This window comes from Hyla sarda, chromosome 2, assembly GCF_029499605.1.
Source record: "Hyla sarda isolate aHylSar1 chromosome 2, aHylSar1.hap1, whole genome shotgun sequence".
NCBI lineage: Eukaryota > Metazoa > Chordata > Amphibia > Anura > Hylidae > Hyla > Hyla sarda.
The window spans coordinates 203,567,582-203,855,939 of NC_079190.1; the positions used below are offsets into that span (position 1 = coordinate 203,567,582).

The 288,358-nt window shown below is 41.3% G+C and overlaps 1 protein-coding gene across 1 annotated transcript; it reads right to left on the reverse strand.

The window, feature by feature from the left end:
• Window positions 1-24,361: 24,361 nt before the first annotated feature.
• Window positions 24,362-186,704, reverse strand: TMEM47 (transmembrane protein 47). Its single transcript, XM_056556155.1, has 3 exons — window positions 186,139-186,704; window positions 77,067-77,207; window positions 24,362-31,562 (listed from the first exon to the last, which is right to left on the reverse strand). Exons 1-3 carry the CDS (start codon window positions 186,356-186,358, stop codon window positions 31,384-31,386), a joined length of 540 nt encoding a protein of 179 aa, XP_056412130.1. The 5' UTR covers window positions 186,359-186,704; the 3' UTR covers window positions 24,362-31,383.
• Window positions 186,705-288,358: the final 101,654 nt, after the last annotated feature.

Genomic DNA, 288,358 nt, shown 5'->3' on the forward strand with positions numbered 1-288,358 from the left:
GTTACTACTGGTATTCACCAGAGCCCGCCGCAAAGCGGGATGGTCTTGCAGCGGCGGTAGTAACCAGGTCGTATCCACTAGCAACGGCTCAACCTCTCTGACTGCTGAAGATAGGCGCGGTACAAGGGAGTAGACAAGAGCAAGGTCGGACGTAGCAGAAGGTCGGGGGCAGGCGGCAAGGTTCGTAGTCAGGATGGATAGCAGAAGTTCAGGTAACACAGGCTTTGGACACACTAAAAGCTTTCACTGGCACAAGGCAACAAGATCCGGCAAGGGAGTGCAGGGGCAGTGAGCAGATATAGTCTGGGAGCAGGTGGGAGCCAATTAAGCTAATTGGGCCAGGCACCAATCATTGGTGCACTGGCCCTTTAAGTCTCAGAGAGCTGGCGCGCGCGCGCCCTAGAGAACGGAGCCGCGCGCGCCAGCACATGACAGCAGGGGACCGGGACGGGTAAGTGACCTGGGATGCGATTCGCGAGCGGGCGCGTCCCGCTGTGCGAATCGCATCCCCGACGGCCATGACAGTGCAGCGCTCCCGGTCAGCGGGACTGACCGTGGCGCTGCAGGGAGAAAGACGCCGTGAGCGCTCCGGGGAGGAGCGGGGACCCGGAGCGCTAGGCGTAACACTTATGCAGGGCTGGTACTGCCTTCTTCACAAAGAAATGACGGCTTGGGACTCTCCACCTCGGCTCGGCACAAGCCATCAATTCTCTGAAAGGTGCAGAGTCCACCACTTGAAAAGGGAGCGACTGCAACACCAGCAACTTAGACAGGAGCACATTCAACTTCTGCGCCGTTGGATGAGTGGGCGCATACTGTTGTCTCTTGGACATGGCTTCGCCGATGGATTGTTGGCGGAATGGCTGACTAAAAGCGGGAGAAGCAGGAGCGACAGAAGGAGGTTTTGACACACAGCTCCATTCAGCTGAGGTGGTGGAGCCCTGGCTAAATGAAGGAGGGAGCGGATGGCCACTGGGTGATGCAGCAGGCTGGACCACTACATAGGAGCCACGGTTCTCCCCGGCCGCTTTATGGTGGCGAAGCATGTGTTGACGCAGGGCCATGGTGCTGACATTGGGACCCTGGCCATGCTTCCCCTTCTGCCGACAGATCTTGCATGTGGCTACACGAACCTCCTCCGGATGCCTTATGAAAAACTTCCACACCACCGAGTAGCTGATTTCCCACCCGCAGTCCGCACTAATTGACTGCTACTGACGCCGTCTCCAGGAACCCCTGTTCCACTACCTCCCAGAAAGGTAGGCTGCTACGAAGCAGGTGGTCTCCCCCGGGCCTGTTTGGCTCCTGAATTTCCACTACTGCCACCAAGCTGACTGCCAACCGTGCTACCGCCTTGCTGCCTCAAGGAAAACCTGCAACTCTCTTCTCCTGATGATGATGATGAAGCCCCTTCTGCACCAGGCTCCCAATTGCGATCGGCTTCATCATCATCAACAGGTGTGTGCACATCACTGATGTCCTCCTCAGGTTCCCCAACAGTGTCTGCTTCAGGACCCTGAACACTTGCAACACCGCCTCCCATGTCACTCTCCGCATCTCTACTTGGCCGCCTAGCGGAGCAAGCGGCGCATGTCTCCTCCCCTTCTTGGCTGTCCAGTAGCTCCTGACTGTCCTCTATTAGATCCTCCTCAGTAAATAGTGGAGCTGAACCCACAGCATAAGATACTTCTTTAGGAGAGGGAACAGCATAGGACAAATTCAATGGGAGGACAGGGACTGCTCCAAGGCCATGCCAACTGAGGGTTGTGTCTGAGGAACCCACCAACTGTTGACTGGGGGTGTCAGATGTCACTTGTGATGATGTGGATGAGCGTGTTAACCAATCGACGAGTGCAGATGGGTTGCTGGTGGAGACACGACCGCTGGCTGATAACGGGAGCTCAGGCCTCTCGCTGTGACTCCTGCTGCCACTCGCCCCCAAGTCTGCTGCCAACTCTGCCTGAAGTATTTAGGCCTCTGCCACTCCTCTGTGCACGTCCTGGCACTTCTCTGCCTGACATACTTAGTGCATTTATGAGGGTATTACAATACGCTACACTACTCTTTAAACAGTATTTGTCTAGAACAGCAGCAGGTGATTACTTACGGCTGTCCTTTCACAGTATGTAGGCCCTTGACAGATTAACAGGTACTAAATGGTACAATACTTGGATGTACCTATGCGGTATGCACTGATGAGGGCAGTAATATGCCTAACTATATGCAGAAAAAAAATCTGTATTTTTGTAAAACACCAGCCGGTGAATACTATTGTTTGGACTTTGATGGTATGGAGCACCTTGACAGCTTAACAGGTACTAAATGGTACAATACTTGGATGTACCTATGCGGTATGCACTGATGAGGGCAGTAATATGCCTAACTATACGCAGAAAAAACTCAGTATTTTTGTAAAACACCAGCCGGTGAATACTATTGTTTGGACTTTGACGGTATGGAGCACCTTGACAGCTTAACAGGTACTAATTGGTACAATACTTGGATGTACCTATGCAGTATGCACTGATGAGGGCAGTAATATGCCTAACTATACGCAGGAGAAAATCTGTATTTTTGTAAAACACCAGCAGGTGGATACTATTGTTTGGACTTTGACGGTATGGAGCACCTTGACAGCTTAACAGGTACTAAATGGTACAATACTTGGATGTACCTATGTGGTATGCACTGATGAGGGCAGTAATATGCGTAACTATACGCAGAAAAAACTCTATTTAAAATTAAAAAAAAACAGCCGGTGAATACTATTGTTTGGACTTGCACAGTATGTAGCCCCTTGACAGATTAACAGGTACAAAATGGTACAAATGCACTACAGTCCACTGAACAATCACATATTTCTGAACAGCAGCAGGACCCAACAGTGCAGCATCACAAAAAAAAATTCCAGGGATTAAACCCTAAATTGCAATTCTGAGCAGCAGAAGATTTGTGGAGCAAAAAAAAAAAAAAAAACTCAATTGGGCTGAAAAATGAGGAGATAAGATGCTTCAGACAGTTCAGGCAGCTTGGAGATCTTTATGAGGCAGCTGACAGCTATCTGCCCCTCTCTGCTGCAATGCTCAATAACGTGAATAGGAGGTTTAGCTATCAATGATCCTTCTCAGTGTTACAGCAAAGTACTCTGCACTCCTGTATTTCCCTAATGCTGATGTGAGTAGCAGTTGCAGTGTAACGCTGTGGTATGAGCTATTCACACACACGCAGCCGCGTCCTCTCCATCTGAGTGCATAGATGAAATGAAGAGAGGCAAGATGGCCGCCGATTATATAGGGCCTGTTACATCACAGGGGTCAGTGAACACTGATAAGCTGCATCTCACATGGGATTCAGGGTCAGCCCGCCTACCTTCATTCCTGCCGCTGTTTCCCGCCCTCCCATAATTCCCTGCCCCTTGTACTCACATGTGGTTCCGCCATCTTAGGTCTCCAATAGCCTGGAACGCTGTAAATGGAGTTTAATGAAGCGATTCGCGCAATCGAATCGGGGTGATATTCATATTCATTGCGAATCAAATTTTTCATGAAATTCATAAAGAATTCTGGTTCGTCAACTTTTATTCGCTCATCTCTACTTGTAACCTTGAGATTGTTGATATTTTTCTACACTTTTGATATTTTTCCACAATTTTGGTTCACAAGTCCTCAGACAGTTCTTTTCTCCTCTTTTTGTTGTCCATGCTTAGTGTGGCACACACAGACACACAATGCAAAGACTAAGTGAACTTCTCTCTTTTTATCTGCTTTCAGGTGGGATTTTTATATTGTCCACACCTGTTATTTGCCCCAGTTGAGTCTAAGGGAGCATCACATGCTTGAAACTATCTTATTTTTCCACAATTTTGAAAGGGTGCCAATAATTTTGTCCAGCCCTTTTTTGGAGTTTGGTGAGACATTATGTCCAATTTACTTTTATTCCTCCCTTTTTTGGTTTAGTTCCAATACACACAAAGGGAATAATCATGTGTATAGCAAAACATATATTACTGCAATACTTTTCTGTGAGAAATACTTCATTCTCTAGAAAAATTTCAGGAGTGCCAACATTTACGTCCATGACTGTAGCTATTGCTACATCTGTATGTATACATCACAGTGATTCATCCTCACGACATAGGTCAATAATATATTGCACCTGGTATTAGCACTATGCAGGGATAAATGACCCCAAATTCATCTTTGTCCCAAGTCTTATTTGCAGCTACAGGAAAAGTATGTCAAATGTGTGTATGCTCTATATAAATGCCGATGTCCTGTATCTGACTTGTGTGTTTGATTACAAATATTATTAATATTATTGTTAATAATAGTAATATTAAAATATGTTTTTTTTTAATTAATTTAATCAGTCAGTCATTTACAAAATTAAACACAGAAAGATGTTTTATTATTCATGAACATCTTTACCATTTTTTTTTTCACCTTTTTACCCATGACACAAGTAATTAACTGAAACAAAATTCTGGATGTTGTGAGACCCTTTGCTTGAATGATTATATAGAACTGGCAAAACTATACAATTTTACTCAACTAGCGATGTACCCCTTTAGTGCTTCCTGGCAGGAAGCTCTCTAGAACTACCGGTATATGAGATGTAATAAGGAAACAACTTAAGATTTAGAATACCCCATACACTCTTCTACTCGATACTAGTAGAAACTATGTGTGATGAAGGAGATGCCAATGGTTACCGATAGCTAGCTTTAAAGCGTACCTGTCAGATCCTTAAAAAAAAAAAATAATAATAATAATAATAATAATAATTTGTAACTTTGTAACCTAATTCTGACCATATACATCTAATTTTTATGCCTCCAACACTTATATTTATTATAAAAATACATCTTTTTGTTAGCTCACAGTGTAAGAAATTCTCTCAGGGGAAGGAGGCGTGTCCCTGCCTTGTGGTGGTGGGAGGTGATTGGTGTGTCTGTTCATGTAGCCTTCTTCACGAGTCATCTCTTGTCTATGACTCATGGACAATCCTGATGCTGCTGCAGGACTAGTTAGTGTTTCAATAGGTATGGGGACGCCTAGTGGTGGGATTTTGAGGAGCTGTTTTCTTTTAAACTACCATATTACAAAATGTTGTAATATAATTCAGTAACAGCATAGAAAAAGGTTTTGGATCTGACAGTGCCCATTTAAAGTAGGGAAAAATTACAACTGTCAAACCTTCCTCGAGAATGATCTGTTGTGTTACAGTGTCTTTAGCAAAAGTCCAGTGTAGCGAGAAAATTGCTGTTCAGACCGTGGATGCATGAAAGGCAGCCCAGTAGAGAGAGTTCCCTGTGAGTTGATCCTGGTATCTCTGAGATTAATGTCCTCGGCCATTGCCCGCACGTCCAGTCGGTCTGTCAACCCTCTTGCAGTGACTGAAGACATCAACCTCAATTAGACATATCAGAAAAAAAACAGAAAGAAAAGGATCATTCAGATCACAGGAAGCTCGCTTGTCCAGTCGGCATTTCCTAACCTCTAGCAGCAGCTGTGGAGAGAAAAAAAGAACTTACAAAAAAAATAGAAATAAGTCTCCAGGTGCCGTATGCACCTTTAAGCATGATTGCAACTATAGTTGAAAGGCGGTCACTTTGAAATAAAAGACATAGTCAGAAGTTGTAAATGAAAAAATGGAATTTAGATGGTCTGCTGGGAAATGGGGTTTCCACACAATCCTTGTCGAGGTTATAACCTACAGTCAGTATGGCAGTGGTGCCAACTAAAAGTTCATACATCACTGTTTCCTGGCCTTTCCTGTTTGAATCTAACTTTTTTGTCCTGTCAGCTTTCATCTAGCTTCTTGTGGCCTCTGCCAGCTGGACCTTAGCAGCCAATAACTTCAGTGGTAAACACGGCACTGACTATGTAAGGATTTTATTGTAATAAGAATAGTTTTTTACACATGTTATGAATATCATTGGATAGACAGACCTCTGAAAATTTGAATAAGTGTTAAGCTTTTGAACCCTATTAGGAAACATCACCAAAAACTGTAGAAAGAGAAGAAAAACTATGCAGTAAAAAGCTATGCCTGAATTTAATTGCTGGTTTGCTAAATGTCCTAATTGTATTCCCAATTAGATTCTTGACATAATCAACAGTAATTAGAGATTGGCATATTGATAACCGTTCTGGAACAGGCAGTTGTGTTCTATTGCCTTGTAGCAAAAACTAATGATTATTCTTGATTTGAAATGAATAACTATAGAACAATCTGTAGCCGATCAGCAGATGTTAATGTTAGACCATGTAATACATGGCTGCACCCAGTTTATCAGGTTCTAGTATTAACAACCTCCTAAACTTATCATACTTTTATTTAATGAGTACAAACTATAAGTGGTGCAGAACTCTTTTAATGTCTGCAATGTAGTACATTTGAGCAATCCGTCATAGAGTGAATGCCACTTAGCACCCCCTTCCTCTATTAGAAAGAAATTAAAGCCTTTGCAAGAAAACTGGCCAGACATGGCTTTTTCCAAACCTCCCCTGACATGTAATTGTCAGGGGAGGTTGAAGGAGTCTGACCTAAGCCTGTGCTGATATATGTGTCAGCATCCATTTGAAAAGGGTTTGTCTTCACAAAACAACTGTTTTATCCTCTTTAGGATACTGTAAAGGGTGTGTCTCTTTCTAGCTCTGACTGCAGCTCCAGTCCCTCCTGTTCAGATGCAATGTCACACGATACAGTGACAACGCCTAGGCCAATCAGGAAGCATAGATGACTGACCAATCATGTCCAGCCTTAGCTCCCACACCATCCTGAGCTTATTTATTTATGTGGCACTCTGTCTCTATGTTCTTTTCTGGGATAAAGGATCTTTCCTTTATCTCTGGCTCTTGTTTGCTATTCACCTGTTTATCCTGTGTATATTCTTGGCCTATTTTCCTGACTACTCTATTGACTTCTGATTCTGTATTGCACTATGCTCTCTCTCTCTCTCTCTCTCTCTCTCTCTCTCTCTCTCTCTCTCTCTCTCTCTCTCTCCTTATTTTACCTTCTTTTTCGTGCTCCTATTTTTTAGTTGTTTGTTCAGTTGTTTGTTAATCCTTTTGTCCTTTGACCTTTTCCTTTACTTCCATACTATGTTGTTTGTTATTTTTACTTCATTACACCTAGCACCTTTGTAGCCTACAGACTAACACCATGGATGGGTCCACCCATTTAAGGAGGTGAGCACCCCATATGGCAGGGACAAAGAGAGTGAGTCACTGCCTAGTGTGATAGATATACCTAATTTATGTTTTTTTTTTGTTTAGCTTTTTTCTCCCTTGCGTTCATCAGTTATAACTTTATTGTTTTATTCTTATAAGTGGCTTGTTTTTTTGTGATAAAAGTTTAACTTTTTAACGGAACCCTTTAGTTCACCAAGCAGCAGAAATGACACAGTAACTTTATATTGTAGGTCAATATGATTACAACGATCCATAATGTACCTATTTTTTTTTTATTTCATTCCAAGTTTTTAAAAATTACATTTTAGAAGAAAAAAAATTGCTTTGCATCTCCATATTCTGACCCCTATAACTTTTTTTTTCTGTCTACAGAGCTTTGTGTGTTAGGGTTTGTGTAAGGCCTTGTTTTCTCTGGGAAGAGCTGTAGTCTTTCTTGAAAAGCTACTAAGATCCATATTCCCTTAGCCCAACCTTGATGTACTACTATGTGTAACACTCACGCAGGTAGTAGATCTGCTGTACCTGTGTGTATGAGTCTAAGGTGCCACTGATTTTCACCGGAGCCTGCCGCAAAGCGGAATGGATATGCTGCGACACCCAGGTCACTATCCCTTACATGACTCTTCCACACAGGCTGCTGAGGAGGTACGTGGCACAGGAGGGATCTGGAAACTCGTGGTCAGGAAAGCAGATGGTAAAGGCAGGCGGCACAGGTCCGTGGTCAGGAACACATCAGGAGGTCAATAGGCAGGCGGCACAGGAGCAAGGTCAGGTCACGGAATAGTAGGTCAGAACAAATGTAGGCAAACAAAAGAACGCTTTCTCAATGGCACTAGGGCAAACAATGATCTGGCAACAGGTAGTGGGAGTTACAAAAACTTATAAGGAATGGACAAGTGCAATAACTAATTCAATCTGGCCCTTTAAATCTCAGAGTTCTGGCGAGCGCGCGACCTAGGAGGCGGGGGCATGCGCGCCGGAGAACAGAGACAGCGGGGAAGATAGCAGGAACAGAAAGTAAGTGATGGCCTGAGATTCGCATGCAAACGCGCACCCGCGATGCGAATCCCAGGCCCGCCGGAGGAAGCAGGAGGAGAGCGCTCACAGCCAAAGTGAGTGGCCGGAGCGCTCAGTGCAACAGTACCCCCCCCCTTTTGTCTCCCCCTCCTCTTGGGTCTTAAGAATTTTTGGAGCAAGTCATGGTCCAGAATATTCTCTTCCGGCTCCCACAACCTCTCCTCAGGACCAAACCCCTTCCAGTCTACTAAAAAAAAACCTTACAGTCTTAGTCGCCTAAATTTCTTTGTCTTCAACCCCTTAACAACCAAGGACGTATATTTACGTCCTTGGCCGGCTCCCGCAATATAACGCAATATAACGCCGGCTCCGCGTCATATTGGGTCGGTATCTGAAGTCGGGACCTGGGGCTAATAGCGCGCAGCAGCGATCGCAGTGTCGCGTGCTATTAACCCTTTAGACGTGGTGTTTAAAGTTGAACGCCGTGTCTAAAACGAAAGTGAAAGCTGCCCGGCTGCTCAGTGGGGCTGACCGGGGCCACCGCAGTGAAAATGCGGTGTCCCGATCAGCTGGGACACGAGCGGAGGTCCTTTTACCTTCCTCCGGCATGTCCCTTCGGCGATTGATTGCTCCAAGCCTGAGATGCAGGCTTGAGCAATCGACCGCCGATAACACTGATGAATGCAAAGCTATGGCTTTGCAGTGAACAGGGTATAAGATCTGTGTGTGCAATGTTATAGCCTCCTATGGGAGCTATAACACTGCAAAAGAAGTGTAAAAAAAAGTTAATAAATGTCATTTAACCCTTTCCCTAATAAAAGTTTGAATCACCCCCCTTTTCCCATAAAAAAAATATAAATTTAAACATATGTGGTATCGCCGCGTGCGTAAATGTCCAAACTATAAAAATATATCATTTATTAAACCGCACGGTCAATGTCGTACGCGCAAAAAAAATTCCAAAGTCCAAAATAACGTATTTTTGGTCACTTTTTATATCATGAAAAAATGAATAAAAAGCAATCAAAAAGTCCGATCAATACAAAAATTGTACCGCTAAAAACTTCAGATCATGGCACAAAAAATGAGCCCTCATACTGCCCCATAAGTGGTAAAATAAAAAAAGTTATAGGGGTCAGAAAATTACAATTTTAAACGTATAAGTTTTTCTGCATGTAGTTATGATTTTTTACAGAAGTACGACAAAATCAAACCTATAAAAAAAGGGTATCATTTTAATCGTATAGACCTACGGAATAAAGATACAGTGTCATTTTTACCGAAAAATGTACTGCATAGAAACGTAAGCCCCCAAAAGTCACAAAATGCCATTTTTTCTTCCATTTCGTTGCAAAATGATTTTTTTTTTCCGATTCGCCGTAGATTTTGGGGTAAAATGACCGATTTCACTGCAAAGTAGAATTGGTGGCGCAAAACATAAGCCATCATATGGATTTTTAGGTGCAACATTGAAAGGGTTATGATTTTAAAAAGGAGAGGAGAAAAAACTGAAAAACCCGTGGTCCTTAAGGGGTTAAAAATATCAGAGGAGCCAGAGACTGGAGAGGAAACAATGTGCTTTTGAGAAAACCGATTAAAGAGACATGAAAAGAATTCGGGATACGTAAGGAGGCAGGCAGACAGAGCTTGTAAGACACAGGATTGGTTCTGTGCAAAATCTCAATCGGTCCCAGGAGGACCCCATTTATAACTGGGTACGCTAAAACGAACATACTTAGAGGAGATCCAAACTTTGTCACCAGGAGAGAAAGTTGGAGGAGGTCTTCTCTTCTTATCCGCTTGAGACTTCATACGGGAAGAGTGAATCAAGAAGTGGCGGATCTGCTGCCAGATGGACATAAAATTTTGCACTTTAACATCAACGGCTTGCACTCCAGAAGCGTCCGTTCGAGGGAGAGGAGTACGAGGAGGATGTCTATAGACCACAAAAAATTGAGACGTCTTCGTGGAATCTTTGTGATTGTAAGAAAACTCCGCCCAGGGCAAAAGATCAACCTAATCGTCCTGATGAGCTGAGACAAAATCGCGAAGAATGTTCCCCCAGAAACTGGTTCAACCTCTACACCTGGCCTTTGGTTTGAGGATGGTTGGCAAAGGAAAGCTCGCCAGAACTTGGAAACAAATTGTACTCCATGATCAAGGACAATGTGAAAATGTTTTTGAAGAAAATGTTTCGCCGGCTGTGGAGCAGATCTTCCATCTGTTCCACAGCCGGCAAAACATTTTCTTCAAAAAAAAGGGAACAAAATTAGCCATTTTAGAGAATCGATCGACCACCACCCAGATGACTGTTTTATTGCAGGAAGATGGAAGATCAGTAAGTCCATATCAATGTGAGTCCAAGCAGTTTCCAGAATGGGCAAAGGTTGTAGGAGACCCGTAGGTCTCTGTCCTGGAGTCTTGTCATGGGCACAGGTAACACAGAAAATGACAAAATCTTTGACATCCCATTCAAAGTGAGGCCCCCAATAATGGCGAGACATAAGTTGAATGGCCTTTCGTACTCCAAGGTGACCAGCCAGCAAATAAGAATGTCCCCAAATCAAGATTCGATTTCTCAGTTTTGCAGGCACAAAATATTTCCAGGTGGGACTTGCAGAAACAGCAAGGAGCTGAAGAAATCAATCGCTCAGGAGGAATAATATGCCTTGGCGTGGAGTCCAGTCTTACCTCATTGAAGGACCTAGAAAGAGCTTCGGCTCTGACGTTTTTGTTTGCAGGGCGGAAATTAATAAAGAAATTAAATCTGGAAAAGAAAAAAAACATCTAGCCTGCCGAGGGTGCAGTCGCTGAGCAGATTAAAGATATAGGGGATTCTTACGGTCTGAATAGATGCTGACCGGGTGAGAACAACCTTCTAATAAATGTCGCCACTCTTCCAAGACAAGTTTAATTGCAAGGAGGTCCCGATCTCCAATAGAGTAGTTCCTCTGCAGATGAGAAAGTCTTAGAGAAGAAACCACAGGTTACAATCTTGCCCATGGGGTTTTTCTGAGTTGAAACAGCACCTGCTCCTATGGATGATGTGTCCACTTCCAAAGCAAAGGGGTTTTTCTGATCTGGTCTTGAAAGGATGGGTGCAGAGGCAAATGCAGACTTTAAGTGAGTGAAGGCCTCTTCGGCCTCAGGAGGCCAAGTCTTAGGGTTACTGTTTTTCTTAGTGAGAGCCACAATCAGAGCAACTAAGGAAGAAAAATGCGGAATGAACTGACGATAATAATTGGCAAATCCAAGAAAACGTTGAATAGCCCGTAGACCAATAGGAGGAGGCCAATTCAACCTAGCAGCCAGTTTTTCAGGATCCATCTGAAGAACTTGAATGGAAACAATGTAACCTAGAAACAGCAGACTTGATCTCTCGAATAGTTATTTCTCACGTTTGGCATAAAGATGTTTCCAACTTGTACCTTGGCTTCCTGAAGACTATCAAAAAGTTCAGAAATCAAAGGAAGAGGATAGCGATTTTTGATCATAATCTTGTTTAGTCCAGTGTAGTCAATATAAGGAGGGAGAGAACCATCATTCTTCCCTACAAAGAAGAATCCAGCTCCAGATAAAGCCCTTCTGGATGTTCTCTTGAATATATTTGTGGCTTGTGTCTCAGGAAATGATAAAGGATAGATTCTCCCATGGGGAGGCGTGGTCCCAGGCTGTAAGTCAATCGGACAGTCGTAGGGATGATGTGGTGGAAGAATCTCGGCCTGCTTTTCACAGAATACATCTGAATAATCTTGATATGGAAGAGGCAGGCCTGGCATAGAAGAAGATGGTGAGACAAACTTAAGCCAGCTAGACTCAAGACAATGATTTTGGCAATAAGGTCCCCAGCAGGTGACCTCACCAGATTTTCAATCGAGAAGTGGAGTGTGACATTGAAGCCAAGGAAGACCGAGAAGAAGCTCTGAAGTACAACGAAGGAGCACATGCAAGTCAATATTTTCCTTATGTAACACGCCCACTTGCATAATGAGAGGTTCAGTGAGAAAAAGTACCATACAGTTCAGTTTTTCTCCATTGACAGAAGAAATTTACAAAGGCTTAGGAAGGCGAGACACAGAGAGATTATATTTTTGGACCAGGGAGGCATCAGGGAAATAATCTCCAGCGGAACAAGAGTCCAAGAAGGCAGAAGCGGAGATGTCTTGGCAGGAGAGGTAGCATTCACACTTAGAGACACCTCTCCCATGTGTCTTAGTTGCGAGCGTTTCCCGGACGCTGAGGACTAGTGATATCGCGAACATAAATTTTCCCCAAACCGGGCGAACCGCCATTGACTTCAGTGGGCAAGTGAATTTTAAAACCCTCAGGGACTCTTTCTGGCCACAAGAGTGATTTAAAAGTTGTTTCAAGGGGACTAACACCTGCACTGTGGCGTGCCGGAGTGGGATCCATGGCAAAACTCCCATGGAAAATTACATAGTTAATGCAGAGTCTGGTTTTAATCCATAAAAGGCATAAATCACCTATTATTCCTAAATTATTTGGAATAACGTGCTTTAGCCCCCTTTAGCTAGCACATAGAGCCCCCCCTTTAGGCATCACATAGTTAGATTCCCCCTTTAGACAGCACATAGATTCCCCCATATTAGGCAGCACATAGTTAGAGCCTCCCTTTAGGCAGCACATAGATTCCCCCATGTTAGGCAGCACATAGTTAGAGCTCCCCTTTAGGTAGCACATAAGATTCCCCCATATTAGACAGCACATAGTTAGAGCCCCCCTTGAGGCAGAACATAGTGGGATTTGAGCACAAAGCCCCAGAGCTGCAAGGCAGCAGTGCTAACCTCTGAGCCACCATGCTACCCTTGTTATGGTGCTGCCATTTTTATGGCCGCTGCTACAGCTGCGACAATACCAAATTTTCCTGCCAGGTGTACATGCCTAATTTTTCTGGCCTTTGCTGCTGCACTTGCTATGGTGCTGCAATTTTTCTGGCTGCTGCTACAGCTGCGGCTGTGACAATACCCAATTTTTCATCCATGTGTACATGCCTAATGTTTCTGGCCTCTGCTGCTGCACTTGTTATGGTGCTGCAATTTTTCTGGCTGCTGCTACAGATGCGGCTGCAACAATACCCAATTTTTCATCCATGTGTACATGCCTAATTTTTCTGGCCTCTGCTGCTGCAATTGTTATGGTGCTGCAATTTTTATGGCCGCTGCTACAGAAGTGGTAGCATGGTGTAAACTGGACCCTGAATACACCACCTAGCAGCAACCTAGCTATCGCTTTCCCTACACAGCAGGAGCAGCTTCTCTAACCCTCCACTTCCTAAGCCTGCAGCATGCTGAATGAGGCTAAAATGGAATCCGTGCAAGAGGTAGGAGGGTCTGGAAGGGAGGGACTGATGCTGATTGGCTGTAATGTGTCTGCTGACTCTGACTCACAGGGTCAAAGTTTACTGCAATGTTAAAGTATAGGGGGCGGATCGAACTTCACATATGTTCACCCGGCGATGCGAACGCAAACATGCTAAGTTCGCCGGGAACTGTTCTCGGGCGAAAAATTTGCAACAACTCTACTGAGGACGTATGGTACAGTCTTTGAGAAAGTACTCCGGACTGGCACAATATAGGCACAAATTCTCATTGCGTCGACTGGATCTTTCCAGCTGCGTTAGGCGAAAGCGATCCACTTGCATAGCCTCTTCGGCAGGAGGCAAAGAAGACTATAGAGGTGGATGTTGGAACACGGGTGCCAGATGAGGAAATCGCCATGTTCGGGCAGGTTCTCTTTCCAGGTGAAGTTCTTTCTGCCTCTCGGCAAAACGCACATCAATTTGAGTGGCTAAATGGATAAGTTCACTCAGGGTAGACGGAGGATCTCATGCAGCGAGAGCATCCTTGAATTTACTGAACAATCCTTTTTTAAATGCAGCACACAAGACCTCGTTGTTCCAAGCCAGTTCAGAGGCAAGAAAGCGGCATTGAACCGCGTAGTCACCAACAGACGAGTTCCCTTTGCTGAGGTTCAAAAGAGCCACCTCGACTGAGAAGGTTCGTGCGGGTTTTTCAAATACACTGCGGAATTCAGCTATGAAGGCCGGCAGGTTAGAGGAGACCGAGTCATTACAACCCCAGAAAGGAGTAGCTCAGGCTAGAGCTTTACCGGACAATTGAGTCAGTTGTTGTGCCTGACGAGTAGAGATGAGCAAATCGAAGCTGACAAACCCGAATTTGTTATGAATTTCATGAAATATTCAATTTGCAATGAATGTGAATATCACTGTGATTCAATTGCGCAAATTGCTTAATTAAATTCCATTTACTGCGGTCCAGGCTCCAGGGCATCTAAAATGGCGGATCCACATGTCAGTACATGGGGCAAGGAATGCTGGGAAGGCAAGGCGGGAAGGGAAGTAGGGGGGATGACCCTGAATCACATGTAGTATTCAGCCTATCAGCCGCCAGTCACCCCTGTGATGTCACAGCTCAATATTTTCGGCAGCCATTTTGCAGCTCGTCATATGATTCATTACACTGCATACAATAGGATGAACATCGCTGTGTGTGTGTGTGTTACACAGAAAAACTCATTCAAGCAGCCTTTCACATCCTAGTCACATCAGCATTCTGGTGGACAGAGAGCAATGTTTTTTCACTGAAAAGGATATTTACTGTAGCCATAAACCTCCCAGTTACTATCTTCAGCGTTGTATTACAGAGAGGGGCAGATAGCTGTGTGTTGCTTCATACATTTCAACTTCATAAACCTTAGCAGAGGAGGCAGGAATAATTTTTCAGCGCAATTCTGTGTCTTTGTTCCACAACAAATCATCTGCTGGTTATACTTGTCTGTAGATGGTATAATATCCAGCAGTCCATTCCTAATAGTCTTTGACAGAGTGAAATTTTGTGTTTAGTACATAGCTTTTTTGGGCTGCAGCACTGTTGTGTTCTGCTGGTGTTGTGCAAAAATAGTATTTTTTTAAGCGTACTGTACCGCATTTTTCTGCCCTCATAAGTGCATACCACATACATACATCTAATTAGTGTACTGTTTTGTACCTGTTAATCTGTCAAGGGCCTAGATACTGTGAAAGTCCAGGCTAAGGCTGGGTTCACATCACGTTTTCTCCCATACGGGAGCGCATACGACAGGGAGGAGCTAAAACCTTGCACTCCCGTATGCCTTTCTATGCGCTCCCGTATGTAATTCATTTCAATGAGCCGGCCGGAGAGAAATGTACGGTCCAGTCGGCTCATTTTTGCGCTGTATGCGCTTTTTCCCCGGACGTAAAACCACGGTTTTAGGTCCGGTTGTAAAAGCGCATACGGCGCAAAAATGAGCCGACCGGACCGAACGTTTCACTCCGGCCGGCTCATTGAAATGAATTACATACAGCAGCGCATAGAAAGGCATACAGGAGCACAAGGTTTTAGCTCCCCCTGCCGTATGCGCTCCCGTATGGGAGAAAACGTGATGTGAACCCAGCCTAAGTAATCACCAGCTAGTGTTTTACTAAAAATGTTTTTTTAAGCATTCTGTATCGCATTTTTCTGCCCTCATAAGTGCGTACCACATACCAATGGAGTGGCAGCAGGAGTCACAGCGAGAGGCCTGAGCTCCTGGTATCAGCTTGCTGTCGTGTCTCGACCAGCAACCCATCTACTGTCATTGATTGGTTAAAACGGTCTTCCACTTCATCGCAAGTGACATCTGATACCCCCAGAAAGCAGTCGGTGGGTTCCTCAGACACAACCCTCAGTTGGCATGGCCCGGGAGCAGTACCTGTCCTTCCATTGCCTCTGTCCTATGCTGTTCCCTCCCCTACAGAAGTATCTTATGCTGTGGGTTAAGCTCCACTATTCACTGAGGATGACCTAATAGAGAACAGTCAGAAGCTACTGCCATGCCAAAAAGTGGAGAAGACATCCGCCACTTCTTCCCCTAGACAGGCAAGTAGTGATGAGGAGAGTGACGTGGGAGGCGTTGTTGCCAAGGTTCAGGTTCCTGAAGCAGACACTGTTGAGGAAGATGAGGAGGACATCAGTGATGTGCAGACACTTGTTGATGATGATGAAGCGGATCACAATTGGGAGCCGGGTGCAGAGGGGGCTTCATCATCAGGAGAAGAGAGTTGCAGGTTGCCCGTGAGGCAGCAGCTGAACCAGAAAGGTGGTAGCATGGTTGCCGGTCAGCATGGTGGCAGAAGTGGAAATTCTGGAGCCAAACGTGCCCGGAGGAGACCCCCTGCTTCGGGGCAGCCTACCTTCCCTGAGGTAGTGGAAAAGGGGTTCCTGGAGACGGAGGCAGTAGCAGTCAAGTAGTGCGGACTGTTGGTGGGAAAATCAGCTACTTGGCAGTGTGGCAGTTTTTTATCAAGCATCTGGAGGGGGGTTCACATAGCCACATGCAAGATATGCCGGCAGAAGGTGAAGCGTGGCCAGGGTCCCAACGGCCCTGCATCAACATATGCTTGGCCACCATAAAGCGGCCTGGGAGAACCGTGGCTCCGATGTAATGGTCCAGCCTGCTGCATCACCCAGTGGCACGCCGATCCCTCTTTAAGCCAGCCAAGGCTCCACCACCTCAGCCGAAGGGAGCTGTGTGTCATACCCTCCTTCTGTCGCTCCAGATGCTCCTGCTCCTCCTACTTTTAGTCAGCCATTCCGCCAAAAATCCATCAGCGAAGCCATGTCCAAGAGACAACAGTATGCGTACACTCATCCAATGGCACAGAAGCTGAATGTGCTCCTGTCCAAGTTGCTGGTGCTGCAGTCCCTCCCTTTTCAAGTGGTGGACTCTGCACCTTTCAGAGAACTGATGGCTTGTGCTGAGCCGAGGTGGAGAGTGCCAAGCCGTCATTTCTTTTCGAAGAAGGCAGAACTAGCCCTGCACAATTTTGTGGAAGAGAAGGTAGTTCAGTCCTTGAGCCGGTCAGTGTGTACCAAAGTGCACGGCAGCGCCGGAGTCTGGAGCTGTAACTATGGTCAGGGACAATACATGTCTTTTACGGCCCACTGGGTGAATGTGGTTCCTGCACAGCCACAACACCAACTTGGACAGGTCACGCTGCATCCTCCTCCACGCTCTCAGGCCATTGGTCCTGTGACAGTGTGCGACTCCGCCTCCTCATCCTACACCGTGTCCTCAGCCTCCACTGCCCAGACAAGTCTCAGTGGCCCTTCAGCATACCATATGTGCAGGGCAAATTGTGTTAAAAATTTTGGGGGTCTTTTTTTCCTTTTCCTTCTTGTGAAAATGAAAACATGGGCCAACACCAGAATGTAAGTGTAAAATTTTTAATTTTTTTTATACTAACATGCTGGTGTAGCCCCCAACTTTTCCTTTTCATAAGGGGTAAAAGGAGAAAAATCCCCCCAAAATTTGTTGGGTAATTTTTCCAGAGTACGGAAATATCCCATATGTGGCCCTACACTGTTGCCTTGAAATACGACAGGGCTCCGGAATTAGAGAGCGCCATGCGCATTTGAGGCCTGAATTAGGTATTTGCATAGAGACGGACCCGGATGCAAGAATTAGACTTGCCTCGAATACCAAAATTACCCTACGGCAGTGTTTTCCAAACAGGGTGCCTACAGCTGTTGCAAAACTCCCAGCATGCCTGGACAGTTAATGGCTGTCCAGCAATACTAGTAGTTGTTGTTTTGCAACAGCTGGAGGCTCCGTTTTAGAAACTGTGCCGTACTAGAGGTTTCTCATTTTTATTTGGGGCGGGGGGGGGGGGGGGGGGGTGACTGTGCAGGGGTATGTGTATATGTAGTGTTTTACCCTTTATTTTGTGTAAGTGTAGTGTAGCGTTTTTAGGGTACATTCAGACTGCCGGGGGATTACTGCAAGCTTCCCGCTGGGAGTTTGAGCTGCAGCGGAAAATTTTCTGCATCTCTAACTTGCAGCGAGAGACTAACTGTAAACCCCTGCCTGTGTGGATGGGGGGGGGGGGGGGGGGCAAACCTCCAGTTGTTGAAAAACTACAGCTCCCAGCATGCCCTTTGGCTGTCCGTGCATGCTGAGGGTTGTGGTTATGTAACAGCTGGAGGCACACTGGTTGCAAAACACTGAGTTAGGTTGGGAAACATTGTCTGTTCCCTAACTCAGTGTTTCCCAACCAGTGTGCCTCCAGCTATTGCAAAACTACAACTCCCAGCATGCATGGTCTGTCAGTGCATGCTGGGAGTTATAGCTTTGCAATAGCTGGAGGCACACTGGTAAGGAAACAGACAGTGTTTCCCAACCAGTGTGCCTCCAGTTGTTCAAATCTACAGCTCCCAGTATGCCCGGACTGCCAACGGGCATGCTGGTAGTTGTAGTTTTGCAACATCTGGAAGAGCACAGTTTGGAGACCACTATACAGTGGTGCCCAAACGGTAGCACTCCAGATGTTGCAAAACTACAACTCTCAGCATGCCCAGACTGCCCAGGCATGCTGGGAGTTGTAATTCTGTAACATCTGTCCCTTCAGATGTTGCAGAACTGGACAGTCTCAGCATGCTGGGAGTTGTAATTTTGCAACATCTGGAGGTCTATAGCTTAGAGACCACTGTATAGTGGTCTCCAAACTGTGCTCTTCCAGATGTTGCAAAACTACAACTCCCAGCATGCTGAAACTGTCTGAGCATGCTGAGAGTTGTAGTTTTGCAACATCTTGAGGTCTATAGCTTAGAGACCACTGTATAGTGGTCTCCAAACAGTGCTCTTCCAGATGTTGCAAAACTACAACTCCCAGCATGCTGAGACTGTCTGAGCATGCTGAGAGTTGTAGTTTTGCAACATCTTGAGGTCTATAGCTTAGAGACCACTGTATAGTGGTCTCCAAACAGTGCTCTTCCAGATGTTGCAAAACTACAACTCCCAGCATGCTGAGACTGTCTGGGCATGCTGAGAGTTGTAGTTTTGCAACATCAGGAAGGACACAGTTTGGAGACCACTGCACAGTGGTCTCCAGACTGTGGCCCTCCAGATGTTGCAAAAGGCTGTCTGGGCATGCTGGGAGTTGTAGTTTTGAAACTCCTAGAAGCCGCAGTGAAGATCAAGGCAATCTTCACTGCAGCATCTGACACCGCAGCTGCACCACTTGCTTGCTGCGGTCCTGGTCCCCGCGTGACTGCCGCCGGTCCACGCCGCATCAACGGCCCCTGCATATATTCCCCTGCTCTGCCCCGACATCCAAAATGTACAAATGTAGAAATGAGTAAGGGGGCGTACGCCGAAACGTTGCGTCAGACCTCTGGATCCGATCAGTGGTGTGTAAGATCTCTGCCAGCCGGTCAGCTTGTAACATCGAAGCCGTGCGAAGTGAGAGGAAAAAACTTGCTAATAATAAAGAAACATGCCTTGAAGCTATGAAGTAGTAGGTGAATTTTTGCATTGAATGGAGTAAAGCTGTGCATACACCATACCCATATTGCCTAATCTCACTGGAACACACAATGCTCATATTGTCATCTAATGAAGGATCCTTTTCTTCAGAGAACGTATGTATCATTTTCTTATTTTGAATGTCAGGTGGTATTCTGACATTTTCTGATTGTAAAGGAATTTTGGAATCTGGGACACAGGTAAAAATAAGTATTTTTAAGCGTACTGTAGCACATTTTTCTGCCCTCATGAGTGCATAGCACACACATCTAAGTAGTGCACTATTTTGTATCTGTTAATCTGTCATGGGTCTATATACTGTGAAAGGACAGCCAATAGTTCACACCTGCTGCTGTTCTAAACAAATACTGTTTTTAAGCATAGTGAAGCATATTGTACTCCCCTCTTATATGCATTAAGTATGTCAGCCCGAGTAGTGCAATTTCTAAATCTTAAATTTCAATGGTCTCCTCATGCTTCTGCCAACACCAGGCTGTACCATTCAGACACTATATGGTCTCCTGATGCTTCAGCAAACTCCAGGCTGTGCCATTCAGCCAATATATGGTTTACTGATGCTGCTGGGCCTGTGTCTGGGCCTAAAAAAGTTATATGGTAGCACTAGCTACCCTAAATCTTCAATTTCAATTTCAAAATTCATCTTTTAATCTTAGGTATTATGAAGCCCTAGCGTCTCCTCATGCTGCTGCCAACTCCAGGCTGTGTCATTCAGACACTATATGGTCTCCTGATGCTTCAGCCTACTCTAGACTGTGTCATTCAGCCAATATATGGTTTACTGATGCTGCTGGGCCTTGGTCTGGGCCTAAAAAAAATTATGGTAGCACTAGCTACCCTAAAACTTCAATTTAAATTTCAAAAGTCGTCTTTTAATCTTAGGTATTGTGAAGCCCTAGTGTCTCTTCATGCTGCTGCCAACTCCAGGCTGTGCCATTCAGACATTATTTGGTCTCGTCATGCTTCAGCCAACTCCAGGCTGTGTCATTCAGCCAATATATGGTTTACTGATGATGCTGGGTCTGGGCCTAAACATTTTTTATGGTAGCACTAGCTACCCTAAATCTTAATTTAAATTTGAAAATTAATCTTTTAATCTTAGGTATTGTGAAGCCCTACTATCTACTTATGCTGCTGCCAACTCCAGGCTGTGCCATACAGACACTATATGGTCTCCTCATGCTTCAGCCACATCCAACCTGTGTCATTCAGCCACTATATGGTCTTCTCATGCTGCCAACACCTCCACGCTGTGTCATTCAGCCACTATTTGGTCTCCACATGCTGCCAACACCTCCACGCTGTGTCATTCAGCCACTATATGGTCTCCTCATGCTGCCAACACCTCCATGCTGTGTTATTTAGCCACTGTATGGTCTCCTCATGCTGCCAACACCTCCACGCTGTGTCATTCAGCCACTATATGGTCTCCTCATCCTGATGCCACCTCAAGGCTCTGTCATTGTGCCGCTCTGCAGCAGTGATTCTAAAAGCGATGACTGTAATCGGCATGTCATTCTGAATAACAGTATTATTTCACTATTTCACTACCCCGACACACTCCATATGCGTGTTAAAACAAAGAAAAGTGTTCTACACTCCTATTGAGCTCTCTGTAGTCCAGAAATAGCCATTTTTAATATAGATTTGCCGCGAATACATTTGGATCAAACTTACTTTTTTCGAAAAATTCGGCAAATCGGCCGAATCAAATTTTTCAAAATTTCGATTATCTCTACTGACAAGCTAACTGCTGCGACTGTTGAGCCACGATGGAAGAAAAATGCGAGACATCAGGCAGAGGCACCCCAGGGGGATCCATGGCCGGATCTTACGCTGTACCTGTGTGGGTGATGGCTTGGGCCATGTCAGGGAGCGAAGTCTAAGGTGCCGCTGGTTTTCACCAGAATCCGCGGCAAAGCGGGATGGACTTGCTGCGGCAGGTGGTGCCCAGGCCACTACCCGTCCACACAGGCTGCTGAGGAGGTACATGGCACAGGTGGAATCTGGCAACTTGTGGTCAGGAAAGCAAATGGTCAGTGCAGGCAGCACAGGTTCATGATCAGGAACACAGCAGGAGGTCAATAGGCAGACGGCACAGGAGCAAGGTCAGGTCATGGAACAGTAGGTCAGAACACAGGTAGGCAAACAGGAAAACGCTTTCTCAATGGCACTAGGGCAAATAAAGATCCGGCAACAGGTAGTGGGAGGTGCAAAAACTTCTAAGGAATGGACAGGTACATTAACTAAGTAGGGCACACTGGCCGGAGATCAGAGGCAGCGGGTAAGTCAGCAGGAGCAGAAGGTAAGTGACGCCCGAGATTTGCATGTGTGTGCTCCTGCGATGCGAATCCCAGTCTCGCCGGAGGATGCAAGAGGAGAGCTCTCACGGCCAGAGTGAGTAGCCGGAGCGCTTAGCGCAACATTTTGTTATGGTGTTAAGGGGTTTAGTCATTATCTAAAGCATTTGCTGTACACTGTAACTTTCATTTATTATCCCTATGAAGATTTAGAAATCTGTATACTTACTATAGATGTATACTTTATATTATCTATAATAGCATGTCCCAATAGATTTTATACTACATACACTTGCTGGGGGAGATTCATCAAAACCTGTTCAGAGGAAAAGTTGCTGAGTGGCCCATAGCAACCAATCAGATCGCTTCTTTCATTTTTCACAGGCCTCTTTAAAAATGAAAGAAGGAATCTGATTGGTTGCTATGGGCAACTCAGCAACTTTTCCTCTGGACGGGTTTTGATAAATCTCCCCCACTGTACATGCACATACTGTGAGTATAAACACAATTGTTATTAAGGTCGTTTATTTTAAGTAACACATGCCAGTTTTTTCATGTACAACAGTTGCAAATCTTTGTGCAACCTTCCTAACAAAAAAAAATAGTGAAAATCTTCTCCAACCGTGGATTTCAAAGCACATTGCACCCATACAGGCACAATGCTGCAAAATGATTAAGAGATCATCATGACCCATCTTGATCCCTGTCTTAAAGCTTACCTGTCATATCACTGAAAAAAATGTTGTTTAAAGATGTTACTCACTAGGTCATGCAGAGGCTTGACATGTATTTTATGTGAATCTATCTTCTTCATTTGGTTCACACATCTTTCCATTATGCTGCTCACTCATACTGACATCCACTGCGGAGGAAGGGGCCTGTTTGAGGCAGGCATTAAGCCGACCCTCACTTACTATGCATTCACTTCCTCCCTGAGTCTAATGTGCTGTGCTGGGTCTTTTAATCCAATCACTATAGGTTGCTCTATAATCCCCTCCTCTCTGTATTTAGAAAGGAGTCTGATAGACAAGATGGGAGAGAGTGATAGTCTCCCTCTCACTCCCTGGGCTTTGTCTCTGCCTATGCTTTAGCTTAGACAAAGATGATGCTGCAGCCGGAGAGGATTATGTTCTGGATGATATGAGGACCCCTAGTGGTGTCTTTTTTTTTATTATTATTATTAGCCATGATTACTATAAAAACGAGTTTAATTATTTTTAAAATATATTGGAAAGATTAATGTTTCATCAAGATGTACAACATGTAAAAAGTTTTGGATTCTGAACTGTCATGGAAATTATACCCCCCAGACTAATAACATGATAGTATAGATGATGATATGTGTAATGCAGCTGTACTTTTGGCTGCTGTTTATCACTCTTTATCAGCAGAAAAATAGTTTTATCGTGGGGTCAGCAACAGCCGGATAGACGTGGCGGGGGATCGTAATGCCCCACCTCCACCACGCCTATCCCCTGTAAGTGAGCGCTGGACCACTGTGTGATTGACACACAGGTCCCCACCCCCCGATGTCCATGATGTGCGGGCCGGCGTGACTCCACTGAGCCTATACATATAATGTGCACCTTTATGTAATATGAAATACAGTGCCCGTACTCCTCTTCTTTCTTCTCATGGAGACGTGCAGCTTCTGCTTTCACTATAGGTAGAGAGCTCGCTCCCGTTGTCTGCCGCCAGCTCAGTGCGCCTGCGCAGTGCTAGAGGCAGGGAGCGAGCTCACTGCCTATAGTGAAAGCAGAAGCAGCGTGTCCACGGCACCATGAGAAGAAAGAAGAGGAGTACGGGCACTGTATTTCATATTACATAAAGGTGCACATTATATGTATAGGCTCAGTGGAGTCACGCCGGCCCGCACATCATGGACATCGGGGGGTGGGGACCTGTGTGTCAATCACACAGTGGTCCAGCGCTCATTTACAGGAGATAGGTGTGGCGGAGGTGGGGCATTACAATCCCCAGCCACGCCTATCAGTCTGTTGCTGACCCCACGATAAAACTATTTTCTGGCTGATAAAGAGCAGCCAAAAGTACAGCTGCATTACACGTATCATCATCTTTATTTATTTATTTATATAGCGCCTACAGATTCCGCAGTATCATCTATACTATCATGTCATTAGTCTGGGGGGTATAATTTCCATGACAGTTGCGCTTTAAGATTGGCATGTGACACACCAATCTTAATAAATTCCCACCATAAAGAAGAAGAGAAACAATAGCATTGCAATTAAATAAATAGATTTTATTGTTCTTGCTGCTCAGACACTGCACTCATTATCCAAGAAACACCTTTCCTACGATAAATATATATTAATAATTGCATTTTTAGATTCGAACCAAGAAATGTTCCTTGCTTATCTATGAATATTCACATTTCAGAAATATCCAGTGCTGTAATTAAAATAAGAAAAAAAGACAAACTATCTGCAAATAATATGCAATATAAAAAAAAATCCACAAAGAATAAACAGCTTGAAATATATTTTATTTTATAGACAGAAATGAAATCTCTAGGCACAGTATTAGGCATTAAAAGAACACAGAGGCAATAGGTTAGTGTGTACTGTTCTGTACAAAAATACAGTCTGAATAAATTACATTGCTAGCTATAAGATCGGACTTCACTTACCAGTCAGTTCATTGCATGTTTAATATTATACAGTCACATGCTATTCCGTATATATATATATCAGTTTTTAACACATAATTCTCTCTATATTTTTTTATTTGTACTTACAAAAAAGGTTAACATAGTTGTGCAAGAGTTTGAAGCAGGGTATGCAATGCTGGCACATAAACATGTGTTATGCCATAGAATTTGGAATTATTAATGGAGCCCTGATGGCATTCTCATGACAATTTGCATTTACTGTATAAAACTAATGAAGAATCTGATTGGTTTTAACTGCTAAAAAATATAATTTATTAATTCCAAAACAAGACTGATAAACATACCAACTGGAAAAGTTACAACAAAGCATTTGGCTAATCTAATGTAGCATATACAGTGACAGAATGGTCAAGATACAACAGTAGTTACAAGGAGGCTTCAGCCTCACCCTTTTTTGCATCCTATCTAGATTTCTTCAATTTAAAGCAACAGTTACTACTTTTCAAAATAACTATCATCCCTCATTTTTGTCTCTCTATCACGTAGATTAAAATAAAGTTTAAAAAAACAAACTAGCTTTAGTTCATAATCTGTTTAAGTACCATATTACTTGAAAAACTAAGTAAATGTACAAGATATCATGAATAATTTATAAATATTTTTTATAAAAAAAATGGTACACAGTAGTGCTATAAGCATTTAAGTGAATGATGCTGTGAAATGTTAATAACAAAATGTTTTACGATTTTATCTCTGGTAAAATTTTGAGTTATTCATAATAGCTCTTTATTCTCTTGTGTAATGGAGTTGAAAATAGCTGTAGGACAGTAAGAAGCAAGGAGGAAAAGAAAACAAGCCTATGTAAATAAACAACGCGAAGAAGATGATTGCAATAAGAACATATAAAAATATAGTATGTTACCCAGATGTGAGGTAAATTGACCATGGTTCATTTAATTTAACATTGTTTAATATAATAATTGTGGAGCTATAATAGTAAAGTAAGGAAAGCAATGGAGAAACAAGCTGAAGTATGTAATATTTTTGCTACTTTCTAAGGATCTGACACGTTTTACACCTATTTATCATCTTTACAACCCTTTTACACTTACAACACTCAGAATTGCAATATATTTTTTCAGCATTCTTGGAAATGGGTCATAATTCCTCCATATATCTTGTAGTAAGAGTTATTTCCTTTGTTTTATCTCATATTATGTACTTGTCCCATATCTATAGATTTCTTAAAGCAGTTCATAACTAAAGATTTATTTCTATAACATTTTCCTTCTCTAAAGTGCTTTTTTACGGTAATACTAGCATGACAAATATAGGTTAAAACATATAATGGGTAATGTATATTAAAATTTTAGGAATTGATTATTGTGTATGAAACATTATTGCTAAATTTTTGGAAACATACATTTACTTTAAAGGGGTATTCCAGCATCCTAAAATGTTTCACATGTAGCTGGTGCATGGTAAAAAAAAATAAAAAATGTTACTCACCTATCTCAGTTCCCCAGTAACTCCCATTCCAGTGAATTATGACCCCCTGGTCATCACTGATTTTTGCTACCCTTGAAATGAGTCTTTTCACCGGGACCTGCCCGATCAGCCAATCGGCCGCCACAATGATGCACCACCTCAATTCCACCTCACCAGTCAGTTATTGATTGAGTGGGCAGATCTTACTGAGAAGACTCAACAACAAGTAGCAACAAGCAGAGTTAAGCGGGTTAACTGGGAGTCACTAAAACATCGACTGCAGAGAAAGGGGTAGATGAGTATAATTTAGTTTAGTTTTTTTTATTATCACCCCTCCCTCAGAAACAGGTGAACATTTTCAGGATTCTGGAGTACACTTTTAAAGTCTTTCTTAGCAAATTATTAACCCTTTTATAGAATGTGGATTTCTTTGTACATATTCCACATACATGGATCCATATTAGGGGTTCAGAGAAGCAAGACCTGCGGCAATTAGGCATTGGGCGACTTCTTTCGGAGAGGGGATTTTCATAATGTGCCAATTGTATTTACATAAAAGGGCTAATAATATATCTATATATATTTATAGTATGAAAATGTAAGTTGTGTGGTCCAATACACAAAGTAAATGGACAACATTTTTTTAGAATTTGATGACATTCTCCCTTATGTGAATGCCATGCTATAGTCTATATTTCTTTTCCTTTCACGTTGGAAAATAAGTTTGAGGTTATACAAAGTAGACAAAAATGTATATTGACTTTATAGTTTTTTTTTGTCTAAATTTATTATTTAGTATACTTTCCCTAAACATTCTTCACAAAAAATAAACACAACCAAATATTGCAGCATTTGGCTTTTTTTTTTTATAGTCCTATACACTTGATATAGTATTTTTTATATATGCATTTATTGGCATGAAAATAAAAGCTAATTGTAGGAAACTAGAGGCAGATTTATGTGCTTCATCTCTTACTTAATCTATAATTATTTCTGTAATCTTTGAATTTCATTACGAATGCACACTGTATAACAGCATGACCAAAGTATCAAAAATATTGTGTGCTTATTTATTGGGGGGCAAATATAATACTATATATGGGAGAAAAACAATGGGGGGGGATACTCAAAGAATTTAGGTCCATTTTTTTTTTTGCTTTAGCTGCACCGTATAAAATGTGGCACACATTGTTAGCTCTACATATTCATATTTTTTAGTCACACCTTGCTTAACAATGTTTTTTAAAAGGGACATGGCCTTGTGTTTGCATCTTACCCTAGATATTCAAAGGTTTATCTCTACTTTATGGTGCATAAAGGTGTCTCAGGTGTAACCAGAGTTTTATCTGTGTGTTAACTGTGCCATCCTTGAACAGTGTCTTGCTATATAAAATTTTTTGTTTTTTACTTTAATATTTTTTTAATCAAAAAGCCTATGCATTCTTTATTTTCCACACAAATAGTCAAAATAATATATATATATATATATATATATATATATATATATATATATACATATATATTTCCAAAAGAATAGGGCGGCACTCCAGCGATCCAATGAAAAAATGGTTTTATTCACCCAAAGTGAAAAGCTAAATTTCAACCTACTCAATTAGGTCTTTTTCATGCTTGAAAAAGACCTCATTGAGGAGGTTGAAACGTCGCTTTTCACTTTTGGGTGAATAAAACCATTTTACAGCTTGGGACTTTATGGTCAAGTCTTTGATAGGACTGAGCACCCGGCTGGATCCTGGGATTGAAATCCCACACAGTGCCACTCTTTTTTCTGCAATATATATATATATATATATATATATATATATATATATATATATATATATATTGGTTATTGACAATTCATATTCCTTAATAAGATAAAACTGTTACAATAATGTTTTCAGTCGGATAGAGGGACTGTTCTGGACTTCCATAGCACCATTTCAGGCTCCCAAGCAACTAACCTGAAATAGTAAGGTCACATACTCTCCTCCCTTGCATCTGATTACTGCTCTGACTATGCAGACTTTCTCTGTAGGCTGTGTACACATAGTGCCAAAAACAACAATCAATAATGTTATGCACTGGCATAGCATTGAAAGTGTTTATAATTAATTGATTTCTAATAGTCCCTGATGGGCACATAAATATAGGGATAACATTAGTAAAACACAGGGTTATTAAGAGGCATGTCCCCTTATAAGTTTGGGTAGAAATACGTGAATAGATTCCTCTTAAGAAGGCGCTGGTACCAAGGGATGGAGATAACTTCTTTATTGGCAACGCGTTTCGATCCCGAACCGGGATCTTCGTCAGGCATCGAAACGCGTTGCCAATAAAGAAGTTATCTCCATCCCTGGGTACCAGCGCCTTCTTAAGAGGAATCTATCCGGGTATTTCTTCCCATTGCTTATTACCGGACTGACGGCCGTCAAACCGGGTGGTTCCTCGTGGCAGCGGTTTCCCTTGATTTCCACGCTACTATAGGTGTTGTGCTCTAAGCGCAACATCTAGGGGTAAGAACCCATCTTTACATTACACCTTCATTTATCATCAAACGGTCCTCACTAGGGGCGCACCTCTTGTTGTTTTTTTTTTTTTCTCGTTTTTATATTACCCTTATAAGTTTGGGCTGTTGCTGAGAAAGTGGCTACCTAAATTTTTTTAAGCATCTCTGCCATATGTAAGGGCGCCAAGACATCAAGCTGGGTACTTTGTGACAATTCCACCATCTTCTTTCACTTATTAGTAGTGACCAATGGTAAACTAGAAAAATGGTGTGTTTACCACAGGTTTTTAATGCAGGACAAATGTGCTCCAGATTTTGAAATCTGCAGGCACCACTATAAAGAATCTGGAGCAAATAGCAATGCTTGTGGTGCTAATAAAACTGCACTAAAGTCTTTGAATATGTCCCCCAATATGTTTTACAAAATATGTAAGGTTTAACACTGTTAGTGAATTGTATTCTCCAACGCAGTGTTTCTACCTACTGTAAATAATCCTGAAAACATCATTTGTGTTTTCATGAGTTATTGGAATGATGTAGCCACAAATAATAGTAATTTTGAGTTTCATATGTGGCAATGTCCAATTATTATTAGAAATCAGTTGTTTCTCCAGAACGGGGCCCCATTTCTCTCTGCTGGAGCTCCTTGCATTCTCTTGGGCCCTGTCTCTCTGTACTGGAGCTCCATGCATTCTCTTGGGCCCTGTCTCTCACTGTACTGGAGCTCCATGCATTCTCTTGGGCCCTGTCTCTCTCTGTACTGGAGCTCCATGCATTCTCTTGGGCCCTGTCTCTCTCTGTACTGGAGCTCCATGCATTCTCTTGGGCCCTGTCTCTCTCTGTACTGGAGCTCCATGCATTCTATTTGCGAGAGCCTGAGATTCCCAAGATCCTCGCTTATGTAATATCTCAGCGCTCCCCTAACCCCCCTCCCCACAGACCACCCAACCAACCCCACCCCTTGCAATTAGATACTTATTCCCAATCCTGCAAATAGGAGAACGCACTTTCAATATAACATACTAGTTAATTAGAAATGAGCAAACTCTATCAAATAATTAATTTCTTCTGTTCGATGCCTCAGTGTACATATAAACACAGGCAGGCATCTGCCTCCAAAGAGGGATAATTTTTGGACATACATTTTAAAAAGTATGAAAAATGTTCTAGTGCAGTGTGTTTTTATTCAACCTGTTAGTTATTACCATGTACCATCCATTCACCCAAAGCCAAACATGTTGTGAAACTAAAACTTTGCCTTAAAAACAGCCCAGCAATACACAGATACACTCATAGGTGACCTTACAGTGTTATAGAGGGCTATTGGTGTAGTACAGGTTGGGACAAATCTAGTTTGGTCAGAACCAGAGCTTTTTGTATACTGGTTCTGACTGAATTTGGCGAACTGGCAAAGCTGAACTTTCTTATTACTCATCTCTATGAGTAATAAGTACATTACTGATAGGGATTCTGTGCTCAGTCTTCCACTACCACTTATAAAAGAACAACTTTACTTGGGTGGATTAGGACCGTCCACTTATAGCATAAATTCCCATTCATTTAAATGCTTAATATTAAATACATATGTTACATTATTTTGATCGGTATGGTTTTCTAAAATAGGACATACAGACAAACCTGCTTCTTTGTAAAAATGGGTCATCTTGATGAGACAATCTTTTAAGCCATATGGAGAAAAAAGCTATAAAATTCCAGCTGCATGATTTTTCAATGAAGGCATGGTAGAAGCAGGAGCCAATAGTGTCCTTCGGAATTCTCCAAAGTTTTTTTTAACTCATATCTAACACATGTTTGCAAATAACTGTTATCCCTAGTAAATACTGTGGAGCTATATATTTTTAACAGCATTTTCTATTTAAATTGTAGTTTGTCAATCAATCTATATTAAGCCGAATATCAACGTATCAACATAAAACTGATTAATTCCGAAGGTTTAATGATATGATAAGATATGGTTCGTCTTCTCATCCACATGTAAGCACAGATTGGAAATTCAGGTCATTATAAGCAGTACGCTCTAACGGAATTCATAATTTCACATAGATCTAGAATACAGCCAAATATTCCAAATATTCTCTTGGGAAATAGTACATTAAAATATTGTACAATCCTACAGCTACAGTACATACCTTTCTTGAAAGATAGTTGCTTAAAAAGTTAATGATTTTCTAGCTATCCTTGTAGGCTTAGCTTTAATCTCGCTATGATATTCACAGTTCAAAATAAACCCATAAATCTATTTTTATTTTATTTTCATGGAAAACAGATGTGCATTTTTTATTCTCCGTGCAAAGGTGAATTTCAGCCACTAATTACAAGCATGTTCCTTCAGATGGTGAAAAATGGGGCTAAGCTGCATACGGTTAACCAGTGAACTCTTCATTTTTCAGATAAGCCTTGCATCATGGGTTTTATTTTTAGTTTATTCCACCATATGTAATTTAACAGCACTTGTTTTCTTCAAAACCTGGTCCAATAAAATGATGACCTCAGCAGTATGACAGTGGCAAATTATTCTTGAATTCTCTTTCTGTTGCATTCCAGGAAAAAATGGACATCCGTCTCCGAATTCATTTCTTTCTACAATTTGTACATACATTGCTTATGTTTCTTTAACCAAACATTAATATTACAACAAATTGCAGTAAGTTATTGATTTCACTCATTCAATCCTTTTAGCTTCTTTCTGCAGTTTTTTTTTCTCTCTCTAGAATGAATGTAAAGCTGACTATATAATTGGCAGCCAAAAGGCAAAGAGGGATTAAATCAAATGAGCCGACTGGTTGATGCTCCACATGTCTTCTAGAAAAGGGAGATACAAAAACTCGAGTAAATTTATTGTTTCATTATTTCCTCCGTCACCTAGTAGTAGTCCTCGTAGTTCTTGGGGTTCAAACAGTAAAGTATGGCACCTCCAAATGAAAATATTGTTGCCCCCCATGCTAAGCCATAGCCCCAGTTGAATTCATGGTATATTTTTAGCGTGACAGTTTCAATGAACTTGATTGGATACAGCACAAGACCGCATACTTGGAGGACCACTGAAAAACAAAATAAAAAAGGTACATTAGTATTCATACAAATATTATACTATACAATGGAAAGTAAGGTAAGTTAACTTTCAAAATTCACTAGAAAATTGATGCTAAATGTCATATGGAATTTTAGGATGATCAACACAAATGCCCTTATATAGCCTGTCATTTGAATTAGGTATATTGAAGAAAAACAAAAGGGGTGCATTGATTGATATTATAAGCTTTTACAGGCTTCTGTAAATGTTGCCTCCATTGTACTATAGAAAATATGCACTACAGCCTTATATGAATCAGTAAACAGAGGTTCATTAAACCTAGACTAGTAATACATATCCGAGAAATATTTATCCACATTTTTTTTTATTTATCTCCATCCAGGCCCTATAACTGTGTATCTATAAAATGTACTAAAGAGCAGCTAGAAGCTTCATTTGAATGAGCATTGATAGTGGCCGATATACATAGAGAATGCACATCCAGATGAGGAATTGAGAATATTTGTTGACTTTACAAGCAGCTGATCACTTAAAGGGATATTTCAGGATTTTTTTTATTATTTGACTATGCTACAGGGGCTGTAAAGTTAGTGTAGTCCATAATATAGTGTCTGTACCTGTGTGTGACGGTTTTCTCACAATTCTTATATGATTTTCACCCCAATATTTATTTTTAACAGCATACAAAATGACTGTTGTCTCAGATTTTTCCCAGGTTGCAATGCGGCCGAGACCTGACTCACTAGTCAGCTGATGACAGGGAGCCTGTCTGCTTCAGTGGTTGGAGGGATCGCTGGGTGGGAGAGAGATCAATCTGCAACTAATGCAACAGCTGTAGGCACCCTGATTGAAAACCACAGGTCTTTTGAATGGATGCAGTTCATTTATGTTTCAATGAATGGGGTGGCTGATGTGTGGGAGGGAGGAAAATGGAATTATGGGATTTGTAGGCAAAAGAAAAAAACTCAACCAGGAAATACCAGTTCACAAAAAGCTAGCCGCAATGTTATTGTAATCTGACAACATAGCCACTTAGCCCAAGACAAGCACAGGTCCTTCCTAAGCATGTCCATTACTGCCTGCCAGGTACGTACTAAAATCACCTTATGGTGAACAACCCCTTTAACTAGTAATTGTTTCAGGAAAAAAGTGGATCTTAGTCAGGCGCAGCTACAGTGGAAGACAGATGACGATATCCATAGGTTTACTTCATAAGGTTTATTCAGTGGCATAACAGCAACGCGTTTCTTGCCCGCAATGGGCACTTCCTCAGCCACGTTGCAAGAAACGCGTTGCTGTTGTGCCACTGAATAAACCTTATGAAGTTAACCTATGGATATCGTCATTTGTCTTCCACTGTAGCTGTGCCTGACTAAGATCCACTTTTTTCCTGAAACAATTGCTGTTATACTAGCCGATGAGTGAGGACCTGACCGGAGGATCCAGGCTGCATACAGATTACCACTTTCTACATGCGATATGGTGTTGCGCCCTGAGCGCAACATCTTCTGGTGAGTGTAAATCTTTACATTTTGCCAAAAACTCTTTAAAGTACAGCACTAGGGGCACGTGTGTCTTTTTTCTCATTAACCCCTTTAACTAGATACTCTTTTATGGTGCTCTAACATGCTGAACTTGTAATGGTGGCTAGATCTTGCAATTGATCAATAATTTTGGGCTGCAACTCTTTCAACCTCAAGTCCAGGTGCTACCCAGAAATTATCAGGACTAGAAGCACTAACCGTGGCCGCTAAACCAGGGTGTATGAGTACCATTGCCCAAAAAGTAGCAACGGCTATTGCTGTAACATTAACTCTTCAAAATGCATTGCTCTGTCTTATACAGGGTCAAGTATATGATTATTTAAACATAAACCAAAATGCACATCATCTTCCAGCTACTATGCTTAGAATGCTGCCTATATAAAAAGAACTCACACAAGATACACTGTCACTTTGCTAGTGACAAGACAAATGGTATCCCTAAATCTAGGGATTGTTTTACACAACATTACTGATGTATTTACTATGCATATACAGATGTAGTCATGGTTAACTCAAATGTGTTTTCTTATGATATTGTAATGCACCAAAGAACAAGACAAGGCCAGTTATTGAGTAATATAAAAATTAGGTTTGTGTAATGGATTAGGGTAACATATCTCATCTTCAGGAGTGCAGTACAATATCTTAACCCCTTAAGGACCGGGCCATTTTTCATTTTTGCACTTTAGTTTTTTCCTCCTCATTTTTTAAAAATCATAACGCTTTCAATCTTCCACCTACAGACCTATATGAGGGTTTCTTTGATTGCACCACCAATTTTACTTTGTAATGACATCAATCATTTCACCACAAAATCTATGGTGAAACCAGAAAAAAAATATTTGCGGGGCAAAATTGAATAGAATTTTGTAACTTTTCGGGGCTTCTGATTCTACGCAGTGCACTTTTTGGTAAAAATTACAGCTTATCTTTATTCTTTAGGTCCATACGGTCGCAAGGATACCAAATTTTAACCTAATTTATATAGGTTTTATTTTATTTTACTACTTAAAAAAAAAAAATAACTACATGCACCAAAATTAGTATGTTCAAAATTGTCATCCTCTGACTCCTATAACTTTTTTATTTTTCTGCATATCGAAATGTATGAGGGCTAATTTTTTTATGTCATGATCTGAAGTTTTTATTGGTACCATTTTTGTTTTGATGGGACTTTTTATTAGTTTCTTTTAGGGTATAAAAATGAACAAAAATACACAATTTTGGACTTCAGAATTTTTTTACATATATGCCATTGACTGTGCAGTTTAATTAACATTATATTTTTATAGTTCAGACATTTACGCATGCGGCGATACCACATATGTTTATGTTTATTTTTGTTTACATAATTTTTTTTTTATGGGAAAAGGGGGGTGATTCAAACTTTTATTAGAGAAGGTTAGAGAAGATTTTTATTTTACTTATTTTTACACCATATTTTAGTTCCCATAGGGTCTATTATGTGCAATCTTCTGATTGTATACACTGATAGCATTGATCAGTGTTATCAGCACTCTGCTGCTCCAGCCTGCATCTCAGAGATGAAGCAGCAGAGCGGCAATCGGAAGGAGATGTAGGCAGGTAGGGACACTCCCCCATCCTCTCAGCTGTTCGGGACACCGCAATTTCACCGCGGCAATCCTGAACAGCCCAACTGAGCTGCCAGGAACTGTTTACTTTCGTTTGATCGCCGCATCCAAGGGTTAATGCCGGACATCACCGATTGGAGGCTGATAGTTCACCCCGTGACCCGTGTTATAGCATGGGAGCAAGACCCATGCTTCCTTAATGACTGCAGCTAATCTTCGGGGTTCTAGTAGTGTAATGGAACATTATGTGATTTTGTGTTCTATACAAAATGGATTACCAAAGCCAAAAGTATCTCTATATCCGGAATGAGGCCCCCGTTGAAAGCTCTGTTCTCCACCTTCCAAGATGTACTGAACAGTATTATGTCTGTATTTCTAGAGTACAAGTATTTTTTTTATAACTTCAATAAACACGGCACTCCTTGGTGATCGTAGGTGCAGTCGTAGGATGCCAGTCCTTCTTATATAATCTAGATAGACAACAAGGCACTCAACTTTGGTGAAATCAATGTATTTATTGTAATAAGCAATCACAAAAGGGTAACATTTCAGTCACAATAGACCTTCCTCAGGCTGGATTGCTGTGGAGGAGATGGATAAGTAAAAAAGTAGTAGTAGGGACAGTCCTCAGCCGTGTGATATGAATATAAGGTATAGGGTACACTAACTATCAAATATAGGTTGCAATACACTATATTCCTATTACACAGCTGAGGACTGTCCTTCTACTTCATTTTAACTTACCCATCTCCTCTGCAGCAATCCGGTCTGAGGAAGATTTATTGTGACCTACATGTTACCCTTTTGTGATTGCTTAATACAATAAATACATTGGGGGAGATTTATCAAAGGATTTAGACTGTTTTTTCCTCTCTAAAAATTTTTGTACAGAAAGTCGCAGTCTAAATACGTGCGACTTTGCACAACTTTTGCTTTAGGGGATTTTTAGAATATGATGCATTCTAGTCTATTTTAGATGGAAAAATGCATTGGTGCTCAATTTATCAATAGCGACTTTTCGGCGAAAAGTTGCATCGGCCAAAAGTACGCTGAAATGACAGACCATGCTGGAGCAGGTTCAAATACAGTCTAAGACTTAAGTTACAAAAAAGAGAAATAGTCTCAACTGGCAGGCAGGAGGTGCTCAACCCCTCATGCGGTTGTGCATATATACTGGGGGAGCAGATCCTACCCTTGTAGTCTGTTGCTAAGGGTGATCCCCAGCATAAAAAATGCATACGGTGGGGGATGCCTGCAACAGACTACAAGTGCCACATTAACATCCTACACCAGATTAACGGTGCGGATGTGTAACAATTAGAATAATAGCATACAGGGATTAGGTACACTACTGTGGTAGATGTAACAATGACATTGGCTAACCCTCAACATCAGTGTTGAGGGTTAGCCAATGTCATTGTTACATCTACCACAGTAGTGTACCTAATCCCTGTATGTTATTAAATGCAGTCTAAACAGAATATATCAAGAGCAGTGCGACTTTTGATAAATTAAGCGCACAATAGACCAGCCTTACCCTCTGTAGGTATATTGATGGGGGAAATAGACAGCTTTGATAAATCCCCCCATTGTTTTCACCAAAGTGGAGAGCCTAATTGTTTATCTAAATGAGTATTTGTTATAGGTAGCACTTCAAGCATAGTAACTGACAAATTTTCATGAATTTCTAATCATGTTTAGAGAATTACACAATATCAACAATAGCAACTGAGAGATTACCGTAGAAACATTTTAAAACTTTACAGAGACACCGATATCAAGACTGAACATACACTGTATTTTTCATCTTTTTATATTCCTCGTAGTATAATTTTATTAATCAAATATACCTTACATGTTATACACAAAATCTGCACTATCTCTGTAAAGGCATTCCTTAGACCCATAAAAGGTCAAGTTGGTTAAACCAGGTTTTGAAATATATTTACTGTAACCTTTATAACAGTAAACTCAGGACCAATTATAAATCTAAAATCTGTAGCAAAAGGTAACATTTAAAACAGCTACATTTTTTGGAGTTTCATAAGATCATGCTATTTCTAGATTTAATGAGTTAAATATCACATACATGAATGCAAATATATATGGGCTCTAGTGTTGTTTCACACTCCCACAGGGAAAAACTTTACATTTGCTGCAATGGAGCTACTGAATAACACATTAGCAGCTATGTAAAAATCCTTTGTTTCCATATATAAAATTCATCCATTGGTTTGAAATTGACTAGCTATTTTTTATGACATTCACTATGTTTCAAGTCTAAATGGGGCAATCAATTTTCCAGACATCCTGTATTTAATAAAGCTTTCATAATTTGGTCATTAAAGGAGTATTCCGGGAATTTTTTTTTATTTGACCATGCTACAGGGGCTGTAAAGTTAGTGTAGTTCATTGTATAGTGTCTGTACCTGTGTGTGATGGTTTTATCACAATTCTTCTGTGATTATGACCCCAATATTTATTTTTACCAGCATACAAAATGACTGTTGTCTTGGATTTTTCCCAGCTTGCAATGCGGCCAAGACCTGACTCACTAGTCAGCTGATGACAGAGAGCCTGTCTGCTTCAGTGGGTGGAGAGAGCAATCTGCAACTAATGCAACAGCTGGAGGCACCCTGATTGAAAACCACAGGTCTGCAGCTCATTTATGTTTCACTGGGTGGGGTTGCTGATGTGTGGGAAGGAGGAAAATATAATTGTGGGATTTGTAGTCAAAAAAAGAAAAGTGAAATAGGAAATACAAGTTCACAAAAAGCTAGCCACAGTGTTATGGTAATTTCACAAAATAGCCATTTAGCCCCAAGACAAGCGCAGATCCTTCCTAAGCATGTCCATTACTGTCTGCCAGTTGCGTACTAAAATCACCTTATGGTGGAGAACCCCTTTAATTCCTGGTAAAATGATTTGCAAAACATAGAAAGCACAGAAATTAATAATATAATTTAGGAAAAAAGCTATCAATTCAATACTACAATGGCAATGGGTAAAGCAAAAAATGGAAGACTGTCGTTAATTTAATATGTCACCCTGTCCTTACCTAAAGAGCCATTCATTGGCACAAGATATGTATTCTATAAGTAGGGATCTCATACAGATTAATAATGCCTGCTATTCTATTATAGTTACTAGATAAGTAGTCACTAGGGACATTTATATCTATAAATACACTGCTCAAAAAAATGGAACACTTGAACAACACAATGTAACTCCAAGTCAATCACACGTCTGTGAAATCACACTGTCCACTCAGGAATCAACACTGATTGTCAATCAATTTCACATGCTGTTGTGCAAATGGAACAGACAACTGGTGGAAATTATAGGCAATTAGCAAGACCCCCCCCCCCCCCAATAAAGAAGTAGTTCTGCAGGTGTTGACCACAGACGACGTCTCAGTTCCTATGCTTCCTTGCTGATGCTTTAGTCACTTTTGAATGCTGGCAGTGCTTTCACTCTAGGGGTAGCATGAGACGGAGTCTACAACCCACACAAGTGGCTCAGGTAGTGCAGTTCATCCAGGATGGCACATCAATGGGAGCTGTGGCAAGAAGGTTTGCTATGTCTGTCAGTGTAGTGTCCAGAGCTTGGAGGCGCTATCAGGAGACAGTCCAGTACATCAGGAGACGTAGAGGAGGCCGTAGGAGGGCAACAACCCAGAAGCAGGACCACTACCTCTGCCTTTGTGCAAGGAGGAGCAGGAGGAGCACTGCCAGAGCCCAGAAAAATGACCTACAGTAGGCCACAAATGTGCATGCTTCCACACAAACGGTCAGAAATAGACTCCATGAGGGTGGTATGAGATCCCGACGTCCACAGATGAGGGTTGTGCTTACAGCCCAACACTGTTCAGGACGTTCACACTGAGCACATGTGACAGATGTGACAGAGTCTGGAGGCGCCATGGAGAACATTCTGTTGCTGGCAACATCCTCCAGCATATCCGGTTTGGTGGTGGGTCAGTAATGGTGTGGGGTGGGATTTCTTTGGGGGGCTGCACAACCCTCCATTTGCTTGTCAGAGGTAGCCTGACGGCCATTAGGTACTGAGGTGAGATCCTCAGACCCCTTGTGAGACCATATGCTGGTGCAGTTAGCCTTGGGTTTCTTCTGGTGCAAGACAATGCTATACTTCATATGGCTGGAGTGTGTCAGCAGTTCCTGCAAGAGGAAGGCATTGATGCTATGGACTGGCCCGCCCATTCCCCAGACCTGAATCCGATTGAGCACATCTGGGACATCATGTCTCGCTATATCCACCACAGACTGCCCAGGAGTTGGCGGATGCTTTAGTCCAAGTCTGGGAGGACATCCCTCAGGAGACCACCCGCCACCTCATCAGGAGGAGGCCACACGCAAGTGGAGGCCACATGCACTACTGAGCCTCGTTTTGACTTGTTTTGAGGAAATTACATCAAAGTTGGATCAGCCTGTAGTGTGGTTTTCCACTTTGATTTTGAGTGTGACTCCATATCCAGACATCCATGGGTTGATGAATTTGATTTCCATTGAAAATTTTTGTGTGATTTTGTTGTCAGCACATTCAACTATGTAAACATGAAAGTATTTCATATGGTTAGTTCATTCATTCAGATCTAGGATATGTTATCTTAGGGTTCTCTTTATTTTTTTGAGCAGTGTATAATAAAAGTAATACCAGCGCTTGAACCACAGGGTAAAAAATAGAGAAAAGTATATATGTAGTGCTTACTTGTGTTATCTCCAGCAATGCTATTCAACTGGGATCCTCCAGATGTGTTTGCAGCAGAGCAACGTTCTGCATCTGCTGCTTAGATTTTATTAATAAAGTGACTCGTGCGATCTCAAAAGGTGTCTTATATCCACTGGGTATAGACTAGAGATGAGCGAACTTACAGTAAATTCGATTCATCACGAACTTCTCGGCTCGGCAGTTGATGACTTATCCTGCATAAATTGGTTCAGCTTTCAGGTGCTCCAGTGGGCTGGAAAAGGTGGATACAGTCCTAGGAAAGAGTCTCCTAGGACTGTATCCCCCTTTTCCAGCCCACGGGAGCACCTGAAAGCTGAACTAATTTAGGCAGGAAAAGTAATCAACTGCCAAGCCGAGAAGTTTGTGACAAATCGAATTTACTGTAAGTTCGCTGATCTCTAGTATAGACTGTTAGGTATCTGCTGTTATCTTCATACGTTAGAACTCCACTTCCAAGATTGCTTGTGTGGTTGTGTATATGTCATAGGATCGGGAGCCAGCCACGGCCGGCGGTGCCTTAACTGATCTCCTGCCCATTAGAGCTCCGAAATTGCTCTCTTTGCCTGTGAGTGATGTCACTACTGGTTGTGGAGGAGGACAAAAAAGATCCAACATGTTTTGGTGACCTGCCTGTCACCTTCATTTGAGATGCAATCTCCTCCCTTCCTAGGATCACAGATAAAGGTGACAGGCAGGACAACGAAACGCGTTGGGTCTTTTTTGTCCTCCTCTGCAACCTGTGGTGCACTCAAAGGCAAAAAGCGCGATTCCGGAGTTCTAACGGGCAGGAGGTTGAGATGCTTCCAGCCGGGGCTGTCTCCCGATTCTGCAACATATACGCAACCACACAAGCAATCTTGGAAGTGGAGTTCTAATGTATGAAGACAACAGCAGATGCCTAACAGTCTATACCCAGTGGATATTGGACACCTATTGAGATCGCATAAGTCACTTTATTAAGAAAATCCTAGCAGCAGAGGAAGAACGTCACTCCACTGCAAACAAATTGAATCCATCTATGGTAGTGTGGAATTTGCAGTACTAATTTTTCCTGTATTAGTACTCCATTGTTGCTATGGTTCCCTGTTATAGGATATTGTCTCCACTACTGTTGGTCTGCAAGCCTTGGATCGTAAAGAGTACCCCTTTCTAGGGGTAATTCGCCAGAACCCAAGTACTCTATCAGGTGAGATACCATTTTATAGAGGGCTCCAGTGTGCTCCCTACATCTCTCAGGATTACACAAGGCACTGGCCTCTTCTCTCTCTTTTAGATTTTCTGCCTTTCTATGACTGCTCTCTGACACCCAATCCCTGCGTACAACACCTATGCCGGCAGCTAAGAGAGTGCTGGTTCAGATAAAGAGTTCACTGGTGTCAATGTATTAGTGCCCTAAGACAACTTCAGGAAGAGGGTTGGCAGTGGAGGAGGGACACATGAAAAAATGAGGAAAACAGAAAGTGAATACTTATTACGCTGCACAGGCACTTCAAAAAAAGGTTAAAAAAATGCAAAAACCTAGGAGAATTACATAATTTATAGCATGCATATGCACAAACAATATCACTGATGTATTTAGTAGTGGTACGATAACCTATTTCATTTTCATACATAAATCAATTCTAAATAGAATAACAAAATGTGTGATCACTATAAATAAAAATATAACTTCTCAATTTGTACCAGAAGTTTTGACAATTTCTGGTACAATTACCCTATTCAATGATATGATGGGTTTGACTCACAAACACAAGCCTTTTGTAATAGAAAATCAAGTTGGCAAAGAGCCGAACACCTTGGGTCCAACTTTTTATTGGGGTAAGCCATGTCTTCCCATTTACTCAATAGGCTAACTATATAATAAACGGACAGCCTGGCCATGACAGACCATCACTCAAACACAACCGTTCAAACTACAAAGATGACCAACAAAACTATATTACTTTTTTGAAAGTATAATCCTGAAGTGGAAACTTATTGGAAAATGATGACTTGGCCTACAGAAGCTGAAGTCAATGCTTTACTTGGTGAAGCTGAATGGATTAAAATAGATAAGCACTGTCTTGCCTTGTATGTTGACATATGATTTTAATTTGATATGGCATTCTAATAACTTGCTTCCCAGCTCCTCAGCTTTATCTAAAGAAGCTTATTGAAGTTGTGGGTATTAAACTAATCTCCCAGTGTCCCACATCACTTTTCACTTCTTTAATGATCACCTCTACAGCTCTTCATATGTTTAGAGCAGTTTATAAAAGTTCTATGTTGGAAAATCATGTCCTCAAATATTTATAGAATACTAGTCATTTTAACAAACTTCTGACATAGAGAAGGGCCCAGATGCTACAACCTCTAAAGACTGCTAAAATAAAGGACCACATTCCTCAGCTATACTTATTACTTACCCTTCACTTTAGATATCAATGAAGTCTTAAAGGGATACTCCGCTAAAAACATCTTATCCCATATCCAAATGATAGAGGATAAGATGTCTATTTGTGGGGGCCCACCTCTGGGAACCCCCGCGATCTTCGGGCCGGCAGCGGCGGCGGCGGCTGGAACACGGAAGCTTGGAGCTTCCACGTTTGTGACATCATGCCACACCCCCTCCATCACACCTCCTCCCATAAATATGAATAGAGAGGGCCTGGCAGCTGTGTTCGCTAGTCATTGGGCATTGAGCAGAGTTCGCTCCATGCACCGAATGACAGGGGTGCATCAGCGGTGGGACACCCTGCAATTAGACATCTTATCCCCTATTCTTTGGATAGGGGATAAGATGTTTTCAGCAGAGTACACCTTTAACACCTGGACCACCACTGATCTAAACATCTGACAACTTACTACAACATGTAAGACAATCGTTAAAATAATAGGTATCCTTTAATAGAGGAATCACAAGTTGTTTTTGCTTTTTTTTAACACCACTAGATAGATAATACAGGATCTACCACAATTCAGAATAGATCAAGCTCAGAGGTTAGCCTCCTGCCCCCTAAGGAATGACTTTTGGACAGGTTAGAGAGCATACCCAGAAAATGTTTCCATTCTAATGAATAGGGTGTTTTTTTTTCCCCCAAGTCAACTGGTGCTAGAAAGTTACACAGATTTGTATACTACTTCTATTTAAAAATCTTAATCCTTCAGCTGTTGTATGCTCCAGAAGAAGTTCAGTCTGACAACACTGCTCTATGCTGACACTCTTTCCATGTCAGGAACTGTCCAGAGTAGGAACAAATCCCAGTAGCAAACCTCTCCTGTCAGCAGAGAGCACTGTTGTCAGACTGAAAAGAACTGTACAACTTCCTCTGGAGCATACAGCCTCTGATAAGTACAGGAAGGATTAAGATTTTTAAATAGTAAAAATTAATTTACAAATCTGTTTAAGTTTCTTGCACCAGTTGATTTAAAAAAAAACTGTTTTTCCATAGGAGTACCCCTTTAACCCATTGGGAACGGGGCCCATTATATCCCTAAGGACGGGAACATTTTTTTCAAATCTGACCTCTATCACTTTATGCATTAATAACTCTGGGATGCTTTTACTTATAAATTTGATTCCGAGAAATTTAGCATTTTTCTAACTTTGAAGCTCTCTGCTTGTAAGGAAAAGGGACATATCAAATAAATGACATATTGATTCACATATACAATATGTTAACCTTATGTTTGCATCATAAAATTGACATGTTTTTACTTTTTGAAGACATCAGAGGGCTTCAAAGTATAGCAGCATTTTTCAAATTTTTCACGAAAATTTCAAAATCCACATTTTTCAGGGACCAGTTAAGTTTAAAAGTGAATTTGAGGGTCTTCATGTTTCAAATCCCCTACGACGGACCCCATTATGTAAACTGCACCCTTCAAAGTATTCAAAATGACATTCAAAAAGTTTATTAACCCTTTAGGTGTTTCACAGGAATAGCAGCAAAATGGAGGAGAAAATTTAAAATCTCAATTTTTTTTACACTAACATGTTATTGTAGCCTCATTGTTTTAATTTTTACAAGGCGTAAAAGGTAAAAAGGCACCCCAAAACTTGTAATTAATTTTCTCTCGAGTAAGGAAATATCTCATATGTGGCTGTAAAGTGCTCTGTGGGTGCATTAGAGGGCTCAGAAGGGAAGGAGCGACATTTGGCTTTTGGAGAGCGAATTTTGCTGAAATGGTTTTTGGGGGGCATGTCGAATTTAGGAAGCCCCCATGATGTCAGAACAGTAAAAAAAAAAAAAACACATGGCATACTATTTTGGAAACTACACCCCTCCACGAAGGTAACAAGGAATAAAATGAGGCTAACATCCCACAGGTGATTGACAAACTTTTATTAAAATGGGGCGTAAAATGTTACCCCCGAATTTTTCATTTTGACAAGGGGTAATAGGAGAAAAAGCCACCAAAAATGTGTAACTCCAATTCTTCTGAGTATGAAAATACCCCATATGTGGATGTGAAGTGCTCTGCAGGTGAACTACAATGCTCAGAAGAGAAGGAGCGCCATTGGGCTTTTGAAGAGAGAATTTGGTTGGAATGGAAGTCGGGGGCCATGTGCGTTTACAAAGCCCCCATTGTGCAGGAACAGTGGACCCCCTTCCACATGTGACCCCATTTTGGAAACTACACCCCTCATGTAATGTAATAAGGGGTGCATTGAGCATTAACACCCCACAGGTGATTGACAAACTTTTGTTTAAATGGGACGTAAAATGTTACCCCCAATTTTTCATTTTCACAAGGGGTAATAGGAGAAAAAGCCCCCAAAAATGTGTAACCCCATTTCTTCTGAGAATGGAAATACCCCATATGTGGATGTGAAGTGCTCTGCAGGTGAACTAAAATGCTCAGAAGCGAAGGAGCGCCATTGGGCTTTTGAAGAGAGAATTCGGTTGGAATGGAAGTCGGGGGCCATGTGCGTTTACAAAGCCCCCATGGTGCAGGAACAGTGGACCCCCTTCCACATGTGACCCCATTTTGGAAACTACACCCCTCATGTAATGTAATAAGGGGTGCATTGAGCATTTACACCCCACTGGCGTTTGACAGATCTTTGGAACAGTGGGCTGTAGTTTCCAAAATTGGGTCACATGTGGGGGGGGGGACCACTGTTCTGACAGCATGGGGACTTTGTAAATGCACATGGCCTTCAATTCCAGATTAATTCTCTCTCCAAAAGCCCAATGGTGCTCATTCTCTTCTGAGCCTTGTAGTTCACCAGCAGAGCACTTTACATCCACATATGGGGTTACAAATTTTGGGAGGCTTTTTTCCTATTACCCCTTGTGAAAATGAAAAATTTGGGGTAACATCAACATCCAACTTTAACGAAAATTTGTCCAACACCTGTGGGGTGTTAAGGCTCACTATACCCCTTGTTACATTTGGTGAGAGTGTAGTTTCTAAAATGGGGTCACATGTGGGTATTTTTTCTTTTGTACTTAGGTCAGAACCGCTGTAACCAGCAGCCACCCCTGTGCAAATCACCAATTTAGAACTCAAATGTACATGGTGCTCTCTCTCTCCTGAGCCTTGTTGTGCGTCCGCAGAGCACTTTGCGTCCACATATGGGGTATTTCTGTACTTGGGAGAAATTGTGTTACAAATTTTGGGGTCTTTTTCTCCTTTCACCTCTTGTGAAAATGAAAAGTATGGGGCAATACCAGCATGTTAGTGTAAAAATTTGTATTTGTTGTAGTTTTGCAACTTTTAGAAGGCCACAGTGAAGATCACTTACCGGCGATCTTCACTGCACCCTCTCTACTGCCGCACTTTCCGGCCGCACTCCTCCTGCTGCCGCCTCTGCCGCCGCAGCTCCAGGATGCCGCAGCCTCTGCCGCCGGTCCTGGAAAGTCTAAGTACCATGCTCCCCCCCTTGTGCCAGCGTTCCCCCCACCCCCTCTCTGCCCGGATTTAATCGGTGGGCAGAGCGAGGGAAATGAACTCAAACCCCTCCCACTCCCAACTGCCATTGGTGGTCGTACTGACCGACCAATGGCAGGGGATAGGAGGAGGCGGCACTTCGCACCTATCCTTTAGGATGATCAGAGCTGTCTCTGACAGCTCCGATTATTCTTATTTTCCGGGTGATCGGGTCACTGGTGATTGTCGCAAATCGCTGGTCTGAAATGACTGGCGATTTGTGGTGATCGCCGACATGGGGGGGTCTCAGGACCCCCCTAGGCATTGCCACGGTATGCCTGCTGATAGATATCAGCAGTCATCGCGGTCGGAAATACGGAGAGCTTACCCTCCATCCTTAAGTACCGGGACGTGAGGGCGTATCCCCAACAGGTTAAAGAAGGGATCTCTGGTTAAAGGAAATCTGTCAGTAGTATCACCCGCACTAAACATGTCACACAGACTTGTAGTGCAGGTGATGCTGATTAAAACGGTACTCACATTGTCCAGATGTGACAGGTTTAGTACGGGTGATACTACTGACAGATTTCCTTTAATAAAACTGATTTCCAAATACCCTATTGGGGGACTCTGATAAAGTGAGTTTTCCAGCTTAGTATCCCGCTTAAAAAGTAAATGTCTCATTCTCTATTACCCTGGACATAGACAATCTATTATCTTCAATAAGAACTTTGCAATGCTAGGTGTCCACAATGAGGATGCTTCAGGAGAATTAAGCACTTGCCATCTTTCCTTAAAGACTGCAGCTAATCCCCAATTATTACCCGGCGCCACAGGGGTGCCGGGAAGAGCCAGTACCAACAGGCCCACAGCGTCAAAAATGGCGCTCCTGGGCTAGGTGGTAACAGGCTGGTGTTATTTAGGCTGGGGAGGGCCAGTGACAATGGTCCTCACCCACCCTGGTAATGTCAGGCTGTTGCTGCTTGGTTGGTATTTGGCTGAGAATAAAACTAAGGGGAACCTTATGCTTTTTTTTTTTGCATAAATAATAAAAAAAATTTAAACGCATAGGGTTCCCCCTTTTTTTTATTTTCAGCCAAACACCAACAAAGCAGCAACAGCCTGACATTACCAGGGTGGGCGAGGACCATTGTTACTGGCCCTCCCCAGCCTAAATAACGCCAGCCTGTTACCGCCTAGGCCCAGGAGCGCCATTTTTGATGCTCCGAGCTTGTTGGTACCGGCTCTTCCCGGCACCCCTGTGGCGGTGGGTACCAGGATAATAATTGGGGGTTAGCACTAGCTGTAATTGGTGCTAACGCTAAGCCCTGGCTTAGTAATGGATTCTGTCTATAAGACAGCTTCCACTACTAAGCCTGTCAAGTAAATAAAAAAAAACACAACCCGTTTAAAAAAAAATTAATTCCATAAAAACACTCCCCCACAAGCCCGCGTTAACCATTTTATTAACATTAAACAGAAATAAAAAAAAACGCTGATCATTGACGCAGTAATCCCAAGTAATCCACAGGATACACTGATCTGAAAAATAGGTTACTGCATTTATTGTCACCTGTCCGCGCATCTCCCGTGCCGTACGACTACAACTCCCAGCATGCCCTTACAGTAAGGACATGCTGGAAGTTGTAGTCATGTGGTGCGGGAGATGTGCGGGCAAGTGACAAGCTTTTCACCTACCCCACCTCCCCCTCCTGCATGACGACAACTCCCAGCATGCCCTTACAGTAAGGGCATGCTGGGAGTGGTAATAGTTTGGCAGGGGGCAGGTGACAAGCTTGTCACCTGCCCTCCACTGCACAACTACAACTTGTGCAGTGGAGGGCAGGTGACAAGCTTGTCACCTGCCCCCTGCCAAACTATTACCACTCCCAGCATGCCCTTACTGTAAGGGCATGCTGGGAGTTGTTGTCATGCAGGGGGGGGGGAGGTGGGGTAGGTGAAAAGCTTGTCACTCGCCCGTAGTTGTATTCGTGCAAGCCAGGGAAGCGGGCGGTAATGCTCTCCGCTCCTTGGCCGGCGGTGATCAGAAAATCCCTGTAATTTCATATTTCACTCCAGGTCCCATGACACGGGACCCAACGAGAAATTTGAAATGACAGTAAACTCTGTGGCGCCATAGCAAAGGGAGCCCGGGCTGACATAACACTGCAACCGCCCGGGACTCCCGCAGCCGGGCTGGGAGATTTGCAGGAACTGTCCCTGACATCCCTCAGTGTGTACCTCAGTGCTGAGGGATGGCAGGCACGGCTCCTGCACATCTCCCATCCCATCTGCTGGAGTCCCCGGCGGCTGCAAAGTGATGCCAGCCCGAGCTCCTGTTAACATATAACTGAGTTTTAGTTCCTACTGTAAGATCAAATTTCCCGCCGGGTCCCGAGGTTGGCTGCTCGGTCCCGGCCAATCACGGGACACGTGTGAAATGTGAAATTACATTAGGGACTCCGAAAACTGTTATGTTAAAGAAGCCCTGGCTGGCATCACTCTACAGCCGCCCGGGCTCCATCAGATTCTATCCCCGCTACCCTCACTGTAAGGGCATGCTGGGAGTTGTAGTCTTGCAACAGGTAGAAGACAGATGGGAGATGTGCGGCATGGGTGGATGGGAGACAAGGTGGGGATGTAAATCAGTGTGATCCGTAATCAGGTAGTCAGAAAAACAGAAACATAAGCAACATGCGCCAAAGATACAGGAAAATAAGCTTTACAAACTTTGATAAATCTGGCCCTAAGTGTTTTTTTTCCCTTCCCCTATAAATGCACTGTTACCAGGCTCACGCAAATCATACCAGGCAAAGTTCTAACATTCGGTGAACCTCATTTTAGTTCTGGGTGAGACAGGGCGCTATGGATTCTGTTTGCTTGTCTATAGTTATGATGAAGTATTTATTCATCTGCTATCACTTGAAGGGACAGAGGTCTTCCAAAGTCACAGACAAAGTCCAAAAAACTATATATAAAAAAGAGTTGTACTAGTACTACATTTTCTAATTCTGTAAATTGCATTTTAATGCCATAATGTACTGTAGTGACAGGAATACCTTGCTAGGATTAAAAGGAAGCTGTAATAAAAGGAACAAAATCATGCTATCTCTATCCAACTGTGAGAAACATTTTCAAATGTTACTAATACAAATCTATCTTGGCTTGTGGCTGTCAATGTGGGTTAAACTCACCATGAACAAGACAATTATTACTTTGAACTGATAAGAACTAAGCAACACAAAGCTTTATAAGCTGAATCTATTAGAGAAAGTTTTGTATTCACACCTTCAAATGCATTAAAGATGTGCATTCAGCATTAATACAGCATGATTATGGACCCATTAAAAGACAATTTTCTTGTTGGGGACATTTTTTTCATTACCTTTATTTTTTAATTTTTTCGTTTACCCTAATTTTATAAAAGGAAAAACCTGCCACTGTTGTAGTTGGCTTCTAATATGACATTTCAAAAAATGTTCTTACTGATAGTGAATGTCCACTTATCTTTCAGTAATGTTCAATTATCATCAAAGAGATAAATTATACAAATCTGTATGTCTGCCACTTGGGGATCTTAATGGCTTACTGCATACTGCGATATTATTGAGTTCAATGTATAAACAATATGCAGTAATATGTTCATATGTCCCCTCTAATGTTCTCAGACAGATTTTTTTTTTTTTTATCTTTATGTCTGTGCAGGGGATTTCTAGCTATTATTATCACAGAATATTTGGCTTACCTATATTTAAGGATAACAATTCATTTTAAAGCTTGTTACAGAACTGTACTGGCAATAAGCTTACTCTTTACAGGGGCTGGACACAGACCGTTGGGGGTCGTGTAACTAGTTAGCATGGAGGAGTCTCGTTCGTTGTTGGAATAAACCTGACAAATCGCTCCACCAACTAAGAATGGCCATGCACCACCACCCACAGAATCCAGAAGTAGTTATCAATCTGTTTATCCTCCTTACCATGGGTTGTCAGCTTTATTTTAAAAGAAAATACAGAATCTTGTGTAAAATAAGAAAATATCCTATACTCACCTTGTCTACTCCAGCACTCCTATCCGCCATGATGCCTAAGTTCATTTCACCTGATGATGCGCTCTTTGAGCTCTGCTAATATAGTTCCAAACACATTGACTGAAGCAGGTTTGGAACATTACTAACAGAGCAGAGAACATGTCATCAGGGTAAGAGAACTTAGACATCAGGGTGGACAGGAGTGCTGGCATGCACAAGGTAAGCTATTGATGAGGTTCCAAACATATTGACTACAGTGGATTGAAACATCCGAAAAAAGCAGGGAGAGCGTGTCATCAGGGAAATAAACAGGTGCCAGGGCTAACTAGAGCAGCAGCTATTATGGGATATCATTCCTCAATAAAGGTAAGACAGCACCGGAGTCTGCAGTACCCCTAGCGCTGGTGTGTAACTGGTAAAAGTGAGTTAAACCAATTTTTATTGCCCCTCCCTCTACATGTTTCAGTGCCTTAGCACAGTCATCAGGAGGAACATCAGGCAAACATGATGACGGTGCTAAGGCACCGAAACATGTAGTGGGAGGCAAAAAAAATTGGTTTTAAGTCACTGTTCTCAGTTACCAACCAGCGCTAGAGGTACTGCAGAGTCTGGTGCTGTCTTACATTTATTGGGGAATGACATCCCATAATAACTGACATACATGATAGTGTGTGGGAACAGTTATATATTTTAACTTTTTTCCTTGTCACTAATACATTTTTAAATAGCATAACAAAAAGCTATGTTTTAAGGGGAAGGGGTCTTAAAGGGATTTAGTGCCCCAGGCCTAGTGCCCTGGGTTATTATGAGTAGAGATGGGTGAATCGAAGCTGAGAAAGTCGAATTCATTCCAAATTTCATGAAAATTTTTATTTTGAACAAATTTGAATTTCCTCGCACTTCGTGGTAACAAATCGCTTCATTCATTACATTTTGTGCGGGCCCGGGGGCTAAAATGGCAGCTACACATTTGAGGATATGGGGCAAGTAGTCTGGGAAGGCGGGTAGGCGGAATTACCCTGAATCACATGGCAACATGCAGCCTATCAGCAGTCAGCCAGCCCTGTGATGTCACAGCCATATATATTCGGCAGCCATTGCCGAAGACAGGCATTTCCCATTTTGTTAAGAGAGCAGAGACTGTGTGTGTGTGTGTGTGCACACTAATCACCTTTACTGACAATACAGATCTGTTACGCCGAGCGCTCCGGGTCCCCGCTCCTCCCCGGAGCGCTCGCTACACTTCCCTCACTGCAGCGCCCCGGTCGGTTCCACGGACCCGGGGCGCTGCGTTACCACCTCCGGCCGGGATGCGATTCGCGATGCGGGTAGCGCCCGCTCGCGATGCGCACCCCGGCTCCCGTACCTTACTCGCTCCCCGTCAGTTCTGTCCCGGCGCGCGCGGCCCCGCTCCCTAGGGCGCGCGCGCGCCGGGTCTTTGCGATTTAAAGGGCCACTGCACCGCTGATTGGTGCAGTGGTTCCAATTAGTGTTTACACCTGTGCACTTCCCTATATCACCTCACTTCCCCTTCACTCCCTCGCCGGATCTTGTTGCCCTAGTGCCAGTGAAAGCGTTCCTTGTGTGTTCCTTGCCTGTGATTCCAGACCTTCTGCCGTTGCCCCTGACTACGATCCTTGCTGCCTGCCCCGACCTTCTGCTACGTCCGACCTTGCTTCTGTCTACTCCCTTGTACCGCGCCTATCTTCAGCAGCCAGAGAGGTTGAGCCGTTGCTAGGGGATACGACCTGGTCACTACCGCCGCAGCAAGACCATCCCGCTTTGCGGCGGGCTCTGGTGAAAACCAGTAGTGACTTAGAACCGATCCTCTAGCACGGTCCACGCCAATCCCTCTCTGGCACAGAGGATCCACTACCTGCCAGCCGGCATCGTGACAGTAGATCCGGCCATGGATCCCGCTGAAGTTCCTCTGCCAGTTGTCGCTGACCTCACCACGGTGGTCGCCCAGCAGTCACAACAGATTGCGCAACAAGGCCAACAGCTGTCTCAACTGACTGTTATGCTACAACAGTTACTACCACAGCTCCAGCAATCATCTCCTCCGCCAGCTCCTGTACCTCCTCCGCAGCGAGTGGCCGCTTCTGGAATACGACTATCCTTGCCGGATAAATTTGATGGGGACTCTAAGTTTTGCCGTGGCTTTCTTTCCCAATGTTCATTACACTTGGAGATGATGTCGGACCAGTTCCCCACTGAAAGGTCTAAGGTGGCTTTCGTAGTCAGCCTGCTGTCTGGAAAAGCCCTGGCTTGGGCCACACCGCTCTGGGACCGCAATGACCCCGTCACTGCCTCTGTACACTCCTTCTTCTCGGAAATTCGAAGTGTCTTTGAGGAACCTGCCCGAGCCTCTTCTGCTGAGACTGCCCTGTTGAACCTGGTCCAGGGTAATTCTTCCGTTGGCGAGTATGCCGTACAGTTCCGTACCCTTGCTTCAGAATTATCCTGGAATAATGAGGCACTCTGCGCGACCTTTAAAAAAGGCCTATCCAGCAACATTAAAGATGTTCTGGCCGCACGAGAAATCCCTGCTAACCTACTTGAACTCATCCATCTTGCCACTCGCATTGACATGCGTTTTTCCGAACGGCGTCAGGAGCTCCGCCAGGATATGGACTCTGTTCGCACGAGGCGTTTCTTCTCCCCGGCTCCTCTCTCCTCTGGTCCCCTGCAATCTGTTCCTGTGCCTCCCGCCGTGGAGGCTATGCAGGTCGACCGGTCTCGCCTGACACCCCAAGAGAGGACACGACGCCGCATGGAGAATCTCTGCCTGTACTGTGCTAGTACCGAACACTTCCTGAAGGATTGTCCTATCCGTCCTCCCCGCCTGGAAAGACGTCCGCTGACTCCGCACAAAGGTGAGACAGTCCTTGATGTCTACTCTGCTTCTCCACGTCTTACTGTGCCTGTGCGGATGTCTGCCTCTGCCTTCTCCTTCTCTGCTGTGGCCTTCTTGGACTCTGGATCTGCAGGAAATTTCATCTTAGCCTCTCTCGTCAGCAAGTTCAACATCCCGGTGACCAGTCTCGCCAGACCCCTCTACATCAATTGTGTAAACAATGAAAGATTGGACTGTACTATACGTTTCCGCACGGAGCCCCTTCTAATGTGCATCGGATCTCATCACGAGAGGATTGAACTGTTGGTCCTCCCCAATTGCACTTCTGAAATCCTTCTTGGACTTCCCTGGCTTCAACTCCATTCCCCAATCCTGGATTGGTCCACTGGGGAGATCAAGAGTTGGGGGCCCTCTTGTTCCAAGGACTGCTTAAAACCGGTTCCCAGTAAACCTTGCCGTGTCCCTGTGCTTCCTCATGTAACCGGTCTCCCTAAGGCCTATATGGACTTTGCGGACGTTTTTTGCAAAAAACAAGCTGAGACTCTACCTCCTCACAGGCCTTATGATTGTCCCATTGACCTCCTCCCGGGCACTACTCCACCCCGGGGCAGAATCTATCCTCTGTCCGTCCCAGAGACTCTTGCCATGTCTGAATACGTCCAAGAAAATTTAAAAAAGGGCTTTATCCGTAAATCCTCCTCTCCTGCCGGAGCCGGATTTTTCTTTGTGTCCAAAAAAGATGGCTCTCTACGTCCTTGCATTGACTACCGCGGTCTTAATAAAATCACGGTTAAGAACCGCTACCCCCTACCCCTCATCTCTGAACTCTTTGATCGTCTCCAAGGTGCCCATATTTTTACCAAACTGGACTTAAGAGGTGCTTATAATCTCATCCGCATCAGAGAGGGGGATGAATGGAAAACGGCATTTAACACCAGAGATGGACACTTTGAGTATCTGGTCATGCCCTTTGGTCTATGCAACGCCCCTGCCGTCTTCCAAGACTTTGTTAATGAAATTTTTCGTGATCTACTATACTCCTGTGTTGTTGTATATCTGGACGATATCCTGATTTTTTCTGCCAATCTAGAAGAACACCGCCAGCATGTCCGTATGGTTCTTCAGAGACTTCGTGATAATCAACTCTATGCCAAAATAGAGAAATGTCTGTTTGAATGCCAATCTCTTCCTTTTCTAGGATACTTGGTCTCTGGCCAGGGACTACAAATGGACCCAGATAAACTCTCTGCCGTCTTAGATTGGCCACGCCCCTCCGGACTCCGTGCCATCCAACGTTTTTTGGGGTTCGCCAATTATTACAGGCAATTTATTCCACATTTTTCTACCATTGTGGCTCCTATTGTGGCTTTAACAAAAAAAAATGCCGATCCCAAGTCCTGGCCTCCTCAAGCGGAAGACGCCTTTAAACGACTCAAGTCTGCCTTTTCTTCGGCTCCCGTGCTCTCCAGACCTGACCCATCTAAACCCTTCCTATTGGAGGTTGATGCCTCCTCAGTGGGAGCTGGAGCTGTCCTTCTACAAAAAAACTCTTCCGGGCATGCTGTTACTTGTGGTTTTTTTTCCAGGACCTTCTCTCCGGCGGAGAGGAACTACTCCATCGGGGATCGAGAGCTTCTAGCCATTAAATTAGCACTTGAGGAATGGAGGCATCTGCTGGAGGGATCAAGATTTCCAGTTATTATTTACACCGATCACAAGAACCTCTCCTACCTCCAGTCTGCCCAACGGCTGAATCCTCGTCAGGCCAGGTGGTCTCTGTTCTTTGCCCGATTTAATTTTGAAATTCACTTTCGGCCTGCTGATAAAAACATTAGGGCCGATGCTCTCTCTCGTTCCTCAGATGCCTCTGAAATTGAACTCTCTCCTCAACACATCATTCCTCCTGACTGCCTGATTTCCACTTCTCCAGCCTCCATCAGGCAAACTCCTCCAGGAAAGACCTTTGTTTCTCCACGCCAACGCCTTGGGATCCTCAAATGGGGTCACTCCTCCCATCTCGCAGGTCATGCGGGCATCAAGAAATCTGTGCAACTCATCTCTCGCTTCTATTGGTGGCCGACTCTAGAGACTGATGTGGTGGACTTTGTGCGAGCCTGCACTATCTGTGCCCGGGATAAGACTCCTCGCCAGAAGCCCGCTGGTTTTCTTCATCCTCTACCTGTCCCCGAACAACCTTGGTCTCTGATTGGTATGGATTTTATTACTGACTTACCCCCATCCCATGGCAACACTGTTATTTGGGTGGTCGTTGATCGATTCTCCAAAATGGCACATTTCATCCCTCTTCCTGGCCTTCCTTCAGCGCCTCAGTTGGCTAAACAATTTTTTGTACACATTTTTCGTCTTCACGGGTTGCCTACACAGATCGTCTCGGATAGAGGCGTCCAATTTGTGTCTAAATTCTGGAGGGCTCTCTGTAAACAACTCAAGATTAAATTAAATTTTTCTTCTGCATACCATCCTCAATCCAATGGACAAGTAGAGAGAATTAACCAGATCTTGGGTGACTATTTACGACATTTTGTTTCCTCCCGCCAGGATGACTGGGCAGATCTTCTACCTTGGGCCGAATTCTCGTATAATTTCAGAATCTCTGAATCTTCCTCCAAATCTCCGTTTTTCGTGGTGTACGGCCGTCACCCTCTTCCCCCCCTCCCTACCCCCTTGCCCTCTGGTCTGCCCGCTGTGGATGAAATTTCTCGTGATCTTTCCACCATATGGAAAGAGACCCAAAATTCTCTCTTACAGGCTTCTTCTCGCATGAAGAGATTCGCAGATAAGAAAAGAAGAGCTCCTCCCATTTTTTCCCCTGGAGACAAGGTATGGCTCTCCGCTAAATATGTCCGTTTCCGTGTCCCGAGCTATAAGTTGGGACCACGCTATCTTGGTCCTTTTAAAGTTTTGTGTCAAATTAATCCTGTCTCTTACAAACTTCTTCTTCCTCCTTCTCTTCGTATCCCTAATGCCTTTCACGTCTCTCTTCTTAAACCTCTCATCCTCAACCGTTTTTCTCCTAAATCTGTTCCTCCCACTCCTGTTTCCGGCTCCTCGGACATCTTCTCTGTCAAAGAGATTTTGGCCTCTAAAAAGGTCAGGGGAAGAACTTTTTTTTTAGTGGATTGGGAGGGTTGTGGTCCAGAAGAGAGGTCCTGGGAACCTGAGGACAATATCCTGGACAAAAGTCTGATCCTCAGGTTCTCAGGCCCCAAGAAGAGGGGGAGACCCAAGGGGGGGGGTACTGTTACGCCGAGCGCTCCGGGTCCCCGCTCCTCCCCGGAGCGCTCGCTACACTTCCCTCACTGCAGCGCCCCGGTCGGTTCCACGGACCCGGGGCGCTGCGTTACCACCTCCGGCCGGGATGCGATTCGCGATGCGGGTAGCGCCCGCTCGCGATGCGCACCCCGGCTCCCGTACCTTACTCGCTCCCCGTCAGTTCTGTCCCGGCGCGCGCGGCCCCGCTCCCTAGGGCGCGCGCGCGCCGGGTCTTTGCGATTTAAAGGGCCACTGCACCGCTGATTGGTGCAGTGGTTCCAATTAGTGTTTACACCTGTGCACTTCCCTATATCACCTCACTTCCCCTTCACTCCCTCGCCGGATCTTGTTGCCCTAGTGCCAGTGAAAGCGTTCCTTGTGTGTTCCTTGCCTGTGATTCCAGACCTTCTGCCGTTGCCCCTGACTACGATCCTTGCTGCCTGCCCCGACCTTCTGCTACGTCCGACCTTGCTTCTGTCTACTCCCTTGTACCGCGCCTATCTTCAGCAGCCAGAGAGGTTGAGCCGTTGCTAGGGGATACGACCTGGTCACTACCGCCGCAGCAAGACCATCCCGCTTTGCGGCGGGCTCTGGTGAAAACCAGTAGTGACTTAGAACCGATCCTCTAGCACGGTCCACGCCAATCCCTCTCTGGCACAGAGGATCCACTACCTGCCAGCCGGCATCGTGACAAGATCATTACAGAGGTGAATCCAATCACCTGAAGCCCGCATTTGTGCTGGCTAGAGAGAAAGCAGATACTGTGTGGTCAATAATCAGCGGCATTACTGATAATACAGATCAGGGGAAATCCATTGACCTCAAGCCCGCATCACTGCAGGCAGGCAGGAAGAGTTTTGAAGTCGGTTTATAGTCTGCCAATTGAGATCATCACAGGAAGCACTCCCCAAGACTGCAAGCAACCACTGTGACGCCATATGGTCTCCTGTCCCCGCTGCCACATCCAGACTTTTTCATTGTGCTGCTCTGCAGCAGTGATTCTAATAGTGATGCCTGTAATCTGCATGTCATACTGAATAACAGTATTATTTCACTACCCCAGCACACTCCCCATGCGTGTTAGGGCAAGGCAAAGTGTTCTACACCGCTATTGAGGCTCTCAAACCAAATTGTTTCGGAAAAATTCGGCGAATGGGCCAAATCCCCAAAAAATTTTAATTCGCCCATCTCTAATTGTGAGTCATTAGTATTGGAATCCCTGTCTTCCTTTTGGTGATTTGTTATGTAATTACCTTATCAAGAGCTCCCTGCTTTCCCTCACCAATATTCCATACATAAATGACAATTGTCTTGTAATATCCTATTATCTCATTTCAGTAACAGCACAGAACATAAATATACCAAGATGGTATGAATCCAAGACAATTCAGGCATGCTAAAGGCCAATGTTAGTAATCCCCAAAAAATATATCCAGCCTATTAGCACAATAGGCATTTTAGACACAATTTCACTAGGCAGATTCATCGACGGATACACATTTGTTCAAAATGCATAAAACTGAAGATTTGTTCACTCAGCTATACTAAATACCGTGAAACTCTTTCACATTTTCTTTTCTTTGTGGAAATAGAAAGATATGTCATGGAAAACCATGTAAGCTTATATAAATAGTAGTATATTTGCATTCTTTCCACATAACTTATAAATACATTTATTTTACACGGATGTATTGCCCCTTTATACTAGCGTTCAGTATATATATATATATATATATATATATATATATATATATATATATAACAAAGCTTTTTATGTACAGTATGAATTCCTTGCATCAAAAGTGTTAGCTTCCAAAAAAAAAGATTATTCTGTATGCATTTTTCATAGTGAGATCTGAAAGCCCCCAAGGTGATAGGCAGGATGGTTTTTACAGAGGAAAACAAGGTCAGGTTTTCTTATATGAGGAACATTTTGACCACTTCATAAATAATACAGAACACCGTGCTTTCAACAGTTCTTGATATATGTTAAGTTTCCATTTGCTCTCAGTTCAATAGTAACCCCTTAAGGACCAAGCCCATTTTCACCTTAAGGACCAGAATGTTTTTTGCACATCTGACCACTGTCACTTTAAGCATTAATAACTCTGGGATGCTTTTACTTATGAATTTGATTCCGAGATTGTTTTTTCGTCACATATTCCACTTTAACATAGTGGTAAATTTTCGCCCATAAATTTTGAATTTTTCTAACTTTGAAGCTCTCTGCTTGTAAGTAAAATAGACACACCAAATAAATTATATATTGATTCACATAAACAATATGTCTACTTTATGTTTGCATCATAAAGTTGACATATTTTTACCTTTAGAAGACATCAGGGGGCTTCAAAGTCCAGTAGCAATTTTCCAATTTTTCACAAAATTTTCAAAATCGAAATTTTTCAGGGACCAGGTCAGTTTTGAAGTGGGTTTGAAGGTCCTTAATATTAGAAATACCGCACAAATGACCCCATTATATAAACTGCACCCCTCAAAGTATTCAAAATGACATTCAGTAAGTGTATTAATCCTTTAGGTGTTTTACAGGAATAGCAGCAAAGTGAAGGAGAAAATTCAAAATCTTCATTTTTTTACACTCCCATGTTCTTGTAGACCCCGTTTTAGATTTTTTACAAGGGGTAAAAAGAGAGAAATAACCCTAAAATTTGTAACCCAATTTCTCTCGTGTAAGGAAATACCTCATATGTGTACGTAAAGTGTTCGGCGGGTGCAGTAGAGGGCTCAGAAGGGAAGGAGCGACAATGGGATTTTGGAGAGTGAGTTTTTCTGAAGTGGATTTTGGGGGCATGTCCCATTTAGGAAGCCCCTATGGTGCCAGAACAGACAAAAAACACATGGCATACTGTTTTGGAAGCTACACCCCTAAAGGAACGTAACAAGGGGTACAGTGAGCCTTAACACCCCACGGGTGTTTGACGACTTTTCGTTAAAGTTGGATGTGTAAATCATTTTTTTTTCACTAACATGCTGGTTTTCCCCCAAATTTTACTTTTTTATAAGGGGTAATAGGAGACAATGCCCCCCAAAATTTGTAACCCCGTCTCTTCTGAGTATAAATATACCCCATATGTGAACGTCAAGTGCACTGCAGGCGAACTACAATGCTCAGAAGAGTAGGAGTCACATTTGGCTTTTGGAAAGCAAATTTTGCTGAAATGGTTTTTGGGGGGCATGTCACATTTAGGAAGCCCCTATGGTGCCAGAACAGCAAAAAAAAAAAAACACATGGCATACTAATTTGGAAACTACACCCCCCAAGGAATGTAACAAGGGGTACAGCGAGCCTTAACACCCCACAGGTGTTTGATAAATGTTCGTTAAAGTGGGATGTGAAAAGGAAAAATTTGATTTTTTTACACTAAAATGCTGGTGTTACCCCAAAATTTTCATTTTCACAAGTGGTAATAGGAAAAAATGTCACCGTAAATTTGTAAATACATTTCTTTGCAGTAAGGACATGCCTCATATCTTCACGTAAACTGCTCTGCGGGTGCACACCAGGTCTCAGAAGAGTAGTCAGGGGCCTTGAGCATTTACTGAGCTTCTATGGAGCCAGAACAGTGGGAACCTCCCTCAAGGAACACGTTATATGGGGTACACTAAGTTACTAAAGTGGGGTACAGTGGGCCGTAAAAAGACAAAATAGGTTATGTTCCCAGAATAATGACCCAGAGCATAGCCAAAACTAAAAAATATGCCCACCCCAAACCCTATGCTCTGAATCATCATTATGGGAATGTGATAAGTGTGGCCGTCCCTAACCTGTTGTCTCAGATGCGCAGTTGGAGAGAGAGCGCTGCGCATTTGAGGCAACATAAAAAGTCCCTGATGATAGTGACTCAGTGACCCAAGAGCCATTTTTGGAAAAAAATATCCCCAGAGGTCTTCTCAGGGTTTTTTTTTTTATAAAAGAGTTTTTTGGGCAATTTAGTGTTTTTTGGGGTTTAAACTTGGAATGTACTCTGGACTTGGTACATTGGGGTCACATTTTGGAAATTAAAATGAAAGTGTGATACTCCCTGAAGCAGTTTTTAATGCAGATGCCCGGATGAATGGGGCAAGTGTCACACTGAGTGGTGGTGCCCTTCCTTATCCCCCTCCTGTGACACACTCATTTTTCCCACGCATTTTTTCTGGGATCATCACCTGGAAAGTACTGGCCTGGGACGATCCTGGCCCCTATATTTCCAGTTCCTTGGGAACTCTGCCCTACTCTTTCCCTGTGGCCAAAGATCAGAGCCCTTAGGAGTTCTCTGAAATGGAGGAATGTCCCTGTGTTGCCAGCGTTCTGGGACAGTACAAAAGAGTTGTACATGGCAACCTGTACCAAGTAGACCACAACTTTTTTGTATGATACCCAGGTTTTCTGCATGGCCATGTATGGCTTGAGGACTTGATCAGAGAGATCAACTCCCCCCATATACCGATTGTAGTCCAGAATGCAATCGGGCTTGAGGACCGTTGTTGTGGTACCACGTACAGGGACAGGTGAGCTGCCATTAGCATGAATTGTGGTCAGCATAAGGACATCCCTCTTATCCTTATACCTGACCAGCAACAGGTTTTCATGGGTAAGGGCACAGGACTCACCCTTGGGCATAGGTGTCTGAAAAAAATTTAGAGGGAGGCCTCTCTAGTTCTTCCGCACAGTCCCACAAGTGTACATGGATCTGGTGACAAGGGATGTGAACAGAGGGATGCTGGTATAAAAGCTGTCCATGTACACGTGGTAACCCTTATCCAGCAATGAGTGCGCAAGGTCCCAAACGAGTTTTTCGCTAACACACATAGTGGGGGGACATTCTGGGGGTTCAACACGGAATCATGCCCCTTATGTACTTTAAACTTATAAGTGTACCTGGAGGTACTCTCGCAAAGTTTGTAGAGTTTCACACTATACCGCGCCTGCTTCAAGGGACTATACTGGCGAAAGATGAGTCTACCAAGAGCTCCCTAAGGGGTACGTAGGCCTCCCAAAATTTGGCCCCAAAGTAATTTATGACCGTCTTCACTTTGTAAAGCCGGTCATAGGCAGGATAACCTGGGGGGGGGGGGGTACATGCTGCATTATCAGGGTAATGCAGGCATTTCCGAATGCCTCGAACCACCTCTGTGCCATGGCCATACTGTAAAGCGAGGTCTGGTATAGGACGTCCCTGCTCCATTACTGCCTGACACTGGGTTTTTTGACTAGGCTCATATGCAGCATGAGGCCCCAAAATATCCTCATTTCAGCTGCATTGATGGCGTACCATTCATTAAGCCTAGCCAAAAGCGAATCAGGATGGTGGGCAATGAACTGTTGGGCGTACAAGTTCGTACGCCAAACCATTAGATTGACAAAGACGTCACTGAAATAATAACTAAAATAGTCTATTTCAGTATATCCGGCCATGTCAATCCGGATTCCTGAGTTGCCAACAAACTCAGGATTCTGTGGCTGATATCCCTCTGGGGGTCTCCAGCTTCTCCCAGCTCTGCCCGCTGACTGAGCTCAGTGGGCGAGCAGAGCTGAGAGAAGGGGACATTAACCCCTCCTCTGCCAGCTGTTATTGGTCTGACCAATAGCAGCGCTCCTGGGGGGTGACGGGATCGGCACCTCCCCCCAGCAACAGGAAGTGATTCGTGGTGAATAGTACACCGCCGATCACTTTCTAATTCTGGGTCATCGAATCACACGTGAACAGTATGACCGGAATCACCGCAGATCGTCGGTGTAAATTCACCGGTGATCTGAGCGGCGACATTGGGCCCCCTCAGCGTTGTCACGGGATGCTTGCTGAATGATTTACGCAGGCATCCCGGTCCGGTCCCCGCCAGGTGGGGACCGAAGTTCCCACGGGTTTACAGGTATGCCCTTGGTCCTTAAGTACCAGGGCGTCAGGGCTTACCCGTAAGCCCGTGGTCCTTAAGGGGTTAACAACAAATAACTCTTAAATTCCCTTGTTACCTATGTGGAAGCTGCCACACTCTTAACTCAGTTATACTGAACTTTCATAGGTAGCCTCAGCACTGAGCCCCCAACCGATCTAAACTTTAGACATTTCTGTGCAACATGTCAAACATTTCTTTAACCTGTTAAGGACCCATGTTGCACCTGTACATCATGGGACCCTGGTAGTTAAGGACTCATGACGTACATGTACGTCCGTGGGAAAACCAGACCGGGGTGACTGCTGATATCGATCAGTGGGCAACCCGAGCAAATGCCCAGAGGGAATTCACACCGGCGATTTGCGCAATTCCGGGTCATAAGGGTCTATGGTGATCCAGTGACCCAGAAAAAAAGGGGGATCAGGTTGTCCAAGACACCCACGATCCCCCTGAAGGGATAGGAGTGAGGTGGCAGGGGTGCCACCCCTTCTCTCCCTGCTATTGGTCGTCTAGTAGCGATGACCAATAGCAGATCGGGGGCGGGTTAACTTTCGGTTTCCCAGTTCTGCCCACCCACTGTAAGCTGGGCAGAACGGGGAAACTGAGGAGGACCGTCGCCGAAGGTCCACTTACCCATCGGTGGCGGTGGAGGCGACGATCGGCGGTGGTGATCGGCAGCAGCAGAGGACAGCGATGCGGCTCCCTGGATCCTACGGAAGCCGTGAGCTGCCTAGCAACATCTGGAGGGCTACATTTTGACACCACTATACAGTGGTCTCTAAACTGTAGCTCTCCAGATGTTGCAAAACTACAACTCACAGCATGCCCAAGACAGCTGTTTGGGCATGCTGGGATTTGTAGTTTTACAACAGCTGGAGGGCTACAGTTTATAGACCACTGCACAGTGATCTTCAAACTGTTGCCCTCTAGATCTTGCAAAACTACAACTTCTAGTATGCCCACACAACAGTTTGCTGTCTGGGCATGCTGGGATGTGTAGTTTTGCAACATCTGGAGGGCCACAGTTTGGAGATCACTGTGCAGTGGTCTCTAAAATGTAGCCCTCCAGATGTCTCAAAACTGCAAATCCCAGTATGCCCAAACAGCAAACAGCTGTCTCGGCATGGTGGGAGTTGTAATTGCGTACCTCCAGCTGTTGCATAACTACATCTCCCAGCATGCCCTACGGCGATCCGTACATGCTGGGAGTTGTAGTTTTGCATCAGCTGGAGGCACACCAGTTGGAAAATACTGTACTTAGTTAGGTAACAGAACCTAACTGAAGGTTTTCCAACCAGTGCGCCTCCAGCTGTTGCAAAAGTACAACTCCCAGCATGCACGGTCTTTCAGTACATGCTGGGTGTTCTCATTTTGAAACAGCTGGAGGTTTACCCCCCCATGTGAATGTACAGGGTACATTCACCGGGCAAAATTATAGTGAGTTTCCTGCTTCAAGTTTGAGCTGCGGCAAATTTTTCAGAGCAAACTCCTAGAGGGAAACTCACCGTAACCCGCCAGTGCAAATGTACCCTACAAACACTACACTACACTAACGCAAAATAAAGGGTAAAACACTACATATACACCCCCTTACACTGCCACCCCCCCCCCCCAATAAAAATGAAAAACCTATCGTACGGCAATGTTTCCAAAACGGAGCCTCCAGCTGTTGCAAAACAACAACTCCCAGCATTTCCGGACAGCCACTGACTGTCCAGGCATGCTGGGAGTTTAGCAACAGCTTGAGGCACCCTATTTGGGAATCCCTGGCATAGAATACCCCTATCTCCACCCCTATGCAATCCCTCATTTAGCCCTCAAATATGCATGGCATCACTTTGGAGCCCTGTCGTATTTCAAGGAAACAGTTTAGGGCCACATATGGGGTATTTCCGTTCTCGTGAGAAATTGCACTACAAATTTTGGGGGTCTTTTTCTCCCTTTACCCCTTATGAAAAGGAAAAATAGGGGGCTACACCAGCTTGTTAGTGTAAAAAAATAAAAACATTTACACTAACATGCTGGTGTTGCCCCATACTTTTTATTTTCACAAGCGGTAAAAGGAAAAAAAACACCCCCAAAAGTACGGAAATATCCCATATGTGGGTGTAAAATGCTCTGCAGACGCACAACAAGGCTCAGGAGTGAGAGCGCACCATGTACATTTGAGGCCTAAATTGGTGATTTTACAGCGGTTCTGACAGAAACGCAAAAAAATAAATACCCACATGTGACCCCATTTTGGAAACTGCACCCCTCACTAAAATGCTGGTGTTACCCAAAATGTTTCATTTTCACAAAATGTGTTACCCCATTTCTTCTGAGTAAGAACATACCCCATATATGGATGTAAAGTGCTCTACGGATGCACCACAATTCTCAGAAGAGAAGGAGCGCCATTGGGCTTTTGAAGAGAAAATGTGTCCAGAATTGAAGGCCACGTGTGTTTACAAAGACCCCATGGTGCCAGAACAATGGACCCCGCCCCCCATTTTGGAAACTATACCCCTCATGTAATGTAATAAGGGTTACAGTGAGCATTTACGCCCCACAGGTGTCTGACAGATTTTTGGAACAGTGGTCTGTGGTTGCTCAGCCCACTGTTCCAAAGATCTGTCAAACGCCAGTGGTATGTAAATACTCACTGCACCCCTTATTAAATTCTGTGAGGGGTGTAGTTTCCAAAATGGAGTCACGTGTGGGGGGTCCACTGCTCTGGCACCATGGGGGGCTTTGTAAACGCACATGGCCCCTGACTTCCATTGCAAACAAATTCACTCTCCAAAAGCCCTTCTGAGCCCTCTACTGCGCCCGCCGAACACTTCAAATACACTTAGGAGGTATTTCCTTACTTGAGAAAAATTGGGCTACAAATTTTGGGGGACTTTTCTCCTATTACCCCTTGCAAAAATTCAAAAACTGGATCTACAAGAACATGCGAGTGTAAAAAATGAAGATTTTGAATTTTCTTCTAAAGGGATAACACACTTACTGAATGTCATTTTGAATACGTTGAGGGTTGCAGTTTTTATAATGGGGTCATTTGTGGGGTATTTCTAATATGAAGGACCTTCAAATCCACTTCAAAACTGAACTGGTCCCTGAAAAATTCAGATTTTGAAAATTTTGTGAAAAATTGGAACATCTGTTTAGACCTGGTATCTACCATTTTTAGACCTGGTATTTACCATTATATGGGCATCACCCCTAGAAGACGTTTAACCTACTAAACCATATATAGTGGCTGGCATTCCCGTGTCTCCTGGGCACTGTATTGCTATATGTCTATATGCTTTCTACTTTCTCATTATATTGAGCTTTGTTGCTCTGCAGACTTGTGCTGATTTTATTAATTATATTATACTGTCTGTGACTTCCATGTGATCACCCTTCAGTTCCTGCTTCTTTCTTTTTTATGTTGTATCATCTCTTATTCTTTTTTGGATTAAAAACATTTTGCTTGTTTAAAGCCTTTATAGTCTTTTGTAATATTTTTTGTAGGTTGGTGTGTTTACTTCAGTTACAATGGGTTTACTTCAGTTACAATGGGTAGTACGTAATCCTTAAGTTGGGCTTACTTTTACTGTGCAATACATTTGTTGTATTAATTATATAGGCATGCTTGGAGGAAATATTTAAAAGTTTATATTACTATATATGTTTCTATAGTGGTAGTGTATGTCTTAGACTTTTTAATTATGTGTTAGTAAATTCTACTTTTTATCCTTCTTGTGTTGATGGTGTGGCTTAGACTGGACAGTGATGAATGGTATTATCAAATAGTGTAAAATTTGCTGAAGTGCATTCTTCACCTCTATTTTTCCTTCAATAAGGAATAGAAGAGGATTTAGCATGTGGACTGAAACGGTTTGTATACCAGGGCTCCATTTTAGTCCTAGTCTGGCCATATAGTATCAGAAGTGTCCAGTTAAAGAAGTAGTATCGTACACAAAAACGTATCGCATATCCTGTCAACCCCCGAATGAAGCGGTGGCCAACACGCCCCTCCATGTATCTCTATGAGAGAGCCGGAGATACCTGAATGCTCTCCCATAGAGATGCATGTGATCGAAGCTCTCCTTTCCCAGGGAGAGCCGGGTCCCGGGCAGGAGATCGAAGGGGGGTCCCAGCGGCCGGACACCCTGCGATCTAAAACTTATCCCCTTTATTTTGGATAGGCGATAAGTTTGTGTGCACAATACTTGTCCTTTAAAAGAGCAAAAAACATTGTCATGCCCCTTTTTCCTATAGGGATTTCTATATTACTGAGATTTGTACACAGCACCTCAGTATTTTACCAGTGTACATGTATAGTGAGTAGGTAAGTACAGCAGAGTTATGAATTCCCTACAAATGTTCTGCTTATATATGTAAAAACTTTAGATGTGTTGTGCAAAAGAAACACTTCTGAAATTAAGCCAAGTGAATTTTTGAGGATTTGGTTGCCGAGTAAATAATAAAAGATTTATATAGATCAGTTTCCTTGCAGAGAGCACCTGCAGTGATTTCTATCAAATGAAATTAATCAGAGGTACAGGAGACAAACACGCACTTGTTCAAAGAATAATTGAAGACATTTTACCACCAGCTGCCTTGTAAAAAAGTGTTTATTAAAAGACATCTTTGCTACTTACAGCTTTTAAAGCATTTGATAAACTGCGTTTCACAAATAAGTGGGTAGGTAAGTGTTGCTTCTTTTTTATTCTTAAAGCACCCCAAGCTATATATAAATTCATAGTTCTCTACGGTTCTGCAAGGCTATGTTCACACCTTAGAATTCCCGAGATTCTCTGTACAGAATGCATAATCATCTATGAGCTGGCAAATTTCTGTGTGGTCTTAGCGCTGGTGTCCGTAGTTTCCAGAATGTCCACACAGAGATTCTCTATACGGACATTCTGGTAGTGTGAACATAGCCTTAAAGGGGTACTCTGGCGCTAAGACATCTTATCCCCTATCCAAAGGATAGAGGATAAGATGCCTGATCGCAGGGGTCCCGCGTGATCTTGCACGCAGCACCCGTTATAATCAGTCCCCAGAGCATGTTTGCTCCGGGTTTAATTACTGGCTATCACGGGGACCGGAGCATTGTGACGTCACGGCCCTGCCCCCCGTGTGACATCACGCTCCGCCCCCTCAATGCAAGCCTATGGGAGGGGGCGTGGCAGCTGTCACGCCCCCTCCCATAGGCTTGTATTGATGGGTGGAGGGACCAGCGGCGGAACCCCCGCGATCAGGCATCTTATCCCCTATCCTTTGGATTGGGGATAAGATGTCTTAACGCCGGAGTACCCCTAAGACAAAAAGTGTGGTCAGCTCCCTGCTCCAGTGTCATATTCCTACAGTCTGGTAAAGACCGGACACATCTGACTGGACACATCTGATCCTGGTTGAATACTTAAGAGTGCATAGTGCTTCAGACTGTTGCCTCAAAGAGTGCAAAGCACTAGTGTTGAGCAGATATATGGACGAATATTCGTCATATATTTGCTAAATTCGCATATTGTGATATTCGTGTGTTTTTTTCGCATATGCGAAAATTCGCATGTGCGAAAACTTATGAACTTTATAGCAAGTATACCAGTGTAACTTGATAGAAGCAGCAGAAGGGAGGGATCAATATTTGCATATGCAAATTTTTGCGTATTCGAATATTCGCCCTGGCGGTCTCACACAGTAGTATTAGAGCCTTCTTTAGACCACACAAGCTGGAAGCAGAGTGGGATGATCACTGTGATATGTACTGTGAAAAAAAATAAAGAATATTCGTAATTTTGAATGTATAGTGCTATATTTACGAATATTTGCGAATTCGCGAATATGCAATATTCGTGAATAAAATTCGAATTGCGAATATTCACGAGCAACACTACAAATCACAGCTTAGATCCTGTTTTTTTTTTTATTTTTTTTTTAACCTTTTGTTTATCCAGTATTTTCCTGGTTCTAGACTCTGTTGCTAGCAGCTCCAGCCTGTTCATGTATTATATAGTGAGCCATTTAATTTGAATAGCTGGCATGCTATTATACTAAATGTTCTAAGCTGAATGTATGGCTTGCTACAGTTTCAATGGATGTTCCTTAAAATGTATTTGTGGTTATCAGGGTGCATTGACTTTATATAAACAACGCATGCTATTGTATGCTGTGGAAATCAATGCTTTTCTACAGGAAATTGTGAGTCCAAAGTAAGAATATTTCATAGAACTATACTGTGGGTTAGGTAGAGTTCCTGTATATAACACTACTCAGTGTTTTGTTTACTTGATCGTTTTTTAAATTTAAACTAAAGAAAGGTAAATTGTTGACTATGCTCCTACTATACAACTAGGCACAATCTACTTAATATATAATTCATTACCTAACAATTTATGTCAGCAAGTCATTCAAGGACAAACTAGAATTTATTTGTGCCATGTGAAATAAGAACATGTTACACAACGGGATATTGAAACATTTTGTCTTATCACTGAATTTCCAAAGAAACAGTTTACAAAAATCACTGCAAAATGTCATTGTGCTACAAAGAAACAAGTTTAATAGCAGATTGGAACGAAGCATTGCAATGCTGAATAATTCCTCAGGCAAAAATACACAAAATCACTAAACTCTAATACAATAAAGTAGGCAAATATAATTTGCTGATATAGAAGAAGCTGGGTTCTTTTATGTGTTTTCTGCTATTTTCCATGTTAATGTAAGCTTACCATCAACAATATCAAACACCAAATAATCTGTTAAATTATGTGATTACATGGCAGGGCTGGGACGAGGAATTTTGGCGCCCAAGGTAGATAAGGGGGGGGGGGGGGCAAACAACTCCCCCTTTCATATATATATATATATATATATATATATATATATATATATACACACACACACACACAGCATGCTAGTCTATACTGGTATACAAGCCACAAATATCAATATACCATTCAGAAAGAAATCATGTGTAATTGAATTTGAATGAATAATACCACTACAACATTATTAAACAAAGGCCAATACACCAAGGCGAACATTTACAATGCTGCTAGTATACATAGGGCAAAAAAAATATCACAAAACCATGACCATAAAGTGACTGGATAATACCTCCATTATATTACTAAACTGAACACAGTATACAATAACCAAAAATACCCCATACAGTGACTATATGGTAGTAGTTCTACACAGGCTCTCTAGGATATATAACTAATTACAGTGTAGTTTTATTAATCTTCCTTTTCTTCTCTTTCTTCCATACCACCATGATGACTTCTCCCAATCATACTTCATCTCTGTTAGACCTGCTGAACATGGGTTCTGTACTTTTCCAGCAACATCCTCACCTTTTCCCCAGCCCAAAGTTCCCTAAATGGTAAATTATCCCCATGGTAGGTGGGTCCCCACAGTAGTTAGGTAGGTCCCACAATAAGCAAATAGGTGAACCCAGGAGGTAGGCAGGTCCCTCTACATGCAGATAGGTGTGCCCATTATGTAGATTGGTTCCCCTAGTAGGTAGATAGGTCTCCTAGTATGAATATAGCTCCATATGTAGGTAGACAGGGGTCCCCTTGTAGGTAGACAGGTACTCCCTGTAAATTGGAAGTGATACCCCTGAATTAAGACATGTGCCGTCAAAACTAAATAAATGCTTCCCCCTGTAGGTAGACAGGTGTTCTCCCATGGATAAATAGGTGTACGTATATGGATTGATAAGTGTCCTCCTGTAGGTAAACAGGTGAGTGCCCTTCTTTGGGTAAATAAGTTATTATCGAAATGTAGACTGGTAAGTGCCCCAGTGGGAGTAGATAAGTGGACAGGTAAATAGAATAAAAAAACTTATCAGTTCCCTTTTGCACACTGACAGGATCTTCTACCTTTTCTGTCACAGCACGTGCATCATGCAGGCCAGGGGAAGGGCGAAGAGGCCCTGCATCTCTCCTGGGCCTTTCATTGGCTCCAGGCCTAAAGCTGCTTGCAGCCTAAAGTATGTGATGGGATTAGGAGCCAATGCTTCCTTTGATCCATTACTTGCCACAACCTAAGTTGGATTTCCACTGGGCTAGATGTTGTACTGGCCTCCACGATTGCCGGAGTGGAGGCAAATCCCCATAGCAAACCTCCTCTTCTTCAGACAGTTCATGACATGGACAGAGGTGGCAGCAGACAGCACTGTGATCAGACTGGAAAGAGCTACACAACTTCATCATGAGCATAGAGAAGCTAATAAGTACTCTAAGTACTCTTATAGGTATTCTTAAATAAAAGTAATTGACACATCTGTATAACTTTCTGGCACTAGTTTATTTGAACCCCCCCTCCGGAGTACCCCTTTAAATAAGAGCCTATGTCTTTCTGAGGATAAAATTTGTTTAATTTGTACATTAGGGCATACTCAGAGCTGGGCCTGCCATATGCAATTGGTAAAGGTGGGTTAATATGTTCCCCTAATGTGGTACTATAGGACAACATCGAAAGATCTTACATATAAGTATGACAGTACTCTGGTCAAAAGTGCTGGCACTTGGTCCTTGTTGGTTACTGCTGTATGCTGATGTGATGGCGGAAACATTGCTGCCGTACAGCCTGATATCATGTCACCATTTACAGCTATAAAAAACACAAGGTCCAGAGGCCAGCAGAATCAATATGGTAATAACATTACATTTGGTTTCTTCAAATTTTCTTTCTTACACTCTAGAAGAGCCATTTGACTGAATTATTTTATACAACTGTGTTTTATATAAAATGCAGGAAGATATTGAGGTAAATAAATGTCAGCTGATTGACTACTTTCTTGTGGATCAGAGTACAGCTCAGGGTAAATCTATTGTCCAGGCAGCAAAACACCTCCCGGATGAGTGTGATTTATACTTGAATGTCTAGGAAGCCGCTAGAAAAGAAGGAATTGATATTCTTTGTGTAGAGTTAGGAAAAGGACTATTGCTATTTTTAGACCCAATATGCTAGGCATTGTTGCTTCAAGGGCTTGCTCTTACAAATGCATCCCTCTGTCTCAAGTGGTTAAGGGAGTCACAACAAAAGCAGAAAATATGTGAATATAAAATGAGAAATGCTGTCAGCTACATCAATGTCGCTTTCATTATAGATGTATATACAGTACATCTCCAGCATGCAGATATCTACAGGAATTCTTTTTGATAGACCTGCATTAAATAATGTTGCTACTTAAATTGGAGCAAGCCTTGTTATTAGGATAAATTATCCTGCCTGGAGCTGTAACAATACGGAAAACAAACTATAATCTAACTATTGACAAAAAACATTATTTTTTTTTCCAACCTAATTATCTAGCTTGTTTAAGGAATCAGCTCTGTTTTTCTAATGCCGAATAGCCCCTTTAACCCCTTAAGGACCAGTGGTTTTCCGTTTTAGCATTTTAGTTTTTTCCTCCTTACCAATTCTAGTTTTTAATGACGTCAATCAACGGAAAAAAAACACCATTTTGTAATTTTGGGGGCTCCCATTTCTGCACAGTACATTTTTCAGTAAACATGACACCTTATGTTTATTCTGTCGGTCCATACGATTAAAATGATATCCCACTTATGTAGGTTTGATTTTGTCGTACTTCTGGAAAAAAACATAACTAAATGCAGGAAAATTTTTACGTTTAAAATTGTCATCTTCTGACCCCTATAACTTTTTTATTTTTCCGCATATGCGGCGGTATGAGGACTCATTTTTTGCGTCATGATATGACGTTTTTAGCGATATTTTTGCATTGATAGGACTTATTGATCGCTTTTTATTCATTTTTTCATGATATAAAAAGTGACCAAAAATGAACTATTTTGGACTTCGGAATTTTTTGCGCGCACGCCATTGACCGTGCAGTTTAATTAACAATATATTTTTATAACTCAGACATTTCCGCATGTGGCGATACCCCATATGTTTATTTTTATTTACACAGTTTTTTTTTTAAATGGGAAAAGGGGGGTGATTCAAACTTTTATTAGGGAAGGGATTAAATTATCTTTATTCACTTTTTTTTTCACTTTCTTTTTGCAATGTTATAGCTCCCATATGGACCTATAACACTGATCTTTTACATTGTTCAATGGTTTCTCATAGGAAACCATTGATCGATGATTCTGACGCTTGACTGCTCATGCCTGGATCTCAGGCACTGAGCAGTCATTCGGCGATCGGACAGCATGGCGGCAGGTAGGGAACCTCCGGCTGTCCTGTAAGCTGTTCAGGATGCCGCAATTTCATCGCGGCGATCCCGAACAGCTCCCTGAGCTAACCGGCATTAGTTTACTTTCACTTTAGTCGCAGCGTTCAACTGAACGCTGCGTCTAAAGGGTTAATAGCGTGCGGCAACGCAATCAGTGCCGCGCGCTATTAGCCACGGGTCCTTGCCCGCTATGACACGGGGCCACGCCATGGCCCTGCGTTATAGAACGGGAGCGGACTCATGACGTATCGGTATGTCATGGGTCCTTAATGGGTTAAAGGGGTACTCCATTGGAAAACATTTTTTTTTTATAAACTGGTGCCAGAAATTTAAACAGATTTGCAAATTACTTCTATTAAAAAATCTTAACACTTCAGTACTAAATAGCTGCTGTATGGTCCGCAGGAAGTTATTTTCTTTTTTTAATTTCCTTTCTGTCTGACCACAGTGTTCTCTACTGATACTTCTTTTCATTTTAGGAACTGTCCTGAGTAGGAGTAAATCCCCATGGGAAATCTATCCTGCTCTGGACAGTTCCTAAACTGGACAGAGGTGTCAGCAGAGAGCACTGTGGTCAGGAAGAAATTAAATTAAAAAAGAAAAGAACTTCATGTGGATCATAACAGCAGCTGATAAGTACTGGTAGGATTAAGATTTTTTAATAGAAGTAATTTACAAATCTGTTTAACTTTCTGGCACCAGTTGATTTAATTTTTTTTTCCAGTGCAGTACCCCTTTAACATTGTGCATTTAGCACCTAACAAGATTCTAACTCATTCTTAATTCACTGAAGGAGGAACCTTGACCACTCAATAGCTCCTTTAATCTAAAGTAAAGATAATATATCACAAAAGCTGTTTTATGTGGACATAAAAAAAACTACCCAAATGTTGTTCTTGAACTGAATGTGTAGGCATAATCCCACCTACTAACAGTAAAATGCCGTTGTTTAATGTATTGTAGTTTATTCCATTAAAAATGTTTTAATACTAATAAAGTTAGGTTAGTTAGTCCATCAAGATTACCCTTGTCCATATGTTCCATTAGGCCACAAAGACATTATAGAGGGATATCCTCTATATGAGCCAGAGTAGGGTCTGATAGTAGAATAGCAACTTTCTGTTCAAGACATGCACATAATACATTGATGGTCATTCATGTGAGACATGTAATATTACATGCTGCAGGGACAATGTCTGACTGTATAGAGGATAACAAACTGGTCAGTGGGGATCTGACTAAACCTAGCTATCATATGCTTAACCCCTTGGGGACGGAGCCCATTATAACCCTAAGGACGGGAGCATTTTTTGCAATTCTGACCACTGTCACTTTAAGCATTAATAACTCAGGGATACTTTTACTTTTCATTCTGGTTCCGAGATAGTTTTTTCGTGACTTATTCTACTTTATGCTAGTGGTAAATTTTTGTCGATACTTGCATCATTTCTTGGTGAAAAATTCCAAAATGTTATGAAAAAATTGAAAATTTTGCATTTTTCTAACTTTGAAGCTCTCTGCTTTAAGGAAAACAGACATTCCAAATAAATTATATATATATTCACAAATAAAATATGTCTACTTTATATTTTCATCCTAAATTTGACATGTTTTTACTTTTGGAAAACATCAGAGGGCTTCAAAGTTCAGTAGCAATTTTTCAAAAAAAAATTCAAAATCTGTATTTTTCAGGGACCAGTTCAGTTTTGAAGTGGATTTGAAGGGCCTTCATATTACAAATACCCCATAAATGACCCCATTATGAAAACTGCAAAAATGACATTCAGAAAGTTTGTTAACCCTTTAGGTGTTTCCCAGGAATAGCAGCAAAGTGAAGGAGAAAATTCAAAATCTTCATTTTTTACACTCGCATGTTCTTGTAGACCCAGTTTTTGAATTTTTACAAGGGGTAATAGGAGAAAAAGCCCCCCAAAATTTGTAACCCAATTTCTCTCGAGTAAGGAAATACCTCATATGTCTATGTCAAGTGTTCGGCGGGAGCAGTAGAGGGCTCAGAAGGAAAGGAGCAACAATGGGATTTTGGATAGTGAATATTTCTAAAATGGTTTTTGAGGGGCATGTCACATGTAAGAAGCCCCTATGGTGTCAGAACAGAAAAAAAAAATACATGGCATACTATTTTGGAAACTACACCCCTCATGGCACGTAACAAGGGGTCCAGTGAGCCTTAACACCCCACAGGTGTTTGACGACTTTTCGTTAAAGTTGGATGTGTAAATGAAAAAAAAATTCTCAATAAAGTGCAGTTTTTTCCCCCAAATTTACAATTTTTACAAAAGGTAATGGGAGAAACTGCCCCCCAAAATTTGTAACCCCATCTCTTCTGAGTATGGAAATACCCCATGTTTGGGCGTAAAACGCTCTGCGGGCGAACTACAATGCACAGAAGAGAAGGAGTCACATTTGGCTTTTGGAAAGCAAATTTAGCTGAAATGGTTTATGGGGGGCATGTCACATTTAGGAAGCCCCTATGGTGACATAACAGCACAAAAAAACACTTGGCATACTATTTTGGAAACTACACCCCTCAAGGAATGTAACAAGGGGTACAGTGAGCCTTAACACCCCACAGGTGATTGACGAACTTTCGTTAAAGTCGGACGTGAAAATGAAAAATTTGATTTTTAACACTAAAATGCTGATGTTACCCAAAACTTTTCATTTTCACAATGAGTAATAGGAGAAAATGCCCCACAAAATTTATAACCCTATTTCTCTTGAGTAAGGAAGGGAAGGAGCGACATTGGGCTTTTGGAGAGCGAATTTTGCTGAAATGGTTTTTGGGGGCATGTCGCATTTAGGAAGCCCCCATGATGCCAGAACAGTAAAAAAAAAAAAAAACACATGGGATACTATTTTGGAAACTACACCCCTATCACAATTTAATAAGGGGTTTACACCCCACTGGCATTTGAGAGATCTTTGGAACAGTGGGCTGTGCAAATGAAAAATTAAATTTTTTATTTTTACGGACGACTGTTCAAAAAATCTGTCAGACACCTGTGGGACGTAAATGCTCACTGCACCCCTTGTTAAATTCTGTGAGGGGTGTTGTTTCCAGAATGGGGTCACATGTCTCTCTCAAAAGGCCCAATGGCGCCCCTTCTCTTCTGAGCCTATTAGGCCCAATGGCGCCCCTTCTCTTCCTATTACCCCTTGTGAAAATGAAAAAATTGAGGTAACCCCAGCATTTCAGGGAAAAAAAATAATTTTTAATTTTCATGTCCAACTTTAACGAAAATTTGTCAAAGACCTGTAGGGTGGTAAGGCTCACTATACCCCTTGTTACATTCCGTGAGGGGTGTAGTTTCCAAAATGGGGTCACATGTGGGTGTTTTTTTTTGTGTTCATGTCAGAACCGCTGTCACGATAAGCCACCCCTGTGCAAATCACCAATTCAGGCTTCAAATGTACATTCACTCCTGAGCCATGTAGTTTGTCCGCAGAGCATTTTAAGTACACATATGGTGTATTTCCATACTCAGAAGAAATTGCGTTAGAAATTTTGGGGGTCTTTTTCTCCTTTTACCTCTTGTGAAAATGAAAAGTATGGGGCAACATCAGCATGTTAGTGTACATTTTTAATTTTTTTTACACTAACATGCTGGTGTAGCCCCCAACTTTACCTTTTCATAAGGGGTAAAGGAGAAAAATCCCCCCCATAATTTGTAATGCAATTTCTCCCGAGTACAGAAATGCTGCATATGTGGCCTTAAACTGTTGCCTTGAAATACGAGAAGGCTCTGAAGTGAAAGAGTGCCATGCGCATTTGAGGCCTAAATAAGGAATTTGCAATAAGAGCAGGCCCAGTTACAAGGATGGGGCTTGTCTCCACCAAAACCCTACAGCAGTGTTTCCCAAACAGGGTGCCTCCAGCTGTTGCAAGACTCCCAGCCTGCCAGGACAGTCTATGGCTGTCCGGCAATACTGGGAGCTGTGGTTTTGCAACAGCTGGTAGCTCGGTTTAGGAAACACTGCCATATGAGACATTTTTCATTTTTATTGGGGGGGGGACATGTAAGGGTTTTTAGGGTACATTCACACAGGCAGGGGTTCACAGTAAGTTTTCTGCTGGGAGTTTGAGCTGCGGCGGAAGATTTGCTGCAGCTTAAACTTGTAGAAGGATACCCACTGTATACCCTGTACATTCACATGGGGTGGGGGGGGGACCCCAAACCTTCAGCTGTGGCAAAATGACAACTCCAAGAATGCACTGACAGACCGTATATGCTGGGAGTTGTAGTTTTACAACAGCTGTAGGCACACTGGTGGGGAACCACTAAGTTAGAAAACAGACTCTATCTCAGTGATTCCTACCAGTGTGCCTCCAGCTGTTGCAAAACTACAGCTCCCAGCATGTACTGACTGTCAGTGCATTCTGGGAGTTGTAGTTTTGCAACAGCTTGAGGCACACAGGTTAGAATCACTAAACTACAATTCCCAGCATGGCCAGACAGTCAGGGATACTGGGCATGTAGTTCTGCAATATCTGGCCCTTCAGATGTTGCAGAACTACAACTCCCAGCATGCCTGGACAGTCTGGGCATGCTAGGAGTTGTAGTTATGCAACAACTGGGGAAGAAGAGTTTGGAGACCGCTAAGTAGTGGTCTCCAAACTGTAGCCCTCCAGATGTTGCAAAACTAGACTGTCCAGGCATGCTGGGAGTTGTAGTTCTGCAACATAGGAAGGGCCAAATATTGCAGAACTACATGCCTAGGATCCCTGACTGTCTGGCCATGCTGGGCATTGTAGTTTTGCAACATCTGGAGGGCTACAGTTTGGAGATCACAGTATAGTGGTCTCCAAACTGTGCCACTTCAGATGTTGCAAAACTACAACTCCCAGCATGCCCAGAAAGTCAGTGCATACTGAAAGTTGTAGTTTTGCAACATCTGGAGGATCACAGTTTAGAGACCACTAAATCTGTGCCGCTGTCAATCAAGCTCAGAACAGAGAAGCACTTCCTGAGTTTGGTCTCCTGCCAGAACGGGAGGAGACCAAACTCACTGTATTAATTTTGGCAGGGAACAGAACAGAGCCACCTAGTGGCCATTTTTCTATTGATATTGACATATTTATATTGATAATTTTAAAAGTAAGTGATAATTTTAAAAGCAAGTAAATGTGAAAGAGTCTGCTAATTACACAAGGAACACTATATTAAAAGTTTTATTTGGCGACAGGTACTCTTCAAAGCTTGGCAATGTTCAGAAACCATAAAGAGAATGAATGGAGGGCTGTACTCTTTGTACTTTGTCTGCCGTTATCTTAATCATTGGGCACCCCAGTGGTTGGACCACCATCAATCAGCTTTTTATCCCCTATCCTGTGGATAGGAAACCGCTTTTCTAGTTGAGAATAGACATTTCATCATTTAGAAAACAGAAGACAATATTCTATTTATAACACATAATACTCCATACTACATGGAAACAGGTGTCAAAGCATTAACATGACACATAAATAGTTCAGTATATTCTATAATGTTACAAACTTACCTGCAGCAAACAGCATGACAGCCACTGGTCTGTAGAACCTCCTGCGGGAACCCACGCAGATGGAAACTAAGCCAATAAGGAATGCAATAAGTATGATGGCAGCACCACCAAGTAGTAAGGCAAGGGTTGCGATCTGCCAATCTGGAAAAGAGTGAAAAATGTAAAGCATGGGTCAATATGTTTGTGACAATGATAATATCTCTTTGCCATTTATTGCAAATTTTAACATTTTTATATAGCACTTTTATTAGTAATCTGAAGAAAAGACTATGTTGTGACTTTAAATAAAATATAAAGCAATATGAGGTCCAGTTAGTAATTCTCAGTTATTTAAATGCAGCTGCAACTGAAGTTTTTGACTAAATAAAGTACACAATATACTAGCTGCTCTTTTATGCTCACTTAAGAGGAAGATTGAACCCTCTATTCACACTAGTGGATGCCTCTCATTGTATCCATACATCTGGATGCAGTTCAGCTCCACAATAAAAGGAAAAGAACAATGACATAGTGCTCGAAAGGTTGACTCAACCCTCTCCGGCCTGGTCATTTCTAAAAAGCAGACAAAGATGAGCAGACTACAGCAAAAAAGAGAATATGTCTATAGTTTTTGTGTCATCTATCAAACTGAATGACCCCTTATGTCATTCATATGAGCTATATAAGAATTAAAACACAATGCATGGACAGATGTATAAAGCAAAAAAAAGATACAATTATTAGTTGTTGTTTTATGTCATAGTCCCCAGATAAGTTAACCAGAGTTTTATAGTAACTAAAGGACTAGGGATATACAGCTGCAGTTTTCTCTATATATGTGAGACTGCAGACTGGGAGAGGGGAATGAGGGCCTGAGATGGAGCTATAGTTGTGCCGAGGTAGAAGTTATACCAGCTAAAAGTGGAGTGGCATTTTCAAAAAGCATGACTACAACCAGTATAGTAACTATGCTACAGGGCCCCAGAGTAAAATCTATAACAGGGCCCCCTATTACCATGTGCCATTTATAATACTGATTCCTCTTAATATGTCCTTTCAGGGATTTTCAAGCTTTAGGGCTCAGGCACAACTGCTCCCTCAGTATTCTCTATTGATTTCCAATAGTTTTTAGAAGTTGAGGGCCATAGTGTTAACAACCCTGTTTTGTACAATATAACCAACAAACAATTCTTCAAGTGGCTTCTTATTGTAGACGGAGATCCATTATACTGAAAAGAGAGTATAAAACTATACTCATGTACCCTCCGTAGTGTAGTCTGTTACATCTAGAATCTGTGTATACAACACTGTACCTCAGTAATTTCAATAAGCCACCCGGAGTCAGGATCCTTTTAGCTTTGTAGGAATAGTTGCTACACAACATTGTATTCATCATCAGCCAGTACAACCAAGGGTACAGTGCATCATTCAGTAACCCAAAGAGGAATTAATACCATACATAGCACAGTAACTGTGTTTATAGTCCGACACTGACACAGAATTGACACACGAACAGAATCGGTTTTAAAGAGGAAACAATAATAGTGTTTTAGGGGGGTTTCTAAGTTATGGCTTACTCCATGGGAGGTTGCCCCCAAAGGTTTCTTCTATTATTTGTTATGCCCTGGAACCCTTCAGGATTTTGCTTTGTTTATGTTGGCGTTAGAAATTGACTTACCATTGGTTGGCTTTTTTAATCGACCATATCTGGATTTTAAATCAGACAGAAAAGTGCAGAAGGCTACAATTTTCAGATAGGTAAAAAAAAAGATATAGTCAGTAAATGAGCCAAACGAAGATACTTCCTAACTTCGGTTGGCTCATTAAAATCATCGGGGTATGGTTTGGATCCAGAAACGATACAGTATAGGTAGTTTTAAAATTCTCCCACTGTATCCGGCTGTGGATCCACAAATCCTGGATGTGAATGCACCGTCATGACTGTATTGCCATCTTCTCTATTAGTACTATGGCCCCATTCCACATGTATATTTCCAACAATCTATGCTCCAATCTATGTCTTAGGAACTCCTGTACAACACATTCATTCTACTGTGCAAGATTCTGGTCCACAATAACAAATACTTACTTACACTGGAAAAATGCTAAGGAGTCAAAATAACTCCAAGTGGTATAATATTGTATTTTAAAACCAGTACCTAACTTTTCTAAAGATGAATTTGTGCTTAAAAATTCAGGAATATAATCAGAAAAGTTGCTCTAAAAGAAAATCTTCTATATAAATATAATAATGGTAGAAATGAAAACTAAATGAGATAAAAATTAAATAAAATAAAAATAAAACCAATAACCAATAACCAATGAATAATACCAAACATATGTGATTCAAAAAATTCTGTTAGGAAACAAAATGCATGGTATTAATGCACAGCTTCAATTTTCAGTATGGTTGAGCAGAAAAATGACATCTATTAGACCTCATTCCTGGGAAAGAATTTACCATGTAAACTATGCCAATTTCGCTCTGAATAGAAGTAAATCAATTTTAAGCAGATATGCATTCTGGAAGCCTTAGACAACTGGTGCATGCATGAGTTATAACAGGCAGAAAAATAAAACTCTGAGAAAGAAACAAATATATACCAGAAAAGTGTTAAAGGGCTACTCTGGTGAAATACTTTTCTTTATTTTTTAATCAACTGGTGCCAGATTTGTAAATTACTTCTATAAAAAAAATCGTAATCCTTCCAGTACTTATTAGCTGCTGAATATTACAGAGGGAATTATTTTCTTTTTGGAATACAGAGCTCTCTGCTGACATCACAAGCACAGTGCTCTCTGCTGACATCTCTGTCCATTTTAAGAACTGTCCAGAGTAGAAGAAAATCCCCATAGCAAACATATGCTGTTCTGGACAGTTCCTAAAATGGACAGAGATGTCAGCAGAGAGCACTGTGCTTGTGATGTCAGCAGAGAGCTCTGTGTTCCAAAAATAAAATAATTTCCTCTGTAGTATTCAGCAGCTAAGAACTACTGGAAGGATTAAGATGTTTTAATTGAAGTAATTTACAAATCTGTTTAACTTTCTGGCACATTAACTTTCTGGCACATTAAAGATTTAAAGAAAAAAAAGTTTTCCACCAGAGTACCCCTTTAATGTAAAACAACACCTTGCTATAGTAACGGTAGATTAGGAAGGGTTCCTGTGCCCCATAATTGTAAATTGAACACTATGGTATTTTCACCCATTTTCTAGCATACTCTAATTGCATTTATTTGAGCTAAGAACAAACTCCATTACTTATTTTATCTCTTAAAAAACCATGCAGTACATGTTCTCAGAAGGAGATTTGTAGAAAACAGCCTTAATGGGGTACTCCAGTGGAATTTTTTTTTTAAATCAACTGGTGTCAGATTTGTAAATTACTTCTATAAAAAAAATCGTAATCCTTCCAGTACTTATTAGCTGCTGAATATTACAGAGGGAATTATTTTCTTTTTGGAGTACAGAGCTCTCTGCTGACATCACAAGCACAGTGCTCTCTGCTGACATCTCTGTCCATTTTAAGAACTGTCCAGAGTAGAAGAAAATCCCCATAGCAAACATATGCTGTTCTGGACAGTTCCTAAAATGGACAGAGATGTCAGCAGAGAGCACTGTGCTTGTGATGTCAGCAGAGAGCTCTGTGTTCCAAAAATAAAATAATTTCCTCTGTAGTATTCAGCAGCTAAGAACTACTGGAAGGATTAAGATGTTTTAATTGAAGTAATTTACAAATCTGTTTAACTTTCTGGCACATTAACTTTCTGGCACATTAAAGATTTAAAGAAAAAAAAGTTTTCCACCAGAGTACCCCTTTAATGTAAAACAACACCTTGCTATAGTAACGGTAGATTAGGAAGGGTTCCTGTGCCCCATAATTGTAAATTGGACACTATGGTATTTTCACCCATTTTCTAGCATACTCTAATTGCATTTATTTGAGCTAAGAACAAACTCCATTACTTATTTTATCTCTTAAAAAACCATGCAGTACATGTTCTCAGAAGGAGATTTGTAGAAAACAGCCTTAATGGGGTACTCCAGTGGAATTTTTTTTTTTTAAATCAACTGGTGTCAGAAAGTTAAACAGATTTGTAAATTACTTCCTTCCAGTACTTATTAGCTGCTGAATAGACACAGAGCTCTCTGCTGACATCACTAGCACAGTGCTCTCTGCTGACATCTCTGTCCATTTTAGGAACTGTCCAGAGCAGCACATGTTTGCTATTGGAATTTTCTCCTACTCTGGACAGTTCTTAAAATGGACAGAGATGTCAGCAGAGAGCACCGTGCTCGTGATGTCAGCAGAGAGTTCTGTGTTCCAAAAACACTGTTTCTGGTGTCCTTCGACAGCTCTTTGGTCTTGGCCATAGTGGAGTTTGGAGTGTGACTGTTTGAGGTTGTGGACAGGTCTCTTTTATACTGATAACAATTTCAAACAGGTGCCATTAATACAGGTAACGAGTGGAGGACAGAGGAGGCTCTTAACCCCTTCAGGACCAAGCCCATTTTGGCCTTAAGGACCAGAGCGTTTTTTGCACATCTGACCACTGTCACTTTAAACATTAATAACTCTGGAATGCTTTTAGTTATCATTCTGATTCTGAGATTGTTTTTTCGTGACATATTCTACTTTAACATGGTGGTAAATTTTTGTGGTAACTTGCATCCTTTCCTTGTGAAAAATCCTAAAATTTGATGAAAAATTTGAAAATTTTGCATTTTTCTAACTTTGAAGCTCTCTGTTTGTAAGGAAAATGTATATTACAAATAAAAAAAATTTTTATTCACATATACAATATGTCTACTTTATGTCTGCATCATAAAATTGACGAGTTTTTACTTTTGGAAGACACCAGAGGGCTTCAAAGTTCAGCAGCAATTTTCCAATTTTTCACAAAATTTTCAAACTCACTATTTTTCAGGGACCAGTTCAGGTTTGAAGTGGATTTGAAGGGTCTTCTTATTAGAAATACCCCACAAAAGACCCCATTATAAAAACTGCACCCCCCAAAGTATTCAAAATGACATTCAGTCATCATTTTAACCCTTTAGGTGTTTCACAGGAATAGAAGCAAAGTGAAGGAGAAAATTCACAATCTTCATTTTTTACACTCGCATGTTCTTGTAGACCCAATTTTTAAATTTTTACAAGGGGTAAAAGGAGAAAATGTATACTTATATTTGTAGCCCAATTTCTCTCGAGTAAGCACATACCTCATATGTCTATGTAAAGTGTTCGGCGGGCGCAGTAGAGGGCTCAGAAGGGAAAGAGCGATAAGGGGATTTTGGAGAGTACGTTTTTCTGAAATGGTTTTTGGGGGCATGTTGCATTTAGGAAGCCCTTATGGTGCCAGAACAGCAAAAAACCCTCACATGGCATACCATTTTGGAAACTAGACCCCTTGAGGTACGTAACAAGGAATAAAGTGAACCTTAATACCCCACAGGTGTTTCACGACTTTTGCATATGTAAAAAAAAAATTTTTTTTTTTCACTAAAATGTGTGTTTCCCCCCAAATTTCACATTTTTCCAAGGGTCAATAGCAGGAAATACCCCCCAATATTTGTAACCCCTTCTCTTCTGAGTATGGAGGTACCCCATAAGTTGACCTGAAGTGCACCATGAGTGAACTACAATGCTCAGAAGAGAAGGAGTCATATTTGGCTTTTTGAGAGCAAATTTTGCTCGGGGGGCATGTCGCATTTAGGAAGCCCCTATGGTGCCAGAACAGCAAAAAATACCCACATGGCATACCATTTTGGAAACTAGACCCCTTGAGGAATGTAATAAGGAATAAAGTGAGCCTTATTACCCCACAGGTGTTTCATGACTTTTGCATATGTAAAAAAAAAAAAAAATTTCCACTAAAATGTGTGTTTCTCCCCTAATTTCACCTTTTTGCAAGGGTTAATAGCAGAAAATACCCCCCAAAATTTGTAACCCCATCTCTTCTGAGTATAGAGGTACCCCATAAGTTGACCTGAAGTGCACTATGGGCGAACTACAATGCTCAGAAGAGAAGGAGTCATATTTGGCTTTTTGAGAGCAAATTTTGCTCGGGGGGCATGTCGCATTTAGGAAGACCCTAAGGTGCCAGAACAGCAAAAAAAAACCCACATGGCATACCATTTTGGAAACTAGACCCCTTGAGGAACGTAACAAGGGGTACAGTGAGCATTTGCCCCCCACTGGTGTCTGACAGATCTTTGGAACAGTGGGCTGTACAAGTTTTCATTTTCATGGACCACTGTTCCAAAGATCCGTCAGACACCTGTGGGGGGTAAATTCTCACTGCACCCCTCATTACATTCCGTGAGGGGTGTAGTTTCCGAAATGGGGTCACATGTGGGGGTTTGTTTTTTTTGCGTTTGTCAAAACCGCTGTAACAATCAGCCACCCCTGTGCAAATCACCTCAAATGTACATGGTGCGCTCTCCCTTCTGGGCCTTGTTGTGCGCCCCCAGAGCACTTTGCGCTCACATATTGGGTATCTCTGTAGTCGGGAGAAATTACGTTACAAATTTTGGGGGGGCTTTTTTCCCTTTTACCTCTTGTGAAAATGTAAAGTATAGGGCAACATCAGCATGTTAGTGTAAAAAATAAAAAATGTTTACACTAACATTCTGGTGTAGACCCCAACATTTCCTTTTCATGAAGGGTTAAAGAAGAAAAAGCCCCCCAAACCTTGTAACGCAATTTCTCCCGAGTACGGCGATACCCCATATGTCGCCCTAAACTGTTGCCTTGAAATACGACAGGGCTCCAAAGTGAGAGCGCCATGTGCATTTGAGGCCTAAATTAGGGATTTGCATAGGGGTGGACATAGGGGTATTCTACGCCAGTGATTCCCAAACAGGGTGCCTCCAGCTGTTGCAAAACTCCCAGCATGCCTGGACAGTCAACGGCTGTCCGACAATACTGGGAGTTGTTGTTTTTCAACAGCTGGAGGCTCTGCTTTGGAAACAGTGGTGTACCGGACGTTCTTATTGGGGGAGGGGGGCTGTGTAAGGGTATGTGTATATGTAGTGTTTTTAACTTTTTATTTTATTTTGTGTTAGTGTAGTGTAGTGTTTTTAGGGTACAGTCACATGGGCGGGGATTACAGCGAGTTTCCCAGCGCAAAATTTGCTGCATCTCAAGATGCGAGAAACCCACTGTAAAAGCCTCGCCCATGTGAATGTACCCTGTACATTCACAGGGGGGGGGGGTGCATCAGCTGTTGCAAAACCACAACTCCCAGCATGCATGGTCTGTTAGTGCATGCTGGGAGTTATAGTTTTGCAACAGCTGGAGGCACACAGGTTAGGGAACACTGAGTTAGAAACAGACAATGTTTCCCAACCAGTGTGTCTCCAGTTGTTGCAAAACTACAACTCCCAGCATGCCCAGACAGCTGAAGGGCATGCTGGGAGTTGTAGTTCGGCAACATCTGAAGGGCCAGATGTTGCTGAACTAAAACTCCCAGCATGCCTGGACAGTCAGTGCATACTGGGAGTTGTAGTTTTGCAACAGCTGGAAGAGCACAGATTGGAGACCATTATACAATGGTCTCCAAACTGGGGCCCTCCAGATGTTGCAAAACTACAACTCCCAGCATGCATGGTCTTTTAGTGCATGCTGGGAGTTCTAGTTTTGCAACAGCTGGAGGCACACAGGTTAGGAAACACTGAGTTAGAAACAATGTTTCCCAACCAGTGTGTCTCCAGCTGTTGCAAAACTACAACTCCCAGCATGCCCAGACAGCTGAAGGGCATGCTGGGAGTTGTAGTTCGGCAACATCTGAAGGGCCAGATGTTGCTGAACTAAAACTCCCAGCATGCCTGGACAGTCAGTGCATGCTGGGAGTTGTAGTTTTGCAACAGCTGGAAGAGCACAGATTGGAGACCATTATACAATGGTCTCCAAACTGAGGCCCTCCAGATGTTGCAAAACTACAACTCCCAGCATGCCCAGACAGCCAAAGGCTGTCTAGGCATGCTGGGAGTTGTAGTTTTCAGACTCCTAGAAGCAGCAGTGAAGATCTTCACTGCTGCCTCTGAGGACCACATACTTACCCGTCGCTGCTCGTCCACGTGGCCGGTCCCGCGCTGCTCCTCGGTCCCGCCGCTGGATCAGGTAAGTCCGCCGGTCCCCTCCTGTTCCCCCCCGTGTGCCGCAGGTCCCCGCGAGCCCCCGCAGCCTTCGTCCCCCGTTCTGCCCGACTTCCAGGGGCGGGCAGTGCGGGGGATCTGAACTTTCACCCCAGATCACTGTGATTGGTCCACAGGGACCAATCACAGTGATCGCTGACCAGGACCATCAATTGATGGTCCTGGGGGTGAAGCAGAAGTTGTCCCCTGCTGGAAACAGCGGGACTTCTGCCAGTTAACCCGTGCGATGCTGCGCATCGCCGGGTTAACTGAATGTCATTTATAAACGCCGGGATGCGCGAACGCACTGCACAACCCGGCGTTTATATATGACATTCTGCGGGAAGGGGTTAAAGAAGAAGTTACAGGTCTGTGAGAGCCAGAAATCTTGCTTGTTTGTAAGTGACCAAATACTTATTTTCCACCATAATTTGCAAATAAATTCTTTAAAAATCAGATAATGTGATTTTATGGATTTTTTTTCTCATTCTGTCTCTCATAGTTGAGGTATACCTATGATGAAAATTGCAGGCCTCTATCATCTTTTTAAGTGGGAGAACTTGCACAATTGGTGGCTGACTAAATACTTTTTCCCCTACTGTAAATAAATGATTATAGAGCTATGCATTACAGAAACAGATGATTCAGGTTACAGTATGGGAAAGACACCTTGCAATACTAATCATGTCACGTGAAAGTTGATCGATACTGATCAACCTCAACTGGAACAAATCCTTATTTATATACTAGGGAGTTGTATAAACAGCAATTCTCTAACACACAATAAATTCAGGAATTATCCTTTTGCAGCAGGGATATGGTAGAAAAAGTGTTGAGCTGCTGCAAATCCATCAACTGAATATAGGCTTTACTTACAGCAGCACATGTTCTGCCTTTAGAGCACTACATACAAATTTACTAACACAACCTAAATCTGCTACAAAGTGATTTGCTTAAAGCTGCCCTGTCCTATTATGTGAGGATTTTGGCTTGTTATGGAAGTGCTGTTTGTGATAATGGTTATGTGTTAGGGAACTGTTGTGCATACAAGGTTTATATTGCAAAGTGCAAGAAAGAAATACAGTAAAAAGTGAAGTAAGACCTCCATTGAGGACTGTAGATTGTATCCCCATGTAACAAACATTTTGTATAATGTGTTATTCCATGCGTAAATTCTGTTCTTATAACAGATAAGAACATTGTATGGCTTCCACATGTGCACATTTATCAAAGTGACGCCTTATGTATAATTAATTTGAATATAAAATAATTGTCTGTGCAATGTATACAGTGATTTCTTTAAATGGTTTATGTATATGTTACATATATCTAAGCATGCTCATGGCTGTAGTCAAAAATTGACGCCTTTTTTTTAAAAGTCGCATTTCACAAATCTTGCTTGAATTCTAAGATATACATAAGAGTGAAGAGCATGCATGGGAAGCATATTCATGATAAATTCCTGACAACAATTTGCAACAATTTCTCATCTGACCTCCATTGTACAGCAATAATAAGTTCCCCCGGAGCTCGTATACTGTTTATTATATCATAGTGTAGATGAATTAGGACACATATTGCAAACAAAGCCATATAATGACTTAAAGACACTATTAGTTTTAGTTAATAGCCTCTTAAATTAAAATACATGTCACTTGCTAAATTATTTTTATTGATTATTCTTTTATAGACTTCAAGTAACATTAAATAAAACCAAAGTAAGTAACATCACAAATGAACCCTACATCCATCCACCCAAAGAAAAGCTCAATTGTTCATTTAGAAAAATAGATTTTTAGATGTTATATAAAGCTTCCATAAACCAACTTAGTGTGTTGTACTTAGTATAATATATATCTTAGCTGAATACCAAATATTTACCCTTTCCAAGCTTCTACAGTTTTCACAATGCCTGTACAATTCTGGGCAGCAGCATGATATATGCACTTAACACATTAAGGACCAAGGGCGTAGGATTAAGCCCTTGGTCTTTGATACCTGTACACCCTGGTCCTGATACCGGGGTTTTAAGTGTGCTCCCGAGCTTAACACACTTCATACCCAGTGGATCCCTGTTGCTATGAGCAGCCAGGACCCAGGGTTAATGCTGGGCATCGCCGATCGGGCTGATGCCCAGCATTAACCATTTAGACACCGCAATCAAAGTGGATTTCAGCATCTGAAATGTTGAAAAAACGATCCCGGCAGCTTAGCGGAGCTGATCGGGACCATCGTTGGGAAATCAGGATGTGCTCATCTGCTAAGAGGATGGCGTAAGGGCCCTTACCCGCCTCCTCACCGTCTGATGGGGGAACTGATGCTGCCAGCCAGCAATGGCAGGCAGGAGCGGCAGAGCACCAATAACACTGATCAATGCTGAGCCAAAACAGCATTGAACAGTGTATGCACTGGTATAGTCCCCTGAAAAAAAATAAAAAATAAAAAAGTTAATAAAAATGAATTAACCCTTTCCCTAATAAAAGTTTGAATTCCCCCCTCCAAAAAACATTAACATAAAAATGTGTGGTAACGCCACGTGCGTAAATTTCCAAAATATTAAATGTTTTGTTAAAAACCGCCCGGTTGATGGCATTCACATTAAAAAAATACCAAAGTCCAAAATTGCGCAGTTTTGTTCGCTTCATATACCTTAACAAATTAATAAAAAGCGATCAAAAAGTCCCATCAAAACAAATATGGTACCGATAAAAACTACAAATCGCGGTGCAAAAAATGAGCCCTCATACATCCCCGTTTGCAGAAAAACAAAAAAGTTATAAGGGTAGAAAGAGGACATTTTAAAACATACACATTTTATCATGCAAGATCGAAATCATTTTTCATGGGAGTAAAATGATTCTATGTACAAAAGAAGCGAGAAATTGTTCACTATAAATATCCAGATGGGTCCATATTTTTCTCACATTCTCATTAGTAACCGTAATAATTAGCTGGAAGTGGAGATAAGCGTTTGTCACATATATTATTAAGGTCCTTTTTCAAAGCTACTGTATGTAACCAGCTCTCGAGTCATTCTGGTTACAATGAAGCAAAGCAGGGCAAGGTATGTTGGAATCTGATGCATGAAAAATGGAAATACTAAATAGCAAATCACATAAGATGTAATGACAAAGTATATAATTAGATAAGATATCTAAAAGGAAAGAAATGAGCCCAGCTGCGGAAAGAAGATTTAAAGAAAAAAAAAAGATCAAGAATAGAATGTCTCCATACTAGACAATTCTACAGCTTGTTTTCATCTTGGAAGATGAAAATATACATGAAACAAGCCAGTCTACATGTATAAAACTTTATAGTGCTGTATCACTGAAAAAATTTAATTATTAAGAATGTTATAATGTAAAGTAAAAGTGTGATTGGGGAACAATCTAGGCTAAATAAATAGAATATAACAGTATAACAGAAAAAAAAATACATTGCTGTGGATGGCATATAATAAAGGTTTTTACCCCTAGAAGGCATCAAATGGCTGAACAAAAAATGTCTATGAATCTGTAGAACACATCTGTATATCTGTATGCTGCCATAAAGATTCTCTGCATAAAATGTATATGTTCGGGATACAGAACGAAAGTAGTCTGCAGTACTATGTTCAGGCCATTAAACTCAAAGGGCATACCTTGGTTGGAGGTTTTTGCTGGTATCCCAATGGGTAGTTAGCCTAAAACCGGATGTAAATGGGGCCTAATGTATTTGGTTAATGTAAAGTATTTAAGACCAGTCTTGACTGATAAGGAAGGAACAATTAGACACTAGCAGCCAGACACTTATACTCCAGGTCTGTGACATAAATATATTGACTTAATGGACTCAATAGATAAGCAATTTCGTCAATTTGTCAAGCTTGTTTTTTCGCTTTTCTTCTGTCGACCTCTGGTTATATCCAGGATTATATTAGTGACCACAGATGTTTAACTATAGCAACCAGACTTTATTTAGTAGCATGCAAGTAAATTAACAAAAAACATTTATATCGTGAATAAGAAATCTACAGATTTTTTTTTTTTTTTTTTTTGCTATATATAAGGTATAATGGCTAATTCATAAACAATTTAATGTTGTTAAAAAAAAAAAAAATAGCAACTGAACTGTACATGATTCCAAAGGAATACACTTATATTTTGGAGAGATATTAGGCCTTAAAGTGTTACTGTCATTGACTTTATGTTGCACAGGCATGTCATAAGTTAGGATCGGTTGTGGTCCAAGTGTACTCACCTAGTGCTTCAAAGTACATTTTATTTACACACACGTGGCACAACTGTCAACAACCTGGGTGGACTCGACCCACCAACCTTTCCATTAACATTCTAGACCCCTCCGGCCATTAGTTATAGCCAGCTTGGTGCTCCATGCAGTAGATGGGCTCCATAGACTATACTATAGCTGGAGTTTTGTAGTCAGTTGGGCAGCATATTTTCCCGGGGAGTGAATTTTGGTTGTTCATTTAAACAACCTGTTTTTACCTTAACCCCTTAAGGAATCAGGGTTTTTCCGTTTTTGCACTTTTGTTTTTTCCTCCTTACATTTTAAAAATCATAACCCTTTCAATTTTCCACCTAAAAATCCATATTATGGCTTATTTTTTGCATCGCCAATTCTACTTTGCAGTGACATTAGTCATTTTACCCAAAAATGCACGGTGAAACGGAAAAAAAAATCATTGTGCGACAAAATCGAAGAAAAAATGCCATTTTGTAATTTTGGGGGCATCCGTTTCTACGCAGTGCATATTTCGGTAAAAATTACACCTTATCATTATTCTGTAGGTCCATACGGTTAAAATGATACCCTACTTATATAGGTTTGATTTTGTCGCACTTCTGGAAAAAATCATAACTACATGCAGGAAAATTTATACGTTTAAAAATGTCATATTCTGACCCCTATAACTTTTTTATTTTTCCACGTACAGGGCGGTATGAGGACTCATTTTTTGCACCGTGATCTGAAGTTTTTATCGGTATGATTTTTGTTTTGATCGGACCTTTTGATCACTTTTTACTCATTTTTTAATGGTATAAAAAGTGAGCAAAAAAGCGCTTTTTTTGACTTTGGAATTTTTTTGCGCGTACGACATTGACCGTACGGTTTAATTAATGATATATTTTTATAGTTCGGACATTTACGCACGCGGCGATAGCACATATGTTTATTTATTTTTTTTACACTGTTTTATTTTTTTTTATGGGAAAAGGGGGGTGATTCAAACTTTTATTAGGGAAGGGGTTAAATGACCTTTATTAACACTTTTTTTTTTTTACATTTTTTTTGCAGTGTTATAGGTCCCATAGGGACCTATAACACTGCACACACTGATCTTTTACACAGATCACAGGCATGTATTAACACGCCTGTGATCAGTGTTATTGGCGCTTGACTGCTCCTGCCTGGATCTCAGGCACGGAGCAGTCATTCGCCGATCGGACACCGAGGAGGCAGGTAAGGGCCCTCCCGGTGTCCTGCCAGCTGTTCGGGACGCCGCAATTTCACCGCGGCGGTCCCAAACAGCCCGACTGAGCAGCCGGGTCACTTTCACTTTCTCTTTAGAAGCGGCGGTCAGCTTTGACCGCCGCTTCTAAAGGGTTAATACCGCACATCGCCGCGATCGGCGATGTGTGGTATTAGCCGCGGGTCCCGGCCGTTGATGAGCGCCGGTACCGACGCGATATGATGCGGGATCGCCGCGCGTTCCCGCTTCATATCGCGGGAGCCGGCGCAGGACATAAATATACGTCCTGCGTCGTTAAGGGGTTAATGACCAAGCCCAATTTTTCAAATCCAGCATGTGTCTGTTTAAGTGGTAATACCTCTGAAATGCTTTTACTTAGGGACGGGTGGGTACGATTATGGCATTACCGAATTTATATACCGTATTTATCGGCGTATAACACGCACTTTTTAGGCAAAAATTTTTAGCCTAAAGTCTATGTGCGTGTTATACGCCGATACACCACCAGGAAAGGCAGGGGGAGAGAGGCCGTCGCTGCACGCTTCTCTCCCCCTGCCTTTTCTGGGGTCTAGAGCCCTGCTGCCGGCCCTTCTCTCCCCCTGGCTATCGGCGCCGCTGCTTGTTCTCTCCCCCTGACTATCGGTGCCGGCGCCCCATTGCCGGTGCCGATAGCCAGGGGGAGAGAAGCGGCGCCGACAGCCAGGGGGAGAGAAGGGGCAGCGGCACCCATTGCCGGCGCCGCTGCCCCGTTGCCTCCCCCCGTTGCCTCCCCCATCCCCGGTGGCATAATTACCCATTGCCGGGGTCGGGTCCGCGCTGCTGCAGGCCTCCGGCGTGCATCCCCTGCCACCGGGGATGGGGGGAGGCAACGGGGCAGCGGCGCCGGCAATGGGTGCCGCTGCCCCTTCTCTCCCTCTGGCTATCGGCGCCGGCAATGGGGCGCTGGCACCGATAGTCAGGGGGACAGAACGGGCAGCGGCGCCGATAGCCAGGGGGAGAGAAGGGCTGGCAGCAGGGCTCTAGACCCCTGGAAAGGCAGGGGGAGAGAAGCGGGCAGCGACGGCCTCTCTCCCCCTGCCTTTATTGGGGTATACACACACACACGCACCCTCATTTTACCAGGGATATTTGGGTAAAAAACTTTTTTTACCCAAATATCCTTGGTAAAATGAGGGTGCGTGTTATAGGCCGGTGCGTGGTATACCCCGATAAATACGGTAGCTTTTTTATGTTCTTTTTCCTTATGTCAACAAAATCCTTTTTTTACCCTTTTTTGTGTTATCATCATTTTTTGCGAGACAAGCTTTATTGCACCATTTTTTTTGATTCATGCTACCTTTTGATCTTTTTTATTCCTTGTTTTAGACCAAATTTATATATATTTTTTTTTTTATGGCGTTCACTGAGAAGGATAAATACCATTATGTTTTTATTGTACAAATAATTATGAACGTGGCAATACCTATTATGTACAGGTTTGGGCATTTTTTATTTTTTTGGGTGATAATATAGAGTTTTATTGGGAAAGGGGCATTTATTTTATTTTTTTAACACTTTATTAATTTATTTAAAACCTTTTATTTGTTTTACTTTTCACTTTTTACAGATTATACTATGCAGCAGGGCATCTGTACTGCAGCACAGGAAAACAGTCAATACTACACTGACTAACAGCCTTTGCCTATGGTTGGACCACACAGGCTGCCATACTAGGCAGACAGGAGCCAATCAGCTGGCCTCCTGCTGTCATGGCAACCAACGGGGTCCCACGATCGCATCACATGATTGCCATTGGTGGACAGGGGGAACCCTGAGGACTGATCACGACATCTATGGGGTTAATGCTGCCGAGACCAGGATTGCACCGGTTATTGACAGAAGGAGATCACTAGGATATATGCATACATCCAGTTGCACTAATTAGCTAGCAACTTGGACGTATGCATACATCCTAGGGCAGGGAGGGGTTAAATTAACAAGCAAATTGAAAGTGTGAATAAAATGTGCACAGGTTCTGTATAATTCTTCCTGAACCAACAGCACACCGTGTTTATTCTAAAGTATACTATGCTAAGGGTGCATTCATACCACATTTTTTGCAGTAGAGTTCCCGTATATTGTAAACAAGAATTTCCAGCACTGCAGCTTCTCTTATGAATTCCAGCTTTATTGCAATATAAATAATTCAACACACAGGACAGGAGAATGGTGACTTATTTCGGTCTGATCACCAGGCCTTAGTCATGACTAAGGTCTGGTGATCAGACTGGTGATCTCACAAAACCATTTTCCTTAAGCTCCACACTTCTTATGATTGAATCACCTAGCAACAGCTGCTTCCTTTCAGATTTTACTTTATCTTCTTTGTCCTTGGATGCAGTCTTACATACATTAGACATTGGAGTCGATGGTTCCTTACCTTCTGTGCTTGAGCCAACATACATGTTGCCCTTACATTCTGAGAGTGCTGCAAATGAATTATGTAGAACCACAGACTGTGGGACACAATTCAAAGCATATTATCTTAAGGCCTCACTGCCTCTGGTGGACTTAGGCTGGGTTCACATATGTCAGGCATCTCGCCTAAATCTAGATGCAACTGATGCCACAACTGATGACAAGATGTCAACCATCCGGCGTCAAATTTGAGACGCTGGATGATTGTGAACTGTCCCATTCAAGTGCCAGATGCCTGATATATGTGAACCCAGCCTTAAAGATCCCCAACCCATCACTGATGAGAAGTATGTAAATACACTGCAAAATATAACCAAGTTACATGAGATATATTGGTTGTATCCTAAAATTTTGTATATAGTTGCACAAAACATTTGCTGATAGCTGTAAAATTTTATCTCTATATAATGTCAGTTAGAGAATGGAAAATGATGTTACAATGTAGAGTCTGATGGCAGTAATATTTAACTGGCTTTTAAACAAAGGTTAACTTTTCAGATAAGAGCATTTAACAAAATTATGATAGCATAATGTGTCCATAAAGAGGAGGGCATATGCCAACTTTTCATGTTATTTGTAATTTAATGGAATACGATCCTCTTGAGCCTATGCTAATGTTCAATGTCCTAGACGGATATTATGTGAAGGCTTGTCCATAATTCTGTTCATTCATTTTTTATTCAGTCTCACATCTGTCTCCTTTATACTGGAGAACATAAAACGAATAAGAAAAGAGTTGAACATCATTTCATGTACCCTAAAGCTTTTCTTTGCAGAACACAGTTTGGGAAGATTTCAATAACCGGTTTACGTTCTGTTGATTAGATTTTATTTTATTACATTTGGGATAGTCTTTCCACGTCATAAACTCAAACAGATGATGTAGGCATGGCTGCTTTCTATGCAGCACAAACAATATAGCATAAGAGAGACGGAACAAAGTGTGCACAATGAGACCATTCTAAAACAAACATCGGAAATAGAGGAAACTATTCAACAATTGGCATCTGGAAGACTGAAACGCATGACAAAAATATTTTCACCATTTAACTTGCCTTTGTGGTGGATATAAAAGGCATTTCTATGAAGAATGGAGCAAATTCAAATCATTGATAAAGTATGACTTTTGAATGATGGTCTAGGCAGGTTTTATATCTCAATGTTGGCAAAAAGTGCTTTAGCCTGTGAAAGGGATACAATTGTAAAAGTACAATTACGCAGCACTTTTTTGTTATGTAACAGTGTGATCTCATTATCTACCTGCTGGAAGGCCCAGTGGACAGGAGTAAGTGGATGGAATTACAATGTCATTCCCACAAATGATAAGAGAAGAGAAAAGTGCATTAGAAAAGGGTAATATTAACTCCCGTATCACTACACGGTTCAGGAGGCTACAGTGTAGTTGATCTATGCTATACAGCTGTGCTTTGAAAAGCATTGCAATCTTTTATTAATTGGTACACACACACATATATATATATATATATATATATATATATATATATATAGTAGTTTGATCATTCTATATATTTTATACGGTATAATCAGTATAAAAACCCAAGCAGAGAAAGAAACTCTTTAAATAGGGATAAATATATAACAGCATTGAGGTGGATATGTTGAAAAGCAGGTGCATCAACAATTTTAAAGCTTATTTTTTATGGCAAAAAAAACAAACTAACAAATATATATACATATATATTAACAGTCATAGGCAAGCACAGTCTTCACATTGATGTTTTTGCTATTATGTTCCATTGTTTATTACAGAACAATATAGAGAAATGTTGCCTTTAATGCTCCCATTATTTTAATGATCCTTTTACTTTTATGACAATCTTTCCATCAACCAGTGTCATATATCCTCTATTCTATAAAGTTGTTCTTTGGTGAGCAAATCTACTAGCCTACTCTCTTATTCTAGTAATGAAATAAAATAAAAATAAAAAAAATAAAAAAGAAACCTTGCTATTGTTTTTCACTTCGATTGCTTTCCATTACTATACTCTAAGCTTTCAGCTTCAGTCTCTGAGTAACAGATCCAGTAAATAAGGAAGCACCATTATTGTGTGAACAGAGCCTCTGATGACTGATCCACAATGGACGTTTTTTTTTATAATAAAGCATACAGGAAACAAAGGTAAATTTGAATGAAAAGACTAAAATAAAATATATAATGTATCCGAAATATACTTTGCAATAAAAATGAATACCAGTAGCATGCATTTTTTTAAATCGAGCTTTATTATTTGAGCAGATCACATCATTGGTTTTCTATACTGGCATGGATTCTCACCCATGCCACGACACCAGTAATATTAAGGTCTTTATCTTCTAATTACTAATTCTTTGAATTTTAGATTATTTGGAATTCAATAGCTTCCCACATGTATTTCATCAAGAATATATAGTTATTATTCTTTAATATTAAAGGGATTCTCCACCCCACCCCTAGACATCTTATCCCCTATCCAAAGGATAGGGGATAAGATGTCAGATCTCCGGGGTCTCGCTGCTGGGGACCCCTGGGATCTCCGCTGCGGCACCGCGCTATCATTACTGCACAGAGCAAGTTTGACGGGCGATACAGGGGACGGAGCAGCGTGACGTCATGGATCCGCACCTCGTGACATCACGGCCCTTCCCCTTAATGTAAGTCTATGGCAGGAGCCGTGACGACCGCCACGCCCCCTCCCATAGACTTGTATTGAGGGGTGGAGCCGTGACGCAACAATGCTCCGACCTCTGTATTGCCCGTCATTACGTGCAGAGCGAACTCGCTCTGTGCAGTAATGATAGCTGGATGCCGCAGCGGAGATCCCGGGGGTCCCCAGCAGTGGGACCCCGGCGATCTGACATCTTATCCCCTATCCTTTGTCTAGGGGCGGTGTACCCCTTTAAGTATATACACTAAGTCCATACTACACTGCTCAAAAAATAAAGGGAACACTTAAACAACACTATGTAACTCCAAGTCAACATGAAGAAAAAACGTGGTCTCAAAAAGTAGGAGGTGCTCAACCCGAAATGCAGTTGAGCATAAAATGCATACAACGGAGGATGCCTGCGGCAGACTACAAGTGCCACAATGGCATCCTACAACCTTTCATCTGGTGTAGGATGCCATTGTGGCACTTGTAGTCTGCTGTAGGCATCCTCCATTGTATGAATTTTATGCTGGGGATTGCCCTTAGCAACAGACCACAAGCGCAGGATCTGCTCCCCCAGCATAAATGCACAACTGCATTTGGGGTTGAGCACCTCCTGCTTTTTAAGACCACGTTTTTTCTTCTTGTTGTTTAAATCCTATATTTGGAGTTGTATAAACTCCACATTTAATGCACCTTGATCACTTTTTAGGCAGCATTAAGGTTCACCTGTTAGGCCGGCAACACATTAGCCAACGTGGGTGGGGCTTATAGCCTGCCTCACTCCTCCCATTGTATGTGTGCCCAGCAACACTGGAGGTAACTGGGAGTAGGCTGTGAGTCGGACCTAATGCTGCTGTAATTGCCCACTGGCCCCTGGTATTGCCCATACAGCACAGGTAGGTTTAGTGTTAGTGTTAGGCTCTTGAGAAACCTTGACGTTGGTGTGCGGGCTCAGGTATGTCCTTCATATAAGGATATACTGGCTAATATCTCAATTTTAACATCAGTTTGAGGGTTAGCCATATGTCATTGTTGACATCTACCACAGTATTGCACCTAAATTTATGTATTACTCCAAGTCAATCACACTTCTGTGAAATCACACTGCCCACTCAGGAAGCAACACTGATTGACAATCAATTCCACATGCTGTTGTGCAAATGGAACAGACAACAGATGGAAATTATAGGCAATTAGCAAGACACCCCCAATAAAGGAGTGGTTCTTCATGTAGTGACCACAGACTGCTTCTCAGTTCTTATGCTTCATGGCTGATATTTTGGTCACTTTTGAATGCTGCGGGGCTTTGACTCTGGCTCAGGTAGTACAGCTCATCCAGGATGGCACATAAATGTGAGCTGTGGCAAGAAGGTTTACTGTGTCTGTCAACATAATGTCCAGAGCATGGAGGTGCTACCAGGAGACAGGCCAGTACATCAGGAGACATGTAGGAGGCCATAGAAGGGCAACAACCCAGCAGAAGAACCACTACCTCCGCCTTTGTACAAGGAGGAGCAGGACTGTCAGAGGCCTGCAAAATGACTTCCAGCTGGCCAAAAATGTGCATGTGTCCACTCAAACAGTCAGAAACAGACACCATGAGGGTGGTATGAGGGCCCGACATCCACAGGTGGGGGTTGTGCTTACAGCCCAACACCGTGAAGGACGTTTGGCTTTTGCCAGAGAACACAGAGATTGGCAAATTTGCTACTGGCACCCTGCGCCCTTCACAAATGAAAGCAGGTTCACACTGAGCACATGTGACAGAGGTGACAGAGTCTGGAGACGCAGTAGGGAACGTTCTGCTGCCTGCAACATCCTCCAGCATGACCGGTTTAGCGGTGGGTAAGTAATGGTGTGGGGTGGCATTTCTTTGGGGGGGCTGCACAACCCTCCATGTGTTTGCCAGAGGTAGCCTGACTGCCATTAGGTACCGAGATGAGATCCTCAGACCCCTTGTGAGACCATACGCTGGTGCGGTTGGCCCTGGGTTCCTCCTAATGCAAGACAATGCTAGACCTCATGTGGCAGGAGTATGTCAGCAGTTCCTGCAAGAGGAAGGCATTGATGCTATGGACTGGCCCGCCCGTTCCCCAGACCTGAATCCTATTGAGCACATCTGTGACATCATGTCTCACTCCATCCACCAATTCCACGTTGCACCACAGACTGTCCCGGATGCTGTAGTCCAGGTCTGGGAGGACATCCCTCAGGAGACCATCTGCCACCTCATCAGGAGAATGCCCAGACGTTGTAGAGAGGTCATACGGGCACGTGGAGGCCACACATGCTACTGAGCCTCATTTTGACTTGTTTTAAGGACATTACATCAAAGTTGGATCAGCCTGTAGTGTGGTTTTCCTCTTTGATTTTGAGTGTGACTCCATATCCAGACCTCCATGCGTTGAAAAATTTGATTTCCAGTGATAATTTTTGTGAGATTTTGTTGTCAACACATTCAACTATGTAAAGAAGAAAGTATTTCATACGATTAGTTCATTCATTCAGATCTAGGATGTGTTATCTTAGTGTTCCCTTTATTTTTTTGAGCAGTGTATATCATTCGCTACACAGTCAAATGGCAATTCGACACATTTTTACTAAGCAATTTCCTTCATGCTCAGTTTCCCATGTCCTTGGCGGCCAGATTGTGGTTTACTGACCATTCTCCCAACTTTGAAATATAAATTCAATAAACAATGAATAGTGACCCTTTGGGATCCAAACCTGTATTATGTGATTAATGTGGCCATCACATGTTCCAAGGTCTATACTATCATAATTGCTGAGGTCTAGACCTTTATTGAACTAATATCACTGAACTGAAAACAATATGTTACAGAAAAAATAAAAATACTTCACTTTCATCTTCTGATCAATCAAAAAGAAAGATGATATCCATTAGCTTGCTGCAAACCAATATTCCCGGCATACGGTAACTGTCTGAGTCTAGACACAATGAAATAACATTGTAAAATAAAATAAAAAACTCTAAAAGGAATCTATTATTTTAGTATATTTAATCTTAATAACTTAAAAATGTAGTGCTAATGAATTTCATTGTACTGTATATCTTTATCAAGATTAGAGGTTAGAAATCCCCTGCTGCCTTCACACAGCCATGGAGTTAAATGATAAAAGTCTCACTGCCTGCCATTCCTACTAAGTTGCGCTAACTGAAGATCGATTTCCAGTTGGGAATGTAGGAGGAAATTTATCAATTCTTGACATGAAGTGTAAAAACTCACAAATGTTTGCGCAATGGTCTAGGTAAAACACTGAAAAGTTGCACATTGTTCCCCAGAAATAAGGTTAGATAAATTCCCTGTTATACCTAATGTAATTAATTTGATCTGAACATACTTGTTTTTATCTATTTAGACTCAGATCGATTACGTTTGATATATTAAATTATGAACAAACCGCATAATAAGCAAAAAGATTTGGCAGTTTCTTGATTCTCTGCAGTTTGTTTGAAACCATTCAGATATTTTAAAGCCTTTAATCCCTACTAGCTGTTTAGTTGGCCTTTGTACTGTACATTATATTCATCCAAAGAAATAGATACAAGGCCACATATTGTAGGTTGGGAACTATAAAACAATTATGTGTCGCTCAGTCGGTACCGAAAAAAAATAGAAAATGCAGAATTTTTTTAATACATGTACAGCATGTCATAGAAATCTCAAGTTTTCAACTCATAAACCACAAATAAATCATGTTTCCCCAATTACTGATTGAGGATGAATATGGAGGAAAGAAGAGAAAGGACACCAGATACATCTGGCACTGCTTATCTCTGTATTCATATGAGATCATCAGTCTCATAAATCTGTGTTTCCCCTGACAAGAAAACCTAAGGATACAAAGGTGACATAAATATCATAGTATCTATTATCAAATGTCTATAGCATATGTTATAAGGACTATTAGTTATAAATATACCACTATAATTTTTGTTGATTATCCCATTAAAAGAGTCTCAGGCTGCTTGACTATCTGGTACAGTTGACACTGTGGGGGAGATGTATCAAGGGATATAGAGCTCTTTTTTTTGTTTACAAAAGTCACAAAAAAAGTCACATTAGCACCTAAGAAATTTTTTGTGCAACTTTTGGCTGTAAGCAGAAAGATACAAAAGAGCTTATGAAAGTGCATTTTATTTTTCCCTTTGCAGTGGTCAGGGATTTATCAAGTGCGAAAGTCACACAAAAAGTGGCAAGCCCTCAAAAAAAGCTTAAATGTAAGCCAGCCCGAAGCTGGCTTACAAAATGGCTTTGTAGAGCATATTTTTATATTTTCCGCTGGCAGCCGTGATCACGGCTGTCCAAAATTGCGTATTTTTGGTCACTTTGTATACCCTAAAAAAATGTATAAAAAGCGATCAAAAACTCCAATCAAAACAAAAATGGTACCGATAAAAACTTCAGATCACAGCGCAAAAAATTTGCCCTCATATATCCCCGATATGGAAAAAGAAAAAAGTTAGAGGGATCAGAAGATGACAATTTTACACATACTATTTTTGGTGCATGTAGTTATAATATTTTTTAAGTAGTAAAATTAAATAAAACCTATAGATTAGCTAGCCTTGTTACCCTATGGACCTGCAGAATAAAGATATGGTGTCAATTTTACCGAAAAGTGCACTGCATAGAATCGAAAGCTCCCAAAAGTTACAAAATGGCGATTTTTTTTTCAATTTTGCCCCATAAATATTTTTTTTTCTGGTTTCACCATAAATTTTATGGGGAAATTATTGATGTCATTATAAAGTACAATAGATGGCACAAAAAAAAATAAGCCCTCATATGGGTTTGTAGGTGCAAAATTGAGAGCGTTTAGATTTTTAGAAGGTGATGAGGAAAAAACAAAAATGCAAAAACAGAAAAACCCTGTGTCAGGGTTAGGATAGCATGGTAAAATGACATGAGTACTAGACAAGTTTTGATCTCACAAAAATCTTTTTCATAGCCTAGAAGAGCAAGGGTTATAAGCAAAAAGACAGATGTGACATCAGTTTGGTAGTTGCCTTCAACATAATGACAGGTATCAGGACTCAACAACAGAAATCTCCTGCTATAGTCATCACTGGCGGTTCAGCCCAGGTACCTGTAAAAGTCCAGGATGACAGTCTTATGTCTCCTTGGACTGTATCAATCCTTTCCAGGCACCTGGAGCACTTTGAAAACTGAATTAATTTGAAGGGGTACTCCAGTGGAAAACAAATGTTTTTAAAGTAACTGGTGCCAGAAAGTTAAACAGTTTTGTAAATGACTTCTATTTGAAAATATATTTCAGTACTTATCAGTTGCTATATGCTCCAGAGAAAGGGGTGTGGTTCTTTCCAGTCTGACCACAGTGCTCTCTGCTGACACCTCTGTCCATGTCAGGAACTGTCCAGAGTAGGAGCAAATCACCATAACAGACCTTTCCTGCTCTAGACAGTTCCTGTACTGGGCCCGCTGTTGTTTAATTTATTTATCAATGATATAGAGGATGGCATTAACAGCTCTGTTTCTATCTTTGCAGATGACACCAAGCTTTGTAGCACGGTACAGTCTATAGAGGATGTGCATAAGTTACAAGATGACTTGGATAGACTAAGTGTCTGGGCATCCACTTGGCAAATGAGGTTCAATGTGGATAAATGTAAAGTTATGCATCTGGGTACTAATAACCTGCATGCATCGTATGTCTTAGGGGGGATTAAACTGGCAGAGTCACTGGTAGAGAAGGATCTGGGTGTACTTGTAGATCACAGACTACAGAATAGCATGCAATGTCAGGCTGCTGCTTCCAAAGCTGGCAGGATATTGTCATGTATCAAAAGAGGCATGGACTCGAGGGACAGGGACATAATACTCCCCCTTTATAAAGCATTGGTACGGCCTCACCTGGAATATGCTGTTCAGTTTTGGTCGCCTGTACATAAAAGGGACACTGTGGAGCTGGAAAGGGTGCAGAGACGCGCGACTAAACTAATATGGGGCATGGAACATTTTAGCTATGAGGAGCGATTAAAGGAGTTACAATTGTTTAGTCTTGAGAAGAGATGTTTAAGGGGGGATATGATAAACGTATATAAGTATATTAATGGCCCATACAAAAAATATGGAGAAAAACTGTTCCAGGTTAAACCCCCACAAAGGACGAGGGGGAACTCCCTCCGTCTGGAGAAGAAAAAGTTTAGTCTCAAGGGGCGACACGCCTTCTTTACCATGAGAACTGTGAACTTATGGAACAGTCTACCTCGGGAACTGGTCACAGCAGGAAAAATTAACAGCTTTAAAACAGGATTAGATACATTCCTGGAACAAAATAACATTAATGCTTATGAAGAAATATAAAATCCAATCCCTTCCCCAATATCGCGCCACACCCCTACCCCTTAATTCCCTGGTTGAACTTGATGGACATATGTCTTTTTTCGACCGTACTAACTATGTAACTATGACACGGACAGGAATTGGCAGCAGAGCGCACTGTGGTCAGACTGGAAAGAACTACCCAATTTTCTCTGTAGTATACAGCAGCCGATAAGTACTGGAAGTAATTTACAAATCTGTTAAACTTTCTGGCACCTGTTGAATATAAAACATTCGTTTTTTCCCACCGGAGTACCCCCCTAAGTAGACTAAAGCAATCAATGGCTGATTTTACCGTAAATTCACTCAACACTAGTCATAAAGTATGGTATAACTGAATGAGGTCAGGACAATTGGTTTCACTCATCCAGACAATCTTGGTGATCATCTGACTTTACCAATGTGTCTTAAGTTGAACCAATCATAAACTGGAGTTGTATTGCACAAAGAGCACCTTTTAAACACTGATTTCCCTTTTCTAGAGATTTTTTAGCTCCATATCTTTCTAGGAAAGCTAATATGCCATGTTAAAGCTCAATTTACAACTTCTACTGCAAATCAATAAAATATACATCTGTGCTTCAAAATCACTCCCCTGTCTATAGTATCCCCCCAGCTCCCGATACTCAGCTCTACACGGTTCCTCTTTTTTGAGCTCTTTGTGCAGGCAGCGTCATACAGTGATGCTGCCCAAACTGAAGTGACAGGATGGGGAGCTGCCAGATTTGCCTTGTCATGGGCGCAGCATGCTTTTAACTGTGTGTGCTTCTTAAAGACACATGCACAGTTGAAAGTACCACTTCTCCGGGGGGTGTCTAAAATCCCCAAACGGTCCCTCTTTTCCCTGATGGCCTGGTTACAATTGCACCCCCTCCGACCATAGCCCTGCTTTGGAAAGTACACTTTGATTTCATATGAAAAAACAACCAATGTAAAGATTTTATTATTTGAAATCTAGTTATGCAATGTGATATTCTGACATCCCTCAATAAAGTGATTATGTTGTACTTAGTATAACAAATGCTCCTTTGTGCTATTTCAAATATTTGATTTGAAGCTGGAGACTTAAACTATCTTCATCAATTTACTAACTGCTTTAAGCCAGCAGAATGATGAATGAACCAAAATGATTTTATTCCTGAAATTGGTTTTCTGCAGGTATAAATCAGCAATCTTACAATCAAGGTTTATTGAATATGCAGTGATTCTGTTTTATGTGAAAGATTCAATGTCAGATATTGTATAAAATTAGAATCAAATGACAGAAATATGCTATAAAACAATATAAAATAATAAATATGGAATATAAAATGCTAAATTATTTCATTTTTCAAAAACATTTTTCTGTTGAAGACAAATCTATAATAAAACAGATTAAATGCAGTGAGATAAAATTGGACAGTGTAATCCAGCTGTATATGAGGCTTAACAAATAAAAACAATTACAAGTTTTATCACTTTTATGACAGCACCACAGTTATGCAGCCAAAGGCGCTGAAGACAAAAGGCAACATGTTGTTTTTTTAACCTATATGGCAGTATGATTGGGACCATTAACCCCTTAAGGACTTAGCCCATTTTCACCTTAAGTACTCAAAGCAATCTTCATTTTTGCACTTTCATTTTTTCCTCCATGTCTACGCAGTGCATCTTTTGGTAAAAATGACATCTTATCTTTATACTATAGGTCCATATGGTTACAGGGATAGCCAATTGATGTAGGTTTTATTTATTTTACTACTTTAAAAAATGATAACTATATGCACCAAAATTAGTTTGTCTTCTGACCCCTATAACGCTTTTATTTTTCTGCGTATGGGGCTATATGAGGGCTGATTTTTTTGCACCATGCTCTGTAGTTTTAATTGGTATCATTTTTGTTTTGATGGGACTTTTTGATCGCTTTTTATTAATAATTTTATGGTATATGAAGTGACCAAAAATTCACAATTTTGGTATTTTTTGACTACGTGTACGCCATCGACCGTGCGGTTTAGCTAACCTTATATTTTAACAGTTCAGACATTTACACACGGTGGTACCACATATGATTATTATTTTATTTTATTAAATTACTTTGTTTAAAAAACAGGAAAAGGGGGGTAATTTAAATTTTTATTGGGGGAGGGGGCTTATTCACAATTATTCTCTCACTTTTTTTTACCAGTTTTTACAGTTTGTTTGTTTTTTAGACCCCTTAGGGGGCTATACATGCAACCTTTTGATTGCATACACTGTTCAATGCTATGTCATAGCATAGCATTGATCTGTGTTACTGACACTCTGCTGCTCTAGCTTGCTGCACAGGCATGGAGCAGTAGATCGCCGATCGGATGATGAGGAGGCAGGTGAGGACCCTCCCATCATCCAGTAAGCTGATCGGGACATCGTAATCCTGCCGCGATAGTCTCGATCAGCTCCACTGAGCTGCCGGGAGAGTTTTACTTTCAGTTGAGACGCCGCAATCAACTTTGATTTTGGGAATCTAAAGGGTTAATGCCAGGCATCGGCCCGCTCATGAGAACGGTTTAAACCCCATTAGCGGGATCATGGCATACATGTGCACCCTGAGTCCTTAAGGACTTTGGAACGGGGCGTACCCGTACACCCTGCATCCTTAAGGAGTTAAAGGGGTATGTCCATCTGGAACATTAATGGCATATCCATAGGATTAGCGATAAAGGTTTAAAAAATGCAGGTTTCATATTTTCTTGAGATCAAGGCACACAGAACCACTTCTTAAAAAGGGACTCCCGGGAAGATGAGGCCAAAAACTAACCCAGACAAGGGACGCTAACAAACATTCCCAGAGTGTCCAATGCTAGAAAGAACCCTGTAAAGCTGCAAGGACAATGCACAGAGTAAACATAACTTCCTACATCTCTAAGTAACATCTTAACTATGGACTAAATAGAGTGAACAAACAGACAAACAAAATGAAGACAAAGGTGAAGAACACTAGGGAATAGGCTTGGAAACATAAAATCTATCCCAGCAGTCCCAGATGACATGAAATTTATCAATGCTATTTTAGGCTTGAAAGGTACTCCATATGGTTTATTTTCCTCATACTATTAACTAATTCACAGCCACATGCATTTTTTTTTCTTTTTTCTTTTCTTTTTTTTGGGAACATAGTTTACCAGATGCAGGAAATGCAGCCATTTGTTTGAACTAAGATTAGACAGGATATGTAGGACACATGATGAAATGAATATAACAAAAAATAGTATTATTATTATTATTATTATTATTATTATATATTATTATAAACACTAATGAGTGAGAGTGATAGTTGTTTAGTTGGTAGCCCGGTGTATACAAATGAAGGCATATTTCACATGCACCACAAAAAGGTCTACAATATCTACTCAGAAAAGCCTTAGTAAATGAGGCTCATTGTGTATTTAGACAACCACTTTCTCCAGACTTAACTCCTTAACAATGAAAGACATATATTTACGCCCTACGCCGGCTCCCGCAATATGCTACGGGGTCACGTGTTGACCCCACGTCATATCGGGTTGGTCCTGTCGGCCATCAATGGTCAGGACCCGCGGCTAATGCAGGACATAACCAATCGCGGTGATGCCCTGTATTAAGCCTTCAGACACGGCGATCAAAGCTGACCGCCGCATCTGAAGCGAAAGTGAAACTATCCTGGCTGCTGAGTTGGGCTGTTCCGGACAGCCGCGGTGAAATTGCGGCGTTCCGAACAGCTTACAGGACACCGGGAGGGCCCTTACCTGCCTCCTCGGTATCCGATCGGCGAATGACTGCTCCGTGCCTGAGATCCAGGCAGGAGCAGTCAAGCGCCGATAACACTGATCACAGGCGTGTTAAAAGATCAGTGTGTGCAGTGTTAAAGGTCCCTATGGGGCTATAACATTGCAAACAAAAAGTAAAAAAAGTGTTAATAAAGATCATTTAACCCCTTCCCTAATAAAAGTTTGAATCACCCCCCTCTTCCCATTAAAAAAAATAAAACAGTGTAAATAAAAATAAAAATAAACATATGTGGTATCGCCGTGTGCATAAATATCCCAACTATAAAAATATATTGTTAATTAAACCGCACGGTCAATGGCGTACAAGTAAAAAAAATTCCAAAGTAAAAAAAAGCGTATTTTTGGTCACTTTTTACACCATTAAAAAATTTATAAAAAGTGATCAAAAAGTAAGATCCAAACAAATATGGTACCAATAAAAACTTCAGATCACGGCGCAAAAATTGAGCCCTCATACCGCCCTTTACGTTGAAAAATAAAAAAGTTATAGGGGTCAGAATGGGACATTTTTAAACATATAAATTTTCCTGCATGTAATTATTTTTTCCAGAAGTACGACAAAATGAAACCTATTTAAGTAGGGTATCATTTTAACCATATGGACCTACAGAATAATGATAACGTGTCATTTTTACCGAAATATGCACTGCGTAGAAACGGAAGCCCCCAAAATTTACAAAATGGCGTTTTTTCTTCGATTTTGTCGCACAATTATTCTTTTTCCCGTTTTGCCATGGATTTTTGGGTAAAATGACTAATGTCACTGCAAAGTAAAATTGGTGACACAAAAAGTAAGCCACAAAATGGATTTTTAGGTGGAAAATTGAAAAGGTTATGATTTTTAAAAGGTAAGGAGGAAAAAACGAAAATGCAAAAACAAAAAAAAAACTGCGTCTTTAAGGGGTTAAATAGTGCACATTAATGTAAAAAATGTGTGCACACGTTTTTTACAAATAAAATATGGCTTAAAAAAACATGGTGTGAACCTAGCCTAAATTTGTGTACAAAGAGAAGAAAGAGGTTAGAAATATTGTACATATGACAGAGTTTTAGGAAACTGAATGGAGCCATGTGTGCTTTGATTAGACTACCCCTTATGTCATATTATTTAAGAAATTACCTCTTCAAAGCCTATTTTTTACTTTTCAAAACTTGTTTTACTATACTTCTTAAAATGCTTCTACAAAATTTTAGAATGACCTATTTTTTACTACCTGTTTACCTATGTTTTACTATCTATTTTATATGTTGCACATCTTGGGAAAACATTAACTTTTCTAATATAAGAAATGTAATCTCCTTTTTATAGAACTAATGACTTATATAAAAAGACAACTAGGGGTCATCTAGGGGGTCAACTAGGGGTCAGAACATAATCCTGTCCAGCTGCAGCATCATCACAGGCTGTTACAAAGTCCTGGAAGTAACAGTGGAAATAGCATTCCTCTGTGCTCACTCCTGTCCTATCACACTGTCTGATAACAGAGAGGAGGGGGTTACAGAGCAGCCTGCAGTGATTGGATAAAGAGATGTTGCACTGCACAGCAGATTAAGGAAGAAAGTGAATGCATGGCAAGTGAAGGCAAGCTTAGTGCTTTCCTCAGACATGCCCATTACTAAGCATTAAATGTCAGTATGAGTGAGCGACAGAACCGAGGGATTTGTGAGCAAAATACAAAAGCTAGATGCATAAAAAAAAAGACATGTAAAGAATCTGAATGACCTAGTGAGTAACACACAGTCATGGCCGTAAATGTTGGCACCCCTGAAATTTTTCAGGAAAATGAAGTATTTCTCACAGAAACGGATTGCAGTAACACGTTTTGCTATACACATGTTTATTCCCTTTGTGTTTATTGGAACTAAACCAAAAAAGGGTGGAAAAAAGCAAATTGTACTTAATGTCACACCAAAATCCAAAAAAGAGCCTGGACAAAATTATTGGCACCCTTTACTTAATATTTAGTTGCACACCCTATGGAAAAAATAACTGAAATCAGTTGCCGGAATGTTGGACCACTCTTCCTTTGCAAACAGCTCCAGGTCTCTCTTATTGGAAGAGAGGGTAGAGTAGGAAAAAAGGAAGCTGAGATTGCGCTGTCATCAAGTGGGACGAATCCAAGATGGGAAGTAAGTTATTTTATTCTTAAAATACACGCAACACGTTTAAAAACACTCAGGTTTTTTCATCACGCCTGATGAAAAAACCGAAGTGTTTTGAAACACATTGCGTGTATTTTAAGAATAAAATAACTTACTTTACATCTTGGATTCGTCCCACTTGATGACAGCGCAATCTCAGCTTCCTTTTATCCTACTCTCCCTTCTCTGCATATTATCACGTCCGCCAGCCGGCGTGGGAAGCCGCTGCAGTCTCATTGTACTTATACCTTCCTGAGCGTTGTGCCTTCTCAGCACAACTGAACCTGGTGAAAGAGTTTTCATTAAAAATTCTCCCTCACCGCTAGTCTGCATTGAGTCCACACAGGGAGCGCTCCGTGTCTCTTCGATTTTCTCTTATTGGAAGGGTGCCTTTTCCCAACAGTAATTTTAAGATCTCTCCACAGGTGTTCAATGGGATTTAGATCTGGACTCATTGCTGGCCACTTCAGAACTCTCCAGCGCTTTGTTGCCATCCATTTCTGGGAGCTTTTTGACGCATGTTTCGGGTCATTGTCCTGCTGGAGGACCAAGATCTTAAACGCAAACCCAGCTTTCTGACACTGGGCTGTACAATGCTACCTAAAATCTGTTGGTAATCCTCAGATTTCATGATGCCTTGCACACATTCAAGGCACCCAGTGCCAGAGGCAGCAAAACAACCCCAAAACATAATTAAACCTCCACCATAATTCACTGTAGGCATTCTTTTCTTTATAGGCCTCATTAAGTTTTCAGTAAACAGTAGAATGATGTGCTTTACCAAAAAGCTCTATCTTGGTCTTATCTGCCCACAAGACGTTTTCCCAGAAGGATTTTGGCTTACTCAAGTTCATTTTGGCAAAATGTAGTCTTGCTTTTTTTTCAACAATTTTGGTTCTCAATTATTCAGACAGTTATGTTCTCCTCTTTCTTTGGTCCATGCTTAGTGTAGCACACACAGACACACAATGCAAAGACTAAGTGAACTTCTCTCCTTTTAATCCACTTTTAGGTGGGATTTTTATATTGCCCACACCTGTTACTTTCCCCAAGTGAGTTTAAAGGAGCATCACATGCTTGAAACAATTGAATTTTTCCACAATTTTGAAAAGGTGCCAATAATTTTGTCCAGCCCATTTTTGTACTTTGGTGTGACATTATGTCCAATTTGCTTTTTTTCCTCCCATTTTTGGTTTAGTTCCAATACACACAAAGGGAATAAACATGTGTATAGCAAAGATGTTACTGCAATCCTTTTCTGTGAGAAATACTTCATTTTCTTGAAAAAGTTCAGGGGTGCCAACATTTACGGCCATGACTTTATATAAGCATTATTTTTTTCTGTGATATGACAGGTAAGCTTTAAGAAAGAAATACATAATAGCCAGTTTACCAGTTAGCTAGCAACCATTGTTTTTAAAAATGAAAAGCTGTGCCCAAGAATCAATTATGGGCGACCTTTATCATTGTCTTTAGACAGTATTTTGTGTCTAGAAAAAAGGCGCAAGTAGGGCTTATTTGCGCCTTTTTTCCGTCTTTTGGTTTACACATTTCTGCTGATTTTGAGTTTCATTCCATTGATTTTGGCAATACACATGATATGGAAGGGTTTTATCAATTGTGCCTTTTTGTGAAAAGGCGCAAAAAAAGGTGCAAAGCCACTGAATAGTCTCAAAAACGACACCAGCTTTTTGGTGTATGTGAAGAGTGAATGTGAAGAGTGAAATTTCAGAAAATGTGACCTATGCAAAATGTATCTAATGCTCTGTGACCATTTAATAAAATTGGTGTTCCTACACATTACCAGCACACAAAAAAAAGGTGTAGAAAAATGCTTCACTTACACCTACAATGATAAATGTCGGCCTATGTCCTGTTAGGTAGAGGAATATACTAGAATTTCTCATGAAGCAACCCAATTGTGGGTAATATTCTGAAAAGATTATTTTATATTTGTTTTCTGTTTTAGGTTAAATAAAAACCTCTCTTTGTGACACAGCCTTGTTTTGGCCTTGTAGACACCAGTAATTTTCATTTTAGAGTTTTGCTTCTTTCTTCCTCACCTCATTAAATTCATACCTCTATTTTTTCCCCCTTTAGGGCCATATGAGGGCTTGTTTGTACTTTATAATGACATCATTCATTTTACCACAAAATCTACAGAAAGGTTATAGTAGCTGCGCAGTGTACTTTACAATTAAAATTACATATATTTATTTTATAGGTCAACACAGTTACAACAATTACAAATGTATAAGTTTTGTTTTACTACTTTCAAAAAGTTATAACTTTTTCTGTATACAGAGCTGTATGAGGGCTCATCTTCTAGGATGCAGTAGGGATGTAAAAATGTATTTCACTAAATGTTTATTTTTTAACAACATTTTTATAAATGTTTTTATAAAGTGTGTGTGTGTATTTAACTTTTTTTTCTCTTTTTTTTCACATTTTTTATGTAGTTCTACTACTCCCAGCATGGAACACACTGTTCCATGCTGTGAGTAGTAGTGCCTGTACTATAGACATATCGCCCCAGGTGTCAGTCTGACACCCGATTCGATCGTCCATAATATAGCAGTGATGTGGCTCTATACAGCGCTCACATCTCTGCTCTATTCACATCACTGGCCATTCATATTTTCTGCCCAGAGCTGTGATTGGCCGGACGGTTTCAGCCAATCACAGCTCTGAGGAAAAGATGAATGAGTGAGTGGCCGGCCCGGAGTACAGTGCAGAGCAGGGAAGCGAGCGATGTATACAGCCGCTCCATCTCTGCTATAGACAGGACGGTCACAGTGGATGTCAGTAGTGACACCCGCTGTGATGTGTCCTTTAGTAGGCACTACTACTCCCAACATGGAGCACACTCTGCTCCATGCTGGGAGCTGTAGTACCTGCATTAATAGACAGATCGCAGCGAGTGTAATTTCTGACACCCACTGCGATCTGTATATTAATGCAGGTACTACAGCTCCCAGCATGGAGCAGAGTGTACTCCATGTTGGGAGTAGTAGTACTTGTAGTTAAGGAAAGATCACTGCGGGTATTACTCCTGACTCCCGCTGTGATACTCCTGTATAATGTATAGACGCAGCGGCCGGCGCTCTCCTATGGTCCCCTGCAACCATCTGGCCAATCACAGCTGTGCGGGAAATATGAATATGTGTATATATACGGCAGGGGACCATAGAAGAGCGGCTGCCGCATCTATACATTATACAGGAGGATCACAACGGGCGATCTGTCAATAAGTACAGGTAACTACTACTCCCATCATGGAACAGTGTGTTCCATGCTGGGAGTAGTAGTACTACCTAAAATATGTAAAAAAAAAAATGTGAAAAACACACACACACTACATTTTTATTATTGTCGGCTACATTTTTAGTGCTTTACCTGCTCACATAAATTGATCCCTGTTTAAAAATTAATAAACATTTCATTAAAAAAATATACATTTTGTTAGGTACAGTTTTTTCCATCACAACTGTCTAATTTTTATTAATTTTTTTATATGGTACCCTACGATATTTAAAAAAAAGGTATCTCCATAATTTTTTGGGATCGCTAAAGTCCAAAAAATAATAAAAACCTCCTGCAAAAACGCAAAATTTATAACCAACATGGCGTTTTTCTTGGCATTTTGCTCTCCCATAGACTTCCATGGGATGAAAACGCCACGATTTCAGGGCAAGAAACACCAAACTAGGTTTTGGCAGGTGTTTTGAAAATCCAGCCTCTGAGCCCGAAATTGCTGAAAAACGCCAAAAGGATTAAAAAAAGCCAAACTGAAAAACACCAAGTGAATCTGGCATTTTGCAGTTTACCATTGACTTGCAGCTAACATCTGGAGGTGGCGTTTTTTCACTGAAAAAACGCTGTGTGGGAAAATTGGCGTTTTTGACGGCGTTTTTGCAAAAAAAAAAACTCAGTGAAAAAAACCTCAGTGGAGTTCCAGCCTTTATCAGTGTTATTTTTGTTTAGATGGGATGTTTTGATCCCTATTTATTATTTTTTTTTCCTGTATATGAAGTAACAAAAAACTGCAATTCTGGTCTTTGGCATTTTTTCTTTGGTCACGTCATTAACCAAAAAGTTTCATTACCATTATTTTCAAATAGTTTGGGCATTTTTGCATGCGTCAATACCAGTTTTAGCATGGTTATTGTATTTTCATTCATATTATTTTATTAGAAAAATGTAAAAAGGGGAAAGTGGTAAGAATAAAACTTTTATTGGTGGCCTTATCAACATTTAGTATATTTTTTTAAATATTTTTCTGCACCAATTGGATTGCAACAGAAGTAGGTAGGGACACTCCAGCTGTAATATCAGCAGATCGGAACAGCCCGATTACCCCTTAGTGGAATACTTGTTTTTTTGGTATTACAAAACTTCCCACAATCTATTCATCAGTATTTTTTTCCAAAGCAGCAGAGGTTCTTAGACAAAGAAATTAACCATTAGTGTTTTTAATAGAGAAAATTTTTTACATGCTGTCTGTTTTTTTTTTTTTTTTTTTCTAAGCCATTTGTCTACCGAATCTTTTGCTTAAATATTTTTTATCAAAATAACAAGTACCCTGAAGGGTCATTCAATATTTCACTGGGCTCTTTGTTTGCTACAGTTCACTGCAGTCTGTCACAATAACATTATTAGCTGTAAAGAAATGTCAGCCAAAAATTAGAAAGCGTATACAATGACTGACATTGTGCTACTTAATAATACATTGTTTATCATGAATTACTCACTATTTGGAAACATCAACACAGTCAATGAACTCATGGGACCAGGCTATTTATTTATTTATTTATTTATTTACTTATTTTTATTCTGTAGTTTTACCAATATTTTTAAACAAGAACCAAGGAAAAATAATTTAGCAGCCAATTGTTCCCCAACATATAGCTTATGGTCCACATGTAAACCTCCTTGTCTTTATCCACAAATGATAAAACTGTGTCTCAGTTTTCTTGTATGTGGTTCCTGAAGGGTTTGTTCAGCAATAAAACTTTTTTAAGGGGAAAGGTGGAATTAAAAACAAAACAAGGGATACTCAACTGATCCCCCCCCCCCCCCGATTGTCATCCAGGGTACTTGCTTTTTATCACTTCCTGGTCCCTGTCTTGATCCTGAGACCTGGGCTTCTTTGGGGGATCAGGTAAATGAGTATCACTTTTGTTAAAGCCACTTCAACCTTTCTAAAAATGTTTTCTACCATCTGACAACCCTTTTAAGCTAAATGTAGCCTAACATAGCCAAGATTTTATTAATGTTTTCTATATAAGTTAAGGAAATAAAGCATGATATGAGATATCTCCTGAGGTACAGGAAATTGCACTCTCTTGCTTCAATGCAACCCCATTGCACAAGGGTACCCATGATTTAAAAGAAACCTATGAGCCCCAGCATCATGTTATATATCAGGAGGAGTTGAACAAATACATGTAAATTTTTGTGAGAAAATATATCTCTACTCATTCTGTTAGGGAGTCTAGTGGGTGGTCCTGTCAGAGACTCAAAGCTGTCTTTGTTTGAATGCTTGTACATGAAAGGTTCTTAGTCATTGAGTGACATTGACAATGAACAGGGATTTGATCAATACATTACATTGAAAATGTTTACACAAAATGATATGAATCAACAGATTGGATAGCATTTTCATTGTGATAGGTTCCCTTTAGATTCATGGCGTTAGTTTTCAATATCATTTAAGAAACTACAGAGCACTTTGTACAGGAATGTTCATTACACACAAACTGATTGTTTCAAAAGAGTTTGAAGAACCTCAAATGATTCACCAAAACTATCACCATCAAATAAGAGCCACCAACTATTAATCCAAATTGCTTTACTTTTTGCTCATCCTTTTATTAGGACAAGACAACTTAAAATGATGATTGTAAATGAATGTTTACCTTCCAAGACAGAGAATTTTCTGAAAAATAGAAAATTTGAGGGTACTGGTACTCCAGTCTCTAGTCCAGGCTAGAGCAAGAACAGAGCAGCCAGAAACTTGTATTTAAAATAAGAATAGGATGATAGCTCTAGATGTGATCAGACAGGAGATAGATGTTAAAGTGTGAGCTGCATATACTTGCAACTTTCACTACAGTTTGCGGGAAGAACAAAGACATGCTGGCAGCCTGCATGGGGAGGAGTATGACCTATAATCTGCGATTCTCCTCCTCTTCATGTATAGCAGTGTTTCCCAAACGCGGTCCTCAAGCACCCCCAACAGGTCATGTTTTCTGGATTTCCTTAGTCTTTCACAGGTAATATAACTGTGGTAATGCCTGATGCACTGACCAGAATTATATCCCCTGTGAAAGACTAAGGAACAACTGAAAACATGACCTGTTGGGGGTGCTTGAGGACCGCGTTTGGAAAACACTGATGTATAGCTTTAAATAATACCATGTGAAGAATACCACGCACTTTTGCTCATGTTATCACCCCCAACAATTAGAAATCATACTAGCTTTCTTATTGTCCCATATGGTACAATCTATTACACTTCTATATTAATCTGTTTATTGACTTCATGCCCCTTCTTTATAAACCATGAGATGCTATTGTCAATATTCCTGGTTTTAAGGGAGAAAATGAAAAAAAAATCCCTTACTCAAAAATTGTATTCAAAGGCTATGCAAAATTGGTATTGGTAGCTTTAATGACCAATCCTATAAAATGAATATTACTTATCCTAAAAACCATAAAAATAAAAAGCAATAGCAGTATAGCTGCTTTCTGTTGAACTCATCTAAAAAAAAATAGAAATGAAACAAAACTAAAACTAAAAATGTACCCCAAAATTTTTTCATTGAAAACTATATAAATGATCACGCAAAAAACAGTAGTCTTTTTTTTTTTTTTTGCAAAAGTGGTGTAATATAACAAAAAGCATAGATTAAAATCCTATTTTCCTTTACATATTGTTTACACTACAAAGTGATTGCCACACAAATCTTAAAAAAAAATTGCTAAATAGCTTTTTTTCTCTTAAATTCTCCCCAAATATTTCTAAAACATTGCTCAAAAATGGTAACTTTGCAACTTGTCCCATGAAATGCATGGTCCTGGTGGGCTATTAACAAAAACATAGCAGAAAGACCACCCAAAGAGATTTAACAGAAGAACTTAAAGGACATCTATGGTGTAGATATTTTATAATCCCCTGTGCCCAGGCTGCAAAAAGGAGCAAAACAAACTTTAACCCAACATTCCCCCGTTACTCCGATATCAGCGTCACGGCCCTCTGATGCTGGACTTCTTCCTGCTTCCTGGGTACAGTGACTCAAACTGTGCTCAGTGTATCGCCGGCTGCAGCGATGTCCCGCTTCGGCCGGTGATAGGCTGAGTGTACTGTCATGTAAGGAGCCGGGGCAGCAGGGAGAAGGTGGGGCCCGGGCTCCTTACATGACAGTGTGATCAGCCTATCACCCACTGTGGTGGGACATTGCTGCGGCCAACGATACACTGAGTGCAGTATGAGTCACCCTCCCCAGGGAGCAGGAAGAAGTCCAGTACCGGAAGACCGTGATGCTGATATCGGAGCAACAGGGAGCGTCGGAAGAGGAGTTAAATTTAGTTTTGTTCCTCTTTGCAGCCCGGGCACAGGATTATAAAAAATCTACACCACAGATGTCCTTTAACCGTGAGAAAACATAATTGTAACTTTTAGGGTAGGGTCACACACAGCGCATGCAAAGTGTATTTGATGCTGCGGATTTCACACAAACAGTCACGAGCTGACACACAGAACTACACGGCCGCACCAGGGAGCTTTTTCTGCAGTCGCTCTGTAACTGCCAGCAACACATCTGCAGTGTCAAATATGCTGCGGATCCGCTGTGTGTTACCCTACCCTTATACAGTAATGTAGCTGTAACAAGTTTTACCTTGGTTGTTTCTTTAAAATAGTTTTAAGTAGTGTCAGCCTACGCAGCTATTACTATCATTAATTTTTCCCTAAAGAAATACAAGAAACACAAGTAATACAATTGCTTAAAAAGCATGTAAACGTCCTAAAATTGGTTGTTTCTAATTATCAAGGCATGAAATTACTACTTTCCTCAAAGGATCATTTTCTGCACTTAGTCACTAGCTGATTTCTAAGATGGGTGAGCAATGAATGCTAATCTTGTGCAGCATTTTGTTTAGCATTTAATGTTATTAATTAATTTTATGCTATAGTTAAATGAATTGCTATGTGTAAGCTTTTAATTTATATATTTTAATTTCTTTTAGTGCAATGTTATACAGTCATTTAGAATTTACTGCCCATTAAATTATAATTTTATATTTTCTTCCAAAAACAGATTTAATTGTACACAAATAAATTATACAGTTGCAGTGTACGTGTTGATAAATAAAATACCAAGAAATTAAAAATTAAAAGGCTTCAGGCATGTGAAACTGAATACAAACCATAACATCGTATTTATATCATAAGAAAAATGTTTCAGCATCAGCTGCCTACTGAATATGCATATATTTTTTCCAAAATGTAACATCCATTTTGTATAAATTCTGATATACACTCAATCATTGACTTTAGACACCATCATACTTCTTGTTTAAGAAATCAATTAAATATACAGTAAAAAAGTTACTTTTTAGGTCATTTCCAATTATAAACTAATTATGAACATTTCAATGCTGGGTCCTGAGGCTGTATATGTAAAAAACAGCTTAGGCCTGTCTGGCTCTCAGATGATATGTTTTGGTTCTTGTGTGTCTTGGGCCGGCAAACGACATTAGCAAATTTTATGATCTTATGGCTTAATTTCATCTTTGTTATCCAGATTCTGTTATATTATGGTATGGTACTGAACATCCATGGCATCCATCTATAGTACATATTCTGGTTTCCATTTCAGCCTCTATATTATCATGTCCGTTGATTCTGCACTATTCTTTACATATGTTCAGTGACCCATGATTTACTATTGTGTTCACAACTAGTTTTTGTGTAGGAGTTGTGTTTAAAATCTTTTAACAGCCTAAACCAAAATAAGGGCCTGTTGGCCTGGTTCTTTTTTATGATTTTTTTTTTTTTTTACCTTTGTTCTGTTTGTGCCGACCATGTGACAGAATAGTAAATATAGTGATAAACAGCAAATTGGGAAGAAAATTCTAGTAGAAAGAAAACCTAATTACATGGGGCCATGTTTCCATTCTTAAAGGGGTATTCCATGAAAAAAAATAAAACATATTTTTTTCATACCAACTGGCTCCAAAAAGATAAACAGATTTGTAAATTACTTCTATAAAAAAAATCTTAATCCTACCAGTACTTATCAGCTGCTGAAGTTGAGTTGTTCTTTTCTGTCTGACAACAGCGTTCTCTGCTAACACCTCTGTCTCTGGAACTTTCCAGAGAAGGAGAGGTTTGCTATGGGGATTTGCTGCTACTCTGGATATTTCCTGAGACAGACAGAGGTGTCAGCAGAGAGCACTGTTGTCAGACAGAAAAGAACAACTCAACTTCAGCAGCTGATAAGTACTGGAAGGATTAAGATTTTTTATTGAAGTAATTTACAAATTTGCTTAACTTTCTGGAGCCAGTTTATATGAAAAAAAAAAAAGTTTTTTCACTGGAATACCCCTTTAAACCCTCAATCTCAATGTAGCCTGTATCAATGTTTAGTCCATTACATGGATGTTTTTATATTCTGAAAAATTTACTTCCATTTAACATACAATATTATGTCAGAAACTGTGTATATATGCCAAATATCTTAAACTTTAATTACTAAAAACACAACACCAGTCGCCTAAAAATATATAAAATATTGAAATTCTTTATTGTTCAAAAATACATAAAAACATCATTGTTTAAAAAGACATATACATAAAATATGGCACTGTGGTTACAAGTACAGAAGATAAGGTGATATTATATCAATGCTCCCTGATGAAGCATCAGCAAAACTTATTTTGGGGTTCATAGCTGTATGGCTCTAGACAGCACACATGGTGGGTATTATTGTTTTGTGATTATCTTTTTGAGTAGTGTTTCTATACTTGAGTAATCCTCTGTCACTTTTTCTGTTTGTGTGTCATTTTCGGCCCGGCTATCCTAACGGGGGGTGGGGGTGGGGGGGGGGGGGGTCAATTTGGCTCTTTTCACACTTTTTTCCTTGTTTGTGACTTATTTACCTGTCTGTTACCATTGTACCCTTATTTTTAGAGTAATTATTTTTAATTTTAAAAATCTGTTTGACATTTACATGCACACTGTCCTTTTTCTGCACACTTAGGCTATGTTCCCATGGGCGGATTTGCAGCGTGTTTCCTGCAGCAAATTAAAATAGGGATGAGCTCTCCGAGGGCCTTCCACAGCAGATTTTTGGCAGCAGAGTTTCCGCTATAGAAAATCCATCACAGACTATTTACTTCAATGGGATCTGTGGTGGATTTTCCTGTGAAAATTTGCCGTGGAGAGCCCACTCCATTCACATTCTCAGTGAGAAACATGCTGTGAGTTTGCAAGCCAATCTGCATGTGCTAACGTTCCCATAGGATGTATTCATACTACGTAAAAAAAAAAGGTTGTATTTTCAGCTGTTTTTAGGAACAAGTGCAAAAATTATCTTTTGAGTAAATTTTATTTCTTTTAAATTAAAATCTTAAAACATTTATGGACATATAAGAGCTGGATCACCAATACTAAAGAAAAAACTTTTTTTTATTTTTCTCACAAATTATCACAATATTTTGAAACGTATATGTGATTTCTAATAGGATTCTGGAAAACTTAGTAGTTAAAAAAAAAAAAAGAAAAAACTATAAAAACTTACATTACAAATCCAGCTCTGCAGCATCTGTACATATTTTTTCAAGTGACTGTATTTCTTTTCTAGTTTATTCAATCACTTAAAGGGGTACTCCGCCCCTAGACATCTTATCCCCTATCCAAAGGATAGGGGATAAGATGTCAGATGGCCGGGGTCCTGCTGCTGGGGACCCCGGGGATCGCTGCTGCAGCACCCCACTATCATTACTGCGCAGAGCGAGATCGCTCTGCACGTAATGAGGGGCAATACAGGGCCCGGAGCATTGTTATGTCACAGCTCCGCCCCTCGTGACGTCACGGCCCGCCTCGTCAATACAAGTCTATGGGAGGGGGCGTGGTGGTCGTCACGCCCCCTGCCATAGACTTGCATTAAGGGGACGGGCCGTGATGTCATGAGGGGTGGAGCCATGACGTCACGCTGCTCCGGCCCCTGTATCGCCCGTCATTACACACAGAGCGAACTCGCTCTGTGCAGTAATGATGGCGGGGTACCGCAGCAGCGATCCCGGGGTCCCTAGCAGCGGGACCGCGGCAATCTAACATCTTATCCCCTATCCTTTGGATAGGGGATAAGATGCCAGGGGCGGAGTACCCCTTTAACTTACAAGCATAGTTGAAGAAGATGTCAGAACATGTATTTTTCCTCTGCGCAGTAGTGTCCATGCTATATTCTATATGCACACGGAATGAAACTTGATAAGTCTTCAGTTCCCTTTTCCTGCATGTTGACAGAATAGTAAAGGATAGGGGATAAGATGTCAGATCGCCGGGGTCCCGCTGCTGGGGACCCCGGGGATCGCTGCTGCAGCACCCCGCTATCATTACTGCGCAGAGCGAGATCGCTCTGCACGTAATGAGGGGCAATACAAGGCCCGGAGCATTGTTATGTCACAGCTCCGCCCCTCGTGACGTCACGGCCCGCCTCGTCAATACAAGTCTATGGGAGGGGGCATGGTGGTCGTCACGCCCCCTGCCATAGACTTGCATTAAGGGGACGGGCCGTGATGTCATGAGGGGTGGAGCCATGACGTCACGCTGCTCCGGCCCCTGTATCGCCCGTCATTACACACAGAGCGAACTCGCTCTGTGCAGTAATGATGGCGGGGTACCGCCGCAGCGATCCCGGGGTCCCTAGCAGCGGGACCGCGGCAATCTAACATCTTATCCCCTATCCTTTGGATAGGGGATAAGATGCCAGGGGCGGAGTACCCCTTTAACTTACAAGCATAGTTGAAGAAGATGTCAGAACATGTATTTTTCCTCTGTGCAGTAGTGTCCATGCTATATTCTATATGCACACGGAATGAAACTTGATAAGTCTTCAATTCCCTTTTCCTGCATGTTTTTATTTTATTTTTATTTTTTTGGTGCATACCTGCAGATACAGACAATGGTTTGTAAAAAATCAGGTGGTTTGTATGATGCAACATCCTGAATTGAAGCAGCTGTGATCTCTGCACAGCTTTAGTCCAGGATGCTGCATCAGTCATGCTGGTTGACCTGAGGAAGACAAATAAAAAGTACTGAAATGCGTTGTATAGCTGAATACCCAAAAAAATCATTCTCGTCCTGTGGTCATGTTTTTGCCAGTTTTGAGCAGCATCTCTTAGACCTACCTTGTCCTTTCTTCATTTCCTTGCTGTTTATCCACACCTATAAGGTGTGGGATCTGGTCAAAGTGTGACAGCTCATCTACATCTAAACTTGGTGTGTTGGTGGGATGCACACCTACTAATACAGTGGGGCAAAAAAGTATTTAGTTATCCACCAATTGTGCAAGTTCTCCCACTTAAATAGATGAGAGAGGCCTGTAATTATCATCATAGGTATATCTCGACTATACCTCAACTATGAGAGACATAATGAGAAACAAAATCCATAAAATCATATTGTCTGATTTTTAAATAAATTATTTGCATATTTTGGTGGAAAATAAGTATTTGGTCACCTACAAACAAGCAAGATTTCTGGCTCTCACAGACCTGTAACTTCTTCTTTAAGAGTCTCCTCTGTCCTCTACTCATTACCTGTATTAATGACACCTGTTTGAACTTGTTATCAGTATAAAAGACACCTGTCCACAACCTCTAACAGTCACACTACAAACTACACTATGGCCAAGACCAAAGAGCTGTCGAAGGACACCAGAAACAAAATTGTAGACCTGCACCAGGCTGGGAAGAATGAAACTGCAATAGGCAAGCAGCTTGGTGTGAAGAAATCAACTGTGGGAGCAATAATTAGAAAATGGAAGACATACAAGACCACTGATAATCTCCCTTGATGAGGGACTCCACGCAAAATCTCACCCCGTGGTGTCAAAATTATCACAAGAATGGTGAGCAAAAATCCCAGAACCACATGGGGGGACCTAGTGAACGACCTGCAGAAAGCTGGGATCAATGTAACAAAGGCTACCATCAGTTACACACTACGCCGCCAGGGACTCAAATCATGCAGTGCCAGATGTGTCCCCTGCTTAAGCCAGTACATGTCCAGGCCTATCTGAAGTTTGCTAGAGAGCATTTGGATGATCCAGAAAAGTATTGGGAGAATGTCATATGGTCAGATGAAACCAAAAGTAGAACTTTTTGGTAAAAACTCAACTCATGTTTGGAGGAGAAAGAAGCATGGGGGAAACATCATGATTTGGGGCTGTTTTCTGCTAAGGGACCAGGACAACTGATCCGTGTAAAGGAAAGAATGAATGGTGCCATGTATAGTGAGATTTTGAGTGAAAACCTCCTTCAATCAGCAAGGGCATTGAAAAGATTAAACATGGCTGGATCTTTCAGCATAACAGTGATCCCAAACACACCGCCCGGACAACGAAGGAGTTGCTTCGTAAGCATTTCAAGGTCCTGTCTCCAGATCTCAACCCCATAGAAAACCTTTTGGAGGGAGTTGAAAGTCTGTGGTGCCCAGCGGCAGCCCCAAAACATCACTGCTCTAGAGGAGATCTGCATGGAGGAATAGGCCAAAATACCAACAGCAGTGTGTGAAAACCATGTGAAGACTTACAGAAAACATTTGACCTCGGTCATTGCCAACAAAGGATATATAACAAAGCATTGAGATTAACTTTTGTTATTGACCAAATACTTATTTTCCACTATAATTTGCAAATAAATTCTTTAAAAATCAGACAATGTGATTCTATGGATTTTTTTTCCCATTATGTCTCTCATAGTTAAGGTGTACCTATGATGAAAATTACAGGCCTCTCTCATCTTTTTAAGTGGGAGAACTTGCACAATTGGTGGCTGACTAAATAATGTTTTGCCCCACTGTATACTACACAAGGATGCGCCCCATTTTTTTTCCTATAGCATATGAACCTTGGCTTCCCAGTGTCTGTATAGCTCAGTTTGCAGAAATAAACTGCTGATATTATTGCTGTATGGACTGCTAATTTTCTGCTCTACCAACTAAACTGTACTGTAGAAATGAGTTTTCAACCCAAGCTAGTGATAAAGCATCATATTTATGCTCTAATGTACATCATATTCTACTTATCCTAATATTTTACTATGCTGGAAATAACACAAAGAAAAGATTTGTCATGGTCCCCATTCCCTGTGTTGTCAAATTTATGTAATGAAGCCACAGTATGCAAAGAACAGGACTTGCTGTATATAGAAAAGAAACCGGTCTAGTAAAGCCCAGATATCTACATCATTTAGTAATGTGTACAGCTAGAACATGTGTCTATAAACTCAGAGCTAATATAAACTAATCAAAAAAATATAATAATTAATGGGTTAAATCTGGTAGATCCCCTTGTTAAGACTCTATGTTATCCATCAGAGACAGGAGTCATCCATCATTGCGATATCTAGACCTGACAAATTTTCATACTCATTTTCCTCCTTAACGCTGAAGCCTCTTCATCTGAATAAATCCAAATTTCTTTAGTACAGTGAGTTAAGTAAAATGATATCCTTGAGTGAAAAAATGCACATTCTTTTAACAAGGCTCATTTAATCACTTTAGGGTAAAAGGCCCCATTATCATTCAGGCAATATAATCTGCTGGCCTATGCACTTCGAGCCAAACAGTCTAGCTGCTCCAGGAGGATTTACTAAATCATGAGCTATGCATAAACCAGCCTTCTTGAAACATATTCCCTTTATTGTTTCATAATAATTGCTAGTGATCTTCCTTAGACCCTTTTTCTGTTTCATCTTACAAAGCAAGGACTTGTTATAACAAAAGGAATTTGCACGGCTCACTTCTATTACATCCTTCAAAAAAATTAGGGTTTATCTTAAAGCACTACTTTAATTATATAAAAAAAACTTTTGGCATGTCAGGCAGTCAATTTTTTTAAAGGGGAATACATGCGTATGTGTATATAAAAAAAATTATGTATATATATATTGTGATGGCTCGCTCTTGCAGACAGTTGCGGTTGCAGTTATAGAGGCAAGGAATCAGGATTTTGAAATCAAAGTTCATTTTTTTTATTCACACTTGGCAATAACAAAACAGTCTTAGTGCAGTAAAAGGAAAAAACAACATACACCTGCATTCCTTAGGCATTGGTTCACCCCAGAGTCCATACTGTGCGGCAATAATAAAGTATTTTCCAGGCCGGTTGCTCACCTGTCTGTTAAGGGTGCAGCTACTGTAGCAAAGTGGGGGATAAACCTCATATAGTAACCCACCATCCCTAGGAACTTGTCGGGTAGTGACAGGTCGTGGCCAATTCCGAATGGCCTCTGCCTTGTTTACCTGGGGTTAGACAACTTCACGCCCAATGACCTACCCCATGTCCTTGGTCTCTTCTAACTCTATTGCACATTTTTTGGGGTTAACAGTTAAAACAGCCTTCCTAAAAGAGTCTACAATGGCCTGCACTTTTGGTAGGTGACTTTCCCAGTCTGTACTGGGAATTATGATATTGTCCAGATAGGCTGAAGCATACCGATGATGTGGCCGGAGTACAACATCCATTAGCCTTTGAAACGTAGCAGGAGCGCCATGTAGACCAAAGGGTAATACCTTGTACTGAAACAAGCCTTCTGTGTGGCAAAGGCTGTTTTCTCTTTGGCAGCCTCCATCAAGGGTACCTGCCGGTACTCTTTTGTGAGGTCCAAAACAGAAAAGTACTGAGCTTGGCCTAGCTTCTCAATAAGCTCATCAACCTAGGGCAATGGATATGCATCGAACTTGGAAACCTCATTTAGTTTGCGGAAATCGTTACAGAACCGCAACGTACCATTCTGCTTGGGCATTAATACTGTCAGACTAGCCCACTCACTCTTCGATTCTTCGATGACATCCAGCTTTAACATGTGATGTACTTCTTCCGAGATGGCTTGTCGCTACGACTCAGGTATCTGGTATGGTTTCAACCGTATTTTTACCTGGGGCTCAGTGACAATGTCATGGCGGATGACAGAAGTACGTCCAGGGAGGCATGAGAAAACATCTGTGTTCCTGCTTACAAACTCCCTGGCCTCCTGATTCTGAGGGAAGGGAAACTGTGTTCCTGCTTACAAACTCCCTACAGGATTTCAAAAAGTTTACATGGTACACTTGCTCTGCCTTCCTTCGCCTGGGCTGGTGTACCCTGTACGTCACCTCCCCTACTTTTTCGATCACATCGTAGGGACCTTGCCACTTGCCAGAAACTTACTGGCCACCGTTTTTACCAGAACCAAAAAACCAATCTCCCGGGTTAAAATTCCAAATCCGAGCCTGGAGATTATAGACCCTAAGCTGGGCTCACTGAGCTGCCTCCATATGTTCCCTAACCAAGGGCAATACTGTGACAACTGAGTGACATATTCATCCACACTTTTATGCGGCATGGGCTGTTGTTCCCACGCCTCTTTGACTATGTCTAACAGTCCACGCGGATGTCTGCCATACAGAAGTTCAAAGGGCGAGAACCCAGTAGAGGCCTGGGGCACTTCTCGCACTGCAAACATGAGATAGGGCAGCAAAAGATCCCAATTCTTCCTGTCCTTAGCTACCACCCGCTTTAACATATTTTTTAAGGTCATCTACCAGGTCGTCCGTTTGCGGGTGATAAAAGGAGGTCCGTAGCTGTTTAACCTGCAGTAACTTACTGAGCTCTATCATTACCTTTGACATAAAAGGGGTGCCCTGGTCGGTCAGAACCTCTTTAGGTAACCCCACTTGGGAAAACATCTCCATTAGTTCCTTAGCAATGAGATTGGCCGAGATATGTCGCAGGGGCACCGCCTCCAGATACCGAGTGGCATAGTTTAGGACTTCAAGGATGTGTTGGTGCCCCCTAGCGGATTTAGGTACTAAGATTACGGGATCCATAGCGATCCGTTCAAATGGAACCTCCATAATCAGGATTGGGACTAGGTGACTATGGTAATGTAGCTGGGGGCTAGATATTTGGCATGCTGGGCAAGATTCACAATACCTTTCGACCTCATTATACACGCTGAGCCAGCAAAAATGCTGCAAAATTCTGTCCTGCGTTTTCTGCTGGCCCAGGTGTCCCCCTAGAACATGTTGGGTGCTAACTCTACGATACACTATAGGGGCCACCAATTGTTCCACACTCTCACCCTGTACCTTATTTACCCGGTACAGCATCCTTTGGTGGACCACAAAAAGGAGGTACATAGACTCAGCCCCTGGTTGGTGTGGTTCACCTTCTACTATTACAACATTTTCCCAGGCCCGAGATAGGGTCAGGTCCTGGTGTTGTGCTGTACCGAAATTTTCTCCGGAGACATTGAGGTCTGCCAAGTCTGGACCTGACAGCAACTCCTCGACATCTCCCACCATTACACTCAGTGGAGTTGACTCCTTCTCTTCCACCGTAGTGATGGTCACCCCCACTGCTGTCCCTTCAGACTCAGGTTCCCAGGGTTCTGGTGCCACCCCTGAGTAGGGCCAGTCTATTCGGGATACCCCCATTTCTCAGGTTTTAGTGACTCTTGTCTTAGGCCATAATGACACGAAACCAGGAAAGTCTCTCCCGATTATAAGTTCATAGGGTAACTTTGTGGCAATGGCCACCTCATGAGTCCACCTGCCGGTCACTGTGGACAAAGTCGCCAGGGCGGTGGGATAGTCTTTTAAGTCCCCATGAATACATAGGACATAAGCTTTTCGGTCTATATACTCGGTGGGCTGAACCAGGTCAGATCTCACCTAAGTAACCATGCTGCCTGAATCCAGTAGTGCTACCACCACCATTTCTCCCACCTTCACCAGGCAGAGGTGACTATAGTCCACTGTTTCTGGAATATCTGTGGTACACAGTCTCTGGGCATACATGGAGGGGTGGTAGGTAAAGTTTATGTCCATGGGTTCTCCCTGGTGGGGACAATTGGCCCTGACATGTCCGGGCATTGTCTTTAGGGAACACCTCCCGGGGAACTTTTGGGTTCACCAACTGCCTGGGCAAGGGTGGGGACCTCCTGGGTTTAACAGTCCCCCCCTGTAGTTTCCTGGTTGGCATCGCTCCACCAGGTGGACATCCCAAGCGTGTTGCTAGGGGATACCTGGCCGATCCAGAGCTGGAGAGAGTATGGCAAGGCCCTCCAGAACATATCGGCCAAGAGTCGGTCCAGCATAGCCGATGGACTTAGCACATCAGGCTGCAGCCATTTTTGCAATCAGGCTCAGCCGGCTTGCACTCCCACTGATGTACCCGCTGGGTCACTGCAGACACTGGAACAATGTAGACACTGGAACACTGCTTTGCCTTGACATACTGGAGAAACACTCCTGCCGTACTGACAGTCACTTGTCGGCAGGATCGTTGCCCCTAGCAACAACTCCAATGGGTTCACCACAGGCTTGGTTCTGCTCTTGTACTCCACATGCACCGTGCATGGTGGGTGGATCTGGGCAACAGCGTGCTGCAACACAACCGCTGACCTCAATGCGTTGCCCGCATCCTCCACCAAATGTGATGACTCGCTCTTGCAGACAGGTGTGGAATCATGATTTTGAAATCAAAGTTCAGTGTTTTATGCACACTTGGCAATAACAAAACAGTCTTAGGGCAGTAAAAGGAAAAAACAACATACACCTGCATTCCTTAGGGATTGGTTCATCCCAGAGTCTTTTCCAGGCCTCCAGACAGGTTGCTCACCAGCTTTCAGACTAGAGACAGAGCATGGAGGACTTCAGCTCACCACTCACACAGAGTAAGCTCCAAACACGCAAACCCTCCCAGCTGGTGGAGCAAGCTGCCTTTAAGGTAAACAAAAGGCGACCTGGATTGTGGTTGCCAAAAATAACCAAATTAAAAAGGACTCTGTAAGTTCAGTACCAGTATTGTGGAGGCAGGACCAGCGGGTCTGGAACTGCACCGATCTAACACGCCTCTCTCCCAGATGTTATCGGCCTGTGATTGACACACAAGGCTTCCCGGCCGTGTACACCAGTACTGTGGTTTCTGGCACACAATGAGTGAGACTTTTACCCCCATCTGCCGTCCCACTTGTCACAGTCCCTAGAGGTAGAGAGCTTGCTCTAGTGATTGATTTTTGGCATGCCAGGAACAGCCTCCAAATCCGGCCGACACTGCACATGCACCAAAAACCACAGTACTGGCACACACATATACTTAGTAGAAAATAGGGGATGATGTTTTGCACTTCACTGTGCAATATACAATCCCTGTAGATGTAGATGCAAAGGTGGATGTTAGCACAGGTGTCTGAGCGTGGAAGTGCATATCACGTCAATGGAGCATGTGACAATATTCAGAGAAATGTAGAATATAGGAGATCGCACTCACCAAATCATATCAGAGTTCTTTATTGAAACATGTACGGCAGGTACAGGGGCGTTGGCTAGACAAAGTGCACTTGCTGCACGAAACGGACACCGTCCCATGGAGCCGCTCCCGCGTCTGAATCCCCTGTACCTGCCGCACGTTTCAATAAAGAACTCTGAGCCAATGGGGTGAGTGCGATCTCCTATATTATACTTTTCTCTGAATATAAACACACAGACTTCACACACAGGGCTGCTGTCGGCCGGAAAGCCCTGTGTGTCGATCAAAGGTCGGTGACATCTGGGAAAGAGGCATGGTGAATTTGGGCAGCTTAGGACTTATGAAGTCCTTTTTTGTAGTCTTTTCGGTAATCATAATCTAAAAAAAATGTATGTTAGGACATGGCATATGCTTATGGGACTTCATAACAGGGTTCAGTTTAGGTGAGAGAGCTTCCTTAGCTTAATGCTCGTTGTTACTTGTAACTTATATCTGGCATTTTTGGGGGCATTTTTTTGGCCTACAAATGCCACAAAAAGCTACCCTCTCATTTTGCACTTCCATATTGCATTTTTGTGGTGCTTCTTCATAGTGGGTTTTAGTCTTGGCATTTTTGTCTTTGCTGTACAGTACTTTCCCATGTTTTTTCTCATTACAGTCATGTTATTCTTTCATCATGTGACTTAAGGATTTCTAAACTGATGAGGGAGAAGTTATAGACGGAAATAAGGAAAAGGCGAGTATATTAAATACATTGTTCTCCACTGTGTTCACAGAGGAAAATTAAATGCCAGGGAAAATATAGTGGGATAAGAAAAATGTTCCAGTACATGTCACCTGTCTAACCCAGGAAGAAGTACAGTGCCACCTAAAAAAGATCAAAATAGAAAAATCACCAGGGCCAGATGGCATTAACCCCCCCCCCCCATTCTAAGGGAGTTAAAGGAAGTAAATCTTTCTGAAGTCTTGCTACTCCCGACTTCCGGGTGTAGTGAGGGATCGGCGCATGCGCAGTTACACTGCACAGAGCGCTTTCCCGATGCACTGCGCTAAGGGGGAAAATGAATATGCGAACAAGGGGGGCGGCCTAAAGCCCCTTCCTCCGGGACCCACAGCAAGGCTGCCAGCGAGGGACACGCCTTCAGAAGGGCAAACAGCGGAAATTTAGTGGACGACAACTCGATGACAAGAAATCATAAAAAATTAAGTGACCCATGTATGGACTCATGTTCACCCACACTATAACCCAGTGTATTGGGTATAGTGTGGTGAACTTGGTGACAGTTTTCCTGTAAGTAATGTAATAGACAGACCCCTATATCTAATTCTTAAGGATATTAGAGTGACATGGTTTGTTCCCCAGGACTGTGAAAAACATAGCAAATGTGGTGCCAATATTTAAAAAGGGGACCAAAAGTGACCCCAGGAATTATAGGCCTGTTAATTTAACCTCCATTGTGTCTAAACTGTTTGAGGGTTTTCTAAGAGATGCTATTTTAAGTATAAGAGATACTATTTTAAAGTATAATATAAGGTTATGCACATGGGTAGAAAAATACAGGCTGGGATTATGTATTAAGTGGTAAAACTGGAAATGACTGAAATGGAAAATGAGTTTTAGTTAACAGTAAATTTACCAATACAATTGTTTGCGTAAAATGCAAAAATAAAAATTAGCTGTGTCCTTAAAGGGGTACTTCGCTGCTCAGTGTTTGGAACAAACTGTTCCGAACGCTGGAGCCAGCGCCGGCTGTCACGCCCCCTCCCATAGACTTGCATTGAGGGGGCGGGGTGTGACATCATGAGGGGGCAGGGCTATGACGTCACAAGCTCCCGGCTCCAGCGTTAGGAACAGTTTTCTCCAAATGCTGAGAAGCAGAGCACCCCTTTAAAGGATAAGTATCATGGGAAAAAAACGTATCCCCTATGCAAAGGAGAGAATATAAGTTTTTAGATTGTGGAGGTCCAACCACTGGTACCTCCTGTGATCTCCTGGAAGGGACCCCGGCACGAAGCGATGGCCGACACGTCCACTCCATTTATCTCGAGTTGGCCGCCACTTCGTCGTGACGCACCGCTCCTGAGGAGAGTCGGTCCGACTGCTGGGATATAAAATTCATCCCCTTTGGATAAGGGATAAGTTTTTCCCCATGATATATATACTTTAAGGAGTTAAAAAATACTCTTAATCATCATTTACATTTTTCCACCAGAACACAATTCTTGGTGTTTTTGTTTTACACCATTCACAATGCAGGATCAATAATGGTGTACTTTAATAGTTCAGACTATTTTGCACACATTGGTACACTTTCCCCTCCCCCAATATATATTTTTTGTATTATTATTATTATATTATTTATATTTCCTATAGAAAAAGAAGGGTGACTTTAATTAATTGGGTTTACCACTAAAGGGATCAAGGCGTACCTATATGCCCTGAGTCCACTCCATTTCTATAACGCAGGGCCACGACATGGCCCCACATCATAGCAGGTCAGGCCCGGCCTCTAAGAATGGCTGTGACCCGTGGCTAATAGCGCGTGGCACTAACCCTATAGATGCGGCATTCAAAGTTGCCACATCTAAAGTGAAAGTAAAGTACTGCCGGTTAGCTCAGGGGGCTGTTTAGGACAGCTGGCAGACCCATGGAGTGTCCTTACCTGCCTCCTGCTTCGCCGATCACTGAATCGGCAGAATCATCGATCAATGTTATCCTATGAGATACCATTGATCAATGTAAAAGATCAGTTAGTGCAGTATTATAGCCACTAGAGGGGGCTATAACATTGCAAAAAAAAGTTTAAAAAAAAGAAACAGTTAATAAAAATCATTTAACCCCTTCCCTAATAAAAGTTTAAATCACCCCCCTTTTTCCATTTAAAAAATAAAAAAAAAGTGTAAATAAAAATAAATATATATGGTATCGCTGCATGCGGAAATGTCCAATTATATAAATATATCATTAATTAAACCGAACAGTCAATGGCGTACGAGCAAAAAAATTCAAAAGCCAAAATAGCGTATTTTGGTCACTTTTTATATCAGGAAAAAATTTATAAAAAGCGATCAAAAATGCCAATCAATAGAAAAATGGTACTGTTAAAAGCTTCAGATCATGGTGCAAAAAATTAGCCCTCATACCGCCCTATACATGGAAATTTTAAAAAAGTTATAGGGGTCAGAAGATGACAATTTTAAATGTATACATTTCCCTGCATGTACTTATGACTTTTCCAGAAGTACGACAAAAATCAAACCGACATAAATAGGGTATCATTTTAATCGTATGGACCTACAGAATAAAGGGAAGGTGTAACTTTTACCCCAAAACGTACTGCGTAGAAACAGAAGTGCCCCAAATTTACAAAATGGCGTTTTTTCTTCAATTTTGTCGCACAATTATTTTTTTTCCATTTCGCCGTAGATTTTTGAGCAAAATGACTGATGTAATTACAAAGTAGAATTGGTGGTGCAAAAAATAAGACATCAGTTGGATTTTTAAGTGCAAAATTGAAAGAATTATGATTTTTTAAAGGTAAGAAGGAAAAAATGTAAGTGCAAAAATGGAAAAACTCAGAGTCCTTAAGGGGTTAATTTATATTTTAAGATACACTTTCGGATTTTTTTTTACACTTTTTTTGTGGGCCTTGATTCCATTGCTCACACAGATCACTGCAGTACAAAGTTGCACAAATGAGTGGAGTGGATGGCCAAAATAGAGAAAGCTATTCCCCCACAATATTTTATGTTATTTTGAGTTGCTTATTGGTTTTTTTGTTGTTGTTGTTTTTTTGTAAGATACTGCAGCTTCTAGTAATATACAGTAATATCTTCCACTAATAGCAATATAGCAATCGCAATAACCAAAATCTAAACCAATTTTAAATATTCTCCAGTCAAGTTGTACTCTGCTAATAGTTTCTGAACACACAAATGCAATAAACAACAAACAGGCCACATCATGGTGCATTACAGAAAGAGAAATATAGAAAGAATTATGATGACTTTGAAACAGAGGTTACAAATTGAAAAGCTTAAATCCTACCAGAACCTCCTGACATTATGTACTTGCTGGGAATGATTCATTAGGTGTAATACTACAGCAGTCATGGCAGGAAAATGCTAACCTTCTGATTTCTCAAAACTGTTCCCTCTGCTCTCACTTTTCATCTTGTATTTGTTTTCCAGGTTAGGTCACAGCAGACAAGGCATATTGTTTTTATAGTACCACTAAGTACCACTAAATTCTCAAAACTTTAAGGACCGTTCACGTATATATATCAAATGAGGAGAACATTAATGTGGGCATTATAAAGATCCATGACGCTCTTGCCTGCACAAATATGGGAGTACTTCTAAAAATTTACCCTTGCACAACTTCAGGATGAAGAGGCTCAACTGTGGTAAACTAATCTGCTGAAACTACCAACTACCAACTACCCATAAACGTTATACATGATATAGATTTTTCCTCAGTAGTAATTTGAAAAAAGTGAGAAAAAAACTGATGACAAGGTTCTTTATGTGCATGTGATGTTTTTTCAGACCAGGTTTTGGACACTGTACAAATGTACAAAGACCAAAGGTGTTATCAGTTAACAACTGGCCAGACACAACTGCTTAATTTCTACCATTTTATTTAAAGGGGATATTTTTTTATTTATTTATTTTTGGAGGGGGTGGTGGTTAACTACACTTTAATTGGATTCAGTGATTCGGGACACATTCAGTCGGAACGAGGAACCATTCTAAACACTCCAGGAGCTAGTTTGACTGTGTATAGCAGTTATTTCCAACCTGAAAATGAATAGTCAAAAATGGAGTCAGCAGCAAATTTTACTCACATTGTCTACCTGGCTCCGAGGATTTGTCCAGCACTGTGTAAGGGTACTGTCACATATATAGTCAGTGATCCAGCTCAGTAAACTGGCCACAACTAATGCCACAACTCATAGAAAAGGAAAACAATGCAAGATGCCTTCCCCGGTCTGTCTTGTCTAGTGTCCCAATTGAGGCACTGGATAAATCTCAACGGTCCCATTCAAATCGTGATCATCAGTTTCACTCCAATGCTTTTCTACAATGCCAGTGGAAAACTGATGGCACTGTGATGGCACTCTTAACCAGCCATAAAGTCTTCTGCATTATCTTTGGTCAGTGACAATCCTTAGAAGTAATATTCCTTGATTTGATGTCATTTTAAGTCATTTTAGAGAAAAATCCACCAAAAGTGTTTGGATTAACTAGTCAGTGGTGAAATTCTGCTTGAAATGTTCATATATCTGGTATTTATTAGCTTAATTCCTATTCTTACTTCACAATATTTACACCTTTAGTAGTGCAGCGTTTGTTGTTTAACAAAACTGATTTAAGTAACCTTAAAGAGTACTTCTCATGAACTTCATACATTTATAATCCTCAAAGTTCACAGTCCCCATCATGATAAACCACTCCCTGCCTTTATTTTTTACAATTTTTTTAGTTTTCTACCTTGATATTTCTCTGTATTTTCTGCTCAGTCTCAGTCAGATTCACAGACTGGGAAGGGGTGTTCCCCAGCAGGTGTGACATCCTCTGAAGCCATATAGGGGAGAACTTCCTCCCTCACTCTGCAACCAACAGGAAACGGCAGTTAAGTGTAAGAGAAGCTATGATTGGATGAGGCTGCACACACCCCCTCAGCACTCCAGACTGCATTTCCTGTGTTTGGACTTCTGCCAGGTCAGCAGGAGTCCAAAGTCTGTGCATGAGATGAGGGGGGAAATGTGCTCTGGACAAGTAAGGAGACACACAAATAAAACATAGAAAACTTCTTTTTTTATACAAAGTATATTACAAATATTTTTTTATTTACCATAACGAGTGCAATGACAAATAGTTTTTTTTAATGAGAGTGACCATTTAAAGAAAAACATGCACAGTAAAGAGTAACATTTTTTCATGTTTTGTGAATTTAAAACAGACCTAGGAGTCACTGGTGGGTAACCAAATATAGTTTAACCATTTGTTCTAACGGATAATTACACCAAGGCACTTGTCAATGTTCAATTTGTGTTGGCTATTCGGCCATTTAGTTAATAAATGTGGCAGAATCCTCCTCTATGCATTGGGGGAGGGGGGGATTTTTTCTGACAAGACAACAGACGGGTTTAGGAATTATAAAGACAATGCAGTGCTCTATGCGAGGTCTCTGTTGAATACCTTCTAGCTAATATTCCCCAATCATATTTTAAGACTCTTTAACCCCTTAATGACCACGAGCATAAATATACGCCCGTGGCTGGCTCCCGCTATGTGAAGCGTGCTCAGGAGCTGAGCACGCTTTGTACCTGCTGGGTCCCAGTTGCTATCAGCAACCAGGACAAGCAGCTAATACCTTAAATTGCCGATCGGGCTGATGTCTGGTATTAACCCTTTAGACACCGCTATCAAAGTTGATTGTGGCATCTAGACTGGGAGAAAATACTGCCGGTAAACTCAGTGGAGCTGTTTGGGACCATCGTGGTGAAATTGCGGCATCATGAACAGCTGAGAGGACAGCGGGAGGTGCCTTATCTTGCTCCTCGCTGTCCAATCGGCATTTGATTGCTCCAAGCCTGAGATCCAGGCTGAAGCAATCGAGCACATATTACACTGATCAATGTTATGCTATGGCATAGCACTGTTAAGTGTATGCAATCAAAGGATTGCATGTAATAGTCCACTATGGGGGGGCTAAAAAAATTGTTAAAAAGAGTTAATAAATGTGATTTAACCCCTTCCTGAATAAAAGTTTGAATCACCCCCCTTTATTCCTTTAAAAACAATATACATAAACAAAAATAAACATATGTGGTATCGCGGAATGCATAAATGTCAGAAATATAAAAATATTATGATAATTAAACCTCATGGTCCATGGCATACACGTAAAAAAAAATTCCAATGTCCAACATTGCGTATTTTTGGTCACTTTGTATACCCTAAAACAAATGTATAAAAAGAGATCAACAAGTCCCATCTAACATTCTGGTACCGATAAAAACTTCAGATCACGGTGCAAAAAAATTAGCCCTCATACTGCCCCATAAAAAAGTTATAGGACTTTAAAAAAGTTATAAGAGTCAGAAGATGACAATTTTAAACATACTAATTTTGGTGCATGTTGTTATAATTTTTTTTTTAAGTAGTAAAATAAAAATTGATTGATGTAATTACAAAGTACAATTGGTGGCGCAACAAACAATCCCTCATATGGGTCTGTAGGTGCAAAATTGAAAGCGTTCTGATTTTTAGAAGGTGATGTGGAAAATACGAAAGTACAAAAAAGGAAAAACCTGTGGTCCTTAGAGGGTTAAAGGGGTACACCGGCCCTAGGACATCTTATCCCCTATCCAAAGGATAGGAGATAAGATGCCTGATCACGGGGGTCCCACCGCTGAGGACCCCCGTAATCTTTCATGCAGCACCCCGCTATCATCAGCCGCCGGAGCGAGCATCACTCCGGGTCTGATGAATCACGATCACGGGGCCGGAGTATCGTGACATCATGGCTCCGCCCCCTGTGATGTCATGCTCCGCCCCCTCAATGCAAGCCTATGGGAGGGGGCATGGTTACCGCCATGCCCCCTACCATAGGCTTACATTGAGGGGGCGGAGCGTGATCTCACATGGGGAGGACCCATGATGTCACGATATTCTGGCCCCGTGTTCGTGATTCATCAGACCTGGAGCGATGTTCACTCCGGCGGCTGATGATAGCGGGGTGCTGCATGAAAGATTACCGGGGTCCTCAGCGGTGGGACCACTGCGATCAGGCATCTTATCCCCTATCCCTTTAAGGGTTTAATATGACATGAAGGGATGCTACCTCCCTTAGGTGGCAGCAGGCAGCGAGCTCTTTTCATTCTGGTGGAGACATACTTTGCTTACCTCTGTGTATTGGGTTGGAAGTATTGTGGGAATACATCAAGGCCACCTGTTCAGCACTTCACTTTGAGTGACATCACAGGGTTTCTACATCAGCAATGAAGATCAAGCCCTGTCACAAAACTATTCACGTGCAGCCTAGTAAACAGAGCTTGCCAGAATTATTCATCAGGGAAAATGAAGGATTCCTTCATTATCGTTTTCTTTTTTAGCTGTACATTACATTTAAACAAAGAAAGTATCATGATAAACAGACTAAACAAATAAATGACACATTCAGCTCCACTACATCTGTGTAATCAATTTGTATTCCCGGTGACACAGTCTACTCCTAGAATGCTTCATGCATGGTAAATGATTTAGCCCTGTCAATCTGAGTATTTAACATGCTTTGTTATACATCAGTAAGTCAGAATAAATGAAGCTAAATGCCATGGCCTCAGGTCTTTTTCTTTATTATAGGTCACACTTGTGTTTGTTGCTATAACATTGTGTACTAGACTCTGTGTGATTTATCAAGAGCTCCAAAAATAAATTCAACAACAATGAAATATGGTCTCAATCACATGTAATTTGTACATTTTCCTAGTAAATGTGGCCTACAATGAAATGTGCTCATAAATTGCTGTCAACGCTGGGACTAGTATGGCATATTATAGAGTCACAATATGTGCCATTCTTTCAAATAACATAACCTAGTATATCGTGCTTCAAACTAGAAAATCGAATCCACCAAAAATCCAATTCCCTGCAGGTGTCTATGTGCCCTAGTTTAAACAACAGCAGTCTATAGTTTCCCTAGGTAATGTATTACAACAGGTATTTTGTTGATTTTTAAGAACTTTTCTTATGAATTTTCTCCTAGCTCGCAGCTAAAGGTGACTCCTAACAGTTGTCCTCCTGCCAAATACGTCTTATTACTATATGCTATATTTCCTAATATGCAATCTAGTAAAATGTTGTGACCACATTAACACACATAACAGCAAATTATTAATTTTCTATCCAAAACCAGTAAACGGTCTATATTGGCTATATTGGCTCCCATGATCTGCAGAAAGTAGCTAAGGCTGGGTTTACATATGTCCGGTATCCGGCATAGGTGAGCTCAGCCTAAATCTCGACACAACTGATGCCACAATTGATGACAACAGCATCAGTTGTCATCAGTTGTATGGCATTCAGCGTCCATTGTTTCTGGCACTGGACAGGGGAATGCAGCTTGCTGTCCGGACGCTGCTGTAGGGCATGTCCAACAATCCGGTTTCAAAATTGAGATGCTGGATGATTGTGAACTGTCCCATTCAAATGAATAGGATCAGTTCTAGCACCAGTTTCCCTCAGGTGCACGCTGGAGGGAAATTATGCCGGATGCCTGATATATGTGAACCCAGCCTAAACTAATAGTTAGCCAGGGGAAATGATGTATTACATGGTGACTATTTCAGTGAATACACGTCAATGTAGCACGGTACATGAATGGCTAAGTTATAACAAATGAAGGCTTGTTGCTTGTTTATGGCTCGATTTGCTTTCCCATAGAAGGGTATTTCAACCAGGGACTCCCTTCTGTGATATCAATATAGCAAATAAAGCCATGTATCTGTTTTTTTTGCAGGACAAAAAAATGTGGTCTGTGAAAACGGATATAACGGATACGGTTAAAAAATGAGCCAATTGTAGTTACTATCTGACTCCGTATGGCTCATTCAAATGAATGAAGTGCAGAGTGTGTCCAGCGGGGATTCGGCAGTGGCCTTTTTAAAATTCTTCCACCGTATTCCCAAAACGTGGTGCGAATGCACCCTCAGCCAGAGAAATCTATGTGATGTTGCATGCGTTTGCTTAAGAATAATAAATATTACCTTTACTGGCTAACCACAAAAAAAGACTATTTGCAAGCTTTTAAACAAAGGCCACTTTATCGGGCAAGTTAATTGTTCACTGAGAAAAGGCACAACATTTAGGAGATATTACAATACAACATTGTACATTTGGGTGACACATTATTAAGATAAGCTGTAGCAATAAAACAGAGGTTTTCCCTACAGATGAAAGGGTAATAGAAGTGATAACCTCAGCTGCTGCGATCTGGAATCAGTCTGGTCCAATGAAGTGAAATTTGTAATACATCTAGCTGTTATGACATGATTTCATGTGTCAACTAGCTGAGTACCCGGAGTTGCCCGGTTTTTCCTTCCTAATTCTTGTAGGGGAGGAAAATAAACAAAGGAGGAAGCTTTTGACTTCATATCCCTTCTTCATATATTGTTGTCATATCCCAACCCCATATCACATTCTCATATCCCGTCCTCCTATCCTGACCTCCTATCCTGACCTCCTATCCCGACCTCCTATCCTGACCTCCTATCCCGTCCTCCTATCCGTCCTCCTATCTTGACCTCCTATCTCGACTTCCTATCCCATCCTCCTATCTCGACCTCCTATCTCATCCATCTACCCCGAACTCCTATCCCGTCCTTCTATCCTGACCTCCTAGCCCGATCTCCTATCCCGACCTCCTATCTCGACCTCTTATCTCGACCTCCTATCCCGTCCTCCTATCCCGTCCTCCTATCCTGACCTCCTATCTCGACCTCCAATCCTGTCCTCCTATATTGTCCTCCTATCCCATTCTCCCATCTTGTCCTTTCTCAACCTCCTATCTGACCTCCTATCCCATCCTCCTATCCCGTCTTCCTATCTCGACCTCCTATCCCGTCCTCCAATCTCGACCTCCTATCCTTACCTCCTACCCTGACCTCCTATCCCGTCCTCCTATCTATCTCGACCTCCTATCTTGACCTCCTATCCCGACCTCCTATCCCGACCTCCTATCCCGACCTCCTATATCGACCTCCTATCTCAACCTCTGATCCCGACCTCCTATCCCGTCCTCCTATCTTGACCTCCTATCTCGACCTCCTATCTTGTCCTCATATCACGACCTCCTATCCCAACCTCCTATCCCGTCCTCCTTTCCCGTCCTCATATCTCGACCTCCTATTTCAACCTGCTATCCCGACCTCCTATCAGGGCCTCCTATCTCGACCTCCTATCCCGTCCTCATATCCCGACTTCCTATCCCGACCTCCTATCCCGTCCTCCTTTCCCATCCTCATATCTCAACCTCCTCTCCGACCTCCTATCTCAACCTCCTATCCTGTCCTCCTATCCCGACCTCTTATGCCGAACTCCTATCCCGACCTCCTATCTCAACTTCCTATACCGACCTCCTATCCCGTCCTCCTTTCCCGTCCTCAAATCTCGACCTCCTATCCTGACCTCCTATCCCGACCTCCTATCCCGTCCTCATACCCTGTCCTCCTATCTCAACCTCCTATCCCGACCCGTAATATGTGTACCAGGTATTGAAATATCTCCAGCCGTACTGAAGTTATGTGGGAACATACATTTCCCATTGATTTTCATGGGACTTTAAACAAAAACCCTGACCCTCACAAATGGGGGTAGTTAAGGGTTAAATTAACTATCCTATATTTTAAGTGGACATATAAGTAACATGTGACCAAGTATTATCGAAATATCTCCAGCCGTTTGGAAATTATGCAGTAACATATATTTCCCATTGACTTGTATGGGACTTTAAACAAAAACCCCGCCCCTGGCAAATGGGGGTGAGAAAGGGTTAAATTACCTATCCTATGTTTGTTGTTGACATATAAGTAACATGTGTGCCAAGTTTCATGTTAATATCTTCAGCCGTTTGGACGTGATGCTGGAACATACACACACATACACACACACACACACACACACACATACACACATTGGGGGGTATTTATAAATTTTGCCTGTTGACAGTTTCTTTTTACCATTTTTTTTTCACTTTGTTTTTCGTGGACATGCACCAAATTTATCATTTGGTGCAAGTTGTTAGTAATTTTGGCTCAAATGTTGAAATCAGCTGTTTACAGCCCCTTTTACACAGAACTTACCACCACAGAGGACAGTGTATTTTACCCTGTAGAGCAGCCATTTCGGAGTCCCTCCTGCAGTATTTCAGCAAGTGACATGAGTTATTTTCTTTTGTGGTTTATAGCCACCATGTGAAATGGATTTTATTTTCAACTTGGGTAGATTTTTTATTTTTTTTTGGTTACTTTAGTGCTTAACTTTCCTGAACCTGTGTGGCCATGTCCAATGCTGGCTCAACGGAGGGTGAAGGTCCCTCAGAAACAACTATGTCGCAGGTTAGTATTGCGCAGCCCCAGAGGCGTCGCTACTGTCACAATTTTTTTTTTTATGCATTTGACGCCTTAAAATTTTCTGACATTGCTAAGTGTGTTTTCCATGTGCAAAATTTATTGGCGGTGAATTGCGCCCCAAAAAAAACCCTAAAGCCGCAGAATTGCGCCAAAGATCAATTGGCACAAATTATGAATTACTGACTAAAGTTAAAATCACACACAGGACTGCGTGATTTTGAGAAAGTTGCAAAAAAGACACTGCGCCAAAGCATTGTGCCAAAGTTACGTGAAAAAAACACATAAATCCTTTGATAAATACCCCCCATTGAGTTTTATATATATAGATGAATGGAAATACGCAAATTCATAAGTCATAGCTATGACACACATCAATATTTGTAAGGTGAACACTCTGGCTTTATAAAACATACATCCAACAAATGAGTGTAAATGATTTTTATGAATTACATGTTTTTCCAGATAAATTAGAGAAAACAATTACAGCATCACATAATGTTGGGGAAGAAATAAATGAAATCACCTTGTATTTTGAATTTCTAGACCGAATACTGGCACAAGTCTAGAAATGTAAAGGGATATATATTGTGACACTGTGGCAAGGGAAGGGTGTAATTCCCTAGCTAACAAAGGAGAAACCTCCTCCTGTGGCCTAATTAATGAGGTAGCAGAAAGGGGAAGTGTGTTTAAAAGGAAGTCAGACAGAATAGTTGGTGCTCTCCCCAGAAGACAGCAAGGTGGCTGTAGGGGGTAGGCAGGGGTCCTGGTGAGGAACACACAGTCCGAGCTGTGAGTGGCCCCAATTTATACGTGGCTTGTGGCAGGGGTTTTGTGTAAAGGGATGTATATATATGTTTATGTATAGATGTTTATGTATACCTATAACATGTGGGTATATGAAATACCGCATAATATGGGCTTAAGTATGGTATGCTGCATGGAACTATGCGTTTATGGATATGGGTATATATAGATGTAGATATGGATATGATTTAGTTTTGTCACTATGATATTATTTGACTCTTGCTAATTGTAGTTTAGTGAGCTAGGTGCTCACTCCTAGATATGTTCGGGTGTGTATATAATGGACCAAGTGTCATGTGGGGTTCTTCCATCTACATATATAATCATATATGATGTCATTTATTTATTTATCTATATTATAATCATATGTGATGTCACTTATTTATTTATCTATTATGTATCTTGTACTTTATATTAATTCTCCTGTTCAGGTTCAGGATTATATATCTGGTAAGCAAATTTATTTAGAATATATTAAGTGCAATTTCATATATATTATGCTATAATTTCATATATGGATGGCCAACATACGATCTGCCCATTGATATGCATTGTTGAGGGACTATTGTTCTTTAAGATTGTGCTGTTGGGTGATTTACACATATGAAGAGGTGAATGGATGCACCAGTGTGCACGTATAATGGATAGGACACATAGATACACGCTAGCATACAGATAGGTATGTTTGGGCGCACTCTGCGCATGAGTGAATGAAAGAGACTTGAAAGAGGCTTGAGTGCATTTTTGCCTGCACATGCAGCGAAGCCTGCAACATTGAGTGCGCATGTGTGGATGATGCATGATAGAATGAATGTGTTCTGCATAGCACCCGGAAGCATAAGCTAGCGGCAGCGCTCGGATATGAGACCCGGAAGTACAAGCGAGCGGCAGCGCTCGGACACGATACCACAGAGACTCACAGGTATCTCCTTCTGATTAAACAGATTTTTGAAATTTAGTTGATGATGTAGTATATATATATATATAAGACAGATGTAAGAAGATAGAGGCACAACACCCCTGAGGAAGTCGCCGATGGGCAACAGAACGCGTGGGGTCTTTAGGGGGGCACCTGCCTGGTCACTCTTTCATCGATCGTCCTATGCTTTCTTATCATACCTTGCTACATGAAAATACAGGTTGTATATGGGTTGTTGAGATAAATATATTACAATGTGGCAGTTTACATGTATATCATAGGGACGCTGTTTATGTATTGCATTAGGCAGGTGCCCTGGGTGAGGTTCCCTCGTTGAGGGGGCTTCCCCCGTTTTGTGTGGTTGGCTATTATTGGCCTTTTTTAAGTGGTTTTAATGACATTGCCTGTCTTTTTTTGATACATGTATTAATAAAGGATTCTTGATTTATATCTAATATGGGTGTGCGCTGTTTTACGTGTTTCTTTTTCTTCTGGATATTGTAAGACAAGGAGTCTTAGAACACACAGCAAGAGGCTGCAAACACTGTATGTGAACAGCGAGTAAAAGGTTGCAGGAAACATGTGTTTTAAGCTGGTGGAGACTAGCTTAAAAGTTGATCGGGGCAGAACCGCTATGACGTGGGGCCCCGCCGTGGCCCCACATTATAGAAAGGGAGCGGACTCAGGTCATACAGGTACACCCTGTGTCCTTAAGGGGAAAATCCCTTAACCCCTTAAGGACGCAGGGTTTTTCTGTTTTTGCTTTTTCATTTTTTCCTCATCACCTTCTAAAAATCATATTGCTTTCAATTTTGCACCTAAAATTCCATATTATGGCTTATTTTTTGCGCCACAAATTCAACTTTGCAGTGACATTAGTCATTTTACCAAAATATCCATGGAGAAGCAGAAAAAACTATGTATCATGGGACAAAATTGAAGAAGAAATGTCATTTTGTAATTTTGGGGGCTCCCGTTTCTACGCAGTGCATTTTTCGGTAAAAATGACACCTTATCTTTATTCTGTAGGTCCATATGGTTAAAGTGATACACTCTTTATATAGGTTTGATTTTGTATTACTTCTAAAAAAAAATCATAACTACATGCAGGAAAATTTATATGTTTTAAATTGTCATCTTCTGACCCTTATTACTTTTTTATTCTTCTGCGTATGGGCCTGTATGAGGGCTAATTATTTGCGCCGTGATCTGAAGTTTTCATTGGTACCATTTTTATATTGATCAGACTATTTAATCACTTTTTATTCAATTTTGATAAACAAAAGATCTAAATAGTGCCCAAAAATATGCTATTTTGGACTTTGGAATTTTTTTGCTTGTACACCATTGACTGGGCGGTTTATTTAATTAGATATTTTTAATAGTTCTGACATTTCCGCACGCGGCGAGACCACATGTGTTTTTTTTTATTTACACAGTTTTTTTTTTTAAATGGGAAAAGGGGGGTGATTCAAACTTTTATTAGGGAAGGTGTTAAATGATCTTTATTAATTTTTTTTCACACTTTTTTTTTTTTTTTAGCAGTGGCTATTGCCGTGCAATTGCCATGCATTGACACATGTTATCAGAGGTCGATTGCACAAGCCTGGATTTGAGGCTTGGAGCAATCAATCGCCAATCGAAAGCGACAGAGGCAGGTAAGGGGACCTCTGCTCGCGTTCTAGCTGATCGGGACATCGCTATTTCACCACGATGGTCCCGATCAGCCCGACTGAGCTGCCAGAAAGCTTTTAGTTTAATTTTAGACACGACGATCAACTTTGAACGCTGCGTCTAAAGGGTTAATAACGCGAGGCACATTGATAGGTGCCGCACGCTATTAGCCCCGGCTTTCATTACCCGCCAGGACCAACCCGGTAAGACAAGAGGTTATATACCGGGACCGGAAGAAGGGTGTGCAGGTTTGCCCTGTGTCCTTAAGAGGTTAAGGACCAAGCGTTTTTCTGTTTTTGCACTTTTGTTTTTTCCTCCTCACCTTTTAAAAATCATAACCCTTTCAAATTTGTACCTAAAAAAAAACATATGAGGGCTTTTTTGAGCGAAACGGAAAAAAAAATTGGACAACAAAATTGAAGAAAAAACACAATTTAGTAAATTTTTGGTGCTTCCGTTTCTTTGCAGTACATTTTTCTGTAAAAATGACACATACGATTAAATTGATACCCTGCTTATATAGGTTTGATTTTGTCGTACTTCCGGAAAAAATCATAACTACATGCACACGAAAATTTATACATTTAAAATTGTCCTCTTCTGACCCCTATAACTTTTTTTTTTTCACTTACGGGGCTGTATAAGGGCTCATATTTTGCACCGTAAAAGTTTTTATCGGTACCGTTTTTGTTTTAATCTGACTTTTTGATGGCTTTTTCATTTTTTTATGGTATAAAAAGTAACCAAAAATACGCTATTTTGGACTTTGGAATTTCATTGATCGTGCAGTAGAATTAACAATATATTTTTATAGTTCGGAATTTTACACACGCGGCAATATCACATCTGTTTATTTTTATTATGTTTATATATTTTTTATATGGAGTTTGGGGAAAGGGGGGTGACAAACTTTTAATAAGAAAGGGGTTAATGTGTGTGTTTTAAAAATTTATTTTTTAACTTTTGTTTTACACTTTGAGTCCCCTTAGGGGACTTTTAGGAGAAATCATTTGATTCCTCACACAGATCAATGTAGTTCCATAATTCCACATTGATCTGTGTGCTCTGTGTTCGATTGATAAAGCCTGGTCCTGCCAGGCTTTATCATTCTCAGCGCAATAGCCGGCAGTGAAGGAGAGATAAGCCCTCAGGCTACCTTAGAAGTGGATCGTGAGAATCATGTATCGTCTACTGGTAAAAGGCATGCACTCCATTCATTTCTACGCATGACTGCTGTACTCATCCTTTCTATACTCAGCCCTCATTTTCTACTATGGGGTAAGCGTATATTTGCATTACAGTTTAGGTTTTTTCTTTTACTCTCCTCCACATCATGATGTAACTGTTCTCTTTCAATGCATATGGCTTAAACTGCAACTAATGCAGGTTGGTCCCCAACTGAATTTGTTTCTTTAGGTACTGATGTGATTTTTGTGCAGGAAACTCATTTTTATTGTACTGGCATTTTAAATTTTACCTGCCAACATTTTCTTACTTCTTAAGTAGATTAGGTTTTTAAATGGTCTTCTAACTGTCTTTTTTTATCTCTTACTCCTTTATTGTCGGGGTTACTTTAACCTGTTAAGGACATAGGACGTTCTCTAACGTCCCCACTACCTGGGCTTTAATGCCCAAGGACGTTAGAGAACGTCCTGTTGTATTTCCGATCTCTGCCGCTCGCCGGGCAGAGATCGGAACTGGATGCCTGCTGAAATCCTTCAGCAGGCATCCAGGGCAAACGCCGAGGGGGGCCATGTAGGCCCCCCATGTCGGCGATCGCCGCAAATCGCAAGGGAAATCGCCCTTGCGATCTGCGGCGATACCGGGCTGATCGGGTCTCTGGGACCCGACCGCCCGGTAATTTCGCATGATCCTGGCTGTCACAGACAGCCAGGACCATGCTGGAGTATAGGAGCGAGGTGGCAAGCTTGCCACCTCCTCCGATCCCTTGCGATCCGTCGGTTAGTTAACCGACCAATCGCAGGAGGGGGGGCGGTTACTTCCTCCCGTCCTGCCCGGCCCCTGAAAGTCCGGAGAGGACGGGAGAAAGACCGGAGGATGCGGCGGGGGACGGGGGAGTGCTGGGGACCGGCCCCGGTACTTACCTCATCCCTGAAGACCCGGATCCCGGCGAGGAAGATGGCGGCGGCGGCGACAGGTGAGTTGATCTTCAGCCGCGGTCGGGCCCTTTACAGCAATGCACGTCGCCGTAAAGCGACATGCATTGCTGTAATGGGACCCTGTATACTACAACTCCCAGCATGCCCAGACAGCCCTTGGCGTCTGGGCATGCTGGGAGTTGCAGTTTTGCAACATCTGGAGGTCCACAGTTTGGAGACCACTGTGCCCTTCCAGATGTTGCAAAACTACACATCCTCAGCATGCCCTTACTGTCCAGGCATGCTGGGAGTTGTAGTTCTGTAACATCTGGCCCTTCAGATGTTGCAGAACTACAACTCCTAGCATGCCTGGACAATAAGGGCATACTGGGAGTTGTAGTTTTGCAACATCTGGAAGGGCACAGATTGGGAACCACTGTATTAGTGGTCTGCAAACTAGTCCTCCAGATGTTGCAAAACTACAACTCCCAGCATGCTGGGAGTTGTAGTTCGGCAACATCTGGCTCTAAAGATGTTGCCGAACTACTACACCCAGCATGCCTGAGAATGCTGGGAGTTGTGGTTTTGCAACAACAGGAGGCACACTGGTTGGGAAACATTGTCTGTTTCCTAACTCAGTGTTTCCCAACCGTGTGCCTCCAGCTGTTGCAAAACTATAACTATCAGCATGCACTGATAAACTGTGCATGCTGGGAGTTGTAGTTTTGTAACAGCTGGAGTTCCCCTCCCCCCTGTGAATGTACAGGGTACATTCACATGGGCAGGGGGCTTACAGTGAGTATCAGGCTGCAAGTTTGCGATGCAGCAAATTTTGCGCGGCAGCTCAAACTCGCAGCGGGAACTCGCTGTAATCCCCCACCCGTGTGACTGTACCCTAAAAACACTACACTAACACAAAATAAAATAAAAAGTAAAAAAAACACTACATATACACATACCCCTACACAGCCCCCTCCCCAATAAAAATGAAAAACGTCTGGTACGCCACTGTTTCCAAAATGGAGCCTCCAGCTGTTGCAAAACAACAACTCCCAGTATTGCCGGACAGCCGTTGACTGTCCAAGCATGCTGGGAGTTTTGCAACAGCTGGAGGCACCCTGTTTGGGAATCACTGGCGTAGAATACCCCTATGTCCACCCCTATGCAAATCCCTAATTCAGGCCTCAAATGCGCATGGCGCTCTCACTTTGGAGCCCTGTCGTATTTCAAGGCAACAGTTTAGGGCCACGAATGGGGTATCGCCGTACTCGGGAGAAATTGTGTTACAAATTTTTGGGGGCTTTTTCTCCTTTAACCCCTTATGAAAAGGTGAAGTTGGGGTCTACAACAGCATGTTAGTGTAAAAAAATAAATTTTTTACACTAACACGCTGGTGTTGCCCTATACTTTTCATTTTGACAAGAGGTAAAAGGGAAAAACGCCCCCCAAAATTTGTAATGCAATTTCTCCCGACTACGGAGATACCCCATAAGTGGGCGCAAAGTGCTCTGGGGGCGCACAACAAGGTCCAGAAGGGAGAGTGCACCATGTACATTTGAGGTGATTTGCACAGGGGTGGCTGATTGTTACAGAGGTTTTGACAAACGCAAAAAAAAAAACCCACATGTGACCCCATTTCGGAAACTACACCCCTCACGGAATGTAATGAGGGGTGCAGTGAGAATTTACACCCCACTGGTGTCTGACAGATCTTTGGAACAGTGGGCTGTGCAAATAAAAAAATTTTGTACAGCCCACTGTTCCAAAGTTCTGACAGACACCAGTGGGGGCTAAATGCTCACTGTACCCCTTGTTACGTTCCTCAAGGGGTCTAGTTTCCAAAATGGTATGCCATGTGGGGGTTATTTTGCTGTCCTGGCACCATAGGGGCTTCCTAAATGCGACATGCCCCCCGAGCAAAATTTGCTCTCCAAAAGCCAAATATGACTCCTTCTCTTCTGAGCATTGTAGTTTGCCCGTAGTGCACTTCAGGTCCACTTATCGCATACCATCATACTCAGAAGAGATGGGGTTACAAATTTTGGGGAGTAATTTCTGCTATTAACCCTTGCAAAAATGTGAAATTTGGGGGGAAACACACATTTTAGTGAAAAAATATATATCTTTTTTTACATATGCAAAAGTCGTGAAACACCTGTAGGGTATTAAGGTTCACTTTACCCCTTGTGACGTTCCCCAAGGGGTCTAGTTTCCAAAATGGTATGCCATGTGTGGATTTTTTGCTGTTCTGGTACCATAGGGGCTTCCTAAATGCAACATGCCCCCCAAAAACCATTTCAGAAAAACATACTCTCCAAAATCGCCTTGTCGCTCCTTCGCTTCTGAGCCCTCTACTGCGCCCGCCGAACACTTTTCATGGACATATGAGGTATGTCCTTACTCGAGAGAAATTGGGCTACAAATATAATTATACATTTGCTCCTTTTACCCCTTGTAAAAATTCAAAAATTGGGTCTACAAGAACATGCGAGTGTAAAAAATGAAGATGGTGAATATTCTCCTTCACTTTGCTGCTATTCCTGTGAAACACCTAAAGGGTTAAAACGCTGACTGAATGTCATTTTGAATACTTTGGGGGGTCCAGTTTTTATAATGGGGTCATTTGTGGGGTATTTCTAATATGAAGACCCTGCAAATCCACTTCAAACCTGAACTGGTCCCTGAAAAATAGTGAGTTTGAAAATTTTGTGAAAAATTGGAAAATTGCTGCTGAACTTTGAAGCCCTCTGGTGTGTAAAAACACATCAATTTTATGATGCAAACATAAAGTAGACATATTGTATATGTGAATAATTTTTTTTTTAATTTGGAATATCCATTTTCCTTACAAGCAGAGAGCTTCAAAGTTAGAAAAATGCAAAATTTTCAATTTTTTCAGCAAATTTTGAAATTTTTCACTAAGAAACGATGCAAGTATCGACAAAATTTTACCAATAACATAAAGTAGAATATGTCACGAAAAAACAATCTTGGAATCAGAATGATAGGTAAAAGCATCCCAGAGTTATTAATGTTTAAAGTGACAGTGGTCAGATGTTCAAAAAACGCTCCGGTCCTAAGGTGTAAAATGGCCTGGTCCTTAAGGGGTTAAAGTGTTCCTGTCATCAACATACACTTTTTATATAATGAAGATAATGTCATTATATGTATATTTGTAATATACATTGGTTAAAAAATGTGTATATTTTCAGGTGAAAAAAGGCTGTCCCTGTAGCTATTGCCTGTGTGAGGGCAGGACAAGCAGGGCTCTTTGCAGACTTCTGAATAGTCAACCATCCTGCTGTGTGAGCCAGGAGTGTGTCTCAGAGCCTCACTGCACATAGTACTGCTTGCTGTCACTGCACAGAGCACTGCTTGTTATCACTGCACAGAGCCCCCTTGTCATCAGTGCACAGAGCCCTTCTTGTCTTCAGTGTTCAGAGCCCTGCTTGTCCTCAGTGTACAGAGCCCTGCTTGTCCTCACTGCACAGAGCCCTGTTTGTCCTCACTGCACAGAGCCCTGCTTGTCCTCAGTGTACAGAGCCCTGCTTGTCCTCCCTGCACAGAGCCCTGCTTGTCCTCCCTGCACAGAGACATGATTGTCCTCAGTGTACAGAGCCCTGCTTGTCCTCAGTTTACAGAGCCATGATTGTCCTCAGTGTACAGAGCCCTGCTTGTCCTCAGTGCACAGAGCCCTGCTTGTCCTCAGTGCACAGAGTCCTGCTTGTCTTCAGTGTACAGAGCCCTGCTTGTCCTCACTGCATAGAGTCCTGCTTGTCTTCAGTGTACAGAGCCCTGCTTGTCCTCAGTGCACAGAGCCCTGATTGTCCTTAGTGCACAGAGCCCTGGTTGTCCTCAGTGTACAGAGCCCTGCTTGTCCTCAGTGCACATAATTCTGCTTGTCCTCACTGCACAGAATCCTGCTTGTCCTCAGTGTACAGAGCCCTGCTTGTCCTCAGTGTACAGAGCCCTGCTTGTCCTCAGTGCACAGAGCCCTGCTTGTCCTCAGTGTACAGAACCCTGATTGTCTTCAGTGTTCAGAGCCCTGCTTGTCCTCACTGCACAGAGCCTGCTTGTTCTCAGTGTACAGAGCCCTGCTTGTCATCAGTGTACAGAGCCCTGCTTGTTCTCAGTGTACAGAGTCTTTCTTGTTCTCAGTGTACAGAGCCCTTCTTGTCCTCAGTGCACAGAGCCCTGCTTGTCCTCAGTGCACAGAGCCCTGTTTGTCCTCAGTGTACAGAGCCCTGCTTGTCCTCAGTGCACATAATTCTGCTTGTCCTCACTGCACAGAGCCTGCTTGTTCTCAGTGTACAGAACCCTGATTGTCTTCAGTGAACAGAGTCCTGCTTGTCCTCACTGCACAGAGCCTGCTTGTTCTCAGTGTACAGAGCCCTGCTTGTCATCAGTGTACAGAGCCCTGCTTGTTCTCAATATACAGAGCCCTTCTTGTCCTCAGTGTACAGAGCCCTGCTTGTCCTCAGTGTACAGAGCCCTGCTTGTCCTCAGTGTACAGAGCCCTGCTTGTCCTCAGTGTACAGAGCCCTGCTTGTCCTCAGTGTACAGAGCCCTGCTTGTCCTCAGTGCACATAATTCTGCTTGTCCTCACTGCACAGAATCCTGCTTGTCCTCAGTGTACAGAGCCCTGCTTGTCCTCAGTGTACAGAGCCCTGCTTGTCCTCAGTGCACAGAGCCCTGCTTGTCCTCAGTGTACAGAACCCTGATTGTCTTCAGTGTTCAGAGCCCTGCTTGTCCTCACTGCACAGAGCCTGCTTGTTCTCAGTGTACAGAGCCCTGCTTGTCATCAGTGTACAGAGCCCTGCTTGTTCTCAGTGTACAGAGTCTTTCTTGTCCTCAGTGTACAGAGCCCTTCTTGTCCTCAGTGCACAGAGCCCTGCTTGTCCTCAGTGCACAGAGCCCTGTTTGTTCTCAGTGTACAGAGCCCTGCTTGTCCTCAGTGCACATAATTCTGCTTGTCCTCACTGCACAGAGCCTGCTTGTTCTCAGTGTACAGAGCCCTACTTGTTCTCAGTGTACAGAGCCCTGCTTGTCCTCAGTGTACAGAGCCCTGCTTGTCCTCAGTGTACAGAGCCCTGCTTGTCCTCAGTGTACAGAGCCTTGCTTGTCCTCAGTGTACAGAGCCCTGCATGTCCTCAGTGTACAGAGCCCTGCATGTCCTCAGTGTACAGAGCCCTGCTTGTCCTCAGTGCACAGAGCCCTGCTTGTCCACAGTGTACAGAACCCTGATTGTCTTCAGTGTACAGAGCCCTGCTTGTCCTCACTGCACAGAGCCTGCTTGTTCTCAGTGCACAGAGCCCTGCTTGTCCTCAGTGCACAGAGCCCTGCTTGTCCTCAGTGTACAGAACCCTGATTGTCTTGAGTGTACAGAGCCCTGCTTGTCCTCACTGCACAGAGCCTGCTTGTTTTCAGTGTACAGAGCCCTGCTTGTCCTCAGTGTACAGAGCCCTGCTTGTCATCAGTGTACAGAGCCCTGCTTGTTCTCAGTGTACAGAGCCCTTCTTGTCCTCAGTGTACAGAACCCTGCTTTTCCTCAGTGTACAGAGCCCTGCTTGTCCTCAGTGTACAGAGCCCTGCTTGTCCTCAGTGTACAGAGCCCTGCTTGTCCTCAGTGTACAGAGCCCTGCATGTCCTCAGTGTACAGAGCCCTGCTTGTCCTCAGTGTACAGAACCCTGCTTGTTCTCAGTGTACAGAGCCCTGCTTGTCCTCAGTGTACATACAACTTTTCTGAATTTTCATGTCCTTCTGACTTCTGTCTTTTGGGACTATCAGGATACAAATACCTCTAAGATGGACAGCCATTAGAGGTACCCTTTAAAATACTAGGGAAGATGATAATCATAACCTTGGCAGTCAAAGAACAGGTGGTAAATAATAATTCTGGACAAATTTTTCATTGCATTAATAAGTTTGGGGATAATTTTTCAGAATGACAAAAAGAGTAAATGATAATAAGGCTTTTGTTCAGTAAATGCATTTTACTTAACTGAGTTTGCATCTCAATCTGGTTGAACAGTCCTGATGTTAATTTAAAATATTGGTCCCTGACAAGGCTTTATCTCCTATGTCTGTTAGCTCAGTGAGAGCTCAGTGCTTTGTAATGGTTTATGGCACCAAAGAGAATGAATGGAGTGCAGACCATGCTTGCACGCTGTGCTCCATTTATTCGGAGGACAATTTTTTATCTCTTCTTGGGGTTGTGGGGTCCCAGGGTCAGACATCAAATGATCAGCTTGTTATCCTCTATTCAGTGTATAGTGGAAATTTTGCATAACTGGGACTGCTCCTTTAATATTATTTAGATTTAGTTTATACAAGGTAGTACTAGAAAAAGTTTTCCAAAGACTAAACATTAGCAGGTTATTAATGCAGTGGTAAATCCTGCATATGGTAAAGAAAATATCACTTTAATCCCAGTGTTTCGTTTTTATGTGCATGTCAATGAACTGTTAAGTACACTGCCAAAGTTTAGAAGCTCATAGAGAATACTTTAAAAAAGGCACATATGGTAGCAAAGATATGCCAAGTATTGTTAGTATGGCCTGAGGGACACAGAATAGATTTTTTTTACTTTGCTTTGTTTTTTTTATTTTTTTTTATTTATGCAAGTCTTTGAAATTATAATGACGTAAAGTCAAAAATGTTGAAACCATAAAAATTATACCATTCCCACTTGTCTACAATTTTATATTCTAAACGAAACTAATGTTTTCTGTGACCAGACTATGCAATAAAAAAAGTTCTGTTTGACACTTTATGTTCTATTGGCAGTGAAAATGGTGGCATCTGTGACTAAACTGCAAAGAGGGAAGTGTTTTAGAAGTCAAGGCCATTTATGGACACACATAACTCAGTCACAATATTGCTACTGTCAAACCATTGTATTGTCAGAGCCATCAGCCTGTCTCTATAAGCCCCAATATGCCTAAGGCAAGATTTGCTTCTGCCTAGCTAGCCACATAGCTGCCTAACCTATAAAGAGGATTAGACTAAAGGGCAGAATTTCTGGACATTTTCTGTGAGATTTATAGAAGCCGTTTTAAGCAAAAAAGTAGAGATGTTCTTCACAGCAAGAACCAGATCACAGCTTCACTCTCCAGAAAGCTGTAGAAAACTACAGCTGAATTTCTCGCACTGGTTTTTATATACCTCTGGTTTTGCTGCAGTGAGAGTATTAAAAGCTACATTTTCACAAACATTTAAACTGCCCCAAAACATCTAGAAAATGTTACAACTTTATAAACAGTCTTAAAAATCTCCTACTTTTTGTGTCTATAGCTCCCATGCTCCATATGTGTCTGCAACAAACCATATCTTTTAGTCATATACTTTTCTTTCTGTCCTCTACATTTTGGTTGCTTGTTGACTACATGCATAGGGAATACAGGGTTGCAGGGAATACAGATCACAATGTATTTGCCTGCAGGATCAGATTGTGTATAGTTTGTAGTCTGTTACCATGGAGACACATACAGTGGGGCAAAAAAGTATTTCGTCAGCCACCAAGTTCTTCCACTAAAAAAGATGAGAGAGCCCTGTAATTTCGATCTAAGGTATACCTCAACTATGAGAGATATAATGATTTTAAAAGAATGTATTTGCAAATGATGGTGGAAAATAAGTATTTGGTCAATAACAAAAGTTCATCTCAACACTTTGTTATATACCCTTTGTTGGCAATGACAGAGGTCAAACATTTTCTGTAAGTCTTCACAAGGTTTTTTACACATTGTTGCTGGTATTTTGGCCCATTCCTCCATGAAGATCTCCTCTAGAGCAGTGATGTTTTGGGGCTGTTGTCGGGCAACACAGACTTTCAACTCAGACTGGTTTTCTATGGGGTTGAGATCTGGAGACAGGGCCTTGAAATGCTTCTTACAAAGCCACTCCTTCGTTTCCCGGGCGGTGTGTTAGGGATCATTGTCATGCTGAAAATCCAGCCATGTTTCATCTTCAATGCCCTTGCTGATGGAAGGAGATTTTCACTCAAAATCTCACGATACATGGCCCCATTCATTCTTTCCTTTACACTGATCAGTCATCCTGGTCCCTTAGCAGAAAAACAGCCTCAAAGCATGATATTTCCATCCCTATGCTTCACAGTAGGTATGGTGTTCTTTGGATGCAACTCGGCATTCTTTCTCCTCCAAACACGACGAGATGAGTTTCCACCAAAGTTTCATCTGACCATATGACATTCTCCCAATCCCCTTCTGGATCATCCAAATGCAATCTTCTGATGGGCCCAGACATGTACTGGCTTAAGCAGGGGGACACGTCTGGCACTGCATGATTTGAGTCCCTAGCGGTATAGTGTGTTACTGATGGTAGCCTTTTTACTTTGGTCCCAGCTCTCGGCAGGTCATTAACTAGGTCCCCCGTGTGCTTCTGGGATTTTTGCTCACCATTCTTGTGATCATTTTGACACCACGGGGTGAGATCTTGCGTGGAGCCCCAGATTAAGGGAGATTATCAGTGGTCTTGTATGTCTTCCATTTTCTAATAATTGCTCCTACAGTTGATTTCTTCACACCAAGCTGCTTGCCTATTGCAGATTCAGTCTTCCCAGCCTGGTGCAGGTCTACAATTTTGTTTCTGGTGTCCTTCGAGTGGAATTTGGAGTGTGACTGTTTGAGGTTGTGGACAGGTGTCTTTTATACTGATAACATGTTCAAACAGGTGCCATTAATACAGGTAACGAGTGGAGGACAGAGGAGACTCTTAAAGAAGAAGTTACAGGTCTGTGAGAGACAGAAAACATGATTGTTTGTAGGTGACCAAATACGTATTTTCCACCATAATTTGCAGGATGGGAGGTCAGGATAGGAGGTCGAAATAGGAAGACGGAATAGGAGGTCGGGATAGGAGGACGGATGGGAGGTCGGGACAGGAGGTCGGGATAGGAGGTCGGGATGTGAGATTGGGATATGAGGACGGGATAGGAGGTCGGGATGTGTTTTTGTTTAAAGTCCCCACATAACTTCCGTACGGCTGGAGATATTTCAATACCTGGTACACATATTACGGGTCGGGATATGAGGTCAGGATAGGAGGTCGGAATAGGAGGTTGAGCTATGAGGATGGGATATAAGGTCAGGATATGAGGACGGGATATGAGGATAGGATATGAGGTCAAGATAGGAGGAGGGGATGGAGGTCGGGATATGAGGACGAAATATGAGGTCAAGATAAGAGGTCGGGATATGAGGACGGGATATGAGGACGGGATAGGGGGTCAGGATATGAGGTCGAGATATGATGACAGGATATGAAGATGGGATATGAGGTTAAGATATGAGGACGGGATAAGGGATATGGGATTGGGATATGACAAAAATATGTGAGGATGGGATTTGAAGTCAAAAGCTTTCTCCTTTGTGGATTTTCCTCCCCAACAAGGATTAGGAAGGATAAAACGAGCAACACAGTGTAATCAGCTAGTATATATATATATATATATATATATATATATATATATATATATATATATAAAACTCAATGTGTGTGTGTGTGTGTGTGTGTATATGTTCCAGCATCACTTCCAAAAGGCTAAAGATATTAACATGAAACTTGGTACACATGTTACTTATATGTCAACAACAAACATAGGATAGGTCATTTAACCCTTATATACCCCCATTTGCAATGGTCACATTACTTATATGTCAAATAAAAATATATAATAGCTAAATTAAACCCTAACCTACCCCCACATGTGAAGGATAGAGTTTTTGTTTCAAGTCCCCTGCAAGTATATAGGACTTCTGGTACCTTACTCCACAAGCTCCGTTCTGCAAATCCTGGTGAATGCATCAGTCGCTGGCAAGCCACACCCTCCCCGAAAGCCATGCCACATCTTGCAAAAACACGCCCAACATTTAAGCAACACCCCTTTTATTTTCAGCTTGTAATATCTTTACCACAACGCAGCCCCACCTGAGGACGGGATATGAGGATTAGATATGGGGACGGTATATGAGGACGGGATATGAGGTCGGGATATGAGGTCGGGATGTGAGGACGGGATATGAGGACGGGATATGAGGACGGGACATGAGGACGAGACATGAGGACGGGACATGAGGTCGGGATATGAGGACGGGATATGAGGACGGGACATGGGGACGGGATATGGGGATGGCATATTGGGACAGGATATTGGGACGGGATATGGGCACAGGATTTGAGGACATGATATGGGGACGGGATATGAGGTCGGGACATGAGGACGAGATGTGAGGATGGGATATGAGGTTGAGATATGAGGACAAAATATGAGGGCAGGATATGAGGTCAGAATATGAGGGAATTTGGGGTCGGGACATGAGGAGGGGATATGAGGTCAGGATTTGAGGACAACATATGAGGACAAAAGCTTCCTCCTTTGTTGCTTTTCCTCCCCCACAAGGATAAGGTAGGAAAAAACGGGCAGCGCCGGGTACTCAGCTAGAATATATATATAAAACTCAACGTGTGTTTACATGGTACACATATTATTAATGTGTCAACTAAAAATACAGGATAGGTAAATTAACCCTTATCCACCCCCATTTGCGAGGGTCAGGGTTATTGTTTACAGTCCCATACAAGTCAATGGTAAATATATGTACCTGCATAACTTTAGTATGGCTGGAGATATTTCAATAATACGTGGTACACATATTACTTAAATGTCAAATAAAAATATAGGATACTTAAATTAACCCTAACCTACCCCCTTACATGAAGGAGGAGATTTTTGGTTCAAGTCCCATGCAAGTATATGGGACTTCTGGTACCTTATTCCAAAAGCTTCACTCTCTGCATCTCCTGGTGAGTGCATGCGTCAGTCCGGCTTGCAAGCCATACCCTTCCCACATGTCATGCCCCATCTCACAAAACCATGCCCACCCTTGAACCACCCCCATTTTATTTTCTACCCTTTTTGTGCATAGGTCTGACTTGCAAATCATGTCCATTCTCACTCCCACAATGCCACGCCCCCTTTTACTTTTTTGCTTACAATATCTTCTTCACAATTCACCCCACAGAGGACGGGATATGAGGATGAGATATGAGGACAGGATGTGGGGACAGGAAATGACGTCAAGATATGAGGTCGGGATATGAAGAAGAGATATGAGGTCAGAAAATGAGGTCGGGATATGAGGATGAGATACCAGGATGAGATGCAAGGGTCGGGATATAAGGTCTGGATATGAGGACAAAATATGAGTACAGTACATGAGTTTGGGATATGAGGACAGGATATGTGGTCATGATATGAGAAGGGGATATGAGGAAAAAAGCCTCCTCCTTTATTGCTTTTTCTTCCTCATAACTATTAGGTAGGAAAAACCGGGTAACACCGGATACTTAGCTAGTATACTTATCTCCTTTTTATAGAAATGATGGCTTTTAAAATATCACTAGGTGTCCCCATACCATTCAGAACATAATCCTGTTAGAATGCAGCAAAGTTTAGTAAGTGACAGTGGGACTAACACTCCTCTGTGCTCAGCCTGCAGTGATTAAAGAGACTCAGCACAGCACAGCAGACTCAGGGAGGAAGATGAGTTATGCAGAATGAGGACCCACCCCCTCCAGAGCACAGGAGAAAAGTTAAGTAAGTACTAAAGAGAAAGTATTTGTAAGAGAAATACATGTGCCTGACATATTAAAATTCTATGTACATGATGAGGATTAAGTACTGAGTAGGATACTTTTTTGTAGGATAGAACAGGTACTCTTAAAAGAATTTTCATATTAGAGATTATTCCCCTGAACATGCATTACAGCATCTCTGGTGGACATATTTCACTATAAAGTAAAGTTGTCCTCCAGTGACAGATCCTTTTTTACATTAGCTCATAATAGCTGTGCACATAGCTTTGAAGTCAGAGATAATGACATCATTATTTTATAAATCATAACTAGGTCATCTTTCTTCTATGCATATTAAATATCAATTTGACAAGAGTAATGATAAAACATATGCAGAGTCAGCATTAGAGGGGCAACCTCGCAGTGGTTCAGGGCCCCCTGAACAACTATAAAACCACGAGTACATTACTGCATTTTGCCACAGTTTACGTCAAGTTGTAAAATTTCAGCAAAAATTCCCCAATTCTGTAAAACTTTTGCAAATTATGGCAGACTGCAGTTATGTGGAAGTGGCCCTATAGGTGCCCAGGCTGCAGAAAACCCATGGAGCAGCGTGCAGACTCACATTGTATTTTAAGGACCTTTCTAATGATATCTTTGCAGGCCCTTCATGAGATACCAGTGTATGTTATGGGGGTCATAGGGACAGTATATAGGGGGGTATAGGTAACAATATACAGAGGAGCACAGCAAGCAGTATATGTGAGATAGAGAGTAGTATATGTGTAATAGGGGACCATAGGGAGCAGTATATGGGAGGCATACAGAGCAGTATATATTAGAAAATAATCCATGAGTAGCAGTGTGTGTGTGAGGGTGGGGGTCTTTTAGTCTAATCTGGGGTCTGTACACCAAGATTCAAAGCCATTTGTCAATGACAAATATCTGATCAGTGAGATCTGATCCCTGGGATTCCTACTGATCATGAAAACAGAGGTCCCTTGTCACCCAGGTGAATGGAGCAGCAACACACATGACCACTGGCACTCCTATTATTCTCTATGGGACTTATGGACATTGCCTAGTGCTAAACTTATGTATGAAGACCCTATAAAGAATGAATGCTGCTACGAAGGATCATGTGTACTGCTGCTCCAATTACCTAAGGGCTAGGGCTCTGTTCTCAAGATTGCTGGGGGGTTCCAGTGGTCGGATCTCACGATGAGATATTTACATTATCCCATAGGTATGCTGTAGGCATGGTTATGAGGCAGAAACAGGCAGGGTATTAGTGGGAGCAGCAGGATGGGGGTGTTAATATAGAATTTGGGGTTGACTAAAGAACTGTGGGGCTACAGATGTCTTGGTATTATCTACAATCGTCAAGAGACATTGTCATATTTGCCTTAGAAGGATGGAGAAGGAATTCAGGAAAGATGTCCCCTGTGGTCCCAGGATGTAATAGTCCTGTATTCTGTGACTGCTTTTGATCAGGTCAGAGCTGCTCTAACATGACCATAATACAGAGGGTCTGATTTATTTTAACATTTGAAGAGTAATTGTCACATAAAAATAGGTCAATAAACTGGCTGTGCATCTCATATGCTGTAAAAGCTTTTTATAAAAAAATGTATCCACAGTCACCAAGAGTTAAAATGGCATGACAAGGAGTCTTCAAATCTATTTATTTCAGTGGACAAAAGTCATGTTTACAGCATAGGAAACCAAGTGCCAAAACCAAGGTATGGCTGCAGTATACCAGGAATCAGCTTGTAGGCTATGTCGACAGACTGTATTTTTTATGTGACAGTTGCATTTTAACCATAGAAAGTATACTTTCACTATATATCTTTGATTTGGACCTTATATAAAATTTGTGTGATAGCCTTTGGCTGAGATGCAGCACAACTTAACATGGTGTATATCAGAAGTAACATAGAAAAAACTGTTCATTCGAAAACTGAAAGTGAATAAGGATTTTTAATATAGTCTTGTTCAGCAATATCTACTGACATTTGTAAAAACCTGGATAGAGTTAAACCAGGCATTCAAATGTGTAACTGTAATGGATGCATCTTCATAATTTATGACTTAGTCCTATCCATAATGTATCTGTAGCGTAGCAGAGTCAAGTCTTTAAAGAGACCCTACGTTCATAGCATTATCCGTATTTGCTTAGTCATTAGATTACCTGTTTTAATATTTTCCTAATGTGTTGCTTACAGTACATGCATTTTACTTAAACAATAGAATGTACAGTATTTTTGTTTCTTCAATGTAATACATCACATATTTCTGTTGTAGATCCTGGGATTGTGCATTATTTCCCAGAACACACTGTAATGTAGTTTATATTCCCCTCAGTTGAGCTTTCTCCTATGTAGCTGAAAGGAAATCAAAGGAGAAAATGCACCCAAAGCTATTGATGCAATAAAAATGTGTATCTAGCAAGACAAGTCACTGAATTTAACCATCCAATGGCTTCATTTATCTACTGGAAATGCCAACAAGTTTCATACAAAAACAGTTGTATCTGGATGTTGACAATAATTTCCATCATACCATATGGACAGAAAAACCTCTTTGAGATGACCAGCCAAAATTGTACAAAGTTGTATGGGGGATGGGGGAGGGGGGGTTAAGAATGTATTAAAAAAGAGAATCAGAATTTCTGTCTGGCTAAGGTCTGGTTTGGTATTCTAAAAGAATGAATTTATGTTGCTATAGATAGAGGGGATTATCTGCAAAAGTAATATTTGGGAGAAATATAGCACTTTTTGGAAAAAAAGTTTCATAGAGAAGGAATGGAACAACTCCTATACCAATAGACATTGCAGAATATTTGAGTCACTTAATGTACTTTTATATAGTCTACAGTCTGCAGTGAGAAGATGTATTTTGCTGAGTGCCTGTGTAGTATTGTTTTCTGACCACTATATGGTCACGGTATTACAGTAATATTGCGATGTCTGGCTCTACACACAAAGAGTAAGCTGGAGCGGCTTAGAGCTCACCTGTGTCGTCTGGGTGTGGTTTTCAGCTCTGCTACCTATCAAAAAAAGGTGTATCCCTGCTCACCTGCATATATAAGCTAGAAGCAGTGATCAGTTCATTGTCTGTAAAAGATTATACCTTAGCTAACACTTCCTGCTTACTGGATGCCTGCTTGTTTATTGATCTTTGGCTTTTCCCTTGACTCTTCTCTTGCTCTGCATTTCTGTACTCCGCTATCTCCTGGTACCTACCTCGGCTAGGCTGACATTGATTTGACCGTGTGTGTGTCTTAGTGTATCTCTGTTAGTTTGTGTGCCTCCAGCTGTTTCCGGACTCCTACTGTTTTTGTATTTTTATTATTTTGACAATGCTGCCCTAGCACTTAGCAGGGAGGGTTTGTCATCATGGTTGTTGATCCGTCACGTAGGGCGGATATGCAATAGGTAGGAACAGTGGCAGTGGGGGAGTTAGGGCTTCACTGTTCCCTGCCAATATGTGATAAATATTGATTATATTGGTCTCTATTGTAGTACTCCTATCCATGACTGTGCGATTAGGTGTCTCTGTGTTGCACTTATATTTTTCCTCATGTGTTTATGGATTGGCTTACATATTAAAGTAAGTGGCAAGAGGGGTGATAGCACATTTAAAAACTCAGTTTTGTGTGTTCCATGTCAATGGCCAGGAGACATCACTAGTTCATTATATTTCGGCTACAGTTTTTTTTTTTTACTGAAAAATCGCAATAAAACAAATTTTTTATACACTTTATTAGGAAAACATCACACACATCACATGCTATTTCCGTAACAACCCATAAAATACAGAGGACACATTATTTATGGTGATCGATAAATGTTGTAAAAAATTTCACAATTGATTTTATTTAATAATATGTGATAATAAAATGTTACATTAAATATTTACTTGCTTGTTTGAAAAATGGCAACTAGAAAATACAGCTTAGGCTGCTTTCACACTATGAATTTCTCCGTTTAGGAACTTCCGTCAGAAGTTCCGTCACTACAGCTGCGAAACCCGGCCATTACAAAACCCCTGAAGGCTGTGACTAAATTGCATTGCAGCCTATGGGGTTTTGTAACTGCCCGTTTGCACCCGCATATGCCCGTAATTCATTATGGGCGTTATATAGTGATGAGACATCGTGCGGAAAAATTACTACATGCAGTAACTTTTCCGCCACGATGTCCCGTCACTGTATAACGCCCGTAATGAATTACGGGCATATACGGGTGCAAATGGGCAGTTACAAAACCCCATAGGCTAAAATGCAATTTAGTCACGGCCGTCAGGGGTTTTGTAACGGCCGGGTTTCGCAGCTGTAGTGATGGAACTTCTGACGGAAGTTCCTAAACGGAGAAAGTCATAGTGTGAAAGGAGCCTAAGCTGCAAAAAAAAAATACGATTTTATTTGGCTATTTTAATGTAAAAATAAAAATCTTGCAGGCATGAACTGGCTGCTGAAGAAGATTGCTACATGGCAAATAAATCAAGAAAATATTTATCTTTTACAGACCAGGAAATAGTTTTACAGCATTATGTAAAAAAAAATATTAAAAACCTTCATTGCTACACTTGCAAACTATGACCTTTGTATAGACAGTGCACACTGGGTTCCAAAACCTACAAATTTACCAGACACCATACCCGGAGATGTTCTTTCTGGATTCAATTTTTTTCATGTCAAGGTACTTTTAATACAAGCAAGAAGAAAACAAAAACTGCTACTAGCTTTATACTCACAGCTCAAGTTGGTCCTCGTTAGCAGCAGCAACCCTTCAGGAAATAAGGAATCTGGTCCCAACTGCGCAACTGGTGCTTTAAAATATTATTCCCTACAGATGGGGATACCCAGCAAAAAGCTGGTAAACCAACAGGGTAACAACTTTCCTGCAAAGGACGTAGAGCAAGGACACTTCCCGCCTAAATCGGGAAACACGTATCTACCAAAGCCATAAAGCACATTGAACTAGAATGGCTTTAAAAGAACACTACCAGTTCTGATCTGACAACTGATCATCCACCTGTACATGAATAAACCTTTAGAGAGCTGTTGTTTAAGGCTCACATATTTATATGTCTCAATAATACCTAAAGGACTTTATGTACAGTAGAATTTCCCAATAGCAGACACTCACGGGCAATACAAAAGTGTCCGCTATTGAGAGATGGCCCCTATTGGGAAAAAAGGCTCAAAAATCTTTCTAAATGACTGAATACTGTACTGTACACACTCCAAAGTGTAATTACCTATAAAACAGTAAAAGCTCCCAGTGCTGTTTAATCCCCCCTTATCCCTCCCTTATATAATTTCATCCCCCGCTTTATACCCTGTGCCACCTTATTCCCCCATGCCTTGTGTCAAATTATCCCCCCTTTCCCCCGGTGCCACATCATTTCCCCTTGATCCCCTGTGCCATTTCATTCTCCCTTTATTACCTTCTGTGTAAATTCATCAGCTCCCTCTTTATGAAGAGGGCACAGGGAGATAAAGGGGGAAAGAAATGGCACAGGGGGGAAAGAAATTGCACTAGGCGTGGTAAAGAGGGGGTGATGAATTTGCACAGAAGGTAATAAAGGGAAAATGAAACAGCACAGAGGTTGATCAAGAGGAAATGATGTGGTACAGATTGCAATAAAGGGGGATAATTTGGCACAGGAGAAATAAAGTGGCATGGGGGGATCAGGAAAGGGGCGGGTGAATGATGTAGCCGGCGGACGTACAGAAGCAGGATACCACTGTTTAAACAGTGTTGTTCTGATTCTATGCTGGGGCTTCTGCAGAGGGGTGCAGCAGTCTTGGCCCCTTACTGGGGTATTGGCTTTACCCCCCCCCCCCCCCCCCCGATGGCGGCCCTGAGTACAAGGTAGGGCCGGCACATAAGCCTGGATGTCCCCTATTAGGAGTGTTTTGTCTCCTAGAGGGTGTGTCTGCGTCCACTATTGGGAGTGTCCCCTATTCAGAGGCTGCAAATACATTAAGTCTTATGGGACTCTCCCGGGGAATTAAAAACTTCCGCTATTGGGAGGTATCTCCTATTGGGAGGTGTCCACTAAGGGAGATTTCATTGTACTGTATTTTCTGTATTTTCATTGTTAAGGCTAAACCCCTTAACCAGATACAGTAACAAAACTGGGCAAAAGCTTCGTACCTCTAAAGCTTTATCTCTAATACCTCTGAAAGCTATTTCCTTTTTTTTCATTTTTTTTATTGGAGACATATAAACATATGCAAAATGTTGGCAAATAAAATACAAAAGATAGTACCTGTCCAAAATACATCAAGTGGCATTTACATTGGACAGACAAGCTGGCAACAACACAGGGTGGCTCTAATCTCTAATTCAGTACTCTGAACTTAACAAGACCCAAGCTATCTTTTTAATGTGTGCATCTTTTTAGATGCATAGGAAGCTAATAATAGGGTAGATTAGAGGGATTATTTGCCTGTTGTATCCACATTTGGTTTCTTATGTCAATTCATTACAGCTATGGAAGCTTAATATTCACACCTAGCAGAAACTTTATCAACCGTAGACTTTTCCAAATATTTTCTCTCCTAAATGGGACCAGACATAGTTATATCAGTTATATTGCACCCAATTAACCATCAACAAAGCTAACTCTAACCTAGGAAACAACCAACCTATTGAAGATAGCAATCTCTTCTAGCTACTATTACAAAATGTTAGCATACAAAAAACTACACATAGGGGGAGATTCATCAAAACCTTTCCAGAGGAAAAGTTGCTGAGTTGCCCATAGCAACCAATCAGATCGCTTCTTTCCTTTTTTAGTGGCCTGTTCCTCTGGACAGGTTTTGATAAATCTCCCCCATAGTTTCTAAGTAAAGAAAAAAAAGTCCCTTAACAATGGCATGAACTTGGAACACTTACTCATTTAAACATTCAGACCCTTCTACTTAAATTAAAAGTATAGCTCTACTCAAAAAAGATAGTTTTTGAATGTTTCTGATTTTTTTTCCCTTTTTTATATGTGTTTACAGGATATTATTTATTTTATGTGTAGCCAACATTGTTGATGTTGTATTTCACTTCCCTGACAGGATAATAAGTTATTTTAGATGTAACGTCTATGCATTGTCATGTTTCACTCGACTGAAAATGTACTTTGCACAATTGTTTTGTTTTATAAAAAAAAAATAGAAATATATATATATATATATATATATATATATATATATATATATATATATTTATAGAGAATACAAATGTGACAGGGGGAACAGAAAACATTTCTATAGAAGTATAGCACCCACATTGTTGTTAATAAAAGGAATAAAATACAAACGTTTTCAGCATACAGCTTCCTCTATTCTTCTAAGGGTATGTGGTCTTTTTGTGTGTTCTTTGGTAGAATGATAGAAAAATAATTTTGTCATGTTTACAAAAGCATCAGTGACAACAAAATTGATGAATGCAATCATGAAATGATGAAAGACATTTAAAACATAAGGGGACCCATTGTGACTATATCTCCAATTGGTCTGGAACCAACAATGGTTACAATATAATATTTTTTGTTAACATTCTGCTTCTGCTAATCTTAATATATTATATATGTTTATATAAAAAATATATATAAAATTTGGAGGTGTTCATGGATGCTGAATAACAACACTGTAGGAATAAGCCCCCTTGCACACTACAAAATTTCCAGGCCGATGCAGTTTAAAGACTTTGCGTTCATTCTGATGGAGTCCAGAATTTGAAATTCAGCAGTGTGTATGGTGCAGCAGAATCTTATTGAAGACAATTGGAGGCTGCTGCACCGGAATCTCAGCCCATAATCTCTCAAGGCAGAAATTGTGAAGTGTGCAAGGACCCTTAAAATTTTTCCATATGACAGCTGATAGGATCAAATACTTTAAAGAGAATCTGTCAGCTGACATTCAAATTCCAAAAATAGTGTATCCACGAAGTAATGTATACACCCACAAGTTAAATATATATTCAGCTAACCCACTAGGAGGAAACACATACTCGATAAACCATATTTGTATATTTATGGATAGTAGACACAGGATCAATTAGGATAAACACACTCACATTTATAAAGGACACACCTTCAATCATCATAGACATGCCCATCATTTAAGCACAAATGGCTCCAGAGAGGAACAGAGAAACTGAGGAATGGACGAGGGTCTCCAATAAGTCCTTTAAAACCCTCTAGCACAAGGAGGATGACAGCTAGAGGAAGCTAACAGAGGCAGCCATCTTAAAGGGGTACTCCTGTGGAAAACTTTTTTTTTTAAATCAACTGGTGCCACAAAGTTAAACAGATTTGTAAATCACTTCTATTAAAAAATCTTAATCCTTCCAGTACATTTTAGGGGCTGTATACTAAAGAGAAATCCAAAAAAGAAATGCATTCCCTCTGATGTCATGACCACAGTGCTCTCTGCTGACCTCTGCTGTCCATTTTAGGAACTGTCCAGAGCAGAAGAAAATCCCCATAGCGAACATATGCTGCTCTGGACAGTTCCTAAAATGGACAGCAGAGGTCAGCAGTGAGCACTGTGGTCATGACTTCAGAGGAAATGCATTTCTTTTTTGGATTTCTCTTTAGTATACAGCCCCTAAAAATTACTGGAAGGATTAAGATTTTTTTTATAGAAGTGATTTACAATTCTTTGCTTTGTGACACCAGCTGATTTATAAAAAAAAAGTTTTCCATGGGAGTACCCCTTTAAAAGGACATTTCAAGATGGATCCACCACGCTGGTGAAGTACTTAGGAAGAAATCCCAGCTGGTGAGACAAGACTTATGGACATGCCTACATAACCTTCCTACATAATGTATTTATACTAAAGACTACCTTTACAGGAAGAATTATTGTTTTATGTACTGTCTGCCATGATGTCAAGATGATTACAATAAATGTATGTTTTTTATACAAACAAAGAGCTCACTCTCTCCATGGTCAGACCGGATTATAATTTAGCGATCTGGTTATATTTAACATTTGGTGAGCCAGCCATTCGTGTTTGTCAAGACAAACGCATGCCATATTCAAGCTTTCGGAAGACATGAACCTAAAGGACCATTGGAGGACGACAGGAAAAGTCAGCTGATGACCATTGCTGGAGATAAGAAGTGCCAGACACAGAGAAGTGATCTGAAGAACAGACGTGCCAGCAAAGTAGGCTGGGGATACAAGTGGGCTATCTTGTGAGTATTGCTTTGATAAATTATTTTATGGCAAGAAACTGTTTTGTGCATGATTGGATAGATTTGAAGATATTGTGGAAAAAATTATATGCATATTATGAAGCTATTCATAAGAAGATAGATTGTAAATTGCTCTCTGTACATAAAGAAAAAGAGAAGTCAAGGAATAGTTTTCAAGAGGTGAAAATATTCAATGACTTTGTTAAAAAAAGAAGATAATAAGACTGATAGCAGTAAAGATATTGCTATACAGTGTGATAGTGATGTAACAGGACAAGCTCAGAATATGTCTGTGCTGACACCCGATACTAATAGTGTGTCTCAAAGAGATTTTACAATCCAGTGTAGTGGTGACCTAAGTAAAGTGCAGTTAGTCAAAGTGACAGATCAATGCAAATAAAGGATCAGATTTTAAATGTAAAAGAGCAAGCATATTTAACCCCTTAAGGACTCAGGGTTTTTCAGTTTTTGCACTTTCGTTTTTTCCTCCTTACCTTTTAAAAATCATAACCCTTTCAATTTTCCACCTAAAAATCCATATTATGGCTTATTTTTTGCGTAACCAATTCTACTTTTCAGACACATTAGTCATTTTGCCCAAAAATTCACGGCAAAACGGAAAAAAATTATTGTGCAACAAAATCGAAAAAAAAACGCCATTTTGTAAGTTTTGGCTTCGTTTCTACGCAGTGCATATTTTGGTAAAAATGACACCTTATCATTATTCTGTAGGTCCGTACGGTTAAAATGATACCCTACTTATATATATATATATATATATATATATATATGATACCCTGCTTTGCATCGTGATCTGAAGTTTTTATCGGTACGATTTTTGTTTTGATCAGATTTTTTGATCACTTTTTATTCATTTTTAATGGTATAAAAAGTGACCAAAATGATATATTTTTATAGTTCGGACATTTACGCGCGCGGCGATACCACATATGTTTATTTTTTTTTTATTTACACTGTTTTATTTTTTTTTTATGGAAAAAGGGGGGTGATTCAAACTTTTATTAGGGAAGGGGTTAAATGACCTTTATTAACACTTTTTTAACTTTTTTTTTGCAGTGTTATAGGTCCCATAGGGACCTATAACACTGCACACACTGATCTCTCATGCTGATCAATGGCGTGTATTAACACGCCTGTGATCAGTGTTATCGGCGCTTGACTGCTCCTGCCTGGATCTCAGGCACGGAGCAGTCATTCGTTGATCGGACACCAAGGAGGCAGGTAAGGGCCCTCCCGGTGTCCTGTAAGCTGTTCGGGACGCCGCAACTGCCCGACTGACTAGCCAAACAGCCCGACTGACTAGCCGGGATAGTTTCACTTTCACTTTAGAAGCTTCTAAAGGCTTAATACCGCACATCGCCGCGATCGTTGATGAGCGCCGGGACCGACGCGATGTAATGCGGGGTCGCAGCGCGACCCCGCTTCATATCGCGGGAGCCGGCGCAGGACGTAAATATTCCTCCTGCGTCGTTAAGGGGTTAATGAAGACAAAAAGTCAAATGCCTGCATTTCATGAGAAATTACATATAGCGAGAAATGCAGAGATATTTGAATCACATGTAGCAAAATATGGTCTAACAGAACAACAACAAAAAAAAAATTTAGACTGTGGATTCCAATAGAAATCTGGAGGAATATAAAGTTAAATCAAAGTTTCCAAGGCAATGAATGGTTAAAATTTGATGATGTAGACAGACTGACATTACTGTCAGTCTGTCTAAAAACTTTCAAAATGCTCATGGGAAAAATGCTGTTGTGGATAAAACCCAAAATATGATAGCAACTTTTATAAAAAAAAAAAAAGTTACAATTTTTAGATCAGGTAATTTTAGCCATAGCTTCAAAGAAAATGACATTAATAAAAGTTGCTAAATTTATTGACTTTGCTAGGAAGCATGAGCAAAGTGAGATAGGTAAACTACCTAAAAGGCCCCCAGTATCGCAGCAAAGACAGCTAGCTAAAGAAACCAGGCAGATGAAACATATACCACAGATAACTTAGAGATACTAGTGATACCACATAGTCTATATAACCCCTTAATGACCACGGACATAAATGTACGTCCTGGTTTGGCGGTACTTCGCGCACCAGGAAGTACATTTAGGTCCTGTGTATGACCGTGCGCATCGGCTGACATCCGTAATCACGCGAATGTCCGCCATTAACCCCTCAGATGCCATGATCAGGTATCTTTGGCAATGCGCATGTTAAAATAGATAATCGGATCGCCCGCAGCGCTGCCGCGGGGATCCGATCATCTATAATGGCGGACGGAGGTCCCCTCACCTGCCTCTGTCTGTCTCCCGGCGTCTCCTGCCATGGTCTGAGATTGAGCTGACCAGAGCAGAAGATAGCCGATAACACTGATCAGTGCCATGCCCTTTGCATAGCACTGAACAGTATTAACAATCAAATGATTGCTACAGATAGTCCCCTATGGGGAATTAAAAGGGTAAAAAAAAGTTGAAAAATTTAAAAATAATAAGTAAAAAAAAGTGAAAAATCCCCTCCCCCAATAAAAATGAAAATTGTCTGTTTTTCTCATTTTACCCCCCAAAAAGCGTAAACATTTTTTTAAAAACATATTTGGTATCCCCGTGTGTGTAAATGTCCAAACTATCAAAATATAATGTTATTAATCCCATACGGGGAATGGCGTAAACGTAAAAAATAAAAGTCCAAAAATGCTGCTTTTTTTAATCACATTTTATTTAAAAAAAATGTATTATCTAAAAGTTTTATATATGCAAATGTGGTATCAATAAAAAGTACAGATGTCGGCGCAAAAAATGAGCCCTCACACAGGCCTATAACCGGAAAAATGAAAAAGTTATAGGTGGTCAAAATAGGGCGATTTTAGATTACTGATCTTCTACAAAAAGTTTTAGATTTTTTTATGCGGTACAAAAATATAAAAGTATCTAGCCATAGGTATCATTTTGATTGTATTGAACCACAGAATAAAGAACACGTGTCATTTTTACCGTAAAGTATACAGTGTGAAAACGAAACCCTCCAAAATGTGCAAAATAATTTTCATTTAAATATTTTTTTGTGTTTGCCGTACATTTTATGGTAAAATGAGAGGTTTCATTACAAGGTATAATTGATCAAGCAAAAAACAAGCCCTTATATGGGTCTATAGATGGAAATATAAAAGAGTTATGGATTTTAGAAGGCCAGGAGAAAAAAACGAAAACGCAAAAATTTAATTGGCCTGGTCCTTAAGGTAAAAATGAGCTTGGTCCTTAAGGGGATAATAAGAATTTGCCAAAAGAGAATATGACCCCAACATTGTCTAATAAGAATTACAAAAATCAAGACAAAATCTATGAACGGAGCAGAAAAGCCTTACATGTTCAAATCAAGCCATATAAAGATAATACAAATGCTATAAATCAATTTAAAAAGGTAGTAGCTCTTCAAGACAGTTTAGAAAGAAACGGGACAGAAAGCCACAAGGTGTACGATGTGACAGCTGGTCACATTGATTCAGCACAGTCTGTGACGTGATCATAATAGCACAGCTGAAAAATGCAACTTTAACTAGGTCTTCTACAAATGGCACTGTGATTGACAGGTCCAGTAGCAAATATGATGCATTGTTAAAATTGCTTAGGAAAAAGAATTTAAAAGTATCAGAGAAATTAAACACACGAATGAGCTTCAACATTTGAGGAAAGGTATATTTGAGCTATTGATCAGATCAGCATTAGACATTGGATACAAAACAGTATTAATGTTTTAATGGATTAATGGACCTTGGCTATAAATAAAGGATTAATGCATTATTGTGTAAAAAGTTAGGTAATATGTTATATGTTAGTGAGGGATTACAATATCAATAAAATAAAGAAAGATCATGTAATTGCGTATCTTTACTCTTCCTAACTTTTTCATGGTAAAGGTAGAGATATATAACAAATTATAATAAATAACTATAATAATTATATTATATAATAAATTAATTCCTTAGAGAGAGAGAAAGAGATAGGGAGGGAGGTATGTATATATGTACATGTATGAGGTGCACATGTTGAAGTTAATGCTTACATTATAAAAAATATATAACTAATGGTATCTGCTTTTATCTCTCTTTGTAGAAGTAAAATTTGGAAAACTGTATTATCCTATGTACAAGGACAAGGATTGCATTCTATGTATGGTTAACAGAGATCGCTGTTAAAAGAACTAATTAGCACAATAAGATGTGTTACTGAACTAACTTAGTAAAGTTTAAATAAAGTATTGTACTTACATATTGATGCATTTTTCCAAATGTTTAAAAGCCATTTGATAACTTTATGCATGCCTCTCCTCTTCATGTGTCTGTCGCCATTTTAAATAATGCACATGATATAAAGGACATTGTACACGAGCTTGAGTTTAAGGTAGAGTGACAGGACCATATGCATGGCTAAATGTTATGTACCGAGACTGCAGTTGTGTCTAAGTTTAAGAATAAGTTAAATTATTAGGGAAAATGGCCTATTGGATTAATAATCAATTGGATATTTTAATAGTACCATGTTCAAATTATCAAATGAAAGAACATTTCTGTTGATCAACATTTAATTAATGTGCTGAGTGTGGAGAATTTATGCACCCAAAAAGGTATTGGAATTTTGTGATAGAAAATATGTGACTGAAGTATGCTATGTTCAAAGAAATATAAAATAATGTTTGGAATAATGGAAATAAGGTTGAATAAGATTATTACATATTAGCATATAAATACAGATATGTTAATGCTAATATGAAAAGAAATTACAGAATTACATGATTTCAAATGTTATTATTGTAGGTTCTTGGGGTATTTTGTTCTATTTTATTTTCCCCTAATATTTGTTTTAATTTAATCTTTTATTTATTTTATTCCAGTTATTTTTAAGAAATTTCAGGCCACATAAGTTATACTAAACCAGATCTTAATTAGCTCCAAAAAAGTCAATTATGGGCTAGCCTCTTATCCCTACCACAAAAAGTCAATCAACTCAAAAAACTGGGGTATGACTTACAAGATATAAAATCACAATTTAATGGGTATAATTTGATAAAACACATATAACCCCTACAGACAAAAACTGTACCAATATTCACCTGTATCTGCAAAGGGAAAGTATATCACAGAGTATAGAAACCAAACATATATTATTCACCACCACCAATATTGCACAAAATTAAGTCAGTTATATATGATGACTATTGCACCAAAGAAAGAGCCCCCTACTAAGTCAATTCGGGTGATCCCTTTAAATATTGCACGATTCCCAGGGCATAGATTAAACTGGATATGATGGGTTAAATACTGGAGGGAAGACTAATATGTGCTGTCCTTACACTTCCTATCAATCCCTCAAATTGTAGTGCAATCAGGTCCCTATTCACACTTTCCCCTCACTGTGTGGCATGTAGCTGGGGCACTCGTCCTAATAAGGACGACCCCCATGCCTCAGGACCGTGTCACTGTACTATAATGGTCCTATCAGATAGTGTACACAGGATATGAGAAAAAAGTGCTTACGGGCTTGTGCTATTTGTGCAAATAATTATGCCATAAAGGAATGCCTTTAGGAGAGTTTTAAATACAAAGAACGAAAAAACCTGGTCCCCAACGCAGCGTTTCGCTCAGCTCATCAGGGAGACAGTCTAGGTCATGGTATCCCGGCCACTGCCACTCCACCCTGCTGAGATACTATGACCTAGACTGTCTCCCTGATGAGCTGAGCGAATAGCTGCGTTGGAGACCAGGTTGTTTTGTTCTTTGTATTTAAAACTCTCCTAAAAGCATTCCTTTATGGCATAATTATTTGCACAAATAGCATAAGCCCTATTTTTCTCATATCCTGTGTACACTATTTGTAAAAATGTATGGTTAAAATAAGGTGATTCCAGGATTTATTAGTCATAATATTATGAATAAGCATATGTTTAGCATATTTCTAATAATAATATTTCTAATACTAATTTAATATTCAAAAATATAAAGGTATATGATATGAAATGTTGTGGTATATTGTGATTAATATATAATAGAAGTTATTTATTACCAATATTTTTGGTATAGTTTATCTTCAATCAAGATTTTATTGTTTTTATTTTATTTTTTTCTTGATATTTTCCAAGTCAAGCGACCATGACAAGTAAAACAAGAGACTGATATTATTATTTTTCTAAGTTATAACATGAACATAAAGGATGAGTTTTTGGACTATTTGTTGAGATCTGTAGTTCAACAGATGAAATCAAAGAAAGATAGGAAGATAAAGGATCATCTTTTGCATTATTTTTTGTTTTGGCTTGTGGATATTGATGGACAGTGACAACTGCTGAGGAACATCACTGCTGAGTTTGTCTACAGATTGACTCCCATTAGCTAGAATGACATCACTTGCTTTGCAATCTACACAACTATGAGAGACTTTTGAAAGAGAAAGGAATAAGTTACAAAAGGATGCTGATCATTTATATGATGTAATATGAACAATTTTCCTTCTTTTTAAGAATGTTCCAAACAGTTGTTTTGGCCACGCCTAATGTTTTGGCTATCTCTCTGATGTTTGTTTTGTTTTTTCAGCCTAATGATGGCTTGCTTCACTGATAGTGACAGCTCTTTCGATCGCATCTTGAGAGTTGACAGCAACACATTCCAAATGCAAATAGCACACTTGAAATGAACTCTTGACCTTTTATCTGCTCATTGTAATTGGGATAATGAGGGAATAATACACACCTGGACATGGAACAGCTGAGAAGCCAATTGTGCCATTACTTTTGGTCCCTTAGCAAGTGGGAGGCACACATGCAAACAGTGGTAATTCCTACACTGTTCACCTGATTTGGATGTAAATACCCACAAATTAAAGCTGACAGTCTGGAGTTAAAGCACATCTTGTTTGTTTCATTTTAAATCCATTGTGGTGGTGTATAGAGCCAAAAATGTTAGAATTGTGTTGATGTCCCAATATTTATGGACCTGACTGTATATGCTAATTTATTGGAGGTTGTCTAATTTATTTATAAAAAAAAAAAAGAGTACCAAGTAAGGATTTGGTAATTAATACTATGTATGGTAATTGTATATTGAAAAATCTTTATTTTGAGAGTTCAAAAATGTATTTAAACTCAATTAGGGGAAAATGATAAAAATATTTTTCAATATTATAACCAAGGTTATTAAGTACATGCCATGTGCTCACCAGCTGTCATAGGACATCATGTCTAAATGTATAGAACATCAGATGACACACTATATCCTATGTCAGTATAATGTTATTTTAGAGTGGTTAACTTCATCAAGACTTAAGTACCATATTTGTAAAGCTAGTAGTATCCAATCAGGAAATAGTGTATCTATGATGTAATGTAAACACCCGCAAGTTAAATATATATTCAGCCAACCCACTAAGAGGAAACATATACTCTTAATAAACCCTATTTGTATATTTATGGATAGTAGACACAGGATCAATTAGGATAAACACACTCACATTTATAAAGGACACACCTTCTGTCATCTTAGACATGCCCATCATTTGAGCATAAGTGGTTCCAGAGAGGAACAGAGGAACTGAGGAACAGACAAGGGTATCCAAGAAGTCCTGTACAGCCCTCCAGTGCAAGGAGGATGACAGCTAGAGGAAGCTAACAGAGGCAGCCATCTTATAAGGACATTTCAAGATGGATCCACCATGATGGATGAAGTACTTAGGAAGAAATCCCTGCTGGTGAGACAAGATTTATGGGCATGCCTACATAACCCTCCTACATTATTAATTTATACTAAGGACTACCTTTACATGAAGATGTATTGTTTTATGTACTGTTTGCCATGATGTCAAGAAGTTTAAAATAAATGTATGTTTTTTATACAAACAAAGAGCTCACTCTCTCCATGGTCAAACCGGGTTATAATTTAGCAATCCGGTTATATTTAACAGTCAGCTGGAAGCCGAGCCCTGTTTCCAAATCTAATTCCTGCAATGCACATACAAATTGTGTGCAGGTATGAGATTTGGAAACAGGGCTTGGCTTCAAGCTAACTATCAATCAAGCAGAGGCATGGATGAGAGATGACAAAGGAGATGTTTCAGCCCTCAGCCCTTCACATGCTTGAGAAGGCCTCTTTGATACTTGGCATCAGAGAATAAAATCATTTTTCTACATTATGAGGGCACAGATAGATATATAAAATGTTCCTTGTGTCCTTCCTTGCTCTAAGGGCTCATTCACACTATAGAACCTCCACCTATAGATATTCCAGGAAGAAATGTTGTTTAAAACAAGCTCGGAACCTCTAGGGCCAGTCGCCAGTGTGCAGTCTCAATAGACAGCAATGCATTTCAGAGCAGATTCCGCCAAAAGGCTGTTCATGTTTTTTCTGGGAGGGGTGGAATTTTTGTAGTGTTAATTCCATTTTCCATGACCGAACAAAGATTGAACCTGTTCAATGCGGTCTTAGCGCCAGCATTATGTCGGCGCCAACACTCTCTGGAATGTCTTCACGGAAGTGTGAACATAGCCTTACATTGTCAGTATTTTGGAACATGAATTGCAGCTGACAGATTCCTTTTCAAATCCTCCAGCTACATTCTGCTTCATAGCTTCATTAATAGTTAAATTGCTGTCATGCTATTTAAATGGAGACTGTCAGATTTAAAAACATTTAATATGTTGTACATCCTGGCAAAACATTAGCCTTTCTAATATACTTCATAAGAAAATGTTATTTCCTTTTTATAGAAATAATGGCTTATACAATTATGGCTTTGTCCAAGCTGAAGCACAGGCATGGACAAAGTCCAGTAAGTGAGGGTGGGCTAGCACTCCTCTGTTCTCTCTCCTGTCTGATAGCACTCCTCTGTGCTCTCTCCTGTCTGATAGCACTCCTCTGTGCTCCTTCCTGTCTAATAGCACTCCTCTGTGCTCTCTCCTGTCTGATAGTACCCTTCTGTGCTCTCTCCTGTCTGATAGTACTCCTCTGTGCTCTCTCCTGTTTGATAGCACTCCTCTGTGCCCTCTCCTGTCTGATAGCACTCCTCTGTGCTCTCTCCTGTCTGATAATACTCCTCTGTGCTCTCTCCTGTCTGATAGTACTCTTCTGTCCTCTGTGTTCTCTCCTGTCTGATAATACTCCTCTGTGCTCTCTCCTGTCTGATAGCACTCCTCTGTGCTCTCTCCTGTCTGATAATACTCCTCTGTGCTCTCTCCTGTCTGATAGTACTCTTCTGTCCTCTGTGTTCTCTCCTGTCTGATAATACTCCTCTGTGCTCTCTCCTGTCTGATAGGACTCCTCTGTGCTCCCTCCTGTCTGATAGCACTCCTCTATGCTCTCTCCTGTCTGATAGCACTCCTCTGTTCTATCTCCTGTCTGATAGCACTCCTCTGTGCTCTCTCCTGTCTGAGAGTACTCTTCTGTGCTCTCTCCTGTCTGATAGCACTCCTATGCTCTCTCCTGTCTGATGGTAGTCCTCTGTGCTATCTCCTGTCTGATATAACTCTTCTGTGCTCTCCTGCCTGATATTACTCCTCTGTGCTCTCTCCTGTCTGATATTACTCCTCTGTGCTCTCTACTGTCCTTTCAGTCAGAGGAGTGCTAGCCCACCCTCACTTACTGGACTTTGTCCATGCCTGTGCTTCAGCTTGGACAAAGCCATGATTTTAAAAGCCATGATTTCTATAAAAAGGAAATAAAATGTTCTTATGAAGTATATTAGAAAAGTTAATGTTTTGTCAAGATGCACAACATTTAAAATGTTTTGTATCTGACAGTTCCCATTTAACCTAAATAAATATTTTCTCTATTGCAGTTTGGATTTGTAAAGTGTCCTGTAGTGTGGAAAACAGAAAAAAAATATTGTTCCTAACTGTGTTCTATATACTACAGGCAGATTATTGCAGTGCATGAATTGTAGAAAGAACACTTATGGCTTAATTTTACATAAGGTTTTATTTATAAACATTCACAAGTTAAAATGTATCATAAACAGCACATAATGTGTATAGCAATTCTGAAAGTCGGTTTCTCCTTATCCAGCATCTGTGTCTGAAGCTTTATCTATGGATATAATATTTATAAGTTTAGGATGAATTTCTTGTATAAGCACGAGTTACATAGGACATTTTCAGCAGGTGGCAATCCGATTCCCTCATGTTCCTAGTCAAAACCTCTTTGTGCTAGACGAGTCAATGTGTCACATGACTCATGCCAGGCACAGCTCACAACAGCCTGGCTCTGTCCTCTTCTGTTTGTTTTGCCAGGGATAAGCTATTTCACAGACCTGTCACTGTAAAGTGTGACTTTACTCACACAATATACACAGTTGCTACAGGGTAGAGGGTTTGTTACTGCTCTGTTATCACGCACTGGAACTTGTGAACACGTGGCCAACAGATCACCGCTTCAGTGAAATGAAATACAAACTACATTACAGAGACAGTCTAGAAAATGACCAGGTTTCTGCAATATTTAAGCCCTTGCGGATGCAACCAATTTTCATTTTTGCATTTTCGTTTTATAGTCCTTGCCTTGTAAGAGCCAAAACTCTTTTATTTTTCCACCGACAAAGCTTTATGGGGGCTTATTTCTTGTCGGACAAGTTGTACTTTGTAATAACAACCTTTATTTTATTATATAACACTGTGAAACATAAAATAAATTATCTTGTGGTTCAGCATGAATACAGTAATACCAATTTTTTTTTACAGTTTTGTTTTATCTTAATATTTTTTTAAATCTTTAAAATTGCCCTGTTCTGAGCCCTATCATTTTTTTGTTTTGTTTGTCTATGGATTAATTAAGGCTTATTTTTGTATCGTAATCTGCAGTTCTTATTGGTACCATTCTGGGTCCAACTAGACTTTTAGATCTTTTTTTTTTTCATTCAGTTTTTCCAGAGATGTGATATAACCAAAAACAATTAATTCTGAAATTCCTTTTTTATTTTTATCTTTACATTATTCTCTGTGAAGATTTAATAGCTGTATATATTAAGTTCAGGCATTTCCTCACCTGGCAATAAAAAAATATGTTTTGGCTTTTTTAAATTCATTATGGGACTTTTGTAGGCGACCATTAAATTGCCTATATAGTGTAAAGAAAAACGGTCACCTGTTCACCCGCACCATAACCCGATACACCGGGTTATAGTGTGGGTGAACAGGAGACCGATGCGGAGTCTCAGATTGCTATACCTACCTGCAGTCTGGAACCCTGCTCCTCCAAAAGTCTCCCTTCTTCCAGCACTCTCTTGCACTCTGAGGCAGTCCTGGCGGCTAGATTTAAATATTCATAAGTGCCACGCATCACCGGTCACATCAGCGCTCAGTATGGACGAGTACTCACATGACCGGCGCTTATGAATATTTAAATCTAGCTGGCAGGACCGCCTCAGAGCACTGGAAGAGGGTGGCCTTTGAAGGATTGTGGTTCTGGACTGCAGGTAAGTATAGCAGTTGGAGACCCTGCATCGGTCTCCTGTTCACCCGCACTATAACCCAGTGTATTGGGTTATAGTGCGGTTGAACAGGTTAAACATTTTTATTGTTGCATTTAACCGTTAAATCTGTGATCCACTAGTATAGCCGACCTGTGGCAAGCTGTAAAAGCAAATACACCATGGCACAGACTCCTTCAGAAGGCCTCTGGCTGCCATTGTAACCAATTGGTACCTGAAGATGTGTCAGGACAGGCAACTGTCAAAATTTTTTTAAGTGCCACGATAGTTATTAATTGAAAATTTTGGAGGATAAATGTCTGGCATTGGCATGATTTCTGATGGCGGTCATTGATGGGCAGTATTGGCTGCTGATAGCAGCAAGCACGCCCCATGTATGAAGTGAACTCAGCTCCTAAGCCTTCTTTATATAGCCGTATATATGTGGCCAATCTCTTGTAGGGGTCAAATTTAATAATAATCTGTGTTAAAAAGTATTTAACACTGCATGCATAATTTAGAAATAATAAGTATTATTAAAAAGAAATAATGTAGGAGATAGATATTGAGGGCATCTGTATTATTTTGCCATTTCTAAAAGTCAGAAATATGCATTCATCCTTGCAATTCACAATGTTTTAATATGTATGAAGTAACAAACTACCCTCCCCTCGAAGCCCCACACTTCAAACATGAATCAAGGCACAAATAGCAGCAGCAAGGCAAAAAACACAGCTAAGCACTAATGTGAAGAGCTGTGAGTAAGCATATTCTTGGAATACTTGACTGGAATGTTTTGTCACTATGGGGTACTTATATTAGCAACACAGATGAGTGAATCATTGCATAAACACATTTGGATGCATTAGAATCTGAACTTTTAATTCATTTTAGATTTCTTCCTTCCCTGCTCCTGTACAATAACCAGCATAGAGGTAAGTGGCAATACTGTAAACATCACATCTTCCACTCTCAGCATTCAATGGGCCATGCATTCGGCACCTGGACCAGTTGCTCAGTGTACTGCACAGAAGTAGGGGCTCCTGTCATCGACAGGATTCCCTGCTCCTGTACATACTTTGCCTGAACAATCAAGACACTTCCGGAACTAAAACAAAAATGTATTCCTACCAGAAGAAAACTAGAAGAGCAGAACAGGTACTGTATAATATTAGTTTTACTTTTCTTGGTGATCCTATACCCATCATTCACCTTCCTCTTCTGCCCAGACATTTCCTCTGAAGTAACCTTTGCTAGGACAAACACTGAAAACATTTCTTTCCTTTCTATCTCTTAGAAGGGACACCCCTATATATGGCATCTATACAATCTAATATGATATATGAATAGAGCTTGTCTTCATAAGATCACTGTAATTTTTCACTTCACTTTTTGTTCCAATTCCTCATTTTGTTCCTCATTATTTTCCAATGGGAAAGGTCTTGTTTAAATATCTCTACAACAAAATAGGTATACAGATAGAAAGATCATAAATAGATAGATAGATAGATAGATAGATACATGGATAGATAGATAAAAAGAGATAGAAACAATTTGAAGCAATAGGACAATGAATTTTTAGAAGGCCAAATTGAAGTTACAATTACTTCACACGGTTGGACTTTATTTTATACCTTGGTTGAAACATTGTTACTGTTTTTAATTAGTTACTAGCTGAGAATCTGATGTCCAAATGTTGCTACCCATTTGCTAAGCATGCAGAAAATAATTTTAGCTAAACACTGCATTATGGATTTTATGTTATCATTCAAGCTTTGGACACATGCTCTGAAACCATATTTCATCTATGACAATATCAAGCAGTACACATGATAGTTTTCTGTACTATGTAAAATACTCCAGAAGAATATAAATTATATATATAGAAGTAACAGAGCTTCTTTGCCATTAGACAACATGTGGTATTTTGTAACTTTCTATGGACAAAGCTACTTTGTGATTGATATTGGTGAACTACCATGGTAGTTTTGTTCTTTATTTAGTTCTGCCATATCTGTACGGTATGGGGAAGATATATCAAAAATGTCTAAATGTAAAACTGTCTTTGTTGCAAATAGCAACCAACAGCATCTCAACAAAACTGTTCTGGAAACTGAAAGCCGCACTGTCATTTGGACTTTCTTTAAGACAAGTTTTATAAATAATCCTGCAGCATATTTGCTTTGATGCTGCAATAAATGTGATATGCAGTGAGAAATACAATGAGTATGCGCTTGGAGCAGGCACACAGGGCTTTCCTAGTTGCAGCCCTGTGTCTGCAGTGAGGTTTGGAGGCAGGCAGTGCGTTACAGTTATGCTGGTGTGCTCGGCCTGCCTATGAACCTCACTGCACTGCAGGGCTGCAGCAGGGAAAGTCCTGTGTACCTGCTCCAAGTGCATACGCAGCGCATTTCCTGCTGCCCAGCAGATTTCTCGCAGCATCAAATACGCTGTGTATGTGCTGTGTGTGACCCTACCCTAAGAATTTCACATTATGGGTAAATTCACATGGCATATTTGCATGCATATTCTGGTACATATTCTGCATCATAGCATGTGTGAAAACTCTGTGTAATATACATCTCACCCAGTTTACACTGTAAACTAATGCATGCAATTTTTTATACGCTAATAAGTGCACATTACTTATTCTGTGTGTATTTCAAAATAAAACATGTTAAGTAGCATTCATTTGGTGATAATTGACATCTAAAACTGACATCTAAGTTATAAAATGCTTCACAGAAATCAGAGAAGATAGCTCAGATTTCTGCCAAAGATTTTGTCCCTTTCCAAAGAAAAAATACATTGTGTGAACTTGAAAAGTACCCGTCATTTCAGATGACTTTTCTGAATAAGCCACCCAGTGTTTGTATACATGAGGATCAACACTTCTGGACATTTCTGCAGGCTTCATCTCTAATTTGCAGTTCTCCCGAAACTGGTATTATTCTAAGAGAGGTTTTCAAGATTTACCAACATTTCTGAAAAACTTGGATATAAAATAAAGAGCAGACCTATATATCTGTATACACCCAGGGCTGCCATAAGAAGGCCTAGCCCTCCCCCATGGCACACCCCGACCCTAGGGTACATGCCAACTCCGCCCCCTAGGACCCACCCCCAATTCAGCCAGGATCCATCAGGTATGAAGCCCACTCAGCTTCTGAGCATGCTACAAACTGTGGAAGTGGTTGCAAGGGCGTACATTTGTGTCCTTCAGGGGTTATGCAATATAAGCTATATTTTAGTCACCGGTATTGTTTCATACTTGCCCCCATTATAGAGACAACTATTAACAGAGGAGCCGACCCAAACTATATGGGTGGCAACCATTAAAAGAGGGGCCTACCCAAACTTTATGGGTGCTTCATATAGTTTGGGTAGGTTCCCAAGTTCAAGTTACCCCCATATAGTTGTTATAGGCCCCTCTCAAAGAAGGGGCCTACAACTATATGGGGCAACTTTTGCCCAAAAAAAAAGGCCTACAAAAACTATATGGCAGCAACTTGCCCCATAGTTATTGTAGGCCCTTCTCTGCTGATAATTGTTGCCCTCATATCATTGTAGGCCTCAGCCCTTGCCCCCCAGACTGCAGACTCCACTATATAGTTCTGCCCCAGCCCCAGTAATATATTTTTCTTTTTTTACACTTCTTAACCTCTGTGCCACCGTCCACTGTCCTCCTCAAGATAGGCTCTTCCGTCCTTCTGCTGCTCCCCTCTCTAGCCGGAAGACCGCTGCACCCTGCCGCTGGCCTCCTCTTCTGGACCAGGCCACAGCGGCACCATGGTCACGTGCCAGCATCAGCGTGCAGAGTGCAGCGGATGTACCTCCCGTCAACCACTGCAGCTATCTTAAAGGGACAGCGGCTGCCAGTCCTGGATGTACGTGCTGTGCAGCTAAAGACTTATGACAATCTGTGACTGAATGACTGATTGTTCAGAGTACAGTCAGTCAGTGTGTAATGTGAGGGCCTCAACGGTCAGTGAGTGAAAAAGTATGGGTTTTACCCCCCCTGATGGAGGCCCTGTATACACCCATAGTATTACATTTCCCAAGTTTCATCATTGGGCCTTTGACTCTGTCACCAGTCCTATATGCTGTATGCATATACACATGGTCATTTGTTGTATCACACAAAGACTCTGGTGGTGTGTAAACTTAGACTACACAGTTAACAAATCAGGTCTATAATGGCTCAGAACAACGGTTCAGGCCATTAGAAAATCTGGTGCATGTTAAAAATGTCTACTCTAAGTTTGCACTATCTATTAGCTAGTTTAGGTTTACAGCTAAAATGTGCTCCACAATTTAGTTCATTTTGGCACTCCAAAACTCCTGCACCCTTTCAATGAAGCAAAGTCCACTTTCTATTAAGCTCCTCCAGTCCATCAAGTGAGGTGAAAAAGTGTCTAAAACACATTCAAGATGTGGTGCAAGTCAAGTATGACAGTTTTTAGCACATATTGTACCAGATTTTTGGCTCGGGCAGTCCCCCAGAAAGGTTACCACAGAGCTACCACATAGGGTGGATTTGTCAGAATCACAGAAAACCCCTTTAAGGGTATTGTTTCAGGAAGACCAATCATTTTTTAGCTTCTCCAAACTTCAATGATCAATTTTTATCACTGGTAAAACAGCAGCCAGCTACACACATACCTAAATAAATAGTCATTCATGTATTGCATGGACATACTTGGTCCATCAGAGGGCATGTGGACAGGGGTTATATTGTGAGTGAACCCCCTTTAATCTACCTAATTGAAGACATATTTATCCATCTGCATGTCAATCTATCTCTTATACTATGAACCTTGCACTCTGAGTTATTTCCTTCTTTCCATTACCTTGTTTTCTGTACAAACTAAGAAAACCATCTAGATTATATACAAAGTACATAAAATGTTTGTTTTGTCTTCTGTGACACATTTTTTGGTACATACTTTACCATAGTCTGCACATCCTAAATATCTAAAGTGGTTTCTTGCCACCAGAACTACATGAGATGCCTTTACAGAGCAGCCACAGGAATCTGCTTTCACATAACTGGACATTATTCTACCGCATACCAAATGGGAAAACAACTTGCACAAAACCCAACTCGAAAGGCTTCAATTACTGTATGAGAACTTGAATGGCATCCAGCTAACAAATATGTGAACGTTCTCAAAGCTACCACATAAGGAGCTTTGGTTAAGTAAGAAAGAAAATAAACTGTGGTAACCATAGAAGGGACAGCGCTAGGTTTGGTATGTCTCTAGCTTTAGAATTCCATTTTTATCTTCAGATTAACCATAATCATTGTTTCTTTAGAAAGTTACACTGATCGCATTTTTTGTAGTGCTGCAATTTCTTCCCCCAAATCATTAGGATAAAATGCAGCTCGGAGGGGGCATGACAACCCCACAACTGCCCCTTTATACAGCCTTAGAAAGCCACAGATGTCAGACATAAAGGGTCTGTTCAGGCATAATTATTCATTTACTCAAGAAATAGCTGGTGAAACCTGGGCTTGTCTAATGACCTTGAAATGTCCAATATTTTTATAGCCCCAAAAAATGAAGCTCCTTGCGTAAAGTTTCACAAAAGTGACCGACAAAAGGATTAAGACAAATATACCAGGGTGTGGATAACATCACATCTGTTTCTTATTTGTGACTTTTAAGTGTGTGAAAAAGAGGCACTTTTCATATTGTCTAGCAATTCCTTTGTTTGCCAGCACAAAAAAAAGGCAGACAGCTGACATGAAGCGAGCCTTTAGAAATAGCATCAGGCACCTTGTATTCTTCCCAACAAGCTTTGTCATGGCCTCTCAACTTATTTGCATCCAGTCTTAAGCCCACAATCCCTCAAACATGCTTGCGAAAAAATGCAGCTGCTAACAAATGCAAATACTCCTTTTTAAGTCCTTTTCTATCTGGAGAAGAGAAAATGTGTCTAGAGACCATGGATATCAGAAAAGAAAGTCAATGGACTGGGACAATGGATAACACTTGATAAGGAGACTTTCTATGATACATCCGTCTGTGGTCAGATTCCAGAACTAGAAAATGTTGCTGACAAAACTTTAAAACAAACATACACACAAATAAATAAATAAATAAACATAAATAAATAAAGACATATATGAATAAATAAAATGTTTGCTCAATTCATAGTTCATAGTGCCAATTTTTGAAGAAACCGCTTGGAAAACTTAAAGGGGTACTCCACCCCTAGACATCTTATAATAAGGTGTCAGATCACGGGGGTCCCGCCGCTGGGGACCCCCGGGATCTCGGCTGCAGGACCCACCTGTTGCGGCTTCCGGAAACGCTGGAGGCTTCAACAACCGACCACGGTGACGGTCATGCCCCGCTCCTCAATGCAAGCCTAAGGGAGGGGGCATGACAGCTGTCACGCCCCCTCCCATAGGCTTGCATTGAGGGGGCGGAGCGTGACGTCACATGGGGCAGAGCCGTGATGTCACAATGCTCCGGCCCCATGATCTACAGTAATCAGACCCGGAGCGAACATGCTCTGGGGACTGATTTTAATGGGGGGGGGGGGGGTGGCGTGCAAGATGACGGGGGTCCCCAGCGGCAATCAGGCATCTTATCTACTATCCTTTTGATAGGGGATATGATATCTAAGCGCCGGAGTACCCCTTTAAATATCAAAAGAGCTGGGAAGTTCATATTGCAATGACTACTTATGAGCAAGATGGTGAGGGATTTGGCAGCAGTAACTTAGAAGACAGTTGGAATAGATAAAATTAGACACTGTTTTTTCTGCGTTTTTGCAGAACATAAGAAACATAATGCATATTATGAGCCTCCTATAAAAACTAATGGTGCAGAAGCAGATGCAGAAGAAACCGATTGGCAATGTATAGTAAAGAGATAACCCTGTGAGTGAATATTCGGCTGATAGATGAATCCAGCACTAATGGCAGCCTGGTATTGCTTTGGTTACATTCAGGTTTTATGTATAATACATTTCTTTTTGTAGGAAAAAAAAAAAAACAAGCACTTTTGTTGTTACAATCCTTTCCTCCGTAACTTGAAATGAAGGCTTAAATGTGATATTATGATGGCCATTCAGTGCCACTGGCTCTGAATTCACTTGGGGAACTGCTGTATCTGGCGGATGATTCATCTCATCTAAATAAGAAAACCAGGACAAATGACAGCAATAATAGTGTTCACTTGGAATGCAACAAAAATATTATTCCGTCTGTGCCAAAAAATATTACTGAATTACTTTAACATTGCATACCCAGAAGTGATATTTAGCATTATGACAGGAAATACTAGTGAAGGTTGCCACCTAGCCAGTTATTTGGATACTGGGCTATTCTCATATAAGTAGAAACAATGGGGATTATCTATAGACTTGTGATATTGATAGAGATTTTGGCACCCTAATTAAAAGAATGGGCTGCCATGGGTACATGTCACTTTTAACTTGCATTTACAAGAATAACTTGGTTTGAATATATGGTAAATACAGGTCAATGCATGTTGTGGTAATTAGTGTTGAGCGCGAATATTCGAAATGCGAATTTTTACCGTGAATATCGGCCCTTTGCGATTTTGCAAATATATAAAATATAGTGATATATATTCACCACAAAGAATATAGACCGGTGTTTCCCAACCAGGGTGCCTCCAGCTGTGGCCAAACTACAATTCCCAGTATGCCCGGACAGCCGGAGGCTGTCTGGGCATGCTGGGAGTTGTAGTTTGGCCACAGCTGGAGGCACCCTGGTTGGGAAAGACTGATATAGACTGAACTAGGTTGAGACTGAAAGTACATGCAAGACACTGAATCCTTACGGGGATGTTTAGGTCATATTATGGTGCAGATTATTTGGGGGGGGAGGGGGAATGTGCAAAAAACGTAAATATTCGCGAATATACGAATATGCAAACATTCGTAAATATCGGCACTTCCAGTCAGATGACACTGATCCCTCCCTTCTTTTTAGGTGAAAGATATAATCGCGTCCATGGTACTATGCGAATTTCATTACAAATTTCCCCATGAATAAAAAAACGAACATAGCGAATGTGCGAATATAGGACGAATATTCGTCCATATATTCGCGAAGTATCGCAAATTCGAATATGGCCCCTGCCGCCCATCACTAGTGGTAATAGACAACCTGAATGGTTATAATTAGTATAGTTTAGTATGGTTATAATTGTTCTTACCTTGTTTCATTACACGGTATGGTAACCCGACCGGTGTTTCCCAACCAGGGTGCCTCCAGCTGTGGCCAAACTACAACTCCCAGCATGCCTTCGGCTGTCCGGGCATGCTTGGAGTTGTAGTTTGGCCACAGCTGGAGGCACCCTGGTTGGGAAAGACTGATATCGACTGAACTAGGTTGAGACAGAAAGTACATGCAAGACACTGAATCCTTAGGGGGATGTTTAGGTCAGATTATGGTGCAGCTGCAGATAATAGGAGACACCATAAACCTTTAATAACCAAAGGTCCTACACCCAGCCTGATGGGATCTGCAGAAGAGTAAGATGAGACCCCAGAAGAGCAGGGGAAAGTAAGGCAAGTGCCAGCAGCAGCAGACAGCAGGCAGACAGATGCTGCCAGTCTAGCCCAGCTGGCATGTTAGGCGTGTAGGTAGCTGGAGAAGTAGCTCACCACTCTGCAGGGTTGTATCGCACTTCCAATCGTTGCCTAGTTTCTTACAAGACTCCCATAGGGACAGGTAGTACTGGTTGTCCGCCGTCACCCAGGCTGGGCTCAGAACGGCTCCGATATCCAGACACAGGGCCAGGAAGATGCACACAAGTCCCACCAGCTTGAGAGGGGTGAGCACCGACGAGCGGACTTCTTCCATCCCACTGGCAGATGAAGCCATGCTCCCCTCCCAGGATCAGCAGACAGGCTAGGCGAAGAGGCTAGGATGCTGGGCAACGACAAAGTGGCACTGGTGCCAAGAGAAGTGACAGCAAAGTGTGGGCAGGAGAGCAGGCGGAACAGGCTTATCTGATGCCTTGTGGAGGAGATGGAGCTCTTCTCTGCCTCCTTCCCCTGTGTCTCCCACTTGTTTCCCAGACTCAGATGCTGCTGGCTGCTCCTTGCTCCAGGACAGAAGAGAACTGTTACCCAGTGACCTCCGTCTTTGCATAACTCCCTCCCTCCTTCCTCTCCTTTCTTTGCCTTCTTCTTCTCTGCTCTCTCTCTCTCTCTCTTTCTCCTCCTGCTGGCTGCAAAGAGGGCACCGGCCAAACTGCTGACGTCACTGGCTGCTCCAGAGGAGGGACAGGCAGGGAGCATGGTGACAATGAGAGGCATGTACATGGAGGAGAGCATCCATGGCATTTCATTCTGACATCTGCATCGTCTACGTCTTCCTTTTCTGCCTCTGCTTACATTCCTACAATAGGAGTAGAATTAGTAGTTGACACATTTTATTCTGATCTAGAAAGAAACTAGTGTCTATTTATAGAGACTCCTCAGCAGGTTGTTGTCATGTCTATTAGTTTTGATGTTTAGAGGTTTAGTTTAGTTTTTTTGTCAGAAAATTGCATCAACATTTTTTGTTGTCATTTTAACTTTTTCAGTGTACGCTACATATAGAACAGGAAATTCTCTCTTTTTATAAATGGGTGTTTTCTCTAAACATTATATGACATTAAAGGGGTACTCCACTGGAAAACATTATTTTTTTAAAAAAATCAACTGGTGCCAGAAAGTTAAAACAGATTTGTAAATTACTTCTATTTAAAAATCTTAATTCTTCCAGTACTTATCAGCTGCTGTATGATCCACAGGAAGTTCTTTTCTTTTTGAATTTCCTTTATGTTTACAAATTTGTGTAATTGTTTACTTAGGAATTGAATATGATTTCCTTTCTGCCTGACCACAGTGCTCTCTGCTGACACCCCTGTCCATTTTAGGAACTGTCCAGAACAGCATAGGTTTTCTATCGGGATTTGCTCCTACTCTGGACAGTTCCTAAAATGGACAGAGGTGTCAGCAGAAAGCACTGTGGTCAGGTAGAAAGGAAATTCAAAAGAAAAGAACTTCCTGTGGATCATACAGCAGCTGTACTGGAAGGATTAAGATTTTTTTAATAGAAGTAATTTACAAATCTGTTTAACCCCTTAAGGACTCCAGGCGTCTCTATACCCCCCTTGTTTTAAAGTCCTTAAAGTGTACCCGTTAGATCAATCAAAAACACAAAACTGTTATATGTTGCTCGGTATCTCATCCTGATCATGTACATGTACTTTGTATGTGTCTGTGACCTACATTTCTCTCAGAATTAGCTTTATTTCTGAAATACCTTAATTTTGTCCACCAGAAGCAGTGGGGCGAGTACTCACTGTGATAACCACTTCCCCTCCTCCCCCTCCCTCTCCTCAGTCCAGTGCTTCCCAACCAGGGTACCTCCAGCTGTTGCAAAACTACAGCTCCCAGCATGCCCACACATCATTTGGCTGTGCAGGCATGCTGGGAGTTTTAGTTTTGAAACAGCTGGAGGATATGATTGCAGTCCCCCTTTATTACACACACACACACACACACACACACACAGGCTTCATATATTCTTACACATACCCATTAGATAGACACACTGATATACACACATACACATATATATCCACACACACACACACACACATACATACATGCATGGACACTTACTTTTTCTTCTGCAATGCATGTTTCTGCCTCTCTCATTGATGTCTGCTGTGTGAGAGCCGGCAGCAGTCTTCTTGCCCCTCCCCCTCCCCTTCTCTTCACATGAGTCTCTGCAGTGTGTGTGGGGGGGGGGGGGCAGTTCTTTGAATGGCTTTTTCAGTATGAAATACAGAACATTTTCTAATGAAAGCAATTGCAAAACCTATTGGTTTTGCATGCTTTACAACATATCAAACGTTTTTATATCTGACATGCTGCCTATTTAAGGACTGAGGGCGTATGGATACACCCGTGGGAATTCCGGTCCCCGCCGCTTGCTGGGCGGGGACCAGACTGGGGTGACTGCTGATATGTTTCAGCAGGCACCCCGTGCAAACCCCTGAGGGGGTCCTGAGACTCCCCATGTCAGCGATGACTGCAAATCGACGGTCAATTCAGACCGACGATTTGCAGCAATTCCTGGTCAATTGGGTCTCTGGTGACCCAGAAAAAAAGCGTTAATGGGGCTGTCTTAAATAAAATGGAAAACACTACATATACACATACCCCTACACAGGTACTGTTTTCAAAAAGGAGCCTCCAGCTGTTGAAAAACAACAACTCCCAGTATCGCGGATAGCCACTGTTTGTCCAGGCATGCTGGGAGTTTTGCAACAGCTGGAGACACCCCATTTGGGAAACACTGCCGTATGGTATTTTTGTGGCAGATTCAAATGCCCAATTTAGGGTGCGTTCACACGTCGGAATTCAAGAGGAATTTGAGCAGAAAAAATTACGTCCGAAAAATCGAAATTTCATTTCACGCGGAATGCGCGCGGAAATGCGAGCGGAAATGCACGCGGAAAGGGGGAAGAAGGAAGGGGAGGGTTTGTGGGAGGGCCAAATCGGCCATTTTATGATTGTGCTACTTAGAAATTAGTTTCTTAATAATTAATATCATTAGTTTCGCTCATTTTTAACAGATTTTGGAAAGACAGCACTTTGCTCTGCTTCTATCTTGTCCTAAAATGGCTGACGAGTAAAAAAAGGGGGGAGTGTGGGGTGGAGAATGGGTGTCATCCTTTTTCCATGGGCTGTCTCTTCTACATTTTTCCGCACGCATTCCGTGCGAATTCCACGTGAATTCTGCGCGAATTTCGCGCGGAAGCGATCTCGGGCGTAAACATTTTTTCCCATTGACTTAAATTGAATTCTGCTAGCGGATTCCTCTTGAAGAATGAACATGCTCTTTCTTCAAGCGTTACGGAATTCAGCGTCGGAATTCCGCTAGCGGAATTTACGCTGTGTGAACAGGACAGCGGAAATTACATTGAAGTCAATGGCAGAGGAGATGGCAATTCTTTTGGAGCGGATAATTCAAGAGGAATTACTCGAGTAAATTCCTCTTGAATTCCGACGTGTGAACGGGCACTCTCTCACTTTGGAGCCCTGTCATATTTCAAGGAAATAGTTTAGGGCCATATATGGGGTTTGCGTTACAAATTTACTAATTTTGGGGGGCTTTTTCTCCTTTTACCCCATATGAAAAGGTACAGTTAGGGTCTACACCAGTATCTTAGTGTAAAAAAAAAAAATTTTTACACCAACATGCTGGTGTTGCCCCATACTTTTAATTTTTACAAGCGGTAAAGGGAAAAAGACCCCCAAAATTTGTAATGCAATTTCTCATGAGTACAGAACTACCCCATATGTGGGCATAAAGTGCTCTGCGGGTGCACAACATGGCTCAGAAGGGAGAGCGTGCCATGTACATTTGAGGTCTAAATTGTTGATTTGCACAGGGGTGCTGATTTTACAGCATTTCTGTTATAAACGCAAAACAATAAATACCCAGATGTAACCCTTTTTTGGAAACTAAACCCCTCACGGGAATTTAACAAGGGGTATAGTGAGCCTTAACACCACACAGGTGTTTGACGAATAAAATACTGGTGTTACCCTACATTTTTCATTTTCACAAGGGAGAATAGGACAAAAAAAAAAATAAATTGTAGCCCCATTTCTTCTAAGTAAGAACATACCCCATATGTGGATTTAAAGGGCTCTGCGGGCGCACTACAAGGCTCGGAAGAGAAGCAGCTCCATTGGGCTTTAGGAGAGAGAATGTGTCCGAAATTGAAGGCCATGTGTGTTTACAAAGCCCCCATAGTGCCAGAACAGTGGACCTCCCCACATGTGACCCCATTTTGGAAACTACACCTCTCACAGAATGTAATAAGGGGTACAGTGAGCATTTACACTCCACAGTTGTCTGACAGATTTTTGGAACAGTGGTCCATGAAAATGAAAAATTTAATTTTTCATTTGCACAGCCCACTGTTCCAAAGATCTGTCAAACGCCAGTGGGGTGTAAATGCACACTGCACCCCTTATTAAATTCTGTCAGGGGTGTAGTTTCCAACATGTAGGGGGTCCACTTTTCTGGTACCACAGGGGGCTTTGTAAACACACATGGCCCCCCACTTCTATTCCAACCAAATTCTCTCACCAAAAGCTCAATGGCGCTCCTTCTCTTCTGAGCATTGTAGTTCGCCCGCAGAGCACTTTACATCCACATATGGGGTGTTTCCATACTCAGAAGAAATGGGGTTGCAAATTTTGTGAGGCTTTTTCTCTAATTACCCCTTGTGAAAATGAAAAATTTGGGGTAACACCAGCATTTTGGTGAAAAAAATACAATTTTTCATTTTCACGTCCAACTTTAGCGGAAATTTGTCAAGCACCTGTGTTGTTTTAAGGCTTACTGTACCCCTTGTTACGTTCCTTGAGGGGTGTAGTTTCCAAAATAGTATGCCATATGGTTTTTTATTTTTGCTGTTCTGGCACCATAGGGGCTTGATAAATAAGACATGCCCCCCAAAAACCATTTCAGCAAAATTTGCTTTCCAAAAGCCAAATGTGACTCCTTCTCTTCTGAGCATTGTAGTGCGCCCGCAGTGCATTTGACGTCGACACATGGGGTATTTCCATACTCAGAAGAGATGGGGTTAGAAATTTTGGGGGACATTTTTTCCAATAACCCCTTGTAAAAATGTAAAAATTTGGGGAAAACCAGCATTTTAGTGAAAAATAAATAAATTCAATTACACATCCAACTTTAACGAAAAGTCGTCAAACACCTGTGGGGTCTTAAGGCTCACTGGACCCCTTGTTACATTCCTTGAGGGGTGAAGTTTCCAAAATAGTTTGCCATGTTGTTGTTTTTTTTTTTTCTGTTCTGGCACCATAGGGGCTTCCTAAATGACATGCCCCCCAAAAACAATTTCAGAAAAACTCAGTCTCCAAAATCCTATTGTCGCTCCTTTCCTACTGAGCCTTGTAGTGCATCCACAGAGCAATTGACATCCACACATGAGGTATTTCCTTACTTGAGAGAAATTGGGTTACAAATATTGGGGGGCTTTTTTTCCTTTTACCCCTTCTAAAATTTCAAAAACTGGGTCTACAAGAACATGTGAGTGTAAAGAATTATGATTTTGAATTTTCTCCTTTACCTTGCTGCTATTTCTGTGAAGCAGTTTTTATAATGGGTCATTTATGAGGTATTTCTAATAGGAAGACTCCGCCAATCCACTTCAAACTGGTCCCTGAAAAATTCCGATTTTAAAAAATTTGTGAAAAGTTGGAAAATTGATGCTGAACTTTGAAACCCTCTGATGTCTTCCAAAAGTAAAAACATGTAAACTGTACGATGAAAATATAAAGTAGACATATTGTATATGTGAATCACTATATAATTTATTTGGAATGTCAATTTTACTTACAAGCAGTTTCAGTTTCAAAGTTAGAAAAATGCTAAATTTTAAACATTTTCATGAAATTTGGGGATTTTTTGACAAAGAAAGGATGCAAGTAACAACGGCAATTTACCACTGGGTTAAAGTAGAATATGTCACAAAAAAACAATCTTGGAATCAGAATAATCGGTAAAAGCATCCCAGAGTTATTAATGCATAAAGTGACAGTGGTCAGAATTGTAAAAAAAAGGGCTCAGTCCTTAAGGTGAAAAGGGACTCAGTCCTTAAGGGGTTAACTTCCTGGCACCAGTTGATTTAAAAAATGTTATTTAACGGGGTACTCCACCCCCCTAGACATCGTATCCTTTATCTAAAGGATAGGGGATAAGATGTCTAGGGGCAGAGTACCCCTTTAAATAACATTATTGCAAAATGAATTGTCTTGTATCAGTAGTATCAAACAATAGCTCCATTGTAAATGTTATGTTTTATTTTAATAAATATATACAAACTACACAAACTTTGCAGAAGGTCTGTACAGTAGGATGTGTATACACACAAACACACCTCAGTTCTACACATCTTGTCTCCATAATCTCAGCTCAAGGACTTCATTTGGAGGTAAATGTTCGAATGCTGTTTTCGCGCTGTGGGGTACGGCCACACCCCTCATGACATCACAGCCACACCATCTCAATGCAAGTATATGGGAGGGGGGCGTGGACGTGAGGGGGCATGGTCGTGATGCCACGAGGGGCGTGGCTGACCCCCGCAGCACGAAAACATTTCCTTTTAAACGCTGGCCAGTGGAGTACCCCTTTAAACATTTTTTGTTGTCATTTCAACTTTTTGAGTGCACACATAATATAGAACAGGAAATTCCTTTTTTTTTTTTTTTTTTATTAATGTGTGTTTTGTCTAAACATTAATTGATATTATATGATACTGTTGCAAAATGAATTGCCTTGTATCAGTAAAATCAAACAATAGTTCTATTGTAAATATGTAAAATTTATATATATATATACAAACTATACCATTTTGCAGAAGGTCTATACAGTAGGACATGTATACACACAAACAGACCTTAGTTCTACTCATCTTGGGGGAGATTTCTCAAAACCTGTGCAGAGGAAGAGTGGGGCAGTTGCCCATAGCAACCAATTAGATTGCTTCTTTAATTTCTAAAGAGGCCTGTGAAAAATTAAAGAATCGGTCTGATTGGTTGCTATGGGTAACTGCACCACTTTTTCTCTGCACCTGTTTTGATAAATCTCCCCATTGTCTCCAAAAACTCAGCTCACGGACTGCATTTTAAATACATCTTCATATATAAAGCCCATTATAGTGTATGAACTACACAAACTACATGATTCTCATGATAAATAAACTAAGTACACGATAAAGTACTGTGGACCATTTCTACACCATATTTATTAAAATATATCATATTGACAACTCCTTTAAAAAAGGATTTGTGACTAAACAGATACATGGAATGTCCATATAGTTGTACGAGCATACAGTATGCACATGACATGCATGGATTATGTGAAGTTGTAACTATAAGGGTCTATTCACACATACTGTATTCTGTGCAGGTTTGATGCGCAGAATTTTAAGCTGTGTTCAGTCCTTCAGTTTACATTGAAATCTAGAGCAGGTGAAACTACATGATCAGATTGCATTCCGGTTGCATTGTTTTGCATTGTCGTCAGTCGCAAGCATTAACTGCTTCTGAAATAGTGCTGTGAACCTGCTTTATTTAATTATTTTAAATACTTGCCAGTTGTTGCTGTTCAGCCATTAGGGTGTATTAACAATCATTTCTATGGAACTTACTCATTAATTTAATTTGCTGTTTCTGTGTCTGCTTGAATAGGTCAGCAGAAACAATGATGATGAGGTCAAGAGCTGCATGTAGATCCACACACAAAGCATGCGGACAACCAAAGAATCAACAGCATGCATGTAAATTGCATCATTTTTCCACTACTCACTATGGGGAAGTGATGTGATGCAGTTGTAAACCACAATGCTACTGCAACGTAACCTGATTGGTTTAACCCTTAGACCTTTCTTCTATTAAGATTATTACAAATATATATAGTTTCTTTGTACATATTGATAATGTGGTGTGCCGGTACCGCATCTTATACGGTACCTATGTATGTGTGGGTCCCCATAGCCAGAGTCCCTAGGACGTAGGGATCCCTGTTGTGTAGCCTACCCCTTGTCGCCTCTATTCCAACTAATAGCCTAGTAATTTATGTAAGGGTGATGTAAATATAGTAATATATATGTAAATAATGGTTAATTACCGGTTCCGTAGTGTTGCAGGACCTGCGGGTCACGTGACTAGGTAAACTCTATGGTATTTTGCTTAAGGACCTTTGGAGGCCCTGTGACATATTCAATCCCATTACTCTGTGTAATGGTGAGTGACAGATGTTCGGACCAATCGGATTCACCCCGCCCCCTGCCCATATAAGGGAGCGGCGGCCATCTTTTCTCTCTATTGTTCCTGGGCTGTAAAACGAGAAGGATCTACGTAGCAACTATCGCAGTGAGTTAGGCCCGAGCCTTGCGGCAACGGCTGAGTAATTCAGAATAGAGAGTGTATCAAATCCCAGACACTCTGCAGCATCACCGGACCTAATATAACCCCTAAATCCGGACGGATCTGCAAATATCTACCCTAAATTCAGAGACTTTCTAAATAGCTCAAGGTCCACAACAACTGTCATTGAGCAATATAAGGACTGTTTGTACGAGACTGTTACTGTGCCTTGGATGTATCGCAAGCACTTAAGTAAAGTTGTTCAAGTTCAAGTTCAATCTCCTTGTGGACCTTCAGTCATTTCATGCACCTATCATTACTGGGAAGGGAGGCGATAGGCCGGAGCATTGCCTCAGCATACCAGCCCTCAGCCTGGCGTCCCGAACTATAGGGTTAACATTAACCCCTTATATACCGATATCATACCACCTCTACCATACACCCCCCCAAGGGCTACCACAATAAAACCAATTTATCATGAACATTACACTATCATTATACTGTAGGACCCCTTTTTTCCTGCTGCTTATATATGCACCAACATGGTAACCAAACCTGTAGCAGAAATTGTCCTCAAAATGAATTCACACATGTTAAAGGGGTATGCCCTGAGATCCCAAGAGGTTAAAGGGGTAATCCCGTGAAAACCTTTTTTTTTTTTTTTTTTTTTTTTAAATCAACTGGTGCCAGAAAGTTAAACAGATTTGTAAATTAGAAAATAAATATAAGCAGGAGTGCGAGCTGAGAAAAAATGGATATAGAGTGTGAAGTAGCTGGTTAGTAGGTATATTGGCCTACCTTGTCAATACAGATATGCGTTGCCGTAAGGGAGAAACCAAAAAGCGGCTATTCAGAGGGGAGCCTTACCGGAAGGGTTCGTGCCTTGCCTCTGATTAGTTTGACGCCTATGAATTTTTTTTCTTTGGTTGACACAATACCGGCTACTTATCCCCTCCGGACCCAGCGAGGTATACAAACCACATACTAACACCAGTCTGAATCATCAAGATACTATATTGACAAGGTAGGTCAATATACCTACTAACCAGCTACTTCGCACCCTACATCCAATTTTTTCTCAGCACGCACTCCTGTTTATATTTATTTTCTACTTTTGTACATATTAGTACTCTATACAGGGAAGCGTACTGGAGGGATGCAGCAGAGTTTTTTGGCCACAGTATCCTCCAGCACTTTGTGATATATCCATATATACAGATTTGTAAATTACTTGTATTAAAAAATCTTAATCTTTCCAGTACTTTTTAGGGTCTGTATGCTACAGAGGAAATGGTTTTCTTTTTGGAACACAGAGCTCTCTGCTGACATCATGACCACAGTGCTCTCTGCTGACATCTCTGTCATTTAGGAACTGTCCAGAGCAGCATATTTTTGCTATGGGGATTTTCTCCTGCTGTGGACAGTTCCTAAAATGGACAGAGATGTCAGCAAAGAGCTCTGTGTTCCAAAAAAAAATCCCTGTAGTATTCAGCAGCTAATAAGTACTGGAAGGATTAAGATTTTTTTTAATAGAAGTAATTTACAAATCTGTTTAACTTTCTGGCACCAGTTGATTAAAAAAGAAAAACGTTTTCCATGGGAGTACCCCTTTAAGTCAAACAATTGGGAGAAAATTATCTCACCTTGACTGGGTGTCACCCTATGTTAAAACTCCCTCACATGACCTCACCCAGGTGAGGGAGATAGGAGAACATTTATGATTGGTTTCACACAGTTTTTTATGGTAAAAAGTAAAAAAAATTTGTGAAAAAGGTAAAAAAAAAATTACACTTCATTTAGTCTCAACTTGAAGGTGTGGCATGTTAGCTTTTTGCTGTAGATGGGGATTTATCAACTGCATCTTTTTAAAAATTATTAAAAAAAAAAGTACTTTGAAAAGTGCAGCTATGCACCACACCAGTCACGTCTTAGCTTTTTGATGTGTGTAGAAAAGTTGCCAATTTTTTTTTTAACAATAGGATAAACAGTTGCAAATATTTGCGCAATGATTGAACCAATGTATAATAAGGTAAAAAAAAAAAAAATAATTGACTTTTTACTTGCGCAAAATGTACCAAATGCCATGCAACCACTTAATAAATTTGCCACAGATACACATTACCACCACACAAAATAAAGGTGTACAAAAATTGTTCACCCCATACCAACAATGATTAATTCCTCACATTCAGTTGACTGGTGCAGAACTGCAATACCAAACAGTATAGAAACATGATTGGTGTTGTTTTCGGATTTAAAAACAAAACAAAAACAAAAAAACAACAACAAAAATGTATCTAATTATTTTGGAAATGAATTGTTTTTTTAACCACAAAGTAATGTCAAATTATATTTGAACACAACAGAAAACTTGGCCGTTAAATGGTGCAGTAATTGACTCTATTTATCTCTTCCTTACTTTCTGAACAGGCTTATAGCAGATTGTGTACTGTATATTCGTTTTGCCATCTCTTCGGTACTATTTAGATGATAAAGATCACTTCAGCTGAAAGAGGAGGTCCTCCTCCTGTGCAGTCAACAAATTGGTTACAAGAACTTAATTGCAAGAGGATAACACTATGGGAAAGTGAGGATTTCTGGATGGCTGGAATTGATAATATGTGGGGCATTAGTGACTATAGAGAATATGTATCACTGGAGGTGTTAAATGGTTTCTGCAGCGAAAGATAACATATCCCCTATCCACAGGATAAGGGTTAAGTGTCTGATCGCTGGGGGTCCCAGCAGTCGGATCTCTTGAACGGGCCATGGATCTCTTAGAGGAACATGTGCTGGAGACGGTACTCACTGCAGTAATTTCTATAGGAGTGCTGGAGATTCCTGAGTATAGTACTCAGGTCGCTTTAACGCTCCTATAGAGAATGAATGGAGCAAGTATGGTTCTCAGCACATGCTTCTCTGAAAGACCCGAGGCCCATTCATAAGATTTCAGGGGTTCCCAATGGTCGGACCCCCCGCGAACAGACACTTATCCCCTATCCTGTGGATAACTTACTTATCCCTGCACAACCCCATTAAAGGGATACTCTGCTGAGCGTTTGGAACAAACTGTTTCGAACGCTGGAGCCGGCACCGGGAGCTTGTGATGTCATAGCCCCACCCCCTCATGATGTCACGCCCTGTCCCCTCAATGAATGTCAATGGGAGGGGGCGTGACATCCGTCACACCCCCTCTCATAGACTTGCATTGAGGGGGCGGGGCATTACGTGATGGTCATGAGGGGACAGGGCTATGACATTACAAGCTCCCGGCGCTGGCTCCAATGTTCGGAACAGTTTGTTCCAAATGCTGAGCAGCAGAGTACCCCTTTAATGGGAATTCAGAGCTGTGGTCATTGTGATAAGCACTAGCGGGAAGATTTATCGAAAACTTGTTTAGAGGAAAATTGGAACAGTTGCCCATAGCAGCCAATCACATTTCAGCTTTTACTTCTCAAAAACATTTTTTGAAAAATGAAAGGGCCATCTGGTTGCTATGGGCAACTACTCCACTATTACTCTGCACAAGTTTTGTTAACTCCACCCCCATACACACACACTATATTTGTGTTTATCAGTAGACTATTGCTTTTTCTTTTCTGGATTTAAGCTGTTCATGTTATATAGAAGCTTGGAATGCTTTTGCATAGTTGTAACATTATTAGTTAAAGTACATGTATCCATTAGCTTGACAAGACCCAGGACATATGTAGCTAAAATGCCGAGAATATTTTCTAATTATGTGTGTGAAATTTTACATTTCAAAATGTTTTGGGAAAGTAATAGGAATCAATATTCTTCTTTCAAATGTTTTACCTAAAATTCTTAGTAAACAGCATGTATTACTAATGCTTTACTATACTTGGGTCTAATTTACTATCTATCTGTCTGTCTATCTATCTATTCTTTTACTCAGCTGGGTTTGGCTTTAACTCAGATTGTGCATTCCATTTCCAAAGGGACTGAACCATGGAAACTTGAGCCTGGAGCCTGAATCATTGCCAATAATACATTAATCACTTCTCACTTTGCTCTTGTATTCCTTATCTGGATAGACCAAAAAGAGCTTCACACCACTAAGCTATTTAGGTTTTCTGAAAGTAGAAAAGCGAAAAAAAAAAATGTGTTCTACTATTACTATTACTGTAACAATCATTGTCAAAATGTGACATTCACCAATTTACAAATTTGATCACAAAATGCATAAAACTACAAACTGTTTTGCAAGGTAGTATTACATAGTGGACATTCATGAAAGGCCATATCCTACGGAAAGGACATAGAGACTGAGAGGGAAACACTAAGCTGAGTGCTTCTCCTTGCTCATTTAAGTAGTGGTGGCTACCTTAAGGCGGATAAGGCAGCTGCCTTAGGGTGCCATCGTTCTGGGGCAAAACATTTTTAAATCTGCAGCCACGGGAGATTTAGATCTGCGGTGGTGCCATCCTAAGAAGGAAAAATAAGTGACAATGCACACCATCTACACATCACTTCTCAGTACTGTACAGAAGCAAGAAAGATGCTTTAGTACTGACTCCACTTACTTTGCACGCTGCACGGAACTAGATGATGTCATCATATGTGAAATGCAAGGTAAGCAGTGCTGTGCAGCGCCATGGAGAAGTCCTGTGCCACCCAGTGGGGTGGGGGGTGGGGTTCCTGGTGTTGGCACATTAGTGGAGGGATGGTGAGTGTCATTTTTTATTTAAGGTGTATTTAAGGGAATCACCTGCCTACCTACCTGCACTGTCTATCTACCTGCCTGAACACATACATACCTATCTACCAACCTGCCTGCACACCGACCTACCTGTCTACCTGCAATATATATCAATATTATCTACCTACTTAAACTATCTAACTATCTACTAGCACTATCTACCTACCTGTCTGCACAATTTGCCTACATACCTGCACTACCTACTGGCACTAACTTCGTACCTGCACTATTTACCTACCATGGACCATTAGCTATCTACCGGGGGCTATTACCTGCGGGGAGGCCATACCTATCCAACAGGGGCTATTGCCTAATATTGACCATTGAAATTTCCTACCTATCCACTGGGGTTATCTACCTAATGGGGGTAGGGGGATTACCTATCTTTACACCTAATGCAGGGGAGGGGGGGGGGATCTACCTACCTTTTGGGGGATTACTTAGCAACCTATTGGATGCATCTACCTAATGGGGCAAATTACCTACCCACCTTCAGCCAATTCCACTACCTCCCCCCCAACACGCTCACATACTCACTCATACTATGCAGGGCCCCAAAGAGGCATTTTCGGGGGCACTGATGGTAGGGAAGAGTTAGTAAATGTGTGGAATCTAACATGTTTTTCTGGCAAATTCTGCAGAGACAAGTTCTGCTTGGAAGAAGTCTTCATTGCTGTCTGAGCAAGACAGAGAAGAAAAGGAAAGAGACTGACTCCACAAAGAGAGGCTGTTATATGTTCTACGTTCTACAAAACCTGTGTTGAGATGGGGTCACCATTATATGGTCACTGTATGGGGATATTAGTCTGTGTACAGTGGTATTGTCCCATCATTATGTGGGGGTGATGTGTAATCATGGTGTGGTGCAATTATTTGTATAGGTTGATATTGGTCTCTGTATAGTGTTTTTTTTTTGTGTTTTTTTTTTTTTAAACCCATATGATGGTATTAGTCACTGCAATAGTAATATTTTATTCATGCTGGTGTGGAGGTATTATTTTATGTTTCTAAACCCCAAGCCATGAGAATCATGTATGTGCCCCTGGTGAGTAGTGCTGCATACACTGTATGCACCGCCATTCTATTACATATACTACATTAGTGATATTGGGGGGTGGGGACACCAAAGTGCACCTTCCCTTGAGTACACAAAAAAACTAACACTGGCCCTGAATTGGGGGGCTTGGTACCTGGACCCAAAACAAAAGTTTTGTCATGTCTCTATATGATATTTGAAAAGATTATTATTATTTTTTTAACAATGACACTTTAATGCTCTGTTATTTCTGATGACTGTCTAGTAAATATTGTCATCAGAGCCATTAGTTGCTTTTTTCACAGGCACATTAATGTTTTCACTTTATTGTTCTATTAATCTCTAATCTGGATGTGTAATTATTTCATCAGCAATAATACTGCTGCCAAAAGCCCATCTGTTAAAGAATAATGAACCTAAGTGAAGTTGAATTGTTGTATCACATTTGCTTTATTTCAGTTTGAAAGTTTTATTGTCATCGCACTTTTTTCGATCTTTTTATCATTTTTTGTGGCAGTTTTTAACCCCTTGAGGATGCAGAAATGTTTCATTTTTTTCCTCCTTGTCCTCTAATAATCATAACACTTTCATTTTTCCACCTACAGACCCATGTAAGAGCTTGTTTTTTGTGCCACCAATTGTACTTTGTAATGACATCAATAATTACACCCTAAAATCTACGGTGATACAAAAAAAGTTGTTTGTGGGTTGCCTAGCAACAAAAACAACCATTGAGAGGATATCGGAGGATGGTACAGGAGCAGGAAATACTCAGTACAGTGCTGTGAGTGCTATTTATTACATTTAGTTTTTCTTTCATTTCTGTATTGCTTTATAATGTAGTCTTTGTCACTAAGTCCATCATTTTGGATGAGAAAAGATAGCACTGTATGCAGCATTATTTTTCTTGTCACCTGTCAAGATGACAAATATAATTGAGAACCATTACAGACCCAATTATGGGTTAGTGTAATTCTTCAATGTGAAATAAACATTTTATTCTACTTAGTGACCGCCCATAAGTATTTTTTTACTAAGGGGCCTTAGGCATGAAAACATGACCGCGGCATGTGAGGGATCTGTGTGTAGAAAATGTTTTTCCTCTAGACGTAGAGGATGCCCCTTTGTTATAGATACAATCCTGGGTATAAATAAAGAATAAGAGAAATGTATGTACTGCCCCCTGGTATATTTATACATAGTTACAAGGTCGTCCCTAAGTCCTATTTTTTTTCTAAACTATTTAACTCTATTTGTGAACATCATTCTGGAAACTGCAGTCCTCTAATTCCCCTTAAAGGGGACCCGTCACTAAGTTTTACCCTATATAACGAGTGGCAACACGTAATAGAGGTTAATATCATGTGTCCTACCATGCTTGGATGACTGCTGGCATGTCTATTAATGTGGCAAAAATAGCTTTAATAACTGTCTCACGCAGTATGTAACTGAGACTTAAAGGGGTACTCCTGTGGAAATCTTTTTGTTTTAATCAACAGGCACCAGAAAGTTAAAGGGGTTCTCCGGTGCTTAGACATCTTATCCCCTATACAAAGGATAGGGGATAAGATGCCTGATCGCGGGAGTCCCGCCGCTGGGGACCCCCGTGATCTTGCACGCGGCACCCCGCTTGTAATCAGTCCCCGGAGCGTGTTCACTCCAGGTCTGATTACTGTCGATCACGGGGCCAGCGGCGTGTGACGTCACGCCTCCGCCCCCATGTGACCTCACGCTCTGCCCCACAATGCAAGTCTATGGGCTTGCATTGAGGGGCGGAGCGTGACGTCACTAGGGGGCGGAGGCGTGACGTCACACGCTGTCGGCCTTGTGGTCGCCGGTAATCAGACCCGGAGCGAACACGCTCCGGGGACTGATTACAAACGGGTTGCTGCGAGCAAGATCACAGGGGTCCCCAGCAGTGGGACTCCAGTGATCAGGCATCCTTTGGATAGGGGATAAGATGTCTAAGCACCGGAGTACCCCTTTAAACAGATTTGTAAATGACTTCTATTAAAAAATCTTTACCCTTCCAGTACTTTTTAGCAGCTGTATGGTACAGAGGAAATTCTTTTCTTTTTGAATTTATTTTTTGTCTTGTCCACAGTGCTCTCTGCTGACACCTCTGTCCGTGTCAGGAACTGTCCAGAGCAGCATAGGTTTGCAATGGGGATTTTCTCCTGCCCTGGAGAGTTCATCATACAGCATCAGGTGTCAGCAGAGAGCACTATCAGGTGTCAGCAGAGAGAATTTCCTCTGTAGCATACAGCTGCTAAAAAGTACTGGAAAGGTAAAGATTTTTTAATAGAAGTCATTTACAAATCTAATATATCATTGTGCAAGATTGTAGATGTGCACCATGTCTGTCTTCTACCTGAATTCATTTACAAATCTGTTTAACTTTCTGGCACCAGTTGATTTAAAAAAAAAAAATGTTTTCCACCGGAGTACCCCTTTAACCCCTTAAGGACTTAGGGCGTAAGGATACGCCCTGGCTTTCTGCTACTTAAGGACCCAGGACGTATCCACACGCCCGTGGGAATTTCGGTCCCCGCCACGCGCTGGGCAAGGACCGGACCGGGGTGACTGCTGATATCTATCAGCAGGCACCCCGCGCAAATGCCCAGGGGGTCATCAGACCCCCCCATGTCGGTGATCGGCGCAAATCGCAATTGAATTCACACTTGCAATTTGCGCCGATTCCGAGTCATACGGGTCTATGGTGGCCCGGTGACCTGAAATATAAGGGGGATCGCGGTTGTCTAAGACACCCACGATCCCCCTGAAGGTGCCACCCCTCCTATCCCTGCTATTGGTGGTCTAGACGCAACCACCAATAGCAGATCGGGGGCGGGGGGGTTTACTTTCGTTTTCCCCGTCCTGCTCACCCACAATAGGCTGAGCAGGACGGGGAAACCGAAGAGGATCGGCGCCGAAGATCACTTACCCGTCCGGAGGCTGCGGGCGACGGTGATCGGCGGGCGGTGATGTCGTGCGTCAGAAGAGGACGGCTCCCGGGATCCTATGGAAGCCGGTAAGTTGATCTGGAGGGCTACAGTCTGAGACCACTATAAAGTGGTCTCTACACTGTAGCCCTCCAGATGTTGCAAAACTACAACTCCCAGCATGCCTAGACAGCTGTTTGGGCATGCTGGAATATGCAGTTTTGCAACAGCTGGAGGGCTACAGTTTGAGACCACTATACAATGGTCTCTAAGCTATATCCCTCCAGATCTTGCAAAACTACAACTCCTAGCATGCCCACATAACTGTTTGCTGTCTGGGCATGCTGGAATTTGTAGTTTTGCAACATCTGGAGGGCCACAATTTGTAGATCACTGTGCACTGGACTAGAAACTGTAGCCCTCCAGATGCTGCAAAACTGCAAATCCCAGCATGCCCAAACAGCTGTCTCGGCATGCTGGGAGTTGTAGTTGCATACCTCCAGCTGTTCCATAACGGCATCTCCCAGCATGCCCTTCGGCGATCAGCACATGCTGGGAGTTGTAGTTTTGCAACAGCTGGAGGCACACTGGTTGGAAAATACTGAGTTAGGTAACAGAACCTAACTGAAGGTTTTCCAACCAGTGTGCCTCCGGCTGTTGCAAAAGTACAACTCTCAGCATGCATGGTCTGTCAGTGCATGCTGGGAGTTGCAGTTTTGAAACAGCTGGAGGTTTGCCCCCCCCCCCCCCCCCATGTGAATGTACAGGGTACATTCACACAGGCAGGTTTACAGTAAATTTCCTACTTCAAGTTGGGTTGCGACAAATTTTTCTCTGCAGCGCAAACTCCTAGCGGGAAACTCACCGTAACACGCCAGTGCGAATGTACCCTAAAAACACTACACTACACTAACACAAAATAAAGGGTAAAACACTACATATACACAAAACAACAACTCCCAGCATTTCTGGACAGCCACTGACTGTCTAGGCATGCTGGGAATTTAGCAACAGCTGGAGGCACCCTGTTTTGCAATCACTGGCATAGAATACCCCTATGTCCACCCCTATGCAATCCCTAATTTAGTCCTCAAATGCGCATGGCGCTCTCTCACTTCGGAGCCCTGTGGTATTTCAAGGGAACAGTTTAGGGCCACATATGGGATATTTCCGTACTCGGGAGAAATTACACTACAAATTTTTGGGGGCTTTTTCTCCTTTTACCCCTTATGAAAAAGAAAAGTTGGGGGCTACACCAGCCTGTTAGTGTAACAAAATAAAAAAATTTACACTAACATGCTGGTGTTGCCCCATAATTTTTATTTTCACAAGCAGTGAAAAGGAAAAAAAGACCCACAAAATTTGTAACGGAAATACCCCATATGTGGGCGTAAAATGCTTTGCGGGCACACAACAAGGCTCAGGAGTGGAGTGCACCATGTACATTTGAGGCCTGAATTGGTGATTTGCACAGGGGTGGCTCATTTAAGAGCGGTTCTGACATAAACGCAAAAACATAAATACCCACATGTGACCCCATTTTGGAAACTACACCCCTGACGGAATGTGACAAGGGGTATAGTGAGCCTTAACACCCCACAGGTGTTTGAAGAATTTTCATTAAAGTTGGATGGGAAAATGAAAAAAGAAAAAAAAAATTCACTAAAATGCTGGTGTTACCCTAAATTTTTCACAAGGGAAAATAGGAAAAAAGCCCCCCCAAAATTTTTAACCCCATTTCTTCTGACTATATAAATATCCCAAATGTGGATATAAAGTGCTCTGCTGGCGCACTACAATGCTCAGAAGAGAAGGAGTGCCATTGGGATTTTGAAGAGAAATTTTGTCCGGAATTGAAGGCCACGTGTGTTTACAAAGCCCCCATAGTGCCAGAACAATGGACCCCCCCACATGTGACCCTATTTTGGAAACTGCACCCCTCATGTAATGTAATAAGGGGTACAGTGAGCATTTATGCCTCACAGGTGTCTGACAGATTTTTAGAACAATGGTCCGTGAAAATTAAAAATTTGATTTTTCATTTGCACAGCCCACTGTTCCAAAGATCTGTCAAACGCCAGTGGGGTGTAAATACTCACTGCACCCATTATTAAATTCTGTGAGGGGTGTATTTTCCAAAATGGGGTCACATGTGGGGGGGGGGGGGTCCACTGTTCTGGCACCACGGGGGGCTTTTTAACCCCTTAAGGACCAAGGGCGTACAGGTACGCCCTTGGTCCTGCTCTCCTGATATAACGCGGGGTTACACAGTAACCCCGCGTCATATCGCGGCGGGCCCGGCGTCATAGTGAAGCCGGGACCCGCCTCTAATAGCGCGCAGCGCCGATCGCGGCACCGCGCGCTATTAACCCTTTAGCCGCGCGCTCAGAGCTGAGCCGCGCGGCTAAAAGTGAAACCGAAAGTGGCCGGTTAGCTCAGTCGGGCTGTTCGGGATAGCCGCGGCTAATCGCGGCATCCCGAACAGCTGACAGGACAGCGGGAGGGCCCCTACCTGCCTCCTCGCTGTCCGATCGCCGAATGACTGCTCAGTGCCTGAGATCCAGGCATGAGCAGTCATGCGGCAGAATCGTTGATCACTGGTTTCTTATGAGAAACCAGTGATCAACATAGAAGATCAGTGTGTGCAGTGTTATAGGTCCCTATGGGACCTATAACACTGCAAAAAAAAAGTGAAAAAAAAAAGTGAATAAATATCATTTAACTCCTCCCCTATTAAAAGTTTGAATCACCCCCCTTTTCCAATAAAAAAAAAAACACAGTGTAAATAAAAAGAAAAATGAACATATATGGTATCACTGCGTGCGGAAATGTCCGAATTATAAAAATATATCATTAATTAAACCGCTCGGTCAATGGCGTGCGCGCAAAAAAATTCCAAAGTCCAAAATAGTGCTTTTTTGGTCACTTTTTATATCATTTAAAAATGAATAAAAAGCGATCAATAAGTCCTATCAATGCAAAAATTGTACCGTTAAAAACTTCAGATCACGGCGCAAAAAATGAGCCCTCATACCGCCCCATACACGGAAAAATAAAAAAGTTATAGGGGTCAGAAGATGACAATTTTAAACGTATTAATTTTCCTGCATGTAGTTATGATTTTTTCCAGAAGTCTTAAAAAATCAAATCTATATAAGTAGGGTATCATTTTAATCGTATGGACCTACAGAATAAAGATAAGGTGTAATTTTTACCGAAAAATGTACTACGTAGAAACGGAAGCCCCCAAAAGTTACAAAACTGCGTTATTTTTTCAATTTTGTCGCACAATGATTTTTTTTTCCGTTTCACCGTAGATTTTTGGGTAAAATGACTGACGTCATTACAAATTAGAATTGGTGGCGCAAAAAATAAGCCATCATATGGATTTTTAGGTGCAAAATTGAAAGAGTTATGATTTTTTAAAGGCAAGGAGCAAAAAACGAAAATGCAAAAACGGAAAAAACCCCGGTCCTTAAGGGGTTAAATGCACATGGCCCTTGACTACCATTACAAATGAATTCTCTTTCCAAAAGCTCAATGGCGCTCCTTCTCTTCTAAGCATTGTAGTGTGCCAGCAGAGCACTTGACGTCCACACATGGGGTATTTCCATATTCAGAAGAAATTAGGTTACAAATTTTGGGGATCATTTTCTCCTATTACCCCTTGTAAAAATGTAAAATTTTGGGAAAAAACAGCATTTTAGTAAAAACATTTTTTTTTTTTATTTACACATCCAACTTTAACAAAAGTCATCAAACACCTGTGGGTAGTTAAGGCTCACTGTACCCCTTGTTACGTTCCTTAAGGGGTGTAGTTTCCAAAATGGTATGCCATGTGGGTATTTTTTTTGCTGTTCTGGCACCACAGGGGCTTCCTAAATGTGTCATTTCAGCAAAATTCACTCTCCAAAATCCCATTGTTGCTCCTTCCCTTCTGAGCCCTCTACTGCGCCCGCCAAACACTTGACATACACATAGGAGGTATTTCCTTACTCGAGAGAAATTGGGTTACACATTTTAGGGGTCTTTTTCTCCTATTACCACTTGTAAAAATTCAAAAACTGGGTCTACAAGAACATGCAAAAAATTGCGATTTTGAATTTTCTCCTTCACTTTGCTGCTATTCCTGTGAAACACCTAAAAGGGTTAACACACTTACTGAATGTCATTTTGGATACTTTGAGGGGTACAGTTTTTATAATTGGGTCATTTGTGGGGTATTTCTAATTTGAAGGCCCTTCAAATCCCCTTCAAAACTGAACTGGTCCCTGAAAAATTCCGATTTTGAAAAGGTTGTGAAAAATTGGAAAATTGCTGCTGAACTTTGAAGCCCTCTGATGTCTTCCAAAAGTAAAAACATGTCAACTTCATGATGGAAACATAAAGTAGACATATTGTGTATGTGGATCAATGTATAATTTATTTGGAATATCCATTTTCCTTATAAGCAGAGAGCTTCAAAGTAAAAAAAAAATGCAATGATTTTTCATAAAATTTTGGAATTTTTCACCAAGAAATTAAACAAGTATCGACAAAATTTTACCACTAACATAAAGTAGAATATGTCACGAAAAAACAATCTCGGAATCAGAATGAAAGGTAAAAGCATCCCAGAGTTATTAATGCTTGAAGTGACAGTGGTCAGATGTTCAAAAAATGGCCGGGTCCTTAAGGTATATTTTGGCTGGGTCCTTAAGGGGTTAAGTAGTCACCAGGCATGCAGCTTGCTGAAGAAGCCACTGTACCCCAGGCTGTAATCACACCTATTTAGGATCTGTTCACTCCTATCCAGACATGATTGCCACCACTGTGAGCAATGACATCAGTCCCTAACTGAGTTGTTCAATCATTCTTAGCTAGGCATTATTTGAGCATGAATAGGGGGGATTACAGCCTGAGGCACTGTGACTACTTCATCAGCCAGACACCTAACTGACTTCTTGAGCCTTATTTACATACAGTACAGCATGTGACATTTATAACAATTGTTTTCCCCACATTTATTTATAGATGTACCAGCAGACATCCAGGCATGGCAGGACACATGATATTAACCTCTATTATGTGTTGCCACTCATTACATAGGGTAAAACTAGTTTCTCTTTAATACGATGGTTGCACTCTCCAGCTCCACTATATCTTTCTTGTACACTGGTGCCCAGTACTGTACACAGTATTCCATGTGTGGTCTGACTAGTGATTTGTACAGTGATAGAATTATTTCCTTGTTGTGGGCATCTATGCCCCTATTGATGCACCTCATGATTTTATTTTCCTTGGAAGCATTTTCCTGACTCTGGTCACTCCAGCTAAATTTACTATTAACTAAAACTTATAAATCCTTTTCCACGTCAGTCATCCCCAGTATTTTCCCATTTAATACATACTGCCAGCCTGGATTTTTTTTTTCACCCCTGTGCATAACCTTACATTTATCAGTGTTGAACTTCATCTGCCACTTCCCAGCCCAAACCCCCACCTATCCAGATCCATTTGTAACAGTGCACTGTCCTATTGTGTCAAAGGGAATCTGTCATCAGATTTGACCATATATAATGCATGGCAACATGTTATATATGATAAAATCTTCTTGCTCCCCATCCCCGGTAGATGTTTCTGCCTGCAGGGATGGTGAGGATTAGAAAGTTCCCTCGCCAGGCCCATAAGTAGTCCCCCTGGGCAGGGAGCTAGTCTTACTTAGTCCCATCTACTGCGCTGAATTCATGCCCCCTCAGCGTGAATGGTTACAACCATTTTCTTGATATTATCTTGACAAGATGTTAGGTAGAATAATATTTACATTTCATTTCTGCACTCCATGAGTCATAATTGCGACAATGGTCAGGTTTGGCACCATGGCTATTCTATAGCCCAATTCCCCCTTCAGGGACCCCTGTAGAATGCCTATAAAGGGATCATTGTCATTTGTCTTTTGAAAATGAAAACTGAAAATGTTCTTGTTCTTAGAAAATTAGACAGATGTTCCAGCTGTGATTTCCAGAGCAATGTACTTACAAGTAACAGGAAGCCAACAATTAACATGCAATGCATATGTCAGTGTAACAAATAACTTAAGTCCCAATGTGGCACTTGGGCTATGATAAATAACCAGAGTAGTGTCAGTAACTGATTTTAAAAGTACGACATAAACATTCCATGTCTATATAGACATTGATGCAGGATATAGTGTAAACAGTAAGCTATAACATTAGAATCAGTCGTCTAATACTGTGAAAACAACAAGCTCACCATGGGAAGAGAGGAGTCTAGGAGTGCAAGTGTAGGGGCTCCAGCCAATAGCAGAAAAAGCATCTACCAATCCAAGGGTACCGTTAAACTTGAAGTTTGATTTAATCCATATAAAAGTCCATATGAGCATACAAACAGTCTCAAGACAGAACACAAAGGAATTGGCGCTTTTAGTAGTGAGCAACTTAATCATAAGTCATGACTTATGATTAAGTGTTTCATCACAAAACGTGTCAAGTCCTCTGTATTCTTGTCTTGCGACTGTTTAAATGTCTATTTGGACTTTTATATGGATTAAATAAAGCTTCTTGTTTTACAGTACCCTTGGATTGCTGGATACTTACTCTGATATTGTAAGTTGCAAGGTTTGGCCTCCATGGATGGAGCTTTTTCCAGCTAGAACCTTCATAACATTGATAATTGAGAAATTTAGAAGCTTCCACCTTGAACTCTTTATCATGTTTCCCTTCTCAAATTCACTTAGATCTTGTCAATTTTTCCTGCTTCAAAGGCAAGAACTGACTGCTTCCTGGCAGCCTAATATATCTCACCACTTGAAAGGGGCTATTGTTATGAGATACTGCTATTCACTTCACCTGTCACAGGTTTTAATGGTATGGCTGATCAGTACAACATTCTGTAACAATGTCTCCAAACCAGTGTCCCTCCAGCTGTTTCAAAACTACAACTGCCAGGATGTCCAGACATCCTTTTGCTGTCCGAGCATGCTAGGAGTTGTAGTTTTGCAATAGCTGGAGGCACCCTAGTTTTGAATCAGTGTTCTGTAGTTTCAACTGATAATATATGTTACAATACAATAAAATTCAAACGTCTGAATTATTTACATTTTAGTTGTTATCTAGAAAAAAAATCACACAATTCAACTGAAACAGGACAAGGATACTGAAAATGTTTTCATTATATTGATTTATATAAACCAGAACACATACTGATATGATCTACTGGTTGACTGCTGATAGTCCTTATGATGGCTTAGACCAGTGGTCTTCATACTATATCCCTCCCGCTGTTGCAAAACTACAACTTTCAGCATGCCCGGACAGCCAACATGCTGGAAGTTGTAGTTTTGCAACAGCTGGAGGGCCATAGTTTGGAGACCACTAGCTTAGACCATCTATGTACATAAGGAAGAACCAGTGGCAGCAATGGAATCTGTGAAAGCTTCAACATCAGCTCCAAAGTCGGCTCTCTGTCTGTCTCCAGGTTGGATGTGGTTCTGCAGCTCAGTTCCATTGAAGTGAATGGAGCCAGGTTGTACTACCACATCCAAAGTGGAGACAGACAGGTCTTTGAAAGAAAATAGGTCCGTTTTTCGATTCCTGGATAACCCCTTTAACCCCTTTAACCCCTCACCAGACCACACTGTACACTTTGCGGAAAAAATGACATGTTTTCTTTATTCTATCGGTCAACATGATTAAAATGATACCCATCGTTACATACTTTTCTATTATTGTATTGCTTAAAAAAAATCTTAAACTTTTTGTACAAATCAGTATGTTTAAAATTGCCCTATTTTGACCACCAATAACTTTTTAATTTTTCCATATAGGGGGCAGTATGAGGGCTAATTTTTTGGTGCCGTGATCTGTACATTTTTTTGGTACCACATTTGCTTATATAAAACTTTTAAATCACTTTTTATAAATTTTTTGGTGAATAAAAGGTGACAAAAAAGCAGCAATTTTGGACTTATCTTTTTATTTTTCACATTAACATTATATTTTGATAGTTTGGAGATCTATGCACATGGCAATACCAAATATGTTTATTCATTTTCTTTTTTTAATGCTTTTTGTGGGTAAAATGGGAAAAAGGGACAATTTCCATTTTTATTGGGGGAGGGCATTTTTCAAACTTTTTTACTTTTTATTTTTACATTTTTTTACTTTTGTTTTACAATTTTTATGTCCATATAGGGGACTATTTAAAGCAATCACTTAATTCCTAATACTGTTCATCATTATTGTTCAGTATTATTAGTCATCTTCTGCTCTGGTCTGCTTGATCTCAGACCAGAGCAGAAGAGCCCAGGAGATGGCCGGAGGCAGGGGAGGGGACCTCCGGCCGCCATTTTAGATGATCAGCAGGGGGAGCCAATCATCTATTTAAACATGCGCATTGCCGCAGATGCTCTGATCTGTAATGATCACGGCATCAGGGGGGTTAATGGCAGACATCGGCATGATAGCTGATGTCCACCATTAATGGCTGGTCCACAGCTGCTGATAGCAGCTGGGACCTGCAGTGCATGACACAAGCACCGCTCCGATGCTCACGGTCATGTACACAACGTAAATGTATGTCCTGGTGCGCAAAGTACCTTCGCACCAGGACATACATTAACGTCCGTAGTCGTTAAGGGCTTAGTGATTAAAACTTAGGAAAGGGGAGTGAAGAAAATTTGGCTTTATTTGTTCAACTTCCCTAACCACATCATCTGCACAAGAAGGAAAATAAAAATGAAACAAACCTAATCACACGTTAAAGGACAGATGTACACCAACTATTTTAGTCAGTGACATTTGCTACCGCCAATGCCACGAATAGTGGTCAAAAGCCAGTTTCAGAAAGGGAGTCTGTAGAGTATTTCCAATAGCAGTGTACAAGAGAACATAGCATTGATGAGATGCAGTCACAGGCAGAATACACGGAAATAAAAGGGTTCTCTGCTGCCACCTCTGTATGTGTCAGGAACTATCCAGAGTAGGAGCAAATCCCCATAGCAAACTCTCCCGCTCTGGACAGTTCCTGACACGGAAAGGTGGCAGCAGAGAGCACTGTGGTCAGACTGAAAAGAACTGCACAACTGATAAGTACTGGAAGGATTAAGATTTTTTAATTGAAGTAATTTACAAATCTGTTTAACTTTCTGCTACCAGTTCATTTGAAAAAAAAAACTCTGGAGTACCCCTCTAAAAAGGACTGGTCAGCTCTCTTGGGCTTGTCTGTTGTTGCGAATCCTTGTATACCCCATCACATAAAAGCATTTTTCTTACAACTCTTCTTGTGCCTCATCTCTCATATCCCCCCCCCCCCCCCCCCCGAAATGTATGAACAAACTGACAACCATCTGTTACCATTCCTCTTGTCAAAGGGTGGTGTCCCGACACATCTTGGTGGTCCAAGCATCGCTGATGATATCAGTCCGTATAGGAATACATCCTACTGACAAGGAGAACGGTGACATTTAGTTGGGAATAAAGCCTGAACTACACAAGCTACGACTACACAGGTGGGTCACATTGCAGGCATTTATGGCTGAAAAAATGTAAGTTATATTTAGCTGATGTATTGGGCACATTTGTAGCTGACATAGTGTTGTAGTGTGGATATCTGTAGCTGGCACACACTGTTATGGAGACATATGTTACTGAGATACTTTGGGGGTGACACATGTATTTTATGAGAATATCTTTAGCTGGCATCACTTAATGGGGACATTTAAACTTGGCAAAGGGAGTCATCAGTGAATGTTACAGGCTGTAAATAGGACACCTGTAGCCGGTGCGAGCTGTAAAGTGGCATCTGCGGCTAGTGCAGACTGGCTGGCACATGCTGTAGAGTGGTACATCTGAGGGTAACATCCTGAAAACCTTGCAGTATGTCATATAGAATAATAATTACACTGGAACATTAACATTTCAATACTGTGGCCTTTGATATATAATGTCCTTCCAACATCTTTTGTAATTTGATGGTTTTATCCATGCTTTTCATTCAGCTCTGCTCCATCTATATGTTTCATTATATTGCACATTGCACTAAAATACATGGATGGCTGTTGTATAAAGCAGTGCCAGGGTAGTGTCAAGGACTGCTGAGGTAGAAATTTTGAAAGTACATAATGCCGTTTTTTTTGTTTTTAGGTATTCTTTGATTGCAAATTATCTTTTTGATAAAATTAAAGCCTTATTTTTATTACAATATTATCGAACATGCCGGGCAAAAAAGTCATAATTTCCAGGGCCAGCATTAGTGGTGAGAGCTGACCAGGGGTGATAATACACAGAAGTGATTCAACATTACCTTCACCTCACTAGCAAGAAAAGAACAAAGTTCAAATGAGGACTGTAGAAATCCTCATGACTTGCTGAACTGAAGAAAGATTACACTTCCTATAACATACAACAATGGCCCAAGGAATAGACAGATGTAAACCCAGTGTTGTGATATCCATGTAATAGAAATTCTTTCAGATTCATAATAGAAACTCGGTACAAGCATTAACACATTCTTTGTTACTTACCTTTTGTGATCAGATGTGGTTTTTCAGTGTAGGATTTTTAATCTCTCTTGTGTGTAACCCATAAAATAAACAGATACTGATATATAGCTTAATAAAAAAAAAACCTTTTAAAAGGCATCTGGCACCTTTAAAAAAAAAATAAAAAAATTAAGTAAGAAAAATCAGAAATCTAATCTGTTTATATTTATTGGTTGTAGATTTTTTTTTTCTGCACATGAATAAGGGGTAGATATATTGTCTGAGCTGCACCTCAGTGATCTGCCGCCCAGAGATTTGTTTGTTTTTATCCAAGAAAATGTTCAACTGACTGTATGCCTATCTTTCTCCAGACATTTCACCTGCTCTCCATACTTGTTCCTTATATTAAATTTCTATAACAGGAAGGAAAATTCCCTTATGTTATGATTAGAGATGAGCAAGTTTTTTTAAAGTTTGGTTCATGGTGAATAAGTTCAATGCAATATAATCCTCAAAACATGTGTTTAACACTGCCTTATAACTCTAAAGCCCTGAATAATACTGCTAGGGGGACCTAATAATTTATTAAAGTAGTTTTAGGGTAGGGTCACACTGGCAGATACATAACGTATTTGATGTTGCAAAGAATCTGTCGAGCAGTGGGAAATACACTGCATATGCATTAGGAGCAGACACAGGGCTTTCCCCACTACAACCTTGTGTCTGCAATAAGGTTCGGAGGCTGTTCACCCATCACAGTTATGCTGGTGCGCGTGGTCGTACTCCGAACCTTATTGCAGACACAGGGCTGTAGTGGGGAAAGCCCAATGTCTGCTACTAGCGCATACACAGAGTATTTCCTGCAGCATCAAGCACCCAGTGTGACCCTACCCTTAACCTGTTGGGAACAGAGGGCGTACCTGTATGCCCTCGTCCCTGTCAAGGACCGACCAGGGGACAGGGAGAGTGAGCCCTAAATTGACCCTAAAACATCTCTCCCTGCTTACATGCAAAGATCTGAAATCAAGAATTAATAAACATAGAGTTCAAAACACCAGACAGGAAAACAGATAAATCAACAGACTTTAGGAACAGACAGGAATATAGCATAATCCCCAGAACATCCAGCAGACACAAATTCCCCATGGACCAGAAACAGGGATCTATGGCTAATCAGGAATATTCGCATTCCCTATGCAAAACCCCCAGTAGACACGAAGTCCCCATGGACAGGTAATAATGATGCCTAAATACAGAGAATATATTTATAGAACGCTGCTCACACTGAACACAAGACAGAAATAATCTTAATCCCTTCAGAACACCTCCAGTAGACAAGGAGTAACATGGAGCAGTAACAGGGATGACTAGATACACAGGATATATTTATAGAACACTGTTCACACTGAACAAACAAACTGGACACTCCCCTATAGGAGTAGCCATTAATAATAAATCCAAATAGACTACTGGCCAGCAGCACAACCACCAGTGTGGACAGGATGCTGGCCCAGTAGGAAAACAGAAATATAAAACACAGAACTTCACATAAATAGATACAAGAGAAAACAGTGTGAACAGACACATAGCAGTAAGGATAAACAAATCCTAAAACCGACTATACAAACACAGCTTAAAATCCACTAAGAGCATTCCACCTAACATGGCTAAAACCAAAAAATACAAAGTGCATGCTAAAACAGAGAAAGCAGATTAAAAGCTCAAACAAAGAGTGTTTCACAAAGCCTCCATTAGAAGCATAGCCAGCATGTTAGCAGCTAGACATCAGGAAGTGCATCAGTAAATTAAGTCAAAATGAAGTATCACCAGCCCTGAGGCTAGGCTGGGCTGACTTTAAATAGACACACCCTCAAGAATATAGGACATTAACTATTCCCTGACCAGGGAACATAAAACTGTTCACACACAGCAAATCCAATAACTGTGTGTGAACACAGGCCAATTCAGCATGACAGTCCCATTCCCCTTCTATGATGCACGCTCAGGAGCTAAGCGCAGGTCATAGCGGGTCGTTCCCGGGACCTGTGTCTAATGCCGGACATCACTGATCAGGGTGATGCCTGGCATTAACCTATTAGATGCCGCGATCAAAGTTGATTGCCGCATCTAAAACTAAACTAAAATGATCCCAGCAGCTCAGCGGAGCTGATCGTGACCATTGCAGTAAAACTGCAACTCCCCAATCCGCTGAGAGGATGGCTTACGTGCCATCCTCACCGTCCGATCTGTGGCTTAATGCTCCCAGCCAGCCATGCAGGCTGGAGCAATGGAGCACAGATAAATGATCAATGCTATGCTTTGGCATATCATTGATCAGTGTATGCAATCCAAGGATTGCATGTTATAGTCCCCTATGGGGACTAAAATAGTGTAACAAAAAGTTTAAAAAAAGTTAATAAATTCCAATTAATCCCTTCCTTAATAAAAGTTTGTGTAAGACTCATGTCAATAAGCTGTAGCACACAGTTTAGTAGTGGATCCGCTGGACCTGTGTGGCTGATGATGATGGTCTTGGTGCGGCAGGCGGCACCCAGGTCACTACCCCTGGCACGACCACACAGGTGGCTGAGGAAATACAAGGCACAGGAGGAATACGGCAAGTCGTGGACGGGATAGCTGAAGGTCAGGGCTGGCAACATAGGTGCAAAGTCAGGAATGTAGCAGGAGGTCTATAGGCAGGCAGCACAGGAGCAAGGTCAGGTCACGGAACAATGAAGTCTGGAACACAGAAAGGCAAGGCAAAGCAAAACTTTCTCTCAGGCACAAGGCAACAAAGATCCAGTAGAGGTTTGTGGGAGGTGCTGGTATTTACAACAAAGGTGCAGGTGTATGTCATAATTGCGGGCGCACTGGCCCTTTAAATCAGAGAACTCCGTCGTGCGTGCACCCTTGGAGGTGGGGGCATGCGCACCAGCACTGAGGGAGGATGGACAGGACAAAAGAGGGCAGAGGTGAGTGACAGGCTGGGATTGGCATGTTGGCATAGTCAATGGGGCATATGTAAAAAAAAAATCCAAAGTCCAAAATTGCGTATTTTTGGTCACTTTTTATACCCTAAAAAATGTATAGAAAGAGATCAAAAACTCCCATAAAAAATGGTACCGATAAAATCTGAAAATGAGCCCTCATTTAGCCCCGTAAACTGAAAAATATAAAAGTTATAGAGGTCAGAAGAGAACAATTTTAAACATTCTAATTTTCGTACAAAAAGTTATATTTTTTTAAAACAAGTAAAGCAAAATCAAACCTATATAAGTTGGGTATCATTTTAATATAAAGTAACATTTTTACCAAAAAGTGCACTGCATAGAATTGGAAGTCCCCAAAAGTTACAAAAATGGCAAATAAATAATAAATATTTTTTTTTGGGCTTCGCTGTAGATTTGGTGGTGAAATAATTGACAGTATTACAAAGTATAATTGGTAATACAACAAAAGTCCTCCGCTCGATCCCCCTTACCGCTGCTCTAGTGCTCTGACCAGGGAGGTGGCGTTCCTCTCCACGTGCAGCATACAAACAATAGATGAGGTCCGGCACAATAGAAGCAGGTAAAATCCGGTGCTTTATTCAATATGCAAAATAACAAATAGTACAGGAGACAATCGCCTACGCATTTCGGGCTGTTGAGCCCTTAGTCATGGCAAAAGTCTAATTGGTGGTGCAAAAAACAAGCCATCTTATGGGTCTGTAGGTGAAAAATTGAAAGCGTTATGATTTTTAGAAGGAGAGAAATAGAGAAAAAAACAAAAGTGCAAAATTGAAAAATGGCTCTGTCCTCAAGGGGTTAAAATGGTTTTAAGGCTAAGTTAATGTCAAAGTTATGGCGACATGCAGTAACCCATTGTGACTTACAGATTGATTAAAAAAAACACTGCGCTAGCGGAATTTGTATGCTTTTAACACTAAAATAAAGCTGCATAAAGAATCCCTGTTTGTTGACAGATGTTAATGCCAGTGTTAAAATGCGCACAGAGGTATCAGCTTTTTCCAAGTGTTTCAAAAATTATGAGAGTAGCAACAGGTTTTGACCCTAGATTCTACTCAAAGTTTCCAGCATACCCCATTAGTTGCCTAAAGGCTGTGGAGTCAACAAGACGGTACGATACCGCCTGCAAATCACTTGGCTGAAATAATAGAAGAAAGATAGACAAGTGAGGAGACAATGTCTGGGCATTACACTTGGCTGGTATATCGAAGATAACACTGGTATATTTAAGCTTATCATGTGTTACAAAAGTTGTCACTGTACAGCAGTTCATTTGAGGCTGATCTCTATGTATGAGTTTACACTACGTTTGTAATGTATGGGAACCAGATACGGCGGGGGGGGGGGGGGAGCGAAAACCGGGCACTCCCATATCCCAGCCGAATCCAGCCCAAACCCCATTCATTTCAATGAGCCTCAGTTTTTCCCCGTATCCGGTTTTCCTAGTGGACCTAAAACCGTGATATACCACGGTTTTAGGTCCGGTTAGAGAACAATATACTCCGACCGGAGTCAGCGTTTGACTCTGGTCGGCTCATTGAAACGCATTACATATGGGCCGGGTCCGGGTGGGATACGGGAGCGCCCGGTTTTCGCTCCCCCCCCCCTGCTTTATTATGTTTTATTTTAATATTTATATTCTTTTGAACAGTTTATAATAGGCTTTTGCTGTTCAGGCTGAAATCTTTCTGAACATCAGCTGCTGAATTGTAACATGGGTGCCTGTTCTGTAGACATTGCAAGAAGTGCTGGCTAGTGCTACAGTTTGTAGACAGAGGAAGATAAAATCTTCCTCTATAGACAATGTTATTCTCTTTAGTGTTTGGCCAACTTTCACTTTACTATATTTTTATATTTCTCAGAGAACATCTGAGCTATACAAACAAGCACACAGCTACTGCAGTTCACTGTCAGTAACATAGAAAAACATTCAATGAGGTAGAATAACAGCTACACTTCCATGTATAAAAATGATACTTATGATGACTTTGTCAATTCCTGTAAGTAATAAGAGTGAGATTTAGCAAGTCTATCTATCTATTTATCTATCTATCTGTCTATAATATTAATAATTCAAGGCACCAGCTAAAATCATTTGTCTAAATTTAGATTTCAAAAAGCATTAGTATTATTTTAGCTAAGATAAGACTGTGACAAGCCAAAAGATTTCTACTTTTAGATTATAATTGATTTCAACTTGGGAACAGAATACGGAAATGTATTCTATAAAAGATTATGGAAGCAGTGGGTGAATAAAATCTGAATAAATCAACTGATAAAGTATTGTTTTGGCAAGTGGCTTATTTTTCTGTCACTTTATAAAAAATAATACTACTTAGGCTTTCTTGTGTCTTTAATATACCACTGGTGATAACATTTAATAGCATTTCAGACAGTTTTTTTTACCCTTTAAATACCGGGCCAATTTTCGTTCTTGCACTTTTATCTTTTTTTTTTTTTTATCTACACACCCATTGTTTATTGTAGAAACAACTAAAATTTGTGATGGCTTCCCTCATTTTTCCATAACATAAACATTTTACAAATTATTTAATTTGTATAAATTCCATCATGTCTTACGACTCTTTATTTTTTGAATTTTTTTATGAACCCTATAATTTTTTTATTTTAAGATGGAAATTGAGAAGATGGTAGTTTTATATATATATATATATATATATATATATATATATATATATATATATATATATATATACATATATGTGTGTGTGTGTGTGTGTGTGTGTGTAAAACCTTTGTTAGATTCTTTTTTTTTTAACACTTTATTAGTTCTTTTAGGGGACTTGTGTGAGAAATCATTAGATTTCTCATATAGATCAATGCAGTAAACTGTAATTGAACTGAACTGATCTATGTGATCTGCACTCTATTAGTAAAGCCTGCACAAAACAGGCTTTATCAATAGAAGAGGCCCATGGAAGCCATGGAAGGAAAGGTAAGCCATGCGGCTGTTAGAACATTGGATCACACCACTGCACCACCAATCACAGATGTAACTATCATTTAGATTTTGCTGTCAATTGTGACAGTGGCATCTAAATGGTTAATAGCTATTAGTGGTGGCTTCCCGCTACTGAAATCAGTAAGGGCCATCAGATATGGAGCTGGCTCGAGTCAAGAGCCTAAGCCATACATCCTTAACGGCCTTTGAAGTGTTTTCATGTCATGCGTCATTTAGGAGTTTGAGTTCCACAAAATTGTTTGGAATTAAATGGAGAACCAAATGGAGAATATCAATTCTTAGCTCCTTAACTGCGCACAATGGATATGCGAGGAAATGATTTGAACCACTGCACCATCAATGAAGCTTAGTAAGGCCATTTAAATGCAACTGTCAGCTTTGACAGAGGCATTTAAATGGTTAATAGCCGGCATCGGAGAGTGCTTTGTGTTGGATATTAGCAGCAGTCCTGAGCCTCCTCCATACACCATTAATGGCCCAATGCCAAAAATAAATGTCATGGGTCATTAACCCCTTAAGGACGCAGGGTTTTTCCATTTTTGCACTTTTGTTTTTTCCTCCTTACCTTTTAAAAATCATAACACTTTCAACTTTGCACCTAAAATTCCATATTACGGCTTATTTTTTGCACCACCAATTCTTCTTTGCAGTGACATTAGTCATTTTACCAAAAAAAGTCCATGGTGCAATGGAAAAAAAATCATTGTGTGCCAAAATTTAAGAAAAAATGCAATTTTGTAAAATTTGGGGGCTTCCCTTTCTATGCAGTGCATTTTTTGGTGAAAATGACACCTTATCTTTAATCTGTAGGTCCATACAGTTAAAATGATACCCTACTTATATAGGTTTGATTTTGTCTTACCTCTAGAAAACATCATAACTACATGCACAAAAATTAATATGTTTAAAATTCTCATCTTCTGACCCCTATAACTTTTTTATTTTTCCACGTACAGTATGAGGGCTAATTTTTTGCACCGTGATCTGAAGTTTTTATCGGTATCATTTTTGTTTTGATTGGAATTTTTGATAATATTTTTGTGCTATAAAAAGTGACCAAAAATACGCTATTTTGGACTTTGGAAATTGTTTTGCCTGTACGCCATTGACGATGCGGTTTAATTAACTATATATTTTTATAGTTCAGACATGTCTGCACATGGTGATACCACACATGTTTATTTTTATTTACACAGGTTTTTTTTTCTTACTTTTCTTACTTTCATCATTAGTAACTTTTCTTTCACTTTTTTTATTTTGCTATGTTATAGCCCCCTCTATGGGCCATAACATGCAGTACATTGATTCCTAACACTGATCATTGACATAGAACTACATGCGGATGACCAGTGTTATCGGGGCTTGACTTCTCCTGCCTGGATCTCAGGCAGGGAGAAGTCAATCACCGATCAGATGCCAAGGAAGCAGGTGGGGGACCTTCCTTCGGCATCCGAGTTTGCCACAGTTTTCCCGATCAGCCCGACTGAGCAGCTGGGATGCAATTTTTTCAACATTAGAGGCGGTGATAAACTTTGATTTCCACATCTAAAGGGTTAATGGTGTGCGGTACAATGATGCGGTACCGCGTGCTATTAGCCCAGGGTCCTGGCTTTCATTAGCCGCCGGGACCGAGCATCATAGACCAGGACCAGGCACAGGGCGTACAGGTACGCCCTGCATCCTTAAAGGGGTACTCTGCCCCTAGACATCTTATCCACTATCCAAAGGATAGGGGATAAGATGTCAGATCGCCACGGTGCCACTGCTGGGGAGCCCCGGGATCCCCGCTGCGGCACCGCGCTATCATTACAGCACAGAGCGAGTTCGCTCTGTGCGTAATGACGGGCGATGCAGGGGATGGAGCCGCGTGACGTCATGGCTCCGCCCCTCGTGACATCACGGCCCGTCCCCTTAATGCAAGTCTATGGCAGGGGGCGTGACGACCGCCGCGCACCCTCCCATAGACTTGTATTGAAAGGGGCGGGCCATAACATCACGAGGGGCGGAGCCGTGACGTAACGATGCTCCGGTCCCTGTATTGCGTGTCATTACATGCAGAGCGAACTCGCATCCTTTGGATAGGGGTTAAGATGTCTAGGGGCGGAGTACCCCTTTAAGAGGTTAAGGGGTTAAATGCAGATAGAAAGGGAACTTCTCCCTTTTTCCACTCAAAAAGAAAGTGATGTTTTTCTATGTATGTAGGTAGGTATTTGGCTGCAACTCTTCATATCCTATGTATTACTGATAAAACCAAACGACCCTAAAGTGCAAATATAGACAAAATTACAGTAAATGCAAAAACCCAGGGTCAGAATAGCTCAACAAAGTATCAAAAGGCGCAGGCTTTTCCACAAAAAAGGGCACCAAAGATCCTAAAGTAAGCTTTTCCTTATCATGTATATTTCTAATCTAAGCCTAATATGTCTTCACAGAGATAAGCTGGATGTAAAACATATAAAAGTATTCATTTTTTCCATTCAATTGTTTGTCATTTATCTAGTTTCTAGCATAGAATTGACCCATAAAATTACTTAATGAATGCCTCTAGTTATGTAACCCCAAAAATCTACTCTTGTTCTTCACCTATGACATTTATTGCTATTGAACACTTTTTAAAATATATAAAGTCCGCTGGGAAAAGACAGCTATCAGTTCATAACTACAAAGGTTATATTTCTTTAAAGATCATCTTGAAAGAGATGAAACATCTCCTGTTCTACAGTAAAATATACTTTATGCTCTGGGGTTCAGCCTCATAGCAAATAAAACTAATTCCCAGCAGATTACAACTGAAAAGCTGTATACAAATTCCTTCTTTACAAAACAATTAAGTACAGAATGACTAAAACTAATAAACTATATGGATTGTATATGGAGGTTTCCTAAGGCTATTTTATTTGTAAAAATGCATCCACAAAATTGTGGACAAATTAGGTCCTCATTTTAACATGAATGTGCAATGTAAATTTATGGGAAAGTGGTTGTCTGTGACGCAAAATGTAAATAATTTGGACACATTTTTACAGCGGCTGCAAAAATGAGAACACATTTATTACTTATTGGGGGACATTTATCAATGTAGGTGTAGGTAGATTTTTTTGTAGATTGTTTTGGTTGGTCTAAGTTTGGTGCAATTGCATCACATTTACCATACTTGTGCAAGCCACATGATAAATATTGTGCAAAGTTCTAAATCTCCATGCAGTTCTATTTGTACATCTGAGCTGCACCTCATAGGAAAAGTGGTGTGTCCTGGACATAGGGATTTTTTTCTATTGCTTTGAGTCTCGGATTCCACAGAGGTTTTCTTGTCCACCAGCGAAAACTGGTGCTGGTGTGTGGAAACAGTAATTTTTTTACCATGTGGCAGTTATTGCACTGCCTTCAGGGTACCACTCCATGGGTCAGATGCAGGAGGCCCGGCCCACAGAATGTAAGGAGGTAAGGAGTGAAGTATAGCATATACATATACAGGGTGCATAGCATCACTACTTACCTCTGCAGGTTGTATAGTATACAGGAACCTAGCAAGGAAAGAGTTAACCTACGTTACTGAGCAGTACTGGGTAAACTCTGTGCGCTATCCTGTATATACAGCCATCTATAAATGACTGTATATTCAGAATACAGTAGGCAGATGTCAACAATTGGAGGCTTAGGAACACACTGCATTATGTACTAACCCTTTTTTTTTCTTCTCATTTCAGATACGTGAATTCAGAGGACTATGTCATATTTATTGGACTGCGATGATGACCAGCGTTTTTTTTAATTTCAATAAAAGGGTTAACGAGGGCTGAGTGTTTTAAAAAAATTGTGTCGTGATTTCTAGAATAGAATTTTCAGACTTGGTAGTGGAAGCAGTCTTGTAGACATAGTCTATTACTAAGCCGAGGCTTAGCTTTAGCCCCAAAAAAAGCTAGCGCTAACCTCAAATTACTACCCTGGTACCTACAGCCTCAGGGGTACCAACAGGCCTGGAGAATCAAATATGGCACTCCTGGGCCTAGACAGTAACAGGGTTACATTATTTGGGCTGGGGAACGTCAGTAACAATGGTCCTCGTCACCCTGGTAACGTCATGCTGTTGCTGCTTGCTTGCTATCTGACTGATACTGAAAATATGGGGAACCACACACGTTAATTTATTTATTTTTAAATTCAGGGTTCCCTGATAAATCTTGCTGTTTGCATTTTCTAATCTACCGAGCCCCAAAACATAAATATTGCACAAAAAATGCACAAGAACAACTGTGCAAACTTTTGCACGTAAATTAAACAACAAAAAACATCTACTCACAATGATAAATCTTCCCTATTGTGTGCACAGACAACCACTTTCTCATAAACTTACATAGAGCACAATAATGTTTAAAAAAAATTGTACAAATTTGTATTTATGAAATATGCCTGAATAAACACTGTGTGAACAAAGCCTTAATGTGATTACTAATAGTTGACAACATTACAAAATCTAACTAATGTACTACCTGGGTCATAATACTGCTGATATTTGACTTAAAGGGGTATTCAATGCTTTTTCTTATTTGATTATGGTACAGGGGCTGTAAAGTTAGTGTAGTTCATAATGCAGTGTCTGTACCTGTGTTTTATGGTGGTCTCTGTGATTTTTGCCCCTACATTTATTTTTAACAACATACAAAATTAGTCCTCTTTTCCCACGTTGCATTGCGGCCGAGACATTACATCACTAGTCAGGTGTTCAGAGGGAGCCTGTCTGCTTCAATGGGTGTAACAACCGCTGGGTGGGAGATCATTCTGCAAGAATTTGCAACAGCTGAAGACACCCTGGTCAGAAAACACTTCTATTGCATTGAAGGCAGCACAGGTGTGTTTCAATGGGTGGGGTGGCTAATGTGTGGGAGGAAATTAAATCACCGTACACTTACAAACAAGGAACTATGGGATTTGTAGTTTGAGAGAACGAACTCCAACAGGGAATAGCAGTTCACAAAAAGCTAGCCAAAGCATTATTATTATATCTCACAACATTGCCATTTAACCTCAAGACAAGCACGGATCCTTTCTAAGCATGTCTATTACTGTCTGGCAGGTACATACTTAAATGACCTTATGGTGGATACAAAAAGCATCGTAGGATTTTGTTCTAAAGAATAGGCATTTAAGACGAGAATATCTGATTTGAGTTTTATGCTTCATCATCTTGAGATAGTGTGTAATACAAAGTATACCTATCTTTTTCATTTATAAAATGTATTAACTGTCAATTTCTATGTATCACATTCACTGTACCTGCATTAGTGTTATGTATTTTAACCCTTTTCAAATGTACAGAACCCAAGAACCAAGGGCACTGTAAAATAAAATAAACAAAAACAATAATAATAATCATAACAACAACAATCATAGCAATAACATATTTGTTTATTTATTTAATCATTTCCCGTTAACTTCTGACAGGTTTGTGCAATATGACATATGCATTTTTCCTATTAATCTCCTAAACTGTGTCCAGTCAATCAAAGCCAGAATCCTGCCACAACTGCCAAGATCGAGATTGCGCTGGTTTCGGCAGCATTTACCCCATAGATGCTGGGGTCAGTACTTACCAGGGCTTCTATGGGATTGACATGGGGGTCCCGCTGGTTGCCATAGCAGCAGAAGCCAGCTGATGGCTTAAGTACAGCGATGAGTAGGGATGAGCGAATTGAATCTGACGAATCCAAATTTGTTACGTATTTCAGGAAAAATTTGATTTTCAACAAATTTAGTGCAGTCCAGGCTCCGGGGCATCTAAAATGGTGGATCCACATGTGAGGACAGGGAGTAAAGAACCCTGGGAAGGCAAGAATAAGGGTAGGCGGGAAAACCCTGAATCACATGCAGCATGCAGCCTATCAACAGCCAGCCACCCTTGTGATTTCACAGCCCTATATAATCGGCAGCCATCTTGTGGTCCGTCACTTCAGCCTTTTATTGCAGAGAGATAGAGAGGGACAGACAGCGCTGTGTGTTACACAGAAAAGCATGTTTCCAGCAATGATTCACCTCCCAGTCACATCAGCATTCTGTTGCACAGAGAGAGGGCAGAGAGTAGTGTGTGTTGCACAGAAAATCATTCTTACTGCAGCGATTCACCTCCCAGTCACTAGAGCATTCAATTATAGAGAGGGACAGAGAACAGTGTGTTGCACAGAACAGCAGCGATTCACCTCAAGCCCAAATCCTGCCTAGAAGCACTGATAGGAAAGGGAAGGAAATTGAGATAGAAAGTGCATTTTTGGGTGTAGTACACAAAACTTGTGTGCTGCAGCACTGGTGTGTACTGCTGGTGTTGTACACAAATACTTTTTTAAGTGTACTGGAGCACATTGTCCTCCCCTCATAAGTGCATAGCACATACGTAGATCTAAGTGGTGTATTATTTGGTTCCTGTTAAAGTCTTAAGGGCCTAAATACTGTGAAAGGCCAGGCAAAAGTACACATCTGCTGGTGTTGTACACAAATACTTTTTTAAGGGTACTGGAGCACATTGTCCTCCCCTCATAAGTGCATACCACATACATCCATCTAAGTTGTGTACTATTTTGTTCCTGTTAAAGTCTTAAGGACCTAGATACTGTGAAAGGCCAGGCAAAAGTACACACCAGCTGGAGTTGTACACAAATACTGTTTTAAGCATACTGGAGCGCATTGTCCTCCCCTCATATACGCACTAAGTATGTCAGGCAGAGGAGTGGCAGAGTCCTAAATTCATCAGGCAGAGGTCGCAGCAGACAAGGGGCGAGTGGCAGCAGGAGTCGCAGCAAGAGGCCTGAGCTCCCGGTATCAGCTAGCGGTCGTGTCTCGACCAGTAACCCATCTGCCGTCATCGATGGGTTAACACGGTCACCAGTTCATCAGAAGTGACTGTTACTATTCAAAGCTGTAGTGGCTGCTCACTACTGTTTCTGTGACTTATGGAGTAGTGTGTGTCAAAAAATGTACATCTATGAGCAGTTAGTCCTGTTTAGTTTCAGTCTCCCTGCTCTTGTACACTAGCTTGAGTAGAAATGGCTTTACAGAGTTACATGTTAGATCAGCTTACGTAGGCAGCATCAAACCACACCTGGACAGGACAGAGGACTACATCTAAGTTCAGTGTTGGAAGAATATGTAAGAATGTAGACAACAGAGGCATGCATGAATTATTGTGTTCTGCAGCATACATTAGTTTTTAGTCATAAGTATAAATGATGAAACATGCCTGAAATGCACCAAATAATTCTTGTCTGTTTTTCTCTGAATTGGTTTTAATGATTTGGGGATCAAACTTTGAAGATTCGTATAGTATGCAATTGATATAAAAGACACTACAGTCATTGGTTATGTACAAGCATATGAGCCATTAAGTTCTTCCCCAATAAATAGTATTTGAAGAATGCTGTGCCAAAATAGCTCATTTTCCAACAATACAAGTATACATACAAGACAGATGATATTTCTACAAGTAACTATATAGTGAGTGCATGAAATAATGTTATATCAATTTATGATGATGGGGAAAGGAATGGTTCAGCTTACTATGTTCTTCTTAACCATGTGGTTTCTATATTGTTCAGTTTGCCTACTGTACTTCAACATGGAGACAGAAGAGACTTCTTATGCATTTTGGTGATTTACACCTTAGTCCATAGCGACCATACATGTATTATCTATGGCACATAAGCACTTCTACTTCTGATGGAATCAGTGGCTATCTGTACAGCTCAGTCTTGATGCTGCATCAGGATCCAGCTGATACACCAGTAACTACTCAAGTGATTGCTTACAAATTAATTTTTGCCTGTATTATGGAACGGTAGTCATGCACTTTAATCTTTAAGGGAGCTCTGAGCCCCCTTATATCCTGTGAACACGCAGATGTTATCCAGGGACTCTACTGTTTCCTGTTTTAGCGTAGGGTCACACATGATGGATCCTCTGCGTATTTTCCTGCTATAGTGTCCTTCCTGATGTTTACTTCAAACAACCCCCCCCCCTGCTCACAGAAGCAATCCGCGCCGCTACGAGCAGCCACCCAGGGACAAGCGAGTGGCTGTGCGCACTTGCAGTGTACTCAGACATCTAAGAGCGGCTGCATGCGCCACATGCGCACTGTGACTCACTCGTCCCTGTGTGGCTGCTCGTAGTGGCTCATTGCTGCTGTGAGCAGGACACGGGGGCAGGGGTGGTGTCATGAACAGCTGGAAGCACACTATAGGGTCGGGTCACCGACAGATCCACAGCGTAATATACACTGCAGATCCGTTACGTGTGACCCTACCCTTAGTGAGATTATTAAAGGAGCACTGTTTAAAAATGTTCTATTTAGAAATGTTAAGCCTTTCAGTACCTGTCAGCTGCTGTATGCTCCACAGGAAGTTGTGTGGTTCTTTCCTGCCGGACCACAGTGCTCTTTGGTGACACCTCTGTCCCTGCCAGGAACTGTCCAAAGCAGGAGAGATTTTCAATGGGGATGTGATCATGCTCGTACAGTTCCTGAAACACACAAAGGTGTCAGCAGAGAGCACTGTGGTCAGACTGGAAAGACCTACACAACTTCCTATGAAGCATACAGCAGCTAAGTACTGGAAGGATTAATAATTTTAAATAGAAGTAATTTATAAAGCTATATAACTTTCTTGCACCAGTTGATTTGAAAACATTCCCCCCCCCCTCCGGAGTACCCCATAAAGTTTATATGTCCATATGCTAGTTGCTAGACATTGCTAAATCAGAAGATAATCCATGAGAAGCTGTTAGCAATAAACAGATTAGCAGGTTAGTTTTGTATGATAATATGTATTAACCAACTAATGCTGTAAGCCAATGTTTTCCAAACAGTATATCTCCAGCTGTTGAAAAACAACAACCCATCGCATGCCCAGACAGCCAAAGTGAATTGAAACTAACATGGAAAACTTCTAGTCTAAATAACTAAATAACATTTAAAGGGGTTCTCCGGTGGAAAACATTTTTTAAATCAACTGGTGCCAGAAAGTTAAACAGATTTGTAAGTTACTTATTTTAAAAAATCTTAATCCTTCCAGTACTTATCAGCTGCTGGAGGAAACTACTTTATTTTTGAATTTCTTTTCTGTCTGTCCACAGTGCTCTATGCTGACACCTGTGTTCATGTCAGCAACTGTCCAGAGCAGGAATGGTTTGCTATGGGGAATTGTTCCTGCTCTGGACCATTCCTGACATGGACAAAGGAGTCAGTGGAGAGCACTGTGGACAGACTGTGGGCAGATAGAAAAGTAATTAAAAAAGAAATGAACTTTCTCTATATTATACAGCAGCTGATAAGTACTGGAAGGATTAATTTTTTTTTTATAGAAGTCATTTACAAATCTGTTTAACTTTCTGGCAACAGTTGATTTAAAAAAAAAGTACCTCTTTAACAAGTTATCCTCATTGTCTATATTGTTACCATCAAGGTAGACAGCTATTTGAATGCAAATTAAACCATTTCAACTAAGGCTGATTCCATAAAGAAGAACTTTTTGCTATGGTTCTGATCACAAACTTGTGGTGACTCAGCAGCGACATTCTCATGTGCTTCATGCATTTACTGCTACCGATTGTGCTGTGGACTTCCCTGAGTTTCAACCCCTGCTACCTTGACAGTGGTAAAATCTTAAATAAAACCCACTACAACTCCCCAACAGAATGAGCATACTGTGGAGACGAAAATCTGCAGCATGGCCATTTTCTATACCTAATGATTTATATGTCTACAGATATTTACTGTATTACTGTACTCTATGCATCTTGCTTGTAGCCGATTGTTGAAATGTCTTTAATATCAACTGCATATATAGATAAAATATTGGGCTGCCAGTTACTTTTCTTGCAGTTAACTGTTGAGTATTGATGTCATTTTAAGCGACATAGAGGGACGATAATTAATCTTCTGCTCTATTAAATATTAATTTTCAGAACAAAGAGAATATTTCAAGACTCATGCAGTGCCTCACAATCTACTACTATATTAACTGTATCGAGGATTTCTCATAACCAGCATACTGCGAGGGCCCTGCGGTCTATATATCAAATAAAAGGTATGTCAGTTAACTTTTTATCTATTATTTAATATTGGGACACATTGATTGTATCTTGTTATGTTGCTTCAACCCCTTAAGGACCAAGCCCATTTTAACCTTAAGGACCAGGCCAATTTTATTTTTGCGTTTTCGTTTTTTCCTCCTCGCCTTCTAAAATCCATAACTCTTTAATATTTCGATCTACAGACCCATATAAGGGCTTGTTTTTTGCTTGACCAATTGTAATTTGTAATTAAATCTCTCATTTTACCATAAAATGTACGGCAAACTCAAAAACATTTCTTTTTAGGGAGGGAATTTAAATGAAAACCACAATTTTGCACATTTTGGAGGGCTTCGTTTTCCCACTGTACACTTTACGGTAAAAATGACACGTGTTCTTTATTATCTGGGTCAATGCGATTAAAATGATACCCATGACTAGATACTTTTATATTTTTGTACTGCTTAAAAAAGATCTAAAACTTTTTGTACAAAATCAGTAATCTAAAATCACCTTACTTTGACCACCTATAACTTTGTCATTGTACCGTATATAGGGTGGTATGAGCTCTCATTTTTGCGCCATCATCTGTAATTTTTATTGATACCACATTTGCCTATATAAAACTTTTAGATCATTTTTTATAAATTTTTTGGGAATAAAATGGGACAAAAAAGCAGCATTTGTGGACTTTTATTTAAATTTTTTACGATTAAGCCGTTCACCATACAAAATCATTAACATTTTATTTTGATAGTTTAGACATTTAAGCACGTGGTGATACCAAATATGTTTATAAAATAATTTTTTTTACGCTTTTTGGGGTAAAATGGGAAAAACTGACAATTTTCATTTTTATTGGGGGAGGGGATTTTTCAAATTTTTTCCTTTTATTTTTTAAACATTTTGCAACTTTTTTTTACACTTTTTATGTCCCCATAGGAGACTATCTATAGAAATGATTTGATTGCTAATACTGTTCAGTGCTATGCATAGGACATAGCACTGATCAGTATTATCGTCTATCTCCTGCTCTGGTCTGCTCGATGTCAGACCAGAGCAGGAGACGCCGGGAGATGGATGGAGGCAGGTGAGGGGACCTCCGTCCGCCATGCGGCGACGATCCGATCATCCAATTTAACTTCGCATTGCTGCAGATGCCGTGATCAGTACAGATCACGGCATCTGAGGGGTTAATGGCGGACATCCGTGCAATCGCGGATGTCGGCCATTACCGGCGGGTCCCCGGCTGCTGATATGACACGAGCACTGCTCCGATGCTCGCGGTCATACACAGGACGTGTATGTCCTGGTGCGCGAAGTACCGCCAAACTAGGACATACATTTACGTCCGTGGTTGTTAAGGGGTTAATCACTTTATAAATAAATATATTGGGATGACGTTAAAGAGGTACTCCGGTGGAAAAGTTTATTTTTGAAATGAACTTGTGCCAGAAAGTTAAACAGATTTGAATTTTTGTGTTGTCTACAGTGCTTTCTGCTGACACCTGATGCCCACATCAGGAACTGTCCAGAGCAGGAGAAAATCCCCATAGCAAACCTATGCTGCTCTGGACAGTTCCTGACATGGACAGAGGTGTCAGCAGAAAGCACTGTGGACAACACAAAAAAGAAATTCAAAAAGTAAAGAATTTCCTCTTTAGCATACAGCTGCTAAAAAGTACTAAAATGATGAAGATTTTTTATTAGAAGTAATTTACAAATCTATTTAACTTTCTGGCACCAGTTCATTTAAAAAAAAAGTTTTCCACCGGAGTACCCCTTTAATCCAATCATTGATAAATATTGAAACAATATGTTTCGTAAATGACCAGATATAGCGTGACTACACTACTGTGATGCATAAAGTTTGCATAGAAATCCAATTGCATGTTTATTTACCATGTACATAATATATCTGTTTTACAAACAGAAATGCAATGACTACATAACAGTTCAAAGCTTGCTAAATAAAATTGTATACTTTCTATAGCACTTCTCTTACTACTACTACTACTACTACTACTACTACTACTATTTCTGTTGTTGTTATTATTACAATAATAATAATTACAATATTAAAGATTAATAAAAATATATTCATACATGCACCAAGGGCCGGATCAAACTTGGTAGATTCCCCTTGGTAAACCAAATTGTAAGAGACACTCTTTTAGTACCAGTGTCTTATAATATGCAGCTGATTTAGGGTAAGGTCACACATATATGCAGCTTATTTCACGCGGTGGGAAATACTATGCACATTCTCCTATGAGAAGACGCACAGGACTTCCCACGTGTGTGCTATGAGGCTTGGAGACAGCCATACTCACATTGGCCCCACTTTTAAACCTTACTGCACACATGGGGCTGCTCCAGGTAGCATTTCCCACTGCCCAGTGGATTTCACCCAGGAAGAAATATGTTGCATTTCTGCTATGTGTGACCCTACACTTAAATTACTTTTCTGAGCATTAAAAAAGCTTACTTGGAAGTAAAATAAGAAAAACTTTTTTATTTATTTAATTTATTATTTATTCACCTATCCATGTTCACCTGTCACATTTGGCCTCTGTCTCCTTAATTTATGTTACTGCATACTATACCCACAAGATCATCCCGAATAGTAATAGAAAAACAGAGTTGGCCGAATTTCTAGCTAGAGTGTACAGCAGGAACAGAAAATCTGTTACGGTAGATACACTAGAAAAACAGCAATGAAGAATACAGAGCAAACACTTGGCATCAGAAACAGAAGGAAAGCATTAAAATCCCCAGAGAGGTAGTAAAATAACTTTACCATAATATGTTTATACAATAGGGCATTTTCTGTTTTGCAGATGAACAGATCTACTTTAATGCTCAATAGCATGTGGTAATGACATTTCTCACTGACTTCAGTAACATTATTCAAAAAATGTCTTTTTCATCCTGGTAAGTATAAAACAATATAACTAACAGGGATCCTGGAATGGCTGAAATACGTTTGAGAAGAATTTCTTTACAATGAAAACAATCAATTGGCATTTCTAAGCTTTTCGTCTTTTCGACAAATGCCAAGTTTATAAATAAAACAACCTTCATGAAGGATAATAGCCGACTGAGCGATGTGATTGGGTAATTATATAAAAGGTGTTCACAATAATCTCGCTATTGAGTGCAATGCTATACAGCTTTATTGAGGTACACTAAAGAAGCAAAATACACTGAAATAAATATATTACAGCAAGCACATTAGTCAGCCGCAGTGATGAGAACAGGTAATATCCTGTGAAAGACAAATCAATACCTTAATGGATTCCAGTAACATCACTAAACACAAAAGGAAAACTCAAGCAGATATAAATTGCACTAGAAGACTTTTTTTCCCCTTACACATCTAGGTAGGAAAAAAAACACTTTGTATACATATAACCTAATCTTGACTACTGTGTTATATAAGAATATTTTGGGACGAGGGCAGGGTTTGGCCGCTGTTGAATGTGGCCACATGAACAAGTCACTCTTGCAATAACACCAGCTATATAGCAAATTGCTCCTGCTGGCAACTTTCCGCCTCGTGGTACCTAGCAAGTTCTATGTCTACTGCAAAAAAGAAAGAAGATATGAAAACAGGGGAACACAAACTTGTCTCACACTTCTTTGCCCCGAAAGACCATAGTGGGGGCCTTCCGAAGATGGCCCCGGCACACCTTGATCCCTATTATTTACTTCGATTACTACTGATTGTTGTCCTCGCTTGTTTGTTTATTTGCAGATCCCTTTCCCTCCCCAGGTCACTTTTGTCCCGCCCCAATAACTCTTACACTGATAATGGTCTATTCACACGTACAGTATTCTGTGCAGATTTGACGCGCAGATTTGATGTAAACTGAACACATCTTGAAATCCTGCGCATCAAATATGCACAGAATACTGTACGTGTGAATAGACCCTTACAGAGGAAATGCCACATAATATAATAGCACACAATGGGGGAGATTTATCAATACCTGTGCAGAGGACAACGTTGTGCAGTTTCCTATAGCAACCAATCAGATTGCTTCTTTCTTGTTAAAAATGAAAGCAATCTGATTGGTTCCTGTGGACAACTGCTCCACTTTTTCCTCTGCACAGGTTTTTAAAAAATCTTCCCAGAATGCCTACAAATGCCTCTGTAGTACAAAATATAGTTTATTTTATTAAATTCTGATATTTTTGCAGAAATGTTGTTATTCTCTAAAATGAATATAGTTATATTCATCAATAAGAGGGATACACTGCAGCTTAAAATTGCTGGGCCAAGGGTAGCATGACCGTATTATTGTCCTTTTAAATTTTTTGACAGGTTTAAGATTTTTTGAAAATTTGAGTGGTTTGCGTTTGGGAAAAATCTATAAATCTAAAAGATTCACTCATTTATAAAGATGGTGTTTATGGAGATGAAACTCTGGGCGAGTAGCAATGACTGCATAAATGGAGGTAAATACATATACAGTATAGCACTTCCATATAAAGCGAAACATTTTAATAAAAGTTTATTCCATCCTTATTTTGATCCACTCCTGAGTTTTTTCAAGTTTACTAGTACAAGCATGGGATAGGTTTAAATACACTTTCAAGTATACAAAACAATCAATTAATGTGTCAATCAATACATATGTATAATGTGCAAAATCATATATGATTTTGCACATTTTATATATTGAATGACACATGAATTGATTTGTATACTTGAAAGTGTAGTTACACAATCACATGTTTGTACTAGTAAGTGCCAATTAGTTTACATACAGTATAAACATATCATACAATAATAAAGTGCTTGTGCAAACATACTGTATATCATATTAGCACCTACTAATGACCCTCACTGTACAATATCCAAAACAGTGTATGATTAAAAACAATGATCAGCTGATCCTCACAGACTCAAGGCACATCACACATCTGGGGAAGAGAATTACTTACTATTAAGATGCCATACACGCCATAAACCTTATGGCTGTACTGTGCTAAACACCGGCCTCAACACCGGAGTTCCTAGCCAATCAGGGACCGATATCGCAACATCATGTGATGAACTAAGTCATGGGACCACCAAGACCAGATGACTATCCAGATAGTGCCTGTTCATCACTATCCATTTATAAACTGGAAATAAAAAAATCTCTAACTGCAACTAAGAGCAGCCCGATTGCACTTGCACATAATATCAGCATAACATCTTATTTAAAAGTGTACTCCGCCCCTAGACATCTTATCTCCTATCCAACGGATAGGGGATAAGATGTCTGATCGTGGGGGTCCCGCTGCTGGAGCCCCCAGCATTCGTTTAAAGCATCAAAGCATCAAGTGCAGTACAGGAGGCTAGTGACGTCATGGCCACATCCCTCATGATGTCACAGCCATGCCCCCTTAATGAAAGTCTATAGGAGGGGGCAGGACGGCCATCATGCCCCCTCCCATAAACTTGCATTGATGGGTCATGGCCGTGACGTCACGAGCCTCCGGCCTTGCATCACCAGTCATCCGGCACAGGGCAAAGTTCGCTCCATGCACCAGATGGCTGGGGTGCCGCAGCCAAGATCGCAGGGATCCCAGTGGCGGGACCCCCGCAATCAGACATTTTATCCCCTATCCTTTGGATAGGGGATGAAATGTCTAGGGGCGGAGTACCCCTTTAAGGGGAATGGTACAGTACTTGCCCAAACTTGAGGCACCATAAAAATTGTGAAACACTATGAGGGTAATTCATCAATTGTTTTCTAGTATTTGTTCTATTATAGAGGTGAAAATACGCATTATGATTCATCTAAATTCACATGCTACTTGATGAATTTGGTGCATGGGAACATTATCTCAGAGTCCTCCTATTCCCCCCCCCCATTTCTATCGGGCATCTATGGGGCAGGGTGAGTAACAGATCACTCATGTTCTGCCATACATGTTTTCATAGTTTTTTCCCCAACTGCCATATACTGTTTTTATAGACTGATGTCCTGCATTAACCCTTTGGCCCCTGCAATCACACTTGATCACAGCATCTAAAATGTCTAATATCACCATGGCAGTAGCTGAGGAAGGCTGATTGGGACAACCGCAGTGAGATAGCGGTGTCCCGATCAGCTTAACCTGTTAAGGACACAGGGTGACTGGGTTAATGGGTTAATAATTTGTCAAGCAGGTGACACTGTAAAGAAAGTAAACAGCCAAGTGTCGGGCAATGGAAACAGGCTGCCTCACTAGCCTGAAGCCTTGCTTCTCGGCATCCTCATTATCCCCCTGCTACCCGCTACCCAAAATTACCCTGCAGGAACAATTGAGGAGGGGAGAGGCTGTCATTACAGGACCAAAACCATGTAAGTTCATGGGGGGAATGTGAACGGCTCTCATATAGAGATAAATAGAGGTGGTGTGTGGCCCACCGCTTCAAAGCGGTGGCCGACACGCCCCCCTCCATTTATCTCTATGGGAGAGCCAAAGATAGCTGAATAGCTCTCTCATAATGATTTATGGAGGTTGGGGTGTCGGCCACAGCTTTGTGCGGGGTTCGTGACACGCCGCTCCTGGGGAGAGCTAGCGCCCTTGGATAGGGGATATGTTTTTCCCCATGATATATCTTCTTTAATTCCAAATACAGCAGAAACACTGGAAATCACCACTAAAATCTGATAAAAAAATAAACACTGGTAAAATAAGCATTCGATTAGTCTGAGTACTTATATAGAGAGTAAATGAGCTTTAACATAACCAGTCTTTGCATGTCAGAATGATGATTACGCGTGCTCAAGTTAAGAAATATATTTATCAAAAGAAATTCAAATATGTGGGTTTAAATTTGCTAAGTTACCTGTAAATAAAACATGCATTGCATTTATTATTTTATATTTTTTCTGCAACTTATTCAACATGCAGGCCTTTGTGGTTGAGATGGAAATGGGATTCTGTACCTGAAATAAAGATCACCTAACAAATGTTTATGTCAGATGTGGACAGTGATTAAATACTTAATTCTTTCTGTCCTCGTTCATATGAAGAAAGATTTTAGCAGCTCAGTATCACAAGGCTTTCTGTAAAGAAATGATAGATTAAAGTTTTATTGTTGCAATCAGATCTGAGGATTGACACTAGGATCATTTGTGTAAAAAATGAAAGTGTGAGGCTGGTAAGAACAATGGAGGAAATCATTTTCTGGACTACATCAATATACATGTCAATTTTCTATTACTAACCAATTGAATCACCTTGACACTTTGAATCAATATCAATATAAAACCATCAATAGCCTTTAGAAAATATAAAAACTAAACAGAAAACATAATTAGGAAAAGAATATGGAGACAACAAGTAGTAAGGGGAAATAAGAAAAGGATGAATAAAACATTGGCAATCTACATCTTCAATATACAATCAAGATGGGAATACTTGCCTGAGTAGGTTGTGGATTAGAGAAGGAAAGGAACAGGATGAACCCTTGGAATGGGACTTTTTTACCTTATTAATAATAAAAACAAAATATTCAATTAGAAAATAGAAATAAAAGGAATTCTGAGAGAATAAGCAATATGGCAGAATATGGAAAGGAAAAAAAAAAAAAAAAATTGGCAATTTACATCCCTGGATTACTTGTAGTAGAAAAATACGGCATTAGTTCTAAAAGTCCTAAATATGAAAATAGACATTTAAAACCATTACAGTATCAGAAAAACACAGGTTAAGGTATAATTCCTGGTACAAATCCTAAATTGTTTAACTATATATAGGCTATGAAGAATGTATTGAGAACCTATTATTTGTTTAGCATATGGAAACATAAAATATCAGAGCCCTATGGTATGAAGTCTAAGTGTGCGCGCACCCGAGTGTGCGCAGGTTACGCCACTGCAAAGAACAAAGAGACCGCGCATACAGGGACGCGCAGACGGGATCTGCGTTTCCCTGCATTATGAAGACCAACTGTTCGTGCATCTGGGAATGCGCAGGTGACGTCAAAGGTAAACAAACAAGGTGATTGGGCGGACGAATATCAGGGCGGATGCAGAGCAAATAAAGGAGTGGCCACCAAATAAAGATAGAATCTGATTGCAGGATTGACCTAGCAATCAAAAATGACTATCCATACAACAGGCCCGACCGAGAAGTTCAGGATCCTATTGGCTGAAGAGTGCTCAGGACTTCTCAGTGATGTCACAAGCAGAGTCTATATAACAATAGGACACGGCGTCCGCGCTCAGATGACCACTACCTCTTGACAAAGCTATTGACGTAGAGAAACATATTGAGGGGGGCAGAGTAGGAAGCTTTTAACATAGACAGTGCTGAGCCCTGAAAAGTACTGAGTGTGAACTGCAGGCACACTCAGACATTCAATCATAATAACAACTCTCTATGGACAGAGTGTTCTCTATGAGTACAGTGTGCACACATATAATAAAAGGGTTTATAGCACTGAGGTTTTTAATTGTGTGTAGAACAATAAACTAAATAATGCTGATGGGAAGTTTTTCATTGGTATATGGGAAGATAGGGTACTCTTGGAATACCCCATGGGGAATCTATAGGAAAAATTGTCAGATTAACCCTCCGTATACTGGTTTTGAGCAGATATGGAAGATAGCTGAATGGCTCTCTCACAAAGATACATGGAGGTGGGGGTGTCGCCCACAGCTTTGTGCGGGGTTCGTGACACATGGCTCCTGGGGAGAGCTAGTGCCCTGTACAGAAGATTGCAGGGTCCCAGCGGTTGGACCCCCCCCCCATCTATAACTTATGCCCTATCCTTTGGATAGGGGATACGTTTTTCCCCATGATATATCTCCTTCAATTCCAAATACAGCAGAAACACTGGAAATCACCAATAAAATCTGTGAAAAATAAATACTGGTAAAATAAGCGTTCAATTAGTCTGAATGCCACATTCAGAATAGTTAAATAGACAGTAAATGAGCTTTAACATCACCAGTCTTTGTATGTCAGAATGATGATTACGCGTGCTCAAGTTAACAAATAGATTTATCATAAGCAATTCAAATATGTGGGTTTAAATTTGCTAAATTACCTGTAAATAAAACATGCATTACATTTATTATTTCACAATTTTTCTGCAACTTATTCAACATATGAAGAGAGCAGACAATTTGATTTCTTGCAGTTCTATGCAGGCCATTGTGGTTGAGATGGAAATGGGATTCTGTACCTGAAATAAAGATCACCTAACAAATGTTTATGTCAGATGTGGACAGTGATTAAATACTTAATTCTTTCTGTCCTCATTCATATGAAGAAAGATTTTAGCTGCTCAGTAATACAAGGCTTTCTGTAAAGAAATGATAGATTAAAGTTTTATTGTTGCAATTAGATCTGAGGATTGACACTAGGATCATTTGTGTAAAAAATGAAAGTGTGAGGCTGGAAAGAACAATGGAGGAATTCAGCTATTTTCTAGACTACATCAATATACATGTCAATGTACTATTACTAACCAATGGAATCACCTTGACACTTTGAAAGAATTTACAGTATATCACTCCACTTATGACCCATTTTGTGAGCATTGCCTAAAGTCAGTAACTAAATGGCACATTTCAAAACCATTATACAGATATTTACACATATTCAAGCATCAGATTTGGTAAAAAGAAATGTAACTAGTAAAGGGTGCCTGTTCTGAACAATATATTTTCAAACAGTCTTGTATGGAGCTTCCAAGTACTCCCAATCATATGTTGGAAGATAGAAATGGTAGATGTTTATATTTCTCGGAGTAACTAAACTTTTCCAATACTGTGTATAGAGCCCTTTAGAACACATTAAAGGGGTTGTCTAGGGAAAAAAAATTTAAAGGTGCCCTTATGATTGCAGAAAAAGCCCCCTCAGCCTATCACTGGCCAAGGATGGTCACCTCTATGGTCCGTGATTGGTTGACTGAGCATTTCCTGCATGTCAAGAAATCGCCAGGAAACAGTGAATAGTGGGGACCCCAAGTACCATTGGAATGGCAATGACAGGGAGTCATTTGGGTGAATATCTTTATATATTTTTTTTAGTCTTACAAGAGGATTTTGACAGCGGACAACAGAATGCTGGTATATTACACTGTATTAGCAGTTAAGCCAGCATAATGTTGACAGACAATGTACCCTGACACACTGCAAGCACCTTTACAAAGCCCCTGGATGCCATATAGACCTATCAGCACTGGCAAGCATGTAATTGGTGAAACCAATGGGTTGAACGGCACACAAATATTTCTTATATGCAGCAGTCACAATTTAACCTCAGTATATGAGGGGTTAATCTACCAGGAATGGAGGTTCACTCCTGGTGGTTACAGTGGGAGCTACCATGTCATGCTGACAGCAAAACTCCCACAATTCCTGCATGGGAGACTTTTGTGATATTATTCTTTCCCCTCCATTAAAAGGTGCCCTTAATGACCACTGTAAAAAAGGCCTGTCAGTGGTCATTAATGGGGTTAATTCCTCCTCACCCGATCACCAGATGAATAGCATTGAAATTTGGAAATGTAACTGTCTACTCCAAGCTGTTTTCACTTCACTTGCTTTTGATGACCTTTGTGTAAATGCTGTTTTGTAGAAATAGAAGTTCAACATTAATATGATTTTGTCAGAATAAAAAAGCCTGGAGCACACCACCTATCTTTTTAACAAAATTTTAAGGGTAGCACTAGAGTGTAATTCCTTACATTTTAGTTGTTTATAAACAATTTTATAATATCAATGTACAGGATTATGGTAAATCATTGGCAAAAGCGACTTTTTATGTAAAACAAACATTGCATGTTATCTTTCTGATTTTATGGGGCGGGGGGGGGGGAATTTTTGTATTTAACTAAAAACAGAAAAACATTGTAAGATATTTTCTACTACAATGAGTATCTTTTACTTTCTTTAACCCTTTCTTAGCCGGATATTAAATCCACATCTGGTACTAGAATATAAAGGCTATATAGTCTATATCTTAATATCATATTAAAACCCAGAATCATAGCTTAGGAACAAAGTTCTGGCTAAATTATTGGGGTGTAGCACCAGTTTAAAATCATGGAGCAGGATGAATGCTTCACTTTATGATGTTTTTGCATGTGTAAAGGAAAAGTGGAAGGAAGGGCTGCAATTGATAGACGAAAGTGGCATAGCAGAATGCTATAGCAGCCTCTTGTTATGATCACGGCAGATAGTACTGTTATGGGATACAGCAGGTGATGGATCCTCTGGGCCTTTGTGAAGTAAAACGTGAGCCATGCCCTGGAGCGGAGTCTAAGGTGCTGCTGGTCTTCACCAGAGCCCGCCGCAAAGTGGGATGGTCTTGCTGTGGCAGGTGGCATACCAGGTTGCTACCCCTGGCACGACTCTTACACACAGGTAGCTGGGGGTAGCATGGCAAAGAAGGAGACTGGCAGGATGTGGCAAGATGGCAGAAGGTCAGGGAGGAAAACAGGTACAGGGTAGGAAGGTAACAAGGACTAAAGACATAGGAGCTGACACACAGGACTTCATAATGGCATAGACAACCAAAGATCCGGCAAGGAAACCAGGGAGGAGTAGATACTTATGGACCAGGGGACAGGTGCAGGCACTTAGTTAATTGGGTACTGGCCCTTTAAGAGTAAGAGCTCCGGTGCGCGCGCGCCCTAGAAGGCGGAGGCACACGCGCTGGGGCTGCAAGGACATCAGGAAACAGACACCGAGGACGGTGAGTGAAGGGCTGAGACTCGCATGTGGGCGCGTCCTGCAATTCGAATCTCAGCCCTGCCGACAGCGGGTACAGAAAATGCTCATGGCCGGCGAGTCCGGCCGGAGTGCAGTCATAACACCTCTTATACTGTAGAGCCTACATGTTACCCCAGGAGGGAATATATGTAATTGTTTCCATGTTGTCAACCTCACTGTTTAGCATTTAAAGGGGATATCTACTATTGCTGGGTTTACCATTTTCTTCCAGGTATACCAGTGCAGTATTAAATGGTCTAAGCAGTGTGCTGAACGGGTATGCAGCATTTTAGCACAACACTTTCCAATTTCTAGTTTCTTTGAACAAGCAGTGTTCCGCTATGTGTAATTGCAACTAACCAGGACACAGAGGTGTCTATTTTCAGAAAATATGTATATATTCTAATTCTTTTATTTTTGTATGTCAAAAGTGGCCCCCGGCAGCAAAAGGGTTCATTTATTCTAATACAAACAGAATACCTCATGCAAAAAATGTGCCATACGACAAGTTATTTTTCCTAATGTTTGAAAAATTGAGAGTGGCAATGCAAAAAGGTGGTCAGGGGATAGTGCTGCAAGCTTTTCATCTGATGTAAGGAATAAAAGTAGCTTGACATTAATTACCCCAGTTCACTTTCTTCCATACATAGTTATGCTTTATACATGCACAATAACAGCCAACAATCGCAGAAAATAGTAACTATATGAGCAGCACAATGAAAGAAGTGGAATATCAGTGACTGCCATTTGGCAATGACTGAGACCGAATTTGGCAATGTTTGAGGCTGTTGTAATCATAATAATTCAAATGCAACAGAGTAATGTAAAATATTTATACTGCGAAATGTAAACGATAATAGGAGGGTACAGCAGACAGACTGTTCCTCATATTACATCTCTAATGCCATCACTACATAATGTTTGAGGACTGCACAACAGATTGACTTCTGAACATTGTCTTAGAAAAAGGAGTTTAGCATATTCTTCTTAAATGTGACAATATATCATGCAAATTTAAGATAAAAAGAACAATAAAGGCTGTGTTGTAAACCAGCACATAAGATGAGTACAATCACAGGCCTAATATACGTGCATTTGAGAAGTCTTCAGACCCTTTCACTTTTTCACATTTTGTTATGTTGCAGACTTTTAAAATCAACAAAACTGCTACCACAAGGTTTATACACCTGGATTTGGGGATTTTCTGCCATTGTTCTCTGCATGTCCTGTCAAGCACTGTCAGGTTAAATGGGAAGCATCAGTGGACAGACATTTCCAGAGCTTTCCGGAGATATTTGATTGTATTTACAAATAGAGAAACAGAACATGGCCGCACATTAACAATTTGTACTATGGTTGAATTGCTTATAAGTTTTATTTCATAAACTGACAAGTTGTTAGTGTACCTCTTGATCAAAACGTGCAGGCCCACTTGCCATGTCAAGGCCCCCTGATAAAAAAAAGACCCACTCTTATCAGGTTGCCTTGACATGGTGAGTGGGCTTGCACGTTTTGATCAAAAGGTACACTAACAATTTGTCAGTTTTTTTTATAATTCTAAGAAGAAAATAGATCATTGTACAAGTGTCAGAGGCAGGAGGAAGTGGATCCTCTGGACCTGTGTGAACAATGACTGAACCATACCAGGGAGCAGAGTCTAAGTTGCTGCTTGTTTTCACCAGAGCCCACCACAAAGCGGGATAGTCTTGCTGCGGCAGGTGGCACCCAGGTCGATACCCCTGGCATGGTTTGTCCACACAGGCTGCCTAGGTGAAACTTTGCACTGGAGTGCACAAGAATAGTCAGTCGTAGCAGAAGGTCTAGGGCAGGCAGCAAAGCAGCGTAGTCAGGTCACAGGCATGAGGTCCGGAGGCAGGTGGCAAAGGTGTAAGGTCAGGTCACAAGCAGAAGGTCAGGAACACTAATAGGCTATACACAGAAGAACACTTTCACTAGGCACAAAGATCTGTGAGGGAACAGTAGGAAGTGCCGGAACTAAATAGGGTTGGTTTCTAACAAGCACCAATTATTGGTGCACTGGCCCTTTAAATTTAGAAGAACTGGTTCACACGTTCCCTAGGAGGGGGGGACACGCGTGCTGGCAGAGACGGGCAGGAGGAGGATAACAGAGAGGAGCTTGCAAGTGGGCGTGCCCCACACTGCGAGGAATAGGACCACCGGGGAAATAAGAGCATGGGTCAGAAGGTGATGCAAACAAAAAAGAATGCTCCCAGCCGGAGCGAGAGCCCTGACCACAAGTTGTGGATGTGCAGACGGCCGGAGTGCCCAGCCAGAGCAAGAGCCCTGACGACAAGTTGTGGATGTGCGCCCATGTTCTGTTTCTCTATTTGTGAGTTACATTTGTATTCTGTCCCCTCTTTTGTTTTGTTTTTCCATAGCCAGTACTCCACTCCACCCATTTGACCCAGGCTTTTTTTTAATTAGCAGGAGACTGCATATGGGTTTCCTCCTAGCATTCTCCCAGCCCTCTGGCAGGAAGCATATGGTAAGTGTTCACTCTAATGTGGTGCTCTGCAGCGGCAATTGTTGTTGTGGTGCTTTTACTCCCTCTATATGCAAATGTATGCAAATATATTTGTCAATCACTGATTAGGACTACCCCCTTGACTACTTAGCCCAGAATGAGCAGATACTTGAATATGAATATATAACAAGTTGTTCTGGAACTTTTCCCACAAAACTATATATCAGTTGCTCCTTCTTTTTAACTTTCTCACTGCTGTTTTGACTGCATTTTCAATGTTACAGGTTCTCTTTAAAGCAGGGGTCTTCAAACTATGGCCCGCGGGCCACATGCGGCCCGCGGAGCGCATTTACCCGGCCCGCCGGGTGTTTTTGACTCAGGACATCCCTGTGTTCCGAAAGATGCTTTCGGAACACAAGGATGCATCTGTTAAGTCCCTGCGGCCCGCGTTTACTTTAAAATTTGGGGGACTATATTGCACCTAATGTGGGTTAACATACTGCATCTAATGTGGGGGAACATACTGCACCTAATGTGGGGGAACATACTGCAAGCCTAATGTGGGGGACTATATTGCACCTAATGTGGGGGGACTATACTGCACCTAATGTGGAGGAACATACTGCCAGCCTAATGTGGGGGACTATATTGCACCTAATGTGGGGGAACATACTGCCAGCCTAATGTGGGGGACTATATTGCACCTAATGAGGGGGAACATACTGCCAGCCTAATGTGGGGGGACTATATTGCACCTAATGTGGGGGAACATGCTACCAGCCTAAAGTGGGGGACTATATTACACCTAATGAGGGGGAACATACTGCCAGCCTAATGTGGGGGACTATATTGCACCAAATGTGGGGGGACTATACTGCCAGCCTAATGTGGGGGACTATATTGCACCTAATGTGGGGGAACTATGCTGCCAGTCTAATGTGGGGGACTATATTGCACCTAATGTGGGGGAACTATGCTGCCAGCCTAATGTGGGGGACTATATTGCACCTAATGTGGGGGAACATACTGCCAGCCTAATGTGGGGGACTATATTGCACCTAATGTGGGGGGAACATACTGCCAGGCTAATGTGGGGGAACTATACTGCACCTAATGTGGGGGGACTATACTGCCAGCCTAATGCGGGGGACTATATTGCACCTAATGTGGGGGACTATGTTGCACCTAATGTGGGGGGAACATACTGCCAGCCTAATGTGGGGGAACTATACTGCACCTAATGTGGGGAAACATACTGCCAGCCTAATGTGGGGGGGGGTGACTATATTGCACCTAATGTGGGGGGACTATACTGCACCTAATGTGGGGGAACTACAACCTAATGTGGGGAACTATACTGCACCTAATGTGGGGAACTATACTGCACCTAATGTGGGGGAACTACAACCTAATGTGGGGGAATTATACTGCACCTAATGTGGGGGGGGGAACTATACTGCACCTAATGTGGGGGAACTATACTGCACCTAATGTGGGGGGAACTATACTGCACCTAATGTGGGGGGAACTATACTGCACCTAATGTGGGGGAACTATACTGCACCTAATGTGGGGGAACTATACTGCACCTAATGTGGGGGGAACTATACTGCACCTAATGTGGGGGAACTATACTGCACCTAATGTGGGGGGAACTATACTGCACCTAATGTGGGGGGAACTATACTGCACCTAATGTGGGGGGAACTATACTGCACCTAATGTGGGGGAACTATACTGCACCTAATGTGGGGGAACTATACTGCACCTAATGTGGGGGAACTATACTGCACCTAATGTGAGGGAACTATACTGCACCTAATGTGGGGAAACATACTGCCAGCCTAATGGGGGGGACTATATTGCACCTAATGTGGGGAGAACTATACTGCCAACCTTATGGGGGGGACTATACTGCAACTAATGTGGGGGAACTATACTGCACCTACTGTGGGGGAACTATACTGCACCTAATGTGGGGGGAACTATACTGCACCTAATGTGGGGGGAACTATACTGCACCTAATGTGGGGGGAACTATACTGCACCTAATGTGGGGGGAACTATACTGCACCTAATGTGGGGGGAACTATACTGCACATAATGTGGGGAGAACTATACTGCACCTAATGTGGGGGGAACTATACTGCACCTAATGTGGTGGGAACTATACTGCACCTAATGTGGGGCGAACTATACTGCACCTAATGTGGGGGAACTATACTGCACCTAATGTGGGGGAACTATACTGCACCTAATGTGGGGAAAACTATACTGCATATAATGTGGGGGGAACTATACTGCACCTAATGTGGGGAAACTATACTGCACCTAATGTGGGGGACTATACTGCACCAATGTGGGGGGAACTATACTGCACCTAATGTGGGGGGAACTACGCAGTTCCCATTGAAATACTGGTAAGTTTGTTGATTTAACTTTACTTGTTCTTCATTTTAAATATTGTATTTATTCGCGCTTTGTTTCTTCACTTCAGAATAAGATATATGCAGTGTGCATAGGAATTTGTTCATAGTTTTTTTTTATTTATTTTTTACTCCGGCCCTCCAACGGTCTGAGGGACCATGAACTGGCCCCCTGTTTAAAAATTTTGAGGACCCCTGCTTTAAAGCATCATAAAAGAAAACTGTTATTCCAACAGGTCCACAAGTCTGATAGACCGGTATGATCAAGAGTGGCATTATACACAGTGGGCCTTATTTACTAATTACTAATTTAAGGTAATTTGACTTTTTTTCCTCAGGTTTTGCACCCAAATTGTGTCACACGTTGCATGCAACATGATTTTGCACCCAAAAAAGACCAAAAAACCTAACCACTTCTCCAGGTTACTCAGGAAAAAAAAAAAAACACAAAAAGGATGTGTCCATTGGGGAAAGGGTGTGGTCACAGAAAAGGGGCATGTCCCCAACAATTTAGAAAAATCCCGACAAATTTGTGTCTCTTAGGGTATATTAAAACAGAATATTGCTGTTATCACCTCTGTACAGTGATGCAGGTTGTCAAAATACTCCAAATTGGCCATTTTGAATGTTAAAGGGGTACTCTGCCCCTGGCATCTTATCCCCTATCGAAAGGATAGAGGATAAGATGTTAGATCGCCGCAGTCCCGCTACTGGGGACCCCCGGGATTGTCGCTGCGGCACCCCACTGTCATTACTGCACAGAGCGAGCTCGCTCTGTGCGTAATGACGGGCGATACAGGGGCTGGAGCAGCGTGACGTCATGGCTCCGCCCCTCATGACATCACGGCCCGTACCCTTAATGCAAGTCTATGGCAGGGGGCGTGAAGACCGCCACGCCCCCTCCCATAGACTTGTATTGACGGGGGCGGGCCGTGACGTCACGAGGGGCAGAGCCGTGATGTAACGATGCTCCGACCCCTGTATTGCCCATCATTACGTGCAGAGCGAGCTCGCTCTTCACAGTAATGATAGCGGGGTGCCGCAGCAGCGATCCCCGGGGTCCCCAGCAGCGGGACCCCGGCAATCTGACATCTTATCCCCTAACCTTTGGATAGGGGATAAGATGTCTAGGGGCGGAGTACTCCTTTAAAAGGCTCCTGAATAAAAAATGTTTTACATATACAGTATATATATATATATATATATATATATATATATATATATAGTGCTAGTACAATAGTGCTGGCCAACTTATTCTTTGGTTGTATTACACATATAGAGGAGTGGCTACCTCCATGTTGTATATAAGGTGCTTTGGATGTTTCAGATCCTGCAATGCCTGCTGAACTGTCCACACAGAGGCATATTCATAGTGTAGCGTCCGTCCCAAAATGAGGTCACCTTACCGTGGTGGGACGGTCCAAGCTATTTGGCTGCCAAATTTGCAAGCTAAGTACCTCACTGTTTCATAATTTCATAATTTCATATTTTCCTTTATTGCACTACAGCTGTATAGCTTTTCATGTTTTATCTATATACTCATGTTTTATCTATATACTCATGTTTTATCTATATCTTTGTGCTAGCAGTGTGCTGCTGTATTCTCCTGTTGCTGTATATTTAGCCCAGCAGCCTGCACCTGTAAGTCAGGTCCATATAATAGTTTGAAATTAATAGTGCTGGCCAACTTATTCTTTGGTTGTATTACACATACGGGGCAGTGGCTACCTCCATGTTGGCTCTTGCACCCCACCCACCTCTATCAGGTGTATATAAGATGCCTTGGATGTTTCAGATCCTGCAATGCCTGCTGAACTGTTCCCACAGAGGCATATTCATAGTGTAGGGTCCGTCCCAAAATGAGGTCACCTTACCGTGGGGGGATGGTCCAAGCTATTTGGCCGCCAAATTTGCAAGCTAAGTACCTCACTGTTTCATAATTTCATAATTTCATATTTTCGTTTATTGCACTCCAGCTGTATAGCTTTTCATGTTTTATCTGTATACTCATGTTTCATCTATATACTCATGTTTTATCTATATCTTTGTGCTAGCAGTGTGCTGCTGTATTCTCCTGTTGCTATATATATATATATATATATATATATATATATATATATATATATACATATTGTGATATGTTTGTGTTTTTATCTAAATCAGGCAAACAGCTACAAGTTCATGCAAACTGCAAACGAAATAAAAATAACAATACAGGGGCAAAAGGAAAACCCTCACTACCAGCTTCTCTCTGCCAGCTTGCAAAAACACTTCAAGAAACCTGTCCCATTCACATTGGAAGCTTTAATGTACATGGTATTCATTATTTTTACAATAAAGTGGTATCAAACTTCAAAGGTCAATGTATTGTTTCTAGGTTCAAAGGGGTTAACCAGCTATTTTATATCAGCGCTAATTTCTTCCGAAGACAGCACAACACCTGTCTGCAGGTTTCGTGTGGTATAACAGATTCACTTCAATGGAACTAAGCTGTAAAACCACACCCAACTTGCAGACAAATGTGGTGCAGTTTTTGAAGACATCAACTCTGTTTTCCAGTGCTTTAATGGATTTATTACCACTATCATTTTAATGAATTATTGACAAAGTATTGGATCATCAACCACATTTTCTACCATGCCAAGGAACATCTTACCAGTCCTAAGCTCTTTTTGCAACACTACTGCCAATTGTAAACATAGCCTAAGGGCACGTTCCCACATGGCGTATTTGCTGCGTATTTGCTGCTGCGTATTTTATTTTCCCTGTTGAAGTCAATGGGTAGGAAAATACGCAGCACCAAATACGCAGCAAATACGCAGCAAAATACGCCACGTGGGAATGCACCCTTAGTCTGCAATTTATTGAGAAAATATTTCAAACATAATGGCCCTCATTTACTATTGGAAGTCCGTATAATTTGTGGTAAAAAAAAGTTATTTGTGTTGAGAAATTCAGTACTTTCGGTTATTTATCTGAAATGTGCCATGGTCCAAGTTGTTTATTATATTTTCACCCTGTTTTTGGAGTCTTTTTCTCCTGTCATCTTTACTTTTAAAAGAAAGGTCAAATAAATGAAAACCTCTTTGTTTCATCGCACATGTACAATGCGCCAAAGAAAATCACATTTAAGAATATGAGAGAGTCAAACTAAAAACACTATTACAAGAATGAAAGAAATAATTTGATTGATTGATAAATAAGAATGAAAGTGAATGAGATACACATTAATGCCTGTGATGTGGAGTTTAGAGAGTGGTGGCATAGAATTTAAACCATCTTGGTTATTACAGTACATTAAACATCAATGCTTTGTACATTTGCTTCACTTCCTCAGAACAAGAGTTGGCAGTTTGTTGCTTCAGTCTCACACTGGGATAAATGCTAGATACCGTCCACTTTTATTTACACTTTCACATTCTAGACAAGCCGAGGCACGTATCCAATGGAGACTGGCACAAATTTATCCCCATCTTCCATGAAACTCTACAAAAGCATTTCTCAGTTCATTATCATGCTGTGTGCCTCTTTTTTTTTTTTTTTTTTTTTTTATAATATAAGAAAGTCTCTCTACGGAAAAGTGTTAAAACAGATTTATCAAAAGTTAAGTAAGAGCAAATGAATTCTCATGCAGTGTTTACTCTATGTCTTCCTGAATAGACAAGAACTTGGAAGCTGTCTACTGCCAGATACATATCACACTCTACAGCGAATTTCTCCCCAGGAAATGTGTCTTTCTACAAGCAATTTTTGCTGAGAAAGTATCACTTTTACAAATGAAAGCAATATATTTAAACTGTGTTTATTTTCTTCTGTTTTCACTACATGAAAATGAGGGCAGTCCTATTTCTTAACCCCTTCCCGACCTATGACATACCTGTACGTCATGGGTGGCAAGGCGTTCCCGACCCATGACATACAGGTACGTCATGGACATTACTGCCGCTACTCGCGGCATCCCGCAGCGCCCGGAAAGATGGTGGCTATCACTGATAGCCAGCCATCTTACCGTGCGACCACGGGGGGTTTCATCCCCCACCCCCCCCAGCGATCGCTGCTATCAGCTGGTCAAATCTGACTAGCTGATAGCAGCGTTTCGCTATGAAAACACTTAGCAGCGCGGTGTGTGAGTTCCGATCACGGGGATCGGGACACACACCGCTCTGCTAAGTGTCCCTGTCCCGTCCCCCGGCGTCACTTACCCGTCCGAGCGGTGTCCCGAGCGGTCCCGGCGTCCTCCGTGCGGTCCCGGCGTCCTCCATGCGGTCCCGGCTGCGCTGCGTCCCGGAGGTGAGTTTCCGGCAGCAGGGCGGCATCTTCATTGGCAGCAGTGAGATCGCCGTAAAGCGATCTCACTGCTGCCTCTGAGAGTTTCAAAACTGCAACTCCCAGCATGCCCAGACAGCCTTTGGCTTTCTGGGCATGCTGGGAGTTGTAGTTTTGCAACATCTGGAGGTCCACAGTTTGGAGACCACTGTATAATGGTCTCCAATCTGTGCTCTTCCAGATGTTGCAAAACTACAAATCTCAGCATGCTCAGTCTGTCCAGGCATGCTGGGAGTTGTAGTTCTCTAACATCTGGAAGACCACAGATTGGAGACCATTATACAGTGGTCTCCAAACTGTGGACCTCCAGATGTTGCAAAACTACAACTCCCAGCATGCCCAGACTGCCCAAGCATGCTGGAAGTTGTAGTTCGGCAACATCTGATCCTTCAGATATTGCCGAACTACAACTTCCAGCATGCCTTGGCAGTCTGGGCATGCTGGGAGTTGTAGTTTTGCAACAACTGGAGGCACACTAGTTGGGAAACATTGTCCGTTTCCTACCTCAGTGCCTCCAGCTGTTGCAATTGTTGCTAAACTATAACTCCCAGCATGCACTGACAGACCATGCATGCTGGGAGTTGTAGTTTTGCAACAGCTGGAGGCACACTGGTTTGGAAACACTAAGTTTGGTTGCAAAACACTTGAAAGTTTATTACTTAACTTAGTGTTTCCAAACCAGTGTTCCTCCAGCTGTTGCAAAACTACAACTCCCAGCATGCACGGACAGCTCAAGGGCATGCTCGGAGTTTGCAACAGCTGGATGTTTGCCCCCTCCCCCCAATGTGAATGTACAGGGTACACTCACATGGGCGGAGGTTTACAGTGAGTGCTGCAAGTTTGAGATGGCGCAAATTTTGCGCTGCAGCTCAAACTTCCAGCGGCAAACTTGCTGTGAACCTCTGCCCATGCGACTGTACCCTAAAAACACTACACTACACTACACTGACACTAACCTAAAATAAAAAGTAAAAAACACTACATATACACATACCCCTACACAGCCCCCCTCCCCCCAAAAAATGAAAAACGTCTGGTACGCTACTGTTTCCAAAACGGAGCCTCCAGCTGTTGCAAAATAATAACTCCCAGTATTGCCGGACAGCCATTGACTGTCCAGGCATGCTGGGAGTTTTGCAACAGCTGGAGGCACCCTGTTTGGGAATCACTGGCGTAGAATACCCCTATGTCCACCCCTATGCAAATCCCTAATTCAGGCCTCAAATGCGCATGGTGCTCTCTCACTTTGGAGCCCTGTCGTATTTCAGAGCAACAGTTTTGGGACACATATGGGGTATCGCCGTACTCGGGAGAAATTGCCTTACAAATTTTGGTGGGCTTTTTCTTCTTTAACCCCTTATGAAAAGGTGAAGTTGGGGTCTACACCAGCATGTTAGTGTAAAAAAATAAATTTTTTACACTGACATGCTGGTGTTGCCCTATACTTTTCATTTTCACAAGAGGTAAAAGGGAAAAAAGACCCTCTAAATTTGTAACGCAATTTCTCCTGAGTACGGAGATACCCCATATGTGGGCGCAAAGTGCTCTGGGGGCGCACAACAAGGCCCAGAAGGGAGAGTGCACCACGTACATTTGAGGCGATTTGCACAGGGGTGGCTGATTGTTACAGCAGTTCTGACAAACGCAAAACAATAAATATCCACATGTGACCCCATTTTGGAAACTACACCCCTCACGGAATGTAATAAGGGGTGCAGTGAGCATTTACACCCCACTGGTGTATGACAGATTTTTGGAACAGTGGTCTGTGAAAATGAAAAATTAAATTTTTGATTTGCACAGTCCACTGTTTCAAATATCTGTCAAACGCCAGTGGGGTGTAAATGCTCACTGCACCCCTTATTAAATTCCATGAGGGGTATAGTTTCCAAAATGGGGTCACATGTGGGGGGGGTCCACTGTTCTGGCACCATAGGGGCTTCCTAAATGGGACATGCCCCCCAAAAACCCTTTCAGAAAAACTCACTCTCCAAAATCCCATTGTCGCTCCTTCCCTTCTGAGCCCTGTAGTGCACCCGCCGAACACTTTACATACACATATGAGGTGTTTCCTTACTCGAGAGAAATTGGGTTACAAATTTTAGGGTGATTTCTCTCCTTTTACCCCTTGTAAAAATTCAAAAATTGGGTCTACAAGAAAATGCGAGTGTAAAAAATGAAGATTTAGAATTTTCTCCTTCACTTTGCTGCTATTCCTGTGAAACCCATAAAGGGTTAAAACGCTTACTGAATGTCATTTTGAATACTTTCGGGGGTGCAGTTTTTATAATGGGGTCATTTATGGGGTATTTCTAATATGAAGACCCTTCAAATCCACTTCAAACCTGAACTGGTCCCTGAAAAAAAGCGAGTTTCAAAATTTTGTGAAAAATTGGAAAATTGCTGCGGAACTTTGAAGCCCTCTGGTGTCTTCCAAAAGTAAAAACTTGTCAATTTTTTAATGCAAACACAAAGTAGACATATTGTATATGTGAATCAATATGTAATTTATTTGGAATATCCATTTTCCTTTCAAGCAGAGACTTTCAAAGTTAGAAAAATGCAAAATTTTCAAAATTTTCATGAAATTTTTAGATTTTTTACAGAGAAAGGATACAAATATCAGTGAAATTTTACCGATAACATAAAGTAGAATATGTCACGAAAAAACAATCTCGGAATCAGAATGATAAGTAAAAGCATTCCAAAGTTATTAATGTTTAAAGTGACAGTGGTCAGATTTTCAAAAAATGCCCAGGTCATGAAGGTGAAAATGGGCTGGGTCATGAAGGGGTTAAAGTGTACCTGTCCTTAGCAAAAACGTTTGATACAATGTGGATAATACCAGTATATGTACATTTGTAATATACATTCATTAAAAAACGTGTATATTTTGGAGTGAAAAAATGCTGTATCTGCAGCTATTGCCTGTGTGTCTCTATGAGGAGACCAAATACAGGAAGTGAGGGCAGGACAAGCAGGGCTCTATGCAGGCTCCTAGCTTGTCAACCTTCCTGATGTGTGAGCTGGGAGCATTTCAAAGAGCCTCACTGCACAGAGCCCTGCTTGTCCTCAGTGTACAGAGCCCTGCTTGTCCTCAATTTACAGAGCCCTGCTTGTCCTCAGTGCACAGAGCCCTGCTTGTCCTCAGTGCACAGAGCCCTGCTTGTCCTCAGTGCACAGAGCCCTGCTTGTCCTCAGTGTACAGAGACCTGCTTGTCCTCAGTGTACAGAGCCCTGCTTGTCCTCAGTGTACAGAGCCCTGCTGGTCCTCACTACACAGAGCCCAGCTTGTTCACCCATAAATCATGTTGGGACTCTTCACATAGACACACAGACAATAGCTGTAGGGACACAAATATACAAATTTTTTAACCAATGTATATTACAAATATACATATAATAGTATTATCTACATTATATAAAAACGTTTTTATAAATAACAGGTACACTTTAAGCTGCTGATACAGCCACAACAGCAGAAGTTTGCTTTACAATAAACACCTGGACATAAAGAAGATTTACTCACTTACAATGTATTCGGAAAGTCTCCACTGCACTGGAAGAATTCATGGTAGTGAGTAAAAATGTATACAGTTGGACAATGCAGTACCTAAAGGGAATGTCTGCCTTTTTATTGAAATAAACTATCATGTGTGATTTTTTCCTTGCCCTTAGTTGTTTCCTCCAACCTATTTTTACCTCTGTGCCCCTGTGTATCCTTTGTTGCTGATTTTTTGATGTGTGCTTGTTCATTTACCAAAGAACTTCCTGCGGACATCATATCTAGGTGACAAGTGTGGCAGTGCTGACATCACAGTCAGCCTTAACCCCTTAAGGATGCAGCCCTTTTTCACCTTAAGGACTGAGCCCTTTTTCGCAATTCTGACCACCATCGCTTTATGAATTAATAATGTGAAAACGCTTTTACCAAATATTCTGATTCTGAGATTGTTTTTTCATGACATATTCTACTTTATTTTGGTGGTAAATTTTCGGAGCTACTTTCATCCTTTTATGGGGAAAAATCCCCAAATTTCATGAAAATTTTGAAAATTTAGCATTTTTCTAACCTTGAAGCTCTCTACTTGTAAGGAAAATGAATATTCACAATACATTTTATTTTTCTTCACAAGTACAATATGTCCACTTTATGTTGGCATCATAAAATGGACATATTTTTGCTTTTTGAAAAAATTTGAGGGCTTCAAAGTAGAGCAGCAATTTTCAAAAAATTCATGAAAATTGCTAAATCTGAAGGGACAGATGTTACAGAACTACAACTCCCAGCATTCCTGGGCAGTCCAGGCATGCTGAGAGTTGTAGTTTGGCAACATCTGGAGGGCTACCGTTTGGGCACCACTGTAACAGTGGTCTCCAAACTGTGACCCTCCAGATGTTGCAAAACTACAACTCCCAGCATGCCTAGACATCCTTTGGCTGTCTGGGCATGCTGGGAGCTGCAGTTTGGCCTTCCTAGTGGTTGCCACAGTCAAGGTCATTTTACTTTCACTTTCAATTCCCCCCCACCGACGATTCCCTACCTGAGCCAGGATCCAGCAGTCTCAAGCGAAGATCCCGTGTCCCCAGGCATCTTTTCCTGCAGGTACGGCCTCTATCGTCTTCCCACGATCCCCTCGACATCCAGGGGCGTGCAGAATGGGGGATTGCCATGACAACCCCCTGTCCTGCGCTGCCATTGGTCAGAAGTCTGTTCTGCTAATGGCAGGGGATAGGAGGAGATCGCAGCTCTACAACCTCACTCCTATCCCTTAGGCTGATTGGGGCTGTCGCTGACCACTCCGATCAGCCCTATTTTCCGGGTGATCGGGTCACCAGAGACCCGATCAGCCCGGAATTGGAGAAAATCGCATGTCTGAATTGACATGCGATTTTCCCCGATCGCCGACATGGAGGGTCTCAAGACCCCCCTGGACGATGTGCCGGGATGCCTGCTGAATGATTTCAGCAGGCATCCCGATCCGGTCCCCAACCGGCTAGTGGCGGGGACCGGAATTCCCATGGGCGTATCCATACACCCTCAGTCCTTAAGGGCTCGGGATGCAGGGCGTATGCATACACCCTGTGTCCTGAACAGGTTAAAAACTGTCTGCTCCACACACTCCTCTCACCAAATGCAACTCTGCCTAAGAAGGTACTCTTCTTGGTAAATCCAATGGCTACATGACTGCCAAAGTATAGCAGAGAAGGATACACCAGCTATGAGCTAGTATATACAGTATTTATGTGACTTCAGTAGGAACGCCCCCTCCTTGGAAAGATGAACCCCCATCCAGCGTGTCTATCTCCATTTTTATTGTTTATCCCTCACATCTGGCCATTTTGGAGGCCAAGGTCAAAGCAAGGCGAGTTGGTTTAGTATAGGAGCCCAATATGAGTTTGAGTTTGCCTTGTCAGGGCAGATGGGTTCACACAATTTGAATTTATATGTAAAATGAATATAGCAGTAATTGCTAGTGTTGAGCGGCATAGGCCATATTCGAATTCGCGAATATTCGCGAATATATGGACGAATATTCGTCATATATTCGCGAATATTCGCATATTCGTTATATTCCCGTTTTATTTTCGCATATGCGAACATTCGCGCATGCGAAAACTATCATATGTGCATATTAGCATATACAAAATTAACATACGCGAAAATTCGCATATGTGAAAATTCGCATGTGCTAATATTCGCATATGCGAATTTTCGCGCGCCAGTCTCACACAGTAGTATTAGAGCCTTCTTTACACCACACAAGCTGGAAGCAGAGAGGGATGATCACTGTGATGTGTACTGTGAAAAAAAAAAAAATAAAAAAAATAAAAAAACGAATATTCGTAATTACGAATATATAGCGCTATATTCGCGAAATTCGCGAATTCGCGAATATGCGATATTCGCGAATAATATTCGAATTGCGAATATTCGTGAGCAACACTAGTAATTGCCTACATACTAATGTTTACATATATTTTGGTACAGTCAATGTACCAGTATGCAGTATTTTCATGTGTGTTTGCTTTTGTGTTGCACTCATGTATGTGTACTCCTGCTCATGTATTGTATTTTGTTTAGAAGGGCTTATTAAATAAGTTTCTAATTTTTTCATGTCTTTCTTCAATTTTTATCTTATTTTTTTTTTTTTTGCCTACAGTGAGTGATAAATATATATGAACATTTAATTGATCAGAATGGTCTGACAACCCATGTAAATACATAAAGCTTTTACTGAACAATAACCATCAATAAATTATATATTACTTGTATAAAAATAAATCGAGAAAAAAATAATAATAATAATTGGTCAGTTTTATTACCAGCTATAATAAACATATCCATAGATAATAGAGGAATAGAGAAAACCTCAAGCACTAGAATGAAAAACATATTGTTGGTAGGGAAAATATATGCCATACATTGGTCCTATATACCCATCTAAAACATCCCAAATACAGAAAAATTGTCAAGCCCTTTCAGGAACCTATCCCAATTGCATCCTCAGAAATATCCCCTAATAATGAATCAATGTGTTTGGATCAGTAAAATCAGTTAATAAGGGACCTAACATAGTAATCAGAGAAAGTAATCAAAAAGTCAACATGTACAAGGTGCATAAAGATAGCACAAATTCTAAACCAAAATCCACCTATAAAGATGAGAATGAAAAGGCAATAAAACCATGGGCCACAGTGGTGTAACCCAGACTTAACATGTGCAAATAAACCAAACTTTGAGGCTAGCGGTGCATAGTCAGGGAGAGTGGTTAGATTGTGAGGCCAGACTTTTAATGCCTGTTTGATCCTGTCTTTACAGAAAGCTTTTTTTGCAGATTTAGACTTTGAAATTGAAGAGCTACAGTATTTTTTTTATCATTACCATGAAAGATACCGAAGTATCCAATGACCAATAAAACCCAGAAAGTATCTTCTCTCTTTTCAACATAGTCCCTCCATCTTAAAGGGGTTATCCAGGAAAAACCTTTTTTTTTTATATATATATATATCAACTTGCTCCAGAAAGTTAAACAGAATTATAAATTACTTCTATTAAAAAATATTAATCCTTTCAGTACTTATGAGCTGCTGAAGTTGAGTTGTTCCTTTCTGTCTAAGTGCTCTCTGATGACACCTGTCTCAGGAACTGTCCAGAGTAGAAGCAAATCCCCATAGCAAACGTTTTCTACTCTGTGCCGTTCTCGAGACAAGCAGAGATGTCAGCAGAGAGCACTATGGCCAGACAGAAAAGAATAACTCAACTTCAGCAGCTGATAATTATTGGAAGGATTAAGATTTTTTTAATAAAAGTATTTTACAAATCTTTTTAACTTTCTGGAGCCAGTTGATATAAAAAAAAGTTTTTTTTTCCTGGAATACCACTTTAAGTGGCAGCCACACTCTATTACAGTTCACAATCTAAAACTTAGTGATGGATTTTCTGCCACATGTATCTCCTGTGCATTTATCATCTCCATATTCAGAAAGGGTACATTTATCATCTGCTGAAAACCTTAGGGCTCTATTATAAGGGGAGGTTATTAGCCAATCAGGCCGATATCACCCTGTGTAATAGGACCAGTGATCCAATTAACAAGCACATGCTTACTTGTTGCCTGTTAAAAATATTTTCCTAGGTCATAGGTGATGTGCAACCAACAATTAATGATAGCAAATGGCCGTACAAATGATCCAGCGATCATTCATGCAGCTGTAAAAACCTATTTGTCAGTCTCTGTATACAAAGAAGCATCTGCTTTGCTCATCGGAAAGTTCTCATTTGTCAGCATTTTACTTATTTTGGCATGCTCTCACAGCCTCCTGGTGGTTGATCCATGTAACTGTTCTCTTACTTACTATGCAGGAATGCTGTTTTCACCTCACATTGTTTGACTACTGGAGCAAAGTTCTCATGATAGTCCTTACCATATTTTAGTATCCTTTGTTTTATATTGTTTAATTGTGCCATCTCTATTGTATTTAACTCAATAGAGTATCCTTGTTTTATATTGTTTAATTGTGCCATCTCTATTGTATTTAACTCATGCAGTCTATATACTGCCTATGGCTTTTTTCCCATCAGAAAGCTTTATTAGTGTCAATGTTTTAGAATCTTGCATGGATTTTTTTGCTTCCTCTACAGCTTTTATATATTTACTAGCTGAGTACCCTGTGCTGCTTTTCGTATCTTAACCTTGTGGGGGAGGAAAAGCAACAAAGGAGGAAGCTTTTGTCCTCATATCCTGTCCTTAAATCCTGACCCCATATCCCGACCTCATATCCATCCCTGTATCCTGTCCCCATATCCCGTCCTCATATCCTGACCTTATATCATGACCTCATATCCCAACCTCATGTCCCGTCCTCATATCCTGTCCTCATATCTAATCCTCATTTCTAATCCTTATATCCTGTCCTCAGGTGCGGCTGAGTTGTGGTTAAAATATTGTAAGCTGAAAATAAAAGGGGCATGGCTTAATTTGTGGGCGTGTGTTTGCAAGATGGGGCATGGAATGCGGGGAGGGTGTGGCTTGCCAGCCGGACTGACGCATTCACCAGGAGATGCAGAACCGAGCTTGTTGACTAGGGTACCAGAAGTCTTATATATTTGCATGGGACTTGAAAGAAAAACCCCATCCTTCCCATATGGGGTAGGTTAGGGGGGAATTTAACTATTATATATTCTTATTTGACATATAAGTAACATGTGACCAAGTATTAGCGAAATATCTTCAGCTGTACTAAAGTTATGCTGGAACATACATTTTCCATAGATTTGCATTGGACTTTAAAAAAAAAAAACCCTGACCCTTGCAAATGAGGGTAGGTAAGGGTTAAATTAACTCTCCTATATTTTTAGTGGACATATAAGTAACATGTGACCGAGTATTATCGAAATATCTCCAGGTGTTTGGAAGTTATGCAGTAACATATATTTCCCATAGATTTATATAGAGTTATATATATATATATATATATATATATATATATATATATATATATACTGGGTGCGCCATTTATATGGATACACCTAAATAAAATGTGAATGGTTGGTGATATTAGCTTCCTGTTTTTGGCACATTAGTATATGTGAGGGGGGAAACTTTTCAAGATGGGTGGTGACCATGACAGCCATTTTGAAGTTGGTCATTTTGAATCCAACGTTTGTTTTTTCAATAGGAAGAGGGTCATGTGACACATCAAACCTATTGGGAATTTCACAAGAAAAACAATGATGTGCTTGGTTTAACGTAACTTTATTCTTTATTTACAAGTTTCTGACCACTTATAAAATGTGTTCAATGTGCTCCCCATTGTGTTGGATTGTCAATGCAACCCTCTTCTCCCACTCTTCACACACTGATAGCAACACCGCAGGAAAATTCTAGCACAGGCTTCCAGTATCCGTAGTTTAAAGGTGCTGCAGAATAGGCAAAACTAAAATTGGAACAGAACCCTCAGTTTACGCAGAAGATTTTGTTCAGTGATGACTCAAACTTTTATGTAAATGGTGAAGTTAACAAATAAAACCACCGCTATTGGTCTGACACTAACACGCATTGGATAGATCCCTCCAAGACTGTTGGAACACAAAAATTGATGGTGTGGGGTGGTATATGGGGTACAAAGATAGTGGGGCCATTCTTCATCAATGGAAACCTCAAGGCCACTGGATATGCAAAATTGCTACATGATGATGTGTTTCCCTCTTTATGCACTGAAGCTGGCATGTTCCCTGAGTTTTTCCAGCAAGATGGTGCACCACCACATTATGGGTGTCAGGTCCGAACATTCCTAGATGAACAGTTTCCTGGAAAGTGGATTGGTCGTCGTGGGCCAGTTGAATGGCCCCCCAAGGTCTCCCGATCTGACCCCCTTAGACTTTTATCTTTGGGGTCATCTGAAGGCAATTGTCTATGCTGTGAAGATACGAGATGTGCAGCACCTGAAACTATGGATACTTGAAGCCTGTGCTAGCATTTCGCCTGCGGTGTTGCTATCAGTGAGTGAAGAGTGGGAGAAGAGGGTTGCATTGACAATCAAACACAATGGGCAGCACATTGAACACATTTTATAAGTGGTCAGAAACTTGTAAATAACTCATGAAAGAATAAAGTTACGTTAAAACCAAGCACATCATTGTTTTTCTTGTGAAATTCCCAATAAGTTTGATGTGTCACATGACCCTCTTCCTATTGAAAAAACAAAAGTTGGATTCAAAATGGCCGACTTCAAAATGGCCGCCATGGTCACCACCCATCTTGAAAAGTTTCCCTCTCACATATACTAATATGCCACAAACAGGAAGTTAAAGGGGTTATCCTGGAAAAAACTTTTTTTCCATATATGAACTGGCTCCAGAAAGTTAAACAGATTTGTAAATTACTTCCATTAAAAAATATGAATCCTTTCAGTACTTATGAGCTGATGAAGTTTAGTTGTGCTCTCTGATGACAAGTGTCTCGGAGAACCGCCCAGTTTAGGAGAAAATCCCCATAGCAAACCTCTTCTACTCTGTGCAGTTCCCGAGACAAGATTTTTAATAGAAGTCATTTACAAATCTGTTTAACTTTCTGGAGCCAGTTGATATATAAAAAAAAAGTTTTTCCTGCAATACCCCTTTAATATCACCAACCATTCCCATTTTATTAAGGTGTATCCATATAAATGGCCCACCCTGTAGATTGCAGACAAAAATTGTTCTAGAGCTTTTGTTCTTGACAAATTAACACATTTCTAATCCTGTTATTCAGTGCTTTTTTTTCCATCATTAAGCTCTTAGTTTTTCAGCATGGCTACTTTATGTAGAACTGCTCAAGTGCTTTCTCTTGACTCCACGCATTTTCCTCTACCTAGATATTATCCAACATGCTAGTATGCCTTTGGATACACCATTTGCATTTCTCCAAGCACTATAGCTTTAGAACAATACGCCACACACATCTCCTCCATGATGTCTTCCATCATTCTTCATTGTGGACATGGTAGCATGTACTGAATGTTTGTTTCGATTCAACTTCCTGTCTGCTTCTGATCAGACACTTTAGGCAATACATCTTGTTTTATCTTATTCAACTGTGTTATCTGCAATATTTTTAACCTCTTAAGGACGCAATTCATACCTGTACACCCTGCGCCCGATCCCAGTATAAAACGCGGGGTCAGGGTGGCCAATGAAAGCCGGGACCCTGGGCTAATAGTGTGCGGCTCCGATAGTTGTGACACGTGCTATTAACCCTTTAGATGCGAAGTTCAAAGTTGAAATGAAAATGAAAGTGAAAGCTTCCCGGCAGCTCGGTCAGGCTGATCGGGACCATCGCGGTGAAATTGCGATGTCCCGATCAGCTACAGCGCGAGTGAAGGGTGCCTTACCTGCCTCCGTAGCGTCCGATCGGCGATTGCTCCAAGCCTGAGATCCAGGCTTGAGCAATCGACCCTCCAATAACACTGATCATTTCTATGCTAATGCATGGGGCTGATTTGTGTATAAGATCGGTATGTGCAGTGCTATACCCACTAGAGGGGGCTATAACACTGCAAAAAAAAGTGTGAAAAAAAGTTAATAAAGATCATTTAACCCCTTCCCTAATAAATGTATGAATCCCCCCTCTTTCCTATAAAAAAAAAACTGTGTAAAAAAAAAAATAGATAAACATATGTGGTATTGACGCATGCGGAAATGTCCGAATTATAAAAATATATACTATTAATTAAACTGCACGGTCAATGGTGTACACGCAAAAAAAATTCCAAAGTCCAAAATAGCGTATTTTTGGTCACTTTTTATATCATGAAAAATGAAAAAAAGTGATAAAAAATGACCAAAAAGTCTGATCAATACAAAAATGGTACCGATCAAAACTTTACATCATGGCGCAAAAATGAGCCCTCATACTGCCCTGTATGCGGAAAAAGAAAAAAGTTATATGGGTCAGAAGATGATCATTTTAAATGTATAAATTTTCCTGCATGTAGTTATGATTTAGAATTACGACAAAATCAAACCTATATAAGTAGAGTATCATATATCATACCCTACAAAATGGCTATCTTTCTTCAATTTTGTCGCACAATGAATTTTTTTTCCGTTTCCCCATGGATTTTTTGGTAAAATGACTAATGTCACTGCAAAGTAGAATTGGTGACGCAAAAAATAAGCCATAATATGGAATTTTAGTTGCAAAATTTAAAGCGTTATGATTTTTAGAAGGTGATGAGAAAAAAATTAAAATGCTGCATCCTTAAGGGATTAACATTAAAAATGTCCACAGACAGCCTATGACAGCTAAGTTATTATGAATGTTTTGGAGGGATGCATTGATATTATTTTTCTCTCCTCAGCCTTCATACATTTATTGACTTCCCTTTTATAGAGCTATTTTTTTCCAAGTTGTGGGTTTATACATACTGACTGTACTTCAGCCATTTGTTCAGAAAATGCAAATGTCTGATCATTGGGTTTGGGGGGGCTCAACTTGCTCAATTCTTCTGCAAAGGAAACGGGGCCTGAATTTTTTTGGGGGGAATTGCAGGCAGCTTGGTAGTGGGGCAATTCATTCATAGTGGGCCAGATAAGGTTTTCACTATGACACGGGTCAGCACAACCTATTACTGGGTGTTACAAAAGCATGTAATTTAGCCTGCAGGCTGGGAGAGTGATAGACTGAGGTCTGCTAGCCTCTTGTAGGAAGTCACCTGTGCACCATTGAACATTGATGTATAGTTAGAGCTTTTACTTGCAGGATTCATTTAGTATTTTGCCCATAAGTGTATTTTTGTTTCATGCTGAAAATAAAAAACTGGACAAGCCCTGATTTAAACCATGCTTCTGTGTCACTGTCTCTGACTGCTCTTTTACCCTTTCCTTGGTCCTACAGAGTTAATTTCCAGTACAGGGTATAGTGGTTCTACAGCCACAGGTTGTCTCAGGTTGCCTGACAACCTCAATGGTCCTTGTGTAGCAATGAGGTCCTTGTCCACCTTCTTTCCAATGTTTTTCTATCTTCTTCCCTGTCTCTTCCTTCCTCTTTTTCCCATAGGTTGGAATAGATAAATATCGACTAGGAGTCAAGTTTCTCCTTGCAGGGGCTATCATGCTCCAAGCGTCTTGAGGGTTTAAGGCCTAACTCTCTGAAAAGGGGAGATTAAATGTTCCTGTCTCTTGATCACTCTAAGCTAATTGTTTAGTGCTATTATGCAATTCTAGTAAAATAGTGGCATTTTCCAGCAATTCCAGAAAAATTCCATCAAAAACATAGTGGGAAAAATTGCAAAAACAAAAGTGGGAACACAGTCTCAGGGGAGGAGTATAACTACTATATATCCGAAATTCCATTACAGATGGCAGGAGTATACAAATCTGACTGCGAAGGGAGTGGGAGGGGTCTGTTATCTGTTAGAGGTGATCTAGGAGGTAATGGTGTCAATCTGTAAATCACAGGAAAACATCTGACCCAGGACGGATCGCTTAACTTATTAAGCACTGTGATTTTCACTGTGATTTTGAATGTGGGTCGTACTGGTGATCACATGACCAAGTTACAGTAATGAAATAGATGCTGCTGAGCTGGGATAAAACAGATGGCAAAATAACACTGTAGGACTTGTGATAATGATTGTATGGGCAAAAAAAATGAGGCTAACTTCTGGGACGCGCATCTATCTGAACATTGAGGACCCTTTGGAACCATCTGGCCTACTTGCAGCCGCTGAAGGTGGTCAGGAAGCTAAAAACAGTTGAGCAGGTTCAAGTTTCTACTAGCAGACTGGGCAAAGCTATGGGACCCTAGTAATGGAGATAGGTGCAGATCCCAGAGTTTGAAGCCACATCTTTCACACCCTGTGTATATGCTATATATGTCCCAGATGAAAATATCCCTCTAATGGTAATTATGATTTAGTGATTTCCCCAAGTGGTGTGATAATTTGTGCCATAAACCGTAACAGTATATACAAATGAGTTCTTTGGATAAATATAATATAATTGTGTTTTGGGAAAACTCAACTAAGTCAGAAAAATGTTTTTGTGAATTTTCTTTTCCAGTTAACCAGAAATGTTATTTCCTGAATATTACCACAATATGTAATGTGCATATACAATAACAGGAACAAAATAGTACACCATTTAGATGTACATAAGTGGTATGCACTTATGAGGGGAGGACAATGAGCTCCAGTACGCTTACACCAGTATTTGTGTATAACACCTGCAGTACACACCAGTGCTGCAGCATACAGTTGCTGTGTACTACATCCAAAATTGCACTCTCTCTCTCAATCTCACTCCCTTCCCCATCAGTGCTTGGAAGGATTTGGGCTTGAGGTGAATCGCTGCTGTTCTGTGCAACACACTGCTCTCTGTCCCTCTCTGTAATAGAATGCTGTAGTGACTGAGAGGTGAATTGCTGCTGTAATAATGCTTTTCTGCGCAACACACACTGTCTCGGTGCAACAAGATGCTGATGTGACTGGAAGGTGAATCGCTGCTGGAAAAAAGATTTTCTGTGCAACACACAGCGCTGTCTGTCCCTCTTTTTCTCTCTGCAATAAAAGGCTGAAGTGACTGGCCGCAAGATGGATGCCGATTATATAGGGCTGTGACACATAGGGGTAGCTGGCTGCTGATAGGCTGCATCCTGCATGTGATTCAGAGTCATCCCGCCTAGTCCCTTGTTCCCGCCTTCTCAGGATTCCTTGCCCCATGTCCTCACATGTGGATCCATTTTAGATGCCCTGGAGCCTGGACAGCACTAACTGGAGTTTAATGGAATGATTTGCGCAATCGAATAACGGCGATATTCGCATTGCGAATCAAATTTTTCCTGAAATTTGTACCGAATTCGGATTTGTCAGATTTGATTCGCTCATCCCTATTCCTGGCTCTAAAAAGGAATATTACATTTTAATTTATATAAAGTGGTACAGTATACTGCCGTAATTTGTTAGAAAGAACTAGGAAATGTCAAAGACTTGCATAAGCTGACAATGTTAGCCCCAATAGATGTTCCAACAGTGACACACATAAAAGAAAGGGAGCCCCCCTAATAAATACTAAATTTGGCCTCCTAATATGGTGTCTGATTTTGCTTACCAAGACAGAAGTGTGTGGTATTTATTTCTCTTTGTTTTCTATGACCTTTTTATGTGCTAGCCAAGCGATTGCATGGTCTGCATCTATAGTCCGTACTCTCTTGCGTACCATGCAAATAACTATTACAAATCTAGAGGTCTTTTTGCTGGAGAAGTTAGGGTACTTCCATATGCAAAAAGTGGGTCTGCACATCTTCTCATATAGATGGAGGGCCACATCTCATCCTGCATGTTCATTTTTTTTATATATCTTTACACACAGAAATGTATAAGGTGGTTATATTGTTCTGACAACAGCAACAACATGTATTACTCATCAATCACCTCCAATCCTTTTGACATAACTTACCAGCTGTATATATGAATGCAGAAAACTTTCTAACACATCAGTCATGCATTCTCAATATGTTCCTCTAAACAAGAACCTTATGGAAATAGAAACAGTAAAGGGTTCGCATAAAGCCGGGCTTGTATGTTTTATTATTTTAGCTTTTACAATGCAGCATGTGAACAATTTTTAAAGTATGCTCTTGTACCATTCCCACCGAGTAAATCACTCAGTATTGATATGCTTATTTTTTTCTTGTTGCTAATCCAATTCAGATGCTTATATGAATTCCAGGAATCTCTATCTTTTTTTTTTTTCTCCTGTGTTTTTAGAGCTTAGGAGCAGATGATGTGAGACAAACTATTTTGTATTGGCAATTAAGCACATTTTCTAAAGCCTTTATTACAGTATTACTAGGTTTTCTGGTCTTAAGAACTTTGTTTAATTTTACACCTTCATTTTTCCATGTTATAATTATTGATGTTTTGTATGACAAAAAAAAAACAACAAGCTGATGAACATTAAAATTCAATTTTAAAGCCAGGCTCCCCTTAAAACCACAAATACAAGTGTCATTTAAACAAAATATTTAATTCCCATTATCACAATGAGAGGGGTCCAGGAAGCAGAACAATGGGGAGTTTTATGAGGATGCACTAATACTCTAGAACTGCTTAGCTGTGTCTGTTTATGATATGGGGGCAGTTAGATTTGGCCAACTTTTCAGTGCAGTGCCCTAGTCATGTATCTGAATAATCTTCCAAAGTCATTGGAGTTTGGGCAGTGCCCTGCCATCCCTCTTCTAGCTTTAATTTTCATAACAAGATTTCCTTGGAGTCATAGAGTTCCTACTTGTTAGTAAGGAAATCAATATGATATTCAAGAGGTTTTCCTATGCATAATGGGATAGCATCCACTAGAATATGCCACCACTTTCTAACTAGTAGGGGGGCAATCAACTGAAGCCCCATTAGCCGGAAACTAAAAGAAGCACAGTACTGGATTAGGGCTGTTGCCAGTGTCAGACTAGGGTAGCTAGGACCCATCAGTAGAATTGACCAACCAAAAGTAACATGCGGAAAAATAACTATTTGTTTTAGACCTTGATTATGCTGCACTTTACATATTTGATTATTTATCTTCTATATGTTTTCATCACAGCATTCCAAGAGCTGTACCATTTTTCCCATTGATGTAGCCAAATGGTCCCATGAGGAGGCACTGCACATATTATTTACTTGCTTTCTTTTTATAAAAATTTTAGAGGAATTATAACAATTCCAAATATGAATATAATATGTTTTTCATACTTTTGCGCACACTAAATACATTTTTATTAAACTATGTGTATTTTTCTTTTATTAATGGTTGATTAAAAATGTGATAATAAACATATATACTGAAGGCCGAATATTTTTCAACACAGACATCTCACATCACCTGATATCACAGGTGGAGAAAAATGTCTGATCAAGGTGGTTTCGAACACTAGGACCCCTGCGAGCTCAAGAATTGAGCCCTGGCTCTCAGAGAGAGAACATGCAGCAGACAGCACATGCTTCATTCATTTCTATGGGTGTACCAAGGATACCCAAGTGCTGTATAGTACCTCTTTAGGAGAAAATTAGATATTTATGTTTCCTGTACTCCCTGTTGATTTTTCTTTTTTTTTTTAGGTTTTAAAGGGTTAGATTTAGTAACATAGTAACATAGTTCATAAGGTTGAAAAAAGACCAGAGTCCATCAAGTTCAACCTATATCCCTAATGAGTCCCTACTGAGTTGATCCAGAGGAAGGCAAAAAAAAACCTCATACTAGAGGTAAAAATTCCTTCCCGACTCCAAATATTACAGTCAGAATAAATCCCTGGATCAACATGCTGTCCCTAAATATCTAGTATCCATAACCAGCGATGTTATTATTCTCCAAAAATGCATCCAGACCCCTTTTGAACTCTTTTACAGAGTTCACCATGACCATCTTCTCAGGTAGAGAATTCCACAGTCTCACTGCTCTTACAGTAAAGAACCCCCATCTGTGCTGGTGTAGAAACGTTCTTTCCTCTAAAGGTAGAGGATGCCCCCTTGTTATAGATACAGTCCTGGGTATAAATCGATCATGGGAGAGATCTCTGTACGGCCCCCTGATATATTTATACATAGTTATTAGGTCTCCTCTAAGCCTTCTTTTTTCTAAACTAAATAACCCCAATTCTGCTGATCTTTCTGGGTACTGTAGTCCTCCCATTCCCCGTATTACTCTGGTTGCTCGTCTTTGAACCCTCTCCAGCTCCACTATATCTTTCTTGAAGCATGTATTACTAGTATACATGGGCCATCTCTCTTAAATTTACCCAACTTTGTTACCAAGGGGAAATAAAACTAGTGCCCCACCAGAAGTAAGGTACAGTGACAGACTTGCAAAAACGAAAGAAAGTAGAGGATGGCACTACTGGCTTCGACACAATTAGACTTCCCGGAGGTGCAGGTGCGATTCCCAGCAAATTCCTCTCTCAGCGGTGCTCTGATCCTAGTAGCAAATTGCAGTACACAATGGTCCCAATAAGAAAGAAGGTGGATAGCACTCGCAAGTGGGATGCAAAAACTTGAATTTATTCACTCACATAAGTCGGGCGGGTACAGTAGTGTGGGAAGGAGCAAACAGAATGGAACAACGTCTGTTTCGCGGCCACCTGCCGCTTCTACTGGTTCCTACAGGTACACTCCCGAGCTCACCTCTTAAAGGATCCTGGGTAGTCTGGAGGCGGAGGCTAATTAGCTCTCATGTGTGTAACCAGAAGCAACTCCGCATCACATAGAGATTATAACATTTCATAAAAAAGCAACATATTACACCTATACTTGCTTAGGCATACCCTATGCACTTAGAAAAACATGTAGTATATACAAAAATACATTGAAGATTAGAAGGAATGAAAATTCATAATTTACTGGAAACATGATCAAAAATTCATAGAAAACTGTGAATTATTCAATAAATACACTCAGGTCACTTCTCTTGTTCAATCCCAAGGGACCAAATGCTTGGGTTTTAATTATCAGAAGTGTTTCTTGTTTCAGCAAAGCCGCATTGATATCGCCGCCATCCAGCTGCGCATGAATGGGGACCAAACCCATAAACCGCATGTTAGTAGTGTCTCCCGAGTGACACTCCCGCATGTGGTTGATTAAACAAGGAGATCCCTTTCCTGTAACTACCGATCTAACATGCTCTGAAAAGCGCACATACAGCGGTCTTATCATTTTACCGATGTAGAAAAAGTTGCAACTACATTTAACAGCATACACAATCGATTTTGAATGGCATGTTATGAATTGTTTGACTGACCAAGCTTCTGATCCTAAATTGAAGGTGTTTCCTGTTAGTAACTGTTCACACCATCTACAATTTCCACAGTGACAATTCCCATGTGAGTCTGTACTACTTAACCAACATTTTTCCATTCTCTCTGTCACATTGAGTCGTCCTTTTACCAGGGTATCTCTAAAGGTACGGGTTTTCTTGAAAGTAACAATTGTTCTGTTTTTACATATATCCTTCAAAATTTCATCTTGTGCTAAGATATGGCAATTATTAAGTACTGCATTTTTAATGATTTTTTTTTTCCAAAGGACTAAATGTAAAGGAAAAAACAAACCACTTCTCCTTTTTCTTGTCATGGTCACCTCCTTTGCTAGTTTCTGTTTTTCCTTAAGAGATGTTCTCGGTTCAGGGAGCGAGCTTTTTGATAAGTGCCAGACTTGTCTTCTGTACAGGCTCAGAAGGTGGACTGTTAAAGTGTATATTAACCAAAAAAAAATTTAAATAAAATGCCATCTGCTTAAAAAGGCATTGATAGAAACATAAGTAATCTTTTTTTCTTTGAAAAGTGAAAATAATATGGGATACAGATAAAGAGGTAATTGTGAGAGAAGTATGATTATTCCCTTATAGAAAGGCTTTTTTTAATGTCAATAATGAGAGTAACAATTCTTTATTCATCCATTAAAAGCAGGCAGGTTTCTGACAGAGTAGAATGGTAAAAGACGCCACGGCAGAGCTGGGCATGTGCAAGGCAACAGAGCCATTTCGCGGTATTCCCCACTTCCTCTGGCCTCCTTTTACCGTTCAACCCTGCCAGAAACCTGCCTGTTTTTAAAGGGGTACTCCGGTGGAAAACTTTTTATTTTTAAATCAACTGGTGCCAGAAAGTTATTAGCTAATGAATACTACAGAGGAATTTCTTTTCTTTTTGGAACACAGAGCTCTCTGCTGACATCACGAGCTCAGTGCTCTCTGCTGACACCTCTGTCCATTTTAAGAACTGTCCAGAGTATGAGAAAATCCCCATAGCAAACATATGCTACTCTGGACAGTTCCTAAAATGGACAGAGATGTCAGCAGAGAGCACTGTGCTCGTGATGTCAGCAGAGAGCACTGTGTTCGAAAAAGAAAATAATTTCCTCTGTAGTATTCAACAGCTAATAAGTAGGATTAAAGGGGTTATCCACCATAAGGTGATTTTAATACATACCTGGCAGACAGTAATGGACATGCTTAGGAAGGATCTGCGCTTATCTTGGTGCTAAATGGCTATGTTGTGAGATTTGTATTTGTGAGATTGCTTTGTAAACGCACATGGCCTTCAATTCCAGACACATTGGGGGAGATTTATCAAAGGATTTAGACTGGTTTTTCATGTCTAAATTTGTCGCACAGAAAGTCGCAGTCTAAATATGTGCAACTTTTCTGCGACTTTTGCTTTAGAGGATTTTTAGAACACGATGCATTCTAGTCTATTTTAGACGGAAAAATGCATTGGTGCTGAATTTATCAAAAGTGACTTTTCAGCGACAAGTCACATCGGCTGAAAGTACGCCAAAATGTCAGACCATGCTGGAGCAGGTTTAAATACAATCTACAGTAATAGTTTGGTCTATATTGATGCAGGACATAGACAACATTGATAAATCTCCCCCATTCTCACTCCAAAAGCCTAATGGCACTCCTTCTCTTCTGGGCACTGTAGACCTTTTCATAAGGGGTAAAAGGAGAAAAAGCCCCCCAAAATGTCTTAGGCAATTTTTTCCCTGAGTACAGAAATACCCCATATGAGCCCTAACCTGTTGCCTTGAAATACGACAAGGCTCCAAAGTGAGAGAGTGCCAAGCGCATTTGAGATCTAAATAAGGGATTTGCATAGAGATGGACCCGGATGCAAGAATTAGACTTGCTTCCAATACCAAAAATACCCTACGGCAGTGTTTCCCAAACAGGGTGCCTCCAGCTGTTGCAAAACTTCCAGCATGCCTGGTCAGTCAATGGCTGTCGGGCAATACTAGGAGTTGTTTTGCAACAGCTGGAGGCTCCGTTTTAGAAACAGTGTCATACGAGACATTTTTTTTTAATTTGGGGGTGGGGGCTGTGTAGGGGTATATGTATATGTAGTGTTTTACTTTTTATTTTGTGTAAGTGTAGTGTAGTGTTTTTAGGGTACACTCACAGGGCGGGGGTTTGCAGAGAGTTTCCCACTGGGAGTTTGAGCTGCAGCAGAAAATTTGCTGTATCTCAAACTTGCAGCGAGAAACTCGCTGTAAACCCCCGCCCGTGTGAATGTACCCTGTATATTCACATGAGAAGGTGGGGGAAAACCTCCAGCTGTTGCAAAACTACCATTACCAGTATGCCCCGTGCATGCTGGGGGTTGTAGTTATGCAAAAGCTGGAGGCACACTGGTTGCAAAACACAGAGTTTGTTACTTAACTCAGTGTTTTACAACCAGTGTGCATCCAGCTGTTGCAAAACTATAACTCTCAGCGTGTATGGTCTATCAGTGCATGCTGGGATTTGTAGTTTGCCACAGCTGAAGACACACTGGTTGCAAAACACTGAGTTAGGTAACAAACTCTTAGTGTTTTGCAACCAGTGTGCCTTCAGCCGTTGCAAAAACTACAACTCTCAGCATGCAGTGACAACTGAAGGACATGCTGGGACTTTTTGTTATGCAACAGCTAGAGGCATACTACTAACCCTCCCAGTATGCCCTTTGGCTGCCCATGCATGCTCGGAGTTGCAGTTATGCAACAGCTGGAGGCACACTGGTTGCAAAACACAGAGATTGTTATTTAACTCAGTGTTTTCCAACCAGTGTGCCTCCAGTTGTTGCAAAACTACAACTCCCAGCATGCCCAGAGAGCCGAATGACATGTTGGGAGTTGAAGTTATGCAACAACTAGAGGAGAACAGTCTGGAGACTACTGTGCAGTTGTGTCCAAACTGTAGCCCTCCAGATGTTGCAATACTTCAACTCCAAGCATGCCCAGACTGTCCAGGTGTGCTGGAAGTTGTAGTTCTGCAATATCTGAAATGCCAGATGTTACAGAACTACAACTCCAATCATGCCTGGACTGTCTGGGCATGCTGGGAGTTGTAGTTCTGCAACATCTGGAAGGGCTACAGTTTGGACACCACTGCACAGTGGTCTCCAAACTGTGGCCCTCCAGATGTTGCAAAACTACAACTCCCAGCATGCCCAGACAGCCTTTGGCTGTCTAGGCTTGCTGGGAGTTGTAGTTTGGCAACTCCTGGAAGGCAGCAGTAAAGATCACTTACAGCTGACCAATGGCAGGGGATAGGAGCGAGGTAACACCACTGTCACCTCGCTCCTATCCCTCAGGATGATCGGGGCTGTCTCTGACAGCTCCGATCATCCCTATTTTCCAGGCTATCTGGTCACCAGAGACCCGATTAGCCCGGAACTGCCACATGTCCCTTGTCATTGGTCAGTCACTTACTGACTGGCCAATGACAACGATCAGCAGCAGGGGACCATTCTGATTGGTCCCCAGCTGAATAGTGTCATAGGTCAGCTTTTCAGAACAGTTGCAATGACGTTTCTATTACCATGCCACCAGACATGGTGATAGAAAATGTATTGGGCATTTATGAACGTCCGTTTGCTTTAAGTGACAGGAAAAATGGATGTTCATAAATGTCCATTTGCGGGAAGGAGTTAAACAAAAACCCCAACTCTGGCAAATGGTGTCGAGTAAGGGTTAAATTACCTATCATATGTTTGTTGTTGACATATAAGTCACATTTGTGCCAAGTTTCATGTTAATATTTTTAGCCGTTTGGACGTGATGCTGGAACATACACACATACACACACACATTGAGTTTTATATATATACTAGCTGAGTACCCGGCGTTGCCCGGTTTTTCCTTCCTCATCCCTGTTGGGGAGGAAAATCAACAAAGGAGGAAGCTTTTGACTTCATATCCCATCCCCATATGTTGTTGTCATATCCCAACCCCATATCCCGTCCTCATATCTCAACCTCATATCCCGACCTCATATCCCATCCTCATATCCCGACCTCATATCCTGTCCTCATATCCCGTTCTCATATCCTGACCTCATATCTCGACCTCCTATCCTGTCCTCATATCCCGACCTCCTATCCAGATCTCCTATCCCGTCCTCATATCCCGTCCTCATATCTCAACCTCATATCCCGACCTCCTATCCCGACCTCCTATCCCGTCCTCATATCCCATCCTCATTTCTTGCCCTCCTATCCCGTGTTCTTATCTCAACCTCATATCTCGACCTCATATCCCGACCTCCTATCCCGTGTTCATATCTCGACCTCATATCTCAACCTCCTATCCCATCCTCATATGTTTTCCTTATATCTCAAGCTCATATCCCGACCTCCTATGCCATCCTCCTATCCCGTCCTCATATTCTGTCCTCATATCTCAACCTCATATCCTCATAGCTCGACCTCGTATCTCGACCTGATATCCTGACCTCCTATCCCGTCCTCCTATCTCGACCTCATATCCCGTCCTCATATCTCAACCTCATATCCCATCCTTATATCTCGACCTCATATCTCAACCTAATATCCTGACCTCCTATTCCGTCCTCCTATCACGATCTCATATCCTGTCCTCATATCTCAACCTCATATCCCATCCTCATATCTCGACCTCATATCTCGACCTCATATCCTGACCTCCTATCCCGTCCTTCTATCACGATCTCATATCCTGTCCTCATACCCTAACCTTACATCTTGACCTCATATCCCAACCTCCTATCCCGACCTCCTATCCCGTCCTCACATCTCATCCTCATATCCTGACCTCCTATCCCGTCCTCATATCCCGACCTCAAATCCCATCCTCATATCTCGACCTCCTATCCCGACCTCCTATCCTGACCTCCTCTTTTTGTGAGATGGGGTGTGGCTTGCAAGCCGGATTGGGATTGACACATTCACCTGGAGATGCAGAGCGGAGCTTGTGGAGTAAGGTACTGGAAGTCCCATATACTTGCATGGGACTTGGAACAAAAACTCATCTTTTATGTAAGGGTGTAGGTAAGGGTTAATTTAACTATCTTATCTTTTTATTTGACATATAAGTGATATGTGTACCAGGTATTATTGAAATATCTCTAGCCGTACGGAAGTTATGTGGGGACATACATTTCCCATTGAATTGCATGGGACTTTAAACAAAAACCCTGACCCTCACAAATGGGGGTAGTTAAGGGTTAAATTAACTATCCTATATTTTAAGTGGACATATAAGTAACATGTGACCAAGTAATTTCAAATTATCTCCAGCCGTTTGGAAGTTATTCAGTAACATTTATTTCCCACAGACTTGTATGGGACTTTAACCTCTTCAGGACATAGGGCGTATGGATACGCCCTGCATCCCGAGTCCTTAAGGACCGAGGGCGTATCCATACGCCCGTGGGAATTCCGGCCCCCACCGCTAGCCGGTTGGGGACCGGAGCCGGATGCCTGCTGAAATCATTCAGCAGGCATCCCGGCATATCGCCCAGGGGGGTCATTATGCCCCCCCATGTCGGCGATCGCCGCAGATCGCTGGACAATTCAGTCCAGCGATCTGCGGCGATTCCGGGTCAATCGGGTCTCCGGTGACCCGGTGACCCGGAATTACTGGCTGTTCGGGACCGTCTCTGACGGCCCCGAACAGCCAGAGCCTGCAGGGGTGAGGTGGCACTGGTGCCACCTCACGATCGCCCTGATTCGTCGGCCGGATTACCGGCCGACCAATCAGGGCGCCTGCTGCGGGTGTCACTCCCGCACCCGCTCCGCCCCTCTTCCGGAGGATGTGAGCGGGTGCGGGAAGACGACCCCCGGTGCTGGGGACCCCGATCCCCGGCGCCCCTGTTGGGATCGAGGCCCCAGGAGCAGATACGGCGGCGAGGGACAGTCCAGCGATGAAGCAACAGCAGGAGGTGAGTTACAGCCTCCTGCTGTTGCTTAGCAACAGCTCCCAGCATGCAAAAAGGGCATGCTGGGAGCTGTAGTTATGCAACAGCAGGAGGCAGACCACCACAACTCCCAGCATTCCCTTATGGGCATGCTGGGACTTATGGTTTTGCAACAGCTGGAGGCACATTATTTCTATGGAAAAGTGTACCTTCAGCTGTTGTCTAACTACAACTCCCAGCTTGCACAAACAGCTAAAGTGCATGCTGGGAGTTGTAGTGGTGCATCTGCTGGTTGCATAACTACAACTCCCAGCATGCCCGTTGGCTGTCGGTGACTGCTGAGAGTTGTAGTTTTGCAACAGCTGAAGGCACACTGGTTGTGAAACTCAAGAGTTTTTTTTTACCTAACTCAGTGTTTCACGACCGGTGTGCCTCCAGCTGTTGCAAACTACAACTCTCAGCAGTCACCTTACACCATGCACCGTACATGCTGGGAGTTGTAGTTTTGCAACAGCTGGAGGCACACTGGTTGTGAAACACTGAGTTAGGTCACAAACTCAGTGATACATAACCAGTGTACCTACAGTTGTTGCAAAACTACAACTCTCAGCAGTCACCGACAGCCAACGGGCATGCTGGGAGTTGTAGTTATGCAACAGCTGGATGTCCCCCCCCCAATGTGAACGTACAGGGTACACTCACATGGGCGGAGGATTACAGTAAGTATCTGGCTGCAAATTTGAGCTGCCGCAAACTTTCTGCTGCAGCTCAAATTGCCAGCGAGAAACTACTGTGAACCCCCCGCCCGTGTGACTGTACCCTAAAAGCACTACACTACACTAACACAAAATAAAATAAAAAGTAAAAAACACTACATATACACATACCCCTACACAGCCCCCCTCCCCTCCCCAATAAAAATGAAAAACGTCTGGTACTCCACGGTTTCCAAAACGGAGCCTCCAGCTGTTGCAAAACAACTCCCAGTATTGTCGGACAGCCGTTGACTGTCCAGGCATGCTGGGAGTTTTGCAACAGCTGGAGGCACCCTGTTTGGGAATCACTGGCGTAGAATACCCCTATGTCCACCCCTATGCAATCCCTAATTTAGGCCTCAAATGCGCATGGCGCTCTCACTTTGGAGCCCTGTCGTATTTCAAGGCAACAGTTTAGGGTCACATATGGGGTATCGCCGTACTCGGGAGAAATTGTGTTACAAATTTTGGGGGGTATTTTCTGCTTTTACCCTTTTTAAAAATGTAAAATTTTGGGGAAAACAAGCATTTTAGGTAAAAAAAAAAAAAAAATTTTTACATATGCAAAAGTCGTGAAACACCTGTGGGGTATAAAGGTTCACTTAACCCCTTGTTACGTTCCCCGAGGGGTCTAGTTTCCAAAATGGTATGCCATGTGGGGTTTTTTTTGCTATCCTGGCACCATAGGGGCTTCCTAAATGCGGCATGCCCCCAGAGCAAAATTCGCTTTCAAAAAGCCAATTGTGACTCCTTCTCTTCTGAGACCTGTAGTGCGCCAGCAGAGCACTTTTCACCCCCATATGGGGTGTTTTCTGAATCGGGAGAAATTGGGCTTCAAATTTTTAGGGGTATTTTCTGCTATTACCCTTTTTAAAAATAAAAATTTTTTGGGAAAACAAGCATTTTAGGTAAAATTTTTTTTTTTTTTTTACATTTGCAAAAGTCGTGAAACACCTGTGGGGTATTAAGGTTCACTTTATCCCATGTTACATTCCCCGAGGGGTCTAGTTTCCAAAATGGTATGCCATGTGGGGTTTTTTTGCTGTTCTGGCACCATAAGGGCTTCCTAAAGGTAACATGCCCCCCAAAAACCATTTCAGAAAAACGTACTCTCCAAAATCCCCTTGTCGCTCCTTCCCTTCTGAGCCCTCTACTGCGCCCGCCGAACATTTTACATAGACATATGAGGTATGTGCTTACTCGAGAGAAATTGGGCTACAAATACAAGTAAAAATTTTGTCCTTTTACCCCTTGTAAAAATTCTAAAATTGGGTCTACAAGAACATGTGAGTGTAAAAAATGAAGATTGTGAATTTTCTCCTTCACTTTGCTGCTATTCGTGTGAAACACCTAAAGGGTTAAAACACTTACTGAATGTCATTTTGAATACTTTGGGGGGTGTAGTTTTTATAATGGGGTCATTTATGGGGTATTTCTAATATGAAGACCCTTCAAATCCACTTCAAACCTGAACTGGTCCCTGAAAAATACTGAGTTTGAAAATTTTGTGAAAAATCGGAAAATTGCTGCTGACCGTTGAAGCCCTCTGGTGTCTTCCAAAAGTAAAAACACGTCAATTTTATGATGCAAACATAAAGTAGACATATTGTATATGTGAACCAAAAAAAAATGTATTCGTAATATCCATTTTCCTTACAAGCAGAAGGCTTCAAAGTTAGAAAAATGCTAAATTTTCAAATTTTTCATCAAATTTACGGATTTTTCACCAAGAAAGGATGCAAGTATCGACAAAAATTTACCACTATGTTAAAGTAGAATATGTCACGAAAAAACAATCTCGGAATCAGAATGATAACTAAAAGCATTCCAGAGTTATTAATGATTAAAGTGACAGTGGTCAGATGTGCAAAAAACGCTCCGGTCCTTAAGGCCAAAATGGGCTCCGTCCTGAAGGGGTTAAACAAAAACCCTGACCCTGGCAAATGGGGGTGAGTAAGGGTTAAATTACCTATCCTATGTTTGTTGCTGACATATAAGTAACATGTGTGCCAAATTTCATGTTAATATCTTTAGCCATTTGGACGTGATGCTGGAACATACATACATACATACATACACACAGGGGGAGATTTACCAAAACCTGTCCAGAGGAAAAGTTGCTGAGTTGCCCATAGCAACCAATCAGATCGCTTCTTTCATTTTGCATAGGCCTTGTTAAAAATTAAAGAAGCATGCTGATTAGTTGCTATAGGCAACTGGGCAACTTTTCCTCTGGATAGGTTTTGATAAATCTCACCCATTGAGCTTTATCTATCTATCTCTCTCTCTCTCTCTCTCTCTCTCTATATATATATATATATATATATATATATATATATATATATATATATATATATATATGGATAGATATATAATTAATGATCAGGTTTAGATTACAGGAAGGAATCTTTTTTGTGTGTTTTTTCCCTACATTTTTTATGTTTACATATGTGATCGAGTATTTTTTTTTTTGTAATAGAAGCCAATATATTTTGTAGATATTATTTTGTTGTTGTTTTTTTCATCTGTTCTGGCATAAATATATCAGTGTGACTAGACTTTGCCAGTAAAAGTTTTGCCCTCACTTGCAGCATACGGTAAATGATTTATAGCTTCAGAAGTTAAATTTGCAGTTTGAGAGCTATTCTGCGGCCTGCTTATTAGGTTTACAAATTGAATAGCAAAGCAGAATTGGTTTCGGATAAGGCCATGAAATGTGGAGGAAGAAACCTCCCAGACTGTGACTGGATGTGTTGATAGAATGAATTAATTTCTACCTAGTACACTATGTTAATTTCTCTTTTTTATCTGTTCCACATGCAAAATGCCATTACAAAAGAAAAATTCCCCTTTATGACAAAAATAAGTGTATTTGAAAAAGCTTTGGGAGAGATATTGTATGCAAATATTGCAGATGCAAAGGGTTACCAAATGCTGCAGAGCTGAGTTTATCATTTGTCAAGACCATTTGCTTTAATTCAGTCATTAATTCAGCAATTTAGCATAATGCACAAACAATTCCTTACCTAAAAGTTAAAAATTCAAAGTCAAATAATAGATACGGATGCATGGAGATATGAGCTAGATAGATAGACACAAAATATTTGCTACATTGCACAGTCTAGCAAATCATATTACATATTACTATACAGGAATAGTGTTGCTCGCGAATATTCGCAATACAAATTTTATTTGCGAATATCGCATATTCACGAATTTGCGAATATTCGCGAATATAGCACTATATATTCGTAATTACGAATATTCGTTTTTTTTTTTTTTTTTCACAGTACACATAACAGTGACCATCCCTCTCTGATTCCAGCTTGTGTGGTGTAAAGAAGGCTCTAATACTACTGTGTGAGACTGGTGTGCGAATTTTCGCATATGCGAAAATTTGCATATGCTAATTTTCGCAGATGCAAATTTTTGCTTGTACAGGTTTTTGTATATGCAAATTTTCACATATGTTAATTTTCCCACACACGAATATTTGCATATGCGAAAATAAAACGTGAATATTCGCGAATATATGACGAATATTCGTCCATATATTCGCGAATATTCGCGAATTCGAATATGGCCTATGCCGCTCAACACTACAGGAACAGAAAGACACTTTTTCAGTACTGTGTCCAAAAAAATAATGATAAAAAGTAACTCATTTAATCTTCATTAAAGTACCAGACAGAAAAGATTCAGCAGTAATATATAGTAATATGTATAATAGATAGGTAAATTTGATCATTTGATAGATATTTCATAATCAAAAAGACATGTGTTATCTATAAAATAGTGCTAAAAAACTAAAACATCTGGATTTCAGTCAGCATTACCCATGCAGATTCGTACACTTATATGGTCATGTTTAATAGATTCATTTGCTAATAATAAAATCTTACAAGGAACCCCAAAAAAGCTCTATTAAAACAAGTTAACAATGGCAAAATAAAGCATAAGAGGTCATCATCATTAAGATCACATCACATGGACAACAAATGCTCTTTTTGTATTCATTCAAGATTTAACCCTTAACCCCTTAAGGACACATGACGTTCTCATACGTATGAGAACGTCATGTGTTTTACCGGCCCCCCGCAACCATCTGGAGCGGAGCCGGTGCCCGATGCCTGCTGAAATCGTTCAGCAGGCATCGGGGCATATCGCCCAGGGGGGTCATGATGACCCCCCATGTCGGTGATGGCCGCAGATCGCTGGACAATTCAGTCCAGCGATCTGCGGCGGATTCCGGGTCAATCGGGTCTCCAGTGACCCGGTGACCCGGAATTATTGGCTGATCGGGGCCGTCAGATACGGCCCCGAACAGCCATAGCCAGCAGGGGTGAGGTGGCACTGGTGCCACCTCACGATCGCCCTGATTCGTCGGCCAGATTACCGGCCGACCAATCAGGGCGCCTGCTGTGGGTGTCACTCCCGCAACCCGCTCCGCCCCACTTCCGGAGGACGTGAGCGGGTGCGGGACGTGCACCCCGGGTGCTGGGGACCCCGATCCCCGGCGTTAATGTCGGGATCGGGGCCCCAGGAGCAGCGGCGGCGACGACGAGGGACTGACCTGATGCGGCTGGATCGTTGGAGGTGAGTGACAGCCTCCTGCTGTTGCTTAGCAACAGCTCCCAGCATGCAAAAAGGGCATGCTGGGAGCTGTAGTTATGCAACAGCAGGAGGCAGACCAACACAACTCCCAGCATGCCCTTATGGGCATGCTGGGACTTTGCAACAGCTGGAGGCACATTCTTTCTATGGAAAAGTGTACCTTCAGCTGTTGTATAACTACAACTCCCAGCTTGCACAATCAGCTAAAGTGCATGCTGGGAGTGGTAGTGGTGCATCTGGTGGTTGCATAACTACAACTCCCAGCATGCCCGTTGGCTGTCGGTGACTGCTGAGAGTTGTAGTTTTGCAACAGCTGAAGGCACACTGAGTTAAGTAGCAAACCAGTGTGTCTCCAGCTGTTGCATAACTACAATCCCCAGCATCCCCAGCCAAAGTAGTATGCCTCCAGCTGTTGCATAACTACAAGACCCAGCCTGCCCTTCCGCTGTCCTTACATGCTGGGGGTTGTAGCTTTTGCAACAGCTGAAGGCACACTGGTTGCAAAACACTGAGTTTGTTACCAAACTCGGTGTTTCACAACCAGTGTGCCTCCAGCTTTTGCAAAACTACAACTCCCAGCATGCACTGATAGACCGTACATGCTGGGAGTTGTAGTTTTGCAACAGCTGGATGTCCCCCCCCCCCCAATGTGAATGTACAGGGTACACTCACATGGGCGGAGGATTACAGTAAGTATCCGGCTGCAAGTTTGAGGTGCGGCAAATTTTGTGCCGCAGCTCAAACTGCCAGCGAGAAACTACTGTGAACCCCCGCCCGTGCGACTGTACCCTAAAAACAGTACACTAACACACAAAATAAAAAGTAAAAAAACACTACGTATACGCATACCTCTACACAGCCCCCTCCCCAATAAAAATGAAAAACGTCTGGTACGCCACTGTTTCCAAAACGGAGCCTCCAGCGGTTGCAAAACTACAACTCCCAGCATGCACTGATAGACCGTACATGCTGGGAGTTGTAGTTTTGCAACAGCTGGATGTTCTCCCCCCCCCCCCCCCCCCCCCAATGTGAACGTACAGGGTACACTCACATGGGTGGAGGATTACAGTAAGTATCCGGCTGCAAGTTTGAGCTGCGTCAAATTTTCTGCCGCAGCTCAAACTGCCAGCGAGAAACTACTGTGAACCCCCGCCCGTGCGACTGTACCCTAAAAACACTACACTACACTAACACAAAATAAAATAAAAAGTAAAAAACACTACATATACACATACCCCTATGCAACCCCCCTCCCCAATAAAAATGAAAAACGTCTGGTACGCCACTGTTTCCAAAACGGAGCCTCCAGCTGTTGCAAAACAACTACTCCCAGTATTGCCAGATAGCCGTTGACTGTCTAGGCATGCTGGGAGTTTTACAACAGCTGGAGGAACCCTGTTTGGGAATCACTGGCGTAGAATACCCCTATGTCCACCCCTATGCAAGTCCCTAATTTAGGCCTCAAATGCGCATGGCGCTCTCACTTTGGAGCCCTGTCGTATTTCAAGGCAACAATTTAGGGCCACATATGGGGTATCGCCGTACTCGGGAGAAATTGGGTTACATGGCGTTAATGTTGGGATCGGGGCCCCAGGAGCAGCGGCGGCGACGACGAGGGACTGACCTGATGCGGCTGGATTGTTGGAGGTGAGTGACAGCCTCCTGCTGTTGCTTAGCAACAGCTCCCAGCATGCAAAAAGGGCATGCTGGGAGCTGTAGTTATGCAACAGCAGGAGGCAGACCAACACAACTCCCAGCATGCCCTTATGGGCATGCTGGGACTTTGCAACAGCTGGAGGCACATTCTTTCTATGGAAAAGTGTACCTTCAGCTGTTGTATAACTACAACTCCCAGCTTGCACAATCAGCTAAAGTGCATGCTGGGAGTGGTAGTGGTGCATCTGGTGGTTGCATAACTACAACTCCCAGCATGCCCGTTGGCTGTCGGTGACTGCTGAGAGTTGTAGTTTTGCAACAGCTGAAGGCACACTGAGTTAAGTAGCAAACCAGTGTGTCTCCAGCTGTTGCATAACTACAATCCCCAGCATCCCCAGCCAAAGTAGTAGGCCTCCAGCTGTTGCATAACTACAAGACCCAGCATGCCCTTCCGCTGTCCGTACATGCTGGGGGTTGTAGCTTTTGCAACAGCTGAAGGCACACTGGTTGCAAAACACTGAGTTTGTTACCAAACTCGGTGTTTCACAACCAGTGTGCCTCCAGCTGTTGCAAAACTACAACTCCCAGCATGCACTGATAGACCGTACATGCTGGGAGTTGTAGTTTTGCAACAGCTGGATGTTCCCCACCCCCCCCCCCCCAATGTGAATGTACAGGGTACACTCACATGGGCGGAGGATTACAGTAAGTATCCGGCTGCAAGTTTGAGGTGCGGCAAATTTTGTGCCGCAGCTCAAACTGCCAGCGAGAAACTACTGTGAACCCCCGCCCGTGCGACTGTACCCTAAAAACAGTACACTAACACACAAAATAAAAAGTAAAAAAACACTACGTATACGCATACCTCTACACAGCCCCCTCCCCAATAAAAATGAAAAACGGCTGGTACGCCACTGTTTCCAAAACGGAGCCTCCAGCGGGTGCAAAACTACAACTCCCAGCATGCACTGATAGACCTTACATGCTGGGAGTTGTAGTTTTGCAACAGCTGGATGTTCTCCCCCCCCCGCCAATGTGAACGTACAGGGTGCACTCACATGGGCGGAGGATTACAGTAAGTATCCGGCTGCAAGTTTGAGCTGCGTCAAATTTTCTGCCGCAGCTCAAACTGCCAGCGAGAAACTACTGTGAACCCCCGCCCGTGCGACTGTACCCTAAAAACACTACACTACACTAACACAAAATAAAATAAAAAGTAAAAAACACTACATATACACATACCCCTATACAACCCCCCTCCCCAATAAAAATGAAAAACGTCTGGTACGCCACTGTTTCCAAAACGGAGCCTCCAGCTGTTGCAAAACAACTACTCCCAGTATTGCCAGATAGCCGTTGACTGTCTAGGCATGCTGGGAGTTTTACAACAGCTGGAGGCACCCTGTTTGGGAATCACTGGCGTAGAATACCCCTATGTCCACCCCTATGCAAGTCCCTAATTTAGGCCACAAATGCGCATGGCGCTCTCACTTTGGAACCCTGTCGTATTTCAAGGCAACAATTTAGGGCCACATATGGGGTATCGCCATACTCGGGAGAAGTTGGGTTACAAATTTTGGGGGGTATTTTCTGCTATTACCCTTTTTAAAAATGTAAAATTTTTGGGAAAACAAGCATTTTAGGTAAAAAATATATATATATTTTTTTACATATGCAAAAGTCGTGAAACACCTGTAGGGTATTAAGGTTCAAATTACCCCTTGTTACGTTCCCCGAGGGGTCTAGTTTCCAAAATGGTATGCCATGTGTTTTTTTTTTTTGCTGTCCTGGCACCATAGGGGCTTCCTAAATGCAGGAGGCATGCCCCCAGAGCAAAATTTGCTTTCACAAAGCCAAATGTGACTCCTTCTCTTCTGAGACCTGTAGTGCGCCAGCAGAGCACTTTTCACCCCCATATGGGGGTGTTTTCTGAATCGGGAGAAATTGGGCTTCAAATTTTGGGGGGTATTTTCTGCTATTACCCTTTTTAAATATGTTACATTTTTGGGAAACCAAGCATTTTAGGTAAAAATTATTATTTTTTTTTTTACATATGCAAAAGTCGCGAATCACCTGTGGGATATTAAGGTTCACATTACCCCTTGTTACGTTCCCCCAGGGGTCTAGTTTCCAAAATGGTATGCCATGTGTTTTTTTTTTGCTGTCCTGGCACCATAGGGGCTTCCTAAAGGTGACATGCCCCCCAAAAACCATTTGTCGCTCCTTCCCTTCTGAGCCCTCTACTGCGCCCGCCGAACAATTAACATAGACATATGAGGTATGTGCTTACTCGAGAGAAATTGGGTTTCAAATACAAGTAAAAATATTCTCCTTTTTACCCCTTGCAAAAATTCAAAAATTGGGTCTACAAGAACATGCGAGTGTAAAAAATGAAGATTTTGAATTTTCTCCTTCACTTTGCTGCTATTCCTGTGAAACACCTAAAGGGTTAATACACTTACTGAATGTCATTTTGAATACTTTGGGGGTATAGTTTTTATAATGGGGTCTTTTATGGGGTATTTTTAATATGAAGACCCTTCAAATCCACTTCAAAACTGAACTGGTCCCTGAAAAATAGTGAGTTTGAAAATTTTGTGAAAAATTTCAAAATTGCTGCTGAACTTTTAAGCCCTCTGGTGTCTTCCAAAAGTAAAAACTCATAAATTTTATGATGCAAACATAAAGTAGACATATTGTATATGTGAACCCCAAAAAAAAAATATTTTGAATATCCATTTTCCTTACAAGCAGAGAGCTTCAAAGTTAGAAAAATGCAAAATTTTCATTTTTTTCATCAAATTTTGGGATTTTTCACCAAGAAAGGATGCAAGTTACCATAAAATTTTACCACTAAGTTAAAGTAGAATATGTCACGAAAAAACAATCTCGGAATCAGAATGATAACTAAAAGCATTCCAGAGTTATTAATGTTTAAAGTGACAGTGGTCAGAATTGCAAAAAACGCTCCGGTCCTTAAGGTGTAAAATGGCCTGGTCCTTAAGGGGTTAATGTAAATGTACTTCCTGGTGCTCTGGTACATAACGCACCAGGACGTACACTCACGTCCTATACATGACGCGAGTACTGGATCGTTGCTCGCATCATGTATGACAGGTCCCGGCTGCTATTAGGCTGATGTCTGCCATTAACTCCTCAGATGCCGTGATCAATACAGTTCACGACATCTGCAGCAATGCAGCACTTTGAATGCCCTCCTGGCATCTACTTCTCTGGTCTGCTTTCCAGAAGACCAGAGAAGTAGATTGCTGATAACATTTATCAGTGCTATGCATAGGCATAGCACTGATCAGTATCTGCAATCTAAAGATTGCAAAACTTAGTCCCTAGTGGGGACATAAAAAGTGTAAAAAAAAGAAATTTGTAAAAAAAAATGTGAAAATGCTCCCCAATAAAGAATTAACTGGCCTCTTTTTCCCTTTTTACCCCAAAAAAGGAGAAAAAAAAAAAAACACAATAAACATATTTCATTTCGCCGCATGTGCAAAAGTCCGAAATATTAAAATAGAATGATAATAATCCTGTACAGGGAACAGGCGTAAACATTAAAAAAAAAAGTAAAAAATTGCTGCTTTTTTTTTTTTTTTTTTTTTTTTAAAACTTTATTTATAAATTTTCATATAACAAGAACAACAGCAAGGTCCTCAATGTATGATGTATAAAACAAGGAATGAGAGACCACCAATACAGTCATAATCATAATACACATATCATAATACACAAATCAGAGTGAGATACATCGTGCATATACGATTAGCTAATCCACGACCCTAATTGAGGTCGAACATCTGTCCGTCCACTGGGACAGAGTAGCTATACGGCTATTAGAAGCCCCACACTTCCTCGCTATCAATCCCTCCAACACGAGGTTACTATGCACCTCCGCCAGGATGGCAGGAAGACCCGGCACCCCAGTAGACTTCCACCTCCGAGCAATGTGAGCCCTCACAACTATCAGAATATGATATAAAACGATCATATAATGCGGGGGAACTTGTTCTAGGGCCAGAAATAGTAGTGCACTCTCTGGGCCCCATGGGAAAGGGCAATCCACTAGGTTGTCCAATAACTTCTTAATTTCGGCCCAAAGAGGTGCAATTAACGGGCAAGTCCACCACACGTGTAGTAAGGTACCACTTTCTCGGTTACATCGCCAACATACTGGGGAGGTGGTAGGGTATATTTTAGCCAGACGAACCGGCGTGTAGTACCATCGGTATAGGAGCTTCCTAGAAGCTTCGAAATGATTAACACATTTAGAATATTTTTTGTGCAAGTCAAAGACAAAGCTCCACTGCTCAGCCGTGAATCTGCGTGCCAGGTCCTCCTCCCATCTGGACTTAAACGTACTGTCCACTTCCCCCTCTTCCTCAGTCAAAGCTACATAAGCAAGGGAGATACCCCTAGTAGAGGAGTCCCTGCACAGAAAATGACGTTCATACGCAGTGCGAGGCCGAGAGCTATCCCAAGTGAGGGATCTCAAAAAATGTCTAAGCCTCAAATATTTGTAAAAGTCTTTCTGCGATATAGAAAATATGCGTACAATATCAGTGAAAGGCATTAACCCATCAGCATCGCTAATCAATGCCACCGTGAGGATGCCCGCATCTATCCAGGGCTTAAAATCTATATCTAGAATATAGTCTCCTATAGCAGCTAAAGGGATATCCTTCACTCTAGGTGGACAAAGACTTTTAATTCGCGCCACCTTACTCCACAACCTGATAGCAGCCGCAATAGTAGAGAAAGGAGAAGAGGGAGCAAAGGTAGGGTTAAAGCGCAATGCCCAAAGAAAGTTATTAAAATTAGAGACATTGAGGACAGCAGCTTCAATATCTACCCACAGGGGGGGAGCGTCCTGCCACCACCATTTTTTAAGCTGATCGAGTAGAACAGCGTGATAGTACATTTTAAGGTTCGGCACCCCCATACCCCCCTCATGTACAGGGCGATACAGTATATTCGCACCAACCCTAGGATGCTTACCATCCCAAATAAATCGTAAGAGCATTCTCTGTAGTTGTGAGATGAAGGAGGCAGGTACTATCATCGGCAGGCATCTAAAAAAATATAAAATTTTAGGGAGCAGCATCATCTTAGCAGTGGCAACACGTCCCGCCCAAGAGACAGGGAGCTTAGAGAAGTGATCAATTTCTTTAGTAAGCAGGGACCTCATAACAGCAAAATTAGAAGCAATTGTTTTATCAGGTAACGCAGTAAGGACTATGCCTAGGTAAGGAATTTGGTCAGTGACCCATTGGAAGGGATATTTAGCTTGTAGTACTCGCTGTTGCTCAGTGGGTATCTGCAATGGTAAGATACACGACTTTGTGGGGTTAATCTTATAAAAGCTAACTCGACTAAAGGCATCAATAATATCCATAACTGGGCCTAAAGAGCTCAGGGGGTTGGAGAGACTAATGATAACATCGTCGGCGAACAAGCCAATCCTGTGGTCTACTTTACCTATTTGAATGCCCGCAATGTTTGGGGAGTCCCTGATGGATTGAGCAAGCGGCTCCATAACTAAGGTAAATATAAGGGGGGATAGTGGGCATCCCTGTCTGGTCCCATTGCTAAGTGAGAAACTATTAGAAAGGGTACCCATCGTGTAGATTCTAGCAGATGGGAGCGTATATAGTGCCATAATGGCGGATTCCAAAGAGAGGGGAAAACCAAACTTACGCAGCACACTCCGCAAATATCCCCAGTGCACTCGATCGAACGCCTTCTCCGCATCAAGGGATAGCAAGAGAGAAGGCGTCCGATCGGAATGCGCTTTTGTGATGATGTCGAGAAAGCGTCTCGTACCATCCACCGTTTGACGACCCTTGACGAAGCCAACCTGGTCCCTGTGAATTAGGTCCGGCAGAACCCTATTTAACCTGGCAGCAAGAGCCAGAGCATACAATTTAATATCACTATTTAGGAGAGAGATTGGTCTGTAATTTAGGGTAGAGTCCAATGCCTTACCAGGTTTAGGTATGGTAATGACCAGAGCATCCAACATCTCCT

What these genes read in the sequence shown, in the direction of transcription:
- TMEM47 (XM_056556155.1), bottom strand. Translation starts at nt 186,358, where the DNA reads ATGGCTTCATCTGCCAGTGGGATGGAAGAAGTCCGCTCGTCGGTGCTC. An exon ending in CGATACAACCCTGCAGAGTG is followed by an intron (nt 77,208 to 186,138) that starts GTGAGCTACTTC and finishes ACTCTTTTCCAG; the next exon opens with ATTGGCAGATCGCAACCCTT. An exon ending in TGTCATGCTGTTTGCTGCAG is followed by an intron (nt 31,563 to 77,066) that starts GTAAGTTTGTAA and finishes TTTGTTTTTCAG; the next exon opens with TGGTCCTCCAAGTATGCGGT.